Source organism: Haliotis rufescens, unplaced genomic scaffold (assembly GCF_023055435.1).
Source record: "Haliotis rufescens isolate VD_foot unplaced genomic scaffold, xgHalRufe1.0.p SCAF_20, whole genome shotgun sequence".
Lineage (NCBI taxonomy): Eukaryota > Metazoa > Mollusca > Gastropoda > Lepetellida > Haliotidae > Haliotis > Haliotis rufescens.
The window spans coordinates 13,187,251-13,473,606 of record NW_025963891.1 but is presented as its reverse complement, the minus strand read 5'-3'; the positions used below and the strand labels follow the sequence as shown (position 1 = coordinate 13,473,606).

The following is a 286,356-nucleotide window of genomic DNA, read 5'->3' as shown; positions in this document are numbered from 1 at the left end:
AACCCTTGGACGATTGCATGCGGGACAAACCGCCCGGCAAGTAGCCAATGTATTTCAAGTCCATATACAGGCTCCAGCAACGGTACCAGACAACCAACACAACAGATGACCGACAACGTTGTGGATAACCAAGGGCCACCACCCGACGTCAGGATCGTCAGATTGTGCGACAGCATCCTCAAGTTCGCTTTGTTATTGCTGCGGCAACTGCTCGACAGACCATGGGGACACACCAGCGACACATTAGTGCGGACACCGTGCGTCGACGATTGACGAGCAGACACCTCCACTGTCACAGGCCACACCGAGGACCCATTCTGACACCAAGTCATCGCCGGGACCGTCTTCAGTGTGCAACACAGCATTGGCGCCACCAGCAGTGGAGAAGAGTCCTCTTCTCAGACGAGAGACGTTACTGTATCTCAACAACAGATGGCAGAGAGAGTGTCTGGCGACGCCATGGGGAACGTTATTCGGATGTTTGTGTTGTTGAGAGAGACTCGTGGGGTGGTCCGAGCATCATGGTGTGGGGTGGAATTGGTCTTGCACAGAGAGTCGGCCCTGTGGTCTTCCAGAACATCGGTCCAGGGAGAGGTAATGGTGTCACAGCAGCTCTGTACATTGATCAAGTCTTGAGACCACACGCCATACATCATTTGGCACGTCGCCGCAACCACGAGTTTCAGAATGACAACGCCCGTGCCCACACTGCGAGAGCAACAAGAGACTTCCCCAAGCAGAATTGCATCAGAACCACGCAGTGGCCTGCCCTCAGTCCCGACCAAGGCCGACAACTGCAGCAGAACTGCGTCAGGCGTTCCTCAGAGTGTGGGCACAAGTGCCTATGGCCTTCATCAACCGCCTCATCCGTTCCATGTATCGACGTTGCACGGCAGTCATCAATGCACATGGCGGACACAGGAGATACTGACTTGTGATGCCATTTTCTCAGAGACTAGTGTTGTGTTTCACTTTAAGAACATTTGACACTTTAATTTCAACCTTGATGATCAGTTTTGCCAAGTTTATCTCTTTAATATGTCTCAAAGTATGTTTACAGTGTTTGGACAAATAAGGTTTGAATTCTCATATATGTATCCATGGTGACGTTTCTTTTGCAGTTCAGTATATGTGTACAGATGGTGTATGCACACACACATGTACTCTGTCTGATTACTTACTGAAATTGTGATAATGATATTTGCTTAGAGTGAGGTCGGTTTAAATAGATATTGGAACACAGATTGTATCGCTTTGAATGAGTATCGCAAATCAAGAGTACAGAAACTTGCAAGTTGTAGAAGAATGGGAAGTCTAACGGAATATTTTATTTATTATTTTGTTGTATTTTTTTCGGGGGGGGGGGGGGGGGTTCTGCTTTGGAGACGTCTTCTGTATCTGCTTTGCTTGTGTTTGTTAGAAGGATAGATTATCCGCAGTTTTGCTTTTCGTACCATTTGCACTTGCGCTTGGCAAATACGTTTATTTGATATGAACAGTCTCTTTTGCGTGAGTGACTATGGTTTTTACGCCGCTTTTAGCAATATTCCAGCAAGATCACGGCGAGGGACACCAGAAATGGGCTTCACACATTGTACACATGTCGGGATTCGAACCCGGGTCTTCGGCGAGACGAGCGAACGCTTTAACCACTAGGCTACCTGACCGCCCCCTTTTGAGTCAGAACACTTCAGTGACCTAAGATAGTAGATATCTAGGAAAAAACCTAAGACACAAATAAGCATGCTGATTGTCAGGAGTCGAGCTCGTGTTTTGGAACCCCGGGTCAAAGGGCAGAGTGTTTCTGTTACTATTCTCAAGCAGGAAGAGATGGCACCGAGCCATGGCGCAGTACTCTGCACGTCCATACTTGCATACATACTTCCTTGGCCACAACACTACATGGCCCCGTGGTCTAATGGTAGAGCGTCCGCCCGGAGAGCGGAAGGTCCGGCGTTCGATCCCCGGCCGCGTCATACCAAAAGACGTTAAAAGATGATACTTGTTGTTACCCTGTCTGGCGCTCGGCATTAAGGGGCTAAAACAAGGAGTGGTCGGCTCGGAGTCAGTATACTGTGTCTGAGTGGGGTATTCGTGTTATGGTATCTCAGTGAGCATCAGTCCTGACTAGCACAAGCAGCCACACAAACACACATACGTACATGCACGTCGCTATATAAGTGCAATAATCTTGGACGCGACGTTAAACCCCATTGCACCTCACCTCACCACATGTCCCTGTGAAGATCCGAGTGAGAACTGGTTTCCAGCAACCCATGTTTCTATTAAGAGGCGACTTACGGCATCTGGGTCTCAGACTGGCTGACTTGGTTGATACATATCATCACCTTAATTGCGAAATCGTTGCTCAAGATGTCAATCACTGGATTTGCAGGTCCAGATTCCAGGCCTTTAACAAACATCGATCATATTGCTGTAATATTGCTGAAAGCGGCGTTAAACAACAAACAAACAACATGAATTAACTGGTAATACTGCAAGGATTGAATGCACACAAACAGCACAACGTTATGTAGTTAATGAATCATATTTGTCAATAGCTTTGTATGGATAGTTACTATCTATTTCACTGGTAGACACGTTCATACCTTTATTCATTTCTATTGTTAGTACAACACGACCTAAAAAATACACGTTACTTAATACTGAACATGGAACAGTTTTTTTTCTGCTGTCTCAGTGACAATTGTATTTACGTAGATAGTGGTCACCTGTTTTGGCTTGGGGACTTGATAAATCCGTGTAAATATATATTGTCAATGAAAGAGAATAACCAATGTAGATTATCCGCCGAAACAGATTCCATTTGGCGTAAGGTCAAAATAGCTGTGAAACTTATATGAATGGACCATTAAGAATGTTAACAACTTTAATGCCTCGGCCCAATTCTTTTGTAGTTGACTCAGTATAGATAAATGCTATTGAGCTTATGATGATTCTCGGGGACTTGAAGTCCACGAGCAGAAACATCGACCCAGTTCAAGTAAATTATGAATTGTCAATGCAAGAGAATAACCATACCGGGCCGCATAGTAGGGTACTGAGGCTTTTTTTTGAACGTGCCCAGTCCCACGGTGGGCGCCTATGTAGCGGTCATAAACTTTCCGAGTCCCGTAATGGGATTGGCACCACGGACCTTCTGATCAGAGGTCGGACGCTTTGTCCACATGGCCAAAGGGGCCAGCAAGCTGACAAGGCAAGGATGTCATCGGTGGGATGACACCACGCCCTGCTACACCTTGACTTACCACTGACGTCAAACCACGTAAACGATTACGAATCAACTTTTATACGTCACAACTTCCGCTAGATTTATACTTAGAGGAAGAAGCTTATTATTTTCCATTTTTAAAGTAAAATACTTAACCTTGGCAATAGTAGGTCCTTACTCAGCAACTGCTCACGAAGAACACTAATGTTCCAGCCATTGCTTCACAATGTTGAGGGGCGTTGGGGTAGCCTGGTGGTCAAAGCGGTCGCTCGTCACGCCGAAGACCCGGGTTCGACTCCCCACATGGGAAACATGTACAATGTGTGAAGCCCATTTCTGGTGTCCCCCGCCGTGATATTGCTGGAATATTGCTAAAAGCGGCGTTAAACCATACTCACTCACTCACTCACTTCACCATCTTGAGAAATGACATGATTCTGTTTGAGAATTCTCCGTCTCATGGGCCACCAAAAGCTGGCGGGTATATCAAACCTCAACTTCTTACAATTGCATTGTTGAATCTTCCCGAGCCAAGGGAGTAAACTGACTGTAAAAGTCCAGTTTCCACCGAACTAGACATTCTTGTGGCTGACTGGGTTTCTGCAACTCATACTTCTATAATTCAATTTATTTTCAACAGAGTTAATCCGTTAATTAATACAGTTGTTGAGTAGCGATCCTCGTACACGTAAGATTGCTTTTATTTTTGCCTGTTCGGTAATTTAAGTAAAGGATGCAATAATTAACTCAATCAATCTTTCAAAACGAATGAAACTTTTCAGGCAGCTGGTAAAGTGAATCAGTGAATCACTTCATGGGTAAATAGACAATGACATATAATTAGTCGTATTTTCACTGAACAGCTTAAACCATTGTGTTTCATATTTAAAAAAAGCGACACAAGTTTTTCCATGATCATATGGAAGCTATGCTAAAAGTATTGAAGTCCCGGACAACTATAAGACACATAAAACTTTACAATGGCCATTAACTCCAAGAATACAGTTATACGGTGCCCTATCGTTGCCACTTTGCTCTCACAACTGTAGTATATGAGATATGGCTGGATATAAATTGTACTCCATATCACAAACCGCTCTGACGCCAGAACACTTGTCATGGGCTGATCTGGAACGCAGCCAGGTTCTTGTAACCTCTGCACCAACTGACTTTATGCATACATAACAGGGAACACGGGGTGTCCAGCGTTCTGAGGTGTCCCAATTCACTGTGTGGAGTTGCGCTCCTCACTTGTACCAGGATCTGCTGATAATGATCCCACTCCCAGATTTTCCCTAATTATGATCTTTGTGTGTTAGCACCGTACATACATCATGGGTAACGACGACCTGCGTGACATGTAATAACTGATACAGGTTGAATACAACTCTTCTTGACATGTTCGTAGCTATGTGGCTGAAATAATGTTTATGTGACGTTCACTCACTCTAAACATGGTCAGAAGAACATCGCTCTCGCTATGGCTTTAGTATACAACGGTCAATGATAACCAACGCATAACGTGAATCTGGATTTTATGTGTGCTTCGATAGCGTGGGCACATGAAAACAAATGCCAACTATTGTCTCCCTTTTTATCCAGTTTTAGTGAATATTGTCAGATGTATTGGCGGTGGTACACTGATGTCTGGTGTGTTTGACCTATGGAATCCCCATCACAGTTTACCTACAACCAATGGATAATTCCAAGAGTATACAGAATCTGCATATCTTCAGCAGGTATGACCAAGACAGAAACACAAACACAAATAACATTATTTTACAGTATTTATTCTCAACAATGTGAATCACAATGGATGATGCATAGTTACCATAACAACATATGGACAACAAATCTCTTAGGAAACTGTGCTTTCTCCATACACAGAAGCAACAGTGATTTCAATACTCTAGGTTAAAAGGAAATATTTTTTCATTCTGTCAGTCATGAGATAAATAGTAGTGTAAAATTAACATTCATAATCTGTAAAAATCCATCATTAACAGTTAAATGAGATTAATCCAAAGTTGAAATACTAACTAAAAGCCTTAATTTCCAACAAACTGCTGTCTGTCTTCATACAAAGCATTTCTGTTTCGGCAGACAATCAAGATTGATAATTCTGGTATCAACATTTAATATTTATGTTTACATGTACTTTAGATGTTGACAAACTTTATACCAAATAGTGCGCATTGACATAGGCCTGTATTTTTACATTAGGAACTCATGACACAAATTCTAACGATAATAATGTAAATCAATGGTTAACACCCCCTCACCAAAACTAAATAACTTAGTTCCAGTATCTCTCTGTTCTTTATCATGCTGTGATTAATGCTAGTCGTCACACAGGTAGTAGCTCCAGTCATCAAGCCTATTCAGGTATATGAAGCTATCATACTTAGTTTTCTTAATGCTTTGCACACAAACTGAACATGGATAAGCTATGAGATTTATGTAATCATATACAGTAGATGCATAGATCTGGCTCTTTACTGAGACAATGGCGGCAGACTAGGGAGGAATACCTTAGGTTACATACTGGTGGACTAGGAAGTTGTAGCTTCAATGGCAAGAAACACAATACAATGGAAATAAATAAACACTTCCCAGAAATATCACAGGATTTAACTTAATTGATTACCTGTATACATTGAGGCAAGTACATAGGGACGTTAAAATGCTGACTGATACCAACCTGATTCCACTGATTATTGCAGCCATCTGAGAATAATTGTTTATCATCATGATCAGGATTTACTAGATTCATAACATACAGAGTACATTTTTAAATATCCAGTCAACTGTCCTCCAACAGTAGCAATTTGCATTCACATTCCTCAGCAAGTAATAATTATAATAATAATTGCATTTATATTGTGCCAGATTCATTCACCAAGTGGATGCTGATAGCGCTACACTATTATTACCCTGGTCAATGGATCAGTGAGCACTCGATTTTCATTCTCAGCTCCCTGGGGAGTATACAACCCCAGGTGCCTGTGAGGCGCATGAAGGTTAACAGTCACATTACCATCGCATCCTACCGGGTACCCACTCACTGCTGGGTGAACAGAGGCACATTTCAAACAAAGTCACTTGCCTAATGCATTTTGATCATGAAGGAGGTGGGCAAGGTAAGCACATACAGGGTACTGTGTGCTTAACAGTGAGTCTCACATCTCAAGCATCACATGTATGTCTGATACATATTACTATGAAAACACCAAGTCTTATGTCTTCAGTGAGGCTTGCAAGCAGCTGATCATTTCCCTCTCCACACAATATGCACAGGATGGTACACTCAGAGTGATACATCAACAACCAAGTCCGGCTTGGTTTAATACAAATGGTTATGTACAATGATTCATGATTACTAACATGGAACCCTACTACATGTATGTACAGGCAAAGTCTAATTAAAGCCCTTTAGGACATGAGAGAAATAAAAACAAATAAAATATATCAATTTAAATATTCACGAGTAAAATTATTATAAGAAAACCAAACAAGTTCTTTTTTTCTAAAAAATTCAAATGAATGAACTAAAACCATAACATCAGACGAAGAATTAATTTTCTATTTTTAAATGATGATCAACATCCCAGTCAAGAAAACATAATTTTGAGAATTAATTATTAAAATCCCATAAATCCAAAGCGTTATGTAAGAAAACAAGTGGTTTTTTTTCTAAAAAATTCAAATGAATGAACTAAAACCATAACATCAGACGAAGAATTGATTTTCTATTTTTAAATGATGATCAACATCCCAGTCAAGAAAACATAATTTTGAGAATTAATTATTAAAATCCCATAAATCCAAAGCGTTATGTATGAAAAATGGAAAGTCTTGTGTAAAAAATAATGATTCTGAAAGTACTGAATTAAGACCTGACTACACATGCAAGCGAGGTGGATTTCGTTTGATATCACATGGTCTCGATACTGGCTGCTCCTCTCCATTACTGTATATACACATGTATACAAAACAATACATCTCAGTATCTACATTTACTATTAGTTACCAATAAGTACATGTGTTCAGTGAATTAATTTGTATCTGTGCAACTGAAATTTCACAATGCTCAAAGAGTTATACATATTCTTAACACAATAACAAATTTGATTTTTATAATATTTTTATCTATACTATATCTGCATATAAAATATATAGAACTTAGTGTGTCAAAAATATGTAACAACGTGGTCATATTATATACAAGAACATACATATTGCAGAAATCAACAAGATTAAGTTTTATTATTAAGACAAATATGAAAATATGTGGCAAGTCATTGTTAATGGAGACTCAACGTGATAACATTCCTTGGTTTTGATTTTGTTTGTTCTTATAAGACAATGCATAAACACAATGTCTGCATAAATACACTTCAGAACCACACAATATCTAACATTTTCCACTTTGAAAGTACAAAACATTATCAAGCTACAAACTTAACTGACAAGACAAAGGAATAGAAATGAACAAAACACTCACCAAACACACTGTGGTTCAGATAAAGGCTGATTACAAAGACTGAGTAATAGTTTCACTGAAAGCATGCATCATTCCTGAGTACATTTGCATGTCTTATATAACATTAAAGCGATGCTATGAACAAGCTATCACATTTCTTATATTCATACAAACCCTTTTTGTATAAAACATTGATGCATCATATTCTATTTTCACATGTTCATCGTCATATCCTATTCAACACCTGGATGCAGCACAACTGTCAGATTCAAATGTACTCATCCTGTCCATCCCCATGATGTAGCATATACATTTCTCCCACTCCAACTGTCCGGGTACCTTATCACACTGTCATCCTCTAAGTTCCTATTTCCCAGCCCAAGCAGCATATGCCATTGTTCATCATCTCACAACCTGGAGGGCAATCTGGATGCATGCTCTGTGATTGTCTGGAGGCAGCGTGGCATCTTCCTCTCCCTTGATACTTCAACATCTCTACCAGTGTTAATGTATCATGGGCATCTGGACCAGGTCAGGGCACATCACATGCTGAAGTGGTTGACTAGTTAATCAATGGTAACATGTCCCATCACAACTCCACATCATTGTTACATCTGTTACACTGTTATCACTTCAGTGTCTGCTTGATCCACATGGGCAAGGATTCCAGGCCTGCAAGGATTCCAGGCCTGGTGAAACCTATGGTTGGGTCTCCAGCGACAGATTCACATAGTGACAGTGGCCTGGCATCCACGTTACACCACATCCTGTACAGCACAAATATTCTGTCACAACAATGCACAGGATATGACAGTATGATGTCATTAACCAATTCTGTGTTCATATGGTCTTCAGTCTTCTCCACATACCACTGATTTTCATTCTGCTGAATGTTTCTCATACCACTTCTAAACCACTCAATGTCCATGGTTTATGTTGAGAAGTGACTGACTGCCACTTTCACACAATTGTGGCAGGTACTATGTCCCATAAAGTATTCCTGATACAAGTCTGAAATGATGCATGTGTTCTGACACAATAACATATACCAATTTCAGTGTTCTGAAGCTGGACAAGTTAGACCTGGGACACCACCAGTTGCATAAATACAGCATCAGTTGCATTAATGAAGCACAATACCAATGTCATTTCAAACTCTTGTCTCAACTTCATTCTTAAAGTTGAACACACTCATGTCCAGTTTCTTGAAAGCACTGTTGGAGCACAACAACAATCATCAACATCCATATGGTGACAACGTCAAGACTCACTTGAAATGTGTTGCAGTTAGAGGCATACTTTCATAATAACTTAAAAACATCACATAATTAATTAAAGTGTTCATCACATGGATATAAAAATACTGAGTTGGCTTTTATGGCAGTAACCATAGAAACCAAATCATCATTGATGGCTTGTGTTGAGCTAGTATGTACAGCTATAGTTAAGATAAAAACTGTCATCACATAGATTAACTGTTAAAGATTCAGCACCTCTGATATATGTTATCATAAATGATACATTAATATCTCTAGATTTCTGTTGTCTGCAAACCATCAACATTTCTCGTAGTAATGACATCGTTGTCTTTATGAGCATGTCCATTGGTAATCTTGAGTTTCCCATTTGTGTGTTGAAACTTCTTGGAAATGTCATGATTTTTAAGGTTTCTGGAAGTTTCGTGTTCATTGAGAGCTGCTTTAAGATAGAGGTCAGTAGAAGAAAGACTGTTAGTGAAATCTTTATCCTCAGGGAAGATATTCATAGAAACCTCCTGCTCATCAAAGGGTTGTCCAGGATCCACTGCATTTTCATCCAGGGAGTTTTGCCTGAAACATAATGATCATTAAATAAATGTGACACAACCCTTTCATTAATCATAAGAAATCTCTGCTGAAAGCAGCATTCATTGTGGGATTCCGGGCACTATCATAAGTATGTATTAATGGGGCACTATCAAATAGTGATGATACCAGGTGTATCACTATCACAAAGTGTCCCGTGAAAGATTCTGGGTTGGAATTGGTCATCAACAGTCCATCCTTGTCAAAAGAGACGATGGGATCGGGTGGTCAGGATCGCTGACTTGGTTGATACATGTCATCATATGCCAACAGCTTTGATGGATGCTCATGATGTCAAATCCTGGATTGTCTGGTCCAGGCTTGATTATTTACAGACTGCCATGATACAGCTGGAATATTGATGAGTGTGGCAATAAACAACAAACCAAACCATCAAATTGTGAAAATACCCGGTGTATCACATTCAAATAGTGGTGATACCAACTATTTCACTATCAAATAGTGATGATACCAACTATTTCACTATCAAATAGTGGTGATACCAACTATTTCACTATCAAATAGTGATGATATCAACTATTTCACTATCAAAGAGTGATGATACCATGTATATCACAATAAAATAATGATGATACAGGTGGTTTATAATGACTTGTCACAAGCATCAGTCCTATTCTTTCGTCATATAGGCTCCACAATACATTCACAAATATTACTGAAGGATGTCTTGGGACCAAGAAAAGATACCATGTTGTACAGTGGGAAATGGAAAGGAAATTGATAATTTAGGAATCTTTTAAATAAAACTAAACTGGATAAGCAAAGTACTGATATGAAATGCTGGCCATATTGCAGATAAATAGCAACAGAGTTCTGCACTAGTTGTACAGTGTATATGGAAGACCTGAAAAATTACAGAAAGGGACGATGTCTTAGAAAATGATATTACAGGGGTACATAACAACTTCTAAGGAAACTTAGGGGAGATTCAAAATGAGTACAGGAAATTTGTCATTGTACATTGTTGAATACTTTTAACTGTTCACCAAAATAAATCATTTCTACTTTTTCCACTGAGGAATATTTTGTCTGAACCAAAACCAGGTATTCTGTCTGAACCAAAACTAAATATTTTGAAGAAACCAAAACCAAATATTCTGTCTGAACCATAAACAAATACTCTGTAGGAACCAAAACCAATTATTCTGTCTGAACCAAAACCAAATACTCTGTCTGAATCAAAATCAAGTATTCTGTCTGAACCAAAACCAAATACTCTGTAGGAACCAAAACCAAATATTCCATCTGAACCAAAACCAAATACTCTGTAGGAACCAAAACCAAACATTCTGTCTGAACCAAACCCAAATACTCTGTAGGAACCAAAACCAAACATTCTGTCTGAACCAAAACCAAATACTCTGTAGTAACCAAAACCAAACATTCTGTCTGAACCAAAACCAAATACTCTATAGGAACCAAAACCAAACATTCTGTCTGAACCAAAACCAAATACTCTGTCTGAATCAAAACCAAATATTCCGTCTGAACCATAAGCAAATACTCAATAGGAACCAAAACCAAATACTCTGTAAGAACCAAAACCAAATATTCTGTCTGAACCATGAGCAAATACTCTATAGGAACCAAAACCAAACATTCTGTCTGAACCAAAACCAAATACTCTGTCTGAATCAAAACCAAGTATTCTGTCTGAACCAAAACCAAATACTCTATTGGAACCAAAACCCAATATTCCGTCTGAACCATAAGCAAATACTCAATAGGAACCAAAACCAAATACTCTGTAAGAACCAAAACCAAATATTCTGTCTGAACCATAAGCAAATACTCTATAGGAACCAAAACCAAATATTCTGTCTGAACCAAAACCAAATACTCTGTCTGAATCAAAACCAAGTATTCTGTCTGAACCAAAACCAAATACTCTATTGGAACCAAAACCAAATATTCCGTCTGAACCATAAGCAAATACTCAATAGGAACCAAAACCAAATACTCTGTAGGAACCAAAACCAAATATCCTGTCTGAACCAAAACCAAGTTCTCTGTAGGAACCAAAACCAAACATTCTGTCTGAACCATGAACAATATTCTGTCTGAAGCATAAACAAGTAGTCTGTCTGAACCAAAACCAGATACTCTATAGGAACCAAAACCAAACATTCTGTCTGAACCAAACCCAAATACTCTGTAGGAACCAAAACCAAATATTCCGTCTGAACCAAAACCAAATACTCTGTAAGAACCAAAACCAAATATTCTGTCTGAACCATAAGCAAATACTCTGTAGGAAACAAAACCAAATATTCTGTCTGAACCAAAACCAAATACTCTGTAGGAACCAAAACCAAATACTCTGCAGGAACCAAAACCAAATATCCTATCTGAACCAAAACCAAGTTCTCTGTAGGAACCAAAACCAAACATTCTGTCTGAACCATGAACAATATTCTGTCTGAAGCATAAACAAGTAGTCTGTCTGAACCAAAACCAGATACTCTTTAGGAACCAAAACCAAACATTCTGTCTGAACCAAACCCAAATACTCTGTAGGAACCAAAACCAAATATTCCGTCTGAACCAAAACCAAATACTCTGTAAGAACCAAAACCAAATATTCTGTCTGAACCATAAGCAAATACTCTGTAGGAAACAAAACCAAATATTCTGTCTGAACCAAAACCAAATACTCTGTAGGAACCAAAACCAAATATCCTGTCTGGACCATAACCAAATATTCTGTCTGAAGCATAAACAAGTAGTCTGTCTGAACCAAAACCAAATATTCTGTCTGAACCAAAACCAAATACTCTATAGGAACCAAAACCAAATATTCTGTCTGAACCAAAACCATATACTCTGTAAGAACCAAAACCAAATATTTTGTCTGAACCATAATCAAATATTCTGTAGGAACCAAAACCAAATATTCAGTCTGAACCATAAGCAAATACTCTATAGGAACCAAAATAAAACATTCTCTCTGAACCATAAACAAATATTCTGTAGAAACCAAAACCAAACATTTTGTCTGAACCAAAACCAAATACTCTTTAGGAACTTAGACCAAATATTCTGTCTGAATCAAAACCCAGTATTCTGTCTATACCAAAATCAAATACTCTGTAGGAACCAAAACCAAATATTCCGTCTGAACCAAAACCAAATATTCCGTCTGAACCAAAACCAAATACTCTTTAGGAACCAAAACCAAATATTCTGTCTGAACCAAAACCAAATACTCTGTAGGAACCAAAACCAAACATTCTGTCTGAACCAAAACCAAATATTCTTGAAGAACCAAAACCAAATATTCTGTCTGAACCATAAGCAAATACTCTATAGGAACCAAAACAAAATATTCTGTCTGAACCAAAACCAAATACTCTGTAGGAACCAAAACCAAATATTCCGTCTGAACCATAACCAAATACTCTGTAAGAACCAAAACCAAATATTCTGTCTGAACCATAAACAAGTATTCTGTCTGAACCATAAACAAGTATTCTGTCTGAACCAAAACCAAATATTCTGTCTGAAGCATAAACAAAGAAAGAATAAACTTCAATTTCTTTTATATTTCAAAACTTCAATAACAGTTAAAATATATTTCCTTTAACACACACCAGTAAATGGGATTACATAATCAAAAGAAACAAAAGAAAAGGATATGTGATAGAATGTTATCACAAAGAGTTATAATAATAATTATACTCAGAAAATAACTTTTCAGTTCCTGAAAAAATATTCATGCAACTGCAAACTCACTATCTACATCACAAACTGCACACATGGATCAATTCAAGCATATATGCATGCAGTTATGCACCGTTCTGGCACCTAGGATGAGCGTGTGCATCAAAAAGTGTTTGTGCAATGTTAGAGGAAGTGCATGAAACATACAGTAACTCTCAGGAAAAGAACAACACAAATGAAATCATAATGATATAAACATGTCTTATGAAATGATCTCTTTATAAAGAAAAAAAGAAAATGTTGTATTTTGAATTGCATCAAAGGGTCATCATAAACTAACTAACTTAAAATATTAAAACTCAGAGTAAACATCCATAAACCAAGTTATGAAAAAAACCTAAGAGGCAAAAAACAAATTTAATAAAATGACAGTACAAATGTCTTGGACAATGGCTATCCAGATAGGGAGTATCATTTGAGATGGTATGTAGATAAACATGATTTTAAATGTAATGTCATTTGATAATTTGGGATAAATACTGCCTCGTACATTGAAGCTGACCTGTTGAGCACACTTGGATATAAACAAATGGAACCATATATATGTATGTGATGTCCTAAAATTTGGAATTTATTCGACAAGTTTTGTCAGACTTCATTAAGCACATCCAAATGTTCCTTCACTAAAACTTAACATACAAAAGCAGGAAAGGAATGTCAAACGTCTTGGAGGAAGGTGCATTGAAGCTTGGAAGGAAGAAATGTACTGCAAACAGTCAAATAAAGAATAAATCTGACTGAACACTTTCAGCTGGCTCTTACCTTAAGCTGTTGCTGTATTTCTACACAATTTTGAAATGGAAACATAACGTGTTAATCACTATAGCAACTGAAGCATTTCATTTCTTCTTCTACAGCATCGAAGGGTAGGGTGAAATGGTGTTTCACAAGACCAATGCTAAGGAATATGTTGTTTGGAACATATGATCAAATCCTGTCAGGTAAGTTTTGTAATCATCGAAATAGGTAGGTTGTGGTGCTAAATAAAAGGTGTTAAAATGTTCATGCTAAAACAAGTAAATAATTGGGAAAATGTGCTCATTTATGATGCAGAAATAGTCATATCATTGGGAGGTATTAGATTAAGTATGGCGATGGCCGATGTGAATCAACAGTTATAAGTTGATAAGAATGTCATAAGAGCCAAGATGCGGAATACTTCTCAGATCTGTTCATTAGCTACTAAGCACAGTTCACAGAGATCAGTACCATAGATAAGGTATGTATATAGCAAATACATCTCCACAAGAAATGAAAACAATTTGAGCTTCTTCATCAAAGAAATATCAATTATGGGCTTAATGCAACAATCCTACTTCCTGTTACATACATGTGACTTAATAAGTGAGTGAGTGAGGTTTTACGCTCCTTTTAGCAATATTCCAGCAATATCATGGGAGGGGACACCAGAAATGGACTTCACACATTGAACCCATGTCGGCAATCGAACCCGGGTCTTCAGCAAGACAAGCGAACACTTTAACCACTAGGCTACCCGACTGCCCCTTGACTTAATAGGTAATACAGAAATGGTGATGAATTTTACCTCTTGAGACAGAGTATGAGCCTACAGTCACACATCAAAACTGCCGAATATTTAAACCTAGTTTCACTCCTCAAAACAATAACCTACCACGGAAGAACATGCAGGCTACTATCAAAAGGTGAACGTGTTTGGATGGAGTCAAACAAAACACCACATTAACTGAATATACAAATGTTACTAAAACCATGCAGCCACAAGTGCACCTATGATTCTATCTAACCTCAACAAACACAGCACATAAGTGACAGTTGATACGGAAAGACTTCCACCCATATCCCCTGTTATTATTATATGTTTCATACCGTGTGCTCAATCCTTTTATCTTTTAGAGAGAGAGAGAGAGAGAGAGAGAGATACGGGCGGAAGTCTTACTGTTGATGCAAAATTAGCTTGAAATCAAACTGCTTAATTCTTTCATTGGATTGTTTGAAAAATTAAACAAATATTCCCATGCCCATCTAATACATAAGCCTTAATCTGACCACTTCAACCTTAGGACAACAGAAACTGATCTTATAAATCATTATTCTTAAGGAACATGACTATGTTTATATAAATTAAACATGCTTTCTTTGAATCTTTCACTGACTATTTTTCTTCCCTGAAAATAGCATTATGAACAGTGCAACATTTACACACACTAGAATGTCGTGCCACATAAGACTACAGCTACCTGCCCACCCCTCCCCTGCTTCGAGATGGACTCACCCGTCATCATCCACCTGGTCCAGCAGGATCTTCTCCAGGTAGATGGGGTTGGCACTGAAATGTACAACATGGGCTATAAACATAATATCACATAGGCTGAAAAAACAATATTTGGTTCTTTGACAATGCCCTCATCAGTTAATTATTAATCAGCCCACTTGACAGGTCATTGACTACGAACCAATTGTTTCATTTTTTCAGCGCCACTTTTAGAATGATCAGCATACTCTCTGCTAAACCTATAGATAGCAATATGTGAAATGACTTCTACTTCTAGAGAGGGGGAGGGGGGAAATGCATGAGGCTTTTATTTGTGAATAATGTTGAACTTTCCAGGAGAGGGACCAGACGTGTGACACCCAACATCACTGTCAATAGCTAAATCTGACTTCACACGTTTTCATATATCCATTTGAAATAAGATCAATTCAAGTAAACACAAAGAGAAAAACTGAATTATCCAACAGTCCTTTAACGTGATAAAATGAAAAGATAACAATAATTATTGTCAATGGATAATAGAACATACACTATTACAACTTATTTAGATTCATTTCAATCTTCTTAAGTTAATACATGAAGTTGGTTATTTTCAAGTTGTTTGTTATTTTACAATACAACATGATAAAGTTTGTTTGTTGTTTGTTTATTTGTTGTTTAACGCCGCACTCAGCAATATTCCAGCTATATGACGGCGGTCTGTAAATAATCGAGTCTGAACGAGACAATCCAGTGATTTACATCATGAACATCGATCCACGCAATTGGGATCGATGACATGCATCAACCAAGTCAGCGAGCCTGACCACCAGATCCCGTTAGTCGCCTTTTACGACAAGCATAGTCGCCTTTTACGGCAAGCATGGCTTCCTGAAGACCTATTCTACCCCGGATCTTCACGGGTACATGATAAAGAGATGTAGTCTGTGGTGCATCACAATGAACAGTTCCAACTAAAAGGGGAGACAAGTAAGGGTAGAATCACATACACAACACAGTCCAAACTTTACTGACAGTATCCACTGGGGCAATCATGCACACCTGGGTCTGGTTCTAGGATTTGACTTCACGATGTATGTCATGTATATCATTAGCATACAACAGTTAATACACCCGTCCAAATGGTTATCAATATTTATTATTTATAAACACCAAAATTTCCGAGATAAAATCCGAATCACCAAGTAGGTAAACTCAGTTTATAAAACTCATAAAAAGTGTTAATTCTTATCCTAAAGTTAATCCAGGCTGGAATTTAAAAAGCAAGATTCATGCCAAATAAATATAACCAACAGAAGATGTGGAGGGAAGCAAACAAGGGAAATGAACTGAACTGGCTGGTATTGAGTGTTCCTGCTATGCAATGCATGCACAAAACAGAGGACAGCCTACTCAATGGTGTATTACAAGTTCATTCTGAAATAGTTTTAGAAAAATGACAAATATGTATGGTATAGAGCATGCATTTAAAATGTGCAGATTCACAGCTACCTATACACAAAGTAGGATTTGTGATTGACATGAGACACGTTTCAAAGGAATTGACAGTTGTCAAGAAGTCTCTATTTCTGATAGGTGTAGGTGGATTCAGCTACACTTTCAGCCATCATGTTTGTTGGTCAATAGTGAGAAGCCAATCCGATCATGCAACAACAAACACTTTATGATACAAAAGGAAAGGCAACATGAAGTTTTTGGATACCCACGTACGCTAAAATCTCGTCTGACCCTCATACATTCTTGGTCTGAGGTTATTGGGGAGGAAACAAAGCAATGCCAGGTATAATTCATGAAAATGGATACTATCAAACATCAGAAAATGAACAGGGATACAGCAACACGTCCTCCTCACAACTACTGGTATACTAAGAGAACCAAGAGATGAAATCTGGGGAAACTCATACTACACCCTCAGAAGATTTAATGCATGAATGCTAATAAAAAATATCAAAATAAATCATGAACTATTTCCTAAAATAGGAGCGAAACTGAAAATAATCATGCAAGTATCATCAACAGAACATGACAACTATCTCAAATGTTTACAATAATGTAACAACTTCTGATTGTGAATATTTAAACTCGGACTTGAAATGACAAAACAATTTTAATTTCTACATTATTTGAAATTTCATTTCTTGATATCTGTGCCTTTAGACGGCAATCATACTCACTTCTCGTAAGAGTGGATGTTGGTGCCTGGCATCTCCAGCTTGTACAGGTCCGAGTCCTGGGAACCTGGAAGAGACAAATACAGGTATCTACAACATGACCTTGACCTTGACCTAGACAAGCAGTGGCATAATCTTATCCTTTCTCGAGGAAGTCAAGAATATTTATCTATGTTAATTATTAATATGATCTTTCCAAATTTACTTAAATACAATTTCATAAATTACTGTGCAAATTATGCTATGATCTGTTGCTTTGTACACTACTGTAAACATACTTATTGTTGAAGAATGGACTTTATTTGTCCACTATAAATAATGACTGACTATTGGTTTTCTAACATGCATATATACACAAAGTGCATGTGCATAGCTATGCTTCTATAACCAATATGTATTTAAACTAAATTAACTAATGGACTAAAAACTAATTAAAAAACCTAACAAGCAGCAAATAATTAGGCAGCATATATAATGTGCATTAAAGTATTACGAACAAAAGTATGAAATGTTTCTAAAATGCACATTTATAGTCACATGAAACATTTGTGAGTCTATGAACAGAATAAATCTGCTAGTAACAAATTATAAACATATATTTTTTTTAATTATTTTAGCATACAAACATTTACTAACACACTGACAGACATTCACTAGCAACTGAACACAATTGAGTACATTTGAAAACCAGATGTCCACTAATGAAATGAATCATCAAATAACATTAAAGCCAATGCAGTCAAACGATGTGGAGGATATTTTTAAATATCTGCTAATACAAAGGTGCAAAGTTGGTGCATTGGTTGTTTATGTTAGCAAAAGAATGGGAAACATTAGTGAAGAGAATAAGAAAGGTTAAGACATGTTTGTAATACAGCACTTATACTTTTGCACTTCTGGACCCACTTGCACAAAGTGATCTTAGCCCTTAGACTATCATAAGACTATGTTAAAGTATGGGAGTTACGATCATCTTAGAGCTAAGATCGCATTGTGGTCTCAGGGAAATATCAAAGTGATGGTTCCCATGTATAAGCTACAGTGTTTCTACATAATGCCTGAAGGCAGAACTTATCACCTCTTTCATACAGAGACCAATGATAACCACATTTGTACCACATACCCAGACAAACATAGCATCATCATACACAAGTAGGTCTTGTACATTAAAAACATTTACTTTTACTTATCTTTACATTGAAAATACACTACATTACACAAGCAAAAGTTAGTATCATGACGTCTGAGAAGTTTACAAAACTGTGCATTGATGATGGGTGTATTTCGGTCTGTATAAATTTAAACAGGGTGGCAAATTTGTCATTCTTAAAGTAGGGTTCTGCCGAAATATTTACTTATTTCTCTATTAACAATTAGGCATACTCTGAAAGCATGAGTTGGTTTGTATAAATCGGTGTATGTAGGAGTTGACTATAAAGCCCTTAGTCAGTGTTACCCATTAAATGCATTGCATTGAGAAGAAATATCTTCTTAACCCAATCTCATTAAAATCAGATATTAGTTTTCGCTACCGCTAAACAAAGATCTGAGGACATCCCATTATGGGTCATGTCAGAACGACCTTTCGCGAATTTTGACTGACCAATGAAATGACTGACAAGAAATCGACATTAGCCAATCAGAAGGCAGCTTTCTCGAGCTTTACGACACTAGTTTCAAATTGGCGACTACGCTTCGAAACATATTTTGACGCATTCTCGATTAAAAAAATTCTGGAATGGCTTATAGATGGCCTAGATTGTAATGGATATATAAATTATATATATCGTTCGGAATACCCCGTGTAAAACATTTCGTGGTTGCATGATAAGAAAACACATTCCTACTGTCACTTTCATAATCTGGTAAGCGACGCTCTGATTGGTTGGATGAAAAGTCGTTCTGACGTGACCCGTAATAGGATGTCCTCAGATCTTTGTTTAGCGATAGCGAGAACTAAGATCTGATTTTAATGAGATTGCTTCTTAACCATGATAAAATGTTTTTGCAATATAAATTGTAAGAGCAACATATGCAATAACACTGAAATGCTGGCAATGCAATCTACAGCTGGTCTTATCCTGGGATGGGAAAGAAAGGTGTGATGGTAATAAGATGAAGCCAGTGTTGTGTGTTACTCATCTAGAATACAAAGTTAGTGTTTAAGCTGTTAGAGGTACTGCCACTCAGGAACTGTTGTCACTAAAGTAGTACCGATTGTGAGGCATGACCCCATGCCTAGCCTATGTCATGTGGGGCGTTAGACCCGTGATACCTGGAGTTTGAGAAATCCTTGGGAGAGACAAAAACAAAGTATCAACACCAACTAAGATATGACACATGAAGCATACATGTTGGAGATTACGGAAATAATGTATTGGTCAAGTATCAGTCAGCAAGTCTGTATCCTACACATACATGTATATAACTTTCTTGCCTGACTTTCTCTGAACATGCATCTTAAAGAAATGTGTTACTTCATATTTACTTTCTTGATTCTTTTATTTACAAAAACATTATGAAAGACAATTCATGACTTGGAGTTGAAATGTCTTAAAAGTGTTATAGAACTTATCATGTTTATATGTACTTTGCAAGAATTTTCTTTAGAAATGATTTTGAAAATGTTTAAAATTTGACAGTGATTCATAAACACATATTTGTGATTGAGATGCAATTATACAATAGACTCTGCTCTTAGCAGCGATTTCATATAATCATGAAAAGAGTTTTTTTGCCTATATTTCAAACATAATTTCCATAAATTTCCAAAAGATATACATTTCATGTGTGAAACTTGAAACATTCTGTTAGAAAATCAACCCTGAAATTCAAACCCACAGTTAACGAACATATTTAGTCCACACTGAAGAATTGGAACCAAATAATGAACAAACAAAACTATATGAGAGGAGAAACACCTTTATGGCGATATACAGCTGGGCTCAAAGCAGTGTCTGAAATAGCCATAACACCATCATTGGTGAAAAAATATTTTCTTATCAATCTTTCTTTGGAGACATTCTTTGAAGCAAAAGTAGTAGGAATTGTACAAAACAAACAAAAATAGCAAAATACACGTGTATTTGCATGTGATAAAACAGACTACCGGTAATCAAAAACAAACTTGTTTTCCTCAAACAGGTAAAATAGCTTTTCAAACTACTCTGTATGTCTGTACTTTTCAGGTTTATAATTCTACAGTACAATCATGAGTGAGTGAGTGAGTATGGTTTTACGCCGCTTTTAGCAATATTCCAGCAATATCACGGCGGGGGACACCAGAAATGGGCTTCAAACATTGTACCCATGTCGGGAATCGAACCCGGGTCTATGGCGTGACGAGCGAACGCTTTAACCACTAGGCTACCCGACCGCCCCCACAGTACAATCATGAGCACGTATCTAAAGATGGATGCTCTTGGTGAAATATCTCTATATATATGAACTTCAAACTCTTCAGGATATTTCTAAATGCTTGTACCAGTTGCTGAGCAATTCCAGTTCCTTTGTACAGACCTCAGTTAGAGTAAGTGAGAATGGTTTTACGCCGCTTTTAGCAATATTCCAGCAATATCACAGCGGGGGACAGCAGAAATGGGCTTCACACATTGTACCCATGTCGGGAATCGAACCCGGGTCTTCGGCGTGACGAGCGAACGCTTTAACCACTAGGCTACCCGACCGCCCCCCTCAGTTAGAGGACACAACACAAGCAGAGAGGGGACATCATGGCCTTTGTGTTCTTACAGTCCCCCAGGCTGCACACTGTTACAAGGCTAATCCCTATGTTACGGACACAGACAAACCGGCATCAGGGGCACAGATAGACATGGAGGTTTTCATTAATATTTGGTTAATCACATATATTAAATTACTTTTCTTACACGTGCATAAATAATTAAAAGCAGAATAAAGGATTTACAGTTTGTACAGAAGAAAAAAGAGACTCACATGCAAAAATAAACATACATGAATGTAGATAATGCCATCTAATACAATCATGCCAGGACAGGAGACATGAGAGGAGCATTCACACACATTACTACAGAACTGGATGTTGGTTCTCTTGAGAGAAATGGTTCCCAAAAGAAAGTGTTCATAGAGCGATCTCACACTAGAGTTTAGATTTCATTGCCACAAACTGATGTGAACTCTACAACAATTTTAAGTTCATGTTAGATTATAGGAGTGAGTGAGTTGGTGTTACGCCATTTTCCATTCTAGCCAAATCATGGCAGGCGACACCAGAAATGGGCTTCACACATTGTATCCATGCGGGGAAATGAACCCGGATGTGAACGTTTAACCACTAGGTTGCCCCAGGTTCTTAAGATTATAGGAGCTACATCAGTTGTGGTGGCAAAGGGCAGTATGCCTTGGTCCCCTCCCACAATGCTTTATTGGAACTCCAATTCAATACCATAACCTTAGAATTGTCATAGACTTGAGGCTACTCTTTGGCACGATCAATATGATTATGTAATGTATGCTTGTTTCTGTAGTGACATTGAGATTCATAACAAGTTCTAGGAACACTTTTCCCATAGGAAACAAATTTCTGTTGACACACACATGCTGCAACTAGCAAAATGGCAGCAATCTTCTGTGTTCTCAAGGGGATTTAAGTGCTAGGACTGTCATAATTCTTTCACATTAACATGGACTTAGAATAGTCCTAGCACTGGGACACCTTGTTGAACACTGCCCAGGGTCTATCATCACTAAGGGTTCAGTCAGGGTCAACAGGTCCTGCCACAATTAGTACATGTACAAGGTTCCTGAAGGTGCACACCATTGTGTCACCTATGAGAATACAATTTCGATTCTATGCCTATTATCTTCCATATTAGTTCCATATGATGTAATATGTTACTATTCATCTGGGTGCCATTGTACAAAACCACCTTAGTGCTACGACTGTCGTAAGTCTATGTTGAGGTATGGGAATTACAATCACCTTAGCGCTAAGATCACTTTGTACAACAGCATGATGGTATGTATTGAAAGCCTGAACAAAATGACAAAATTATAGCCTGTAAAATGTAATTATTACGAAAAAAGTCGCAAGATAAATAATGTTATCTTGATGACTGTCCAGTTTCTTATTATGGTATGTATTGAGGCCAGCCATGGTGTGGCATGTTGACCGTCTTCACAAGAGAGATTCAGAAGGAACCTTGGACTGCTCAGTGACTAGTGTCAACAGGCCAGTCACTGAGACCCCACAGACACAGGGAGAGTTAGGGGACATTCACAAAGACAAAATCTCAACCTACCAGCTCCATTATGAGTGACTGCAGAAAACATGGTACAGTGGTCACATATAGCATTTACATAAATACTATTACTGCTAACAACCTCGCTACAAAAACGTTTATTTCAGACCCAATTATTACAATAGACCTAATACCTTTCCTCAAATATCATTTGTACACAAATTGTTCAATCCCCATGATAGTAACATAAAACAAATTCACACTGTAACTCAGCAGTAATTATCTATTCTGACCCAAGCATCACCAACAATATCATTCACCTCCCACATGATCGTAGATATACATCTACATATATTGTCTGCTTGAAATACATACCATAAGCCATGGCTGTTGCAGCTTTCAACTTTCTTTGGTACCTGAAGAGTAAAAAGAACGTGTTAATAAATACATAAATTGCAAGTGAAGTCTTTAAAGGATAAGAATATGATAGTTCTTAAATTTCCTTCACTTATTTTCCTGATTTCATTAACAAAGTCAACTATTATAAAAGAAACACAATTTGCAGGTAGCATTATGTGCCTAAGATTTCTATTTGATCCAAGAAATTTTGATGCATATTGAACTGCTGGGTGGAAAGAGATAAAGCCATGGTAAATACTGACTTCCTCCGACTCATGTAGAATGTGACAATGACGACCACCAGCAACATGCCAAGGATAACGGACACCAGGATAAGGGCCATCTTCAGCTCTTTCTCTGAGGAGTTTTGTGGTGTTGTGGAACTTGTTGGCTGGTAAATCAAAGAATTATTTTCATAGTAAAACCTGTTTGCAATGATTTTTAAAAATTGAAACAAAATTTTATCCACTATTAGCAATTCTGGTGAATGCCACTGGAATTGGCTTATTAAACATAAAAATACCCTTTTTTCTCACATTAATTGATTACCCCTTTAAATATATGTAAACTTTTTGAAAACCCCAAAAAGTCAATTATACATTCAAATATTCATCTCTCGTTTCACTCTTTCATTGTTTTTTAGGGGGCTCATGTGGCCCAGTCATCAAAGGTTGCAGTGTAGAATTGTGTCCCTTGACAGTATGAGGATCCTCTGATCATGGATTAGAATCAGGATTCTCCCTGATGAAAATGCATGGCCTGTGAGCATCAACCGATGGGCCATCAGAGGACCTACATCGCTTTGGACCTTCCTCCCACATCAAGCTGATATACCATGACATGTTCACAACACTGCTCAAAGTGGCATAATTTACTCTACTCAACCCAAATGGTCATATTATTTTCTAATTGTCTTTTTCATGAATTCTATCTCCAAATTTACATTTTCATAATAGTAACCTTTGGAGAACAACTAAAAACAGTTCAAATGAAGAAAATGTGCTGTGTTTTCAAATATATTGGGGGGGAGGGTAATATTTATCGGGTATCTATCAACAAGAAAGCAGTCCTTGATAAGTCACTGACATCAAAGTGTCTGTTCTCAACACCAAGAAAGACAAGTAGGAATCAATTTAAACAATGAAACTAACAGCACCGTTTCATACTTAGTTATTGTTAACCCAAAAATGACAACTAGCAGCCAAAAAAATACTTTTCATGTCATAATGTGTTAGTATTAGCTATTTGCATGAAGACATTGTAGAACATGGTTCTCTTTGCAAAGTGACATTTATGATAACAAGCTGGCAATGGCCTACTCACCACTATTCTCTCAATATTGTAATCGTTCAGAATGCCTATCATATGCTCTGCATTGAAATCTATGGACCTGAAAAAGATAATGGTTGCATCTTATAAATAAATACACCTTGACCATGTTTCTACTACGGTTGGTTGGTTTGTTGTTTAACGCTGCACTCAGCAATAATCTAGCTATATGGCGGTGGTCTGTAAATAATCGTGTCTGAACCAGACAATCCAGTGATTGACAACATGAGCATCGATCCATGCAATTGGGATCAATGACATGCATCAACCAAGTCTGACCACCCAATCCCGTTAGTCGCCTCTTACGACAAGCATAGTCGCCTTTTACGGCAAGCATGGGTTGCTGAAGACCTATTCTACCCCGGATCTTCACGGGTCTGTTTCTACTACAGTCAACTTCAGCAATGGTATCATTGAGTAGAATGATTAATTAGCTCTCCTGGCCCAAATTCTAATTCCCTATATATATATATACAATGATAGTCAATATTACTGTTCGTCACAATTATCTCACAGTTGCAAATGATCACTGAAGTGGTAAGAAGATAGAACTAATGATCGTCCATGCATAAGCAACTACTTATTTCATCCAGAAAATCTCTTAACGACATCCACAGAAATGTAATAGTTTACTTTAGAAGATCCTCAGCAGGTATGACTTTATCAGTTTTGGGGTCTTCTCCATGTATCAACATGTCAGTCCTGAAGAATAGAAAACTTAATTAACAAAACAAAAACATTTGACAAAAACAGAATCGTGAATTCAACTGATTTACTTATGAATGATGTAATCACACCCTACAATCAAGCATCTCCGAAATAGACTAGCTGACATACAAGAGTTATCTCCCTTAATCACACTCCATATATTACACCATACTTGTAATTTGCATCTTATTTTCTTAATCTTTTAACTCTGGAATATTTTAGAACTCTCTCTATCACACAAAAAGACACTTGACTGAAATACACAACCCTGTGTCATGATGGCTAGCATTTACTTACTTTTCTATCTCTGGTTTTCCTTGATCATTTTCATGCGTGGAGATCTTGTCTACTACGATCCTGTAACCTGTGATATTCCGTAACCGCCTGGAAGAAATGTTGGAATTTATACTATTTGGTTTACTACTTGACATTCTATTGCAGCAAAACCTCCAGAAGAAGAATCCTTATCACACACTGTGGTCTAACATTTGCACTCTGTTGTCTCAGCTGACGTTACCAGGTAACTTTACATACCTTGGTTATCCCATTAATTTCAGGTTTGTGATGTTTTACTGTAGTTAAATATGTTTACTTTAATGTAGATCACTGCCACTCATTGTACACAGAACATATTCCCAAAAACTGTCATTACTAAATCTCACAAAACAATAACAAGCATTTCAGGTTTGATCATATTTTCATCATATTCCAAGTCCTGAAAAACAAGCTCACTCTGTAAAGAAATCCTTGACTGAGCTGACGTCTTCCAGCCTCCTCCTAAATACAACCTTCAGTCTTTGGTCATCATTGATGAGAGATATCTGCAACAGAGCATAAAGCAATGAAGACACAGTCAACTTTATGCTCACATATGTTTCAATATTCAGCAAAATCACAACTAAGACTTGATATTTCGCCTGCACAATTGTCAGAAAGTTAAAATTGGTACTTTCGAGTGACAAAGAAATGCTTTGTCAACTGGCCTTCTTTGAAAACCTGCAATGTTCAATAATTTTCTCCATTTAAAGGCTAAAAAAATAATTGTCTTGTTTCTCACCGCCTGCATCATCATAAAGTTTGCCTCACATTTTGCTTTTATTTCAACTTTTTTTGCAGTCAAATTCTGTATTCCAGTATTTTACTCATCGAGGAATACATTTATGTGGGGACGCCCTTTCCCAGGTTGATTGTACACAACTGTATATTTGGTTATACAGTTTGAACAACAACACCCCACTGTTCCTCTGTAATTACCTTGAGCTGAGCTGAATCATTGAGGCCTCCCTTATCATAAACTGCAAGATTGAGCAAGAAGGAACCAAACATGGTTGGCTTGAAGTATGTGTTTGTCTTCAGGGAACCATTTGGAAAGACAAGGAATGGTTTGTCTACTCCCATCTCAGCCAGCTCATTACGAAGCGCCTCAGGTTCAATGCCGATGTTGCCCGAAAGGTCGAATTTGTTCACTCCCCATGTACGAGAGTCTTTGTCAGTCACCTCAGTCTGATTGGAAAAAAAGTGTATTACAGCAATGTGTTACTAAGTAGACAACTGCATCATTTAATGACAAACTTCTAAATATATAAACACATAAGAAATCTTGACATGAACATGAGAACAAATTCTAATGGACTCACAGAGCGTATTCTTAATCCGGGGAATGAATTAGAGCTGAGGTTGGGGTGTATAAATACATAAAAGAGACTTTTATATAAGTTACTTTACAACAGGTTTTCTGTGAATGATATATCCCCTTCTTTCAAAACATTTAAAAAAATGGAAATTTACAATATGGCTTCCCAATGAAATGGAATTGGTACCAGTCCAACTCCACTCTCTCATCAGTCCTGTCTCTCATTTACGACTCACCTTCAACTCAAATATAATCTGTCCGAACTGAGTGCTCCTCGTAACACCAAGCACCAAGTCCTTCCTGTTAAACTGTGGCGGGTTGTCATTGATATCTTTGATGGTCACGTTCACCCACAGCAGTGTCAGGTCACTGCTGTCATAGCCCTGAGGCTGTTCACCAGGCGCTGGCCGCACAAATGTCTTGGGTTTGATGTCCTCGTAACAGAAGGGAGAAGCTTGGATGATGAGGTGGGTTGATTTTAACTGTTCTCTATCCAGTTTCTTCTTCAGGCACAGCTCACCTGTCTTGTTTAGGGTGAACGCTCCTGGGATTTCTTCAGCTGTAGAGAAGAAAGTGTTTGTGTTAGACGGCAGAGGTCTGGACAATTCCCATCTTCCCGAGGCAAAAGTGTCCACTAGCCTTTTCATCAAAGTCTTGTTTCCACCCTTGCCACATCAAGCCCTCTTTCCTAGGCTAAATAAGATTGGACTATCGCACATATCGATAGTCAACATCAACAACTGGTAAACCTTTGTATGAAAGTGATTTAATGCTGGAATATGTCTTTTTCATCTTTTAAACCCCCCCAACCATTGCCTATGTTTTTGTGTCAGGGATGAAATCGTGACTATTTTCGTTGTCTGATCGACTTGGTTGTCGCCTACGGTGGTCGCCATCTTTTGTAAAGTTTTCCGTGATAAGAACAGCGATCTGATTGAATATCACATTTTCATTTCAAGGGGCACAACTCATGATCTACGAGGATCGAGCCAAGAAAAGTGGCCTTGATGTGGCAGGGCAGAAACTAGGCTGTGATATCGGCACGTGGACATGCTTGCCTCAAGAAGAAGGACAATTCCTTAAGTGTTCCCTATACAACTATGAAGGCATCACATCATGACACATCAACCATGAACACAACACCCTATCACTATAAGGTCATCATCCTTCTAACACTTTGTATGTTAAGACTGCTATAAGAACCTGACTGCCCAGTAACAATTACCACTATTTTTTAGAAACACATATGTCTGTTATATCATACCAGGAGGCCATTATTATGTTCAAACCTTACCCTTCAAGAGTGCAAACAACCAGACAGGGTAAAAACATACACAGAGATATGATGATCTTATTCTTGTTATCATTAAAGACAGAATTTTAAATTTGCATTTTAGATCTGTTTGTGCTGCACTCAATGCACAATTGCAACCCAATGTCATGTTGGCACAATGTTAGCACGCCGATAATTACATTTTACTTGAATTACTACATGCAGTTATTTTCCATCATACATTTTGAAAATAAGAAAGTGGCGTAGAAAAGACTTGCAGCGGCCATGGTTAACCGATCTTTTTGTGGAAGTCAATCGTTAGAACTTCAGTAAGGGATAAGAGCCAAAGCTAAATCTCAATACCCCATTTCCTGGTATCTAGTCTGCGAGGGTAATGAGGGTGGCATGCTGAGGGATGGAGTTTGCTTCATATGCACACTGCTCATATCTGAGAAAACAGTCCAGCAAGCGCAGTATGCTTGTTTTAAGTGCATAAGATGTTCATAATATGAAATTCTTTTGTACTGGACAGTCAAATCAAGCACCCAACTGGCGCACACACGTGATAGTGTGTCATAACTTAAACTGATGTGCCAATGTTAGACGAAAGACCCTCAACAGCTGTCAGTAACAAACTGCTTTTTAATCTTATGTAACCGGGGGTGTTCATGAATAACAAATTACTGATACAAATACTGACCATAAATATAGTAACAGATTATGGTAAAGTTGAAGTTGATGTCGTTGTCCTTCGCAATGCTGATATTTCCAGCACAAGCGCTGTCACTCTCCTCCGCCACTGCAACAGGGTAGGGTGTGGGGTAAAGAGTTCGGTCAAACTTGGGCTTCTCGTCATTCACGTCCTTGACACGCACAGTGAGAGTGAGGTCCGTAGAGTAGTTCCTGGGAACACCCCGATCGGTGGCTCGGACCAGCAGCTGGGGGGGGAGGGGAGAATATATACACGTATCAACTGACATTGAGACAATTATTACTCAACAGAAAATGAAACTAGACACATCGTCATCCGACTCTTGTGTGATGCTAATCAAAATCTATGCATACAGGTATGTAGTCAGGGTTGGCAATTAATTTACCGTATTCGACGTAATTAACACCCAGGGCGCTCTCAAAATTGGAAATAGGGGGCTCTTATTAGAGTTGAAAGATAAATTTCATGGTTTATGCTGACAGCCTAAAATGTTTATATACGACAGATATATTTTTCCAGAATTTAATTGCCCATAATTAAGGGTGCATATAACACATGGGTGCGTATTATACGTGAATAAATAAGTCTTGTGTACATTGATCAATTGGAAGGGGTGCTAATTGGGATTGTTCACTAGCCAATATATTAGTGAATATCGCCCAGGGCACTTATTAGAGTGGGGCACTTATCATGTCGAATATGGTACTTGTAATATGGATGAGTTGGGTCATTCCTGTATGATATGGGAGAAGACCCCAACATGTCAACATGTATGTCAACCTTTTGACCATAATAAACAGTAACCCATGAACACAGTGTAAAAAACAACCTATGGCCTGAATGTGTCTAATGACAAGCTATGTCTGATACAATGCAGGACTTGAGAAACAAGATTTTTAGTTTGGAATAGGGTATTCATGTACCATGGGATTTGTTGCTCATCATAATGAACATATCAAAATCTGCATGCAAGTCCACTGCAGCATTTTCCATGCTTTGACTTAGCTTCAAATAATATCTACTGGATTTACTCTTATTACATGTATGCATGTACTAGTGATGGGTATCGGCCTGACTTATTGGAGTCATGATTCATGGACTGCATACCACAACGTATTGCATGCATTTTTTCATCTGTAATTTGTTATGACACTGAAAATAACTGGACTTATAACGTCGGACTGTTGATGTGATCACAGTGCATGTTTACTGAAACATTATGTACAGGAAGCTGGTCGTGAATATTTTGCTCTTTCCATCACAAGAATCAGTTGCTAATTTCTGAATTTCATAATTTCAAGTTGACTTTTAACTTATGTAAACTTTGCCAACTAGATGAAAAAATGCATGATTTTGAAAAACACAATATACTGGAATTTTGCAAACAAATTGTGATACATATTCAGAAGAATTTTGAATTGTGGTATGCCGATATACCGGTAATACCACACACCTCTAGTGTGTATTACACACCTCATAGCTTTCATGTGTTTCCCGGTCCAGCACCTCCCTGTTGGTGAGGTTGCCTGTGAGGCTGTCCACATGGAACTTCTGCCAGTCCAGGCGCGACTCAGTCTCCACCAGTGTATACACAACTTCCCCGTTACGGCCAAAGTCGTCATCCTGTGCTTGCAGCGTAATGATGTGTGTTCCAACTGGCTGATCCTGAGAGAAAATATACACGTTAGAGATTTGCTCCACTATGGAAACATACAGTATGGAACTGTATCGGTTAAGAAAGCTGATGTATAGAAATATTTTTTCCTTTAAATTAATATAATGATCTTATCTATTTCAGTCTGAAGTATATTTCATAGTAAATCTAAGAACATATACATGCTGAAGAATTTATTCAGAAGTATAAAATGTACTTAATTAAAATGAGTGAGTTCGGTTTTACGCCGCATTTAGCAATATTCCAGCTGTATCACGGCGGGGGACACCAGAAATGGGCTTAACTCATTGTTCCCATGTTGTTAGTTGAACCTGGGTCTTCGGCGTGACGAGCAAACATTTAACCACTAGGCTACCCTACTGCCCCTCATTAAAATGAGTATGCAAACTTGATCAAACTTCATTTACCTCTTTAATAACAACCACAGGATTGTCTGGATCAGGAACCACAAATCGGGGAGCATCATCATTGACATCCAGAACTTGGAGGAAGAGCGTTGTGGAGTTGGAGAGTTGCGGCGACCCCATATCCTTGGCCCTCACTGTGACATACCTCACTCCCACTGTGTTGTGAAGGTCAGCCTGGACGGAGATGATACCTGTCACGGCGTTGATGCCAAACAACGCCTGGTTCCTGTTGTTGGTAGCATTAGAATCACCTTCAAGACTGTACACAACAGTTCCATTGTCGCCAGCATCATTGTCGGTGGCAACAATCTGGTACACACTGCTACCTAGGGGAGACGACTCTGGGATACTTTGAGAACCAATGACAGCAAATTGTGGAGCATTATCATTGACGTCCTCGATTTGGATGAGTATTGATGTTCTATTTGATCTCTGGTCTTGAGGTTCCTTCTGGTTGTCCCTGGCAACCACAACCAGGGTATACTCATCTTGGGATTCTCTGTCAAGAGGTTTGTCTACAGTTATCTCACCCTGAAAGCAATACAACACAAGAACCTATCAAACCAATTCAAACAAACCTGACTTACAAATACTGATCCTTCTCAAAATAACAGCAACTATTCTATACAAGGAAACACATGACACTCATTTACTGTCAATAATATGTTTGATCTGCATATGCTGTTGAGTGCTTATAAATGAAGTTATTTAACTCTCAAGTTTTTCACTTACAAAATAATACTGGTCGCAAGCCCTTTGATGATTTAAAGGGAAACAATCAACAGGAAGGGCATACAGTGATATATGCAATCAGTATGGAACCAGGTGAGAGAAAGGTGATAACATCCAAATACTACACCCCTACTCGGCAAATACTGTGGTCCTACTTGGGCTACTTAGGTGCAGTTTAACTTGTTTTAGTTGTCAACTATGCTCAAGATGCAGTTTGTAGTTCCAGAAAGCGTTATCAAGTTATTTTAATACCACTTCGTGCACTATAAACTCACATTTCACAATATAAATCAATCTAGTAGTTGATGATTACCCTAGTTGCAAAGATGCAATGTCTATTTTACAGACTGGAAATGGGTAGCAGACAGTGAGGAATAGCCCCATGTACGTAATCTTACACATGTCGGATAACTCACATTGCTCTCATTAATGACAAATGTTCCGTCATTGTTGACCCCATCAAGCAAATAAAAGACTTTTCCGAAGTTTCCGATATCGCTGTCTATGGCACCAAGGGTGACCACTACGTGTCCAACATTTGCATCCTCCGAGACACGGGCAGTGCGGTTATGAGGCAGGAAGACCGGAGAGTTGTCATTCGTGTCCAACACTGTCACAAACACCACCGCTGATGAGCTCTGAGCAGGAACACCATTGTCTGTGGCGATGACAGTGAACTGCAGTGATGATCTTGCCTCTCTGTCCAGCTTTCGCTTCAGACGGATGATACCTTAACAGAACAATGTACACTGGTTTTATAACATGAATTATCTGAATAGCAACAATACAACTGTTGGTTGCATTCTCTGCACACAATCAGTGGACAAGAAACATACTTCTAGTTGTAATCTGTCTTAGTAATGAATTGTGTCTTGAGATTTGCTATGTATGTTTTTGTCTTTACAAACAGTCATAGAAATGCTCATGGGTCAATTGACCCATACCTGGGAAAATAGAGGACCTGGTTTCAGAAATCATACCTTCTTATCTTCCTAAATTCTGAGGTATTTACTTTGCATATAAAAGTTGTAATCAATGCAATAATGGTAAACTAGGCATTAAAGCCTCTTCCTCCGTATTGGTCCGGTTATTGGTGAAATACAAGTCACCTCCAGCCATAACATTAGTTATAACCACAGCAGCAGGAACAGGAACATGTCCAATCTAATTTGGGAATTTTTACTGACATTTGCTGTGGCCTTGGGGCCAAATATCAGCCTCTGAGCACGTCTGGATAAATCCCCGAGTTTTATTGAATTGAAGCACACTAGGTATCTATGTCCTTTGCACTCTGCAGCCATATAAACAGCCAATCTGAAAACCATAACCAACATGGGTAGCGGAGGTAGTATTGGCATCAGAGTGAGTGAGTGAGTATGGTTTTACGCCGTTTTTATTCCAGCAATATCACGGCGGGGGACACCAGAAATGGGCTTCACACAATGTACCCATGTCTGAAATCGAACCCGGGTCTTCGGCGTGACAAGCGAACGCTTTAACCACTAAGCTACCCGACCGCCCATATTGGCATCAGAATGGCCATAATGACGCCGTCGCATGGCAGGAGTACTGCAGTGACTTGTTAACCAGCAAGCACACATTTTTATGCAGATTGTGTGAGTGGCAGGTGCTACCGGTAAGGCAGACCATGCTTGCCCTTTTCATGACCGCCTGGTGTCATCGTTCATTTTCAGAATTCCATTCATAAAATTTTAACCACTACTTTGCCTCCTACACCCAATGGTAAGTTTGTTGTTTGACGCCGCACTCGGCAATATTCCAGCTATATGACGGTGGTCTGTAAATAATCGAGTCTGGACCAGACAATCCAGTGACTCATATCATGAGCATCGATCAACGCAATTGGGATACGATGACACTGCATCAACCAAGTGAGCAGGCCTGACCACCCGATCCTGTTAGTCGCCTCTTGCGACAAGCATAGTGGCCTTTTACGGCAAGCCACACCCAATGGAATGTTTAGTCAGATAGTCTAGACTGCTTATTCTCTGGTGTTGACATTCTATATTGTGAAAGGGGCGGTCGGGTAGCCTAGTGGTTAAAGCGTTCGCTCGTCACGCCAAAGACCTGGGTTCGATTCCCGACATGGGTACAATGTGTGAAGCCCATTTCTGATGTCCCCTGCTGTGATATTGCTGGAATATTGCTAAAAGCGGCGTAAAAACATACTCACTCACTCACTATATTGTGAATAATCAGACAGTCTTGAGTCTCACCTGTCCTAGGATCAATCTTGAAGGCCTCAAATCTGTCATTGATGGTGTATGTGACCTGCTGGTTCTTGTCTGGGTCGACCGTTTCCACCCGTAGAGCCTCGCTGTCAACATCCTGGCCCTCGGAGATGTTGGCGCTGTACATCGGGGTCGGGAGGAAGAGTGGGGCATTGTCATTGTAGTCCTCCAACGTCACTGTCAAGGTTGCTGGAAAACACCACAAATATTGCACTATATATATTTCTAGCAGACAACATACCAGACAGCACATAATGTATTGGATATAACTTCCCGACAGGAAACACTGTGCTTAACATCTGAAAGGTGTGTATCTTCTTTCCATCTGAGATATAATTTATGTGAAAACAAATCCTAAGATATAGCTTATGGCTCTTTACTTTATAATATGTCAGACATTTGAAATATGTATAGACATTCACCTAAGCAGGTAAACATGTATTCATCAGAACTGATTGTCACAATGACTTTGCTGTCAGAAAAGATACAGTAATTTATTAATTTTGAGGATTATGCAAAAATCAGCCATAAACAAATGAATTACAGTACAAACCCAGCTTGCTGTACTTTAGGATGTTCAAAATCTTATGGTTAGGCATGTATCAGTTCAGAACTAGTGGTTAAGACTGATCATCCATCCATCTGCATAACCAAACCTCACAAAGTATATTAAGCAATAAGAAGTACTAGTGAACATACAATTTCCTATTTATGGAAGTATTTCAACGGAAGGAGTTTGTTGACATGATTGCTGTATTCCCCAATCAGGAATGACACTGGGGTACTATGTACTACCTGTGGCAGTCTGATCCACTGGTTCCCATGCATTGATGTCTCGCACTAGGACCTTGATGACAACCCTCTCAGCGGTCTCTCTGTCCAGTTGGGAGGCCACATACACTGTGCCATTGTTGGGATACACATCAAAATACTCCTGAGGGGGGAAAAACAGAGAAAATATTTGAAAAACAGTTATTGACACTTAATGACTTCAAAATTATTGCTTTTATTATCATGGCAAAATTATACATTTTCAGTCTCCTTAACTCAATGGGCATAATTCCTAATTTGTAGCAGTGCATAGTAGCTGTTCCTTTATCAGCATTTTTCTGGGAAGTCGGACGTAAAATTATGATTGGTTTGGTGATGAAAAAAACACAGTGCTAAAAATCGTTATCCTTATAGGGTACTTTAGCTAAACCAGCACTGTTCCCAAACTCTAACAGTTGATGTAAAGTTTGAAAGCCAATCTCTAAAGTACTGGTACACAAGGTTAGATCCTCACAGTTTTGAAACTCATCACTGAATAGGTCCAGTCAAGGATCCTACAACAGTTTAGATTGTCTACAGCACAATTTTATCAAACTCGATTTACTGAAACGTTGTTAGTGAGTGAGTTGGGTTTTAAATGCTTTTAGCAACATTCATCAATAGCATCACCAGAAATGAGCTAGCTTCACACATTGTATCAACGCCCCTGGCCTTCAGTGTGAGAAAAAATGCTTTAACCACGATGCTAGCTATCACCACTGCCCCTAATGTTATTACTGAGTCCAGCTCATCATATTTACCGTTGGAAAACTCTGAAAGTCTAGATTCTAGGAGCATTCAACAGTTTAAGGAGTGTACACTACACTGAACTTACTGTTATGTTGCTAGCCACTACATCCACTTCATCATTGCGGTCGTTGTAGGCCTTTGTCAGTGACTTCAACACACTGTATTCAAGTTCACTGTTCAAATCAGCATCTGTAGCGTTATATGTCAGTACAGTTGTTCCTATACCCAGATTCTCCATCACTGTTTTTGATTGGCTCTCAGGTGTAAATACAGGTAATTTATCATTAACATCCGTCAGGTGAATGATGACAACACACCTGCCGGTCTGAGGTGGGGTGCCTTTGTCAATGGCTGACACATTCATTATGTAAACATTTTTGTCCTCTCGATCTAGCTTGGCACCTGTTTCTACAAATACACTACCAGTCTCGAAATCGATTCGAAATTTATCCATAGCACCACTTTCAATTCTATAGATGAATTCGTTGTTGGGACTCCCAATATCAAGATCAGTTGCAGTTACATTTAATAGGACTGAACCTGAAACACAAATATTAAATACTTAGTTCTAAAGGATCAACAGAATGAGGCTTAAAACACTTCAGGGATGCTTGGAATGTGAATTATACAATATCATGTGTAAGTTTGTCTAACACTGCTTGAGCTCTCTCAATCTTGTGCAGGTAGCTGCAGGCTCAGTAACACAGATGCATGGGTTCAGGTACTGAGGACGTCTTGTTTTCTTTATATTACTGTTCCATTTCTGCAGATCTATAGGAGCAACCCATGAGCACATCTATCATGAAGACAAACCTATAAACATTATCACTGGATTCAACCCTCTGATCAAAGGTCGCATCTCTGCACAGCAAACTGCAGCACCTTAGACTACTGTGCCACCCAAGCATCTTATCATGACAGATCCAGATCAGTGATCTGTGTCAATGCTTTCTTATGGTGACGCTTTATGCTGAATTGTCGGAATCAAAACTGTCATACATTACATCTAAAGTGTAGATTTAAACTGACCTTGAGTTGAATTCTCTGGCACACTAACAGTGTAGAGGTCCTCTTCAAAGATGGGAGCATTGTCATTCACATCCTGAACGAAAAACGAGCATCCTCAGATATAGGCAGATACATAACAGACACCAAGTTCACAATTTGAAACACACAGATGACGATGGAAAATAAATCTCAGCACCCTCCTATGCATCGGAGGACATGCCTTCTGTTGATGGGGGAATATGTAGCAGGGTGTGGAGTCATCCCACAGATGACATCCTTACCTCGTCTGCGTGCTGCAGGGTTAACCTCTGGTCCCGAGGACAAGGTGTCCGACCTCGGAACTATCAAGTCACAGACATTTTTTGGGCGCTACACATCCATGAAAAATGCCAGAGCCCTTCCTGCCAAGTAATACATTGACACATTGTATCTGGACGACCGTGTACTGTCCCGTAACAAGGCTCCAAACAATAATGTAATTAAAGTAAGACATGGATTTCTCACTGGGTACTGTGTCAAGTGTGGCTACAGCTTGTTATGACAGTGTTATGACAGCTTGTAACCATGTATATTGGCATCCTTGGTCCCTGCAGCCTTATCAAATAGTACCATAATACAGCCAAGGGCCTGCTCACCCATAAAGGGGAAAATACCCTGTAACAGCAGATGTGGTGATGCTTAAAGAACACAGAGCATTGCCTATTTACATTCAATGACAACTCATGTATCATTTGTAACCTGTTAGTTTACAGTTTATATCTCATTTGGATCATAGGCCATAAAGGCTCAGTTTGCGAGAAAAGTAAACATTATTATCCAATGAAACTTTAATACCCTATGCTATGTCATGATAATCTGAGACTACATTCTTAGTGTTGTCATTTTCACATTGCAAACGTAGACCTACGGTTACTCTAATTATATGATGTAATTTAGGCTTAGGTCAATACTCAAAATTATTTTGCTGACACAAATTTCATGATTAATAGTATTTGATATGAAATAAAAACTTGAAGCTACCTCCACTGTGATATCAACTTGAACTAGGCTTGTCTTCTGTGGCTCCCCAAGGTCATAGGCCATGACCTGCATGGTGACCTTGCCCTTCAATGTAGGGTCAAGTTTTTCATAGTCCAGAGGATCTTGCACCCAGATCCTGCCAGTGACTGGATCAATGCTGAAGTTACTCTCAAGTCCAGGGGTAACACTATCAATTCTGTACCGGACCTCACTGTTGTTGGTGAAGGCTTCATCGTCATCCAGAGCCTGATACAGAAGAAGTTCTATTTTGATTTCTCTGAACTGCACGAAATGGTAACTGCAATGTAATGATGCATATAGCCTAATATGCAAGGGCACTGGATCACTTTAGATTATAGTTTTTCTTCCAATCATATCAAACCTTTCCACAATGACTCTCACTTGACTGTTTCCATGACATTAGGAATTTTGAGATGTCAAATTTATACTCCATATAAAACTGCAACGAAAAACCTGACAATGGGCAAAGATAAATAATAACCAAACTCCATTCAAACCAAAGTTCTAATATTAAATTGATTCTACTGAAGCCATCTGTTGGATTCTCCGCTCACCTCCACCATCAACGGCCTGAGGAAGTCTACATCACGTTCTCTCACAGTGCCCTCATATGCTTGACGCCGGAACATTGGAGCATTGTCATTGACATCCTCAATGACAACCTTCACCTCCACTGGTGTTCTCAGGCCACCACCATCTTTGGCCTCTGCAGTCAGGTAATATTCATCTGTTGTCTCACGGTCAAGGTCACCAGATACATAGATGACTCCTGATTCAAGGCCAATACGAAATCTGAAAATGAAGTTGGATATATTCTTAGATTTTGTTGGAATTTGTTTTGTTACAGTTCATATTCTAATAGCATATTAGATAGCATGGAAAATGAACATTGATAGTTTTTTTAGAGTATCTTTATCAGTTGTTGACATGATCGATATAATTTTTTGTTGAGTGTGACGTACATAAAATGGAGAAAAATCAGGGCAGATCCTGGGGAGGATCCTGGCATGTCAGAAGGTCGTAACTCTACAGACCAGCCACATACCATTCAAAACACAATAAATAAATTGAACATTGAAGACTTTATAGGCATTAAGAAGTTGAACATAATCATGACAAGGAATATTTTGGACAACTTATTTATTTTATATACACAATGATTCAGGGCTACTTCCTTTCCAGGGGTCATGGTGGCCCAGTCGTCTAAGGCACCGCAATTCGCTGTGCGGAGTTGCGTCCCTTGGACACGCCAGAAATCTATGGTTGTGGGTTCGAATCCCAGTTTGCCCCAATTATGTTTCTAGGTTTGTCAGCACCATGCCCGCTAGTGTGCTAGTCTGCATCACTTCAGGCTTTCCTCCCACATTAAGCTGACACGCCGCGATATAACTGGAATACTGTTAAAAGCGGAGTTAAACCAAACTCACTCACTCACTCACTAACTCACCCACTTCCTTTCCACTGAAATGTGGTCAAATGTCACTTCACTTGATTAAGTGGCAACAAGTAGCCCTGAAACGTTGTGTATGTATACTAAAGTAGTTGCTATTCCTTGTCTTACTGACAGATATAAGTGTCTTACTTATTGTTTCCTCCTCGGATTGTGTATGTATACTAAAGTAGTTGCTATCCATGCTATTCCTTGTCTTACTGACAGATATAAGTGTCTTACTTATTGTTTCCTCCTCGGATTGTGTATGTATACTAAAGTAGTTGCTATCCATGCTATTCCTTGTCTTACTGACAGATATAAGTGTCTTACTTATTGTTTCCTCCTCGGATTGTGTATGTATACTAAAGTAGTTGCTATCCATGCTATTCCTTGTCTTACTGACAGATATAAGTGTCTTACTTATTGTTTCCTCCTCGGATTGTGTATGTATACTAAAGTAGTTGCTATCCATGCTATTCCTTGTCTTACTGACAGATATAAGTGTCTTACTTATTGTTTCCTCCTCGGATTGTGTATGTATACTAAAGTAGTTGCTATCCATGCTATTCCTTGTCTTACTGACAGATATAAGTGTCTTACTTATTGTTTCCTCCTCGGATTGTGTATGTATACTAAAGTAGTTGCTATCCATGCTATTCCTTGTCTTACTGACAGATATAAGTGTCTTACTTATTGTTTCCTCCACGGATTGTGTATGTATACTAAAGTAGTTGCTATCCATGCTATTCCTTGTCTTACTGACAGATATAAGTGTCTTACTTATTGTTTCCTCCTCGGATGGTGTATGTATACTAAAGTAGTTGCTATCCATGCTATTCCTTGTCTTACTGACAGATATAAGTGTCTTACTTATTGTTTCCTCCTCGGATGGTGTATGTATACTAAAGTAGTTGCTATCCATGCTATTCCTTGTCTTACTGACAGATATAAGTGTCTTACTTATTGTTTCCTCCTCGGATGGTGTATGTATACTAAAGTAGTTGCTATCCATGCTATTCCTTGTCTTACTGACAGATATAAGTGTCTTACTTATTGTTTCCTCCTCGGATTGTGTATGTATACTAAAGTAGTTGCTATCCATGCTATTCCTTGTCTTACTGACAGATATAAGTGTCTTACTTATTGTTTCCTCCTCGGATGGTGTATGTATACTAAAGTAGTTGCTATCCATGCTATTCCTTGTCTTACTGACAGATATAAGTGTCTTACTTATTGTTTCCTCCTCGGATTGTGTTTGTATACTAAAGTAGTTGCTATCCATGCTATTCCTTGTCTTACTGACAGATATAAGTGTCTTACTTATTGTTTCCTCCTCGGATTGTGTATCTCACAGTGCCAAAGATGCCAGAATCTTCATCGGTAGCCTGCAAATTACAAACAAACAACTTCATTTTCTTGGATACCAATCTTAAGCTATTGACATAAGATTTGCCAACATGGAGAAAAACTTTAAAGTATAATTTCACAATGTAGTACAAACATATTTTTCACATCCACATCAACATTGCACATGTACTTTCTTCTTGCATTCACATGACAAATACAAAATGCTGTTTTCTGTGAAAGGGTCAATTTTTTAGACCTTGATACAAACGTGCAAGTATCAAGAGAAATTATTTTGTCTTAAACCAAGTTACTACATGTTCAGTACATGTAACTGCAACAATAAGCATGTATTTATTAAAGTGATAAAGACCTTTTTCATCTTGAAACAAAATATATATATAATATATTTGCTTGTACATGTATTAGGAAAACCACCCTTATTAAATATTTATTAAGAGCAGCTGTTCGCTAAATCTGGAGTTTACAAGTACAGGTAAACAGCATACAAAATGAAATATCCTGCCAGATATGAATCTCATAAATACTGACCCATAAAAATTCACATCAACTATAAAGAACATCCATGCTTACATTGATAAGTGCAACACTAGTTTCAATGGGAGTATTCTCCTTGAGCGTCACAAGATAGGTGTCATTGGCAAACACAGGAGCATTGTCATTCATATCCTCAATGTTGACTGTAACAGTTGCAGTGCTTGATCGCCTTTCTTCTGTATCCATCTCCTTGGCAACCACCTAGGAAATATACACATATCACATATATAAGCCTGTGAAGAGTAACACTGATGACTTTGTTCTACACTGTAGCAAGCACCAGGTCTTCTGAAGTGGGACAGTATACACAATAATAACACCTTCAGCTGATACTGTCAAGAGTAGAGACAGTCCAAGTAATTGAGGTGAAATGGGGTTTAACGTCACGTCCAAGATTATTGCACTAATATAGCGACGTGCATGCACGTGTGTCTGTGGCTGCTTGTACTAGTCCGGACTGATGATGATTTATAGTGCTAGCCAACTGAGATACCATGCCGCAGTTTAACATGAATACCCCACTCAGACCAGTACTTTTTTAGCCCCTTAATGCTGAGCCCCAGGCAGGGTTACAACAAGTACCATCTTTTAACGTCTTTTGGCATGACATGGCCAGGGACCTTCCGCTCTACCACTAGACCACAGAGGCTGTCAACAGTCCAAGTAGAGAACTACCTAGGACATCATGGAGATGATATGGTGAGAGTGAATGTTTCACAATTGTTTCATGAGGCAGACTACAATGTTCCAGCAGCCTGTCAACAACTGTCTTGGTCAAGGAAATTTGTGGTTGATGGCATGAACAACAATGCATGCCACCACGATATGATGCCGCACTGAAACTCACCAGATCTACAACCGTTTGCTCTTACAACCTTTCTACTGGAATCATGGTGTAGCAATTGCACACCAAGATGATAAATAGTCTCAGGCTTTCGAGGAGACATAGACTATATTGTACAGTACATCAACGCCAGTGAATAACAAAATAATGATCATCTGACCAATCAGATTCATTGAGCGCAAAAGGCAAAATATTAATCCGGTTAAATATATCCTTAACATTTAAAAGAGATGTTTTTCAGACAAAAACATTAAAACTAAATAATGCAGTGAAAAGATTGAAGAATGAAAATTGAGTAAGAATATAAATAACTAGCATGAAGGTAGATAGATCTACTATATTTCTCATCTCATATTTCTAATGTATAACATGGTTCTTTTCCAATTTGGGGGCGGTCAGTTAGCCTAGTGGTTAATGCTCTCGCTCATCACGCCGAAGACCCGGGTTCGAGTCCCGACATGGGTACAATGTGTGAAGCCCATTTCTGGTGTCATGATATTGCTGGAATATTGCTAAAAGCAGCGTAAAACCATACTCACTCCCTCTTTTTCCAATTAGAGACACATAAACTAATAACAAATGTTCTAATTGTTCTAAAGATATGTTATGCACTGACATTGTCCTACATCTGTAGCTTATATATACATACAGTTCATTGAAATTAGTCATTGACATACCATCAGTTACGATCGAGAGATCAATAATCTCATTCAATGTCTACAGTCAAGTAACACTACAATCAATACCACATGTTGTGACATATAGATCTGCCATCTATTAGCACAACAGTTATATAGGGAGTTATGACAAACAATTACTCACATACCAAGCAAACATGACTCTCAGGTGTTATATGTAAGGCAGACGTCTAGTTTCCTCTTTATGTCAAAACAGCTTATAAATATTAAACACGAAGAATGTATTGCTTTTTCCCGCTTACTCATTATCAGCATTGATCTACTAACACATGTCCCTAGCCAGAAAGTAAAGTTTAATGTATGTATCAATTAAGGATTGACTGTGGATTTTTTTCGGATCATTGAGGTATGATTCGAAAAACCAATGAGCAAACTGTACGCACACAATGCCCTGTGCATGACGAAACACACTACGTGGATGCATACAGTTTGCACATTGGTTTTTCAATTCATACCTCAATGAATGCCCACAAAAGTCAGTAGCCAATCAACAGTGAACAGGATCAAAACAAAGTTCATCGGATCTGTCAATCAAGGCAAGAGGCGAGAACTGCAACAGTCTGACGGTAACAAACTGGAACAAATATGTTAGGGAGAAGGTGGCTGTCTCAAATGACATGGACAGTTACCGCCAGATGCAAAATTAAGTTCCATGAGAATGGGAAGGCACAGTTGGAAAAATGCGGTTGAGAAATGAAACCTGAAGACATGAACATGTGGAACCTAGGCGAGCGGAAAAATACAGGCAAGCAAGCCTGCATGTTGCTGTTTCATTCTTTCTTGGCCTTCCGTCTCAAAGGATAGTTTGAACAATGAATATGCATGAATTTCGCTAAATGCCCTTAATTCACTCAACTGTAATATTGGGATTTCCTGATGTTCCATAGAAATAAAAGTAGTCCACTTCGGTGGGTGTGGCTTAATTTTTTAGCTCAGCAAATCAGAATCCAGGAATTACAATGAACACAACAAAAATTTAATTATAAATAAAACAAGGACTCAACTGTTGGCTCAATGAGGTATCAATGTTCTCTTACAACATGGTATCTCAGTGGACTAGCATTAGTCTAGACTAACACAAGCAGACACATGTACGCACACACACAAGCACGCATTGCAATAATGTTGAACACGATGTTAAACACCATTTGACTTTACTTCACAAACCTTGTGTTACTTCAGCAAACGCATCAGCTCCAATCAAAAGTACTATTGATGTATATCTATTTGTAAACATCACTTATCTATCTCAGCATGTATGCTGAGCCATGAAGGTCACTTGTGCCCCTTTCAAAAACTAACCGGGGCGGCCGGGTAGCCTAGTGGTTAAAGCGTTCAATGTTACGCCAAACACCCGGTTTCGATTACCGACATGGGTACAATGTGTGAAGCCCACTTCTGGTGTCCCCCGCCGTGATGTTGCTGGAATATTGCTTAAAGTGGCGTAAAACAAAACTCACTCACTCACCCAAAAACTAACTATGGGGATAGTAATTGTGAGTTAAAGTATGGGAATTTGGGTATAACTGGGCCCTGCACCTACCTCAAACACCAGCTGGTGGTTCTTCTCATAGTCCAGTTCCTGGGAGTTGTTGACTCTGATGAGGACCGTGGACTCGGCATACACCTCAGAGGGCAGTGGCAAGAAGTCCTCGTAGGGCTGCCCATCCTTCTGTATGTGCAGTTCAAAGTGGCTGTTGGTTCCCTGGAACAAAATAAGAGGAACATTCTTCACAAATTTTAATTTTAGAACAATGATAAAAACAGGATCCCTTTGTCAACTATACAATACAAAACTTCTTTGTCAACTTCTTTATTATGATAATAAAGAAGTTGACATCCATAAATTCTCTTCCTTATGTGTATCACTTCTAAATGCCTTTCAAAGACTTGTATACAATACAAATACTACTTCATTACTAATTGACATGGTTGATGCACATATGTGTACGATGAAAGACAGGGGATATAAGAGCATGTAGTGAATGTTCTTTTGTTTGTTTGTTTAACGCCGCACTCAGCAATATTCCAGCTATGTGAAGGCGGTCTGTAAATAATCGAGTCTTGACCAGACAATCCAGTGATTGACAACACATGCATCAATCCATGCAATTGGGATACGATGACATGCATCAACCAGGTCAGTGAACCTGACCACTCAATCCCGATAGTCACCTCTTACAACAAGCATAGCTGCCTTTTATGGCAAGCATGGGTTGCTGAAGACCTATACAACCCCAGATCTTCACGGGTCAGTGAATGTTCAGTTAGACCTACAGATCTATGTCTATTACATGACATCCTGTCTACCAAAGACCTTAAAGGCAGCCATTGTTCACCCATTCTGATACTGCTTAATCCCAAGATAAGGTTTACATCACTGAGTAATGTCCAAGATTATTTCCAAGATATATCTAAAAGGAACCTCAGTCGTTAATCATGGTGTTATTCAAGCTTGTGGTCCACATTGTTATATGTATTAGCCAGTGATGCTATTTCCAATACTGGGTTCTACCAACACACCTGATCTGCATCCGAAACTCGCATGACTTCCTGCTGGAATGTGATGGGTACCCCATTCTGCATGTTTTCCAGGATACTGGCATTATAGGAGGGCTGGCTGAACACTGGGTCGTTGTCGTTGATGTCCCGCACGGTGATGGTGACAAGGGTAGTCTCTGTAGTCTGGTTGGTGTTCACTTGTCCGAGTGGAATCTGCTCTGCTGCCTGTAGTGGAATTGTTCAAGATGTATAGGACTGACTAGCACATGTTGCCGAAGAAAAAAATGATTCGAAATCACAACATGGAAATGCAATATTCTATCAATTTATAACAAAACAGTGACAACATAAGGCTAAATAACAAATGAGCAATGTTTATACTGCATTTACAAGAGTTTTAAACCATACTTCTTAAATATAAAAAGTACAAATAAGTTCTTCCAAAGCAATCCCTTCAGGACAAATCTGCAGTAGATATTTTGAAATACTATCTGAGGCATAAGAGGTAGGTGAGTATTCACCAATGATTTTTGCTGTACTATAAAGCCAGGATTTGCCTCAGCATCAATAGACAGATAAAATTCCAAGCAGTGATAATTAATGGTACTGTTCATGTTAATAGTTAACGAAATGGTTCTCTTAGAGTTCATATATCCAAAGTCATATACAATATTTAACTTTATTACTGACATTCCTAAATGTCATCCTTTCCATAATTAATATGGAAAGAGGTGCGGCACAGCTTGGTGATTGCTTACCTCTACATAGAAGGCATACACGCCCCCTCTGTTCCTCACATTCTGGGAGTCCCGATCCAAAGGGTGTTTTACAGTCACCCATCCAGAGTGGGGATCAAGGTCAAAGTTCTGATAGTCACCTGCAGCAAAGATAAAATTAATTAATTATGGTTTACAGGTTAGCCACGGACAACCACAGAGGTATGACCCTTCATCAGTTGAATGAATGATCACCTGATAAAGGTAAGTGAGTGAGTGAGTTTGATTTAATGCCGCTTTAATGTCGGGAATCGAACCTGGGTCTTCGGCGTGATGAGCAAACGCTTTAACCACTAGGCTACCCGACCTGATGAAGGGCAGGAAGTAGTCCCGAAATGATGTAAAGACAATAAAGGAGTTGTTATCAATAAAAGTATAATGTCTTCAGGAAGTTACAATTTCCCTTGGTGTCATTTTGTAGCAGAAATATAATTCTGTCATTCAGGGGTATAATACTGATTCAGGTAATGACATTCTCTGATAAGAGGGCTCCATTCCACAAAGTGATTGTAATGCTGAGACTGTCGTAAGTCAATGTTAAAGTGTGCGCTAAGATCACTTTGTGGAAGGTGTCCCTGGTCTTTAAGCTTGATATATTGGGGTTTTTGGGTTGTTGTTTTTGTTTAACGCACTCAGCAATATTCCAGCTATGTGATGAAGGTCAGTAAATAATCAAGTCTGGGCCAGCCAATCCTGTGATTGACATCATGGGCATCGATCCACTCAATTGGAGTATGATGACCAAGTCAGCGAGCCTGACCACCCGATCCCATTAGTAGCCTCTAACGACAAGCATAGTCGCCTTTTACGGCAAGGATGAGTTGCTGAAGACCTATTCTACCCCGCATCTTGACATATAGAATCAGAAAACTACTTTGACAAAATACAGAATTGTAGAGACTCAAATGTATATACAGAGCAAGTGAAAAGAGCTACTTACCACTAACAAAACTGTATGTGAGGTTGTTAGGAATTCCCCTGTCTCCATCTAAGCCAGACACTTGCTGCACTGCTGTTCCCTGGAGTCACGAACAGAGAAGAAATATGGAATGGAATATATAGTCTCAGTGGAAGTGAACAACACATGTTTGCATCATGTCGGGTTAAACATTCCAGTTTCAAGAAAAGACAGTAAAATCCCTATGTTGGGTGCCATGTCTGGGTATATCCCATACCCATCATCAGTGTTTCACTGTGATATCAGCACTACTGAAGGACACAGCTTCTAGCATAGCTACTATAGTGACTAGCTTCCAAAAATGAATACAGATCACAGCAGTAGAAACTCACAGTTTTAGACCACTCATCTCTTATAATGATAACATAGAGCAAAACCCCTTATGATGTCTTAACCATTGGGGAATATGGCAAGGCCAATATGACCAGTGCCAATTTCAAATGCTGGTTCATCAACATTATTTTCATAATTACAGTTTTCAAAAAAACAGTTCCATTGATCAAAATCAATAAAAAAACAAATTTTCCAGTTAATCAATCATCATAAGTGAGAGAAATATTTCTTTGAATGCAAGCATGTATTTCTAATATGCATTTAAGGCGTTGATGGTTTATATATATAATAATGACTGGTATTGTTCAGACCAACAAGGTGTCACGGTGCTAATATTTTGATGAAAAAAACATGCTGATTCCTTTCAGTAGTATCCGTTAAGAGGCACTTACCACTGTGACATTTTCATCCACCTCCGCGCTGTACGGCAGATTGATGAAGTACGGTGGAGTGTCTTGGACATCCAGAACAGTCACCACAAAATCTGCCGGCTCTCCTTCCAACCCATAGCCATCCTGCACAACACGTGATGTATTTCAATGTTCATGAAGGAATTGAACCTGTGAAGGTCCAGGTAGAATAGGTCTTCAGCAACCGATGCTTGCCCTAAAAGGCGACTATGCTTGTCGTAAGAGACAACTATTGGGATTGGGTGGTCAGGCTCGCTGATGTGTTAGATGCATGTTATGAATCCCAATTGAGTGGATCGATGCTCATGATATCAATCCCTGGATTGTCTGGTCCAGACTCGATTATTTACAGACCGCCGTCATATAGCTGGAATATTGCTGAGTGCGGCGTTAAACAACAAACCAACGAACCAACCATGTAGGAATTGTGTGGCATGTACGGGAGATAGGAGTCGCTCCCTAAGAACAATTTTATTCCTTTTAAATAATGAAGAAAAATTATGATCTCTAATTCTCTATTCAACTTACAACTGCCTTGATTTTGAACTGGTAGAAATTATGCTTCTCATAATCCAGTGGCCTGATGATTTTGATGACCCCAGAGTATTGGTCAATTTGGAAGGTGGTGCGGTAGTCCTCGTCTGCAGCCTGGGCGTCCGTCTACATTGAGAGAGGGATACAGTAACATCATTTATCATTAACAATGGTACGGATAAGAAGTAATGCACATCATATGGCACTTATTGAATAAAGTCTCTTGAAAATACAGTCTTTGAATTATTACTTTTAAAAGTAGTAGTGCATTTTTAATTCAATGCTTCCTCTCTTTCTATACACTGAGTCCTACCTCCATGGAATACTGTATGGTTCCTCCCCTGCCATTGTCGGGGTCAGTGGCGCTGACCCCAGTGAAAACTACTGACCCTGCAACCTCACTCTGGAACATATAGAGAGTCATGTACAAGGAGACATACTTCTACTGTTGAGGGCACCTGTCAGGCTGGGGGATTTATATGGATCGGGTGATCAGGCTCGGTGACTTGGGGCATTGCTCATGATATCTATAGTGTCAGCAATTGCTTGTCATGCCGATGTTCCAAGGTTCGATTCCCTACATGTGCACAATGCATGAAGCCCATTATTGGTGTCCTTGAATTTGTTGCTTCTATGGCTGGCTATCGATACAGATCATAGAGATCAATAACTGTTCATTAAATATCAATCAATTATGATTAATATTAGAGAAGTCCAAAAGAAATCAACACACTTCATGCCACTGGTGAGTAGTGACCCATTTGTGCATGAATTACTCTGTGGACACTTAAGTATTAACAATAACTGTTGCTTTCCGTTTTTGGCAATTGACATGATTGACAATAACAAGTGTTTTGGTAAATAAAAATTCTCAATAGTTTATGTAAGATATTATCGACGACATAAATTTCATATGGATAATCGTTACTATTTCTTACCATGTATGATAATTCCATTTATCGATCTTTTTAGCCAGCTTTAATTGCTTCCATTTTATGACTTTAAATACGATTTAGAAATTCAAATGAAGATGTTAAAAACTCTTATTTGTCTCACCTCGTTTATTGTGGCTTTGTATGGCATATCTTTAAACTGCGGCCTGACATCATTCACATCCCTGATAAATAATGATACTCGGGCCGGTACCTACAACAATATCAAATGATGAAATGGCTACAAATATAATAATGTGCATACTCATAATGGACCAAATCCACACCCTAGAGCAGGCTAAAAAAACTTCATTAACCTGGTCAATCGATCAGTGTGCACTTGATTTTCATTCTCAGCTCCCTGGGGAGTATACAACCCAAGCTGCGTGTGAGGCGCTAGATGGCTAACAGTCACATTACCATCTCATCCTACCCATTCAATGCTCGGTGAACTGAGGCATGTTTTAACAGTCACTTGCCCTGGGAGACACAACTTCATTTCCAAAAAGAACAAACTTATCACTTTTTTCACATGCACAAGAAGCATCCCATGTAAATCTTCTTCATCATCTGATCGGAATAATTGTCATTTATGATACAAAAATTGAAAGTTGAAATATGAAGAAATAATTTACCTCACTTGTAGAATCGTCTATTGAGAAAAAAAGTTTTCTTTCACTAGGTTCCTGAAAATATATGAAACATATTTACTTCATATACATGTACACAAAACACAAACCTACTTTACAAAAATACACCATCCTGAATCTCCATAGCAAGACTTTTGTAGACTCGGACTCTCTTGAAAAAATATATTTTGGGACTGGTGTCGGAAGTCCCTGAACCTTTATCAAAAGAAGTACTCTCCATTATACATTCTTGCCCCTAATAACTCACATAATCTCTGTCTAGTGCAGCTTTAAGGACAATGTCAACAATCCATGTGTCGGCATCAACTTTCCGTGGAGCACTCAGGGACACCAGCTTCTTGGTTTCATCTGTTGACGTTTTGAACGTCAGATCTTCTGGTCCATCAAAATCTACCGCTGTCAGGTTGCCAAGAACGGTATCTACAACACCATCATGATCCTCATAAATATCACTTAGTAACAATTACTTTACGTAAATACCAGGCTACCTAACAGAAAAGAAAATCATATTTAAATACCAATGCCTGGTATGCTCTACATCTAGCAGGACCTCGGGTGTCATGTCAATTCATATACAATACAAGTGGAATCCAAATGTACTTGTGACAAGATGTTACCCTGTATATGTGGCATAATAGACTAACATGTGTTATGATCTGAGATGGGGATAACTTGGGCTACTTGGCTTGGGAGCAATTATTAATCAGGTCATTCAAACACTATCTTAACAATCATTCTCTGTAAATATCAGTCTTATCCCCCTTTAACAATCATTCTCTGGAAACCTCAGCCCTGTCCCCCTTTAACAATCATTCTCTGGAACCATCAGCCTTGTCCCCCTTTAACAATCATTCTCTGGAACCATCAGCCTTGTCCCCATCTAACAATCATTTTCTGGAAACCTCAGCCCTGTCCCCCTTTAACAATCATTCTCTGGAAACCTCAGCCCTGTCCCCCTTTAACAATCATTCTCTGGAACCATCAGCCTTGTCCCCATTTAACAATCATTCTCTGGAACCATCAGCCCTGTCCCCCTTTAACAATCATTCTCTGGAAACCTCAGCCCCGTCTCCCTTTAACAATCATTCTCTGGAACCATCAGCCTTGTCCCCCTTTAACAATCATTCTCTGGAACCATCAGCCTTGTCCCCATTTAACAATCATTCTCTGGAAACCTCAGCCCTGTCCCCCTTTAACAATCATTCTCTGGAACCATCAGCCTTGTCCCCCTTTAACAATCATTCTCTGGAAACCTCAGCCCTGTCCCCCTTTAACAATCATTCTCTGGAAATCTCAGCCCTGTCCCCCTTTAACAATCATTCTCTGGAACCATCAGCCTTGTCCCCCTTTAACAATCATTCTCTGGAAACCTCAGACTTGTCCCCCTTTAACAATCATTCTCTGGAACCATCAGCCTTGTCCCCCTTTAACTGTCTTACCTATTGGTGTATCTTCGGGCCATATAATAACACCACCAAAGTTTCTCAGCTGAGGAGGGCTGTTCGAAACAACTGAAACAGAAACAATATGGGTTTTGTATTAACACAATCTTTTACAGACTCATGATGTCACCATTCACATCAGTCAGTCACGAACATCTTACATCAACAATAAATACACTAAATGAGGAACTTTGTGAAAGACGAACTCCTACATGTTTCCATGAAGAAGAAACTTTATGGAAAGTTTTAATAACACAAAGGGGAAATAATGTCACCTCATACAGAGGTTACTTTCGACCGCATCAATTCTTTTTTCATATGAAGAAAAAGTGACAAAATATCTAAGTCAAACTATGTCAATTTCACCCCATTCTTCACAGGCAATCTGTCACCCTACACAGCCACAGGCACATAACCAAAGTAGACATATCAATGCCTGACTACAATGTACATAAAACCGTCGTCAGCAATCAATTTCATAAGGTCTCATAAGGAGTGTGCTAAAAGTCTATAACAAAGGAGGCATGGAGCTGGAGACTGCTTATATTTATAGGTTATGAAATTGACAGACATAATGATATGTCCATCCATGACATATATTCTGTATTGTGTAGAAAAAGAATAAAATACACAAACCTTCCCATTACAACAGAATAGTTACAGCTCTGCTCAAATTTATGACAAACTGTTTACTAATTTCCTTGCTGACAAACATGAGGACTCACACACACTTGTAAAGTATTTGAATATAATTAATCAAGTTCTCCTTACACTGATGTTTCTGATTAATGCACACGGGCATTTTTTCTTGAATATCAACATTTTCTCAAGAATAGCGATACCATATTTGGTGTCTTGATTTGGTTGGGAATTTTGATAATTGAACAAAGTAAAAGAGTTTCATTAATAAGTTCATACTATTCATTAATTGTATATTAATAATCTTATCTTTAGGGTTTTATGATTGGGTAAAAGTATATTTTGAATACATGTCTCTAATGAAGAAATGACATATTTTGTTTTCAACAATGTGATAGGTGACTATGCTTGTCGTAAGAGGCAACTAAAATGATCGGGTGATCAGGCTTGCTGACTTTGTTGATGCATGTCATCGTATCCCAATTGCGTGGGTTGAGGTTCATGATGTCAATCACTGGATTGTCTGTTCCAGACCACTGTCATATAGCTTTATATTGCTCAGTGCGGCATTAAACAACAACCAAACAAACAAATATTAAATGTGAGTATGATGGAACATACAATTCCATCTACAACCTCCATGGCGCTTCATGTAACTATCACAAGGACAAACAAGGACTTAAAATTAACATTTGTTTGACTGACATGGAATGCATACTCTCATAAACCCTCAATCTGCAGTCATATTTCTCACACACTACCAGTGCTCATGCACTCCCATGAATTACCTCCACACAGTAGGTCCATCTGGCTATAGAGATCATACATATGTCATTATCATTGGGTTGGTTCAGCAAGAAGGTATCAAGCAAGGGAAACGTAAAAATGTCAAGCTAAATAACCTAGAAACATCACAATGATTGTATTCAAGAATTTAATCATCTATTACATCTTGTCATTTGTTAGGTGAGATTAGAATTGGTATTCAACAAGAAAGTACACATTATCTTTTTATATCATACTTTTACAATGTATTTTCCTAATGATGTTCATGATCTTCATGACCTTACTCCGTGTCAGGCAGATGGAAAGTAGTTTCGGAATTCGGAAATATTCCACTTGAATGAACATTCTCATTCACTCAAGCGAAATACTGACTTTATATATTCAGATAAAATACAGCATTTCGTCACTACAAAAACCTTGTATATCTCTATCTAAGGGGCCAAACATGACATGACACACATGCAGATATATGAAAAGTATTAAAATCTTTATGATCAGGCAAGTACACTGTTACATATCTATCAAAATAGAAAACTAATTAACATCAACACAATATCATAGCAAAATTATTTCATTGATACACAGCAAAGTTAAAATCATGGAAATCATATGATTTTTTTTAGTACATTTAATGAAACAAAAATACAAAAAGTAAGCAAGACATCCAGTTTGGTTCTCATCATCTACCTATGACAGGACTGGTAATCTATTCAGGAAATCTATGTTATGTATGACACGTATATGTGTAACCATGGCAACCTTACCTTCATTGACAGCTAGCATGGACAAGACATGATGGGGTGAGTTAGTGATGAATCGTGAGCAGACAGACACAAACACAATACGCCATGGTTAGTGGGAACATCACTGTGCTCAGAACTGAACCACACAAAAATACTTCAAAATCTCGAAAATAAATTTCATGAAAACCACAGTTAGTACACACAATTTATTTTTTAAATATTTGATAACTCAAATAGATGTTATTCAAGTTGAGATTGATTCTTGAAATATCAAAATATCAAACACTTTCCGTTTAGTTCAGGGAGTCCCATCAGTTGTGATGCCACACACACACAGACACACACAGGGAAAACAAGGTACCAAGACAAGATAGGAACATATTAGTAGTACCTATTACTCTGTTCTCCCGATCTAAGCAGTGAAACTTCACTGTCCCATCGGAATACATATCAGCACTATGGTGTAATACCATGAACAGTGAAGTGAAATGGTGTTTAACACTGCGTTCAAGATGTTGCCTTTACACAGCGACGAGCATGCATGCGTGTGTGTGTGTGTGTGTGTGTGTGTGTGTGTGTGTGTGTGTGTGTGTGTGTGTGTGTGTGTGTGTGTGTGTGTGTGTGTGTGTGTGTGTGTGTGCTTGTATTAGTCTTGTCTTATCTTGTTTTAGCCCTTTAATTTTAATGCCGAGCGCCAGGCAGAATAACAACAAGTACTATCTTTTAACATCTTTTGGTATGGCGCGGCCAGGGATCGAGTCCCAAGCCTTCCGCTATCCAGGCGGATGCTCTACCACTAGACTATGGAGGCGGTCAATACCATGATGGAACATACATGTAAACAAGTATGTCTGTGATTCGATAGACTGCCAGGCCTCCTCAAGTAAACAAGTGTTCACTGTATTTAAAACATTGATGGTATACATAAATTGTTCATTCTAAACATCAGACTCCAATGTCAAATTTGCCATTTTGTTTCACCATAAGAATGTTGCTTATTCTGCAATCATTTGTGAAGGTACAATTGCATAAATCATAACATACAAGTCTGTCATCCCTAGTATTTACTTGTTAACAGTTACTGTTTGTCATTCCTATTTGCTTCTATAAAGCTGGTACATATAATGCCAAATATGCCCTAGCAATTTGAAGATGTCTAACATGACAAATGCTCCCCATTTTATTTGTTGGTAAGAGTCTCTAGCAGGGAACCAGATTTGGGTTTGTTATCCTCTCAAACATCCTAAGCATAGCATTTCAGACAGGAATCTCTCCTGCACTGAGCCAGTTCATGCTGGCATTACAAAAGTGCTTAGTATTCCATGATCCAAAAGGGATTTGTAGCATACATCATTACATGGGCAGACGGCGTGGCAGCCATCTTTGAAATAGTGCTAGAAGGGATGTAAATGCTTCAAATGTTCCTAGTCACATGGCTCTCCCTGTGGATTTTAAAGTAAACTGTCAAATATCATAACAACATATGAATTGTCACACTCAGATACAAACAGTCTAAAAATTATACAATGTATTTTAAATGTTTAAAAACTATATTTAAAAGAAATGTCAGGCAATCTGAGACACCCTATCTATATCTATATCCTACCTTATACATATACAAGGATGAAATACTTTAGATACTTAGTTTTAATGGATTTCAGTTGGATTTTACACTCAAATCATGAGTCAGTCCTGTATCAGTGCACTGTAACTATCTTCTCTTTTCAATTTTTTATTGTGGAAAAAATTGATGCAAAGAGATTGTTTGTTTAAGTTAGCCCACTTAGTAGGGAAATAGCCCCGCATCTATAAAACCTGGGAATGTATCAAATTTTAACACAACAGGCGTGTTATCCCTCATATCAACCCTGGTGTTAGCAAGTAAGAGATTACCTAGAATCCTGCTTATAAAAAATCAACATGACGCAGATAATGTTTTTAAAGTTTTGACCACCAATGAAAAGTGTGGGTATCTTCCTCCTTTGACACTGATGGATATAATCCCTCGAAAGGTCCGTGTTCGTGTATAAGAGATAAAGGTATGCCCGATATTGTGTTCCTCATTCCTCTATTTGCTCAAACTGGCAGATGCTGCTGTATTTAAAACATAGCATGGATGCTAGTTGCATCAACTATGTTCATACATAATAGATACATTTTGAGTCCACAGAGTATGAGGCACAGTATACAACATTCATCTGAAGGACATGGGGGCAACTTATAGTTTCAAATCTCGTAATAAACGAGAAAATTTTTTACAGACATTGAGTCCATGAGAAAGAAAACCTGAGTCCATGTCCATTAACAAAATGATTTGGGGCTTAATTTTTATACAGGTAATGTTACTCAATAGTGCCACATATATATTATATTATATTATATTATATTATATTATATTATATTATATTATATTATATTATATATATATAGAGAGAGAGAGAGAGAGAGAGAGAGAGAGAGAGAGGTTATCACGCGAGTGTGTTTGGGGATGGTAAATATCCTGCATTAGGAATAAACATTGTATTTAGCGAGCCTTGGCGAGCTAAATACATAGTGTTTATTCCTAATACAGGATATTTACCATCCCCAAACACACAAGCGTGATAACCTCTTTATCATATAATGTCATTCTTTAATTCTGTGCTTAAAAATCGCTTTCCCTCTCTCACAAACATAAATGAAACATTGTGAGTTTTCCTGCAATGCGCACATTAATATCTATTACGTCAGAGGGTAAGTGATGTGTCAGTCGGACAGTGACTGTAGCCAATATAGTTCCAACTGAAATCTGTTTCTTATACAGTGGCGAAGCAACATAAACGCAAAACATCAATTGTTTTTAATTGCCTTTTGCGGCAATCCATCGGTCTGTTGGCTGGAGTAACTGCCCTTTGTCAAAGGGAAGCTACTCTAACCCTGTCTCTGAGACGTCACGGCCACGGTCAGACCTTGTTGACAGTCGGTCCGTCCTGTCATAACGTTACGAAGTGTAGTCAGATGTACACACAGCGACAAAACGCAACAAGGTAACAATTCACATACATTTCGGCCAAATCCAACTATTTTAATTTGTGGAGAAGGTTTCAAGCCGCAGAGGTCTACAAGCACAGATATGGCTAATGATCCCGCTTGGCTAGGCCTCGTGCCCTCACAAAATTGTTTCGAAATTTATATCTCCAAAGTTGCCAAAACTTATAAAATGCCTTATCTACGTCACAGTTAGACACTGATTTTCAGTATATAAGACTGTCCTTAATAATGATAGCAATTATCCCTGTAGTTTATCTAGATTGCTGATGGTTAATTCTGACTCGATCCCCGAATGACGAGGGCGACGCCATGTTTGTTTATAAACAGTGAAAGTAGTCCCTACTTCACCTTTGATATTTGCATCTCTATCCGCATATGACCCCAACGGATATCGTTTTTATCCGTTGGCTTTATCCTGCCGAGAAACCTACCCATTATATGATATATATATCTAATTAGGGGCACTAAGGCTCAGTACAAGATAAAATACATGAAAAATACCAAAATCATAAATGAAAGCTTTTCTTTGACAGTAAACTATGTTTATAACAAACACTCTTATAACTGACCGATATAACAAACTTATTTTTTAGTCCCAGTCATTTGTTGTATATATGCTGTATATATGCTTATAACGAACTATGTTTGTTACAAACTAAAATTAATGGTCCCTTTGAGTTCGTTATAACCGTAGTTTACTGTATTTGGTACATGTTTAACTTGCTGTTTGAGTAAGAATATAAATAAATAAATGCCTCACTACTGATCGGAAACAGAGAATAGCCAGTATTTGTATTCTTATTGATATCGGCAAGCCAACTCTGAAACCGGCCAGATTTATTGACCATCATACATGTCCTTCAGGTCAACTTGTGTCCTGTACACCTGATTGATTCCTAATTACAGTCTGAGTAAAGAGAAAACTGCATGACCAGTCTCCTGATCCCCGCCAGCTCCTGGCCACAAGAAGCACAAAGAAATTTGATATATTCTTTACATTATTAAGTAACTTGCCAACACCCTCCTAGGAACAACTCCGGCATGGTTCCCATGTGCAATATGTATGAGCAGCAAGATCTGCTATTGGTTTAGAAGCTGACGAGTATGTACTAAGCTCACCTGTCCCACAGAACTGGTAAACTGATACAAATAAATCGGAAGGCTTGTGTTTAGTAAGAAACATTTCTTAGCCATTAGGTATCATTACCCGGGTAAATGAGGCGTAGAATGGAATGGGTGTGATGGTTAAACCTGTCTTAATCTTAATTCATGACGAAGACAACAAAAGAATAGATTAATTGCAAAGGTTTTGAACTTTGTAGGTTTGTATGGCATAAGCATGTAGGTATATACTTCAAAAGTAATTCGGATAAATAACAATCTATATATTGAGTTGTGGTTCTATTTATGAACATACAGCAGTTCAGCCCTTGAAATGTTGATACAGTTAATTAGAGAGAGAAGACACTATGAGCTCCAGTCAGATGTGAAAGTGAGTGAGTGAGTGAGTATGATTTTACGCCGCTTTTAGCAATATTTCAGCAATATCACGGCAGGGGTCACCAGAAATGGGCTTCACACATTGTACCCATGTCGGGAATCGAACCCGGGTCTTCGGCGTGACGAGCGAACGCTTTAACCACTAGGCTACCCGACCGCCCCGCAACGTGTGAAAGAGGGTGACCTCAAAGTCATTTAGATGTAGGCTATTTAAAATTATTAAAGTATTTGGTGCATGAATTTATCATTGATTATACCTGTGTGCAGAAAACTAAAAGGAAATGATGCACTTCTCCCAGGTGAGTGTGAGTGAGTGAGTATGGTTTTACACCGCTTTTAGCAATATTCCAGCAATATCACGGCGGGGGACATCAGAAATGGGCTTCTCACATTGTACCCATGTCAGGAATCAAACCCGGGTCTTCGGCGTGACGAGCGAACGCTTTAAACACTAGGCTACCCGACCGATGAAGGGCAAGAAGTAGTCCCAAAATGATGTAAAGACAATAAAGGAGTTGTTATCAATAATAGTATAATGTCTTCAGGAAGTAACAATTTCATTTTGTACAACAATGTACCCATGTCGGGAATCGAACCCGGGGTCTTCGGCGTGACGAGCGAACGCTTTAACCACTAGGCTACCCGACCGCCCCTCTCCCAGATGAGCCACTATGCACAATCACTGATGGTTCTATAATGGAGCGTACAAACTATCATGCAGACATATCCTTAAAAGTATTTCCAGTACATTGATAGGTTGTAAATATAAGTGACAAAACGTTTCCATAATAAAAATAAATCTCTGCTAGAAGCAGAGTCTGTTGTACAATTCTGACTACATCATAAGCATGTGTTTATGAATTGGTGAAGATACCAGGTGTTCGTGAAAAAGTGAGCGAATCCTGCCAGTAGCTGTTTATAACAGTACTTGAATCAGATTCTAACTTTTGCAATAGTGTTTCTCCTTGTAAGAACATACCTCCATCAATTAGGATCTCTGATGAATGATCTAGTCTTGCCTAAAGGTGAATAAAATGGAATAGAGTTCCAGGAAGGAAAACTTTCCTTGTTATTTGCCACCTATAATGCTGCAATGCCTTAGCATCCTTTTTCAGTGACACAATAACCTAAAAACTAAAAACAATAGTCAAGCTGGGTCAATCATTAATCATTTGCTTTAAATTATGACCAGTTGTGATCTTAGAAACAATTATTTTATTCAGTGTTCAGAGAGTACGAGACAAAAGGTTAGTCACTGAGATGAGTTAGGCCTACACAAAACGAACAGCAAGCACACACAGCACACACAAGTTAGTACAAGCCAACAGTAGTTCGTGTAAACAAGAGATGTACGCACATGATGATGATATTTATATCCATGATGGGAGCCAAGTGCTACTCATAATGTCATAATAGCCAAAACGCCTTATATTTTTATATCTATGACAATCATATATCACATCATAACAATTTCTATGAAAAAATATATGATATATATCCACTGCATTATTAAAAATATAATCAGTCTCTTCAATACAAACCTGAAACTTATTATAATAATGCCCAACCCTGCATCTGTAGAGCGTGCTATAGGAAATATCCCCACTACAAACAGCTACATTATAACTGAACCATAACCTAGTAACACATAGTGACAAGCAAAGCACTCACCTGTTCCTATTATTGTAGAGATGACTATAACACAAATAACATAGAGTCTACTGGTGTTTCCCTGAGAGATGCAGTGTGCCATGGCTGAAGCTTAGGGTTAGGTATTGGTCAATCAGCTTCACCTGCTGGGAGAAAACACAAGACATTAGAAGGTACCAACATACATGGTCTCTGACAGTGACGGCCATCAAATTGTGTTAAACGTCAGACTATTTCAAAACACAAGAAATAAGCATGATTACCTTAACACAGAGTCAACAGAAGTGAACCTGTGAACTAATGCACATGTACCTTGGATACTCAGGTAAAGGTATGAGCAAGAAGTATTGCAGCATACAACCTGCTAATTTGCCAATTAGTACCTGTAATCTTCCACTGCATGTTTCTGTATCTACTGCCAGTAAACATGGTAAACCCAACTTCTGTAATAATGCCAGTTCATACTAAGTACAAACCTAATGATTTCGTGGAAACATGCCCAATCAATATGCCACTACAAACTAATTGCTGCCCTGTTAAAACACCACACATTTTCTTCTGTTGTTTGTGGACTCACTCGCCAAGGTAGCATAGACAATATGAGGAAAATATCACAAAGGAACAAGTTCAGTCTTCTGACACCTCATCCATATGAATAATTAACAAGCATCTGCATGTGTCATGATCAACCATTTCACAGACACCTGGTGTTATCACTGTATTGTTCCAAAACTGTCATTTCATTTTTGTTCATTTTATGTGAGTGAGTGAGTGAGTATGGTTTTACACTGCGTTTAGCAATATTCCAGCAATATCACGCCAGGGGACACCAAAAATAGCTTTCAAACATTGTACCCATGTCCGGAATTGAACCCGGGCGTGATGACGGAACGCTTTAACCACTAGGCTACATCTTATTCTTTCATACTAAAGTTAATCTGTCATGCCATGACAGATAACTATAGCAATGTGAAAGAATCAGGTGTTCTAAAAATTCTCTGAGCAGCATATGAACCATTATATCTCTGTCCTGTATAACATAGTTTAAACATGACACCATCACACAAACACAAATTCTGAAAAATACATGACTCATCATCCTTGCTATAGCATCTGTCTTGTCTGAATTCTGTCTCATGTACATGTAATGTGTTTGATGGGGATCTTGTAATGGCCTCCCCAAGATGTATGTATACAACAATAAGAAAGACATTTGTGAAACTGATTTATCTAACTGATATTTTAACATCATGTAGAGAAGTTACTAAAAAAGCTGCTGTCGTTCCATAGCATCGTGCTTGCCAGCAGCCCACATCTGTCGCAGACATTCCACACGATCATGTTTCATCTGACACAGCACAACATGGATTTATCTGTACATGTTCACAGGCATTTGGCTCAAAGTGAAAAAAGAATTGTCAATATAAAATTCCCAAATAGATATATATAATTTCCCAATTCATGTCAATATGGTTATAATTAGTATGATGCCTTGCTCGAGGTGACCAATAAAGGACCAATAAAGAAACAGAGGCTTTAACTTTACTTTTCCATTATTGCATTGAATGCAATATTAAAATGTGTCTGAAATTAAGTTTTTTCCCAATTTGCCTGGCAAGGGACTTAGTAATGAATATAAGATAAATCCCTGACAATCCCCAAATAGCGTAAATGTTTCATCAAGGACTTCTGTGTGACAGGACAATAAATACTCAGCACAAAATAATATTTCATATACTAATACCTGTTCCTTTACAGATCCAATAATAATAATTACATCTGGCTATACTATCATGAAATATGTGCCATATGGAGGCTTTTTCAAACACAATCCATGAAAATATTTTCATTTGAGATGAATGAACCTAGTAGATACACCACAACAAACTAAATATATTAGAAATTAAACTGAATATCTCAACTTATATTCAGTCTCTGTTAAAGATGCCAAGAACAAAAATGATGGCCATGCCAAATATGCACCTAAACAAGGAAGCACTGATATGGATACCAAATGTGTTGTGAGGGTAAGTGTTACATCAAGTCAACTCTAAACAAGCTTCAGCCAAACTGCAATTGTAATGGCAAGCATGTTAAGACCAGTTTCATCGATTATGCTGACTATGGAATAAGACTAGTCTACCGGGAAGACAGGAGACAGTAAATAATGAATTCTCTCATCTTGCCACACCCTGTCATGGTAAATGTATCAAAGGATGATTTGACAGAACATACTAAAGTTTCAACAAATCAATACAAGCTTGCAATCTTGGAAAGTTTGGTTGTTTGTATGGTTCGCTGTTGTTGAACACTGCACTCAGCTATATATAATGGCGGCCTGTAAATAATCAAGTCAGGACCAGACAATCCATTGATTGACATCATAAGCATCAATCTACACAATTGGGATACGATGACATGAATCAACCAAGTCACCAAGCCTGACCACCCTATCCCGTTCGCGCCTTTTAAAACAAGAGTCGTCGCCTTTCACGACAAACATGGGTTGCTGAAGACCTATTCTTCCATTTTTTTTTTTTCAAGGGTGCAATGCTGGTAAGCTAGGCATTGGTTTCGCTTGCCATAGCAAATTCAAACATATGTCAGTGAAAAAGTATCACAAAGTATCAAATTTAATTATTTAAAAATTATGTTCACATGTCAAGCGCATTTGGCCCATTATTATGTGTATCAAGAGTCATGAATATCTTTCATGAATATTTAGATGGCCAACTGCACTGCACCAGAATATATTCCATTACAAACAAAGACGTGCTGAAAGTTAACCTGACTTACATCTATCATTCTTATAAGAGCTGGAACTGTCTGAAGTTGTCGGTCAAAATGGCCGCCATAATGTCACTTTGAGCCTTCTGAATGGTCCTTCATGTGGTTGACTGACGGGTGGAGATATGACAATTGTCGTGTTAATAAGGTGTTGGTCTTAGTGTCGGAAATAAAAGCATCAAAGCCATTTCCATATTCACAAAAATTCCATTGTCCAACTTTTGATTAAACACCTGGTGTCATGACAATTGTTACATACATCCAAACATCAATGCTCAAAATATCACTACAGAAGTACGAAACAATTGCCATTGTGTCTTTGTCTCTTGTGTCTCTGTCCTGTGTAACAGTGTATAGGGCCCAACTCAACTAGGTGCTGCTCTGGGTGCAGAGTGCATGGTGCATTATTAATGGTCAAGCACACCTGTAACATCTGGCAGACACTAGAGGGAATCTACTGGATGTTGTGTCACAAACTCTACAGTTACAACTGCAATGAGGGTCAGAACAATGAAATAGAAGAGACAAAACCCTTTCCATGATCAAACGAAATCTCCACTTAAAATGTCAATTGTACAATTCCAACTATATCACAAGCATGTGTTTATGAATCACTATCAAATAATGATGATACAAGGTGTTTACGGAAAAAGGTGAGCATATCCTGCCCCACCGGTGGCACCAGTCACAAACACATGCAAAACACAGATACCTTGTGACAATCTTGCTCTGCTACATAACTGCAGATTATTGAGCTTGTTTGGTCCTTGTTTGTGACAATAGGAATAACCCAAAGACCTTAACAATTTAAATGAACATGAAGTGACAATTGACAGTCAAACTGTGACCCTTGTCTGAATGAAATGTGTGTTCATGTTTCAAGCTCATGTCAAAGCAATATTGCTGAAAGAGTGCTCTGGTTCAAGCACAAGTCAGTAATATTGCTGAAAATAGTACTCTGGTTCAAGCACAAGTCAAGATAATATTGCTGAAATAGTGCTCTGGTTCAAGGACATGTCAAGGTTATATTGCTGAAATAGTGCTCTGTTCAAGCTCATGTCAAGGTAATATTGCATAAATAGTGCTCTGGTTCAAGCACATGTCAAGGTTTTATTGCTGAAATAGTGCTCTGGTTCAAGTACATGTCAAGGTTATATTGCTGAAATAGTGCTCTGGTTCAAGCACATGTCAAGGTAATAGTGCTGAAATAGTGCTCTGTGTCAAGCACAAGTCAAGGCAATATTGCTAAAATAGTGCTCTGGGTCAAGCAAATGTCAAGGTTATATTGCTGAAATAGTGCTCTGGTTCAAGCACATGTCAAGGTAATATTGCATAAATAGTGCTCTGGTTCAAGCACATGTCAAGGCAATATTGCTGAAATAGTGCTCTGGGTCAAGCACAAGTCAAGGCAATGTTGCTGAAATAGTGCTCTGGGTCAAGCACAAGTCAAGGCGATATTGCTGAAATAGTGCTCTGGGTCAAGCACAAGTCAAGGCAATATTGCTGAAATAGTGCTCTGAGTCAAGCACAAGTCAAGGCGATATTGCTGAAATAGTGCTCTGGGTCAAGCACAAGTCAAGGTTATATTGCTGAAATAGTGCTCTGGGCCAAAATCAATGTCCCCTATTCTTGAGACATAATTAGTCACATTTGTGTTTGTATGTTTGATGACAAATCATGAATTTCTTATTCTCCCTCATACATTAATCTCAATGTGGCATGTACAGCAACTAATGAACTCAGGAATTGTACATCTGGATTGTTTCTGCTGACATCAGCTCTCCAGCTTACAATGACACACCTATGAATTATCAATAACACACACAGTAGTACACTCAGACAGGATTGTGTTAATCAGTGTCATGGTTACCACACGATGTGGTCAAACCAACTTATTAACAAGGTCATGCAATGGATTGGTGCCAATTACCAAGTTCAAGGTCAACCTGCTGTTACTTCATTAGCAATAAGATTCCTGGACTGAAACAACTTTAATTACTTACTCCTGGTCATGAGATTCCATGCTTAAGATGCGAGGCTTTGTGTGTTCCCAAACACATTTCCCTCATATGTTCTGTGTTTTGTTTGGTTTGTTTGTTTAATTTTCCAGTTATATGATGGCGGTCTGTAAATAATCCAATCTAGACCAGGCAATCCAGTGATTGATATCATTAGTATTGATCCACACCACACCAAGTCAGCGAGACTGACCGCTTGACCCTGTTCGTCGCCTGTTATGACAAGCATGGGTTGGTGAGGACCAATTCTAACCTGGAATCTTGTGAAATATCATTATAAGTAAATATGCCATACTAAACTTCAATGTGACATGGCACCAAACTTCATCAATGTCAAACATTTAATGAGATTACACACCATGATTTTTTTGCAGAAATTCTGCATTTTCTACCCCGAATCCTTGTGTCTACATTTTGCTCAAAAACATTGATGTAATAATGCTGTTAGTGCCTTGTAATTAAATCTGTAAATGAATTATTCTGTACAATATTTCTAAGTATAATATTCTATGCATTTGTTTTCATCATTACTCCATTTGACTCAAAAAACAATTTCTTGACCCATAGAGTAAAAAAGTATGAAAGACCCTACAACGAAATATCCTATGATTGTTGCAGTCTCTCATGAAATACAAAGATTGTAAATCTCCTCCAAACATATTTCATTACTTAGTCATGCATGGCCATAATCAAATGATCAATATGACCAAAGAGCTGTAGATGGTGTTCACTGTATGTAGTCTGTGGGAATAATTAGCCATCCATGACACAATCGCCGATCGATGTAGCTCAGCGGGCCACTCCTATATATTCTTAGCTTCAGTAATGAGAAGAGGTTCACACATTATGACTACACTGACCGCACATTAGGGCAGTATTTGTACAATTATCGGGACAAATTGACAGGATTTGCTTCATGTATTGTATAGTTACAACGGTGAATTTGATCACAGTATTAAACATCTTCGGGAGTCACCCAGATCAACAACTCATGGAGGCCACAGGCTCCAGTGTAACAATACAACCACCACTCTACTGGGTGTACGGCATACCCAGGTCCCAATGAAACTAAAGAAACCATTCAAGTCCGTTTTCTATGGTAAATTGTCTACACAATAGACACCCATATTGTTTGACACATACATTAACTTGTAACCTTATTTAATGACCTACCTATGCTGTACCATACTATCAGTAATGGGAATGATTGAAACTTCCTTAAATCACCTGAAATTATCATAAGTGCATTCTTATGAAAATTGGTGACAAACTAACAACAGTTTTTTCTTAACATCATTATTTGTCGCTGGATTGAAAGTACATTAGGTGAACAATTTCCAGAACGAACAGGGTAAACAATGTTGTACTGATGATTAAACTGATCCACCCATAGAGCTAGGTGTCATCATAATTTCTCTACATATTGACATTTCTTCTAAAGTCTGTCTATAAGGTGTGTTGGCAAACAAATATTAACAATTACAGTAAATTATGTTTATAATGAACACACTTATAATGAACTGACGAATATGACAAACATATTTTTTTGGTCCCGGACATTTTCTGTATATATGCTTATAATGAACTACGGTTATAACGAACGGAAATTAGTGGCCCTTTTAAGTTTGTTATAACCGTAGTTTACTGTAGTTAAATTGTTAACATAAGTGATATGAATCAGAATCATTTTGGAAATACGTACATACACTCCCTCTTCGATCCTCCTAAAGAAACTTACCAGCATCAAAAGGGGCTATACCAAGTGTCAGGAGGTACCTAGTCAGTGAGATGATGGTGGACGTTCAACTGCTATCGAACCAAACAAGCCCATAGCACAACAAGCACAGATGAGTCAATGGAGAACATCACGTACATGTATTCTCTAAAGTCAATGTCTGCTCATCAACAGCTGTGGACAATTGGCTCTTGCATTGTATGGATTGCAGTTTCTAACTTGAGCTCAAATGCATCCAACATACACAAGACACACCCACATCCACACCCACAGCCTTGATGTTGCAAACACATATCCAATACCTAATGTTGCTCATTAAATGTTCTACTATGAATGGTTACCATAAAATCAATGACATATGTTGTGAGGTAATGTTTGATTTGAACATATTTCATTCATAACTACACAAAGACCTAGAAATTAGAAATACAAGATGTTAAACTTCATGTTCACCACATCAATTTTCCTACAATGCCAGGCTGTATATTGGGTTTTATTTATATTTCACGTATTTAACACCAGATCTGGCACACAATAATAACGTCCATCCATCAGGTAAGTATTATTATTATCGTCAGCCTGTTGAGTACCTTCCCTTTAATCCTGCGAAGATCCACATTAAAATTGGTCTTCAAAAACGTGAATAGCAAGATTTGGTGGTCTGGGCATCGCATCCCAATTGCATAAATTGATGCTCATTATTTCAATCCCTGGATTGTCTGGTCCAGACTTGATGATTTTCAGACTGCCATCATATAGATGGAATATTGCTGAGTGTGGTGTTAAACAGCAAACCTTCCCTACATGCCTATACACTAACACAACATAATGTATGCATCGTTCCGACCACTGCATCAGTAGTCCTAGACTTATGGCACTTCACAGAAGTGATTCTAACAGGTACCAGAGGTAATTTGATCAAACTAGTACATAAATAATGCTCTTAGTATTACCTTACTATAAAACCACTGTCTTTCTGTAAGGCTATCATCTCATATTTATGCCAGACATAAGTATACACTATATAATAAACCAGTGCTACAGCGCTGTAGCTCACCTGCTTATCTCGTCAAACGTCTAAAAGATGTAAAGGGTCTTACTATTAAAGCTGCTGTCAGCATAGCAATTCAACTATTTTTGCATAGATATTGTGGGCAATTGACAAACCAAATTTACAATTAATGGACACAAATAGATTTTTCAACATGGCTGTCTAGGTGACAATAATGAAAATGAATTTTAAAATCTTGGACAGATTCAGGCGTAATTCTTGGTGGTAGCAAGTATGTGATGTTCCAGCTTCATTGGTCCAGTGTTTTCTGAGGGGAAGCTGTTACTGCCACCGCCACCGGCGATGACTACAGTGATGATGCTGATGTCAGACAAGCAGGACGTGACATCAATACAAGTGAACGAAACCCTTTCCATATTCATTACATATCTCTGCTAGAGGTAGAGGTGATTGTACAATTCCGAAATCAGCATGGGTTTACAAGTGAGTGAGTTTATGACTTAATGGGGGAGTTTATGAGTGGGTGAGTTTATGAGTAAATGAGTTTATGGATGAGTTTATGAGTGAGTGAGTTTATGAGTGTGTTCATGAGTGAGTGAGTTTATGGGTGAGTGAGTATGAGTAAAGAGTTTATGAGCAAGTTTATGGGTGAGTATATGAGTGAGTGAGTTTATGAGTGAATTTATGAGTGTATTCATAAGTGAGTTTATGAGTGTGTTCATGAGTGAGTTTATGAGTGTGTTTATGAGTGAGTTTATGAGTCAACGACTTCATGAGTGAGTGAGTGAGTCAACGACTTCATGAGTGAGTGAGTGAGTGAGTGAGTGAGTGAGTGAGTGAGTGAGTGAGTGAGTTGCTAGGTGAGGTGATTGAGGGACCTTACAACAGGCTTCATCTGTTGCACCTTTGCAGGTTTTGCCTCAATTCTTTGCCTCTGTTCTTTGCCTCTGTTTTTCGACTGGCACAAGGAGCTGGTTCATGTGGTTGTGTCTCATAAATTATTCATAGTCACAAAGCAACAGAGCTGATATGGAGAGGAGTTTCGTAAAAATGTAAGTGTTCATTTGTTGACAAAATACCTCATTTCTCAAATAATGACATATTTGCATTATTCAATAAATCAGTTGACAACACAAGAGGCTAAACAATGCCTCTCTACATACTGAATAGCCGTCAGTGTTTGTAAAGCCCCAATCAAATTAAGGTGAACAGCCTACCAGACTGATCTTTTGCAAATGTATTCACGAAATAATCTATTACTTGAATCAATATATCCTTGCAGACTCTCATAAATATGACAGGACCAGCAAGAAATAACAAATCAATTCTGATTCCATGAAAAAATCAATGACTAATGTCCAGGTGGTACAGCTAATACACATATTGATCTCGGCGATCAACTGTTGTACTCAAGACAGCGATCCAGGTCAGGCAATGCTTATCAATCTTTCAAATGACAATTATCTAAGTACCAATCGTATATCCCGAGACAAAAACGTTCACTCAACATGCAATGAAATTATTATTGCATGTTTTTCTATTCAACGACACATATCACATGAATATGATATGCCAGCCACAAAATGAGAAACATACAAAAATTGTCTACAACCAGTAGGGCTGTCAGGTGGGTCACAAAACCGTTACCAAAAAACAACACAAGACCATATCTGACCAAACACATATGATAAGCCTGACATTGTTCTTTACTTGAATAGGGGCAGCGGTTGAGGCTTTCACTCATCTCCAAACACACTATGGCTGGAACGAGCCCAAATTTACTACCCGGGAACCCCCATCCCTATTACCCGACCCGGGTACCCACTGTTGGTGTTAAGACATAGGTATAAAATGTCCGATTGGGAATAGTTTGATTGTACTCCTAGCAGAATGTTTTTAGATACTTGTATAAAACGATGTGGTCATGCAAACACTGATGTTGACTGAAGTGTTAGCTTTGTTCAAACATATTTAAGCCAGAAGGAATGTGTTCATAGTCATGAAGAAATGCGAACATTAGAGACTTAAAATTGTCATGTAACCATGTAGTTATAATTATAGTGAATTTTTGTCATAAAACAATATATCACATGACTAACCACGGGTCCGGGTAGTCCTGTGGGTACCCAGGTCCTACTCAGTACCCACCCGACCCAGGTACCCGAGCTACTCGTCCCAGCCCTAAAACACACAGTCTCGATTCCCCACATGGGTACAATGACTAAAGCTGCCATGATGTCTCCTTCCATGATATTGATGGAATATTGCTAAAAGTGGTAGAAAACCATACTCACTCACTCACTTCACATGAATAAAAACACCATTGTATGAAAAGAATGATTTGTTCAAAACGTGCAATGACAGCTGGACCTACACAGATAGACAAATTGTCTGTCATGGTATACGACTACGATAGCTCATCCCTCCAGCAAAGATAATCACGTAATAGCCCCCTACATACCCTCAGGTAATGCTACTCACGAGCCTGACAGAGTATGCAATCATTACCTGACATGGCTTCCATCAAAAACATATATCCAGTACAAAGGCTTTTGATAAACACACAAGCATATCTATTGTCACCTTACCATGAAGCCAAATCACATGTTGCAACATAGCGGCTCACTAAATTGCTATAATGATCCATATCATGCACTGGATCATGCTTCAGCAACGTAGCCTGTCTGAAGTGGTTCACCACTTGCCACAATCTGTCAGCAGCTTAAAACCAGGAGACATATCCAATATGCAAACCCATTTCTTTAAAACTGCTTAGTTTAGCACTCTGATGCTCAAACAATATCAAACCTCCTGAAAGGATTCAAATCTAGCAAATAGTTATATAAATATTAGCACTCTGGATAAAACTCAAGTTAATAGTTACATCAAAGTTAGCATTGTCAATGAAAGTCATAAAACAGTTAAGCAAATGATGGCATGGTTTTTGACAAAGAAAATTCACAATCATGACATTTGAAAGTGCCACTGAGCTCTGGAAATTTAGGCTTTTTCTTAACTTCATCATACAACATCGCTTCAGGTGAATCTAAACCACTGAGACCAGAATCATTTGACGAACTAAGATTAACCTACTCCTGACCACGTTTACTCAACCTGAAATCTTTTCTTCGAGTTCATACTGTCAAATGTGTTTACCGAATGTCTTTGTGGATGTTGTGTAGTAGGTTTGTCTTACCTGTTGAAACCACCAAGTAACAGTATGCCTGTACAATAAATATCCTAACGTTCCATCCACTGAGGCTACATCATGTTGCGTGTAATCCGCTATCTACCCTATCAAGCTCACCCCGATGAATGCAACACCTAACGCCTTCAATTTCACAGGATGAATCAACACCCACAAGATCCCCTTTACAAAGATGAAATCCTTTCACAGCTAACAAAACATATCTTTGAAATAAGCTTTATTCCGGGGTCACAGCATTTCATACAGCTTGAGTCAAGAGGCATAACAACGAGTAAAAACCTTCACACGTGGGAACAGCATGAAAACTTGAATACTGGCCCCCAAATACAGTGTAACGGAGCTGTACAGATTGTATGTGTGGTCTATGTACCCTGAGCCGGTCCTGGATGAGGGTAATCAATCCATTTCCCGTATTTCATTCATGGTCCCATGGCTGATCTGACACTGATACTATTAACCATTCACATTGTCATTACCCTAGTTCTGAAGCAGTAACTTTACCTATAAAGTTAAGGTCATTTTGTCTGATACATTATCACGATTATCAACAGCTGCATTTTCTTACTTTCTTCAATATTTTATTGGAATGAGAAATGTAATGGATATTAATATGGATAGAAGTATTTGCTGCAATGTGGGGGGCATTCAATATGAATATCAAGTACAAATTGTCAAATTGAAAAATGATTTTTTTGTTTTTTTGTTTTTTGTTTAGCGCCGCACTCAGCAATATTCCAGCTATATGAGGGCAGTCTGTTAATAGTTGAGTCTGAACCAGACAATCCATTGATTGATATCATGAGCATCGATACGATACGATGACATAGTACATCAACCAAGTCAGTGAGCCTGACCACCCTATCCCGTTTAGCCGCCTCTTAAGGCAAGCATGGGTTGCTGAAGACCAATTCTAACCTGGAATCTTCATGGGTCAATTAAAAACTGAACACAGATCCTGAGTGAATACAATAAACACTAGTCTCCCTACATGCAGTAAATCAAGAAACCTGCAACTTTATTGGGTTGTGTACTTTGAAACATTTTTGTATATAAACCTGAAAAAAAGACTCCTACAGTCAAGAAGTAATACTTTCCATATAATCAAATCAGACCCAACATCCTTCATTTGAGAATAAAAGCATTTCCATTATAATTATTCTCTATGAATGTTTCACATCCTGCTTAATTTGAGAATAAAATAAAAAGTATTTCCTACTTTATTTATTACTCAAAAACATTCCTTTCAAACATCCGCCTCACCTCTTTTTCCTTATCACGTATACACAAGTAAGTTAGAACTGTTTTGGAAGAATATAGAACCAAAATGTTCCACTAAAAGATAAGTGTTTTGCAGGTGGACAAACCCTAGGAACAAACTTGCACATTCCAAAAATGCTTGTCAAAAAACATTACTTCGTAAACATCAACAATCCTGGAAAAAAACATGATTAAAGAACACACTCTAATTTAGTGGCAAAGCAAGCTGCGTTAGACCCCAATGCAAATCTACCATGGTCGGCAACAGATGACGATCAACTTTACACATTAAGCTGTGCACATCTGAAAGTAGGTTACTCGTGTAAGTCACACCAAATTAGCAGGAAATACTTAAAGAAAGTCCATTGAAGCTATTTTCATTTAGTTCAGTAATTGTATAGTGTTTCACAGACAAGAGCAACTTAGCAAATTCTATTTTAAACAACAAGTTCATGTACCGGGTAGCTGTTTGGTCCCCATTAACCATGTTAACACTTTCTCTTACATACAAAATGCTTTTATGTTTGAAAGGAACATAAATACATGTACAAAAAAACATATACAGATACATATCCCAGAATATATGATATTTATAATGTCAGGAGATCTCTAGGTTCTCAAAGCACTTCCCTGTGTACGTGAGGCACTCAAGGTCAGCAAACATTTCCTCATTGCAGCATGGGAACTGACATTATTTCAACAAAACGTATGCTAAACCTGTCAACAAGAGACAGTGGAATTTCCGTTTTGTCAACCATTTCAGCAAAGAACATCTCTTGGAGTATCATGTTCTCATGGGCCTTTGTGAAAAAGAAGTGAAATAAATAAATCTCTGAAATGGGCGGAGCTGGGCAGAAAAGGATGTATTTCTTTATAAAGACATTTCTTCGCTTCATCATTTCACGTTATATTGTAAAGGAATATAGATTGTCTGCATTCTCAGGACAGTGAGTGAGTTAGTGAGTGAGTGAGTGAGTGAGTGAGTGAGTGAGTGAGTGAGTGAGTGAGTGAGTGAGTGAGCGAGTGAGTGAGTGAGCGAGCGAGCGAGAGAGAATGGTTTTACACTGTTTTTAGCAATACTCCAGCAATATCACCAGAAATGGGCTTCACACATTGTACCTATGTCAGGAATCGAACCTGGGAACGCTTTAACCACTCGGCTACCCGACCGCCCCTCAGGACATATAGACTCCTCACTCATACAACTGTAGTATCAACACACCAACCAATGCTCCTACTTCAATTAATGACTCCATATCCCTATCATTGTACGGGCGGTCGGGTAGCCTAGTGGTTAAAGCGTTTGCTCGTCACGCCGAAGACCCGGGTTCGATTCCCGACATGGGTACAATGTGTGAAGCCCATTTCTGGTGTCCCCCAGCCGTGATATTGCTGGAATATTGCTAAAAGCGGCGTAAAACCATACTCACTCACTCACTCACTATCATTGTACACTAATATGAATGATATGTCAAACAAAAGTCACAACGCCCTTTGGTTGTAATGTATCCATGGCAATGGCAGTTTTCTGCTTCAGTGGTTCTACACACCTGGCAGGAGATGTAATTAGGGACAGGTGACTCAGAGACAAATAGCGTAATACACGACGTGACAGTGCATCAATTATAACACAAACCCATCTACATTAATAATTAACTGAGAATTAATGACTTGTGACCTTCCAGCCAACAGCGTGACTGTCACTAACAGGAAGAAGACACATTGTCCTATTGTCAATAACAGGCATGAATCTTCTTTCTATCTACGTCAGCAGAGGGAATAGAACAGGATAATTTGTTGTGATGCTTAGAAACCAATATCATGATCATGCTGCGAAAACAAATAAAACTGAGCTTATTGTTGTCAGTCAAAAAGATGCATCACAAAAGCACCAGGTCTCAACAATTGGTTATTTATAAGTCAGGTGTCAGTTGTTGATGAAGAAGTGAAATATTATTTTATTCTTGAACATATTTAACGACCATAAACTGAGACATTGATTCTGATGATCAGATTTGAAATTACTGATATCCCATTTATAACCAGCATATCAAACCTGATGCTTTTCACACATTATTATTATTATCATGTATGATGTGAAAGTAAAAAAAACAACATTCCAAGTAAAAAAAGTAGAATGACTGCTTGATCTTAAAAAAATATTTGTACATACTTCTAATTCTTATGGACCTTCTTAATGCTCCTGAATATTTTGGAAATTACAAAGAAACTAGCCCAATCAAACTTACTTGTGTCAATTGTTACCAACAATATTAATTATAATATTCTGAAAAAATAATGCCATGAATTGTTTGATAGGTATTACTTGGGCATTTCTGGTGTCCCCTGCCATGATATTGCTGGAATATTGCTAAAAGTGGCGTAAAACCATACTCACTCACTCACTCACTCATTACTTAGAAGTTGACGGATGACAAAGTAGACACAATTTATGGATAACAACGTCTTTAATTACTGAGAAGGCCATGCCATGCTTGCAATCCCACAAATACATAAATGTGGTGTGAGAATTCAGTAAGCATGAGGACACAGTACAAAAACAAAGTATCTCAAACAGTTGAAATGACTCTGCATGCATGTCTCCTCTTGTTGCTCCTTCCAAGGTCTCAGTGGGTGACATGGTCAACTGTTGTACATGATATCCACTAACTCCTACGTACGTTCAAGTGATTCCTGTACACACCCCACAGAGGTACAGAACTTGATAACTGATCCTCGATCATGATCGTTCCTTGACAAGATCATGATTTCCTTATCTTGATCATTCCTGGATAAGATCACGACTTACTACCAGCTATCTGTCCCTTCCTAGGAAAATAAACTGGTATGATCCTAATGATTATTTGACAATGGCAGTCACCCCCTGCAGCATGACAAGGTATTTACAACCTTGTGAGCACTGTAATAGCTAATTATTCTATCTAATTGAGTTGCACATATTTAGCATTGTTGTGACAATACGTACATAGCAACGTGCATGGTTTGGTAACAAAAAGTTGAACACTCTTCAACCCATGAGATCAAATTTAGTAGGACACTAGAATGTACATCATATATCAAGATCTATTGTGATGTATATATTGTGGAAGGCTGTTTATCATCTTAAACAGAAATCTGAGATAACGGGGGGAAATATTTGTGAACTCAACACATGCAATTAACAGTCAGGGTGGCCTCTTATCTACACGGCAATTCAATTCCCATAACTCAGTAGAAATTCAATTTGGCCTGTTTTTGCACTTTTTCCCTTTTTGTTATCAAAAAAGTATTAACTTACACGAAGAAAGACACAAATAGTACACACTGATTAAGTGTGACATTAACTTGTTGGAATGAAACAATGAATCAGATTATTCAAAAGGAAATAAAGTCAAAATCAAGGACCAGTAATCAATGTTTTAAATAGGTTCTGAAATATTCTGCTTACAATAAAGTATAACTTCAAATAAAGGGATAAAAAACTCGGGTTTGTTTCTATAAATGAGACTTCTAAATCACAAATTTAAAGAATTGAAATAGCCTCCCATGAATGTAGAGTCAGACAAGCTTATAGTTTGACTTACATGACCATGATCGATTGATCTGAGCTTTAGCATAAGACAATGGAGAAAAATAGTTTTATTTAGTAGAGCAATGTAGAACAGATGTTCTGTTACACAGGTTCCTTTGGTATATGAACCAAATGTTCACCCTTTCACACATGTTCATCGTCATGATATAGAAGAAGCCAACTTCACTCACACTTAATAGTTGACTGGTTAGATAGGGATCACGTCATTTTCAATATTATGACATTTGGGCAAGTGAATTCTGAAGTGAAAGATGTAAGTTTACCTGACTTCCATCTATTTTAACGCCTGGAAATTTTGTTGCTACTAAAATACCCAGCTAAACCTGATAACACAATACTTTCCACACATCATCAGTCTTTAAACTCCTGTATTGTTGGGCAGGTATGTAAATGCCACTTGTGATGGGTGGCACATTGTAACATAGGTCATACTACACTCTCATGCTAGGTATAAATTATATATTAGCATACATGATGCAAATACTATACAGAAAGAATGTCAAACACTAGCATGCCCATCTTAGATTCTTCTTAACTCAATGAAAACATATCAAAACATGTCAACAAATATTTTAAGATATTAAAGCAGATTCATTCAGTTTCATAGTTTACTGTTTTATGCCTTTGTCATTCAAACATCCATATATTTTATTTTAATCGTCTCTCTTAACAAAGATGATATTGACAAGTCAAAACATATTTTACTACATTCTTCTTACCATTTGCAATTCAGGATATAAAAAGTTATTGTCAAAAAAGAACATGCATATTGTTCATATTATATAAAATATATCCTTAAAGGTTTTCTCATAAGACACTTCTCCAAAATCAGGCATCAAAGTAAACAGGCTAACAAGAGTTCCTCCCAGAATTATGGTCAATACTGACTCATAGTGGCAGCATAATATCCAATTCAACACTGTTATACCAAGCCTTCATCAAACATTATGTATTCCACATATTTCCCTAAGATTGGTGGCATAAATATCATTACTCAACAAAAACACTTTCGGTCTTTTATCGGAACATTCTAGTCTTTGTGAAGAAATCTGGGAATTTGGGGGTCGGACGGAAATATGTATTTTCAATGGGAATTGGATCCTGTGTGTGTTTAATTGCATGACTCACAAACACTGGAATTTCATAATGCCATTCTCAACAAAATTAAGTTTAAACGTCATCCCCTCTAAACATTGCCAAGTCAAATAGAATAGATGTTTTTGCAAACTCCACACAAATTTTGGAAGATTCATTAAAAAAAGGTTTCTGTGAACTCACAAATTATCAAGATAAGTCAGCTTTTTCCACATGTTACATTTTATTGTTTTCGGATCCCTGTGAGAAGGCACACACACGATGTCATGTACCAGCCTGGCAAATAGTGCTGGCCCTATCATTTTTCAGACAAAAAAGTCAAATATTGCTACAGGTAACAACTTGATGACAAAATGTGACAGAATTTCGAAAGGTGAACTTCACATTCTGCTAAATCTTCTGTATCAATAATTATTGTTAAACATTGTGTTTGTATCAGATGACATGACAGGGCACTGTGAAGTCAACATACCTGGAAATCTTGTCAACACTTGCAGCCGATGCGACAACTTGGACCAAACACTTCAACATGATAGATGTCAAAAGTCACTCATCACAAACAGACATTGATAACATTCTTGATTCAAAGGAACTGTGGCCTATTTAGTAGATAGATGAGGTAGATGTGGCGTACAAAGTCCTGTAATGAATTTCTATCAATATTGTAGATAGTCCTTCAAAAAGTTCGGTGCCAAAGGACTTGTAAATTTGTACGTCGATATCCTTTGAATGTCACCCTCTAATGCAACTCTTCATATTCTTCAAAGGTCTTCAATATATGTTTCTGGTTGTAGCATGGATCTGTGAAGGAAAGAAAACATGATTAGAGATTGGTATGAGGAGTGCCAATGTTCTGCTGTGAAATACGGATACAAAGTCAAACAACTCCAACAACATTTACTTGGTGTAAGATTATTCTTAATATGAGTGAGTGAGTAAGTATGGTTTTACGCCGCTTTTAGCAATATTCCAGCAACATCACGGCGGGGGACACCAGAAATGGGCTTCACACATTGTACCCATGTCGGGAATCGAACCCGGGTCTTCGGTGTGACGAGCGAACACTTTAACCACTAGGCTACCCGACCGCCCCTTCTTAATATGAACAGAATGAGGGCTGGACTGACTCACCCAAGTACAGATGCATCGCAACACTTTGTGCCATGATACAAATATCACATCATGAGGTCTTGTATCTAAACACAACTAAATATAATGGTGTAACACAAACTATGCCCTGCAATAAAACAGCATACAAGCCGCTGACACAGAACCATATTACCTTCAACACGTAACACCGTGACATATTTAAGCATCCCTTGGGTAAAAGGAAATTATTTATTTACATTAAAGTGTCATCAAAAGATTTTTTCTTATTCTAAATATACAAAAACACTCGGGCTTTCATTCTTCCCTAACACTTCCCCATCAATATTTCCTCACATATCAAGCATGTCCTCACAGCAGTGTGCCAGCACTTCCTCTCATCTCACACATTAAAATCTGTTTGAATGCGCTTTCTGTATCAATATCTTATGAAACACCCACTGGTCTTGTGCAAATGTTTTCTATCAACTCCACAAACAGTTTCTTCAACAGTTGAGTTTATTTTTATGTCAAGAATAGGCACTTAATCAGAAACTGAAAAACTTTCCAGATACGGAATTACAAAGAAGAAATATCCTGTTTTCTCCGACCCCTTCTCCATCCTCAATGCCTTAGTTGTTTAAGAGATCCAGGAAAAGCGGAGTCCTTATGTAGTGAGGTCATCTGCCTTCCTGATATAGATACAAATACTTGCCTTGGCTTATCATCATACATTTCTTAAGTCACATTGAAGTCACATTTGGCATTCATAACTGATAGAAGTTTGGAATAACACAAGTTGTTGTTACTGTATTAAAAAATTTCAAGTCATGTTATGCTCTGTTCATGTACTGTTCATTTTTTCCTCTATCAACTAATATCATGCAGTCTTTTTTTTTAAATAAGACATCGTTTTCAAACATTTTCAAACATCATTTATAATTCTTAGCAAGATAATCATAATCATACTGTCAAATGTTCCCTTTAAAAACTAGTGAAATTTCAACAAATATTATTTAATGATCACACTGATTTTTAAAACAAGATAAATTGTTTGGGATAGCCAAAAATCCCTCAAGACCATTAAAATGCAACTGCCAAGCCCAGAAGTAAGATTAGCTCTACTCACATAGGATGAAGCATCACAAGAATGATGACATGTATTCCCTTCATTTCTTCCATGAAGATCTACTTATTTGTTGAACAAATTTACAAAGAAATAGTAGATAAAATCCAGACCTGTCAACCCCTCATCATGACAATGTGGGAGATTTGACTTCAAAATGGGGGAGATTTGCCTCCAAAGGGGGAGATTTTTAAGATAGTGAAGATAAGATAATTTCCAACTTTTATTTTTAATAATGTTACAAAGAAAACCAAATATTTTGAAACAATAAATAATCAATAAGTTTCTTATACGAACATGTACAACTTGCTTAATTTCCGTTTGCATTTTCCTCCTCCAAAAATAAACCCAGCACAATCTACCCATATAACTTTCGTTCAAAGATCATCTCAGATAAACGCAAACAGATATTGAAATTTCACAATCAGTAGCTTGACCAGTTGACGACGTGTTCAATCCGACCAGTTGTCAGGCTTCGTTCCGATGCAGGTTTTCTGAGTATTTGGCGCGATGTTGGTTACAAAATTCGCCAAAGAAATATCAAATGCATTTATCCTGACGCAACATCATCGCCCTTAGTTTCAATAAGATATACTGGGTTTTTTCTGTCTGCGGTAGTCTGTTGACAGTCCCATTACTTCGCTTCTTAAATTTCCTAGAAATGTTCACGTTATTCCATTCCAAGAAATGTATGCCATATTTGGAAGTACTATTACGTTTTACTACAATTTATGAATGAAATGAGTCTCGTTGTCGTTGTTGACCTTTCTGACCTTGACGTGTATTAATCTCATTGGTTGACTAGTACTGTTGTATGCAAATTAGATTGCAGATCTGGGACGCAAGCAAACTATTAGCCAATCAAATCGTGTAAAATAATCACATGATACATTCTCGCAAAATTTGATAAAGTTCTGTTTTGATATTTTCTGTGCACACAAGTCACGATGTCAGTCAAAAGGAAATTTGTAAGTTTCACTTTAAACTTTGACTTTGAAATCCTGCTGTGAGGAAGCCTGATCGTGTAACTCATTGTTATTTCGACTACCGAATCAACCAATCACGCATAGTGTTGTTTCTGAAGACGGCGCTTGCAGGACATATTTTGTTTTCATTTCCAAGAGTTCAATGACGTAACTTTGAGGTATGTTGATGTTTTAACAAAGTTTCTGACAAATCTGATAACCAATAAAGTCATGTATAACTGGACCGGCCATATGTATCTACGTTCTTAAATTATGGAAGAATAAACACGCTAAGAACATGAAGACAACAGTTCATTTCATGAAGTGATGAATACTTGGCTGATTTTTCATTTCAAGTTCAACCCTTCAGGCACCTGTTAGTACTATCCGAGTTTTCTTAACAGTTTACATTGTTCAATCGTTCACCATATGAATTTAATTACCATTTGATTACTGGACAAAGGCCCATCTGGGTCCCCCTGCGGGTGGCTGTGATAAGGGTCGCTAATCCGGGAGCCTACCGGACAGATCAGGACGCAAACTTCCCGTTCATTGTTTTCACTCACGGGACAATGAGGCGATTTTTTTAAATAATGAAGAATTCTGTTTTGCGGGAGAAATAGTCCATCTTGCGGGAGACTGGGAGATTTCATCAAATTGCGGGAGTCTCCCGCAAAATGTGGGAGGGTTGACAGGTCTGAAAATCTCGCACAGTTGGAGGCCCATAACACAATTACCCAAACCAGAAACCTATCATTTACCAGTCGGACGCGACCCCCCACCAGGTGATGCAGAGAAAGTGAGACTCACCTACCCTCCCAGGAGCTTCAGATCAACAATACACGTCTCCTCTCTAACTAAGTCCTTTTGTGTATAGATACAGATAGACACTTCAAATTGTACCGCAGATTTTCAACACCTCCTATAGGTGAACCCTTCTCATATCTCTGATTCGATGCTAGGGTCTGCCCAGATACCCAACGGGTCTCAAGTATTCATGACTTTAGACCAGGGGATTGGCCGATACTGCTGTCATTCCAACGTTTTGTTCTCAAAAGCAACACTGAATGTAACGGTTGATAGTACTGTTATCAAAGTCTTATTGCTTGACATTTGTGATAGGGCAGGCAAGTCCAAATGCTGTCATCGGTATTTTGTTGGGAATATTCTATGTGACCAAGTACAGTTTGTCTGGCGATCCGTTAGCAAGCGTAACACAAAGAATCAATCAGGCATACTATCTAGTTTACCACCGCTGTTATGTTCGGTGTGAGTTGCATTGTAGTTTTTTCTCCCCTTAAAAGTTCGACCTAACTTGTCTTCCGCCATTGTAGAGATTAGATCCGGTCACTGAATCATTATCATTTCTTATATTGATACCTGACAGGGCTGTCCTTGTTAGTTCATGGAACTATACCCATTATTCACCTGATGAAGGAGTAAGCATATACCCTGAAACGTTGTGTGCCTCATAATAAAGAAGTTGACATCCATAACTTCTCTTCCTTCCACCCATTACTGTTAAAATGGTGGCACATTTCTAGCAGCTAACCTTTGAAATTGTGTCCATAATGTTCACATGGCATCTGTATTTCTAAACTTGTTAGGCTAAGTTGTACATAGAGGAAAAAATTGCACATAAATAATAAGTGGGAGAATAGTGAAGCACATAGTAGCAGCTTGAATGTAAACAAGCCTGAATAACCCTCACAAGTGTTCAGTCTAGTGTGCAACATTTCATGCTATTGGTGAAAATGACAAACAACCAAGCGACAGCGCTTGTAAAGATATAGTGGTCTGGTGATAATAGTTTGTTCTTATGACAAGAAACAAAGAGAAAATTTCTACACAAAAACATTGTTCAACATTTTGTCAAAAAAATTCAAATACCTGTAACATGTTTATTATCAGGTTATTATCACTTTTGATAAAGGTCCCAACTTTCTATGAGTGAATATTTTGTTTAAAGTTTTCCAATGAGTTTTGTTGATTAAGAACATATTAATATTATCAAACACATTAGTTTCACTTCCCATATGGCTTTCCTGGAACAATAAATCTTCAAAACTGGAGTGATTTTATCAAAGCTTTCCTTACATCTTATCCCGAGTCACACAAGCACAATGATAGCATTATAAATAAGGCTGTCAAGTCTACGTAGTGCAAGGGCAACAAGTCACTCTTGTCCTATAATACCAAGTTAACTTGATTCAGATCCTTGTGGCTGCCCCTTCAACAAACAGCAGCTTTTAGGATAATCCTTTATATTTTCATTTCCTGTCAGCTGAGTTATAAATGTCTTTATTTCCTTCCGAACAACAATCTGTCTTTTTACTGTGAACATATTTCATACATCTTTACTCATGTTAATGTTTGGAAATGCAAATTATCTGTGGAACCGATGAATACCAATGCAAGTTAGCGGTTACATTATTTTCATGTATTACATTATATGGTATATTTGACAAACACAACGACCTGTTTATATTTGATGTGAGCTGTGACTTGGAAATCCTTCCGACACCAGGAAGTGCTATCAAAATGTGAGATTTGAACCTAATGACCAATTAAACAAGTAATACTTTAAAGGGGTAATTTCAAACTGTCGTTGGGTTATTCAACATAATTCATCTCAACCAAGTAAATGTATTTAAAATTTACAATGATCAACAATTACCTTTAGGATATTTCTTGCTTTTAATATCAAAATCAAAAAGATGCATTCAATAATATATAAAAATAACATTATTGCAATAGTGCAGCTGAAGATTTTGATATGCCCCCTGCGAAAATGGTCAATATTTGTGGGCAGTGAGGACAACACTGGACTGTTTGTCCATCAGTCCAATGCCAACAAGGTGTCTCTGAAACTCCAGCCTCTACCAGCTCACAAAGACAAGGATTTGGGAAGGTAATCTCCCAACAACAGAGCTTCCCTACATACTATTTCCCAATACTGGAGAGATCCCAATATGTCTCCGACACAGGTCCAACCTGCTTTGTATGAACCAGATACTGTGATAGGAGCCAGTGTAGGCCCTACTCAATCATTTACATTAAAAAACTGCTATAAATGATAGGAAGATTACTGATGATGACACTTTCACCATCTTAACAGGAGACAATTTGTCTTCAATATATTCTGCAATCAACATGATCTGAAATAATCCCTCTGTATAGTTCTTTCACTTCAACTATTGTTTTTTTATGTATCTCAATCATGTATCAATAAATCCACCTATATAATTCAAACTTAGCAGGATGAATGTACAAATAGTGTTAGCACTAAGACTGATATTTGTGAAAAGTGATCATTCATAACTTTATAAATATTTAAGCCATACTTTTTAAATGTCTTGCCATATGGATTCGACCAGCCTGAACCAAAAAAGACACCAGAAAAACAATAACAATAGTTAAGTTTATTTTTATTTGCCCGTTAGTTCAATCTTTGAGGGATTAGAGAATAGAGAATACAACTACAACAAAATGATAATGTTCACCTTTTTAACCTAATAACTGCACTGGGTATAGTCTCCCACACTCCAAAACCCCTCATGAAGAGAACAAGGCCTGTGGCTGGAGAAATTACATCTGTGCTGCATCTTAAGAATTGTACACTTTAAACAAAGTTACCATTACCTTAGGCCAAATAAATCATAAAATCTTGAACTACACTAAATCAATTTATTTTTTTTAATTTTGACTTACCTAAGCATCTTGCTACAAATATATGGAAACCATAAAAAAAGTGTGGCCTCAATTATTCCTAAGGGCAACATAACCAGAATAATTGTGTCAATTTCCAGATTATTTTGGGTGGGACTGGTAACTCATTATGTCTAGTCCAGTCTAGTTCTATGAATGGTCATTATTCCCATGTGTGTAACTGAGGCATTGCCTCAATCCTCTTGGGGATAGTATTACATGCAAGATTGACCTACTTCAAACAATGTGAGTTAACAGAGAAACAATTGGTGTTCAAACAACTTGAATCAAGACTTGCCAGGACTGATGATCTGCATGAGCCTGGCACCTCTTTAACAGTAGGAAGTAGATTCATGTAATGGAAGGTAGCCAGATACTGCCGGATGGAAGTTGATTATTAACTTGGATTAGCTCAAGCGAAAAGTGTTGTATGGAGAAGTCAATTAAACGGTCCGAGACATAATGGTGCAGCTACCTCAAAGGAAGAAAGTCATTCTAATGAATACAGCGAGACCTGTTGCTTCAATCCAACACTCCTAAAGGTCACACTGTATTTCTACACTGCATGGCTTAAAGAGGCTTGTTTTGTTGATTCCAACTGTCATGCATGCAACATAGAAATTCACCCACTCACTCACTCACTCAACATCCGAACTGTTGCATGTTTTGTTAGAGATAACACTGGAACACCTTTTAACAAAGTTCATGGCACCGTCTCAAGTTTACCAAATGTGTTGTTACATGTAGTTTGAAGTAACAATTGCATGAGAGCTTTTGGTGAGCCTATTACATATTTTAATTCTTATTTTATATTTACTATACAGAAACTCATGAAGGTAACAATCACTTTACCATATAATGTCATTCTTTCAATAATTGACGTTTAAGACATACCGTATTCGACATAATAAGCGCCCAGGGAGCTCTCAAAATTAGAAATAGGGGGCTCTTATGAGAATATTATTTTGGGTAAAAACAACAGAGTTGAAAGATCGTAAATTTCATGGTTTATGCTGACAGCCTTAAATGTTTATATACGACAGATATATTTTTCCAGAATTTAATTTCCCATTACTATGGATGCATATACACACGTATTATACAAGAATAATAAGTCTTGTGTACATTGATCAATCAGAAAGGGTGCCAATCGGGATTGTTCACTATCCAATATATTAGCAAATATCGCCATGGGCGCCTATTACGTCGAATATGGTAATACAACTCAGTGATGTAACTTTAGAAACCGCGTATGAATAGTGATTGCAATTGAATAAACCATGCCAAATGTTTTGCAACCATGTTTTTATAAATAATCCACCCATATCAAAATATCCACTGAATATATGTTGGGAGGCTACTAAAAGGTTTTTCCTGCGAGGTGACGTTCTTTGCATATTTATTGGATTGTGATTCCAAGTTTATCAGATTGTTTTATTGCATTGATGACACTGTCCATTACATGATCAATCCATTTATCTGGGTATTGATTTATACCTTCAACATTTTTTTATTAAAACCCAAAGTGTGTTGTACCATGTTTCTGCTCACATCATGTTCCATTCCAACTCTGAGACCTGTCCATGTGACATATATTCCATGGAAATTAACCTTTCATTGTAATCTCTATACAACACCATAGAAGAAAACAAAAACAGAATGTCTTCAACTGATTTCTGGTCAAACTAAAAATACAAAAAGCAAATTGATTTGCAGAGTGATGGGCCTTATGCTGTCATCTGGTATGAGGAGAGTATATGCTTGTAGCTGCACATCACTCTGACAAACATTAGCTTCCATACATGAACAACCTGCTCATACATGTAGCAGGACCATCTCCACTCAGTTATCAAATGTGATGATGTTATCAACAGGTGACACGGTTACTGTGGTTTGTTTGTTTGTTTGTTGTTCAACGCCGCACTCAGCAATATTCCAGCTATATAACGGCAGTCTGTATGTAATCGAGTCTGGACCAGACAATCCAGTGATTGACATCATGAGCATCGATCAATACAATTGGGATACTATGACATGCATCAACCAAGTCAGCGAGCCTGACCACCTGATCCCGTTAGTCGACTCTTATGACAAGCATAGTCACCTTTTACTGTAAGCATAGGTTGCTGAAGACCTATTCTACCCCGGATCTTCACGGGTTTGTTACTGTGGTAGTTAATTTGACTTAAGTATGAAATACTTTCACACATGTGAATGAACACCTTATATAAACATATCCCTCATTCTTCCCAGCAGCTACTCAGTCGGCTCTGTTTGGATTATGTGTATGTACAGTCAGACTTACTCGGAATATTCGGTAACGTCATAATACGTAATAATATAAACTAACATTTATCCTGAGCATTAGTGTGTGAGTGAGTGAGTTGGGTTTAACGCCACTTTTAACAGTATTCCAGCTATATCACAGCGTGTCAGCTTCATGTGGGAGGAAAGCCCTAGTGATGCAGGTCTCAGATGTTTAACACCTTGGTGAAACCCAAGAGCACGGGTATGGTGCTGACAAACCTAGAAACATAATCGGGACGAACCGGTCCTGAACATTAAACACTTACAACAATATATATTTACACCAAAATTAATTGACCTGAATACAATTCAAATTTGCTAAAATGTTAATTATATGACCTATGAATATTCATAAAATGTAACAAGTGGTATATATTCCAAATGATTAGATGCAAAATGTCAGCTTGCTAATGAAACATAGATATCACCACTATGTCTCTATACTTATATCCCGAAGTGAAGGTACAACTAGTCACTGATGTGTTATATCATCTACTTGCACCTATCCTGTACCTGGGGGAACCGACCCTTCCCTCTGTATCTGCCTAGTAACAGTGGATATGTATTGCCTTTTACGGTTTCAATGCTAACTGCATGTTCCGTTGTTTACAGGCAGAAATGATTCACTGGTGCACCAGGATATAAAGCTTACCTTATTCAACAAAAAGAATTCTACACAATATTCTTCATTGTATTTTAATACATATTGTTTCAAACTTGACAAAACATTAATACTAATTATTATATTATTTTCCTCTGATATGCCCAAAGTAAAAAGTGAATGAATTGGGTTTCATGAATTGAATAGTGCTTCAGTAACATCTCCCTGTGTCAGACTAACCTTTAGACCGCTGAATTGTTTTCACACTTCTTTCCCCTACTTGCTGGATTAATTTTAGTTTTATTATATTAAAGTGCTGTAAAAGGGTGGGTGAATTCAAATGGTCGAGGCTTAATTAAACATGGGGCGAATGATTAAGGTGCACATTTATTCCTCACAGATAAAATACACATTATTAGATAAATATAAAGTGACTTTTTCAAATAGATGGAGGTTAAGACCAAACTGAACATAAAATTGGTAAATTTACTTGAACTTACCTGACTTACATGAATAAATGTGGAATGCGTTTCATATTTGGAACCTGTATAAATCGTTAAGTGTGTGCTGACTGATTTAAATATTCATATCTCCGAAAATCTTAAATTTAATTGAGCTTAAATGTGCATTTTTTTAGTCAGCAAACAACAGTGCAATGTTAAATGAAGAACCATTTCTGTAAAATATTTTTGGAATATGTTTGTCAAAATAAAATCATATTTTCGAGGACATCATGTCAATTGCTGAAATGAGAATATCAGGTTTATTCTAACATGGGATGTCATGAAAACTGCAGGATACAATAACCGACTCATAAATATTCACTGATGCTCATTTAATGTGTTTTGGTTAAATATTTTCAATATACAAACATACAAATCCCATGTCGTAATGCTACCCAGCTGAAATGCACTCCATGTCAGCAATGTCAGCAATGTTTCAGTAAGTGCAAAGGTTACCAGATGGGATTTCACAGACAAAGGTAGTCTGCTGATAATCTTTCCTGATGAAAAATTAACAGTAAATTTTGAAATATTTCATCTGACACAACAAAAATAAACACAAATCACTTAATAGTATCATTTATCACCACCATTTATCAGTCATAGCCATACTTTGAACTTGCTCATTTACTATTGTTTTCAATATACATGTAAAAATAAATATAGTTATATAGATCTATTGTTTTATTTTCATAGGTACAAACCCACCTACTATTTTTGGTACAAATTCTTTGGGGTACAAAATCACATACATCATGCAGTTGCCATTTACCTATTTCATCCGTTAGATGATAACGAATCTTAAGGACATCACATCTCTATTTGGTCAGTTGTTAAAGATTCCATTGTATCTTAACCAGGACTAATTTGCTTAGCGACTTCTCATATTGACTGCCTGACCTCTGGAACCTTGGCTATTGTCTGTTCAAATTTCGTGATGACCTGTTACCCCTGTCGGGTCATGTCAGTCAATGTTTGACTCAAAGCTGAAATCATTTGACCTGCATCAAACTCATTCTGTCCCTTGACACTCAACCAATGTCAGGTTGGTCAGCCAACTTGCCTGATTTCCAATATTTATTTTGATTAAATATGTTAAATCAGAAACAGTATTTGTGGTCTTCTCAACATTTTACTTGCATTTATCCAGTCTATCACACATTGCTTCTTGTATCAAGCGATCTCTTCATTACTTCACAACAAAGATGATGTAACTCATGCAAAGTGTTCATATCTGCTTCATACACCATGTATTCCAATGGCAACAATGTAAATATATATATGTATGCAGTCTTGTTTCAGTTACCTGCTGAAGGTTAATCAAACAGGTTGACAGAAGTGACAAAACGTTTCCAATATCCAATAGAAATCTCTGCATAAACACGATAAAGTAGAGCCAATTGTACAAATCCGACTATATTATGAGCATGTGTTGATGAATCACTATCAAATAGCAATGACACCAGGTGTTCGCGAAAAGGCGAGCGTATCCTGCCCCACCGGTGGCAACCATCACAAACACATGTAATGCAAAGCTAAGAAAATTGCCCACCTTCTCACGAATTTAGCCTCTATTCCAGTGTGTGATGTCATACCAGCAGTCAAAGTAACTTGAGTAAGTCTATGACAGATTACATTGTGCCAGATCAACTGTACCATTGGTAGCCTACACAAAATCACAACAACGACAGTCTGTTAATCTGTATAGGTCTATCCTCAGGAAAATGAGATTTTCACAACTTTAATTACCACCGGTCCATTGCCTATGATGCTAACATATTAATGTCACAGGCAGATATTCTTTTACTTTCATTATCCCCATCAACCTTTCTTCCACCGAAAAACCTTCTAAAACATCAAATACTTGAGTACATTGTGTAGATATAGTATAAAAGGAGGTAGTTTAGTGAACAAATCTCCACTCTCTCAATGTTGGCAAATACATCCTGAATAAAAAGTCAGCAAAACATGAAAAGAAGTCAGCTAAACACAGAGGAAGCACAACAAGCTGTCAACTTCATCTGACAACAAGTAGACATAAAGGTATAATACTTAAGTAAAACCTTAAAAGTTGGCACATTTGATACATTAAAGTACACCGCATGTTCATTAAGCTTCTGTTCAAATACCTTGGATCTCTAAATTCCAGAAAGCGGACCACTGTTTGTGTAGTCAGACTAGCATACCATCCTTCCTAGCAGGACCAACCCCAGCTCTCTCCTCAACCTCCTCTGGCAGCAAGTAGGTAAATACACATACAGATCATTGAAACAGCCCAAGGGAATTGAGGAAATTTGTCTGAATTTGAGGATTTCCTACCACCGAAAGATCCTGAACGCTGTCTTTACACTGTGGTTAAATTTGTACCAATTCCAAGTATCTGTTCCAGCTATTTCAAAGTTGCAGAAGTGACTGAGATTTTACACCACTGTAATAGGTACACTGGGGGCATGTGTGATGGAATCCTCCAGGATTTGACAACAAATGTGAGACTGTGCACTTAGAGTCCCTTCAAGCCATGTCTTGTCTCATTGACAGTTTCAATTAGAAGCTTTGTGAAAAGTTCATACAAGATCTAACTTCAACACAAAAGAGAAATATTTGGTCTCAAATAATGACAGCTCATATTGAAGTTTTATTCAGAAGGGCAGAAAAAAATCATGGCTTAGAAATGAGGTCAGTCGTCTGTCATCAACACTCCAAGTCACATGGAAGATTCATCTGGATACAGAATGAAATATGTAGATTTTCACAAAACAGCATCAGTTCTGAATAAACTGTTTTTGTTTTACCATGTATGTTATCACATTAGTAACGGAGTCAGAAGCTACATACCTCATTCAAGTCCTGCGCACATCCACAGCATATCAGATTATCCATAGTTCTATACTTGACCGTGTAGGATCATGAAGACCCACTGTTAATACATCAAGTAAACCCTTCAAATAATTGAGGTTACATTCTAACAATTATGGTTACAATGGAAAGACAATTACATGGAAATTTCCTTTAAACTCAAAGAAGACACGTTCTCTGTAAGAAAAAAATCTTACTTATCCGCACTTAAATTATGTGTTGTACTGTTCTGTGAACAGTTACTAGCCCAGCAAGTAAGCATTATGTCAAGTGCCTCAAAGCTACATCTCTATAATCAGATTAGGGCCGTGTAGAAGCAGATTATCCCATTGTGAAGTGATTACGTTCACAAGTTAGCACACCATACAATAAATATGCGACATTTCAAAGACAACATTTACTGAGAAACTTACGTAAAGCTACAATTGGTAAATATTATTTCAGCTTTACAGATTATCATTATCTTTAGTCTATGAACTTACTAATCTTTTCATAGGATTAAGACACATACAAAAGTGAATACAATAGAAAGGAAGAAAGTATAATGATAAAATGTTCAGTTGGAAATGTTAAATTATTTTTCTCGCCTTGTTTAATTTTTTTCATTTTTCATTAAAACTGTTTGTGATTTGTTTTTCAAGTGAGTGAGTGAGTGAGGTTTTACGCCGCTTTTAGCAATATTCCAACAATATCATGGTGAGAGACACCAGAAATGGGCTTCAAACATTTTACCCATGTGGGGAATCGAACCCGGGTCTTCGTCTTGACGAGCGAATGCTTTAACCACAAGGCTACCCGACCGCCCCTGTAAGGGTGTTAGGTCAATGATCTTTTAAGTTGTTTTTCATCTACTGTGGGTCATTATCCTTTCATATTTGCATCCAAGAAATATATTGAAAGTTTACAGTAAAATTGGATGTCCCCTCAAAAGCCCCCTTGCATCTTAGGCACTATCGACCCGTGAAGATTCCGGGGTAGAATAGGTCTTCAGCAACGCATGCTTGCCATAAAAGGTGACTATGCTTGTCGTAAAAGGCGACTAACAGGATCGGGTGGTCAGGCTCGCTGACTTATGCATGTCATCTATCCCAATTGCGTGGATCGATGAGCATGATATTAATCACTGGACTGTCTGGTCCAGACTCGACTATTTACAGACCGCCGTCATATAGCTGGAATATTGCTGAGTGCAGCGTTAAACAACAAATCAACCAACCAACCAACTTAGGCACTATCCCTACTTAACAACTACCAGCTGATTCTGGTCACTGGTGCAGGTATCCTAGGACACAGGATTTAAATCTATACATGCTACCATTTTCAATTCAAACAAAAGCGTGTTTTGCTGTATCATTGAGCACATAAAGTATTGAATAAGGTTTCCCTTTCAAGCTGAGGAGAAAACAAGCTGGCAAGTTGTTCTATGAAGCCATTATCAATATTTAATCCATGAAACCTGAATAATTCATGAATCGGTATCAGATATCAGATAATTTTCTGTCTCATGAAATAGATATTGAACAACCATACAAGATAAGGAAATGAAGGTAGAAGCTTAGTCGAGGTCTGAGTTTGGTGATTGCTTTCCTGACATGGTCATAAAACTGCACATCAGTGTGCTTGACATCATCTACATCAGTGTGCTTGACATCATCTACATCAGTGTGCTTGACATCATCTACATCAGTGTGCTTGACATCATCTACATAAGTGTGCTTGACATCATCTACATCAGTGTGCTTGACATCATCTACATCAGTGTGCTTGACATCATCTACATCAGTGTGCTTGACATCATCTACATCAGTGTGCTTGACATCATCTACATCAGTGTGCTTGACATCATCTACATCAGGGATGACTGAGTAGGGTAAAACAAGCGGTGGAAGTTTTTGCTCAACCTGCCGAAACCAATTCCTCACATGGTGCCACGATGTGGCTGGAACTTCATAAATGTGGTGTAATATAAAACATCAACGTGAGAATAACAAGTCTCAGTTATCTGACGAAACAGATTCTGTTGGGTATAAAAGGCAAAATTGCATTAAAAAGTCTATGAATGGATCAATGTAAATCAGTGATGACACCTTGTGTTTGTGGAAAGATTACGTGTGTCCTGCTCTACCGGTAGGGCAGAGTTATAAATTGGCACCAGTCCTTTAGTCCTTGCCGCACTGCCAAATTGTTAAGGTGAGGTGAGGTGAAATGGGGTTTAACATTGGATCCAAGATAATTGCACTTATATAGCGATGTGCATGTACGTGTATGTGTGTGTGGCTGCTTGTACTAGTCGGACTGATGCTGATTTATAGTGCTAGCTCACTGAGATACCATGCCGCAGTTTAACCTGAATACCCCACTCAGACACAGTATACTGACTCCAAGCCGACCAGTCCTGGTTTTTGCCCCTTAATGCCGAGCGCCAGACAGGGTAACAACAAGTAACATCTTTCAACGTCTTTTGGTATGACGTGGCCGGGGATCAAACCCCGGACCTCCCACTCTCCGGGCGGACGCTCTACCACTATACCACAGAGGCGGTCAAATTGTTAAGGTATCATGAGGACTAGTAGAAATTTGCCCTTTTTAAGGGGTTTGCTGTTTTTAATATTATAAGGACCAGTGGACTAAAACTATTAGTTTCTATCGCTGTAGGGTATACTCACCACACTCACATACTAATTATTGATGTCGGATCATCTGAAACATCTTAAATAATTACACCAATTTGTGTTCCAAGTGTATTGAAAAAAACATTAACAAAATAAAATTATTATTATCATTTCTTAATAGCATCAGAACTGACTAAATGACAATACATTAATAGTCATCTTCATTGCCTGCATCATGAACATAGCGTTCAGTTTTATCTTCTTCATCAGGACTCCTTGCAAAAGTTGTCACAATTGTCTTTATCATCTTCCATGTCTACAAAAATCCAATTAAAAAGACATCCCACTATTTCTTAGTCTCAAGTATTATGAGACACACTATGAAACTGGTTGAAGTTGACTGTCTGTTATGATCTCAGATTGACAGGGCCTCTGACACTGCAATAGATTCACACTATGAAACTGGTTGTAGTTGACTTAGTCTGTTATGATCTCAGATTGACAGGGCCTCTGACACTGCAATAGATTCACACTATGAAACTGGTTGTAGTTGACTTAGTCTGTTATGATCTCAGATTGACAGGGCCTCTGACACTGCAATAGATTCACACTATGAAACTGGTTGTACTTGACTTAGTCTGTTATGATCTCAGATTGACAGGGCCTCTGACACTGCAATAGATGCACACTATGAAACTGGTTGTAGTTGACTTAGTCTGTTATGATCTCAGATTGACAGGGCCTCTGACACTGCAATAGATTCACACTATGAAACTGGTTGTAGTTGACTTAGTCTGTTATGATCTCAGATTGACAGGGCCTCTGACACTGCAATAGATTCACACTATGAAACTGGTTGTAGTTGACTTAGTCTGTTATGATCTCAGATTGACAGGGCCTCTGACACTGCAATAGATTCACACTATGAAACTGGTTGTAGTTGACTTAGTCTGTTATGATCTCAGATTGACAGGGCCTCTGACACTGCAATAGATTCACACTATGAAACTGGTTGAAGTTGACTTAGTCTGTTATGATCTCAGATTGACAGGGCCTCTGACACTGCAATAGATTCACACTATGAAACTGGTTGTAGTTGACTTAGTCTGTTATGATCTCAGAATGACAGGGCCTCTGACACTGCAATAGATTCACACTATGAAAGTAACAGTAACTGAACATTAATATTCTGAAAGGGGCTGTAATCAACCTGAAACTACATGCCATATATCATGTATTAGCATGTATTAGATTTGACCATGATGACTGGTTACAATTCAACACATGCTATGGAATAACCCAGTAATAATGCCCCATTATTCGATGTGAAATACTTCAATAAAGGCATATTGAATAAACATCAATAATGCCCTTCAACATGATCAGTTCAACAATGCATGGCAAAATGCAACATTAACACAGACTGGTGAAATACGCATACAGTGGACCGGTGCAGCAGAATCAATAGAACAGAGTGACAGCAGCTGTTGGCCTCTGACATAGCTGAGTCAGCACTAATATACATCGAGCAGGACAACATAGCTCTGTACACCCTACATGATTTTAAATAATTTTCGAACAGTCTGATTCCAGGGCGAGAGAAAAATTACATCAGTCTTGTGTTGTTGGCAATTTTTGTAAAACAATGAGTAATCACAAAATAGGTGTGGTGTGAATTGTAGGCAGAAAAAAAGTGTAAAATTACTTTTATTTTACTATTTCTTATGTGAACAGGGTTGGCAAAACTGTGATCCAACACAAATATCAAAATAATGGACCTATTTGGGAAACTACAGATCAGAAATTTGCTTGAACAAGTACTATATGTAGGATGGTGTCTCATTTGGTCCGGACATGTTTAAAGAGACAGTAGTTGGTTAGCCTAAAGGTTTAAGCATCTGCTTGTCACTTCACAGACATGCGTTCTAATCCCCATTTGGAAAGAGTTCATTCTTGGTGATAATCATCCTCACTCATTCACTCACTGTAGACATCGTAGATTTGTTTGATTGTTTAACGCCACACTCAGCAACATTATAGCTATATGACAGCAGTCTGTAAATAATCAAGACAATCCAGTGATTGACATCATGAGCATCAATCTACGCAATTATGATACGATGACATGCATCAACCAAGTCAGCGAGCCTGACCACCCGATCCCGTTAGTTGCCTTTTACGACAAGCATAGTTGCCTTTTACAGCAAGCATGGGTTGCTGAAGACCTATTCTACCCCGGATCTTCTCGGGTATGGTAGAGACCCAGCTTTCATTTACAAGTATTTAGAATGTTTGACTCTTTCACAATCAATTAGATATTTAGAAACAAAAATATTGGCATACACAAGTATGAAATGTCAAAATGTCTTGAAACGTAATTTGAGAAAAAAAACACAAGATTCAAAATACATGTTCTTGTAAAATGATATTCTGGAGTTCATTATCCATGGATCATTTATCAAGATTTCAATCAACGTGCTACTTTCCTGCCACCATGCACACCCATAACAAGAAGGTTAGCACAGGTTAACTTCTACATAATTACACAGAGTGACCAAAGTTTCCACAACAGGTCAGTATTGCACATAACATCATGGTAGATTTATTCCCGGTCTGACCATCAAGCCTTTTAACTTCTACATAATTACACAGAGTGACCAAAGTTTCCACAACAGGTCAGTAATGCACATAACACCATGGTAGATTTATTCCCGGTCTGACCATCAAGCCTTTTAACTTCTACATAATTACACAAAGTGACCAAAGTTTCCACAACAGGTCAGTAATGCACATAACACCATGGTAGATTTATTCCCGGTCTGACCATTAATCCTTTTAACTTCTACATAATTACACAAAGTGACCAAAGTTTCCACAACAGGTCAGTATTGCACATAACACCATGGTAGATTTATTCCCGGTCTGACCATCAATCCTTTTAACTTCTACATAATTACACAGAGTGACCAAAGTTTCCACAACAGGTCAGTAATGCACATAACACCATGGTAGATTTATTCCCGGTCTGACCATTAATCCTTTTAACTTCTACATAATTACACAAAGTGACCAAAGTTTCCACAACAGGTCAGTATTGCACATAACACCATGGTAGATTTATTCCCGGTCTGACCATCAATCCTTTTAACTTCTACATAATTACACAGAGTGACCAAAGTTTCCACAACAGGTCAGTATTGCACATAACACCATGGTAGATTTATTCCCGGTCTGATCATCAAGCCTGACAAGCAGATGCTAAATGCTCATGCTCAAACTACAGACCATCACATCCTCATATGACCATGTAATGTGATGGGTCCAGAAAAGGCATCAGTCAACAGGAAGCATCATACAAATCTGTAATGGCTTTACAGATTACTGATTAGTGGCAGTTACCATGGTAACGCATCAACAAACTGCTACCCTGACAGTCCATTGTAACCATTACTGTGTAATTATCGCTTTTCTCAACATGTAATATTAAAACAAACCAACATTTATACAACACACCTGACCTTCACACTGTTGCCATGTTATGATAAACACTCCTCAAGCAATCAACACCTGGAGCTTCTTACATCAGCAGTTGTGTCATTCATCACCATCATCAACTGTAACAACACAAACTGTCTGTTCGTACTGCTTAAGGGGCTAGAGGCAGGTCTTAAATTCAACCTCTACAAAAACTTGGACCCATGAAAACTTTCAGCAGTCAGATGTTCTTGCAAATAACTTCTATTTTTGCAGTAATATTGGTAACATCAAGCTGTTTCAGCATGCTTTCTGCATCGCCGCACATTGTTGCGTATTGGATTGATCTGCCATAGATTCAAATAGATGTCTTTGATGGAAGTTTACATTTCTTCTGTGTGTTGGCCCTTCAGCTTCAAAAACATACTGTCACAGCTCACTGAGTCTGAAGGTATTATTCAAAGACAGCAAGAAAAAAACAACTAGTGTTTATGAAACACCATGCCAACTGAATATATTATTGAATAATTCTTAGGCAAGTAGCATTCACTCAATAGGAAAGGTTAAATAATTCAAAGTATTCATCTTTCTGAAGGAAGTGCTATGATAAGCAGGCCCACCGTCATGTGACAGTAAAGTGTTTCATGCCAAATGTATTTAATTACGTGCATCGAATAGATGCTGATGACTGGGCTCTTGTATGAGCTTATGTTACTACGACGCCACACATTGATTTTCAGGAAGAACATGTAAAGCTCATCAAAACTTTCAAAGAGCTCCATACAATTGGAAAAATATTTTCTATGATCTAACCATTTTTTTCCTGAAGTAGTCAAGAATGCAAATGTATAAGAAATTGAAGACAAGTATTTGATCATTTTTGTCTGTAAAATTCTATTAACAACTTATGTTTGTTCTCGCCATTTTCATACTGAAAAACAAACCTTGAGTCATTCATGCTATAACAAATTCTGAGAGAGACTATAAATTTATACCTTTGTCACAAGTGATCTCAGTTATAAACCGCCTACATGGCTAGCGCGTCCTTTCAGAGAGTGGAAGGTCAGTGGTTCAAACCCCGGCCATGCCACACCAAAAGACTTAATAAGATGGTACTTGATGTTACCCTGCCTGGTGCTTGGTATTAAGTGGATAAAACAAGCACTGGTTGGCTCGGAATCATTATACTGTGTCTGAGTGCAGTATAGGAGTTAAGCAAGCACTACAACACTGGCATCAGTCCAGACTAGTACAAGCAGCCAAACACACAGGTGCATGGGCTTCGCTATTTAAGTGCAATAATCTTGTATGTTAAACCCCATTTCACATAACCTCTGATTAAACATTATTTCAAACTGTTGTGGAATAATTGAAACTAACCAATCTTGGAAAAAATGTTTCCTGTCATACAGCACATCAATTCTTTTTGCTTACGTCAATTCTTTTTGCTTATTTAGATATAAAGCACACAATACATTCACTGAATAATAAACACACACGATGGAGTAGCTATCATTATTCAACAGATCACATCCAGAAATTTGGGTAAACATGCAACACAAACCAATTGGCAACTATTTACTTTTCTATTTGGCATGTCATTCTTCCAAATCAATCAATGAAAAGTAAATAAAGTCTTAATTAAAACCTCCTGAGCTATAAGCATTGATTACTTCCATCAGTTATTCATGAAAAATCAATAATATTGCATACAGGAATTCAAATCTTTTCTCTGACAACATAAATAAATCATTCAACATGTTCAACTGAACTGATAACCTGTTTTTCACAGAAGCCAACTATCATGGATGGATAAAGCCACTATTAAATAAGAATTCTTAATTGGGGCTGTTAATCATTTTCTGTATGACCTTCTCAATGATATCATTTTCAATTGATCTGTTATTGAATCAATATGTTTCACCTAGCAATGTTGCAGCAAAACATTACCTTATTTCAACACATCACACACATCAAAAAGAGCAAACGTGGCTGTTTAATAGCTGTTACAATTCAACCCTTAGCCAAGTCCACAAAAGAAGAGTCACGACATGTATCAGCTCTTCATTTCTAAGGAATATCCAAACACAGATGAGAGCCTTCTCTGCTGACGTCAGGCAACTAAGTGCGACATTATCTGCGCCAACTTTGTAAACATGCACTAGGTGGCAGCACAAGACAAATTCCTGTGTTCGGTCAACAAACCCTCTCAACTAGAAACAATGGCCCACACAGTAGCCCTTTGACCAGTGAGAGCAATGTTGACTCGAAGAAAGAAGTGGCGTTTGGTTAATAAAGCTGTAGTCATTACCTATCACCGATATTTCAGATTTTACTGCCACTCTTGTCATCGATCGCAAAAGATCAATAAGTTGTCTTGAGAAGGAAAGCCATTACTTTTGACCTTAAGTCTCCTTCCTTACATAAAAGGTGATGTTTTATTACAGTCAAATAGGGTCATAACACATAAAGTCACAACATATTGATTGTTTATCAGACGTAAAAAGTTAGAAGCTAGGGAACAAATTATTGTTTTTTGGGGTGGTATTTTTACAAAAATGTCTTCATGAAATTAAGTGTGAAACAATATTGCAAGGTTAGGATACGATATGTATCAAGATACATAGGTCACGATACGATACATATCGCGATATTCATATTTATGTCAAATCGCATGGCAACTTCTTGCTATAAACATTTCAGAGCAGGAAACACTAGCTGTAGACACATGATCGTAGCGGCTATTATAAGTAGTGAACTTGAAACGCCAATTTACAAAACATTCTTCGATTTCTGACTGACTAAAAGACTGAAGTCAATAAACGAGTAGTAAGTAATTTATTTTAGCAAGTGAATCGTCTTGTATCAATACAGAAAAACACATCGTGTATCGTATCATCGCATAAAAAACTTACAATGCATCAGTGCACTAACATATCGCTTCATCCCTACTGAAAATAAGAACTTAGAGTCAGAATTTCTATATTTGATGTGTGTGTCTTGTGCTTATTGTCCCAGATCCTGATTTAACAATGGCTAGATGAATTGATAGGGTTAAAATAGTTTGGCATTTATTTCCTTTTCTATTGGATAAGAAGGCCTTTACTATTGCCATGTCAGCCTTAATACATTTCACACCCAAAATAAACAATTCTTTTCAGATTTTGGAATCAGTATTAACAACAAACTAACAATAATGTTCTTAGGCCTTATTCCATACTATCACATGTGTTAATGATAGCAAAAAGTATTTAATACTGCTTGCTGTGGGCCATTTTTGCTGTTATCACATATGTAATAAAAAGGTAAAGACAACATAACGAAAAAAAAGCAATTTTATCTAAAATGTTTAGACATTTAGCATGAGGTTTAAGTTTGGCTCTGATGTACTTAAATGCTCTAGAGTAACCAACATCAAGATATAGGCTACAACCAGACACCATGAATAGGTTCAATTCCATCACTAATGTCTTAGTTCCATTCCATTCATCTCTATCACAGACATGTTAATGTACAGAAACCCAAGTACACTTTCTATGAGTATAGACATTCCTTTATCAAGGAAGCTAAAATAGCAATGCAAGTGTCTGAATGAAAGAGGGCAACGTTGAGGAAGTCCCTGATGAGGATCTTGAACGTTACAAAGATCCGGTTTTAACTTACTGTGATCATGCTAGCATCCTCATTTGCTCAATATTTTACATCTAACTGCACAGATGAATGTTCTACTATAACAAGATGAATCAGTTGACCACAACAAGAAGATTTTTTCACCAATGAAAACATAACACCTGACTCATAAGGCCACACCTTTCCTTTTTACTTGCTTTTCAGATCCGCCGACTGTAAATTTTGTTAAAATTGGGGGGGGGGGATTCAGAATTTGCTCTCTTTTTATACCCCACCAACAAGCTGACAGTATATAACACCCAAAAAATATTCTCCAAACAAGGACCCACTGAAGTAAAATATTAAAAATGGGACTCAAAATAAAGCTGTTGTTTTTCCTGAAATTGATAGGATGCACAGATGCACACCAGTATTTTGGCTGGATTCGTCAGGTTTGCACTGGTTAAAGCAACACCTGTGTTGAAGGCTCTCCTCTCACATCAAACATTTTTTTTTATACCAGCCATCCTGTAGTCGAGCAGAAAGCTAAAAAACATTAATTGCTTTTTTTCCCACCTACTGACTGGTATTTTTCCATAAAATATCGGTAAAGCAAACAACAACAAAAGTGTGGCCCTTATCACACTGATACAACAGTAACTTGCTGGTGTGATGTATACCTCTAACTTCCTTCAGTGTCAACCTCCTGGCTCTACCAGCATCATGCCCATGTCTAAAGTCTCTTACAAGGGACATTTCCTATTATTAGGTTGCTAGGGAGATTGTTGTTGTTGATAATCACCACTTTTTTTAACTTATTGCATCCACTGAAACTGTCGATAGTCTAATGCCATACTGATGTCAAGCTGATGTTTGAAATGTCATTAATACAGTGTCATTAAGCCATGGACCGTTGCAATGTATTAGAAGTTCAATAAGTCTCATGCTTAATCGTGTTAACCCACAGTTATGGTTTTACGCCACTTTTAACAATGTTTCAGCTATAGCACAGTAGGAGGCACCAAGAATAGACTTCATACATTGTGTTGAATCAACCCCCAAGTGCTAGGTGTGACAAGCAAATGCCTTAACTACTTCTACATTTGATTTTGTTATCTCTTCACATTCTACTCTGCAGCAACTCTTATGAGAACTCAGGTAATACATCTCTGTCGGGAACTTATCTCAAAGCGAGAACATGACAATAATACAGAAGATGCAGAACTCAGTACCTTGAGTCATTTCCAAGAAAGGGCATATAAATTAAAACTCACCTGTGCTTAGCTTCATTCCTTGGCTTCAAATTCAGGAGAGAATTGAGTTCAAATGCATTCATTTGGACCTGCTCCCGATTATTTGTCAGAACTGATAAAGCTCTATGAACCACAAAGAAATCATCTTCATCAAGTGACCATCAACTCTCTGTACCTCCAAGAAACATGAAAGGTTGTTGTTTCAAACCATTCACCAACTATGCAGCTACCTACTGGAACACGTTCCCAATTTCATTGAATACATTTTCAAATCTCATCTCAAAACCTACTTTTTGTCGTTAATCTCAGAAACAGACTTTCTACTGTTCAGCACTTTAAGCATGCAGTTCAGCACAGAGCATAACAAATTATAGATGTCATTATAATTATGGACTAGTCTGTCCACTGCACCATAACCAAGGACTGTGAATGTGAGTTTCTACTACAGGATGTGATGTTCAAGTAACTTGAAGGCACTATGACTATTCCTCTCATGCTCAAGAGCAGATTCGATCTCAAACTGTCACAAAGTACCTCCGTAATCTCTTCATTGACTATTTGAGTTGTATATGTACTTCATATTTCTGTACAGACCTATAGCTGAACACTCCACACTGACAATACTGTCAGAACTGTGTACTTGAGCACTTAACTTGTCACGAGGACAACCACACGAAGGGCAGAACCAGATCTTGTACAAACAACCAAGGCTATTTTGTTATAAAAGTATTTGGTTTGGTCATAAAACACACACTTATATTAAGGTCAGATTCAGTTAGGTCAACAAAGAATGGTGAAAACCGGACACAGTTACTTTAACTTGCCAACTGTCCATTTCAGGGTGCACTTATGATTTTTATCATGATGACAAAGTTGTCAGTTGTAACTTATGTTGGCTCAATCTTTCTGGTCAGCAAGTGCCATTGTCATCAGATCAGATATTTTATGTGGGGGCCTGGTAGTTCAAATATATATGATTATTCTAGATTCATTAAGCTTGGTATTTGAAATCTGCTTCTATTCTGATTTTGAAAACACATAACACTGACAGATAGAAAAACAACAATAAATTTGTTCTGTTGGAATATGATACTGTTAAAATACTGGAGATGTGTTTGTACACCAAGGAAAACATTCCACAGAATAAAGAAATAATAAATTACCTCTTCAAAAAGATTTCTCGGGTTCACACATGCATCAGTCATTTACTGATCAATTACAACAACACACATGCTATAGCTGTAGTTACACATGGTCAAGGAGAAATAGCTGGAAGGTAATGCTTCTGTGTGATATGGGCCTGCTGGCCAGTGAGTTGACCAATAAAAACCTTCCTCTCACACTCATCAGGATTACACCATGATATTGATATCTTGTCACACCTGTCAAGGTTGATATCCCTCCTACATCACTACAGACTCCATCAATCTTGTGAGCTTCCTAATTAACACGTTCACAGGTATTGGATGGTAATTAAGCTTGTAAGTGCTTCTCTAATCTGCAGGTGGTCTTGTCAAGTGTATAATTTTGGATACCTCATCTGACAGGATAAGATCAATTTGATTTTACATTCTGCGCAGATAAGTATAATCTACAATAAGGTTAGAGGCATATACATATAGAACGTTATGCAAGATTCAACGTAATGTTAATTCGATAGATCAGTATCCAAGCTAAACTGTAATGTATAAATATGTCTAAAGCATGATCAAGTCTTTAGTTCCCATAAGGGACATTAATTATGATACACAGTTTTTCTTGATGTGGTCACTTCTATATGGTAGCCTATGGCAGTCCTAGTTGACAGGTATTCACTAATGAACATTCCAATGTACAGGTAAGATACATAAGGCAAGAACAGGTGGACACTAACTACCAAATATATCAGGATATTCCTGTTTTTGGTTGATAAAACACTAATGAATCCAGTGGTTGTGTTAAGCATCCTTAACATAAATACAACCAACTTGGGATACTAAAACTATTTACCCTTTACAAACACTTCTCAATAATGGGCAATAGGACTTTAGTGTTTATTACAGTAAACTGAAAAAAAGGGAAAAAAGCACTTGTCAACCATCAAACATGGTCCTTTAAAATAAAACCTTTGTGAAAGTGCTAATCAACTTCAACACACCATTTCCTGAAAAGGCATGGCATTAAATTCTTTTGTTTAGAATGTAGCATTTTCAACTCCAAAATAGTTTCTTTCTTTCCTTGCACAACCCAAACCTAGCAAACCACAATACGATACAACCTAAGCATGGGCCTTACATTCAGGATGTCACCCAAACACCATCTTAACTTGTCTTAGCATGACTTAGATGTCCGATTACCAGACTGTAAATGGGAGGTAGCTAGGTAAGCAACCATCAACATCTGTGGACAGAGGTATGAACAGATTCCAGAAATAACATTCACAATAAGGGGATATTTGTGGTTTGCTCACCTCTGCCCACCAAAATGCACCTGGCATCATCAGGACCTTATAGTTCAGAAACATTTATGATGCTGTAACCTCTATTTGAACCAATGAACATACATAACAGACACATTTTTATCCACTGCCATGCTTCTGAAGTTGGAAATGTAACATTGTATTTTATGTGGGTATTATGATATCATTTCAGATTTATAGAAATATATTTTATTGTAAAAACAATATAAACGTTCATATACTGTATGGAAGTTTTCTATGACTCGGATATAGGGTCTCATAATTCCCATAGACATACTTATAAATTATAGTACAGTGCATTATAAGTTATTATGCACTGTGCCATAACCACTTCAGAAGTGTCAAAGAACATTTTACCAATTACAGCAATGAATCAGCAAAATCTCATAACCATATGCAATATAAAACAGAAAAGCTTAGAAGCTAAGTTCCTTTTAACTTCCATGTGACATAAAGGCTAGCTACAAGCCCTAAAAGCTTGGCTTATTGACCGCGCCAACACTGCACTAACCTCCCTAAGGATAATGTTTCACCTTTTGACAACAACCGTTAAATAATAGAAAGTAGTTCAATAAATGGCCAATTTCACAAGTGACTGGAAAACAAGATACTATCACTGAGGCCATGTAAGCCAGAGAAATTTAGCCTTTCTAAAAACACTATTAATACTCGACTGCATCACTTAAGGGGCTTTTCTTAAAGTCGAGTGTTTCAAGGCACAAATAACACGTCAATATAATCACCTTTCTATCACATTCTGTCATGAAGATTGTACCTACCCTATACATACTATGGAGGCCTAACCTATTTCTACATCTTGATAACATGACCCGAAAAACTTGGAAGCAATTTACTGACTACTAGCAGTTTGAATGTGGGAGATTGTGTTCTGAAATTGTTTCAAGTACAAGCATCATGCAGAGAATGACTAGCATTGCTTAACTCAGTCAGAGATGTTGGTATTGTTTATGAGCTATTTTGACATGTTCAAAGTGTACAAAATAAGTATTGTTAACAATATCATAAGCTCTCAGTCTAATTGTTTCATATCTATCCAAAATATGTTATTGACTTAAATATTAAACGCTAAAAATTATTTTTGACGTGAGACGTGGAGGAGCTTAATGGTATTTCAGTCACATTATGCTTCATGAATACGTTTTCAAAACTGTGCTAGACCCGTGAAGATCCGGGGTAAAGTAGGTCTTCAGCAACCCATGCTTACCCTAAAAGGCGACTATACTTGTCGTAAAAGGCAACTAAAGGGATCGGGTGGTCAGGGTCGCTGACTTGGTTGATGCATGTCATCGATCCCAATTGCGTGGATCAATGCTCATGATGTCAATCACTGGACTGTCTGGTCAAGACTCGATTATTTACAGACCGCCCTCATATAGCTGGAATATTGTTGAGTGTGGTGTTAAAGAAACGAACAAACAAACAAACAAACAAAACAGTGCTAAGGCCTTGATTACAATAGAATACAGTTTTTCCTTCATAGGGCGGTGGGGTAGCCTAGTGGCTACTGTATTTGCTCGTCACACTAAGGTTCTTGGGTAATATGTGTTAAGCCCATTCCTGGTGTCCCCTGCTATACATCTTTCCGAAGCAAGGGTGTTAACTGACATTATAAGTCCAGTTTCCGCCCTTGCTGAACTAGGCTTGCCGGGCTCTGGGCTCAATTGTAGCCCCACCAGTGGCTATTATGAGTTCAGTCCCTTCTATGTCCCTCATATTGACCAATCAGTACATTCAATCAACCAAAATGGCTACGTTTAGTGATGATGATCTGATCGATAATTAAGATCTATATTGTAATATAACGGGTCTTACTTTGCGAAGTGCATGAAATCGCATGACCAGCTTGATTAAAAACAAGAAAAGATTGACACTAAGTTGTTGATACACATGCTTTGACAATCGACTGAAATCTGCACGGCAGTATACGAACCGGGTATAATTTCATGACGCAATTTTAATAGGACTATGCATAGACTCATTAGTCCAGCCAAAATATAACTCCATAATTCCAGCTTACTTCAGCAAGGATGGAAACTGGACTTTTATAGTGAGTTAACTCCCTTGCCTCGGGAAGATGTCTGCTATATTGCTGAAATAAGTGACGCACAAATAATAATCACTCACATTCTTCATATTCTGACAGAAATATTCCCTTCACACAAAAGCATGGATAAGAAATCACAATTTCTCTAAAAAGATACTAAATCTTTTATCATAAGACGAAAAAATACTTTCACATGATAAAAAAATAATCATAATTATTGATTAAAAAAACAAACATGAACACAACCCACAGATTTGGAGCTTTCTAGTTTAAATACATATAAGAATGTCATAAATCTGACAGTTGTACATGCCAAGACATATTCATTACCCAAACAGAGACACAAACAAAAGTATATTACATGAGGTCAGTGTTCCTCAGCTGACCACAACACAGTGGGGACATCGCCCATCCAGGGCTCCATCCAAGAAATGCCCGTTTATGACTTGTCAAATGGTCTATAGACATTAACACTACATCAGAGGCTCTTCATGTGCTATAATGTCATGATGTTTGTGACAACAACAAAACTAGGTATGTTGACAGCAGTGGTAATTGCAGCTATCAAAAGAAAGTCTTAAAATATTCATGGATAGAGATGAGATAAATGCTCATAAACCTCATCTGGTCCAAAAATTGGGATGTTTGTCAAACTAATTCTAACAGTTTATCTGTTCTATTGTTTGATGTATACAGAGTTGAACTGTCAGTACATTTAATCAATACTTTTTATTCTTTGATGCATACAGTGTTGAACTGTCAGTACATTTAACCATTACTTTCTATTGTTTGATGAATACAGTATTGAACTGTTTGTACATTTAATCAATACTTTCTATTCTTTGATGTATACAGAGTTGAACTGTCAGTACATTTAATCAATACTTTCTATTGTTTGATGAATACAGTATTGAACTGTTAGTACATTTAATCAATACTTTCTATTCTTTGATGTATACAGAGTTGAACTGTCAGTACATTTAATCAATACTTTCTATTGTTTAATGAATACAGTATTGAACTGTTTTCTATTCTTTAATGTTAACATTAGTGAACTTTCAGAACATTTATTCATTGCTAACAGCTAACCATTGCAAAGCATGTAAAAACATATTCCTATTTAAATCTCAAATCACTTCAAAAATGACAAACATGAGACATTAATGCATAGGGAAGTAATATTAAAGTGTATTCAGGAAACAGTTTCCACATCAGTAAATATCCTTTTCGCATTTCTTGCTACGCTAAGTTTGAAAGGACCAACATTTATCAATATCAAATACCAGGCTCACACAAAGAGTATTAGCTCTTTCATGAACTGGTGGTTTTTTTTGTAAGTTTTCTCACAGTCCACACATTATCCCTGCTCTTCTCCCAGGCTCTTTAATAGTGTGACTTGCTACTTAGTCCTGCATGGCTGTTAATCTAATATGTGCCGCTTAAAGGGACACTCCAGTCGCCAAGTATATATGTCAATACCACACCATTCTGGTCAAAACTTAAGAATGTGTGTTAAATTGATTCTCTGTATGAAGCCATATGTGAATTTGATATACATCACAGCTTATTGAATGCCAGGGCTCAATCAATGTCTTGCTGTCCAGGGGGTGACGGAAATACTCATGGCCTATAGATATGTTTGAGTGAACACAGCTTAACCCACCAGCAGTAATCATGTTAATTATCAAGCTGTATTGGAGATCGGGCTGCATATTCATAGCTAAACATTCGACAGGGTCTAGGAAGAGAAATTACAAAGGCTGTCATATAGTTTTGATGCTTAATATCCTCCTTTATCATGTCTAAGATACGGACTCATTTTCACTTAAATTTTCATTATCATTTTCTATTAATCATGTTACTACTCAAACAAACAAACAAACAAACAAACCAAGCCACAAACTCTGATTCAATTACGTTAAATAACACCATGTTATAAACCGCCGCCCTTCCCACTTCCTTGTCACATTCACTGAACCCAATACTGCCACTGTTTGACAGATACAGTTTCTCAAGTTTTTCCCATATCATTTTACAATATATGTGCCATGACAAATAAGACTTTCCACACAGTATTGTTGCTAATTTATGTAAATGAAATTTCATTTGAAATCGTTTGCTATTTATATGTCTGTACAACATAGAGTATGACTCCTTTAAATCCACAAAAACACGCATTCAGTGGTTTTCCCAGGACATCTACAAGTGATCTCAGCAATCGCCAATGAACCTCTACACACAGCGTCGCCAGGTCTTTGTTGAAGCAATATTCTCACAGCTATCTTGTTAAATATTCAGTCAATACCCCGCCACCACCCTCTGTACAACTCATGGTCATTACTTTCACTCTTGAATAATTAAATAAATAGAGGAAAGAAATAAATCAGTTCCATACATACTAGTACACATACACTATCCCAGGACGAACACACGCCCGGAAGACATGTTACACACAATATCAGCAAGGAAAAAAAACATAAAACACCAAGAAACTAGGACAAGGAACAATCAGTTTATGACAGTGCTGAGTTTAATGCTGCTTTAAACAGTATTTCAGTTACGACGTCACAGCCTGTCAGTTCAAAATGGTGGGATGCCATGCCGGATGGGACACATATATTTCAAATAATTTCTACAAACCTTTTCTTCCTGTTTGTCCACGCCATTAGAACTGCATGTTCAAATGCAGATAGGTTTTGTAACGTCAATTCTCGCAGGAAATAAAATTAGGATTTTTTGCTCTCATATTCATTTACCAGTTTTGTCACAACTGCATGTCAACAACGTTTAATCCGTTCTTATGGAAAACAAACACAAGTTGTTTGCGTGTACGCCACTCGTTTAATGCCGATGTTGATCAGCTGACAATCAGCAAGCGAGCAACCAATGAAGGAAAGTCTATGATAATAGACACTGACATTATCTACTCCATCCAGGATGATTGTCAGAGGTTCATCTAGTGCCTTAAGGAAAATTATTCAGTTTCACATATTGACTACTGATAAGATATATATTGTTTGTTTGTTTGTTTGTTTGAGTAACGCCCCACTCAGCAATATTCCAGCTATATTACGGTGGTCTGTTAATAATCGAGTCTGGTCCAGACAATCAAGTGATTGATATCATGAGCATTGATCCACGCAACTGGGATACGATGACATGCATCAAGTCATTGAACCTGTCCACCTGATCCCATTAGTTGCCTATTATGATAAGCATATATATTGTATAGATATATATATAAAGGAAAGTAACTGAATATGGTGTTTGTAACAGTGATACAGGCTTCTAGATTATACATTTTCTAGGACATTGATTATCGTCCATGACTGTCCCTAAAGATTGTTTTCAAGTTTGGATTTGATACAGCAGAATGTCCTATCCAAAGTTGAAATAATCATGACATTGTCCTAAGGATAATTGTCTGCGGCAAAATCACTGGTGATATACCCTCTAAAACACTTCATTCAAGAGAAACATATCTTGTGGTTGAAATTTGATTCAGAGAATTATAACTTAAATAAGCCTAATCATTACAGAAAATGGGTCAAAAAGAAAAGGGTGGTCTTATTCTGCTTTGGGGAATAACCTACCCATGTCACAGCAGGGCACAGAGAATGGGTTCAAACATTGTACCAATGTTGGGAATGAAACCGTCACTTGTCTGACGAGACAGGGCTTTAACCACTGGGCCACCCCACATAACAAGGACTCACACCAGAAAACTGATGCACTAACAAAACAGGAGTGATAACTCAAGGAGATGAATGACAGATGGCACCAGTTTTCCATTGGGTTATTGGCACCAGGAACTCATGGACAAAGGACATTACTGTACACTGTAATCACATCTATAGAATGGCTACCCAGTGGGATAAACAAGTAATGTGATTGAAACACTGATAGCCCTCTTCACAACTTCAACTGTTTTTTCCTGAGGTGGTTGAGAAAGAATTTCTTGTTATTTTGGTCTGTAATAGTATGTGCACACTGCAGAAAATGCATTGAGTGCATGGGGTATCATGAAATACATACTCAGTGGTACCAGTAACAGAGAGCATGTTGTAATTTTTTTTTCTTGAAAATCTAAACAGGCAATCAAACATATCTTACATAAACATGGTAAATATGCTTAATTATTAACTTCTTTTAAAACAGGTACAATTATTGTATAATTGTTTCTGTTTTAATTAAACCTTGTGTTTGTGTGTTAATGATATCCAAAGTGATGACAAATAGTTGGAAACAACCTTGTCAGGTAACAAATCAGATACGTACCGACACAGTCCTTAACCACTTAATGGAAGTCAACTGCATGTATACTTCTTGAGAATGAGAGAAGGCTGACTGTTAGAGTCAGGTATTGTCTACGTTCTCCCTGATCACAGGTAGCGATGGCGCTTACCGTATCCTCCTGCCTGTGGTGCTGGGTTGGCACCATCAGGCCATTCACCGTCCCTACAACTGCACTTGTTCAGCCATTACCCACTAAACATGCTTCAGGAACATCTCATACCTATACCTCTCTCAGCAAGATGTTTCACACGAGGGCCAGATCTATATCCTGTCTATAGCCTTACTGAACTAGATTAAAACAAACAACAACGGGAAAGTGTTGTATGGACTATAAATATAAATTAACTAAAACATCTTTTTTATTCAGCTACTTTTTATTGCCTACTGTAGCAAAATGATATCAATGACAGTACATGTCTTTCAAGCATATTAACAAAAAAGATGGTGTGTCATATAGAAGATATTCTTATCACATACTTAATAGAAAGACTGAATGAGAAACAGGACTAGAATTTGTACTTGAAGAAGATTTTGTTGGTTTGTTGTTTAACGTGCACTCAGCAATATTTCAGCTATACGACGATAATCTGTCAATAATCGAGCTCGGACCAGACCATCCAGTGAGTGACATTATGAGCATCGATCTACGCAATTGAGATATGTTGACATGCATCACCAACATCAGCGAATTTGACCATTTGATCCTGTTGGTTGCCTTTTATGACAAGCATGGGTCGCGGAACACCAAATCTAACCTGAAATCTTCACTGGACATACTTTACTAAGAAAGTGTAATCTCAAATATAACAGTTTACATTTGACCAATTTCTGAAAGACATTCCCTATTTCCTATAGTACAAAAGCAATACTGTTTTTAAACTGGTCTAAGGTTCTTAAAACTTCCAAAACAAATATAGTGGGGAAAAAATCTGAAAAGAACCATTGTACTTTACGTTAACATTAAAATATGTGGATGTAATAATTAATTGCAAAATGGATTCAGATAATACTCTAAGAAAAAGGGGTAAATCCAAAATTCTTTCATATTTAACCTTTTACCATAATACTTAACGAGAAATAAAAGTATGTCCGACAGAAATAATACTTGAAGCAAAACACATTAACCCTTTCTTTTAAGCATCAATGACAATATACATTTCCATAACTTTCTTGTAACTTATTGATAATGTACATTAAAATCCTGGCTAAACTGCTACAAAAATTATCCCAAGAAATAATCTGGAACAGACACAACTATCTTCGGAATTTAGCGATCAAAAGAGTTCCATATCTATTTTTTTCTAAAAAATTAAATATAGTTTTGTGCTTAAGAAGGAGCTCATTAAAAAGCCATCAGGAAACACTATGTGACAAGAAAATGTTTGATTTACCTAAACTGAACACAAATCATATTCACATGTATACTAATATTCAATAACTGAATTATAAAACATGAGAGGAGTGAAAAGACATCAGATGGTAAAATAGGAAAAACCTGTCAAACAGATAACAAAAATACCAAAAAATATATAGCGGATGTAAATTTATTGGTAATTTTAATGAACCAAATAAACAAACTAACGATCCTTTCATGCACTGCCCTGTGCACAAAGGAACACTATTCTTTCAAGAGTGAATATTCATAGCATAATACATAAAAAAATATCTTAGCTCATAAAAAGGATGTTCTTAAATAATATTTTCCTAATATGCATAGACAGACTTCCTCCAGTCAAACATAAATCTGCCTTGATGTTAATATATCAGTGACTTTGCCTTTCAGGATTATTAATATCTCATTCATGCCGGAACTACTACTGTTCACTGTGTACTTTACACAGCTCCGAAGCTGAGAAAGAAAATATCTAAAATCTGAATGGCTATACACATATCCTCCCTCAGTCCTGAGCATACAGATCAACCAGTTTCAAGAGGCCAAGGTTTGTGGTGTTGAAAGTTTGAAATAAAAATCCAATATTTAACCAACAGAAAGAAAAACCTACTTCAAATTTCAAGAGAGATGATTTTCCGTGTGCTTAAGATAAACCATACACACTGTTTGTCATAGTCTTATAAAAAACGCAAGAATACCTGCAACATTTACTTTTTTGGTATGGAGACAGAATTATAAAATAATAATTAAACCATTTAGATTTGCTATTCTGGTTGTCTTTACTTCTTTGAGCAATGTCCGACGCAGGTTCGCTTCAAACTGTTTAGCATCGATTTTGGCATTGATCGTATCTTTGGGCGCGGCTAAACAGCTAAGGGAAAGGATGGAGCCTCTATTGAAATATGTGCTCTAATTACAACAATACTTCTAGATAATGCTAATATGAACTCCCCGTGTACAACTGCAGAGAACCAGACAATAGTTTAATCTTCTCTCATTTCTGCATTGGCCATCCTGTATGACAGGTGCCCCACATCTCGCCCACCTGCCGCACGTGCTTACCGTACACAAATTACCGACCCAGAACCGTTCGCATCGCTGTCAATTGAACTCGAACTCTCACGTAACTTTATGACACAATACATAGGTGAAATTACACTGAACATCTGCCATTGAATATCAAATAACAAATAAGCTTGCTTGACTGTTTATGACTGATGCGACATCATAGAATTTCTATGATTGTCACGATAATGACTGCTATTTCTTTAATACTGCTACTCGTCCTATCACCACTGGCATTTCATATATCATACATATATTTAAAATAATACTTATATAGACCTACCTCCAGTTTAATTCGTTGTGTTATACCATGGTACTGTATCCTTGCCTGTCGCTGAAACAGGCGCCTAAAGCGCCGTTTGTCACGGTGATGTTTAACCAGGTAACTCTACCGTTTATCCCTTCAATGTTTCCTCTTGTGATTCCTTGTAAATGGGAGTCTGAACACTTATCCTTCATAAAGTGTTTTGACGGGTCAGTGTATGTAAAAGTACACAAATGTCTTCGACCAACACACCCGCGTTTCTATACCTGATCGTGTTATACAGGTAAATTCACCTGGTTCCAAGACCCCATTCTGTGTCACTGCGACAGATGTTTTCGTCTGCACGAAGAGCACACCGGTCGATTGAATACTCCAGCCAATCAGAATCCACGACACATATTCATTTTCCCTGAAGTGTAATGTCAGTGATTTGGATTGGCTTGCAGTCGGTCTTTCACATGGGCGTTCACCTGAGGAACTTGATGTTTATGTGAATTAGTAGAATCTCAATCCAGCCACGCGTATTTCACATGAAATTACCTATTCGATAAACATATCATAGTCGAAATAGTTCGCTTAAAACAAAGCAATTCAGGGAACAGGGGGAAGGCAAGGTTGTGTTTTCTGTCCACTGTGATTCCGAGGCTAACGCTAATGTCTTTGTTTCACGAAACAAGGAGGCCACACGCTATATTTATGTTTATGATTCATATTAATAATGGTGATTGCAGGTCTATGCCTAGTTTCTTTGGAATATTAGTTTGAATAATTACCCATTAAGGAAGACGAGATTTTGAATTTCGTAGTGTGGAGGACTGTTTTTCGGTAAAAAAAACCCCCAACATTTATGCACTTTGTATCAATGCTATCCCTGTTATGAAACGATTTGAGATTTTGTTTTACTTTAAAACCGAGACTTAACTACTTACCTATCAGGTTGAAAATTAGTTGTGGAGTGTTATAACTTTGTAAAGGATATCCGTTTAATTTAAAACTCAGATCAACGGAGCTCCTAATATAAAAAAAATAGTCTGGGTCACGGATAGTACATCTGTCATAAATGATTTATCTCGATCTCAACATTATCATCTCACAGCACGTACGTTTCGATTAACGCAAACCTGTCATGACATGATTTATACGTTAACAATGACTCAGACTGAAAATGGCATGTAAGTATAAATTTTTGTATCTAAACACAAAAATAAGTGTGTGTGCGTGTGTGCGTGCGCGCGTGTGTGTAAAGGAGTTTTGACAAGCACAGATGTCTGGACTGTTTTTTTGTATATGTAATGCTTATACGCCTGAAGCAATCACAAATAATCACTCGGTTTCACGAATGTTATTATCAAAAGTACATATATAAAGACATATTTCTAATTGCAGATTTATTCCCACAAAGTTACATCTTATGTGTATGTGCAACCATGTTTGTATTACGCACGTGTTTTCTCAACAATCAATATCGGACACGTACATTTGAACAGCTTGCTGGCTCAGTTGATTTTTTTAATTGCTCGAGATTACATGTGGTATTGATTTGCCTACCAACCAGGCCCGATATTGTTCTCATAACAATATAGCAAAAACGGAACAGTGTATATATGTATGTTAAGATAGACCATCCCAGTTACAGTAGCCCATCTGTCGAGAATCCCGTGGTACGCCAGGGGCGACTGGCGCCCTTGATATGCCATTCTGACAGAGCGGTAATCACGTATAGTAATAGATGGCTGATATTGTTGTTAAGCTTGTGTCAGCAGCATATGTTGTGTAGCAAGGCGCAAATCACTCCATTGCGTCTTCCATGCGTCGAGGGGACACGAGTGGCCCAGGTGCCGGAAGCGACGCAATTTGTTGTGCAGAGTTGCGTCCCTTGCGTGACAGAATTGCATGACCGTGGGTTCGAATCCCAGATTCATCTTGATTGTCATTCTTGATTTGTCAGCACAAAGCCTATTCCTCGTGGGTTCACCAGTGTGTCAACGGTATATGACCAGCTCCACATTGTGTTTTCCAACCACATGAAGCTGTCACGCCATGATATAAATGAAATACTGTTGAAAGCGGCGTTAAACACAACTCACCCACTCCCTTGAATACCATATGTCTTAATATATATCATTTATGTTTATTTGTATAATTGTTCAAAATATCTCGAAGAATATTAAGGAGGAAGTATGTTTGTGTGGTGTAGGATGTGTGTTTGTTTGATGTAGGGGGTATGTGTGTATATGTGATGTAATGGTTATGTATGTTTATGTGATGTAGGGGGTATGTATGTTTCTTGATGTAGGAGTATGTATGTTTATCTGATGTAGGGATATGTATGTTTATGTGACGTAGGGGTATGAAAGTTTATCTGATGTAGGGGGTATGTATGTTTATGTGATGTAGGGGGTATGAAAGTTTATGTGATGTAGGGGATATGAAAGTTTATGTGATGTAGGGGGTATGTATGTTCATGGATGTAGGGGGAATGTATGTTTATGTGATGTAGGGGGTATGTGTGTTTATGTGATGTAGGGGGTATATATGTGTATGTGATGTAGGGGGTATGTATGTTTTGGTGATGTAGGGGCAATGAAAGTTTATCTGATGTAGGGGTTTGTGTGTTTATGTGATGTAGGGGGTATATATGTTTATGTGATGTAGGGGCATGACAGTTTATCTGATGTAGGGGTATGAAAGTTCATCTGATGTAGGGGTTATGTATGTTTATGTGATGTAGGGGTATGTATGTTTATGTGAGGTAGGGGTATAAAAGTTTATGTGATGTAGGGGGTATATATGTTTATGTGATGTAGGGGGTATGTATGTTTATGTGATGTAGGGGGTATGAAAGTTTATGTGATGTAGGGGTATGAAAGTTCGTCTGATGTAGGGGTATGTATGTTTATGTGATGTAAGGGTATGAAAGTTCATCTGATGTAGGGGTATGTATGTTTATGTGATGTAGGGGTATATATGTTTATGTGATGTAGGGGGTATATATGTTTATGTGATGTAGGGGCATGACAGTTTATCTGATGTAGGGGTATGAAAGTTCATCTGATGTAGGGGTTATGTATGTTTATGTGATGTAGGGGTATGTATGTTTATGTGAGGTAGGGGTATAAAAGTTTATGTGATGTAGGGGGTATATATGTTTATGTGATGTAGGGGGTATGTATGTTTATGTGATGTAGGGGGTATGAAAGTTTATGTGATGTAGGGGTATGAAAGTTCGTCTGATGTAGGGGTATGTATGTTTATGTGATGTAAGGGTATGAAAGTTCATCTGATGTAGGGGTATGTATGTTTATGTGATGTAGGGGTATATATGTTTATGTGATGTAGGGGGTATATATGTTTATGTGATGTAGGGGTATGTATGTTTATGTGATGTAGGGGTATGAAAGTTCATCTGATGTAGGGGGTATATATGTTTATGTGATGTAGGGGGTATGTATGTTTATGTGATGTAGGGGTATGAAAGTTCATCTGATGTAGGGGTATATATGTTTATGTGATGTAGGGGGTATGTATGTTTATGTGATGTAGGGGGTATGAAAGTTTATGTGATGTAGGGGTATGAAAGGTTATGTGATGTAGGGGTATGAAAGTTCATCTGATGTAGGGGTATGAACGTTCATCTGATGTAGGGGTATATATGTTTATGTGATGTAGGGGTATATATGTTTATGTGATGTAGGGGGTATGTATGTTTATGTGATGTAGGGGTATGTATGTTTATGTGATGTAGGGGGTATGAAAGTTTATGTGATGTAGGGGTTTGAAAGGTTATGTGATGTAGGGGTATGAAAGTTCATCTGATGTAGGGGTATGTATGTTTATGTGATGTAGGGGTATATATGTTTATGTGATGTAGGGGGTATATATGTTTATGTGATGTAGGGGGTATGTATGTTTATGTGATGTAGGGGGTATGAAAGTTCATCTGATGTAGGGGTGTGTATGTTTATGTGATGTAGGGGGTATGAAAACCAAACTTTGCATTCTATGAAAGTTTATCTGATGTAGGGGTATGAAAGATTATCTGATGTAGGAGGTATGTATGTTCATGTGATGTAGAGGTCTGATGTTTGTTTGATTTCACATGGAACGGCAAAGTCTGAGAGTGTTTAATACCGAGACAAAAGGATGGACTTGAATCCATGGGTGTCGGAAAGGGAAGCAAGGGGAAGTAACCTAGGTGTCACTTCGACTGACTAATGAATCATGCTACCCTGAGGACGTGGTTCGAGTCTCACTCCCGAGGTTCCTGATTTGTCTGAGTTGATATAAACAACCGTGATTCAGTACTTACTGGGCGTAGGTTTCGCTGTAATCGTGTGTGGGTGTTGTTTTTCTTTTCTTTTAACGAAACAGAATCGAAAATGAATAACGCAACGGCACTGACGTCTTAATTCCCTATCACAAAGTTGCTGTTTCTCTACATTAATAGTTGGTACTTAACGTAAGACACATACAGATACGCACAAGTGGAACTGTGTGAACTTCGCCGAATTTTCAAGTCAAGAGTTATTATTACCAATACCTTCGTCTCCAGCGAAACAACAGCGTTAATGGTCATTATTTCGCTACTAATGCATTGACGTGTAGCATGTCTTTCCCATGAAAGGACACATTACACAGAGTTAATCAAACGATTAATCTTGGTTGATACAGTGGCTGGGAAACAAAGCTGTGTCCATAATAATCATTGATAAAGTACCGGGTATTGCCTCCAACCTTGTGGTGTTTCTTAGATGGGTGTAAGTAGGTTAGTGGTGATGGGGTATTGACCAGGTAGAACATACTCCCGGGGAACGGAAGGAAATCCATTGGGCTGTTTTCTTTCTATCTTTTTAACGCGACATTAAACATCTCATCATTAATTCCTTTGATACGTCATACGGAACGAAAGTCCAGCGTTTCTTTTCATTCAAACAAACTGGTGGGCGGAGGCACCTGGACAACCAATTAACACCTGTACTGTCCACGGGCTAGGACGTCGCAGTTGATTAGTGTTGTACAAATGAAAGGCTGCTAATTGACCTACAATTACATCAAACCGGGTCGCCGATTGTGTGTATGGATGCTATTAGTGACAATAAATATTATTTTAAAGGTATTTTTATTCCTTGCTATTGAGGTTATATTTTGTTTATTGTTGTTTTCTTGGTGTGTTTTTTTGTGTTGTGAGGGGAAGGGGCTAGGGGTGGGATCCTTTCATTTATCATTTAGCTTCATATTTAATCAGGTGGACCCAGCATGATGAAGCTGATTGTGAACGTTGTCGTTTAGGTAAAGGCGAGATTGGTGACACTTGATGGAGGTAGTGATTTACATACAGTATTCATTACTTTGTATCAATGCATTCTATTATCGTTCTGCACTTGTGTTTGTATATTCCCTATTTTGACATGTACCATATGTTCCCGTGTATTTTCAGGGGAATTGACTTGCCTTTGCAAGTGTTTGTGATGGGTGCTCCCGGTGGCACAGGATACGCTCAGCTATTCGCGAACACCTGATATCATCACTATTTGATAGTGATTCATAAACACATTCTCATGATATACGTACAATTGACTCTACATTTAACAGATCATTCATCTGATACACAACCCAACAACTCAGACGATTATTGGTCTAGTGTGGTCTATGTATTGGTGTACCTGTCGACGGTTCCGACTCTCATTGTTTTCACTGCTAACAAGATATAATTTACAATGACAAGATAGTTACATTTCAGCCGAACTATTTGTTCAATACCTCACCAACCCATTGTTCTAGATCCAACACGAAGTAAGGAAATAAAACCCAAAATACGACGCCTATGTTGGTCCATGTCAGCCAAGACTGCTGCCAAGTTTCTGCTGCTTTCTCTTTCTATCCATAATGTATTGGACAACTATTCCCGACTTCGACTTCATCGATTTCCACATCGTGTCAAGTTTACCTACCTCTTGCCAAAACAAAACACGCATCAAAGTCAGGATTTGATTTGGTTTGATTTTTCGTATCATATGACAACTGTTTAGACGTTGCTATGGTAACCCACCGCCTATGGCACGAGCAAATGACGCTAAGAGCCCTCCATTTCCGGTAGACTTTCACTTGATAATCCCTTCTGTGTTGTAATGGCTGTACGCTTCTCCTATTTCACCTCTCAAACCTGACGTGTGATTCTCTACGCTTGGTGGGGGCCACTGTCATTGATGAAATGTATATTTGATTTAAAGGACAGGGTTGTTCGCAGGGTATGAAACTCCCCAAAATTTCAGCCAGACCACAGGACTGGCTAGCTGAAATACTTGCCAGCCCTGACCAAAACCTGCCTGCCCACTATAATCATATGTTTCTCAGGATAAGCTAACGGGGTTTCTTTTTGGTTACATTTTATCATTCATCTTTACATGTGAATTAATGCTTATCATTGGGAAATATTTAGAATATTTTCACATATGAAATATAACCCGACCGTCGGGCAGGGGGATTTGAAAATCTGTCAGCCCGAGTTGAAATCAACCCGTCTCGGACGGTCGGGCAGGCAGGTATTTCGAACACTGTCATTGTTCGGGTCAATTTATACATTGTGATGGCTTGTATCATCGACGAATATAGTCTCTACAGGTTCTACTACACCAAATCAGAACATCGTAGGAGCCTTCAGTGCAGATCGAGAGATATCTGCAGGCTGTGAATGGAGGATATTCTGTCTTTCAAATGTACATCCATCCATTTATTAAAACTGACCATGTTTTTCTATATTTAGTACTGTCTTTTTCAACATGATGACTTATGCTGAATATGACCACAGCTATTTTCAAGTAGGTGACATTTGTTGCGAAACTGGGGGTGGTGTGTTTAGCTTCCTGTACTCGGAAAAGGAGCTGGCTAAGCTAGTCATTTTTTATTTTTTTATTGCTGCTCTAAGGCCAAACTGTGCACACACGTACAGGTAATAGTTGTTGAATGCTTAGTTATTTAAAAAAAAAATATAACGTTACTATAGAAGTCTATGGGAAAACATTTGGTTGTGTGTAACCTGTAACGCGATGATTCAGGACAAGACATATTACAAAACCATTCCCCGATAGATATTAATCTGACATGTTTTTGGAAATAGGATATTGACACATAATGTGTTAATTATTAAATAAATATCATGTAACGATACTTGATAATTTTGTTAATTATTTTTATTCCAATTTCATAACAACCTTGCTTATTTGATATCTTGTGTTCAGGAACCTTGCTTTGGCGACCTTGGATTGAGCACTGGATCAGTTGGTGTTTTGCTATTCTCCAACTGTAAGGTTCCTGGAAAATATGGATGGCTTGAATATAGCAACCTCTAAAACAAAGAAGTAATATATCTCTATAAATCACGCGACCAGTGAAGATCCGGGTTAGAATAGGTCTTCAGCAACCCATGCTTGCCATGGCGGGGTTGGAGATATAACCACTGTTTAATCACGTTCATCATGGCTGGAGAATAGTGCCTGCCTTATTTCTTATGGTATGGAGTCACGAGCTAATTCTTTAGGGAGAAGAGAAACTCAATACAACACGAATGTAATGATAAAAAATACTTTCACAAACGAGTTTTTTATTAAAAAATGGCGTGGTGTGTAATCCTTATGTATTTTCCAAAGTATATCCCACTGTGAAGCTATACCACGCCCGCCAGTACATAAAATCAAACTCGTTAATCCGGACGATAGCATTCCCAGTGAAATAGTCCGAATTAACAAACATCCGGAAAAGTGAATGCTAGATACGGAGTAATGTTCTGTATACGAGTTGGCGATACCGGATGTAAACGTGTTACCAGGGTCCGAAATAACGAGTTTCACTTCATCGTCTGGGCCAGACAGACTAGTGATTGGCTCCAAGGGCTACCACCCACACCGTCGAGTGACGCTGACACAGTCAGCCAGGTCACACACTAAGGTCACCCGATCCCCATTTTAGGTTCTCGTACAGCATGGGGAGGCGGGATTAGCACAGGAGGACGGGCGTGATGTTGACATAAACAGTTGATGGTTCCAATAAGGCCAAACACAGTGGTTAATGCTACCAAATTAGGACCTTCAAACTTACTCTGCTACATTAATCATTTAACAACATGTCGACTGACAAATATATAAACAGAACAAATAAGGACTTAACCTGATTTGACCATTCAGGGAACCGACACGACTTTTCAGTATGTCGCTATGGCGCTGCATTGTAGACCAGGCGGTTTGTACTAAGTTAATCAGATTTGTCCGAGTCAATTTTGTGATTGTTGCCAAAACGAAACTAAACCGATTAACCTGTGCCAAACCTTTTATCATAATTGCTTTTGATTGAAATAGACACAATAAAACACTTCTTAATTCCCATTTAATTATCAAGTCAGTTCATATTTCAAGAGTTGCGACCAGGATGATCGATGCATTCAAATGTTGAATGCATACTCAATCCGACCATGACTATCTATAACAGTACATGTAGAAAAGAACAAAATATTTCCATGCTCACTCCTACCTTAAACAAACCTATCCATACTGAATACATCTGTAAATTCGCTAATAGGCTGTTACTATTTGTATTAGTATTACTGAGGGCGATAAAGTCGTCAGTCGAATGAAATCATCAAACACTGGTTGGACGCTTGATAGATGATGGTCATAAAACGAATTCCAGCGGTGTGTGTGGTGGTGGGGGGAGGGTCACTGCTGCGGCGTCAGTAACAACTCACATAAGCATGTACATTATACATTATCATTATCATGTATGTATCACGTATTCACCTGGAGACTTAGTTGCAATTGTTTGGATGGGGAGTTTTTTAAATTCAATGATTTATCGACCCTATCAATAGGAGGTTTTCGTTGACGGCCTCTCGGCAGTGTTGCATCACAGATGGTGGTCGATCGCAATGGCTTCTATCAGCTCAACATAATCAGGAAATGGCTTTTTTTAACCAGTAGAAATCTGTTTCTTATGCAAACCATGAAACGAAGTAACAAACGGAAATTGAGTTTGGGGTTAATAAGATTTGATATCATTCCATCAATTCAAATAACATTGCTATTGTACTCAATCGCCTTGGTATATCGCTGACAGATTGTGCATAAAGCCCCAGTGTTGAGTACAAAAAATGCCAGGCAAAAAAAGTATACGCGTACACTTACACTTAGTCGCTGAAAGTGTGACCCACATGTTCCTTGAGACGTTAGCTGTTGTGAGATACTTATTGATATGATGCATGTAATATCGTCTATGATACCGTGTCAAATCACCATCGAAAAACCATTTCTTGTCCGTTTCATTTTCCACCACCAAACATGGGTATATACTTTATTTATGTACAATTACTTATGTAATATGAAAACATTAATGCCATAAGGGTAGCTTACTCTTTTCGCGAATAGCAGGTTTCATCACTTGGTTTCAGTGACCCATTCATATCTTTTTTCACTGCTAGTTTGCCTTTTGGAATCTGTTTCGGCGGATAATCGAGACTGGTTATGGTCTTGCGTTGACGTTTTATACTTCTGATTACATATCGGAACCGTGACCCGTGAAGATCCGGGGTAGAATAGGTCTTCAACAACCCATGCTTGCCGTAAAAGGTTACTATGCTTGTGGTAAGAGGCGACTAACGGGATCGGGTGGTCAGGCTCGCTGACTTGGTTGATGCATGTCATCGATCCCAATTGCGTGGATCGATGTTCATGAAGTCAATCACTGGATTGTCTTGTCCAGACTCGGTTATTACAGACGGCCGTCATATAGCTGGAATATTGCTGAGTGCGGCGTTAAACTACAAACCAACCAACCAACTTTTTTCCCGTATTACTGACATGAAGAAGTTTAAACTGATCTATAACGTAGATTCTTCTCCGTATTCAATTCCGTCCTAACGTAACACGTGTCTCGAACGCATGTACTGTTCTATATATATAACAAGGGCCATGATCCAGCATCTCAGAATGTCCATGTAAGCCGTCTTATGTCAACATTTCCTCAGCTGGTTAGACCTGTGTATTCTCTGGTTGAAGCTAATGTATGCATCAACACTAGCAACTCATTCATCCATTTCTAACGCTCTGACCATACCTGTCGTACACAGGTAACACTGACATGTCCAATGTCTACCTGGAGCGTTCGTGGCCCCTGTTTACCTTAGTGTTGTCCTAACATCCCCTTGACGACCACATACACGTGATCCGTCCCGATATCAAACCAAATGTCACATCTCCAGGTAATAGTTTCGTTTCACAAAAGCATTCTTACTGTGTATGAGTATGATTATCAAAACAGGTAAATATTTTTTTCACGGCTATACGTTTGCAAAAAGTGCAATGCGTGCAAAGCTTTTGTTCAAATAAGTCGCACAGCTCTCATTGTTTGAAGACGAACATTCTCTCACCAAACACTTATTGGACTAATGTTATTTCATAGAAGTATTCAGTGTGTATATATCAGTGTATTTAAACACACCGTCCCGAGCCGTGATAACGATGCAGGTTACATATTACATTGTGTAACCTTACCGTCATATACCACTTGAACACGTGCTTAATGTTACCGTAATTCTCACGTATTATATTTACAAACATGTTCTTTATGTATTCTTCAAATACTAGTGATGCCAAAATTGCCACTTTGAATATCCAAAAATATAATTAGAATTTGGTGCCATAGCTCGTCGTCATAGATACTTCCATGATCATGAATGCATGCGTTTGTGACCATTCTTTTTTGTTGCTTTAGTGCAAAAATGGTTTGTGCTATAACATTGTGTTGAAAATGCCGCGGCGGTGTGTCAACAAAACCGACAAGGTTTATGCAGCCGTTGGTTTTTTAAAGTTTTAATGTGAATGCGCTATCTCTTGCTGCGCAAATCTCTGACCAACAATAGGGAAGAATTTGAGAGTAGGGTTCCACGTGCGTGGTGTTTCTAATTCCGCAGATTTAATGTTACATCTGAAATATAACGTCTGAGCGTTAAAACCAAATATAAACTGAGCACCAAATATAAGCATGCCATCGGCATTGAAGCTTCATTCCCGGAAACAGTTACCTCCCTTAATAACTACAAATGTTAAAGCGCGTCGTCATCTTACAAATTCAGACTTATTCGAGTTTTGGGTTGTTGGCTATTTTTGTTTTGTGTTATTCTAGCACGAGAGCATCATGTTTAGTTCCGTTCGTGCAGGTTCTACCACAAGACCTTTGAAAGTTTGACTCCAAGATCAGCTGGGAGAACTGTACACACAGTCGCCGGCTTGGCAATATTTGGTGTTAAACTACACTGTCAGGCCCTGGGTACAATGGAACCATTGTTTCAGCTAGGAGGATTTATGCACTGGGATCTTAGTGCACCGTATGTCTACTATTCTCCAGCTTGTTATTGTTTCTGGGCTTTTGATCTATTTTGTTTTGAAATTAAATTTAATTCTTGGCGAAAACATGATAAGTTGAATTGTAATCAGATTTGATATTTTAAATGTTGGGCCGTCTCAAGTGGCCATCCTACTTTTACACTAAGCATTGGGCCGTCTCAAGTGGCCATCCTACTTTCACACTGGTGAAGGTGGAACGAATGTAATAACAGTACTATATAGGTATTAAACACCCTTGATGGTGCAACTGGGCATTGTGGGATTTTTAATGTTTTTGATTTTTCTTAACTCAAACGTTACTGTCCTTTCATTTATTTATTTTTTTAAACACAAATTATTGATTTAATTTAATGATAGAAGTATATTTTTCTAAAATGCAAAGCCGTACCATAATATTTGTAATATTTATTACCAACTGTTTCATATATATTATGACTACACCGCCATATGGACAGGGTACACATTTATTTTATTTTATTTCTTTCAACGAAGGAAATAAATAATAATTCTCTTTCGCTGAAACTACGAGGAAGATCATAAATATTGCAACCTTCATTAACATTCGTTCAAACTCGAAATGACACACACGCTTTCTCTGGGACATTATTGATGTGATAAAGATTAGCATTATGATAAGGAACAATGTACATAATTCATAACCGAAATTCAGTTACATGTTATTGATGTGGAAATTGATTGTCCTCTCGTTTCCGTTGGAATGGTCGACACGAAAATATTCTTATTTATCTCGCTCACAGTCAATATTTTAAGAACGAATTTCTGTTCGACCTTGTATCGTTTAGAATACAAATCCTGGCTTACGATCTCGTCTTAATTATTTTCATAAACCAGTAGTATAACATTGTATCTAGTAATGTCAGCGTTTCAAAATTGTTTAAATTATACTTGTTTTGCCCTGCGTGCCTTTTTGATGTAAAATATAATTATCAAACAGAACAGTTTCTCTGATATAGTTGAAATATCTGAGTGAGCGAGTATTGTTTTGCGCCGCTTTTAGCAATATTCTAGCAATATCACGGCGGGGGACACCAGAAATGGGCTTCACACATTGTACCCATGTGGGGAATCGAACCCGGGTCTTCTGCGTGACGAGCGAACGCTTTAACCACTGGGCTACCCCACCGCCCCTGAAATATCTGAGAACGTGGAAGTGGTGTCGTTGGTAGAGGGTTTAACACACGTGGCTATGTCAATGGTGTAGGGTATTGATGACATGCACTGAGGTGACATGCTTGATGAAGAATAAACAAATCTTTAAGTTTTAACTCAAACTCAAAATTTGCCAAAGCGTAAAAACTCCCAGAAATTTCGACATTACCGTGTTTCCTTGGAGCATTAGGAAGTGGACACTATGTTGTAGACCCGGAAACAGACAATTACGTGTTGACAGAGGAGCACAACCAACAGATCAATGAAAGACGGGATGATCACCGGAAGATTAACGCTGGTCGGGGAAAGTTTGGTAACATATGCCCCCACCGACTCCCCCGGGCTGCTACAGAAGGGGGCTTAAAGGTGCCTTGGTGCAACCATCTTAAATAGGGGCTGCCGTTGAGAGGCTTTCACGAGGGACGGGAAGCGACGGGATGTTGCGAATGGCGTGTGGGATAGCGGACGCTGAACAGGATCGGGAAACTGGCGGTGATGCACAGTTCTTCCTTTTGCTTTTTTTAGGGACGTGGTGGGTGGGGAGATGTTGGAGCAGTGTGAGGGGGTTGATGGGGATAATAGTGTTCCTGCCACACAAGGCAGATAGTTCCTTTGGCCAACACTTGGTATCATCACTATTTGATAGTGATTTATAAAGACATGCTCGTGTTGCAGTCGGAATCGTTCAATCGACTCTGCTTTTCGCAGAGTTTTCTATTGGATATGGAAAGGGATTTGTCCCTTTATTTGCTTGAAGTTAATCACGAAGGAATCAAAACCTCCTGTGATTGTGTGGAGGGGTGGTGTAGAGTGGTGGCGTGAATGTGTGAAGGGGTGGCGTGATTGTGTGGAGTGGTGGCGTGAATGTGTGAAGGGGTGGCGTGATTGTGTGGAGTGGTGGTGTGATTGTGTGGAGTGGTGGAGTGATTGTGTGGAGTGGTGGGGTGATTGTGTGGACAGGTGGTGTGATTGTGTGGAGTGGTGGTGTGATTGTGTGGAGTGGTGGTGTGATTGTGTGAAGTGGTGGAGTGATTGTGTGAAGTGGTGGCGTGATTGTGTGGAGTGGTGGTGTGATTGTGTGGAGTGGTGGGGTGATTGTGTGGAGTGGTGGCGTGATTGTGTGGAGTGATTGTGTGCAGTGGTGGCGTTATTGTGTGAAGGGTTGGAGTGATTGTGTGAAGTGGTGGCGTGATTCTGTGGAGTGATGGAGTGATTGTGTGGAGTGGTGGGGTGATTGTGTGGAGTGGTGGAGTGATTGTGTGAAGGGGTGGAGTGATTGTGTGGAGTGGTGGAGTGATTGTGTTGAGTGGTGGTGTGAATGTGTGGAGTGGTGGATTGATTGTGTGAAGGGGTGGCGTTATTGTGTGAATGGGTGGAGTGATTGTGTGGAGTGGTGGTGTGAATGTGTGGAGTGGTGGATTGATTGTGTGAAGGGGTGGCGTTATTGTGTGAAGGGATGGAGTGATTGTGTGGGGTGGTGGTGTGAATGTGTGGAGTGGTGGATTGATTGTGTGAAGGGGTGGCGTTATTGTGTGAAGGGATGGAGTGATTGTGTGGAGTGGTGGGGTAATTGTGTGGAGTGGTGGTGTGATTGTGTGGAGTGGTGGAGTGATTGTGTGAAGGGGTGGCGTGATTGTGTGGAGTGGTGGCGTTATTGTGTGAAGGGGTGGCGTTATTGTGTGAAGGGGTGGAGTGATTGTGTGGAGCGGTGGGGTAATTGTGTGGAGTGGTGGTGTGATTGTGTGGAGTGATTGTGTGAAGGGGTGGCGTGATTGTGTGAAGGGGTGGCGTTATTGTGTGAAGGGGTGGAGTGATTGTGTGGAGTGGTGGAGTGATTGTGTGGAGTGATGGAGTGAATGTGTGGAGCGGTGGAGTGATTGTGTGAAGGGGTGGCGTTATTGTGTGAAGGGGTGGAGTGATTGTGTGGAGTGGTGGTGTGATTCTGTGGAGTGGTGGAGTGAATGTGTGGAGCGGTGGAGTGATTGTGTGAAGGGGTGGCGTTATTGTGTGAAGGGGTGGCGTTATTGTGTGAAGGGGTGGCGTTATTGTGTGAAGGGGTGGAGTGATTGTGTGGAGTGGTGGAGTGATTGTGTGGAGTGGTGGAGTGATTGTGTGGAGTGGTGGCGTGATTGTGTGGAGGGGTGGAGTGATTGTGTGGAGGGGTGGGGTAATTGTGTGGAGGGGTGGGGTGATTGTGTGGAGCGGTGGCGTTATTGTGTGGAGGGGTGGGGTAATTGTGTGGAGGGGTGGGGTAATTGTGTGGAGGGGTGGGGTAATTGTGTGGAGGGGTGGGGTAATTGTGTGGAGGGGTGGGGTGATATTGTGGAGGGGTGGGGTGATGCCGAGGAAAAGGGGTGTAAGGGAAGGAATCCCAGGGGGATTGATTGTCTCCTGTTTCTGTGTTCAGTGTCCAAGTAAACACGTCTGGACATCTAAAGGACATCTAAAGGACATGTCTGGACATTTTTGCGTTCGTCCTTCCATTCCATAGCAAGCCTGACTGTCTATTGGTATAAAATCGTCATTTATCGTTCGTCCTTCAGTCATTCCTGCCGGTCCCATTCCATAGCAAGCCTGACTGTCTATTGCTATAATCGTCATTTATCGTTCGTCTACATGTAAGTTTGACAAAGTGAATGGTCAGTCTCCCTGTATTTCAAGACCGCCCCCGTGGTCAAAGGGACGAGCGCCCGCCCAGAGAGCGGAAGGTCCGGGGATTGATCCCCGGCCGCGTAATACCAAAAGATGTTAAAAGATGGTACTTTTTGTTTCTTGCATTAAGGGGCTACAACAAGGACTGGTCGGCTCGGAGTCAGTATACTGCGCCTGAGTGGGGTATTGATGTTAAACAGCGGCATGGTATCTCAGTGAGCTAGCACTACAAATCGGTATCAGTCCGGACTAGTACAAGCAGCAACACACACACGCGTGCATGCACGTCACTATAAGTGCAATAATCTTGGACGCGACGTTGAACCCCATTTCACCCCACCTGTATTTCAAGCCGTGATGAAAACTCAAACACGTGTTATCGTTTATTTTTTGCTAGTTCTTTTGGTAAATAAATCGTTAACTCTTTTTTTCACAACATCAGAGAAAAACGTGTCTATATTCAAGTAGCCCGATGACGCTCCCGGATATAGGCTGATGACTCGTCACCTTATCTTTCCGTATCCCATTAAGAAACTAGCCGGTCCCTCTCAAACCTGTCCATGCATGGCCTACCTCACTTAATCGTGAACTTAAAAGGACTCTAAACATTAGCAGGAAGTCAACATGACTGGAGGCACTGGCAAGGTAGATACAATGTAAACAGGCCAGCAACAATGGCGGCACGTCGGACACGTGAAATTACATACACACACATGGAAGTCCTTTGCTTCTAGACACAAGCATATGGTGAGGTAAAGTAAACATGTGTCGTCAGCAGGCTTCCCTGTGATGAGAACATTATCCACATTTACAAAAGAGATTTACAATTAGAGCCTAGTGAATGAAGGGTGTAGGTGGTTCGCGATGACCTGGTCTGCCCAGACAAACGTCGGGTGTCGTCGCTGAAGATGTCGCTTAAAGCGTATGTAAAAAAAGGAGACATAACCAACGAGCACGATGCTGTGCTGACAAACCAAGAAATCGTAATCGGTGTGAATCGCAGTGGCATCTGCAAGATGTGTGTGGTACAATGTGGTACATTGTGGTGATACAGTGTGATGTGGTACAACACGAACCTCGCATACTTGATATACGGCAACTAACACTACGGTTTCGTGGCGAGAGTTAACTCCCTCTCTTCTTAACGTCACATCTACACCTATATAGGTTTGTTTTCACTGTTAATGAAGATGTATCGTAATGTTTTTCAGTGTTGTGGAATGTGTAACCACCCACGTTAGAGGTGAACGCTGCATAGTTGGGGGGAGGCAGAGGCAGACCTGCGTCCGTGTGTAGGTCGGGAGATACAATGTAAGGTGTAACAGCTCTTCCCAGTCGTGGCGGTGTAATGATGCGAGCGTGTTTCACACCCAACATTCAGAACGCTGAGAATACAGCTACAACCGTTGACAGCTTCCATTTACAGTGCAATAACGGTGAATCAGCGTCACGTGTAGTCCAACATACAGACTAACGTCATAATATGGTCATGTCAATATAGTCCAACATACAGACTAACGTCATATTGTGGGCGTGTCTGTATAGTCAAACATACAGACTAACGTCACAATGTGGGCGTGTCAGTATAGTCCAACATACAGACTAACGTCATAATGTGGGCGTGTCAATATAGTCCAACATACAGACTAACGTCATAATGTTGGCGTGTCAATATAGTCCAACATACAGACTAACGTCATAATGTGGGCGTGTCAATATGGTCCAACATACAGGCTAACGTCATAATGTGGGCGTGTCAATATGGTCCAACATACAGACTAACGTCATAATGTGGGCGTGTCATTATGAGTCAACATACAGACTAACGTCATAATGTGGGCGTGTCAATATGGTCCAACATACAGACTAACGTCATAATGTGGGCGTGTCAATATGGTCCAACATACAGACTAACGTCATAATATGGTCATGTCAATATAGTCCAACATACAGACTAACGTCATATTGTGGGCGTGTCTGTATAGTCAAACATACAGACTAACGTCACAATGTGGGCGTGTCAGTATAGTCCAACATACAGACTAACGTCATAATGTGGGCGTGTCAATATAGTCCAACATACAGACTAACGTCATAATGTTGGCGTGTCAATATAGTCCAACATACAGACTAACGTCATAATGTGGGCGTGTCAATATGGTCCAACATACAGGCTAACGTCATAATGTGGGCGTGTCAATATGGTCCAACATACAGACTAACGTCATAATGTGGGCGTGTCATTATGAGTCAACATACAGACTAACGTCATAATGTGGGCGTGTCAATATGGTCCAACATACAGACTAACGTCATAATGTGGGCGTGTCAATATGGTCCAACATACAGACTAACGTCATAATATGGTCATGTCAATATAGTCCAACATACAGACTAACGTCATATTGTGGGCGTGTCTGTATAGTCAAACATACAGACTAACGTCACAATGTGGGCGTGTCAGTATAGTCCAACATACAGACTAACGTCATAATGTGGGCGTGTCAATATAGTCCAACATACAGACTAACGTCATAATGTGGGTGTGTCAATATAGTCCAACATACAGACTAACGTCATAATGTGGGCGTGTCAATATGGTCCAACATACAGACTAACGTCATAATGTGGGCGTGTCAATATGGTCCAACATACAGACTAACGTAATAATGTGGGCGTGTCATTATGAGTCAACATACAGACTAACGTCATAATGTGGGCGTGTCAATATGGTCCAACATACAGACTAACGTCATAATGTGGGCGTGTCAATATGGTCCAACATACAGACTAACGTCATAATATGGGCGTGTCATTATGGTCCAACATACAGACTAACGTCATAATGTGGGCGTGTCAATATGGTCCAACATACAGATTAACGTCATAATGTGGGCGTGTCAATATGGTCCAACATACAGATTAACGTCATAATGTCGGCGTGTCAATATAGTTCAACATACAGACTAACGTCATAATGTGGGCGTGTCAATATGGTCCAACATACAGATTAACGTCATAATGTGGGCGTGTCAATATGGTCCAACATACAGATTAACGTCATAATGTGGGCGTGTCAATATAGTCCAACATACAGACTAACGTCATAATGTGGGCGTGTCAATATGGTCCAACATACAGTCTAACGTCATAATGTGGGCGTGTCAATATGGTCCAACATACAGATTAACGTCATAATGTGGGCGTGTCAATATAGTCCAACATACAGATTAACGTCATAATGTGGGCGTGTCAATATGGTCCAACATACAGACTAACGTCATAATGTGGGCGTGTCAATATAGTCCAACATACAGATTAACGTCATAATGTGGGCGTGCCGATATGGTCCAACATACAGACTAACGTCATAATGTGGGCGTGTCAATATAGTCCAACATACAGATTAACGTCATAATGTGGGCGTGCCGATATGGTACAAGATAACTGTGATCCAGAGGATCAACACGGCGCAAAGACACTGTGGAGCATACCTATCAAATGATGCAAGTACCTACACTGTCATAAAGCACACACGTGTAACCCAGAGGATAAAACAAATTGTTATTTGCATGTGGTACCTTCAGAATCAGGAATGAGAACATTTCCTTTTAAATATTTATGTAATATGAAAGAAGAAAACAAACATATTATGAAAACAAAAGGAATGGTATTTTTCACAATAATAACTTCCTTGAACATGGGTTATGAAGTTGACACAATCAAAGTGGTATACATGATATTGTTGACATTGATATATCTACGGTGGTAAAGTTATTAATATCATTTCATAATTAAGCTTTTCAAAGTAATAGATACATTGTTGTAATATTATTTTATAATGAAGTATATCTTCACATGGAGGCATGCGGATATTCTTAAAACTGAAATCCACAATGTTGTGAGTGCGTTGTGTTTTTTTTAACCATGATACTTCTCCAAGACAGTTAACTCCCAAATGCGAAAATGTTAACTCCTGTAGCCTGACACGTCAATTATTCACACTGTCCAAAGGTGCTAATATCTCGCTACACGGAAACTGGGTCAACGTTTCCCGCATAGCGACATGCTATAGTCCTGTTCCCGACCCCCGAAAATACCCGAATGTAATTTTCTCAAACCCATAACAAATAACGTACAGACAAACGTCATAATCTGAGCGTGTTAATATAGTATAACATACAGATTAATATCAATATAGTGCAATATACAGGCTAACGGCATTGCATGGGCGTGTCATCGAAATATCACACACGCTAACGTCATAAAATAATCGTGTCATCGTAGTAGAGTAGAGGCGACTAACGGGATCGGGTGGTCAAGCTCGCGGACATGGTTGATGCATATCATCGTATCTCAATTGCGTGGATAGATGCTCATGATGTCAATCACTGAATTGTCTGGTCCAGACTCGTTTATTGACAGACCGCCGTTATATAGCTGGAATATTTCTGAGTGCGGCGTTAAACAACAAACAAACAAAAACTGAACCAACTGTCACAGTAACACATAAATAAGCTAAATCACCCCCTCACTCACCCCAGGTGATATTCAAAATCAATATGCAATGGATAATTATCCACAAAGGTCTTTCATGAAATAGGTCAAAAGCAATTGTATATTTTGCTCAACTTTATTCGACGCAAAAGAACTCTACAACAACACCGTATCCAAACGCGACCATATCGCCAATAATTACTTTCACAACTAGCTGTGACATGTCTGATACGTGACATTAATATGCATGTGTATTATGAAAGTCCCAACAAGACTGCCACCGTGTTTAACAACAAACAGTGATTGCCTTACACCCTGTTATTGTCTCTTCGGTACTGAGACCTATACCCAAGACTGACCGACTTTGTTGATCTACCATTAACTGAAGGCCCCTCCTCCGCTTTGAGGGTTGTATGGTCTTGCCGTGTGTATACACTGGGTGCTAACGTAGCGTGGTCGCTATACTGGGGTAGGTCCACCCCCGGACTGGTCTTCCTGAGCTTTTAATTGAATGTTTCAGCTCGGCCCGCCCACTGTCTACAGCGTCTTCAATTGGAAATTATTTGGTTTTGTTAACGTTTTGTTTATCTGTATGTCCTAAAGAAGTGGGTTTGTGTTTGCTGGAAGTCGTCCGATACTTTGTCACACATTGCTGTGTGTAAGGCGAGAGGCGCATTACGTAGGGTTCAAGCACTTTACTTCAGACAATCCAAATTTATTTATGTCGTCATTATTTTGAATCAGTTTCACCTCCAGGGCAGCTGTGCAGGATATCTTAACAATTCCCATTCAATGTTAGGAAAATACAAATCTTTCATATCTTCTAAACTGCCACATGTATATATTTATTTGCAAATGACACGAACTTACATATTTCCATTGATGAAATTTGCATTAATTAATTAATTGGGGGTATCTCTACCTCTGGCGCAAGAGTGAGTGGGTAAATGTTAAATGCCCTAACCACCGGCTCTTCAGACAAGCATGGTACCCTGGGGACCTATTCTGCCCCGGGCTCCCCACAGGGAGACAATCTTGGGATCCTGGGAACCTATTCTGCCCCGGAATCACCACAGGGAGACAAGCATGGCACCCTGGGAACCTTTTCTGCCCCGGACTCCCCACAGGGAGACAATCTTGGGATCCTGGGAACCTATTCTGCCCCGGATTCCCCACAGGGAGACAATCTTGGGATCCTGGGAACCTTTTCTGCCCCGGAATCACCACAGGGAGACAAGCATGGCACCCTGGGAACCTTTTCTGCCCCGGACTCCCCACAGGGAGACAATCTTGGGATCCTGGGAACCTATTCTGCCCCGGATTCCCCACAGGGAGACAATCTTGGGATCCTGGGAACCTTTTCTGCCCCGGATTCCCCACAGGGAGACAATCTTGGGATCCTGGGAACCTATTCTGCCCCGGAATCACCACAGGGAGACAAATCGTGGGTTCCTTGGAACCTATTCTACCCCGGACTCCCCACAGGGAGACAATCTTGGGATCCTGGGAACCTATTCTGCCCCGGAATCCCCAGAGGGAGACAATCTTGGGATTCTGGGAACCTATTTTGCCCCGGAATCACCATTTGATCCGCCAAGAGAAGAAGCGACAACTCCAAGAGTCTACACTTATGACTCACCAGTAAGTGGTGACTCAAGGTGTTTGCGAAATAAGTGTATTCTGTCTTATTTAGTTCAGAATACCGAATACAACCTGTCAAGAATTCATTGAAGTGGGATGGTTAATATATCATTATCAACAATACATTATGTTAATATAAACCAAACCACGTCTCTTTCATTTTGTCGATAATACCTATCGTATCTATAATATATTAATAATGCCATTTACAATAACATCGGTATCATATCAATAATAATTTTAAGTGTACAATTATGACAGCCACAATGATAACACTTCTGCTGTACCACAGCTGCCATCTTCATACAGTAGGAAATAATACATACACGTGCTCTTGTAGTGTATCAATTGTCAATTATATGGTCATTGTGCGTGTATTGGATCCAATATGTTATTGATTAGAATATTGTAGAAATGTATGAAACTTTAATTTAATTTTAATTTTTTATTTAATATTATTTAGCATTCCCGCCTACGGCGATTTACGCTTGCTGTGGATTGTATGAATGAAGGGGTATTTGAAAAAAATGATGCTGACACTGTTGCAAGGTGTGCTTTTTTAATTATTTCAGCTCCTACTTTTAAGTAAAAGCATATCTGTTTTTTTCCATCTGTAGCTTAAAAAATATCTTGTCTCCAAACAAAGTAACACTCACCCACCCCCGCAACACCCCATACCCCACCACCCCAGAATATCATATGAAAGGTCCCTAAGCAACGAAGTGGTAAACTATTAAGAAAGATGCTATACTTAATGAAAGTAATACAAAAATGAAACAGTTCTGTTTAAAATATAATTTAAATTGCTTTTGTTCGAATAAATATCAGTAGATTCCTAAACAATTTCTCAAAGAATTACAACAACAATTCATCCTTGTTGTCAACAAGCAACAAGTTTTGTTTATTCCCTTGCACCGTCACATGTCACTGACAATAACTCTCCACGGAGCTTTTTTGTGGTGCCGGTTCTTCGCCATAATTGCTAACAAACCACTCAATACCGGACACAATAGACCTATATCATCCTATGGTGTACTTAATGGGCTGCAACATCTGACGGCGGGGAACACACGGTATATGTCAGCCATGTTCATGCTGAGACTCGAGAGACAATGGTTTAGTTGGAAACAGTCAATAACGGTTCCTTACCGACATGTTATCCCACGCACCGAGGTCCTCGGGTACTGTCATCCTCCCAGTCGCCGCATCTGGCCATCCGAATAGTCAATACATTATTGCTTTGATTTCGTCACGCTTTCAAACTTGTGTTTATAGCAACGCTTGGTAAACATTTTATATCGTTTAAAAATCAATACATTAAATGTGGGGTTTTTAATTGGTTCACACCAAATAATGATATTGTGCATATATTAGATAGTAGGTGTATATGTACCTGATATAACCATATAGTATCAGGGCACCATGTGAGTCATTTTTATTTTTTATAATAAGTTGTTATTTTCATATTGTCTGATTTTACCTTGTCTGTGTATAATGATTACGAATGGGTTTTATCGCAGAGGAGCAATGGAGAGGTGAAATGGGGTTTGACGTCGCGTCCAAGATATTCCACTTATATAGCGACGTGCATGCACGCGCGTGTGTGTGTGTGTGTGGGTGTGTGTGTGTGTGTGTGTGTGAACTAGTGCTAGCCCACTGAGATACCAATCGGGTGGTCAGGATCCCCGAAGCATGTCATCGATCCCAATTGCGTGGATCGATGTTCATGATGTCAATCACTGGATTGTCTGGTCCAGACTCGATTATGCACAGACCGTCGTTATACAGCTGGAATATTGCTGAGTGCGGCGTAAAACAACAAACAAACAAACCTCTGAGATACCACATGAATACCCCACGCATACTGACTCCGAGCCGACCAGTCCTTGTTTTAGCCCCTTAAAGCCGAGCGCCAGACAGGGTAACAACAAGTACCATCTTTCAACATTTTTTGGTATAACGCGCCGGGGATCGAACCCACGACCTTCCGTTCTCCGAGCGGACGCTCTACCACTAGACCACGGCCGCGGTCTTCAAACATTGTTATAACGTTACAGTATTCAGAAGGGTTACATACGTCACCGTGCCATGCCTTCAGATAGTGATCTGACCCTGTATGAGTAGTCGATTACGTACAACCTGAGAATAATCAGTCCTATTATCCTCCGAAACAGATTCCATTGGGCGTAAAAGGCAAAATAGAGGTGGACATTGTAAGACTGAATCACTGAAATACAGTGACACCAGGGTCCACTTGCACAAAGCGATCTTAGCGCTAAGACTATTGTAGTCCTATGTTAAAGTATGGGAGTTACGATCATCTTAGCGCTAAGATCGCTTTCTGCAAGTGGGTCCAGGTGTTCGAGAAGAAGGTAAGCATGTGCTGCCTTATCGGTAGCACCCGCTACTCACAAAATTTGCATAAAAATAATGACGTGTTTGCTTGTTGCCTACCGTTACACAGCAGTGCTCCTGCCATGCGACGATAGACTGTAAACAAACCAGACAATCAGTGATCGACCAGAACGTCCAGAGACACGATAGTGCATTTACTAATTTTGTTGAAATGAAAATATAAAGAATATGCTTGTTTTGATTAAACCTGGGATGTAGTACTTGTCAATTTGCTGTGCTTCGTAATATAAAGACTTAAGCGGAAAACGCTCAATTACATCAACTTTCTGAAACCCTCATAGTTCGTATCCAAACAGTAATATTGGCTAGTATGTCAAATCGAGCAATCGGGGGTAATTTTTGGCACGCCTATGTTAAGAAATGGGTGCTTTTATTTGCAATTTGTTTTATTGCCAAGTTTCGACGGCCGTTTCTATGTGAAATAATTCCTAGGTGTTTACACCTGTCGCCAACCTCTATTTCTTGCTAGCGAAAGTTGAATTTCCAAAGATATTTCTTCGTTCCCATTAGGATTCTTGGTTGAGATTAGGTCACTAGTAAGAGGCGACGCAATGGTTCGGATGACCAGGCTCTGTGCACCCGTGAAGATTCCGGGGTAGAATAGGTCTTCAGCAACCCATGCTTGCCGTAAAAGGTGACTATGCTTGTCGAAAAAGGCGACTAACGGGATCGGGTGGTCAGGCTCGCTGACTTGGTTGATGCATGTCATCGATCCCAGTTGCGTGGATCGATGCTCATGATATTAATCACTGGATTGCCTGGTCCAGACTCGATTATTTACAGACCGCGGTCATATAGCTGGAATATTGCTGAGTGCGGCGTTAAACAACAAACCAACCAACCAGGCTCTGTGACTGGCTGATTGTGTGTGATCGTACCCCGACGGCGTGAGACGTCGGTCACAATATCAATCACTTGATTAGGGTTTGATTATTTACAGATCATTTAGCTGTGGTTATGTTGAGTGCTGTACACAAGAACCACACTTCAAATTTTAAACTCACGAAAAGAGTTTCATGAAAGCAGAAATTGACGACCAAATTATGACTTGCTAAAGGCTTCTTTCTGTATGCGGCTTGTCCAGGCTGTCGACTGTAAGTGTAGCATATGTAGCGAGGTTCGCCAGCATATGGATAACAGGGTTAGTCGGGATAGTTGGGATTTTACACGAATACAACTTTTATTATGTATCCAAAATGTTTCAAATTGTGTTTAAAAAAGGTACATGGTTACCCTTTTCGCGAACACCCGGTGTCCTGACTGATTGTCGGTGATCCACTCCAACTTTCACCGCTATGTGCCTGTTACGACCAATGACATTTATTTATTCTGATAGTCGAGACTGGTTATTATACACTGGTTTTATGTGTCATCAAAGCAGAATTTGACGACCTAACTTTAATCTGCTGATAGTCTTCTTGTATGGCGCCTATGTCCAACCGTCCAGGCAGTCGACCGTGAATCCAGTGTATAAATATAGTTATATCTACAATGCTAAGTTTGTGAGTGGTGAAACACTGGAGATACCTGAGACAATGAGAGCACTTAACACGTCTTAACAGCCTGGTTATCATACAGAATGCGCTTCGCTTCACAGCGTCTTTGAGAGGGGCAACCATTTCACGTCCATGTCGCGACATGGTGTCGTGGACCATTAATTGAATCCGCTTAGGAACGTTTATTGTTTTGACGAAGAGTACTTGCTATTTTCTTGTTTCCTAATTCTAGGTCAAACGCTGTTGGTTGATAATAACAATGTTTCATAGGTTTTAAAGTACTTAATGTACTACGGCCCTGGTCACAGAGATAGCAGTGTTGGGAATACACTGGGTTCACCTATGTCGTGGAATCGAACTCAGGTAACCTTAGTAATAAACAAACTATGTCTTTATTTCGAATGTGTTTGTTTATTTATTTGTTTGTTTGTTTGTTTGTTTGTTTAAAACGAACGTGTTTGCAAGTTAGATTTGGCGCCACTGTGAACAATATTTCATTTATATCGCGGCTTGATCATGGCTTATCAACTTGATATTGGAGGAGATGTAGGTCTTAGACGTTTACCATTCTGATGAAACCCACGAACACGGGTATGGTGTCCAAAATCAAGAATTATAATGCGAGCGAGTATCAAAAGGGACGCAACTCGGTACAGAGAATCGCTGCGCGTTACGATTGGTCCACCTGTGCCCATTTTTGCTTCACGTCGCCACAATGAATATTGCACTTATAAAGCAAAGTTATCCGTGCGTGCGTGCGTGCGTGCGTGCGTGCGTGTGTGTGCGTGAGTCATGTGAGTGTGTGCAAATGTTGAACGTCTTTTGGTGTGACGCGGCCAGGATTCGAACCACAGACCTTCTGCTCACTGGGCAGACGCGCTATCCACTGGACCACTGAAGGGCGACTGTAGCCCTTTACCAGTATGTTGTGTGACGGACGGGTGAGACTGAAGCCCTTAACCAGCATGTTGTGTGATGGTGGGGTGAGACTGTAGCCCTTTACCAGCATGTTGTGTGATGGTGGGTGAGACTTTAGCCCTTTATCAGCATGTTGTGTGATGGTGGGGTGAGACTGTAGCCCTTTACCAGCATCTAGTGTGATGATGGGGTGAGAGTGTAGCCCTTTATCAGCATGTTGTGTGATGGTGGGGTGAGACTGTAGCCCTTTACCAGCATGTTGTGTGATGGTGGGGTGAGACTGTAGCCCTTTACCATCATGTTGTGTGATGGTGGGGTGGGAGGTAGCCCTTTACCAGCATGTTGTGTGATGATGGGGTGAGACTGTAGCCCTTTACCAGTATGCTGTGTGATGGTGGGGTGAGACTGTAGCCCTTTACTAGTATGTTAAGTGATGGACGGGTGAGACTGTAGCCCTTTACCAGCATGTTGTGTGATGATGGGGTGAGACTGTAGCCCTTTACCAGCATGTAGTGTGATGGACGGGTGAGACTGTAGCCCTTTACCAGCATGTTGTGTGATGATGGGGTGAGACTGTAGCCCTTTACCAGCATGTAGTGTGATGGACGGGTGAGACTGTAGCCCTTTACCAGCATGTTGTGTGATGATGGGGTGAGACTGTAGCCCTTTACCAGCATGTTGTGTGATGGACGGGTGTGACTGTAGCCCTTTACCAGCATGTTTTGTGATGGTGGGGTGAGACTGTAGCCCTTTACCAGCATGTTGTGTGATGGTGGGGTGAGACTGTAGCCCTTTACCAGCATGTTGTGTGATGGACGGGTGTGACTGTAGCCCTTTACCAGCATGTAATGTGATGAACGGGTGAGACTGTAGCCCTTTACCAGCATGTAGTGTGATGATGGGGTTAGACTGTAGCCTTTTATCAGCATGTTGTGTGATGGTGGGGTGAGACTGTAGCCCTTTACCAGCATGTAGTGTGATGATGGGGTGAGACTGTAGCCCTTTACCAGCATGTTGTGTGATGGACAGGTGAGGCTGTAGCCCTTTACCAGCATGTAGTATGATGGACGGGTGAGACTTTAGCCCTTTTACAGCATGTAGTGTGATGATGGGGTTAGACTGCAGCCCTTTACCAGCATGCAGTGTGATGGACGGGTGAGACTTCAGCCCTTTACCAGCATGTTGTGTGATGGACAGGTGAGACTTTAGCCCTTTACCAGCATGTAGTGTGATGATGGGGTTAGACTGCAGCCCTTTACCAGCACGTATCGTGATGGACGGGTGAGACTTTAGCCCTTTACCAGCATGTAGTGTGATGATGGGGTTAGACTGCAGCCCTTTACCAGCATGCAGTGTGATGGACGGGTGAGACTTCAGCCCTTTACCAGCATGTTGTGTGATGGACAGGCGAGACTTTAGCCCTTTACCAGCATGCAGTGTGATGATGGGGTTAGACTGTAGCCCTTTACCAGCATGTTGTGTGATGGACAGGTGAGGCTGTAGCCCTTTACCAGCATGTAGTGTGATGATGGGGTTAGACTGCAGCCCTTTACCAGCATGTTGTGTGATGGACGGGTTAGACTTTAGCCCTTTACCAGCATGTAGTGTAATGATGGGGTTAGACTGCAGCCCTTTACCAGCATGTAGTGTGATGATGGGGCGAGACTGTAGCCCTTTACCAGCATGTTGTGTGATGGTGGGGTGAGGCTGTAGCCCTTTACCAGCATGTAGTGTGATGATGGGGCGAGACTGTAGCCCTTTACCAGCATGTTGTGTGATGGTGGGGTGAGACTGTAGCCCTTTACCAGCATGTAGTGTGATGATGGGGTGAGACTTTAGCCCTTTAGCAGCATGTAGTGTGATGGTGGGGTGAGACTGTAGCCCTTTATCAGCATGTACTGTGATGGTGGGGTGAGACTGTAGCCCTTTAGCAGCATGTAGTGTGATGGTGGGGTGAGACTGTAGCCCTTTAGCAGCATGTAGTGTGATGGTGGGGTGAGACTGTAGCTCTTTACCAGCATGTAGTGTGATGGACGGGTGAGACTGTAGCCCTTTACCAGCATGTAGTGTGATTGTGGGGTGAGACTGTAGCCCTTTACCAGCATGTAGTGTGATGGTGGGGTAAGACTGTAGCCCTTTACCAGCATGTAGTGTGATGATGGGGTTAGACTGTAGCCCTTTACCAGCATGTTGTGTGATGGACAGGTGAGACTGTAGCCCTTTACCAGCATCTAGTGTGATGATGTGGTGAGACTGTAGCCCTTTACCAGCATATTGTGCGATGGACGGGTGAGACTGTAGCCCTTTACCAGCATCTAGTGTGATGATGTGGTTAGACTGTAGCCCTTTACCAGCATGTTGTGTGATGATGTGGTGAGACTGTAGCCCTTTACCAGCATGTAGTGTGATGGACAGGTGAGACTTTAGCCCTTTACCAGCATGTAGTGTGATGATGGGGCGAGACTGTAGCCCTTTACCAGCATGTTGTGTGATGATGGGGCGAGACTGTAGCCCTTTACCAGCATGTTGTGTGATGGTGGGGTGAGACTGTAGCCCTTTACCAGCATGTAGTGTGATGGTGGGGTGAGACTGTAGCCCTTTACCAGCATGTTGTGTGATGGACAGGTAAGACTTTAGCCCTTTACCAGCATGTAGTGTAATGATCGGGTTAGACTGTAGCCCTTTACCAGCATGTTGTGTGATGGTGGGGTGAGACTGTAGCCCTTTACCAGCATCTGGTGTGATGATGTGGTGAGACTGTAGCCCTTTACCAGCATGTAGTGTAATGATGGGGTTAGACTGTAGCCCTTTACCAGCATGTAGTGTAATGATGGGGTTAGACTGTAGCCCTTTACCAGCATGTAGTGTAATGATGGGGTTAGACTGTAGCCCTTTACCAGCATGTAGTGTAATGATGGGGTTAGTCTGTAGCCCTTTACCAGCATGTTGTGTGATGGACGGGCGAGACTGTAGCCCTTTACCAGCATGTAGTGTGATGTTGGGGTGAGACTGTAGCCCTTTACCAGCATGTAGTGCGATGGACGGGTGAGACTGTAGCCCTTTACCAGCATGTAGTGTGATGATGGGGTTAGACTGTAGCCCTTTACCAGCATCTAGTGTGATGGACGGGTGAGACTGTAGCCCTTTACCAGCATGTAGTGTGATGATGGGGTTAGACTGTAGCCCTTTACCAGCATGTAGTGTTATGATGGGGTTAGACTGTAGCCCTTTACCAGCATGTTGTGTGATGGATGGGTGAGACTGTAGCCCTTTACCAGCATCTAGTGTGATGGTCGGGTGAGACTGTAGCCCTTTACCAACATGTTGTGTGATGGACGGGTGAGACTGTAGCCCTTTACCAGCATGTTGTGTGATGGACGGGTGGGACTGTAGCCCTTTACCAGCATGTTGTGTGATGGTGGGGTGAGACTTTAGCCCGTTACCAACATGTTGTGTGATGGACGGATGAGACTGTAGCCCTTTTATCAGCATGTTGTGTGATGGTGGGGTGAGACTGTAGCCCTTTACCAGCATGTAGTGTGATGATGGGGTGAGACTTTAGCCCTTTACCAACACGTTGTGTGATGGTGATTTTAAGATATAAAATCTTAAAAGATAAGCAATATTCAAGAAAAGGATTACACCGAATTTAACACTTCATTTAAATGTCCAGAGAAACAACGTTTCGAGGTAATCAGTATGTGGAGAAACTATTATCCAGTTAACTACTTATCGTGACTGTGTAACGTTCCAGGACGATCGGGTTGTATACACAGTACTACTCTAATCTATTATATATTACTGCTGATCACTGGAACGTAGAGATTGTCATTTGTGTTGACGTTTCGAATGTAGGTGTCATGAGAAGGATGTGATAAACCAATAAATGAATAAAATATTTACACGCATTTTATCATGATGCCATTCTGCACATTCCATCGTAAGTGACTGTGAATATTCGCTATCATTATAAGAACATAGCAGTTGTGTTCCACGATACCTTGCATGTCAACCATACCGTGATATCAATGAGTCGGGCATCTCCGTATTAACAAAGAATGTGGAAATGTTGTGAGTCTCGTGAGATAGCCAAACGTGAGCGGCTACAGAAATACCTTTGTTACAAATGCCATACCTGTAAGTCCAGCGAATCAGATATTGACGTTAACATTATAGTTTTGTTTGCTTGTTTGTTGTTTAACGCCACACTCAGAAATATCCCAGCTATATTACCGCGGTCTGTAAATAATCGAGTCTGGACCGGACATGCATCAACCAAGTCATCGAGCCTGACCACCCGATCCCGTAAGTCGCCTTTTACGACAAGCAAAGCATAGTGCCTTTTACGGCACGCGTGGGTAGCTGAAGACCTATTCTACCCCGGATCTTCACGGGTCCTCTGATTATGTATGGAGACGAGATATTATTTCATCTACAGCTGAAAAACTATATATTTAGCTTAAATTAAAAAAGTATAAGAGCCTTTTGCAACAATGTATTTTTGTGGCAGACAATTTCTCTCATTTTTTCAACAATAAAATTATACTGAGATCTAATTGCATCAACAATAGATAAAATATTAAATAGATGTATACATCTTTAAACGATAAAGTAGATAACATCAGCATGTGAAAACGGAAATCTCTGCCGCGTAATGAGTTACGTCTTTGTGTTGATTTTTTGTAGACGTTTTTCCCTTACCATTTCCACGTTGATTGAGTTGAAGGAGATGCTGTCGTGATGGGGGCTACTCAAATCAGGTGTTTGTGCTCAGGTACTTCAGAGAATGATCAGGCCGTTTTAACGAGCGTGTGGTATCGCACAGTCACGTGTTGGTCGAGACTGGTACCGGCACTGTCATACATTCGTTACCGCCACGCAGCGATCACCAACTCGCTGTTGAAGGCACGGATGGCACACGCTAACATTTTCATGGCGCTTCAAAGACTTGCAGGATAAGCAAACTTGAGTAATTTTGTACTGTATAAAAATATCCACGGGTTAACGAAAAAAGATTGGTTGGTTGGTTGGTTGGTTGTTTAACGCCGCACTCAGCAATATTCCAGCTATATATGACCGCGGTCTGTAAATAATCGAGTCTGGACCAGATAATCTAGTGACTGATATCATGAGCATCGATCCACGCAAGTGGGATACGATGACATGCATCAACAGTGTTCGAAATACCTACCTGCCCGACCGTCCGAGACGGGTTGATTTCAACTCGGGCTGCCAGATTTTCAAATCCCCCTGCCCGACGGTCGGGTTATATTTCATATGTGACAATATTCTAAATATTTCCCGATGATAATCATTAATTCACATGTAAAGATGAATGATAAAATGTAACCAAAAAGAAACCCCGTTAGCTTATCCTGAGAAACATATGATTATAGTGGGCAGGCAGGTTTTGGTCAGGGCTGGCAAGTATTTCAGCTAGCCAGTCCTGTGGTCCCGCAGTCGGTTGAGTAAAGATTATATATTGTCCCATGCATTTGTTACACAAAGCATACACGTGTTGGTGCGCTCGGTGGTTCCGTCTCCCATGGCTCCATTTTAGCTCTATCTACCCAACCATGTCGTGGTGGGTGAGAAGAGATGGTGTGAAATAGGGTTTAACGTCACGTTCAAGACTATTGTGTTAATATAGTGACGTATGTGTGTGTGCTTGCTTGTGTGCGTGCGTGCGTGTGTGTGTGTACTAATCCGGTGTAATGTCGGGTTTTTAGTGCTAGCCCACTGAGATAACATGCCGCAGTTTAACATGAATACCCCACTCAGAAACAATATACTGACTCCAAGCCGAACAGTCCTTGTTTTAGACCCTTATTGACGAGCACCAGGCAGGAAAACAACAAGTACCATCTTTTAACGCCTTTTAGTATTATGCGTATGACGTATATGAACACTGCACCCGAGATAGAATGAGTGTGAGTGAGTTGGGTTTAACGCCGCTTTTAACAGTATTCCAGTTATATCACGGCGTGTCAGCTTAATGTGGGAGGAAAGCCCGAAGTGATGCAGGTCTCAGACGTTTACCACTTCGGTGAAACCCACGAGCACGGGTATGGTGCTGACAAACCTAGAAACATAATCGGGGCGAGCCGGGGCTCGAACCCACAATCATAGGTTTCTGGCGTGCCCAAGGGACCCGAGACAGGACTGGTATAGACAGAGGGGAATATACAACTGACACACTCATAGGATAATAGCATTTAATAGCCAAAGGCTCGGCAAATACCGATTAACTAAGACTCGGTTGATATTTCCCATATTAAAAAACACTCGTGATGAATCCTCTATTTATCATCCAAAACTGGCTCCCACAGGAGATATCGCTTGGATTAGAAGCTGTTTGCAGTACTTTTTACTCTGAAGACACTCCTAATTACTGTCTACAAATTGGAAAAGTTGAAAGAATGATGTTGGATGATAAATAAAATCTCACTCTCGTGTCTTTTGATATCAAATATATCAACACTCGATATTAACGATATTTGATATCAAAAGACACTCGGGTGAGATTCTCTATTTATCATCCAAAGCTGGCTCCCACAGGAGATATCGCTTTGATGAGATCAAGCGATATCTACATTCAATGAGATATCGCTGCAATGAAATTGCATCACAATTAATGCTTTGCAGACCATTGTGACGTAACTGGTTACCATGACGTCACAATCAAATGACCTCACTAATGGCTCTGCTACTGAAGCCGTTAGCAGTACTTTTTACACATAAGACACTGCTTATTACTGTATACAAACTGCAAAAGTTGGAAGAATGATGTTGGATGATAAATAAAATCTCACCCGCGCGTCGTTTGATATCAAATATGTCCACATTCGTTGATCAAAATGGAAAAAACTCCTCGACAAGCCTTGGCGTTTTCCACTTTTTTTTAACTCGTGTTGATATATTTGATATCAAAAGACACTCGCGTGGGATTCTCTATTTAGTCAACTGTATTTGTTCCACGTATCAAATGTTTCGCTTTCATTGCCATTTGCCAAACCACGGACAACACATATTTCTACAGCTGATCATATATCGGTATGGTCCTACGAAACTTTCAACCTGGCTAATATGTCAAGCATAAGATCTGGCTCATTCGTATCAAGCATAATATCTGGCTTGTTCGTAACAAGCATAATATCTTGCTCCTTCGTATCAAGCATAAGATCTGGCTTGTTCGTAACAAGCATAATATCTTGCTCCTTCGTATCAAGCATAAGATCTGGCTCATTCGTATCAAGCATAATGTCTGGCTCGTTCGTATCAAGCATAATATCTGGCTTGTTCGTAACAAGCATAATATCTTGCTCCTCCGTATCAAGCATAAGATCTGGCTCCTTCGTATCAAGCATAAGATCTGGCTCATTCGTATCAAGCATAAGATCTGGATCATTCGTATCAAGCATAAGATCTGGCTCATTCGTATCAAGCATAAGATCTCGTCACGAGCATAAGATGAAACCCCTGAATTATGTATAGTTTCTCTTGTATAGACCTGGTCCCTGCGTCCAGAAAAAGCTGAAACCCATAAACTATGTATAATTTCTCTTGTCCCTGCGTCAATTAAAAGCTGAAACCCATGAACTATATATATATATATATATATATATATATATATATATATATATAGTCTCCATGTGACTTCAAGAGGTACATGTTCAAAATGTACTATAGTAACATGATAAACATTATATTTTACACATCAAACTTTACACACAGAAGTTAAAAGTGTATGAATAATGATATGTTTATTAAATACTAAAACTGTTATATACATTGTAAAACTATACACAATTGCAGTATCACAGTATGCGGAGAGCAGTGTAATTGGCATACGCAAGATGGGGTCCGTTTTATAATAATTAATATTCCTCTGTTGATATATGTCATTATCTAACCTCACGCACTGAACACATTATATACTCGACACAATTGTCCCTGTTGCATGTTTAAACAAAATAATATCGAAATTGCTTCTGATCATATTAATCAGTCCGTGAGATGGTTAGGTAATAAAGTACGCATGGTGATCATCGTGTGTAAAACGCAAGATGGAGCGATCGACAGTATCTGCAAATCCCAGTCAGTCATCCAGGGACAGGCGTGACAACAGCACATGCACATACATACAACATGTCTTTGTGTTTCTCACCAGACAGTAACGAACCGTGAAGATCTGGGTTAGAACAGGTCTTCAGCAACCCATGCTTGTCGTAACAGGCGACTAACGGGCTCGGGTGGTCAGGCTCGCTTACTTGGTTGATTCGTGTCATCATATCCCAATTGCGCGGATTGATGCTCATGGTGTCAATCATGGATTGTCTGGTCCAGACTCAATTGTTTACAGACCGCTGTCATATAGCTGGAATATTGCTGAGTGCGGCGTTAAACAACAAACAAACAAACAAACCAGACAGTAACCGTCAGAATCCAACATCGAGCTCTGCCGCTCACTGTTATTTTCTGGAATATTCGCGAATTAACTTTGAAAGACTCAAATTATTTAATTAAGATCACAACGGTTCCACATTGGTCTAAAATAATAATAAATATGAATTTACGGAAAAATGTGTACAATCTTTAAAATGTACCATGTTCAAATTATCTTTCCACGCCAAAACATAAGTACTGTATATTTGATACCACATGAAAACATATAATGACTCATCAATACGAAAAAATAACATTTTAGTTTAAATACCCAGTCGTGTGGGAAAAAATCATTATTTTTTAGTGGGATTGTGACAGTGAAAGGTTATAGCAGGGTCAAAAGTTCAAAACTTAAAAAACAATATGTTACTTCACTTAGCCCTTACTGAATATGAAATATTACATTGATCCATAATGATACAGAATGGGCGATCGAGTAATGGGTCTTAATTCTGTGAGAAATTATAATCATCCTGGGAAACGTTTACAGACGCATATAGCGTGTGGTTGCAGAGATGATAGCAATGAAAACGGACGGTGGACGGAAGGCGAACAGACGAACACAGATGACTCAGATACGACTTTTTACAGAAAGGATTCAATAGTCGCTATCTGCACACAAGGTCGCCACCTGTCGCGTGCCAGAATATATAGTTTTATTAAACAGGTGAAATGCAACAGGTTTTCTTTATCTGCATAGACACGCAGATGAACATGTATTGCGACTAGGCCTGTCATCGTCAACAAATCTAGGACCCTATGCGATATTGTTATTAATTAATTTCCTGCCTAACAAGGTGAATATTTTGACGCGAAAATATCATAATAAACCGTATCATGGAAAACCTGATTAAAAAGGACATTTGTAATTAGAATATGTTATCTTATTGTTCATATGTACATATCAAATATATATTGCCAAATATATTTTATGCATACATTTTAAATTCAAACTTTGAAACACTTGTTTCAAATACAGTTACCTACTACACGTATATTTATATAAAAATAAAACAAGTGTTCTGTGGAATGCTATTAGTTTCAGACACCTTGACATTGTGTTGATCGTAACAATACCGATTTCAATGCTATATTTCATAACATCGCCCAGAAGGCACGGTTTCTCTGCCCACGTCTAAGTGGGGGCACGGGTGACCCCGTCGTCTAAGGCGCCGCAATTCGCTGTGCAGAGTTGCGTCCCTTGGGTACGCCAGAAACCTATATTTGTGGGTTGGAACCCCGGTTCGCCCCGATTATGTTTCTAGGTTTGTCAGCACCATACCCGTGTTCGTGGGTTTCACCTAAGTGGTAAACGTCTAAGACCTGCATGTCTTTGGGCTTTCCTCCCACATTAAGCTAACACGCCGTGATATAACTGGAATACTGTTAAAAGCGGCGTTAAACACAACTCACTCACTCACGTCTAAGTAATCGCGTGAATATTGTTCTGGCTGCCGCTGTACAAAGCGATCGAAGCGCTAAGGTGATCGTATCTCCCATACCTTAACATAGACTTACGACAGTCGTAGCGATAAGGTTGTTTTGTACAACGGCACCCTGTTGTCTCAGGAATAAGACCACTGCTTAATGACAGACGAAAAGATACATGGCAGCTGACCACAGCGAGGTTATTCCACCCCTCCGACATAGCTTTAAAGGTAGCAGTGCATTACATACTCTTATAAATAAGAGGAAGTGATTGTTTTCTTATGAACATACTGAAAAATAATATAATTACTAGTGGTGTAACGATACATCGAACTATCGATTGATTGCGATTCACTATCGATTGCAACTTGAAACAATCGATACTATTGGCGATAGTTTGTCTTACTATCGATAGTTTCGATAGTTAATTTGTTTGGTACATTTAGTTTCTTAAAAAACATAGAAACAACTCCTATGATCATCTAACCTCTGTCGTGCTTTCGTTTGGATTGCACTACTTTGCTTGATTTAGAATTACGTCCCTTAGCTACTCGTCGCTAGGCAACATTGACAAGATGGCGGACGCCACATGTCAGTTTTTGTCAACTTTGTTTCCTAATTGATATGTTGAATCGCATTTAGTCATTCAGTGAATGCCAATGTGACAATTAGTTTGACAGTTTGTAAAGTCAAATACTAGTCATTCAATCACATTCATTCACATTGGTGCTAAAACACTGCAGTAACCTGAGACTTTACAAGTTACATGAAGTGAACTTTTGTATTAAAATGCTTTTGAGAGGTCAATTTGAACTTGTTTTCTTCTCATTTCATGTTTCCTTTACAAATAGTATCAGAAAGTTATAATTATTTTGATGGTGTCAGTCAAAATGCTGAAATATATGCTGCTAAAGCCTGCTATAATTGCAAGTGAAAACTATCGCAATAGTATCGCAATAGTAGGGCCACTATCGCAATAGTATCGCAATAGTTGTTTTAACTATCGCAATAGTATCGCAATAGTAAAAAATGCCTCAATAGTCACCCCTAATAATTACAGTGTCTACATGTCATTTTACTGAGAATACCATTCATCAGGTGGCATATGTGTTTTGTGGACGGGATATTGATAATATAGAACAAATGCATAAAGGTGTACATAAATATGAAAAATAATAAGGTTATACATGCATTTTCAAAAAGCGGTAACAAAAAGGTTTTAAATTACTAGGTACAAACATGGCTATATTGCAAACTGTTAATCAGAATGATTGCTTTCTTATTATTTGTTTTACTTATTGCGAAAATGTTTTGGTAAAAAAATGATAACACTTATGTTATCGAATAAAATGCATCGTGACTAAGATGTTACATAACATTAAACATAGGTTCCCTGTCAAAACTAGCCAAGGAACTTCAAATGGACGGATATGCATGTCAGCTATAGAATATATTTTACAACACCCATAACATCATGGACATAAACATCAAACACCACTCCACACTGATCTAACATGTCATACATTCAGAGGGTTAAAATAACAACAAAGTAAAATGGAATTTGAAAACCAATCAATGCGTCCTTATCCGACGAATCGGTGTCTATGAGATCACTGTCACATAACGGACTCAGTGTGTCATCCACATCTGATCGTGCAGGCCACACATTGTTTGATGTATTTGATCACCCAGGAACGCAATCGTAAGTTAGTGAAAGATCCTAATCAATATTTTATTGTTCTTTTTCACTTTTTAGCAGTATTATATAATAACTACCCGTCCCGACATATCACAGGCTCACTTTGATTTTCTTACAGATATTAATGCATAATCAAAACATAACACAATTATATACCTAATAGCCTAACAACCCAGCCCAACTCGGCAGCTCCTTAGCCCCGCCCCTTTTCGGAATACTTCCTACTCCCTAACCCCGCCCATATTCGGTCTACACCCATATTCCCGAGGAAAGGGACTATAAAAGTCCAGTTTCCACCCTTGCCGAACTAAGCTGGAAATATAGAGTTATATTTTGGTTGGACTAACGAGTCTATGCAAAGTCCAATCGAAAATACCTAACGAAATCGAAATCCGGTTCGTAAACTGCCGTGCAGATTTCGGCCGATTGCAAGATTTGCAAAGCATGTGTACCGCCAACTCGGCGTCAACAGACATTTCCAAACCTTTTTATGTTTTTAATCAAAATGCTCACGTTATCTGATGCACTTCGCGAAGAAAGACCCGTTTTATTACAACATAGATTTTGATTATCAATCAGGAGGTCCTCACTGAACGCCGCCATTTTGTTTGAACCAAATGCAAGTGATACGAGAGATGGAATCATGATTGGTCAATAGGAGGGACATAACTCGTAAATACCACTGGTGGCGCTACGATCGAGAACAGAAATTCCAGTCAAGTAACTCCCTTGCCTCGGGAAGATGGCCTACTCCCTTACCCCGACCCTTTTGGCATACTAGCCTCCTTAAAGTCGGTATACTTTGTACTCTCTAACCCGCCCCTACTCGGCATACTCAATACTCTCTAACCCCGCCCTAGTCGGTATATTTTATACTCTCTAACCCCGCCCCTACTCGGCATACTCCATACTCTCTAACCCCGCCCCAGTCGGTATATTTTCTACTCTCTAACCCCGTCTCTACTCAGCAAACTCCCCATTCCCTAGTCTAGGACAGACCGAGATCTCGGGGTCGACCTCCACCATCTCGGTAGTGCTGGGGTTGTGGAGGCCGTGGTTGGTGAAGTCGTTGGTGGGGCGTTTCTTGATGTAGTACTTGGAGCCGGTTCTGTTGAGTCCTTCCTTCCGACTCCGGGCCCGCATCAGGTGGCAGATGATGATGGAGGTGAGGATATTGAGGAGGACCAGGAAACCCACGACGAAGACCACGATGTCTGACGTTGTGAGGATGTTCTCCTCCAGGGGTGCGGGGGTCGTCGACGCCTCCCCCACCTGCTCTATCGTCAACACTACGCTGGCCTTGCCGTAATAGTTCTCCACGGTGTTGATTTCACGGGCGATAACCTGAAACATTGACCTGCACTGTCAGAGACTGACCATTTAATATTCGGGGGTTATCCCAAAAAAACGTACCGTATTTGACGGGGGCTCTTTTTTAATATAATTTTGGTGAGAAAACAGAGTTGAAAGATCGTAAATTTCAGGCTGAAATGATACAAAAGAAAAGTGCGTATTATACACGACAGATATAGTTTCCAGAATTGAATTGTCCATAATTAAGAGTGCATATAACACACAAGTGCGTATTTTTCACGAATAAATAAGTCTTGTGTACATTGATCAATCGGAAGGGGTGCTCATTGGGATTGTTCAATAGCCAATATATTAGCAAATATCGCAGTGGGCGCTTATTAGAGCGGGGCGTTTATTACGTCGAATACGGTATGTATATGTCTCCGAAAATTCTTAATAAAAATATATACCTCTGACTGTTGGAACAAAATTGCCTGCCACAAACATTACATTGTTGCAAGGTGTTTTTCTTTATAAGAAATTCAGACTCATAGTTTTAAAAACAAACAAAATATATCTGGTTTTGTAGCTGCAGCTGAAACATATCTAATTCCAAATTCCAACCCACCACCAACCCTAGAATACCAAAGGGTCGGTCCTCAAGAACCTGTATACATAATCTAAAAAAATAGAGGATTATGAAATATAAATGGCAATACCACGTACTGGAACAAAGATACGTGTTGACGACAAACATCCTATGCAAGAACGTTTATGTCCATAAAAAGTGTATCCAAAAAACATAGTTTGCACGTGCCTCATGCAGTAGCGCCACGCACGTGCGTCGGGTGTCATTCCTGCTTTTGACACTTTCAAGGAAGGTCGATTAATCTCTGCGTGTAGGGTGTTATTCCTGATTTTGACACTTTCAAGGAAGGTCGATTAATCTCTGCGTGTAGGGTGTTATTCCTGATTTTGACACTTTCAAGGAAGGTCGATTAATCTCTCCGTGTAGGGTAGTGTGTTATTCCTGATTTTGACACTTTCAAGGAAGATCGATTTATCTGTGCGAACCATAATTTCTGTCAATTTTATCGTTCTGCTTATGATACATTTAAATTTACTTGATTTCATACATTGTTTGTGCATGAACCAGCGATGCGGCGTCTACAACACGCAGTGCGTCTACGGGCGTTTGGCTTGCTGGAGACTGGCAGAAGTAAGCGTGCAGTTGCCAATGCGTTGCCAAAATGTTGACGATCGACACCGGTCAGTGTGTTCAGAATCGATTGATCAGAAGCCAGACTCAAACGCCTAACCAAGTTGCTGCAAACTTTCATCAGACTGCTGAAGTACGAGTTACGGGTCAAACGGTTAGAAATCGTCTACATGCATCTCATCTCCATGCTCGACGGCCACGTGTTGTGCCGCCCCTAGCAAACCGCCATGTTGCCAACAGACGTCAATGGTGTACACAACGTCGAAACTGGGGTAATCGTCGCTGGTCACGTGTCATGGTGTCAGATGAGTCCCGGTTCTTTGCACTTCCTTGGTAGGCGTGGTCATGCCTGGCGACGTCGACATGAACGTCAAGCCAATGTCAACCTGAGATCTCATGACAGATTTGGCGGTGGATCGGTTATGGTGTAGGGTGGCTTCACTATGAACCCCACTCCATATTGTCCAAGAAAGGGTCACTGGACAGTACAATCGGGACAGCATACTGACACCCTCTGTTGTCCTGTTTGCAAGGCGTATGGGTTGACGTTTTGTCTTTCAGGACAACAACGCCTGTGCTCATCGTGCACGAATCCAACGTCAACTTTAAAATTTCCCATCCTGCCCCTATCGTCCTTCGACCGCCTCCGTGGTCTGATGGTAGAGCGTCCGCCCGGAGAGCGGAAGGTTCGGGGTTCGATCCCCAGCCGCGTCATACCAAAAGACGTTAAAAGATGGTACTTGTTGTTACCCTGTCTGGCGCTCGGCATTAAGGGGCTAAAACAAGGACTGGTCGGCTCGGAGTCAGTATACTGTGTCTGAGTGGGGTATTCATGTTAAACTGCGGCATGGTATCTCAGTGTGCTAGCACTATAAATCGGCATCAGTCCGGACTAGTACAAGCAGCCACACACGCACACATACACGTGCATGCATGTCGCTATACAAGTGCAATAATCTTGGACGCGACGTTAAAGCCCATTTCACCTCACCTCACCTATCGTCCTTCATGTTCGCCATACGTCACAACCGGTTGTAATGTGTTCCCAATTCGTTCCTTATTTCGTTACACGCTATTGGCTCTTGTAGTTTGCCATTTTCGATATTTCACGCTACGAATTAGCTGTGATACGTTATTTCTCAACAGTCTTTTTATCGTGAATTTGCAAATACATAAAACGTTTTCTATGAAATGTCTTTTTTCGCTCTTGTTAATTGTTATTATATTCATTATCTTTTTTATGTCGAAACCGGGAGTACCATGTAGTAAATGTGGGGGACAGTTGCCAAAAAATATATAAAAACGCCCAAGATGGTCCGTCTGACAAGTTGTCAACAAGTTTAAATGTTACAGTAATATGAGACGCAGGCCTAGTTTATACATGCAAAAACATCAACTTGATAATGATCTGGCCACTATCAGACTGATCACGGACCAGAAATCTATATACGTTTATGGATCGATAAGTAAGGATGAATTATTTCTTATCTCTATGAAATATGAACTAAATATACATTATACTGATTGCGAAATGGATGGCACAGTTAGCTGTGATCTGTGAAAAGGTGTCTGAATTACCCGTGAACAGTTATTGGGCAAATGCATTCCCTAGCCTGTATTATCATACAACCATTTCCAGAAACTCATTTATGTTACAATTTTGGACATTTAAGTTATTTCCCCAACCTTTCTAAACAATATATAAGTATACATGTGATGTGTTTATATGATGTTGTTTGTTTGTTTTTTAACACCGCACTCAGAGATATTACAGGTATATGACGGCGGTCTTTAAATAATCGAGTCTGAACAAGACAATCCAATGATTGACATCATGAGCATCAATACCGCAATTGTGATAGGATGAAATGCATTAACAAGTCAGGGAGCCTGACCACCCGATCCCGTTAATCGCCTCTGACGATAAGTATAGCCTCCTCTATAGCAAGCATGGGTTGCTGAAGACCTGTTCTACCCCGGATCTTCACGGGTCTGATGTTGTAGATAGGTGTGTTTATATATGTATATGTGTGTTTTATGTATACATGTGTATTCATATGTATGTATATATGTGTGTTGTTGTGAATACAATTGTTTAAATGAATACATTATTATCGTCATCAATATGATCACCAACTTACTTCAAACGTGACGTGCGTCTGTCCCAGAGCTCGGAGCGCCGAGGCGTCGACCACCCTGATGAGGACGTTAGCCTCGGAGAACACTTCTCTCGGACTGGGTTCAAAGATGGTCACGGGTTGTCCCCCTTGTTCTATACTCAGTACAAACGTTGCACTTTTCCCGGTCTGAAATTCAACAAAATAGCCGTCAGAGCTACGGCTGGAAAACAGAAGCTATCAACTATGCCAAATTCATATCACATGCCAGGGTATGTAGACAGCATCGCTGAGCGGGTCCACGTTATATAACTCCCTACTGTGTTTAGCACTGGTTGCAGTAGATACATGTATACAGTGTGTCGCACGCACTCAAGGCAAGTTCCTCAACTCAAGCACTTAAGTAACGAATAGTTCTTGTCTTGAAGTCATCAAGCAGCACAGAGTTAACAAGTGGGAATAATTATACCCCTTCTCAAGCATTAGAGTTATAACTTAACTGGTTATGTTGATCATTTGTGCTTTGAGATAATTTACCACTAAAGGAAGTTAAAGAACACTCGATTCTTTCGCATTGCTATAGTTAAACTGTCATGGCATGACATATTCACTATCATAATAAGAAAGAATCAGTACAAATCGAAACTGGTACTCTGACGTAATTGTGCTTCAATTCCCGAGCATTGTGGGTAATGTCTGTCATAGAACACGTGAATAGTCCATGAAATAGTGTTCATAAAAACCACGTGTTTGTGCTTACAATTACCATCCCGTATTATCAAAATAGGAGACGTGACTGTAAGATCATTATACATTTCACGCCATTCTTTCCCGTATCTCCTTGTACAGTACCTGGTCGTTGTCAAAGACTTGCATGTACCCATCGCCTTCAAAGTAGATGAGCGAGTTGTCGGGGATGTCGTTCCTGACGAAAGCCGTGTAGGGGGTGGATGTGTTGAAGGTCGGAGCGTTGTCGTTGACGTCTTCCACTGTGGCGTAGACGTTGACAGTCTTCGTGATGTTGCCGTACTGGGGCCACGTCTCGTTTAGTTCAGTGGCCTGACAAAATGGTGGACGTAAATACTGTACTACACAGAGTAAATCATGGCTTTTGTAATGGGAATGGCAGCTAGTTCCAGAGTTCCCAGTGGAGCTAGGTCTAACGTTGTACGTCGATTTAGCACATCGTTTACAAAGTAGCCTTTGCGCTACGAACATCTCCCCGAGGCAAAGGCATCAATTATATATAACTAACTATAAAAGTCCAGTTTCCACCCTTGCCGAACGAGGCTGGAATTTCCAGGATCGATCGTAGCGCCACCAGTGGCAATTAGGAGTTTTGTTCCTCTATGTCCCTTCTATTGACCAATCAGATTCCACCTCTCATGTCACTTGTATTTGCTTCAAATAAAATGGTGGCGCCCTGTCAAGACGATCTGAACGATAATCAAGATCTATATTGTAACAAAACTGGCCTAACCTCGCGAAGTGCATAAAATCACTTGAGCACCTTGATAAAAAAACATGAAGGTTTTGGCAAAATATCTCTCAACGCCCAGTTGGCGGTACACATGGTTTGCAAATCCTTCAATCGACGGAAATCTGCGCGTTGAAATCCATGTTGTTTACGACCCGGATGTCTAGTTCGTTACGCGATTTTGATTGGACTATGCTTGCCTCAGTAGTCGGGCCAAAATATAACTCTTGGATCCCAGCCAAGGGTCGAAACTGGACTTTAACTCTCAGTTAACTCCCTTGCGTCGAGAAGATGGCTACGGACGTCTTAATGTTTGTGTGCTGCAGTGAACGACCGAGAACCTTGGGTTCAGTACCTCTAAGAAAATGGTTTCAGCGTCAGCACATGTGATGAAAGACTCGTGGTGTAGACGTTCAACATAGGTACATGTACATAGATCGGGGCGGCGGGGACAGGGACGACTTCCAATGGCGGCCAAGCCGGAAGTGAATGATGACCCTACCTGCACCAGGAGATCAAACACGCCGTTGACATCGATGACGTTGGGTGCTTCTCTGTCCAGCGACTGCTTCGTTGTAATGACGCCACTCGTCTCGTCGATGGAGAAAAGTTCTGTATTGCCTGTGTAATTAGAATGGTGAAACATGTAACATTGCATAGAAACCCTACAGAACATGTTAGACGGTAACACTGACACCCTTTGACGCATGAGTATCCTTATTTACCCACTGTAATTACCTATTGCAATGACCTATGTTTACCTTTTATGATGGCGTATTCGACGGAGTTACTGACGCCCCTGTCGCCGTCTTCAGCCTGGACCTGTATCACGGATGTATTCTGATAACGAAGAAAAATATTTATCGATCAAATTAATTTGACGAAGGCTGACATTATCAGTGATAAAGTTCAGTTAGAATATATACGTATATTAACATACACAGATTCTGGAATGTTAAATGCCTGTATACCCTAGCGGGGTACGGCTACAGGGGTGTTCTCTACCACGTGTACAGCTACAGGGGGGTTCTCTACCACGTGTACAGCTACAGGGGGGTTCTCTGCCACGTGTACAGCTACAGTGGGGTTCTCTGCCACGTGTTCAGCTACAGGGGTGTTCTCTATCACGTATACAGCTACAGGGGTGTTCTTTACCACGTGTACAGCTACAGGGGGGTTCTCTGCCACGTGTACAGCTACAGGGGGTTCTCTGCCACGTGTACAGCTACAGGGGTGTTCTTTACCACGTGTACAGCTACAGGGGTGTTCTTTACCACGTGTACAGCTACAGGGGGTTCTCTGCCACGTGTACAGCTACAGTGGGGTTCTCTGCCACGTGTACAGTTACAGGGGGGTTCTCTGCCACGTGTACAGCTACAGGGGTGTTCTTTACCACGTGTACAGCTACAGGGGGGTTCTCTGCCACGTGTTCAGCTACAGGGGTGTTCTCTATCACGTATACAGCTACAGGGGTGTTCTTTACCACGTGTACAGCTACAGGGGGGTTCTCTGCCACGTGTACAGCTACAGGGGGTTCTCTGCCACGTGTACAGCTACAGGGGGGTTCTCTGCCACGTGTACAGCTACAGGGGGGTTCTTTGCCACGTGTACAGCTACAGTGGGGTTCTCTGCCACGTGTACAGCTACAGGGGGTTCTCTGTCACGTGTACAGCTACAGGGGGGTTCTCTGCCACGTGTACAGCTCCAGGGGGGTTCTCTGCCACGTGTACAGCTACAGTGGGGTTCTCTGCCACGTGTACAGCTACAGGGGTGTTCTCTGCCACGTGTACAACTACAGGGGTGTTCTCTACCACGTGTACAGCTACATACTGCGGGGTTGTTCTCAACCACGGCTGCCCTGTAGACATCAAACAGGAAGAAGGGGGGCGTGTCCTGCACATCCTGCACGAGGACCTCCAGCGTGGTCGTCTCGTTCAGCCCGTCCTGGTCCTACAGATACACGAGGGATGTCAGCGGGAACAGTAGCTACTTGTGTTGTTACGTATTGGAGAAAACACGCTCGCGAGGTTTTGGTAGACAGAGCATGCCCTGGGGAGAGGGAAAAACCAAGGGTCTGTCTACCAAAACCGAGGGAAAGTGTTTTTCCATACTTATAAACCGAAAAAACCCAACTTAAAACAACATTTATCAACATTTTTATGTTTCGAACATACTTTCCATGAACCTTAGGAAACGCGCGTAAAATATCTGTTGCTGGCGTACGGATCTTGAAAAGGACATTCTAAAAACCAGTGAGGCTTATCAACACCTCTGTAGCCTCGTGGTACACTCACTGGGCTACAGATATGAAGGTTGCGAGTTAGATCCTCGGGAATATAAAGAAAACATTTGTCATTTGATTTTACATTTCATTAAATGTTACAATCTGAACGGAAGTTCTATTAATAAAATCCCTGGGATATTATATAAAATCCCAGGGACATAATAACGTCCTGGTTTATGAGATTTAACCCGACTGGAAAGTAAAACCTCACAATAGGTTTTAATGCCTATAGAAAGAAGTCTCTTACTTAATAGCGATCCCAATGAATAGGTTTATAGTTTCACCTCGTTACCTACACTAACCCAATGACCCGGAACCTGTATTTCTAATATGATTTAATTATATACACCATGCATGACTACGAATAACGGGACACATGTATATCGTTTGGGGCAATAGGGGCGAGGTGGTGTGGGGTGAATTGAGGTGGGATGAAATGGAATTCGATGTCAAGATTATTTTACTTATATAGCGACATGCATGCACGTGTGTACGCGTGTGCGTGTGCTTGTGCATGTGCGTGAGTGCTAGCGGACGTGCGTGTGTGTGTGTGTGTGTGTGTGTGTGTGTTTGTTTGTACTAGTCCGAACTTTTCCCGATTTTTTAGTGCTAGCCCACTGAGGTACCTAGCCGCTTTTTAACCTGGATAGCCAACTCGGGCACATCATACTTAGCCGACCAATCCTTGTTTCATCCCCTCAATGTAGTGCACCAGGCAGGGTAACAAAAATTACCCTATTTTAATGGCAGGTGGTTGAGACGTGATAAGTATGTGGTCCAGGCATAATGCCATCGACTAATACCAACTCTTGACTTGTCTCGACTACGAATAACACAACACATGGTTTAAGACTATGTGTGTTTATAGTCCCTGGAAAATCGTTTTTGTTCAATGTGCTCTAATTTCACACGCCTCTCTTGAAATATTGAAGTATTAGCGAGTGTCCCACAACACCACGAGTATTTAGTGTATGTGGACAGAATATTACAGGTACAACCTACCGAGGCGACTATGGTGACGGTGTAGGCGTTCCTCTTCTCATAGTCCAGGCTCTGTAGCAGGAAGATGTCGGCAGTAAACTCGCCCGTCTGGTTGACGCCAAATAAGTCATCAGTTCCACCATCCGGGGCCTGAAAAGGTTGGAAAAACTGCGGAAACTCTTGGAAGAAGCAACTTAAATTTATTCGAGCATACCGACAGCAAACCCCCTTCCCTACACGTGTGTTTTATGTGAACTCTCATCCTCTATGATGCAGGGTATTTTATATCCATTCTATTAGGATAAATACCCTGGATACATCAGTTACCATAGCTGCGTTTGGGAAGTGACGTCATCACCTCTGTTATAGTCATACACGTGGTAAATTGGTGTCCAAGCGTTTCAAATCTTGTTAACGCTGCCGTGAACAATATTGAAGTAAAGGTGCACCAGATGGAAGAGCTCTCATTACTGAGCAGATGCCAGTTTTGCCAGTTTGGTACATCTGGTGAACAGGTATGGCACTGTTGTTTAACGCCGCAGTATTCCATCTGTAGGACAGCGGCCTGTAAATAATCGAGTGATTGGACCAGATTATCCAGTGCTTGATATCATGAGCATCGGTCCACGCAAGTCCGCGAGCCTGACCACCCGATCTCGTTAGTTGCCTCTTACGACAAGCATAGTTGCCTCTTACGACAAGCATAGTCGCCTGTCACGACAAGCATGGGATGCTCAGACCTATTCTAACCCAGATTTTCCCGGGTAGGTATGACACTGATAAACCAATGATCATTAAAGGCGCGAATCATGAATCTCAAACATCTGGCCCTCCCGGCCTGGATAAAGCACAGAACAGTGAAGGAAGCACTGTCCCAAACGGGCCCCTACTGTTTGAACCAACGTCCCAGGGTACATGTGAACAGAGGTGAAATCTCCATCAAACGGAAGTTGCAATATGCTGGTACCAGTGCGAATTCCACAATAGGGCCATTGTCGGGGTCGGGGGCGCTGACACCGGAGAATATCACCTCGCCAACATCCACGTTCTGGAAGAAGAGAGGTCAAAGAGAAACTAGAACGTATGAGGGCGCTACAGTACTGGGAGACATACCCAGCTGGTTTGTTTGTTTGTTTGTTGTTTAACGCCGCACTCAGCATTATTCAAGCTATATGACGACGGTCTGTAAATAATCGATTTTGGACTAGACAATCCAGTGATCGATATCATGAGCATCGATCCACGCATTTGGGATACGATGACATGCTTCAACCAAGTCAGCGAGCCTGACCACCCGATCCCATTAGTCGCCTCTTACGACAAGCTTTGTCCTTTTGTACGGCAAGCACGGGTTGTTGTAGACCTATTCCGACCCGGCTCTTCACGGGATGCTGGTTTGTCAGACTCGATGCAAGCATAAAAAATAGTTTTAACATGTACAGGGATTAACTGAGAGATTATCAAATGTATATTGCAACAGTTATATGTTAGTAAGCCTGTCAAATTCTACAAATATCAGTGTTGTAAAGAAAGCAGCATTTTACTTGAAATAATGATGTTCTTTACGGGGGAGGTGGGGAAGCCTAGTGGTCACACCGAAGACCCGGGTTCGATTCCCGACATGGGTACAATGTGTGAAGCCCATTTTCCGGTGTCCCCCCGCCGTGATATTGCTGGAATATTGCTAAAAGCGGTGTAAAAACATACTCACTCACTATTCTCTTTACGGCAAAATTTAAAAACACGTGACAATTTAATATCGGTGAGTGAGTGAGTTGGGTTTAACGTCGCTTTTAACAGTATTCCAGTTATATCACGGCGTGTCAGCTTAATGTGGGAGGAAAGCCCGAAGTGATGCAGGTCTCGGACGTTTACCACGTCGGTGAAACCCACGAGCACGGGCATGGTGCTGACAAACCTAGAAACATAATCGGGGCGAACCGTAATTGATATCAAAAGACACTCGGGTGAGATTATCTACATATATGAATGTGATCACAGTTACTTCCGCCTCTGTATAATTGCTGAATGTGGTAAAGCACTGACCTCCAGGGGCTGACATCTGTACGGCTTGTTGACGAAACTTGGCGGGTTGTCATTGACATCATTGATGCGCAACAGAGTAGATATGGTTACCTAAAAGAACATCAAAATAGTAAGTACAGTAAACTACGTTTATTACGAACTAGGAAGGACCACTAGTTTTAGTTCGTTATAACCGTAGTTCGTCATAAGCATATATACCCCATGGTAGTTTTTTTGTCCTGGCCATTTGCCGTTATAACCGTAGTTCGTTATAAGCCTATTATATACACCATAGTATTGTATATATGCTTATAAAGAACAACGGTTATAACGGCAAATGGCCAGGACAAAAAAACTACCATGGGGTATATATGCTTATGACGAACTACGGTTATAACGAACTAAAACTAGTGGTCCCTCCTAGTTCGTAATAACCGTAGTTTACTAGCAACGCATCCGTCAACTGCCATACCATTCTGGACGGTACGGTGAATAACTTTAAGAAAAGCGCTTTGTTTGGAAAATGTTAACATTTGCGACAATACCAATACATTTTTAGATGAAATAATACACAGTTAATATGATGAAAAGATTATCAAATATGTATATGTCCTGCCAATCTGTAGACATGTCGTATACACAATGTCAGGTTTACTAGAATGAGTACCTCATTGAAGCCTGGGCTGTATGCGTTGAAGAATATCCTTCGAGATTCTGGTTCCTGAAAACATAGACAGAAACATTGTACAACTACATGACCGATAGTTCTGTTGTATGTCCAACACAATGTCGTAGGATCAATGACAAGGGAAGTCGCTCTGTAATTTAAATGACATTCAATTCTGAAAATACACACATCATTCTGTTATGTTTCGATTTTTCACAACGTAATGTTATAGGCCTTTCTAAAACATGAAGACTTCCCTCAGAGTAAGGCGTTAGGCAGCGATTCCAGTTATGTATTTGATTAAAAAATATATATATCATTGAAGAAAATGACCAACAATCGTTTGTCAATTCCATATTATCTCTGGGTCAGTACATGTTGTGAACATTACTTGCGTCATATGAATAACTATGACACTGTCTGTGTGTAATAATAATGATAATAATAATAATAATAATAATAATAATAATAACACAGAGGTCCATCCATGGTACGACCCACAATATGTAGAGTGCGTCATGGAAAATGATAAATACAAAATTATTTGGAATAGGCCCGTATGCAGCCTCAGACGTATCCAGGCCAACAAACCTGATCTTTTGACACTTATGTGACTGACAAGATTCAGGAAAAACATGGCAAATCTGCAGACCTCGCTTTCGAAATGTCACGCTTGCATCCCAAGTACCAAGTTGTCCGACTCTCCATTGTTCTTGGTGCCTCAGGTTTGGTACATCCCAATCTGTTGACTGACATTGGGAGAGTGCCCGGGTTTGCTACCAGGAATACAGCCCTTCTGACAATCTGGGTAATGCAGAAGGCTGCAGTGTTTGGGAGTCTTCATATTCACCGAAAGGTCCTGGGTGGGTTTGACTAGACAGCGCTTCCTGGGAGAAGTCCCCTTCGCTGTCTGGGCTGCGTGTAGAAGGGGCAAGGGCCCTGAGCTGATGATGAGCCTAACCAGACTGACTGTGTCAGGATCACCCTCTTTGCTGCATTTTTTAATTTAATCTAATTTATATGGCGCTGTACTCCAAACATAATCATGCTCTAAGCGCTTAGACATGGTGTAATATGAGGGAACCAGTAACTGCTATGTGACGTTTGGGTACAAGAAACAAACTCGCTGGGACTGCCAAATATTGAAGCCAACTTTCCCTTTAACTACTTCTCCGTGTCTATAAAGAGGGTCACTGTATTGGCCGTGTTAAATGATAAGTTCAATCTATTAAAAGTGAGTGTTTTTCATCGCAGATCATCTCTGCTTATACTTTGTTCATTACAGAAAACTTTCATCACGAATACTCACAAAATCTCTGTCCAGTTGTGTGGCGAGGGTGGCGCTAGCGTGGTACGTGATGTTGTCACTTGTAACGGTTTCCGAGACGTTCACCAGCATCGCAGTGTCGTCGGTAGCAGTGAGTATGGTGATGTCGGCACCCTCGGCTGTCAGATTCAGCAGTAGCGTACCTGAAAGTGCACTTCTCGCGCTGTATTCAGAGTAACTGAGTGGAGTCTCGTCTCATCTCGTTTGTTTTGTTTGTTTTTTGTTTAACGCCGCACTCAGGATTATTTCAGTTATATGACAGCGGTCTGCAAATAATCGAGTCCAGTGATTGATGTCATGAACATCGATCCACGCAATTAGGACACGATGACATGCATCAACCAAGTCAGCGAGCCCGACCACCCGATCCCGTTAGTCGCCTTTTACGACAAGCATAGGTTGCTGAAGACCTATTCCACCCCGGATCTTCACGGGTAAACATTCCAAATAATATGGTAAACATTTCAAATAACATATACTGCAGGGTGTTGCATATGTTTTTAAAGGATAACGTTTGTTGTGGTGTAATCTAGGTAAGTTCACTTAACACTGCATTCTATATACAGTTGCTGGTAGCTCTAAATATAATATCAGAGTGTAAATCACGTACCAATTGATGTGTCTTCACTTAACAAAATTATTGGCTGTACAGTTCCCCACACTGGTATCGCTGCATGCCCTGGAATAAGAAATACCAAACATGTTGGATTAAAAAAACACGACAACGGTAGTTAGACAGCCTAACTATTGTTAACACCGACTACCTAAACATACATATGTCCATATATTAAATTAAATTGTGATTTCTGCTCATCCTCAGATTACTTGGAGTTTTGGGGTCAACTTCACCTTTCCTCGCGGTCACAGGTCACGTTACCCGTTTTACCCGATTACCTAGTATCATAACGGTACATATAGCAATCGGTGAGTAACGTCTTGAATATGTGGCTTCCATCTTGTAAGGACTTTACGAAAAAGAATCCACCTAAAGCTTCACCGTTTTCAAAAGTATTTTTAATGATCTTAGGTTTGAATTTAATTGATTAAAGAATATATACAGTAAAAACCTATTAATCCGTAAATTCAGAGCGAAATCGTCCGAATAACACATTTCCGGATCAACGAATACTGAATACTTAGGGATGTTCTTTTTACAGAGATAAATGTTCTCGACTGCAGTCGTCCTGGTTTCTGGGTCCCAGATTAATATGTTCGAACTGAAGGGGTTTTAACGTCGCGTCGAAGGTTATATAGCGATGTGCATGCACGTGTGTTTGTGTGTGTCTGCTTGTATTAGTCCAGACTGATGCCGATTTATAGTGCAAGCCCACTGATATACCATGCCACAGTTTAACATGAACACCCCCCTCAGACACAGTATACTGACTCCGAGTCGACCAGTCCTTGTTGTAGCCCCTTAAATGTCGAGCGCCAGACAGGGTAACAACAAGTACCATCTTTTAACGTCTTTTGGTATGACGCGGCCGGGGATCGAACCTCCCGCTCTCCGGGCGGACGCTCTACCAATATACCATGGAGGCTGTCGTATGTAGAAGAACGTCAGGCTTGCTTCTTAAAGCAATTTCGATTTTCCTTTGAGTGAGTTCGCCGCACACATCCATCCAAGTATAGAAAACTGGATACTGAACCACCCAGTCATCACAAAGTTGGGAAGATTACAGTACCTAGCAATCACAAACTACAGTGTAACAGGAGAAATACGAGTAGCAATAATGAGTTAATAGTACAGATAATAATAAAAGCGCTATTATTACTCCGGTCACTGGCTCAGGGTACACTCAAGAATCATTATCAGCTCCCTTGGGAGTATACAACCCAAGCTTACTGTACCTAAATATAAAGCCAGAATGATACGACAACACATTTTTCAAAATCTGCGAACATAAATCGTACTTTATTGCATGCTGCCGACGCAGCATTCCTCGATGTCAAATGTATCGCTCCGAATAGTAAGGTATATGACAATGATGACGAGGACAGTGACACTACTTCAGTACCCAAAAGGGGAATTCTTTGTATATGTAAAGTGCAAACAGACTGATCCCATAGGATTTGATATACACAACATAAGGGAAAGTCCTAAAGGGTAAAAGCAAGACAGCGTTTAACAAGCCGTTAAAAGAGTGAGTCAGTTGGGTTTAACGCCGCTTTAAACAACATCCAGCTATATCATGGGTGTCAGCTTAATGTGGGAGTGATGCAGGTCTCAGACGTTTACACTTTGATATACCCCACGGGCACGGAAAAGGTGCTTACAAACATAGAAACATCGGGGCGAAACGAACCACCATTCAAAAAACGATTGGTAGTTGGGATTAATAGATCTAATGTGATAGATGTGTTTGTTTTAAAACATATTTACTGTATATGTGGAATGTGGACGGAATGTCTCTTTAGTGAAATATTTGTTAACATTTTTGAAGAGCCTTCCGAAGGACGCCCGCTTCATTTATCCGACACTTCTGACTACAAATACATCATATAAAGATCTTAGACATAGTTGCCGAAGGCGTTTTCATCTAAATCCACAGGAAGAAACAGAAAGACAACCCTTGTTTATGGTTTTGTGAAACATGAGAATTTCTGGTTATTGTATTTTGCTTCATGCGTGCCCCAGTCCGTTTGCTGCAAGCACCTAGCGGGCCAATATGGTCATAAATCACCGATGTCTGCACACACATGATCCTTACCGGGTTGTAACCTACATCGTTGTTATCGACATCGAGCACGCAATATAGCGTTCGTGACCCCTCTTGGAATTCCGGGGTGATTGATACGCGGTCAAAAGTATAATCAGAAAGTGTCACATCGGCCTCATGCTGGCCCGGAAAAAAACAATACATCACGACTTGGAATACAAACGTACATCAACACTAGGAACACTAACATACATCACCACTAGGAACACCAACACACATCACCACCAGGAATACCAACATACATCACCACCAGGAATACCAACATACATCACCACTAGGAACACCAACATACACCACCACTAGGAACACTAACATACACCACCACTAGGAACACCAACATACATCACCACTAGGAACACCAACATACATTACCACCAGGAATACCAACATACACCACCACTAGGAACACTAACATACACCACCACCAGGAATACCAACATACATCACCACCAGGAATACCAACATACATCACCACTAGGAACACTAACATACACCACCACCAGGAACACTAACATACACCACCACTAGGAACACTTACATACACCACCACCAGGAACACCAACATACACCACCACTAGGAACACTAACATACACCACCACTAGGAACACTAACATACACCACTACTAGGAACACTAACATACACCACCACTAGGAACACTAACATACACCACTACTAGGAACACTAACATACACCACCACTAGGAACACTAACATACATCACCACCAGGAACACTAACATGCACCACCACCAGGAACACCAACATACATCACCACCAGGAACACTAACATACGCCACCACCAGGAACACTAACATACACCACCACTAGGAACACTAACATACACCACCACTAGGAACACTAACATACATCCCCACCAGGAACACTAACATACACCACAACTAGGAACACCAACACACATCACCACCACCAGGAACACTAACATACACCACCACTAGGAACACTAACACACATCACCACCACTAGGAACACTAACATACACCACAACTAGGAACACCAACACACATCACCACCACCAGGAACACTAACATACACCACCACTAGGAACACTAACATACACCACCACTAGGAACACTAACATACATCCCCACCAGGAACACTAACATACACCACAACTAGGAACACTAACATACACCACCACTAGGAACACTAACACACATCACCACTAGGAACACTTACATACACCACCACTAGGAACACCAACACACATCACCACCAGGAACACTAACAAACACCACAACTAGGAACACTAACATACACCACCACTAGGAACACTAACATACACCACCACCAGGAACACTAACATACATCCCCACCAGGAACACTAACATACACCACAACTAGGAACACCAACACACATCACCACCAGGAACACTAACATACACCACCACTAGGAACACTAACACACATCACCACCAGGAACACTAACACACATCACCACCAGGAACACCAACACACATCACAACTAGGAACACCAACATACACCACCACTGGGAACACTAACATACATCCCCACCAGGAACACCAACATACACCACAACGAGGAACACCAACACACATCACCACCAGGAACACTAACATACACCACCACCAGGAACACTAACATACATCACCACTAGGAACACTAACACACATCACCACCAGGAACACCAACACACATCACAACTAGGAACACCAACACACATCACCGCTAGGAAAACCAACATACACTACCACCAGGAACACACACATACATCAACACAAGCAACACCAACAATCACTTACAACATACTACACCGTCACACCGCCTACACCCTCACACCGCCTACACCCTCACACCATCTACACTCTCACACCACCTACACCCTCACACCATCTACACTCTCACACCGCCTACACCCTCACACCATCTACACTCTCACACCGCCTACACCCTCACACCATCTACACTCTCACACCACCTACACTCTCACACCACCTACACCCTCACGCCACCTACACCCTCACACCACCTACACCCTCACACCACCTACACCCTCACACCCACCTACACCCTCACACCATCTACACTCTCACACCGCCTACACTCTCACACCACCTACACCCTCACACCACCTACACTCTCACACCACCTACACCCTCACACCACCTACACCCTCACACCACCTACACCCTCACACCCACCTACACCCTCACACCACCTACACTCTCACACCACCTACACCCTCACGCCACCTACACCCTCACACCACCTACACCCTCACACCACCTACACCCTCACACCCACCTACACCCTCACACCATCTACACTCTCACACCGCCTACACTCTCACACCACCTACACCCTCACACCACCTACACTCTCACACCACCTACACCCTCACACCACCTACACCCTCACACCACCTACACCCTCACACCCACCTACACCCTCACACCATCTACACTCTCACACCGCCTACACTCTCACACCACCTACACCCTCACACCACCTACACTCTCACACCACCTACACCCTCACACCACCTACACCCTCACACCACCTACACCCTCACACCACCTACACCCTCACACCCACCTACACCCTCACACCATCTACACTCTCACACCGCCTACACTCTCACACCACCTACACCCTCACACCACCTACACTCTCACACCACCTACACCCTCACACCACCTACACCCTCACACCACCTACACCCTCACACCACCTACACCCTCACACCCACCTACACCCTCACACCACGTCTCCGATCATGTTTGTGTGTGTGTGTGTGTACCCAGGGAAACACATTTGCCTTAACTGTGGCTCAGTTTCACAATTTGTACCGATCGGATGCTCCAATATGCAGGCTAAAACAACATAGTAGGAAATATGTGATAATGTAGATAACGTGTTGACAGCATCCTGATCTGTTTCGGCAAAGCAACTCTGTTTTACAAAATATTATGTATTTTTAAACATTCACCAGACGTAAGTTTCAACCACACAAAAATGTGCACCCCTATCTCTGGGTTTGGCTCAGTGCATTACGGCTCCTGTGTGTACCTATATCTCAGAGTTATTGATTTTATCTGATAAATGTGGGTAAGTGTCTCGCGTCAATACCATTCCACCAATGAACCTGTAAAGTCCTTAAATCTGCCACCATATATCGCCTCGGCACGTCGCAAGTACATACTATGTGTGATCTATGTTGATCAGTCGCGGGGAATTGAAAATGCGTCTGGGATACACTTGAGTTTAAACTTGAATAATTTCAGTTTGGCTTTTAGAGAGGGCAATTCCATATTTTGCATTATAAAAACACAATGTCTATACTAGATTCACAGAACTTGTATAAATCATAGCATATGTTATAAAGTGTGTCTATTAATATTCCGATCATCATATAACAGGAAAGTTGTGCCAGGTTACTTGTCATGCAGTACATAGGGTATAAAGCGGCATATATTAACATATAGTTCAGAAATATAGACAACTAATCAAAATATATAAATCTACAAAATAATAAGTAAAATTCAAATGAAGTCCATAACAATACTTCATTTCAGAACGGAGACAGTCTAGACTTGCCAATATATTCTAGACTTGAGCTGGGTTCATTTTTTACCACCTCCCCTAGGGTCTGAGAGACGGGGTCCTCAGGGAGTGAAGACCCCAATGCAATTCCTGTATGCAGTAGGTTACATTCCAACCCTGGCTTGAATGTCTGACAGTACATTGACATTGATGTGGAAGTAAATATTACTATATTCATAATGATTGATGGTCATGATATATTATGTATGTACATATGAACTATCTCTTGAATCACTGGATATACGTGTTAATATGAAATATCTATTGAAACATTGGATATACGTGTACATATAAAATATCCCTTGAAGCATTGGATATACGTGTAAATATGAAATATCTCTTGAAGCACTGGATATACGTGTACATATAAAATATCCCTTGAAGCATTGGATATACGTGTATATATAAAATAAATCTTGACGCATTGGATATACGTGTAAATATGAATATATATCTTGACGCATTGTATAAATGTGTGAATATGAAATATCTATTGACGTATTAGATATACGTGTAAATATAAGTTGTCTTAACTAAGTGCCATTACACCGGCAGTGAACATTCTCGAACCTCCATTAGGAGTAACACACTGCTGCGAGGACGGACATTGACAGTGATCCGGGTGAGCTAACTACCTACTTTTGAAACACAGTACCTATAACGCTATAACCGACGGGCGGGCGTCAACATGCGCTGACGCCGTGTAGGTGGAAAGGAACGCACCGGACGGTTTATGAAACACTGAGAATGATAAATGAGACACATAAAATCATATTCCCCAAACAACATGCAGCGATTGTCTGATTGATTAATGTCTGACTATCTACATTCACAATGACAAGTAATATCTATGATATACAGTTTAGCGCTACGGTAGCTATATGTGTCGATATGGCTGACATATTGCCCATGCACTTTCAGCTCACCTACTTACCATATAAATATAATAACATGGTTTGGTTGTTTTTCAAGAAAACACAGGGTGATTAGAGCAATACACTACTCAACTGTTGACAGGAATAGCCTATCGCCCCATAATGCGCTCTCTCTCTCTATCTCGCTCTCTCTCTCTCTCTCCCTCCCTCTCTTTGTCTCTCTCCCCCTCTCTCCCTCTGTCTCTCTCCCTCCCTCTCTTTCTCTCTCTCCCCTCTCTCCCCTGTCTCTCTCCCTCCCTCTCTTTCTCTCTCCCCCTCTCTCCCTCTGTCTCTCTCCCTCCCTCTCTTTCTCTCTCTCCCCCTCTCTCCCCTGTCTCTCTCCCTCCCTCTCTTTCTCTCTCTCCCCCTCTCTCCCTCTGTCTCTCTCCCTCCCTCTCTTTCTCTCTCTCCCCCTCTCTCCCTCTGTCTCTCTCCCTCCCTCTCTTTCTCTCTCTCCCCCTCTCTCCCTCTGTCTCTCTCTCCCCCTCTGTCTCTCTCTCTCCCCCTTTCTCCCTCTGTCTCTCTCTCTCTCTCTCTCTCTCTCTCTCTCTCTCTCTCTCTCTCTCTCTCTCTCTCTCTCGGCGCGTGAAACATTTAGTCTCTCACTTCATGTGTTAAGTAAAGTTCCATTTACACATAACTTATATAATTCATACAGACAGAAGATTAAACGGTAAAGCTATTTAAATATCAATGTAAAGTCTGCCTTGTATGGTATGGTAGCAGTGATGATCGTGTTCAGCAGAAGAGTACACCCGAAGAATCCTGTGTGATGTATTGACACATCCACCCGTAGTCTTATAGGCAAATGACTATGCTGATTAACAAACCATCTCGCCATAACCCGCATACAAGTACCCCTCACTATGTATAGATGTGTACGAAACATGCGTCAGTTTGAGCAAAACGGTACTGAAAATAAAACTGTATATATTCCGTCACGTACTTACCGAGTGGTATAAAACAAAGGGCTGTGACAAGTAATCCGAGCTCTGAAGCCTCCATCGCAGAGCATACGATACGTATGTGTCGCCACGCACTGAACTAAATTTGACGATTCAGGAAATCTTTTTTCCCTTGGTCAGAGAAATCTGTATAATATCCCTTCGACTGTTTATCACATCTAGACACAGCTTGTCTGTAGTGAGATTTGATAGCAGGCAAGCTCGGGAAATATCCTGTTTTGATAAATGTTCAGCCAGACACTCCCATTCCTTGACAACTCGGAGAAATGTCATCCATTATACGTCCAGTATTTTCCTCAACGTGCCAATAGCCCATGAAAGGTAAACACACCACCTCTATTAATTAATCTGACCGGTTAGTATATCTTCTCGTGTATAAAATACGAATCAATTAAAAGTGCGAGGCACGAATGTATCCAGTCTATGTAGGTTCTTATCTCCTAGTGCGACCCTCTCCTTAAGTGAGTTGGGTAGTGTTCGACCAAGTTATGCTGTCCCAACATGACTTTTAGCCATTAAGACAGTGCGGGGTCATCTCAATACGGGCAGGCGTTGTCTGGAGTGCCTCCTCGCATCTTACTGGTGGCAAGCCAGGTCTCGCGATCAGCTTGGAGGTGGGCAATAAAACAATAAAACAGGAACCAAAATACATATTTGGGAGTTGTGGCTCCCACTATGAAAGCTTCCTATACTCGATCACTCTCTCACTCACTCAACCCCCTTTCTCTCCTTTCATTGTACTCTCTACCCCTCTCCCCTCACACCCACTCTTATAGCTCCTGTCATCGTACTCTCTATCCTTGTATCCCCTCTCCCCTCAAAACCCTACCCTATTTCTCTATCTATCTCCCGACACACCTGCCCCTATCTCACCTGTACTCCGCAATCTCTCTATCTATCTCCCATCACACCCACCCCTATCTCGCCTGTACGCCGTAATCTCTCTATCTATCTCCCACTTCACCCACCCCTATCTCGCCTGTACTCCGTAATCTCTCTATCTATCTCCCGTCACACCCACCCCTATCTCTCCTGTACTCCGCAATCTCTCTATCTATCTCCCGCCACACCCACCCCTATCTCTCCTGTCCGATCGCACTCTCTACCCCTCTCCCCTCACACCCACCCCTATCTCGCCTGTACTCCGTAATCTCTCTATCTATCTCCCATCACACCCACCCCTATCTCGCCTGTACTCCGTAATCTCTCTATCTATCTCCCACTTCACCCACCCCTATCTCTCCTGTACTCCGTAATCTCTCTATCTATCTCCCTTCACACCCGCCCCTATCTCGCCTGTACTCCGCAATCTCTCTATCTATCTCCCGCCACACCCACCCCTATCTCTCCTGTCCGATCGCACTCTCTACCCCTCTCCCCTCACACCCACCCCTATCTCTCCTTTACTCCGCACTCTCTACCCCCCACACCCACCCCTATCTCTCCTGTCCGATCGCACTCTCTACCCATCTCCCCTCACACCAACCCCTATCTCTCCTGTCCGATCGCACTCTCTTCCCCCACACCCACCCCTTTCTCTCCTTAACTCCGCACTCTCTACCCCTCTCCCCTCTCACCCACCCCTTTCTCTCCTTTACTCCGCACTCTCTACCCCTCTCCCCTCACACCCACCCCTTTCTCTCCTTTACTCCGCACTCTCTACCCCTCTCCCCTCACAACCACCCCTATCTCTCCTTTACTCCGCACTCTCTACCCCTCTCACCTCTCACCCACCCCTTTCTCTCCTTTACTCCGCACTCTCTACCCCTCTCCCCTCACACCCACCCCTATCTCTCCTTTACTCCGCACTCTCTACCCCTCTCCCCTCTCCCCCACCCCTTTCTCTCCTTTACTCCGCACTCTCTACCCCTCTCCCCTCACACCCACCCCTATCTCTCCTTTACTCCGCACTCTCTACCCCTCTCACCTCTCACCCACCCCTTTCTCTCCTTTACTCCGTACTCTCTACCCCTCTCCCCTCACACCCACCCCTATCTCTCCTTTACTCCGCACTCTCTACCCCTCTCCCCTCTCACCCATCCCTTTCTCTCCTTTACTCCGCACTCTCTACCCCTCTCCCCTCACACCCACCCCTTTCTCTCCTTTACTCCGCACTCTCTACCCCTCTCCCCTCTCACCCACCCCTATCTCTCCTGTCCGGTCGTACTCTCTACCCCCCACACCCACCCCTTTCTCTCCTGTCCGGTCGTACTCTCTACCCCCCACACCAACCCCTTTCTCTCCTTTACTCCGCACTCTCTACCCCTCTCCCCTCTCACCCACCCCTTTCTCTCCTTTACTCCGCACTCTCTACCCCTCTCCCCTCACACCCACCCCCATCTCTCCTTTACTCCGCACTCTCTACCCATCTCCCCTCTCACCCACCCCTTTCTCTCCTTTACTCCGCACTCTCTACCCCTCTCCCCTCACACCCACCCCTTTTTCTCCTTTACTCCGCACTCTCTACCCCTCTCCCCTCACACCCACCCCTATCTCTCCTGTCCGGTCGTACGCTCTACCCCCCACACCCACCCCTTTCTCTCCTTTACTCCGCACTCTCTACCCCTCTCCCCTCACACCCACCCCTATCTCTCCTGTCCGGTCGTACTCTCTACCCCCCCCCACACCCACCCCTTTCTCTCCTTTACTCCGCACTCTCTACCCCTCTCCCCTCAGACCCACCCCTATCTCTCCTTTACTCCGCACTCTCTCTCTCTCTACCCCTCTCCCTTAACACACATCCATACCCCTTGTTAACTTCTCACACGTCCCTATCTCGCCTTAAGGATTGACTGCAGGGTACGTACATAATATCCCCATATGTCCCAGCGTATAACCTTTCCGGTTTTTTTAACGGATGTTCGCAGAGTCATGAACACTGACCAAAAGCGGCAGTGTATGTTTCTCGTGTCACGCCCTCTGCAACAATAACGCCCGCCATGTTTACCCGCGGTTCGATCATAAATATCTGTGTATACTCTTGTCAGAAATAATGAGTCTCGTTTAATCTTTTCCTTGGTGGTTCAAAGGTGGCCTTTTCTTTCACCGTGCCGGAGAATTCCTATCAGAACTGTTTGTCGCGAAATGATTCGAAGATAAAACGACACTGTCAATTATAGGATATATATACTTTGATATTTGCGAGGGACAGTTAAAAATGAATTCACAAGGATTTAATAAGTTTAAATATTTAAAAAAAACGAAACTTGTTTGACCTTACTGGTCCGTATTTGCGAATTCTTTAGTTTACAGTCGTCCGTGCTGGGTCAACCTGCGAGTGAGTGAGTGAGTGAGTGAGTGAGTGAGTAAGGTTTAGGCTGTTGGCAGGACAGTCCAGGTACAGTGTACTCAGGCCTGGAGTATGCAAATCACCAGAGTCGAACCGGTTTTAGGTGCACTGACACATTTAATCAGTCATGGTCAAGGCTGGCAGTTGCGGGGAAGTGAGCCATCCAAGTACTACCCCCCTTCAATCAGGGACACAGGTGCCTCAGCTGCCCACGTCAGACCTCGCTGTGCAGAATTGCTTCCCTCAGGCGTGCCAGGATCCGATGACTGTGGCCTCGAAACCTAGACTATGAATATGGTCCTTGGTTAGCCAGCACCATATTCGGGTCCAGGTTTCGTACACACACACACGCCCGCGCGCGCGCACGCACACTCACACACACACACCAATTAGAAGATTAGAAACAGGTCTCCTATGCTGGACAAAGAAGACAACAAAATGGATCAGGTTGTCAGTCACAATGACATGGTTGATTGCGGCGTGGTTCGTTGCTAACGATATCGTTCACTGAGTTGTGTTTTCAAGACTCGCTCATTCACCGTCCGACGTCACAGGGTTGGGATATTGGCGTTAAACAAAAACTTAACACATAAAAGATTAGCAAAAGCTGCCATTGATAAGACAGAAAAGTACACGTCAATCACTCGGATACCAGCATTAACCCACAGTTAAGTTGTGTTATTGATTATTACGTAAATACCACCATTTCCGCCCCACCACTTATCACAGTCCATAGAAGTTGAACCTCAGAGGCTGTGCGAACAAGCTTATATACCATGGGCGAAATATTTAGAGCGTCCGCCCGGAGAGCGGAAAGTCCGGGGTTCGATCCCCGGTTGCGTCATGCCAAAAAAAAATGCTACTTGTTGTTACCCTGTCTGGCGCTCAGCATAAGGGGCTAAAACAAGGACTGGTCGGCCCGGAGTGAGTATACTGTGTCTGAGTGGGGTATTCATGTTAAACTGCGGCATGGTATCTCCAGCACCATAAAATCGGCATTAGTGCGGACTAGTACAAGCAGACACACACTCACACACATACACACACACGTGCATGCACGTCGCTATATAAGCGCAATCATCTTGGACGCGACGTTAAACCCCTTTTCACCTGGCCTTATTTTTAGATTAGTAACCTACTGGTATCACACATCTGACCTGGTGTATAGTGACCAGCGCTATTAGCCTGTGTAGGTTGTACTTTTTTTTTGTCACGGAATAGGACTTTGAAGTGTCGTGCGTTTTAGTATAACATCAGATGTCTTAGCTAAAACATTCCGTGCCTTTGTTTCATGTTATTAATGTGTGCGAAGGTCACATTTTCTTATGAACCGACATCTTAGAAAGGTATTACTATATCTGATAATCCATAGTTTGAATGTTCTTTAAAGGAATCATTTATTTTGGATGAACAGATTGTTCAGTAGCGTACGCCAAGTTTCTCGACGTTATCGTGGATCAGTGACGCAACGCTGTTTGGTTGGATATATATATATATATATATATATATATATATATATATATATATATATATATATTGGTTTAATAACCCATTCTTCTAAGTTACAATATAATCATAGGAATGTGTGTGCTGCAAGTTGTATACGTGTTTTAACAGTAAAATAAAATAGTAAATAAAGCGACAAAACCCTTTTAATATTCATAAGAAATAGGAATGTGTGTGCTGCAAGTTGTATACGTGTTTTAACAGTAAATAAAATAGTAAATAAAGCGACAAAACCCTTTCAATATTCATAAGAAATCTTTATTAATATTTTTTGCATATGACGTTTCATAAGATGTGTCACTGTGTTGTTGTTTTAATAGTCTCCTTTCACATCTGAGACAGAAATAATTCACAGAGCCCAAGATAGGGATTCGAGAGCTGCTACAACAGAACAGCCATTGGGGATGGGGTAGGAGCCTCCCCCAAGTATTTGAATCAAAGATTTACTGCCCCGGTGTGTGTGTCTGGACATTGCTGGGATACACTCTCCAAACTGCCCTAAGGGGAAGCAACTCATTCACTCATTCAACTGACGAGACTGTCCTCCCGACCCATGTTATCCACCCAATCCTCTTTCACTCCTATACATCTGGTACCGCCTCTTTGTACTGGTGGATCACAGGAACTCGATGATAGCGTGTATAGCATAATATATTCGTATAGAAAAAATTCACACCCCTCTATATACATATAGTCTATATTTATAGAGGGGTTTAAAAAAAAATTCTATACGAATACTAGTATATTATGCTATACACGCTATCATCGAGTTCCTGTGTGGTGGATGGAGGGTTTGTCCGGAGAGCGGACGGTTGGTGTTCTGATCCCCTGGCTGTGTGTACCAAACGTTATACTGTGTCTGTGTGGGGTATCCAGTTAAACTACAGCATGGTACATGTATCTCAGTTGGCTAGAACTACTTAGCCAGACCACCCCGACAAGTACAAGCAGCCACCTACACCCATTCATGAGTGAAATAACATTGAAATAACCACCCGTAACTACCTCCTACACGTCCGAGTTAAACAGCATACAGAGATCCAGAGGAGTTCTTAACATTTAAACATTTCAAGAGATATTAGATCGGTTCGATGCACAAACGAACATGCTGGTATATTGTCTGAACTGATGCTCATGAACGCATCACATGTGACGTCATAGATGAATGACTCGAGACCACTATTTGACATGTCAGGACGTACACATTGGAAACATCTCTTCTTAACTACCTGCTTCTACATGTTTCGTGTTTCTTTTGGCAGTAAATGTATAACAACCGTATGCCTAACTCATTTGGCAACATATTTTCATCAAATTTACTTGATTACTGAATGCAAATTGCCAAATACACAATAAACCCCTCCTTTTCATTAAGGCTGTACCAAAGACTTATATACAATAGGCTATTGCTGCAGGCTTCCCATCCTATATATCGATCCCAATTGCGTGGATCGAAGCTCATGATGTTAATCACTGGATTGTCTGGTCCAGACTCGATTATTTACAGACCACCGTCATATAGCTGGAATATTGCTGAGTGCGGAGTTAAACAACAAACCAACCAACCAACAACCATCCTACATATATATATAAGTCTTTGGCTGTACCAAGTGCAACCTGGTAACGACACCACCTGTAATGAAGACACAGTGGTTCGTTAATGTTACACGCTTTTGTTTCTACAGAAAACTCCTGACATTAGTGGTGGGTCAGTATCACAGGAGGGGGCAACATACTGTCTTCTTACTCACTGACTGCCTGTGTGAAGTCCTGGTCCTTGTTTGCTATTCCATACAAACACACTGTCCCAGTGTGTCATAAATCCTGGCCTCCGCTGACTCACTCCAGACCCTCTCACAGCATGACATTTATCAGCATTGTAAAGTCATAAATGAAAGGGGGCGGTCAGGTAGGCTAATGGTTAAAGCGTTCGCTCGTCATGCCAAAGACCCGGTTCAATTCCCAAAATGGGTACAATTAGACTTACACTTAGTCTATGAAATCTTATTTTACACAATACCCTTCTTGACTCTCAAAATTAAAAAAATAATTTTCCTTATGCTGATTTCGAGCTCGCAAGAGCTGGCTAGACTTGCTTAGTGTTATTTTCATTACATAAATATATTCCACAGTCAAGGTGCAGGACAAGGGTACAATGTGTGAAGCCCATTTGTGGTGTCCCCTGCTGTTATATTGCTTGAATATTTGAGTGAGTGAGTGAGTGAGTGAGTATGGTTTTACGCCGCTTTTAGCAATATTCCAGCAATATCATGGCAGGGGACACCAGAAATGGGCTTCACACAATGTACCCATGTCGGGAATCGAACCCGGGTCTTCGGCGTGACGAGCGAACGCTTTAACCACTAGGCTACCCGACCGCCCTAAATGATAAGAAAAGTCAGTACTTATGTTGTATTAATTTATTTGATTTTTTTTACAAAAATATCACATTCATATAAAAATCCTGTGCAAAATGTTTACAATACACATTCTCTAAACATGCCCATTATTCAGTTGGAAATGTGACAATTTGATTTTTCTACTGAATACGATGATACTTTCAACAAAACTGTTTCCATGTACTTTGCATGAAAGGCATTTTCCAACTTTGTTCAATAAATATTTTAACCAAAAAACGAAACAACTGTCAATAATGGAACCAGTTCCAGATATAGATGGCATCATTACATTCTATGTACAATATGTAAATATAGTATATACAAGTTACGTTGGTTAATGTACATATGTCTACACCGATATCAGATCATGCTCCAGCTTACCCAGTACACTTCTGTACATCCAGGCCTAAATGCAGCACTAATTACACAGAGTACTGGATAATTACACATATTTCCATGACACACAATATATCATCTGTCTCAGTGCACATACAGAACAAAACTTTTGTTTACTTTCATATAAAGGGACTATAGATACTTGCTGACAATGTCTAAAAATCATTTCAGGTAGGGAGAAAGGATTCAATTATGGCGTTACTCTAGAGCTGACGAGGTATTCAAGTTCCAACTGGGGCAAAACGAAGGTACCATATTCAACATAATAAGCACCCAGTTCACGGAGATATTTGCTAATATATTGGCTAGTGAACAATCCCAATTATCACCCCTTCCGATTGATCAATGTACACAATACTTATTTATTTGCGTATAATACGCACATGTGTGTTATATGCACCCTTAATTATGGGCAATTAAATTCTGGAAAAATATATCTGTCGTACATAAACATTTCAGGCTGTCAGCATAAACCACAAAATTTATCTTTCAACTCTGTTTTTTCACCAAAATAATATTCTAATAAGAGCCCCCTATTTCTAATTTTGAGAGCTCCCTGGGTGCTTATTACGTCGAATACGGTAAATGTCTAAAAGACAATGTTTTGCTTTTTCTGTTATATCACATATAAAAGCTATTATATCCTTGACACATGCTGGCAGTACTGTTTATGGCGTGCCAGACAAAGACTGTTTTGACAATTTTTGCATTACTCTGAAAGAATGTTCATGTTTTTTCTCGTGACAATGTGGCCACTGAATCTGAAAACTCGAAGCACCTGAGTCGCATGTGATAACTCCAGTAATCCCCAATACATGTGTCAGGTTATTTATATATATCACCCTGGTCTGTATGAGTGAGGCATGTACGTAAACACTAATCCAGAGTAGTTTTCTTCCTGAATCACTGAGCATCAGGCTGATATTTGTTTTTCGCAATGTTGGTCTGTCGCATTCCCTGAGACGGTATTACATCGGGTCCATTCCTGGAAACAAAAGACAATGTTGGGTCACTCATTCCAGGTTTCTCATTGGCTAGTTCTTTTGTACACTTAAGGATTGACTGTGTATTTTATTCGGTTCATTGAGGTATGAAAGGAAAAACCATGGGCAAACTGTTTTCATATTGGTTTTTTTTATTTATACCTCAATTAACCATAAAAAAGTACACAGACAATCCTTATAATTAACTTCAACATGTTTTATCTACAACAGATTAATTTTTAATTTTTGTTGTTGTTTAACACTGCACAAATCTTTTGGATCTGGACCAGACAATCCAGTGATTGATATCATGAGCATCTATCCACGCAATTGGGATACGATGACTTGCATCAACCAAGTCAGCGAGCCTGACAACCTGATCCCGTTAGTCCCTTTGCTTAAGACCTATTCTAATCCAGATCTTCACGGGTTCAACAGATTAATAAAAAACAACAATGCAAATCAGAGCAGACGAAGATAACAAGATTGATAAACATTCCTGGCATATGAATACATACTGACAGAGATTAAGTATGCCATCACTTACGTGTCTGTTGTGAATCCATGAAATCTTTATGACTGAAAGATACAAAATTATGAACGAATGTTTATACAACATCTCTGCTTGATACAACAAAGCATGGAGCAATGATTCGTCAACATTCATGATGCAATTTATTCACTTATTACGAATCTAAAAATTTAGTAACTGTATGACATTTAGTTAAAAGTCTATTAGAGTACCGTATTCAACGTAATAAGCGCCCCGCTTTAATAAGCGCCCACGGCGACATTTGCTAATATATTGGCCAGTGAACAATCCCAATTAGCACCCCTTCCGATTGATCAATGTACACAATACTTATTTATTCGCGTATAATACGCACATGTGTGTTATATGCACCCTTAATTATGGGCAATTATATTCTGGAAAAATATATCTGTCGTACATAAACACTTCAGGCTGTCAGCATAAACCACAAAATTTATCTTTCAACTCTGTTTTTTTCACTAAAATAATATTCTAATAAGAGCCCCCTATTTCTAATTTTGAGAGTGCCCTGGGCGCTTATTACATCGAATACGGTAATTAAACAGAGTATAGAGGGCATGTGTGTGGTCAGCGGCAGTCAGCGGGTCTTGCTCGACAAGCATTCAGTAAGGGTGGGGTAGCAGAGTGGTTCAAGAATTTACGTGTCACACCGAAGAAGAGGGTTTGCTTCTCCACATGAGAACAATGCATTAAATAGGGTTGGGACGAGTCCAAATGTACTACCCGGGTACCCACCCCACTATTACCCAACCCTACCCGGGTACCCGGTGTAAGTCTCAAGAGTTTGGTACAAAATGTCCGATTGGGAATAGTTTGACCGTAGCCCTGGCAAAATGTATTTAGATACATGTATAAAACAATCTGGTCATGCATACGCTGAAGTTGACTGAAGTTTTATCTTTATTCAAACCCATAGAGGTCAGAAGGAATGGGTGCAAAGTCAGAAAGAAATGCGAACATTAGTGACTGCCTTAAACAATATATCACGTGACTAACCACAGGTCTGGGTAGTTCTGTGGGTACCCGGGTCCTACTCAGTACCTATCCGCTCCGAGTACTCAAGGTATCTGTCCTAGTGCTAGCGTGAAGTCTATTTCTGGTGTCCCTCACCCATGCATTTAATATATACACGTTCACTGTACAGAAGGCAGAAGAGCTTATGGGGTTCGGGGTCACAGAGGTCCATTTACACCTACTTTTTATACAGAATGCAGATGGCGCCGATGAGGATGCAGCAGCAGATGAAGATGAAGATGGCCAAGGCGACTAGCGTCCACCACAATGGTGCCCAGCTGATCTTGTCCAGGGATGACCGCGCCTTATAGCAGGACTGTCAAAAACACAAAACCGATCAACATCCACAATTGAGGCCATACATCACAACTTATGGAATGACAACATCGCCTTTACAGTAAATAAAGAAGTTGGTATCCATAAATTGTGTCTACTTTGTCATCCCTCAACGTCTAAGTTATACCAATCAAACAATTCAAATTATGGAATGTGTACCCACGCAACATTTCCATGGCAGTATAGAATACTACTTGTTTGACAACACCTCATGTACCCATACATCAGTTTCAAGGCAGTATAGAATACTACTTGTTTGACAACACCTCATAGCAATCGATCCCAAATTGATCACTACCTATCCCATCATCCCTAGCATAGTTGAGTTATATATCCGAGGATGAATGGCGACATACATGTAATTACAAATATTCTTATTCTACTGCAGCACGGTGGGGTAGGTGTTCGCTCGTCCTGCCAAAGGCCCTGGTTCCCCATGTGGGTAAAGCCAAACTCTCTCTTACTCATTTATTCTACTGTTTCCATAAAAACAGCTACAAAGAGTTGAATCTTCCAAAATTGAGATTCTATTCCCACTAGATGGTCTGTAACAGCTTAATTTAGCCTTCGTCTTGATCATTATTAATCAATAATGTTTTGTTGTAGAATAATCTTTCCACAATACCAGGTTGAATCACACAAGCATGGACTCCTTTCACTAAGTTGAATCATGTCTTCACACACAGACTCACCCCCGGGCTTCGAGCACCATACTTCTGCAGGACTTTAACATAGCTGGCGCTGTCCAGGGTGGTGGACCCATCCCTCACACTCTGAACCTTGTCCTGGGATACCACCACAAAACACAAATCTGTCCTAGAAAACACAAAGAAATATTAATTTAATAAAAAGCATAACATCATCTTTCTATCATTACTTGAAGTTGTAAGCCTCTAGGATTCCTCCCTGAAAGTGGGACATGGGTAGCCCAATGGCTAATGGCACCGCTAGTTGCTGTTCAGAGTTGCCTCCCCTATCCATGGCAGGATCTGCTGATCATAGGTTCAAATCACGATCCTTTTATGGACCTTGGTTTGTAAACATCTATGACCTGGATCTTCTCCAATCTAAAGACACTGTCATCAAACTGAACCAGTGTATAACCCTACTTACTTACTCCTCCAAGACAGTTATTGTGCAAATCTTACTTGGTGGAGTCGTTATCTGTGACGCCTCTGTGGTAGGAAATCTGCTGAACCTTGAAATAGGAGTTACTACTCACACCATTCAGCTCTCTGAAAAACACAAACAAAATAATACAATACTCTCTCCAGACTGACGCTAAGTGTCTGAAAAGATATATAATTTTGATAGAAACAAAAAAGTCTATCGAAACAGAAAAGCAGCCCCAGTGAAAAAGAAGATTCAGAGCCTAATAATAATAATAATAATGATAATTGATTTGTAAAGCGCCTAATATCCATCGACATTTGCTCACTGGCGCTGTGACAAAGTTAAAATGTAATGTCTATGTACATATGCCAACAATCAGGAGATCTATTGAAAAGCTGAAGTGAAGAAGTGGGTTTTGAGGAGAGACTTAAACGTTTCCTTAGAAGCAGAGTTTCTCAGATTCAAAGGCAAAGAGTTCCATAACTGTGGACTGCAAAAGGAGAAGGCACGGTCAGACATAGCAGAAGTAGACAGAGGCTGATACAGTAGAGTTCCACCAGAGGATCGGAGAGCACGCTCTTGAGAGTACAGGGATATAAGATCTTTGAAATAGTCTGGATAGTCGCTATTGTTGAGGCAGTCGTGAGTGATGATACATATCTTATAGTTTATACGAAAGGAGACTGGAAGCCAATGTAGTGCTTTGAGGACAGGACTGATATGATTGGATCTTGGAACTTTAGAGATGCATCTAGCTGCAGCATCTGCTTTGGGGCTAGACATGCTAGGGTCATTGTATAAATTTCCTGATAAGGTGGAAAATCTAGACTTGCTTCATTTACGACTTTTACATTACAGTTAGGGCTAGGCGGAAGGAAAATAATATGGTTCAGGGACTGTGAGACAGACTACACTCTCTCCAATCCTTTATAGAAGCAAGTTGGATTCAAGATTTTCCGACAAAACTTTTTGCAGACTCCAAGTTATGGTGCTAGGGATTTATCCAGGAGTTCAAAGTAAGTGGCTTTGGCAAGCAAACTTGGACAAAATAGTTCAAAATTTGAGTATTTTAATGTTTTTATTTTCGTAAATTTTGAGGAATTGGTAAATTTTTAATTCAAATTGGGAATTTTCACTATCATATGTTGCAGACTTGGGGCCGAATTACGGCCTCTGAAAAGGTCTAAGTAAACTGGTGTAGCAGCTAATGATCACTGAAGTGAATGGAAACAAAATCTCGGTTACACAAACAGAACTCTTCACCATGTTTAGGCCTGGACTGAAAGGGGGCAACAGACTACACACTCTCCAGACCATGTCGAACTGACGGAAATACTTAAGTCTTCCTTGTGTTTTGTCTACAACTCAACAACAACTACATGAGCAGCCAGATACAGAATGATCTTAGACCATGAAGACTGCATGTCCTAGTCATTCTGAGAGGAGCAAACGTACGTGAGTAGACTGTCCATCTTGTTGCGGGCTTGGTTTGGTGTTTCATCGATTACAACCCGCATTGTCTGGGCTGGCTCGAAGACGTAGACCTGAAACAGTTTCACCAAATATGAGTGAGTGAGTGAGTAAGTGAGTTGGGTTTAACGCGGCTTTTAACATTATTCCAGTTATATCACGGCGTGTCAGCTTAATGTGGGAGGAAAGCCTGAAGTGATTCAGATCTCAGACGTTTACCACTTCGGTGAAACCCACGAGCACGGGTATGGTGCTGACAAACCTAGAAACATAATCGGGGCGAACCGGGATTCGAACCCATAATCATAGGTTTCTGGCATGCCCAAGGGACGCAACTCTGCACAGCTAATCGCGGTGCCTTAGACGACTGGGCCACCCGTGCCCCCTCACCAAATATGAAACAAAGCTTGACAGCTTAAGTTTGTGCCATTGTGTATATACATTTGTATATATATACATGGCCCTCCTTAAGTGGCAATACAAGGGACACAGCTAGTGAGGAGTAAAGCTCAATAACTTGTTTGTTTGTTTGTTTAACACTTCACTCAGCAATATTCCAGCTATATGACGGCGGTCTGTACATAATTGAGACTGGGCCAGACAATCCAGTGATAAACATCATATGCATCGATCCACGCATTTGGAATACGATAACATGCATAACCCAAGTCAGCGAGCCTGACCACCCGATCCCATTAGTCGCCTCTAACGACAAGCATAACCACCTTTTATGACAAACATGGGTTGCTGAAGACCTATTCTAACCCGGATCTTCACGGGTCAATAGCACATGCTAATAAACTTGACCAACATTATAATATTTGAGCAACTCTCCCTGTATTCTTTATGCAACATATTTTAAAATCATCAAAGTGTACCAAGAAAATTGATATAATTATCAAGAATTTCCCCTGAAATTCAATCTTTAGGATTCAATAATTCAGGGTCAACATGATGATTCCTAATGAAGGAATTGCCAGGGACCCAAAATTAGTAATCCGTATTCTAGTTAAACAGTGTCTAGTTAATATATTTTTTTCATTTTCTGAGAGGTACCATATTTTGTTATTTTACTGAATATTTGAGTCCGAGGGGCCCATACCATGAAGCTATTTAATTAGCTGTTTGATTACTGTAAATCCATGTTTGGGAGTTACGTCTCTTCTTGAACCAGTGTCTGATTGATGAGACTCACATATAGTTTCATGGTATCCTTCAACACAGGTTTGTCCACATCCTCCGCCTGTAGTGTGACCTCGAAGAAGCTGCCGGGGAGGCTGTATTCGCTGTAGGAGGGGTAGTTGGTGCTGACAGTGCCAGTGTCGGGGCTGACGATGAAGGAGCCAAGCAGGGGATAGCTGGGGTAGCCGGTTTCGCTGAACACAATCCCTGTTATGCTGTAGCGGACTCGATTGAACCGATCGCTGTCCGAGTCTATGGCCTCCACTCGAACCACTGTCCTCTCAGTGGGCACCGATGGCACAACTGGAACAAAGTCATATATATGGTCATACACATCTTTCATTCAAGTTCAACCAGAAATATAACCCCATATTTTAGATCAAAAAGTAGCTAATTATATACCAGTTCTAATTCAAGACTCACTTCTTACAAAATTTCCCAACCCACAAATGGCAAAACTAGTGTCAGTATTATCTCATGTATAAAATATTGAGCAGTTCTTCACATTTCTGTGCCATGAATGAGATAGTGAGTGAGTGAGTGAGTATGGTTTTACGCCACTTTTAGCAATATTCCAGCAATATCACGGCAGGGGACACCAGAAATGGGCTTCACGTATTGTACTCATGTCGGGAATCGAACCCGGGTCTTCGGCGCGACGAGCGAACGCTTTACCACCAGGCTACCCGACCGCCCCCATAAATGTGATAAGAAAAAACACAGACTGTTACCTTCATGTAACACCTTCTTCAGAAACTTGGGACTGTTATCATTGACATCGCTGAGTGTGACAATCACATATGCAACATGAGACGTATCCGTCATCTGATCAACAGGGTAGACGGATGCTTGCCGCTTCCTCCGCTGTGCCACCTTGGCTCTAACACACACAAGGTGGGTGGCATTGGCCTCCCTGTCAAGAGACTTGTCAGTATATATGACACCCTGGCTGTCAACGGTGAAGCTTCCAGTACTTTGTCTTTGACCTGCAAAAGAGTTCAGAGTTTAAGGGCAACAACAAATAAGTCATTTCTTTAGAATCTCACGTGTTCAGTATGAGTAGTCTGTAGTACAACACCCTAAGTCTCCCCTTTGAAGATCGATTTGCTTAAACCCCAGCCTGCTATATATGTCAGGTACAGTACTTGATAGCTGAGGGATATGAATGGGTGCATCTTCCCCAGGCAAGGGAGTTAACTGACTATAAAATTTCAGTTTCCACCCTTGCCGAACTAGGCCAGAATTTCCAGACTTGATCATAGCGCCACCAGTGGCTATTACGAGTTATATCCCTCCTATTGACCAATCAGATTACACCTCTGAAATCACTTGTATTTGTCAAACAAAATGGCGGCCAAGGTAATACAATATCATCGATAATCAAGATCTATATTGAAATAAAACGGCTCTTACACCGTGAAGTGCATCAACCCACCAGAGCACCCCAAAACATGAAAAGATTTGGAGTTGACGGTAAAGCGAGTAGTTGACTGAAATCCACGTTGTTTATGAACTGGATGTCAGTTTGTTACAAGATTTTGATTGGACTATGCATAGACTCGTTAGTCCAGCCAACATATGATTCCGGAGTTCCAGCCAAGTTCAGCAAGGGTGGAAACTGGACTTTTATAGTCAGTTAACTCCCTTGCCTCGGGAAGATGGAGGGCGGCCACAGACGAGACCTGGCTCACTGTGGTGTGTCAGTACAATGACCGGAGGTGTCAATTTTCTCAATTATGTCCATAATTCCTGAGACATGAACTGTCTTCAGGACTTGTGGGGATGTCTCATGGCCCTGGACGATGAATAGTTTGAGTGAGTGAGTGAGTATGGTTTTACGCCGCTTTTAGCAATATTCCAGCAATATCACGGCGGGGGATACCAGAAATGAGCTTCACACATTGTACCCATGTCGGGAATCGAACCCGGGTCTTCGGCGTGACGAGCGAACGCTTTAACCACTAGGCTACCCGACCGCCCCGAATAGTTAGACATCAGGGTGCTATATTATTTACTGTGTATATAAATTTTACTTACACAATGGAATATTTGTCTCTAATTCATACGTCACGCCATTGATGATCGCATCCAGATCACACGCTCTGACCTTGTACACGGAGGTCATTACTGGCGTGTCCTCAGATATCGTAACCCTAAGGGGTACCTCAAGCTGGAAGAGGAAATCAACATGTAAGTCACTGGAAATTCATGTTTATTTATGGCTGATATTCAGTTTATGTCCAAACTAAATGAAACATAAAGATTTTGTATCACCGTGTCAGTGACACCATCAAGCTTCACAAATTGTATCCATGTAGCGGGTCTGACCCGGGTGTTAAGTGAGACGAGTGGGTACTTCCACCGCTATGCTACTCCACCCCTTCTCAATGGAAGCAGAATGATGGTCAAACACGCAACAGTCTTGCAAAATAGTGTTTACTGTTGTGGTCAAGAAAAGCTTCAAATAGCCAAATCAAAGATTCCATGAATGATAAGTTACCAGCTGGGGTATTCTCAGACTAACATCTAGTCTCTCAAATGAACATTTTTACAGAAAAAAGACGGCAACAGTATATAAACTGTAAATTTCTCATTTAACTCGTCAATCGAAACTGTTTGTTTCGCAAAGCGCCATTTTTGTTATTTGACCAGGGTGTATTCTTTCACTTCCAACAGCGTTCTCCTAGCTTTCAAGAATAATTTTTGTTAACTTAATTTTGTATATAATCATATCAAAATGTATTATAAAGAATTTCCATGTCCCTAAATATTTTTTGATACTTTTGTTTATATTTTTTAAGATTTTGAAAACACGAATGTACTTTTCAAGTCGCAAATACAAGGGGTGGTAAACCGTCCCTGTGTGTTAGGTAGGGAGAATTTATGTTTCAAGGTTTTACATTTGTAATGAAATAATTGAATTTTCTGGTAGACAACTACACAAAAAGTATATAATAAATAAGATATGTATTACTCACCGAGAGGCCTGGGCATGCCCCGAATTCTGGCACATTGTCATTTTTATCTCGGACATAGATCGTCAGTGCCCGGAAACTCTGTAGCGTTGTGTTGGCCCTGTCTGTCGCAACCAGGATGAGCTGAAGGCAGGATGATGAGGGGGGTTATACACAATGTGCTCATTTGGAGCTAAGGCTTAAAAAATAGAAGAATGGGTTCTCAGGCAATGACTTTTGAAAATATAGTGTGGGCGGGCGGTGTTATTTTGTTTTTTTCATTTGTTGAAACTAGTATGTATTCAAATAAACAGTTATGTACCATCAACCTGGGAAAGGGCCTCCCTACTAGGGCTGGGACGAGTCCAAATTTACCCACTGTAGGTCCCAGGAGATGTCTCAAAATGTCGGATAGGGAACATTTTTAGCATAGCCCTGGCAAAACGTATTTAGATACATGTATTAAACATTCTCGTCATTCATACACTGAAGTTTAATTAAGTTATATCTTTATTCAACATTATGAAAAATGAGAAGGATACATAAACATGCATACAGACTCCTATTGCCGCCATGACCATAACACGAGAGGTGCAGTAAAGCAGTGCGCATGTGAAGGGAAGTAACTGTGTGCTATATTGGATCGCATTGTTTTTAAGGTTAGGATTTTTCTATTTATTTGAAAAGGGTGGACTTAATGATGTGGGCGGTGCCTGAAAACCAAGACTATTATTATTTTAGACAAAACTATTATTCTTTTAGGCAAAACTTTTCAATTTCCCAGTTTACGTATTACGTATTTCTTGCTAAATACCTTCGCTGACCCGGATCACTCATCCAGGGCCCCAAGATGGCTGTGTATTTATTGAATGAGTAAAGATTATGTTGTACCAGCATCTTGTTTTGTTTCATTCATGAACTTCAATTCATACCTTCAGACTTCAAAATTTAGAATTATGTAATATATAGTGATAAGTATCGCAATACGGCCTTGTGCATCGCAAAATATTGTGATAGACTTTAAACCTCCAATAACCATCTCTATTCCTCACCCACCTGTATGATAGCGGTTTCCTCCCTGTCGAACACCGCATTAGTTGTGAGTCTCCCTGTGGTGCTGTTAATCTTGAACTTTTCATACTGTGGACTCGCAGAATTCAGGCTGAAGATGACCTCCGGCCCAACGGAGCGTGCTACTGCTTGTGCGACCAGGACTAACTGCTCCTCTGATGTACCCTGAGACACATAGCAGTCACAGAACTATGTCACAAACACTCACACCTACAAAGTGAGACTCATTCTCACGGTCAGATTTTATAACTAACGCAAAACTACATACATGCTCCTTACATACAACATACAGACTACATACAGACTACATACATGCTCCTTACATACTACATACAGACTCCATATAGGCAACATACAGACAACATACAGACTGCAAACAGACTCTTTACATACTACATACAGGCAACATACAGACTACATACATGCTCCTTACATACAACATACAGACTACATACATGCTCCTTACATACAACATACAGACTCCATATAGGCAACATACAGACAACATAAAGACAACATAAAGACTACAAACAGACTCTTTACATACTACATACAGGCAACATACAGACTACATACAGATTCCATACACACAATGTACAGACAACATACAGACTACATGCAGACTACATACAGACTACATACAGGCAACATACAGACTACAAACAGAATCTTTACATACTACATACAGGCAACATACAGACTACAGACATACTACATAAAGACAACATACAGACTACATACAGACTACATACAGACTACATACATGCAACATACAGACTACAAAGTGACTCTTTACATACTACTTAAAGACAACATACAGACTCCGTATAGACAACATACAGACTACATACAGACCAAATACATACTACATACAGGCTACATACATACTACATACATACTACATACATACCACATAGACTACATACAGACTACATACATACTACATACAGACTACAGACATACTACATACATACTACATACAGACTACATACACATACATACTACATACAGACTACATACATACTGCATAAGACTACATACAGACGACATACAGATGACATACATACGACATACAGACTACAGACATACTACATACATACTACATACATACTACAGACATACTACATACATACTAAATACATACTACATACATACTACATACAGTTTACATACATACTACATACATACTACATACAGACTACATACATACTACATACATACTGCATAAGACTACATACAGACTACATACATACTACATACAGATGACATACAGATGACATACAGACTACATACAGACTACATACATACTTAATACAGACTACATACATACTACATACATACTACATACAGACTACATACAGACTACATACATACTACATACATACTACATACAGACTACATACATACTACATACATACTACATATTTACTACATACAGACTACATACAGACAACATACAGACTACATACAGACAACATACAGACTACATACAGACCAAATACATACTACATACAGGCTACATACAGACCAAATACATACTACATACAGGCTACTTACATACTACATACAGACTACATACAGTCGACATACAGATACGTACCTCATCTATATAGTATGGATCTCCCAGTCGTGGTATGCTCCACTGGGGACGGCCATCATCAAGCTGACCGCTGCGGATGTTGATGATCACCTGGGTCTCGTTGTACAGAGATGGGATGCCTCTGTCCTCCGCTCGGACCGTCACATTGAAGGGGCTGTACGGGGACTGGTCGCGCAGGGAACGCTGGGTCAAGATGTACCCAGTGTTGGTGATCCGGAACAGGTTTGAGGCTGGAAATGAAATACTCAACTAATGAGGTGAGGTGAGGTGAGGTTGGGTGAGGTGAGGTGGGATATAACATCACATTCAAGACTACTGCACTTCTGTAACAACATATATAGCCATGGTACTGTCTTAACTAACAAGCTTCCTCTATACATCTTGTAACGTGTGGATTAGCCAGGTTTCCCTGTACATCTTACAAAGTCTGGATTAACCAGGTTTCTCTGTACATCTTACAAAGTCTGGATTAACCAGGTTTCTCTGTACATCTTACAAAGTCTGGATTAACCAGGTTTCGCAGTACATCTTACAAAGACTAGATTGACAAGGTTTCTCTGTACATCTTACAAAGTCTGGATTAACAAGCTTCCTCTGTACATCTGTTAAAGTCTGGATTAACCAGGTTCCTCTGTCCACTTACAATCAGTCATAGAATAAACTATATCTCCATTGGTTCCAGCATCCCCATCTGTTGCTATGATACGTCCGACACTCTGCCCGATTTTGTAATTCTCCACAACATAGAAGGGGTAGATGGCGCTGAACTGGGGAACCTGGTCATTCACATCCAACACTGTGATGGTCAGCTGCAGAAATATGATGCTTGTTACATACAGCGTTGCAAACCATGTTGACACACATTCACTAAATACAGAAAAAATAACAAATAAGTTTGGCTATGACATGGCCTGATTTTATTTACATTCTGTTTGAATAGGTGGTGAAGTTTAAACATGACTTCTATTTTCACAATAACAAATAATCAGAAACTTAAGAAATAAATTTTACAGAAGTTAATCTTCAAAAATACAGAGTTGATTTATGTAGTTCAACTTCAATACAGGTCCTACCATGGCCTACCCAGCTGTTGATAACGTGTATGATAAAGCTACTAGCTGATAGGACTTATATACAGAGAATATAGCCATACAACCATGGCCTACCCAGCTGTTGATCACATGTATGATAAAGCTACTAGCTGATAGGACTTATATACAGAGAATATAGCCATACAACCATGGCCTACCCAGCTGTTGATCACATGTATGACAAAGCTACCAGCTGATAGGACTTATATACAGAGAATATAGCCATACAACCATGTTGATCACATGTATGATAAAGCTACTAGCTGATAGGACTTATATACAGAGAATATAGCCATACAACCATGGCCTACCCAGCTGTTGATCACATGTATGACAAAGCTACCAGCTGATAGGACTTATATACAGAGAATATAGCCATACAACCATGTTGATCACATGTATGATAAAGCTACTAGCTGATAGGACTTATATACAGAGAATATAGCCATACAACCATGTTGATCACATGTATGATAAAGCTACTAGCTGATAGTACTTACATACAGGGAATATAGCCATACGACCATGGCCTACCCAGCTGTTGATCATGTGTATGACAAAGCGATTATTAATGACAAACTTTGGATAATAGGAGTAAATATAATATTCATAATGTCAAATTGTTAGTAAATACCAGGGGATAAGACTCACCGTAACTGACGTCTGCTTCCTGACAGTTGACGACTGATTGGTAGGATTGTCAGATGCAGTTATCAGAAGGTTGTATGTACGAGTTGTCTCATAGTCCAGGTTTGCTGTCCGACTTACTAAGATCATACCCTAGATGGACAAAAAAATTATACTCAAATGCATTATTATAAAGCACACGTAACTAGAGGTGTTTGTGTGATCAAGGAATTAGTCCCAGGTATAAATATTCCAGAGGAACAAAACTTCATACATATAAATTGACCAAGGGAAGGAAATCCAGTCCTTATCCTAGGTATATTGTTCCCATGGAACCAATACTCCTGGCTTTTCGATTCTAGCTCCAGCCCGAAAACATTTCTTACTTCGGGACCTTGAAATTAAGGAAGACAACTTCCTAAGATCCAACAATTATCCACATTTTAGGATTGTACAAGTGAAAATGCATCCATAACTGGCCATGTTTCATTACCTCAAAGATAACCTTGACCTTTGATTACATGGCACCAACATTTCAAGTGGTTTTATAAAGATACATACAAATACATGTATACTGAACCACAAAAGACACGTCACTACATGAACAGACTTCAAGAAAGTTTCCAATTGAAATATCAATGCATTTTTTTGAGGTATCTCGTTTTTGACATTAGTTTGTATCCAAATCTGATGTTAACAGCCAGAAGTGCCATAAGTATGGATATATGGGTCGCCAAAATACAGCTTAACAAATGACCATGCTTGTGCTTTCTTGTGCCTTTTCTGATAAATGGCACCCCAATAGGTGGATCCAACATTCTTGTATCGATACTAGCGCCATGCCAAGACTTACAAAAAATAAGCGAAACTAGGCATGAGAATAACTGCATGAAGCATATAAAGTTTAATGCCTCTGAAAAATAATCAAAACCTGAACAGTGACCTTGACCTTTGACTTAACAGGCTGCAAAGTAATCTAGAATGGCTAGAATTCATTTAATTAATTTGTCAATCAGCCTGATAACAGTTGTCATATTTGATTTCTGTAATAACTTCTTAAAAAATATTTTGAATCCAAAACACACATGTAGAACTATGAGAGTCAGTCTATGAGAATGAGATAAAAACAATAGTTAAAGTTTAAGGTTGCAGATGCTCACAGTATCATAGATCTCGAAGTCTTGGGCCCCCTGCCCTGAGAGAGAGTACACGACACGTCCGAAGCTGCCACTGTCCTTGTCTGTTGCTTTCACATACCCGACACGGAACGGGTACCGAGACGACTCCGACACGGTGAAGTCATAGCTAGGCTGCAATACAGAGATGATAGAGAGGATAAGCAAGTGAACGAGCCAGCATCTCATTCTATCACTGACCACTGGTGGGTCTGTTTCCTGGGGTCTGTCTAGTGGGTCTATTTAGTGGGTCTGTTTCCTGGGGTCTGTCTAGTGGGTCTATTTAGTGGGTCTGTTTCCTGGGGTCTCCTTCCTGGGGTCTGTCTAGTGGGTCTATTTAGTGGGTCTGCTTCCTAGGGTCTGTTTCCTGGGGTCTGTCTAGTGGGTCTATTTAGTGGGTCTGCTTCCTAGGGTCTGTTTCCTGGGGTCTGTCTAGTGGGTCTATTTAGTGGGTCTGCTTCCTAGGGTCTGTTTCCTGGGGTCTGTCTAGTGGGTCTGATTCCTAGGGTCTGTTTCCTGGGGTCTGTCTAGTGGGTCTATTTCCTAGGGTCTGTTTCCTGGGGTATGTTTCCTAGGGTCTGTTGCCTAGGGTCTGTTGCCTAGGGTCTGTTGCCTAAGGTTTGTTTAGTGCATCTGTTTCCTAGGGTCTGTTTAGTGCATCTGTTTCCTCAGGTCTGTTTAGTGGGTCTGTTTCCTAGTCTCTTTGCTGGGGTCAGTTTACTATGGTATGTATACTTGGTTTGTTTACTGGGAGTGAAGGATTTGTGGTTAAAAGTCTGAGCAAGCACAGGTTGGGTACTGTTGGTGAAACACACACACAACCTACCCCAGTGGGATCAATGTGAGAGATAGGTGTGGTCGGGCAGCCTAGTGGTTAAAGCGTTCATTCGTCATGCCGAAAACCCGGGTTTGATTCCCGACATGTGTACACTGTGTGAAGCCCATTTCTGGTGTCCCCCGCTGTGATATTGCTGGAATATTGCTAAGAGTGGCGTAAAATCAAACTCACTCACTCACACTCACACTCACTCAATGTGGGAGTTCAGTACAACCAAGGGACATAACCCTGCACATTGTATGCCACTGGTCAATGGGCTTGACCCACTGTTTGCTTGAAGAAGAGTGAGTGAATGAGATTTATACTGCTTTGTCAAAGCATGAATGTACTTTTAGCCTATTGTATTTGGGGTGGTCGGGTAGCCAAGTGGTTAAAGAGTTTGTTCATCACTCCAAAGACCCGGGTTCGATTCCCGACATGGGTACAATGTGTGAAGCCCATTTCTGGTGTCCCCCACCGTGATATTGCTGGAATATTGCTAAAAGCAGCGTAAAACCATACTCACTCACTCACTCACTCACCCACTGTACACAGTCTCGTACACTTACCAGTCTGAACTGTGGACTGTGGTCGTTGTCATCTCGGACTTCCACAGTGACACTAGTGCGAGCTGTCCGGCTGTCGTTAGATATAGCTTGGATATCAATATTCAGCCGTCTATCTCCATCATCATAGTCCAGAACTCTTGTCAGGGAAACCTGGCCTGCAACATTGAACATTCAAGCATGTATTTCTCACAAACTCAATCATTCATTTCTAAATAATAAATCTTACTAAAATAAAAATCTCACTGTCATAAATACATAATTTACACTTTATTGTAAAAATAAATATATTGATGAACATGATGAAGAAGATGGCCTCACATTTACATCCACTAGGATGGCCAGTACAGCCCCTGTTACCACCAATCATTAGGGCAGGCTATCAATGTTGATCATAAAGATCGATAATTGCTAACTAAATATGTGCTCCCAGGGCCAGCACTCTATCGACAACACCACAGAGATGGTAGGGTATGCTGGGAAGGAATCATGTGACATAGTTACTGACCACTGAAGCGATCTACTTTTAAATAGCCGTTGGGATCGCTGTTATCCACTTCCACGTAATTGTGGAGGAGACAGTTTCCACAGGCAGGGTCCCGTGCAGCAACGGTGGTGATGACGTAGTTGACCTGCTTGCCCTCCGTCACGGAGAAGTAGTACCTGGCCGGGGTGAAGTAGATGGTGGAGATGTTGGTGCCCAGGATTGTCACCAGAACAGAAGCTGCAAGAAAACAAAACACTCAGACAATATTCAATCATCAAGGGAACAAGAATGTAGAGCATTTCTGATCTTTGAAAGGCATTTAGAAGTAATACACATACCGTATTTGACCTAATAAGCTCCCAGGGCGCTCTCAAATTTAGAATTAGGGGGCTCTTATTAGAATATAATTTTGGTGAGAAAAAAAAACAGAGATGAAAGATCGTAAATTTCGTGGCTTATGCTGTCAGCCTGAAATGATACAAAAGAAAAGTCTGTGCATATTATACATGACTGATATGTTTTCCAGAATTTAATTGTCCATAATTAAGGGTGTATATAACACACGAGTGCGTATTATACACAAATAAATTAGTCTTGTGTACATTAACCAATCGGAAGGGACGCTAATTGGGATTGTTCACTAGCCAATATATTAGCAAATATCGCCTAACGCTTATTAGGGCGGGGGGCATATTATGTTGAATACGGTAAGCATGATGAGGAACAGGATTATGGATATATACTCCGAAACATTGTGTTCCTCATAATAAAGAAGATGACATCCACAATTCTGTTCCTTAGATCACTTCTGAGTTTTAAAAGATGGTTGCCAGCAGCCATATTTGTTAACCAATCAAGAAGCTCTGAACAAATTATCAACTATGTTCTGGGTATTTAACCAGTATCTTCAGCCTTCTCTGGCTTTTGACTTGGTTTTTTTCTGAGTTTGTTTCCTTAAAGTTAAATTCTATTCTGGTAAGAAACACCTTATCCAGTTTCAGCTTAATTGATTTAGAAGTCAAAATGGCAAAATATTTACAAACATGTCATTACAAATGCTCACCTAGGCTCTTTGGGCCAAGGGAGCTAACAAAGAGACAAGTTATCTGCCCTTACTTGTGGCTGTTTGGGCCAAGTGAGCTAACAAAGAGACAAGTTATCTGCCCTTACTTGTGGCTGTTTGGGCCAAGTGAGCTAACAAAGAGACAAGTTATCTGCCCTTACTTGTGGCTGTTTGGGCCAAGTGAGCTAACAAAGAGACAAGTTATCTGCCCTTACTTGTGGCTGTTTGGGCCAAGTGAGCTAACAAAGAGACAAGTTATCTGCCCTTACTTGTGGCTGTTTGGGCCAAGGGAGCTAACAAAGAGACAAGTTATCTGCCCTTACTTGTGGCTGTTTGTTGTAATGTCCCCTCAGCATTGAGATCTCTGACAAGGACACTGAAGGAGACCTCAGCAGCAAGATCTCTCCGCAGTGTGGTGTTGGTGGTGATTCGTCCTGAGATCGGATCTACTACAAATGCATTCTGAAAGTAGAGATCAACAACATCAATGTTCATCTTAAATCACACTCTTCCCTGAAGGAAAATTGCCGAAGGTAAATCCCCGGAGGGTAAATGATAAAGGTAAATCCCTAAAGGTAAAATCCCTGAAGGTAAATTGCCGAAGGTATATCCCCGGATGTGAATCCTAGAAGGTAAATCCCCAGAGGTGATTCTCCTGAGGTAAATCCTCGAAGATAAATCCCTTGAGGTGATAATAACATACTCCTTTTTGATTAAACCACACTTTAAACATTTGCTGTAATCAAAACTCAAGAAAATTCTCAACATTTATAAAGATGTAAAGGGTTGGATGGCTGATTAGTCAATTCACCAAATCCTTGCATGTAAATAATTGAACCTTGAACAGTCTCAAGTGAAAGTGCTGCTTGGTCTTGCGCAGTAGTGATCGTTCTCCCTCAAAACATTTGTGGCCATGAAACACGTACCCGGAAATTAAAGGAGACCTGTGAGAGGATCATTTTTCCACCGCTGTTGCGGGCCTGAATGGTGCTGGTGGGGATGGAGAAGCGCAGCTCGCTTGTGCTGTCTTCATCTGTAGCAGTTGTGTCCAACACGCTGCTGCCGATTGGAGATGCTGAAACACAGGACAAATACATTGATAGTTGCTTCAACACAGGACAGATACATTAATAGTTGCTTCAACACAGGACAGATACATTAATAGTTGCTTCAACACAGGACAGATACATTAATAGTTGCTTCAACACAGGACAAATACATTAATAGTTGCTTCAACACAGGACAGATACATTAATAGTTGCTTCAACAAAGGACAAATACATTAATAGCTGCTTCAACACAGGACAAATACATTAATAGTTGCTGCAACCAGGGACAAAGTACATCAATAGTTGCTTCAACACCACGACAAATACATTAATAGTTGCTTCAACACAGGACAAATACATTAATAGTTGCTGCAACCAGGGACAAAGTACATCAATAGTTGCTGTCACCAGGGACAAAGTACATCAATAGTTGCTGTAACACAATACAAATACATCAATAGTTGCTGCAACCAGGGACAAAGTACATCAATAGTTGCTGCAACCAGGGACAAAGTACATCAATAGTTGCTGCAACACAGGACAAATACATTAATAGTTGCTGCAACCAGGGACAAAGTACATCAATAGTTGCTGTCACCAGGGACAAAGTACATCAATATTTGCTGTAACACAATACAAATACATCAATAGTAGCTGTAACCAGGGACAAATGCTTTAAGTAAAGGATAAAACACGCCTTCTAGGTTTTGCTGAAAATGTTTTGTTGGAAAACAAATCAAGAAATTCCACATATCCCACACTGATATTATTCTCGTCATGAAATAATGAAATACAGTAAACTACAGTTATAACGAACTCAAAGGGACTACTAATTTTAGTTTGTTATAACCGTAGTTCATTATAAGCATATATACAGCATGAATACAGCAAATAGTCGGGACTAAAAAGTTAGTTAATTATATCCGTCAGTTCGTTATAAGCGTGTTCGTTGTAACCGTAGTTTACTGTACTTCAATTTGGAGTACTTTTTATGTTCTTTTTTGTTGTAATATAAGGATAACGCTATTTTTCAGGGCATTATCATTTGCAGAAGCCCGAGGTTTTCCATTAACTGCCCGACGAAGGAGGGCAGTTGAAAAGACCGAGGGCTTCTGCATATGATAATGCCCTGAAAAATAGCGTTATCGTTATTATAGCTAAAATGGATGGAATTTGTTATCAAATAAAAAGAAACAACAACATCGGTTTTTAAAAATTTTGCAATCAACACGAATGTCACTGACCCCATTTTACAAACATGGAAACGTCACAGAACAAACCAGATGACGTCACTATAATACGTGACGTCACTTTCTCTACCTTATGACGTCACCTCACAACGGGCTTGATAATGGCCCGTAGTCAAGCATTATGAGGGCATTATCAAGTTACAGTGGCCCGCTCATTTCTGATAACGTGCGGGCGTTTTAATGATAATTCTATCCATTTTAGCTATAATGTATAATAAAGTTCCTCTTATGACCATCATAGCCTACTGCCAACCAGTCCGGCGCCCTCATGGACTCCACCTGGACCTCACACACCGCTGTCTCAAGGTAAGGGAAGTAACCATGAGGGTCATGTTAAGACCTCTAGTGACCAATTACTCCGAAATCAAACTAAATCTGCCCATCAATGTTGTAGCACTGACACGACATGTGCACACATACATGGCTCCTTAAAATACCATTGATTACCTTCTGAGATGCTGGTGACGTAGATCTGTTGCTGGAACTTGGGAGCCTTGTTGTTGGCATCTTGTACGTTGACAGTGACAATGGTGGTACCCGTCTTCGGAGGACTACCGGAGTCAATAGCAAACACCTGAACACAGAGCATCCACTCACAGAAACTGGTGCAGAACTCAACATCACAGCAGTGAACTCAAGGTCCCAATCTCATTAAAATCAGATCTAAGTTCTCACTGCCGCTAAACAAAGATCTGAGGACATTCCATTACGGGTCACGTCAGAACGACCTTTCACGAACTTTGACTGACCACTGAAATTACTAAGAAGAAGTCGACATCAGCCAATCAGAAAGCAGCTTGAAAAATATGTTGACACAGTTCTCGATTAAAAGTTTGAAAAATGAACAAACGAACATTCCGGAATGTCTAATATATAGTTGTGATTGTATACCAGTGCTTCCCGAGTACTGTGCAACGCCTCCTCCGTTCAAATGGAAGCGAGAGAAGGATGATAATTTTGACAGAAACACTCATACAAGTCGTAACTGTCATTCTGAATACACCATGTTAACGTTTTCGAGGTTGCATGATCAGAATGCATTCCGACTGTCACTTCCATGATCTGGTAAGCGACAGTTTGATTGGACGGATGAAAGGTTGTTCTGACATGACCCGTAATGTGATGTCCTCAGATCTTTGTTTAGCGATAGCGAGAACTAAGATCTGATTTTAATGAGACTGAATGAGTCCATGCAGTTAAAACTTAATAAACACCCTTGGTACAGCTGTTAGTAAGACTGGACATCAAAGAGTAATGAGAGTGTTTGTTAGTTTGTTTGATTGTATGTTTGTTTGTTTGTTTAACGCCTCTTTAGCAATATTCCAGCCATATGACAGCAGTCTGCAAATAATCAAGTCTGGACCAGACAAGCCAGTGATTGACATCATAGCCATTGCTCCATGCAATTGAGATATGATGACATGCATCAACAAAGTGAGAGTCTGACCACCCGACCCTGTTAGCTGCCTCTTATGACAAGCATGAGTTGCTGAAGATCAGCTTGAACTCAGATCTTCAATAGACATGTGAGTGAGTGAATAAGGTTCCGAGATGCACGTCACAATATATTCAAAACATGGCAAGGTAGGAGAGAATGGACTTCACACATTACAACCCTGGTAATGAACTGACCCTTTGATAAAAAGGGTTTATCCAGAGCGACATGTGTGGCTGAGGTACAAAACAAGTCTTTCAACAACAATGTGAGTGAGTGAGTGAGTTTGATTTTACGCAGCTTTTAGCAATATTCCAGCAATATCACGGCGGGGGACACCAGAAATGGGCTTCACACATTGTACCCATGTTGGGAATCGAACAAGGGTCTTCGGTGTGACGAGTGAACGCTTTAACAACTAGGCTACCCGACCGCCCTTCAACAACAATGGGAAATACAGTAGCCACATTGTTCTATCAATAGTACAGTTACCATGGCTACTGTAATGTTGGCTTGCAGTTCCTAAATAATGTGCTAAATCAGAGATCAAGAGGATTTCTAGATCACCAATTTTAGAGAAGAATGCCCTCAGTACAATCTAACTTTTGTAGTTGTTTCAAAATGTTCTTATCATTCATCTGTGTCTGACAAGTGAAAACCAAAGACTGCCAGTACTGTATCAATAATCCTTGTTTTTTTAGTTAAACCAAGCAGTTTCACTTGAATTGTTTGATAGGCATTACTTAGAAGTTGATGGATGACGAAGTAGAGACAATTTACTATTTTCACTGTTATCAAACAAACTGAGTGAGTGAGTGAGTTGGGTTTAACGCCTGTTTTAACAGTATTCCAGTTATATCACGGCGTGTCAGCTTAATGTGGAAGGAAAGACCGAAGTGATACAGGTCTCAGACGTTTACCACTTTAGTGAAACCCACGGGTAGGTTTCTGGCATGCCCAAGGGACGCAACTCTTATTCTACGATAAGATTACTCACAGTCATCCTGTAGACAGGGAACACGTTGTAGTCAAACTTGGCCTTGCTGCTGACCGTGATCAAACCACTGCTGTTGCTGATGTCAAAATGTTCCCGTCCTCCTGACTGAATCGTGTATCGGAACTCTCCATTCTTTCGGCTGTCGGCATCAGTTGCAATCACAGACACAACAGACGTACCTGTTTGATGAAACATGTTTTTGATAAAATAACATAAATTCACACAGGAGGCCATAATATTATAGTTTCTCAATCAATCACATCATATTAAAGTCCCAATGTGTCAACAGGAGAGAGATTGTCTGGTCCAGACTCTATTATAAATACAGACCGCGGTCATAATACTGGAATATTGCTGAGTGTGGCATTAAACAATAAACAAAACAAAAAACAAACAAACACAGACGAAGATAATTTCTATGTGTGATACCCTGTTTCCTTCCTTGAAGACAAACAAGAAGCTTCATGTCAATCACATCCATCTAACACCAACATTGCCTTGAACATGTTTAATTTTTAAAATAGAATAATCACATTTTTTAAAATTTGAATGAAAATGTAATTATTAATAAATAGTGGCCTAACAGTTCACAATCAATTTAAAAAACACATTTTGATGTCTCTATGTCATTAGAAAGTCATTGTAATGTATCAAACAGTATAGGCAAAGGAAGGAAAAGCTTGACTATACCAGTAATGTCTCCTTACATCAAGGGGCGGTCGGGTAGTCTAGTGGTTAAAGCGTACCCTTGTCACACCGAAGACCCGGGTTCGAATGGGTACAATGTGTGAAGCCCATTTCTGGTGTCCCCCGCCGTGATATTGCTGGAATATTGCTAAAAGCGGCGTAAAACCATACTCACTCACTCACACTATGTGGAGGTGAGTGACATGAAGTTTAAACAGACCCGTGAAGATCCGGATTCTTCAACAACCCATGCTTGCCATGAGAGGCGACTGTACTTGTCGTAAGAGGCGACTAACGGATCAGGTGGTCTGGAGCTGATTGACCACCACCCAATTCTTACCTGTAGGGGCCATTTCTGTGATGTTGGCAAAATATGATCCGCTCCTGAAGGTGGGTGAGTTGTTATTCTCATCCTGGAAGATGACAAGTACAATTATTGTAATTACTTAATAATGATTATAATTAAACACAGATAAATATTTAAATACCTCCCAAAATAATTAAATGAGTTTAGGTTTAAGAAAATAAAAGAATTTCTCAGGCAATGACTTTTGAAAACATAGTGCGGGCAGGTTGGTGGTGTTTACTAGTATGTAACCAAATAAATGATTGTCTACCATAAACCTGGGAAAGGGCCTCCCTACATAAACAAACTCCTATTGCCGCCATGACCATAACACGAGATGTGCAGTAAAGCAGTGCTCATGTAAAGGGAAGTAACTGTGTGGTTTATTGGATCTCGTTAATTTTAAGTAATAGGATTTTTTCATTTTTTTTCAAAATGGAATAAAAACAAAACGGGCGGCAGACTTTATGAAGATGTGGGCAGTGCCTGAGAACCAAGACTATTATTTTTTTAACCTTACAAATATAAACAGAAAGACTGACATTAATGTATGTGACCCACACATACTTGCAGTGCTACAGACTGAACTAATCCTGCAGGCATAGCAAGTAAATACAAACACATGCTGACTAGTATCGAAACTTAAATGTCATTTCTCGTCACGATATGGCTGAAATATTGTCGATGTGACGTAAAGCTTTAACTCACTCACTAAATGGCATTTCTGTGAAAATGCATACTTGTCTTGAAAATGAAATGTTTGTGATTAAACCATTTCTTATAGGAGTGGAAAGTTCTAAATACCAAAAGGCATCATTCATACCAATGATTGTTCATATCAAGATTCATGCACCTGTTCTGAATCTGTATCAAATCAATTATTTCGACTTCTCAATGAGAACAGAAGGGAGACAGATGTTACCTGTACATCCACCCTGACGGTCATGTTGACATAAGGGAGACAGACGTTACCTGTACATCCACCCTGACGGTCATGTTGACATAAGGAGACAGACGTTACCTGTACATCCACCCTGACGGTCATGTTGACATAAGGGAGACAGACGTTACCTGTACATCCACCCTGACGGTCATGTTGACATAAGGGAGACAGACGTTACCTGTACATCCACCCTGACGGTCATGTTGACATACTGTGGGGGGCTGCCATTGTCCGAAGCCTGGATCACCACTTCAAAGCTGCAGAAAACGAAGCCACACCTCAACATCCACACTCAGGTAACTTTTATTTTGCAAATGTCAACCTGCAATGTCCTCTTCACCTCCATGTCCTGGATGGGACTCAACCCAAACAAGTACGAGATTCTGTACTTTACTAAGAAAGCTTTATCCCAAATATAACATTTGTTACATAATATTACCTTGCAATTTCACTTCAACCACAAGTAGAAATAAAATATTAAAAAATAATCAGGTCATTTCTGACACTGGAACACCGATGTATACTTACATACATAAACAAACTGCTTTTTTAAAAATCTTTCATGATTGCTACCATAGTATATCAATGAAGATTTCTTGGAAACCTTTAAGAAGAACTGAGATAGATATTTCTTGGCCAACAAGTTGCATATCAACACAGTCATCACATATGTGAAAAGGGGGCACAGGTGGCCCAGTCGTCTAAAGCGCTGCAATTCGCTGTGCACAGTTGCGTCCCTTGGGCACACCAGAAACCTATGATTGTGGGTTCGAATCCCAGTTCGCCCCGATTATGTTTCTAGGTTTGTCAGCACCATACCCGTGCTCGTGGGTTTTACTGAAATGGTAAACGTCTGAGACCTGCATCACTTCAGGCTTTCCTCCCACATTAAGCTGACACGCCATGATATAACTGGAATACTGTTAAAAGCCTGGTAAACCCAACTCACTCACACGCCATATGTGAAGACATTCAACCCAGATCAAGTCCAGATCAAGTCCAGATCAAGTCCAGATCAAGTCCAGATCAAGTGCACTCACCGTCCATTGCTGGGAGTTTCATCATAGTCGATATAGCTGACAAGTGTGAGCTCGCCTGAACCCTGGTTCACGCGGAATGCGTTGTTACGGGTGTTTCCTGCTACGATCCTGTATGTGATGTTACCAAAAGGGTTTTCATTGTCACGAGCCTGGAAACAAAGAAACACTTATAACATGTAGAACTTCTCGTGGCCTCTTCGACCCGTGAAGACTGGGGGTAGAATAGGTCTTCAGCAACCCATGCTTGCCGTAAAAGGCAACTAACAGGATCAGGTGGTCAGGCTCGCTGACTTGGTTGATGCATGTCATCATATCCCAATTGCGTGGATCGATGCTCATGATATCAATCACTGAATAGTCTGGACCAGAATTCATTATTTGCAGACCACCGTCATATAGCTGGAATATTGCTGAGTGCGGTGTTAAACAACAAACAAATGAACAAACGACAATGCCTCTTCAACACTTTCAGTCTGACTTCTTGAAAACATTATCATGTGAAGAAGTACAGTAACTACGGTTACAAAGGGACCACTAATTTGTTATAACCATAGTTCATTATAAGCATATATACAGCATATATGCAGCAAATGTCTGAAGCCAAAAACCAGTTTGTTGTATCCGTTAGTTTGTTATAAGCATGTTCGTTATAAATGTAGTTTACTGTATTTTGTTTACATTTTGTATCTTAGCATAAAAAGAAATATGTTAATTCCTACTTGTTCTACAAGAATGCTGCCTCGATTTCTTTCCATGCAGAAGAACTGGTTGGCAGGTACAAACTAGGGCTGGGATAAGTCCAAATTTACTACCATGGGACCCACCCCCCTATTACCCGACCCTACCCTGGGACCGACCCCCCTATTACCCGATCCTACCCAGGTATCAAACCCCTATTACCCGACCCTACCCGGGTACCCACTGTAGCTCTCAGAAAGAAATACGAACATTTGTCACTTACAGTGTCACCATAGAGTTCAAGATAATTTTTGCCATTAAACAATATATCACATGACTAACCACGGGTCCGAGTAGTCCTGTGGGTACCCGGGTACTCAGCACCCACCCGGCCCGAGTACCCGAGTTACCCGTCCCAGCCCTAGTACAAACAATATTTATTTACTTTTCAAACATGAACGTTTTGATGAATATTCTTGACTACTAAATTCCAATGTCACATAAAATTTCGGGTTCTGAAATCGTGGGTCAGTCAGACTTTTGAAACCAAACCTAACAGCACATTTACCTGCACCACTACAGCTGGTCGGAGTTCGAGGGATGTTTCCTGTGCATATGTCTGATAAAGAGCTCTCTCTGGGACTGGACGCTCATCGTTAATGTTTGTGATTCTGATCGTGAGGGTTCTTGAGGTCTCGCGGGGAGGGCTGCCTTCATCCTGGGCATTGACTAGAATCTGATACACCTTCTGCGTCTCATAGTCCAGTGGCTTGCTCAGCTTCAGGTACCCCGAGTATCCATCGATTGTAAATCTGTAATAGGAGGTAACAACAAAGTAATGACTTTGAGTTATTCAGGGGAGCTGTAATAAACTGGTGAGTCTCTCAGTGATGCTAGAAGTTCAAGTATCATAGGAAGCTATCATTAATACTTTACAGCGGGTGGCCCTGTCATCTAAGGCGCGGCTTTTCGCTGTGCAGAGTTGCGTCCCTTGGGCATGCCAGAAATGACACAATAATAATTTGAGCATGCCCCTAAGTGGCGTGGAAATACGCGCAATATAAATAGCCTATTATTATGATAAATTAAGTCACTCTTACTGGTCATTTCCAGTTCCTCGTAGGCTGTACGTGACATTTCCATTCTGGCCTTCATCTTTGTCAACAGCCTGAAAGATACAAATTAATTTTCAGTTCTGATTGATAAAACTCTTGATACCTGCTCATCCATGACAGCTGTGTGTCAACATGAACATGAGGCTTAAAAAAATAAAAGAACTTGTTCTCAGGGAATGACTTTTGAAAATATAGTGCGGGCAGGCAGTGTGTTTTTTTTCCTTTTTGCTTGTCCAAAATAGTATGTTACTAAATAAATCATAAACAAACATACAAACCCCTCTTGCCGCCATGACCATAACACAAGATGCACAGTAAAGCATCAGCATGTAAAGGGAACTAAATTTGTGTTGTATTGGTTCTCATTGTTTTGAAGTATTGTTGATTTTTAAAATGGAAATAAAAATGAAACATGCGGCACACTTTATGATGAAGTGGCCGGAGCCTGAGAAGCAAGACTATTATTTTTTTAGACAAATTTAAATTGCTTTGTAAAACATAACTGCTGACATGAAGTAAGTTTTTTGTACAAGGTGAGCTGAGGTGAAATTGGGTTTTAACGTCGCGTCCCAAGATAATTGCACTTATATAGCAACGTGCATGCACATGTGTGTGTGGCTGCTTGTACGAGTCCGGACTGATGCCGATTTATAGTGCTAGCACATTGAGATACCATGCCGCAGTTTAACATGAATATCCCACTCAGACACAGTATACTGACTCCGAGCCGACCAGTCCTTGTTTTAGCCCTTTAATGTCGAGCGCCAGACAGGGTAACAACAAGTACCATCTTTTAACGTCTTTTGGTATGACACACTGGACCGAACCCCGGACCTTCCTCTCTCCGGGCGGACGCTCTACCACTAGACCACAGAGGCGTTTTTTGTACAAGGGAACTATCCTGCCCGAGATTCCTGTACATTACCTCTATGGTGGCGATGGAGGTCTCCACTGGTGCATTCTCAGGTAGTGTGAATTCATACTGCGGTGCAGTAAACTGAGGGGAGTTATCATTCAGGTCCTGCAGGAATATGTTGACCGTTGCTGTGCTGGTTCTCGGATTGACATTCGACTCGCGAGCTTCAAGCTGTTTGAAACAGAACAAATTCAACAGGATAGGACATATTCCTGTGATATCATGCAATTTAAAAAGCTAAGACATCATACATAACGAATGGTAAGACTTGATACCTACAGGGGATGTACACAGGGTGTGCTGTGACACTAGCACAGCCAGGGTTACCTACAGGGGATGGACACAGGGTGTGATGTGACACTAGCACAGCCAGGACTACCTACAGGGGATGGACACAGGGTGTGATGTGACACTAGCACAGCCAGGACTACCTACAGGAGATGTACACAGGGTGTGATGTGACACTAGCACAGCCAGGGTTACCTACAGGGGATGGACACAGGGTGTGATGTGACACTAGCACAGCCAGGACTACCTACAGGGGATGGACACAGGGTGTGATGTGACACTAGCACAGCCAGGACTACCTACAGGGGATGGACACAGGGTGTGATGTGACACTAGCACAGCCAGGACTACCTACAGGGGATGTACACAGGGTGTGATGTAACACTAGCACAGCCAGGACTACCTACAGGAGATGTACACAGGGTGTGATGTGACACTAGCACAGCCAGGGTTACCTACAGGGGATGGACACAGGGTGTGATGTGACACTAGCACAGCCAGGACTACCTACAGGAGATGGACACAGGGTGTGATGTGACACTAGCACAGCCAGGACTACCTACAGGAGATGTACACAGGGTGTGATGTGACACTAGCACAGCCAGGACTACCTACAGGGGATGGACACAGGGTGTGATGTGACACTAGCACAGCCAGGACTACCTACAGGGGATGGACACAGGGTGTGATGTGACACAAGCACAGCCAGGGTTACCTACAGGGGATGGACACAGGGTGTGATGTGACACTAGCACAGCCAGGACTACCTACAGGGGATGGACACAGGGTGTGATGTGGCACTAGCACAGCCAGGACTACCTACAGGGGATGGACACAGGGTGTGATGTGACACTAGCACAGCCAGGACTACCTACAGGGGATGGACACAGGGTGTGATGTGACACTAGCACAGCCAGGGTTACCTACAGGAGATGTACACAGGGTGTGATGTGACACTAGCACAGCCAGGGTTACCTACAGGAGATGTACACAGGGTGTGATGTGACACTAGCACAGCCAGGACTACCTACAGGGGATGGACACAGGGTGTGATGTGGCACTAGCACAGCCAGGACTACCTACAGGGGATGGACACAGGGTGTGATGTAACACTAGCACAGCCAGGACTACCTACAGGGGATGGACACAGGGTGTGATGTGACACTAGCACAGCCAGGGTTACCTACAGGAGATGTACACAGGGTGTGATGTGACACTAGCACAGCCAGGGTTACCTACAGGAGATGTACACAGGGTGTGATGTGACACTAGCACAGCCAGGGTTACCTACAGGGGATGTACACAGGGTGTGATGTGACACTAGCACAGCCAGGACTACCTACAGGGGATGTACACAGGGTGTGATGTGACACTAGCACAGCCAGGGTTACCTACAGGAGATGTACACAGGGTGTGATGTGGCACTAGCACAGCCAGGACTACCTACAGGGGATGGACACAGGGTGTGATGTGACACTAGCACAGCCAGGACTACCTACAGGAGATGTACACAGGGTGTGATGTGACACTAGCACAGCCAGGGTTACCTACAGGGGATGGACACAGGGTGTGATGTGACACTAGCACAGCCAGGACTACCTACAGGGGATGTACACAGGGTGTGATGTGACACTAGCACAGCCAGGACTACCTACAGGGGATGTACACAGGATGTGATGTGACACTAGCACAGCCAGGGTTACCTACAGGGGATGTACACAGGGTGTGATGTGGCACTAGCACAGCCAGGGTTACCTACAGGGGATGGACACAGGGTGTGATGTGACACTAGCACAGCCAGGACTACCTACAGGAGATGGACACAGGGTGTGATGTGACACTAGCACAGCCAGGGTTACCTACAGAGGATGTACACAGGGTGTGATGTGACACTAGCACAGCCAGGACTACCTACAGGGGATGGACACAGGGTGTGATGTGACACTAGCACAGCCAGGACTACCTACAGGGGATGTACACAGGGTGTGATGTGACACTAGCACAGCCAGGACTACCTACAGGAGATGTACACAGGGTGTGATGTGACACTAGCACAGCCAGGGTTACCTACAGGGGATGTACACAGGGTGTGATGTGACACTAGCACAGCCAGGACTACCTACAGGAGATGTACACAGGGTGTGATGTGACACTAGCACAGCCAGGGTTACCTACAGGGGATGTACACAGGGTGTGATGTGACACTAGCACAGCCAGGACTACCTACAGGGGATGGACACAGGGTGTGATGTGACACTAGCACAGCCAGGACTACCTACAGGGGATGTACACAGGGTGTGATGTGACACTAGCACAGCCAGGACTACCTACAGGAGATGTACACAGGGTGTGATGTGACACTAGCACAGCCAGGGTTACCTACAGGGGATGTACACAGGGTGTGATGTGACACTAGCACAGCCAGGACTACCTACAGGGGATGGACACAGGGTGTGATGTGACACTAGCACAGCCAGGACTACCTACAGGGGATGTACACAGGGTGTGATGTGGCACTAGCACAGCCAGGACTACCTACAGGGGATGTACACAGGGTGTGATGTGACACTAGCACAGCCAGGACTACCTACAGGGGATGTACACAGGGTGTGATGTGACACTAGCACAGCCAGGACTACCTACAGGGGATGTACACATCATACATCAACTCACTGTCATTATTACAAAGCTAAAAACTAAAACCTTTAGTTAAATCATGAATGGCAGTTCAGTGTGGAATGTCCAACATGACAATGATTGTAGACATTTACCGCCTTTGTGAAACATATTCGTGGTACGGTTCAAGGTTCATTTCATGGAAAGACTCTGACTTTTTTAATCCAATATCAGCAAATCCTAAAAGGGACACAAATCAAAGCAAATTGCAGCAACTCGGATAACCCATGGTCCCTGAATAGAGATTATTAAGAACATTCAATCTTTAGAGAAGCAGCAGAATTTCTGCCAATGGCACTCACCACCACTCTCTGGGTTCTCAGGCTTGGTTTGTCATAATCTAGCAGGGTGGCGTTGATGACAAGCAAGTTGACAGCCACATTTCCCGACACTTCATCTTCTGGGAAGATCTTAAATGTGTTCTGTGACTGATCAACTATTACCACTGTGTACATGGCATTGCTGGGCTGAAAGGAATAAAACACACCGATAATAAGTTATTCAGGTCGGTTACTCGGGTTGGGTGGGTACTGAGTAGGACCCGGGTACCCACATGACTACCCGGACCTGTGGTTTGTCATGTGATATATTGTTTAATGGCAAAAATGATCTAGAACTCTTTGGTGACACTATAAGTGACACATGTTCGCATTTCTTTCTGACTATGCACCCATTCCTTCTGACTTAATATGTTTGAATAAACATAAAACTATCTAAAATACATTTGCTCGGACTATGATAGGACTATGATCAAATGTTTCCCAATTATACATTTTGTCTACAGCGGGTACCCGGGTAGGGTTGAGTAATAGGAGGGTGTGTACCCAGGTAGTATATTTGGACTCGTCCCAGCCCTAATATCCATAATATTACAAGCTGATTGCCCCTATGAGGATTAGAAATGATCTTCGGCAACACATGCATGTCATAAACGGAAACAAATAGGAATGGGTGGCCAGACTTGCATGCATGTCACCGTATCCCAATTGCTTAAGAATTGGTGCTCATGATGTCAATCACTGGATTGTCTAGTCCAGACTCGATTATTTACAGACCACCATCATACAGTCGGAATATTGCTGAGTGCAGCATTATACAACAAACAAACAAGCTGATTGTCTTTCTTTCTAAGACAGTATTTCAATGTTTGTTTGTTTGTTGTTTAATGCCACACTTAACAATATTCCACCTATATGACACGGTCAGTAAATAATCGAGTCTGGACCAGATACTCCCATGGCTGACATCATGAGCAGCAAGTCAGCAAGCTTGACCATCAGACCCTGTTAGTTGCCTCTTACGCCAAGCATGGGTTGCTGAAGACCAATTCCATACCCGGATCTTCACGTGTCAAGTATTCGAATGTTGACATTAACTCACATCATCCCTGTCTATGACCTGTATGTTGAGGTCTGGGATCTGGAAGTTGCTCTGGGCGTTGCTGTCTATCTCCGCTAGAGAGACGTTGTACGTGGTTTGAGAGAAGGAGGGGATGTTGTCATTCTCATCCAAGATGTCCACTTGAACAAACGAGTCCCGCCTAGCATTTGTTTCTGTGCCATTGTCCAGTTCCACAGCCTGAAGGAAACACACAAATATAAGTGCAGACTGGAGTGAGTGAGTTGTGTTTAACACCGCTTTTAACAGTATTCCAGTTATATCATGGTGTGTCAGCTTTATGTGGGAGGAAAGCCAGAAGTGATGCAGGTCTCAGACGTTTACCATTTGGGTGAAACCCATGAGCACGGGTATGGTGCTGACAAACCTAGAAACATAACCGTGGCGAACCGGGATTCGAACCCACAATTATAGGTTTCTGGCGTGCCCAAGGGATGCAGCTCTTCATAGCGAATTGCAGCGCCTTAGACCACTGGGCCCCCGTGCCCCCAGTGCTGACTGGAAGGATAATGATTCTTGAGAGAATGTGCCAACTACCACAATACTAAGTTGTAGAGATCATAAAAGTTTGTCAAATTATTACTGAATATACAACAAGCCATGAGGAAATATAAGATAGCTACGTGATAAATCACAAAGAACAATGAAGAACAAAGAGGGGTGTATTTCACGATAAAACATTCTTCTATCATGACATCATTTCTGGAGATTCGAATATGCGCTCACAACTTAATGACGTCATATATTGGACGACATTTATTTTGAGAGGGAAGTGTCTGTTGAGTTGTTCCCCATAGATGTAGCTGGGCTATGCAGATAATGGCAGTTTGCATGGAAAGGTGGGAGACATATGACAGTCGGTATTAAGAAAAAAGGTACGATGATTGACGTGAGGTTTGTGAGAATATGCGGGAAATACTAAACTTAACCAACCTTTCGTTAAATAGACTTGTCAGACATTTCTCAGGTCAGATTTTATCCAGAGAGTCATCATTATAAAAATTTGAGTAAATATTTTTAAAGCTTGTACATTTAATCACTATGCTCAAAGAGGCTGTACATAATGTTGATATCTCACGTAAGAAACAAATGACCCTTGGTCGTATGTTTATGCGCCCCTCATGGTTTATTCTCCCTGCAGTGTTTTATTATTATGATAAACAACTCCCATTTGTCGTTTATTCCTTAATTACAGATTACTTGTCCCAAGTGAATGAATGGTGTTAATCCCAAGCCGAGGGACTTCATTCTTTCACGAAGGACGGATAATTTGTAACTTTTGAGTAACTTCACTGAAGGCTGCCTATTGTACAGACGATGTAATGGAATCAGTTTGTGACGAAAAGAATGACATCATATCATATTTGTCTCAACAATGAAACATGGTGATGTCATATGGCTTCAACTGACCAATCAGCATTGAAAATCGCTAAAATACATATGTGCAAACATTGGATAGTTATTATATGCTCATTCTACCCTTGTGGGTGATATTAACAAATTATCACTTACATCAAGTGGTAGGTTGCATTTTGTTCTCTTGTGATTGACTTATAAATGGACAAGAATAAATTCAAAACAAATATATGATTTTTATGGCAACTGTTTTTGTATTTAACTTGATCTCACTGGGTGGCAAATGGTTTTAAGGTAATCGAAATGGTCGCTCCCTGGATACAAAATATATTGCCGTTTAAAAGCAAACTTAAAAGGATATTATTCAGGGCAGAAATAGGAACAGTGGTAATCACTCAAGAGATGAAAATATTAACAGACAAAGATCACCATGATTGGCACACCTAACCAAAAGGGAGCCTTGGTTTCAACATTTATACAGCACTGTCTGTGTTTTAATGATTGTGTAGATACAGAAGGGAGATTAATGAGATGAAGGTGTGAATAAAAACTTCCTTATTTTGTAGTTTACAGTGAACTCGAAGAAATGGGAGTACTACCAACACCTTAACTGCTTGCGTTACCTGCTCACCTCAACTTCAAACCTGTACGAGCCAAGAAGGGTTTCTCGATCAATGGGTGCGTTGACGATGACAGAAGCTCTGTAGATGCTTGTATCAACAGTATCAGGCTCTGATGGCCCAAGACGGAACAAGCCACGAGTATCTACAACACACAACTCTCAATACAACCTGGTTCAGGTAATTTACAATCATGTGTTAACACTGCACTCAGGAATATTACAGCTATATGTTAGACAAAGAACATCTTGACTTACCATTCTTCATCTTAATCTTGACTGGTCTAGGATTACCCTGATCTCCGTCACGAGCACCAATTTTCAGCTGCACAGATGTGTTCTGTAGATACACCAAAAAAGGCCCATTGTATTCAGTTGTCAAACCTTACAAAACTTAGTGGGTGTGTCAGTGGGTGTGTCAGTGGGTGTGTCAGTGGGTGGACGGAGGGTGCGTCAGTGGGAGTGTCTGTGGGTGTGTCAGTGTGTGAACAGCTGGTGTGTCAGTGGGAGTGTCAGTGGGAGCGTCAGTGTGTGCACAGTGGGTGTGTCAGTGGGAGCGTCAGTGGGAGTGTCAGTGGGTGTGTCAGTGTGTGCACAGAGGGTGCATCAGTGGGTGTGTCAGTGGGAGTGTCAGTGGGTGCGTCAGTGGGTGCACAGTGGGTGTGTCAATGGGTGTGTCTGTGGGAGTGTCAGTCGGTGCGTCAGTGGGTGTGTCAGTGGGTGCACAGTGGATGTGTCAATGGGTGTGTCTGTGGGAGGGTCAGTGTGTGCACAGTGGGTGTGTCAGTGGGCGTGTCAGTGGGTGTGTCAGTGGGTGCGTCAGTGGGTGCGTCAGTGGGTGTGTCAGTGGGTGTGTCAGTGGGTGCACAGAGGGTGTGTCAGTGGGTGCGTCAGTGGGTGTGTCAGTGGGTGCACAGAGGGTGCGTCAGTGGGAGTGTCTGTGGGTGTGTCAGTGTGTGAACAGCTGGCGTGTCAGTGGGGGTGTCAGTGGGAGTGTCAGTGGGTGTGTCAGTGTGTGCACAGAGGGTGCATCAGTGGGTGTGTCAGTGGGAGTGTCAGTGGGTGCGTCAGTGGGTGCACAGTGGGTGTGTCAATGGGTGTGTCTGTGGGAGTGTCAGTGGGTGCGTCAGTGGGTGTGTCAGTGGGTGTGTCAGTGGGTGCATCAGTGGGTGCGCCAGTGGGTGCGTCAGTGGGTGCACAGTGGGTGTGTCAATGGGTGTGTCTGTGGGAGTGTCAGTGGGTGCACAGTGGGTGTGTCAATGGGTGTGTCTGTGGGAGCGTCAGTGGGTGCGTCAGTGGGAGTGTCAGTGGGTGCGTCAGTGGGTGCATCAGTGTGTGTTTCAGTGGGTGCGTCAGTGTGTGTGTCAGTGGGTGTGTCAGTGGGTGTGTCAGGGGATGCGTCAGTGTGTGCACAGTGGGTGTATCAGTGGGAGTGTCAGTGGGTGCATAAGTGTGTGCACAGTGGGTGTGTCAATGTGTGCGTCAGTGTGTGCCCAGTGGGTGCGTCAGTGGGTGCCTCAGTGTGTGCACAGAGAGTGCGTCAGTGTGTGTGTCAGTGGGTGTGTCAGGGGATGCGTCAGTGTGTGCACAGTGGGTGTGTCAGTGGGTGTGTCATGCTGTTTTTCTACAGACCGGAACCCCAAGACGTCTTCTCGCATTTTACCAATGTGGAGAATCAAACCCAGGTTTTCAGCATGGCAAGCACTCACTTCAACCACATGAGCTCACAAACAGGCCCAAAACATGTGAAAGGACCAGTGAAGACTAAAATTATTCTTCCTTTTTTTCTTTCGCCATGACTATGATAAAATTGTGTACAATATTTGATATATGCAATGATGTTCACAATTCATATACCTAGTGTATATCAACTAACCTGTGGCACATTTTCCTTGACATAGATCGTGAGAGGAACATTGACAAATTCGGGTAGAGTGTCCTGGGTGTCGGCCACGTTGATCAGCACATTCACAGATGTGGTCAAAGCAGGAGTTCCTAAATCCTGGAAGAGAAGAAAGATTACTGTGTATTTTGAAATGAAGAGAGAGAGAGAGAGAGAGAGAGAGAGAGAGAGAGAGAGAGAGAGAGAGAGAGAGAGAGTGTGAGTGTGTGTGTGTCTGTCTGTGTGTGCATGAGTGTGTCTGTATGTGTGTGTGTGAACACTATGTGTGTGTGTGCGCATGTGTGAGTGTGTGTCTGTCTGTCTGTGAGTGTATGAGTGTGTCTGTATGTATGTGTGTCTGTGTCTGTATGTATGTGTGTGTTTGTGTCTATGAGTGTGTCTGTATGTGTGTGTGTGTGTCTGTATGTGTAATATGTGAACACTTTTAGCCAGATGAACATGAGGGAGCTGATCGGTTTGCACCAGAATGATGTATAAGCTCATGGCACACAGACACAAGACAACAGATTCCACACTTCCTACTTACCACTGCCTTCAGAGTCATGGTGTAACTTCGTCGTGACTCAAAGTCAAGTTGACGTTGTAGAACTATGAACGACCTATATCTCCCTGCCCCAGTCTGGGTTGTTTGGACAGTAAATGCATCACACGCTGTCCGCGACTAGAAAAAGATTTTCAACCATAATCAGATAATAAACCACACAATTTACATCACTTGTGTCAAATAAACAATGAGATATCAGTACTTTAAAATGAGTTCAGACTCTCATCTGTAAATGCTCATTCCTTAACTCCTAAAAATAGCAACTTGATCAGTCACTACTAGGGATGTACTGATCCATGGAATAAATGATGCAATGGAAGTCTACAGCCATACCGGTATACGTTGATGACAAAATATCAATAGTTAACATCAAATTAACGCTACACCACAGAATATATAGTTGTACCTATGTTGCAATAGTATCATTAGAGTGTTGTCTCTAGCTCTCTCTACCCCCATGCCATTCCCCTGCCCTCCTCCTCTCTAGCTCCCTCAACCCCCATGCCATTCCCCAGCCCTCCTCCTCTCTGCTCCTCTCTAGCTCCCTCAACCCCAACGCCATTCCCCTGCCCTCCTCTCTAGCTCCCTCAACCCCCACGCCATTCCCCAGCCCTCCTCCTCTCTGCTCCTCTCTAGCTCCCTCAACCCCAACGCCATTCCCCTGCCCTCCTCCTCTCTAGCTCCCTCAACCCCCATGCCATTCCCCAGCCCTCCTCCTCTCTAGCTCCCTCAACCCCCACGCCATTCCCCTGACCTCCTCCTCTCTGCTCCTCTCTAGCTCCCTCAACCCCCACGCCATTCCCCTGCCCTCCTCCTCTCTGCTCCTCTCTAGCTCCCTCAACCCCCATGCCATTGCCTTGCCCCCCTCCTCTCTGCTCCTCTCTAGCTCCCTCAACCCACGACTGCCAAACACGTCATTCCCCTGCCCTCGTCACAGGTGACTCACCTCAAGATCAGTTCCAGAACATGCGACTCTGACACGGGCATTGTCTGCACTATCTTCATCACGTACTGATACGCCGCTGAATATCGTGGTTCCCACTCCAGCATTCTGGAGACAATAAGCAAATTATAAAAGAATGGCTTCTATCTCACACCACAACCATCAGACAATTAACAATGACCTCACATTTACTTCTTTTCACATTTTATCTGGGTAGTGATCAGATTTAATTTTCAAAGAGTGCATAATCTTGAAGTTCACTAACATACTATCAGTACGGACGGTGCTTCTCCTAGCCTGTTATAGGCAGCAATGGTAATACTTCTTAATTGAAATAAAGGATAACCCAAATGATATTGGCATTAGTTCAATCTATGTATCAAAATGTTCTTTTTCACAGATGTCTGCTAACAATCTGTTTTAATCTTGTGTAGCTGTATTTACTGGTGCGGTCTGCTCCAGTTACAACCGCATAGACTTCCCACCAAGCATATAACAGGATTAAGACTCTGGGCCTAGATTTTCAAAACGATCTTAGCCCTAAAATTATCGTAAAGTTATCGTAAGGAAATCGTAGGGTATCGTAGCCTATTTTCGAAACTATCGTAGCCCTAAGATATCTTAAGTTTGTCGTAAATCTAAGATAGCCCTATACCTGTTGTAAGTTTATTTTATCCTCATCCAAGATGGCGGCATACTTTGCTCTGGACATTTTTCATGATGAAGATGACAATAATTTGATGACAAGACCGAGGATATTCCGAGACAGAACTCGTCCCCTCGATGCGCTTAACGACTTCGAGCTATTCTCCCGCTACAGATAGGTGTCGTAGCTCTGAGCGATCTGCGACAGGTTTACGATTGTTTCGAAAATCTATCTTATCTTAGTCTTAAGATATCTTATCTTTGAACGTAAGTAGTTAAGATTTATCTTAACTAAGATTGTTTACAAAATCTAGGCCCAGGATGATAATGGTAAAGATACTTTGGCATCTCATGTAAGAAATATTTTATTTAGATATATTTTGGATTTATATGGCTGTCTCAGGACATTGGTTGCACCTCATCATTTATGGTAATTTTCAAACAGATTTTAAGACTGCTTCTTTCAAGATTATCATGACACCCTCTACGCTTCATCTGAATTTAATTATTGTTCTCAGTTTAAATCTTGACTTAAATGTAGAAACCTATTTAACTTGTAATCTTCTCTCTTATCAATGAAAAATATTAATCATGTTTCGGTGTAATAACTTCAGACTTGCTGTTGAATGCAGCCGCCATACAAATCCCCCACATAACGAACACCCCTGCCATGCCAGGGGCTCTGATTACTTGAGGATGAATTACATGTGTTGTTGATAAGTGACAGCTATTCCAAACTGAGAAGAGAATGTTCTGCTAACCATCTCATAAATCCACCAACAACTTAAACCTTTGTAAGGCTTATGTCAACCGACAATATCCATACTATTAAAAGTTTTATTAAATTCCTTTGTCAAGTACTAAAGATAAGAAGCAAATCACCTTTTCCTGTAACATGAATCATACTTTCCTCCAGCCATTTATTCAGCATGTACATTTAATTATTTTATCCATCTAGCTTGTATTATGGGCCTAGGGCCTAAAGTACTGAATAAAGTCTGTCTATCTGTATTTACCTCCTCATAATCCCCTCTCTTATCATTTGAATGATTCTCTGTGAGATTGTGGTACTTACCTCATTCACACCCGTGCTATATGGGCCATTGAGAAACTCAGGGGATTCATCGTTAACATCTGTTAACGTAATGTCAACCTCTACTGATGCCTGCAAATATGGAAAAGATATTAAACGTTTTACAGGGATCAAACCCAACACTACATCCTTCATTACACGGCATTAGGAATACCCTACATGTAAAAGCATAGCGTGTCCTGTTTCACAAAACGTTCACAGTGCAAAGACTTTCAAAAGGGAATGACCAAAATGCGAGGAGAGAAATTATCAGACACACAACGGTCATTATCTACAAGTGTCCTCAAAAAGAATGAGTGTGGGGTCCAAAATAAACTGTTCTTTGTTTGTTGTTTAATGCCACACTCAGAAATATTCCAGCTCTACTATGGCGGTCTGTAAATATTCAAGTCTGGACCAGACAATCCAGTGATTGACATCATGAGCATTGATCCATGCAACTGGGATACAATGACGCGCATCAGCCCAAGTCAGCGAGCCTGACCAGCTGATCCTCTTAGTCCCTTCTTACAACAAGCATAGTCACCTTTCACGGAAAGCTTTGGGTTGTTGAAGACCTTTTCTAACCTGGATATTCCCGGGTAAAACAACCAGGATATTCACAGGTAAAATAACCTGGATATTCACAGGTAAAATAACCTGTATATTCATGGATAAAATAACCTGGATATTCACAGGTAAAATAACCTGTATATTCATGGATAAAATAACCTGGATATTCACAGGTAAAACAACCTGATATTCACAGGTAAAATAACCTGTATATTCATGGATAAAATAACCTGTATATTCATGGATAAAACAACCTGGATATTCACAGGTAAAATAACCTGTATATTCATGGATAAAATAACCTGTATATTCATGGATAAAATAACCTGGATATTCACGGGTAAAATAACCTGGATATTCATGCATAAAATAACCTGTATACTCACGGATAGAATAACCTGGATATTCATGGATAAAATAACCTGGTTATTCATGGATAAAATAACCTGGATATTCACGGGTAAAATAACCTGGATATTCATGGATAAAATAACCTGTATACTCATTGATAAAATAACCTGGATATTCACGGGTAAAATAACCTGGATATTCATGCATAAAATAACCTGTATACTCACGGATAAAATAACCTGGATATTCACGGGTAAAATAACCTGTATATTCATGGATAAAATAACCTGGATATTCATGCATAAAATAACCTGGATATTCATGCATAAAATAACCTGTATACTCACGGATAAAATAACCTGGATATTCACAGGTAAAATAACCTGTATATTCATGGATAAAATAACCTGTATATTCATGGATAAAATAACCTGGATATTCACGGGTAAAATAACCTGGATATTCATGCATAAAATAACCTGTATACTCACGGATAAAATAACCTGGATATTCATGGATAAAATAACCTGGATATTCATGGATAAAATAACCTGGATATTCACGGGTAAAATAACCTGGATATTCATGGATAAAATAACCTGTATACTCATGGATAAAATAACCTGGATATTCATGGATAAAATAACCTGGATATTCATGGATAAAATAACCTGGATATTCATGGATAAAATAACCTGGATATTCACGGGTAAAATAACCTGGATATTCATGGATAAAATAACCTGGATATTCATGGATAAAATAACCTGGATATTCATGGATAAAATAACCTGTACACTCATGGATAAAATAACCTGGATATTCATGGATAAAATAACCTGGATATTCATGGATAAAATAACCTGGATATTCATGGATAAAATAACCTGGATATTCATGGATAAAATAACCTGGATATTCATGGATAAAATAACCTGGATATTCACAGGTAAAATAACCTGGATATTCATGAATAAAATAACCTGGATATTCACAGGTAAAATAACCTGGATATTCATGGATAAAATAACCTGGATATTCATGGGTAAAATACCTGGATATTCACAGGTAAATTAACCTCGATATTCACAGGTAAAATAACCTGGATCTTTACAGGTAAAACAAACTGTTTACAGGTGGGGTCACATCATGCATATGTGCATAAATAAAAAAAACTACATCCCACAAGGTCCAGTATTCTGACCGATTACATGACTTACTGTTAGGCCTCTATTGTCCCAGCATGTAAACACTGGTTTGAGCAGACGAGCATTGTCTCCTGTTGTATTCTGAAATTCTTTCAAATAGTTCTGGAAGGAAAATACAATAGTTCTTAATAAAACTACAAAATCTTTTCACAAACAAAAGATACCTAGTGCATGGATGTTGAATGCATGGTAGACTTGACCAGTGACATCTTCCCAAGGCAAGGGAGTTAACTGACTGTAAAAGTCCAGTTTCCACCCTTGCCGAACTCGCCTGGTATTATGGAGTTACATTTTGGCTGAACTAACGAATCTATGCATTGTCCAATCAAAATCGCGCAATGAAATCGAAAACCGGTTCTTAAACTGTCATGCAGATTTTGGTCAATTGCAGGATTTGCAAAGCATGTGCACCGCCAACTCAATGTCAACAGATATTTTCCAAATCTTTTCATGTTTTTAATCAAGGTGCTCATGTAATTTGATGCAATTTGCAATGTAAGACCTGTTTTATCACAATATAGATCTTGATTATCGACTTGACTGACTGTCGCGGAGCTCTCTATACTATCGCTGCCACCAGTCAAAACTCCCCACTTTGATTGGTGGCCACAACCATGCTTGGAGTTGAACTCGCAACCGAATGACTGTTATGTTTAAAAACAAGTGATGACTGTTGTGACGCCGAATACACTTACCCCTGCTAAATAAATTCCTTATTTGTCAATTTCAATTTCATTAAAACTATCATGTAATTGATATAGTAAGAATGTAAGGGAGAAGTTGGTTGATTTTCCGTTAGTCTGCAATCTCGACCCAATCTGATTATACAGACAACAAAATAAATTCATCTGGAAAACATGGACCGCCGTCAACCTTTTCAAAATGAACTATGATGGCATTCCCAAAGAAATAAACAAAAGTATGAACGTTACTACATTTGGGAGAGGCCAAATTTCAAGATTCTTGTAATGGCCGCGCCCACACCGGTGGCAGCGATGTTACTGATAGTGTAACGAAGGTGTCACGCGCTGGGAAGGAGCTTGTACCAGAATCCAGTGGTTATGGCTCACGTTATAGATTTGGGTGCTGGCAGCGATGTTACTGATAGTGTAACGAAGGTGTCACGCGCTGGGAAGGAGCTTGTACCAGAATCCAGTGGTTATGGCTCACGTTATAGATTTGGGTGCTGGCAGCGATGTTACTGATAGTGTAACGAAGGTGTCACGCGCTGGGAAGGAGCTTGTACCAGAATCCAGTGGTTATGGCTCACGTTATAGATTTGGGTGCTGGCAGCGATGTTACTGATAGTGTAACGAAGGTGTCACGCGCTGGGAAGGAGCTTGTACCAGAATCCAGTGGTTATGGCTCACGTTATAGATTTGGGTGCTGGCAGCGATGTTACTGATAGTGTAACGAAGGTGTCACGCGCTGGGAAGGAGCTTGTACCAGAATCCAGTGGTTATGGCTCACGTTATAGATTTGGGTGCTGGCAGCGATGTTACTGACAGTGTAACGAAGGTGTCACGCGCTGGGAAGGAGCTTGTACCAGAATCCAGTGGTTATGGCTCACGTTATAGATTTGGGTGCTGGCAGCGATGTTACTGATAGTGTAAAGAAGGTGTCACGCGCTGGGAAGGAGCTTGTACAGTGGTTATGGCTCACGTTATAGATTTGGGTGCTAGTGTGCTATCCCCATACCCTGAGTCACACTATGATTTCTCCATCACTCCTTGTACGCTGTGACATGACGGAAATACTGTTAGCGACATTAATCCACCAGAAACTCCTTCACTGGCCCCGCAATAAATGGGTCAACGTGTCCTACCTCTCTGTCTAATTGTCGGTTAACGGTGACCTCGCCGGTACTCTCATCCACCTCCAGGGTCTGACTCTGTACCCCGTAGCCAGCAATAAAGTCTGTGGGGTCAGGATCCTGGCAGGACAGCACTCCCACACTTGTACCTAAAACAAAATATAGTGTTAATCAAAACTACTTTAATACTGGGGTATTCATGTTTAACCTAACTATTCCTGCTGAATATTTTACCTAGGTCTTAACGAGAAAAATGACATAAACTATTCACCTGACAACTAGCCATTGCCTCATGTAAGTTAACTTGGGATGACAGATGTAATTCCCTACATCTGTGTCATCCCACAATTCTTGTCCGTGAAGACACACTTCCATACTGACTTTAAAAGTCCTTTTTCCACATTTGCCGAACAATGCTGGAATTTCGGGGCTCGATCGTAGGGCCACCAGTGGCTATTATGAGTTATGTCCCTTCTATGTCCCTCCATTTAACCAATCAGATTCCCCCTCTCATATTACTTGCATTTGCAAAATATAATGGCGTTGCCCAGTGAAGACGATCTGGTCAATGATCAAGATCTATATTGTAATAAAACGGGTCTTTTGATTGGACTATGCATAGACTCGTTAGTCCAGCCAAAATATAACTCCATAATTCCAGCCTACTTTGGCAAGGGTGGATACTGGACTTTTATAGTGAGTTACCACACTTGCCTCCGGATGATGTTAGCTATAACCCATCAACATCAAGTCAAGAAACTAATAGAAATTTACATGTACCTTACATTTCTGTGTTCATTTCTCATCCAATACAGAAATACATGGTATATAGGAAGTGCACATAGTTTTGACGAATGAAATCCACATTTTATACAAAACATTTTTTATTTTTTATTTGTTGTTTAACTCAGCACTCAGCAATATTCCAGCTATATGATGGCGGTCTGTAAATAATAAACCAGACAATCCAGTGATTGACATCATGACCATCGATCCACGTGTAGCAGGGCGTGGAGTCATCCCACAGATGACATCCTTACCTTGTCAGCTTGCTGACGGGGTTAACCTCTTTGGTCATGTGGACAAGGCGTCCGACCTCTGATCAGAAGGTTCGTGGTTCGAATCCCATCACGGGACTCGGAAATTTTATGGCCGCTACATTGGCGCCCAACGTGGGGCTGAGCACGTTCATATTAAATTTGAGCAAAATAAGCCTCAGTACCCTACTATGCGGCCCGGGACGTGCCTTCTGTTGACGGGGGAGTATGTAGCAGGGCGTGGAGTCATCCCACAGATGACATCCTTACCTTGTCAGCTTGCTGACGGGGTTAACCTCTTTGGTCATGTGGACAAGGCGTCCGACCTCTGATCAGAAGGTTCGTGGTTCGAATCCCATCACGGGACTCGGAAATTTTATGGCCGCTACACACGCAATTGGGATACAATGACATGAATCAACCAAGTCAGTGAGCCTGACCGCCCGATCCTGTTAGTCGCCTCTTACAACAAGCATGGGATGTTGAAGACCTATTCTAACCCGGATCTTAACCTGTTAACGGGTCTATAAAATATTATTGGCTAGGGCTGTAACGATACACTTTGATGTGATACAATGCATAACTTAATATCAAAATACAGTGAACAATACATGAAAACTAGCATCTAGCCATCTAGTTGTTTGAGGTCTCTTGTAAATTCAAGCAGTAAATACTATGAACATTCAAACTATTCATACACCTTGAATATATTGTTTGTATCGTTATATAACATAACGATTCAATATTCGTATCATCACACAGACCAGCACTTTAGGTGAGTCGTAGTCCTGCACCATGACCGTGGAATATATTTATTTTATGAAAAAAACATAATCTAGAAATGCATACAAAAGCAAGTCTAGCCAGCTCAAGCTAGCTCTATTCCACAAATCAGCATAGTGAGTTTTTATTTTATTTTTAGAGTCAAGAAGGATATTGTGTAATATAAGATTTCAGAGACTAAATGTTAGTCTAGGTGAGTCATTACACCCCTTAACAAAATACACATGTCAACAGATATTAAAATAGCTTACCTATCTGTGTATTTTCCAGGATACCCTGTCTAGTGAGACGGTCCAGGAGGTTACCGTCTATACCTGAGCCACCTTGCAGTGTGAGGAAGAAGGGAGCATCGTTGGCTGCAACACAAATGCAGTTATGCAAACAGATTCACAATACATACAAGCACACACACACATAAATATATATGCAGCAAGTGAAATAAAATTCTCTTTTGGTTATCATAACATAACAGCGGGGAGTATATGCAGCAAGTGAAATAAAATTCTCTTTTGTTTATCATAAAATAACAGCGGGGAATATATGCAGCAAGTGAAATAAAATTCTCTTTTGTTTATCATAAAATAACAGCGGGGAATATATGCGGCAAGTGAAATAAAATTCTCTTTTGTTTATCATAAAATAACAGCGGGGAATATATGCGGCAAGTGAAATAAAATTCTCTTTTGTTTATCATAACATAACAGCGGGGAATATATGCGGCAAGTGAAATAAAATTCTCTTTTGTTTATCATAAAATAACAGCGGGGAGTATATGCAGCAAGTGAAATCAAATTCTCTTTTGTTTATCATAAAATAACAGCGGGGAATATATGCAGCAAGTGAAATAAAATTCTCTTTTGTTTATCATAAAATAACAGCGGGGAGTATATGCAGCAAGTGAAATCAAATTCTCTTTTGTTTATCATAAAATAACAGCGGGGAATATATGCAGCAAGTGAAATAAAATTCTCTTTTGTTTATCATAAAATAACAGCGGGGAGTATATGCAGCAAGTGAAATCAAATTCTCTTTTGTTTATCATAAAATAACAGCGGGGAGTATATGCAGCAAGTGAAATCAAATTCTCTTTTGTTTATCATAAAATAACAGCGGGGAATATATGCAGCAAGTGAAATAAAATTCTCTTTTGTTTATCATAAAATAACAGCGGGGAGTGTATTACCTTGACTTACAAAAGTGGGGTCCAGAGGACCTCCAATAATCAATCATAAATTATTTTAAGGGTCCTTGCAGGCAACATGAGGGTCCTGTTAAGTAATGAAATGATGTCGTGTACTATATGTTTAGATAATTACTTTAGAGCCTGGAATGAATCAATGATCATGTGGACAGTGGTCATGATTGATGGATGACATGATTGACACGCATACTGCTCTTGATGCACTATAGGTGCAATGAATATTATTGTGAGTCCCTTGGGACGAAGTATATTCCTTTTCTGCGTCCAATCTCAACATTTTCGCGTTAAGCCCTGCACAGGGGATAGTCACCACACACAAAACAGGGCCCTGTCCACAATGCGACTGTTGTGCTCAGACAATCGTAACTCCCATACATAGACTTAGAAGTGTCATAGCGCTACAATCACTTTGTGGAACAGGCCCCAGGTTATGTTACTGTGATAAAATAAATAATTCCTGGGGTATTTTCATGGGATTTGAACTATGGGCATAAGATGTGGGACGACTCCATGCCTCGTCCCAGGGACTAGTGACGACAACACTGTAACAAGGTGTCAGATGTGGGACGACTTCATGCCTCATCCCAAAGACAAGTGACAACAACGCTGTAACAAGGTGTCAGAAGTGGGACGACTTCATGCCTTGTCCGAAGAACTAGTGACGACAACAAGGCTGTAACATGGGACGACTCCATGCCTCGTCTCAAGGACTACTGGTGGTAGCATCATGCTTTTGCACAAAATTTCGTTACTCATGGGTGAAATCTGATTGGACTGCTATGTTCACAATGTCATGTCATTTGAATGAGATTCATCCACAGGATAAACGAGGTTTGGTCACACTGATACTGCACTTCACTTGTTACCATGGTTACAAGAACATTACAAATAGATAACCTTCCCAGAATGTTTGGGTGTTAGCATTAACCTGCTTGTACACTACATGGATCAGGAATAGGAATTTAATGGCCATGAAAAGAAGAATTGACCTGCCACAAATGCATAATATGTCTCCTGATTGACATTGACACGTTTCACTATGCATTATCATTGAAAACATTAATTGAAAGGAATTATTAGACCTTCTCAGAGCCCGATTTTCGGCCCATAAATGTCAGCAAAAATCTCTAAATGGAAAATAAAACGTCCCAATTCATGTTAGCATTGTAAACTGATAGGCTTAATAAGATAAAAGAATTGGTTCTCAGGCAATGACTTTTGAAAATATAGTGCGGGCGGACAGTGTTTTTTTGTTGTTGCTTGTTCAAAACTAATATGTAACCAAATAAACAGTTGTGTACCATCAACCTGGGAAAGGGCCTCCCTACATAAACAAACTCCTATTGCCGCCATGACCATAACACGAGATGCGCAGTAAAGCAGTGCTAATGTAAAGGGAAGTAACTGCGTGCTATTTTGGATCACATTGTTAGTTGTAATTTTAAATTTTTGAAAAAGGAAATAAAAATGAAACGTGCAGCTGACTTTTTGATGATGCAGGCTGTGCCTGAGAACCAAGACTTTTATTTCATTTTAGCCTCACGGATGGCTTTGTAAGGTGTTTTGTATGTTGAAGAGGCTTTAACCATGTCAATGCTTAGTTTTACATGATTATATTGAATGCAATGTTAAAATATCTCTGAATTTAAGAAAGTAAAAACTTTTTTAAAAATCCAATTTTTTTACGAAATAATTACTTTTCCAAATTTGCCAGCCACAGGCACTTAGTGTGACATTGTAGATAAATCCGGACCTTGGTTGAAATATGTTCATGAAGTTTTTTGGGATGACTTTCAGCATATAAATGTTGGATCATGTTTATAGCTGCGTCATGTTTCCGACACTTACCTTGTTGATAACTGGAGGCAATCAAGCCTAAAAACAAAAACACAAACAGTGAATTTATTAGCTACTGTATTCCTGTCACATAGATATAGTCAGACAGATTTAGTCAGCAATTACACTCCACTATCATTGCAACAAGACCGTCTCCGTGGTCTAGTGGTACAACGTCCGCCCGATGAGCGAAAGGTCTGGCGTTCGATCCCTGGCCACCTCATACCAAAAGACGTTAAAGAGAGTACTTGTTGTTACCCTGTCTTGCGCTCGGCATTAAGGGTCTAAAACAAGGACTGGTCGGCTTGGAGTCAGTATACTGTGACTGAGTGGGGTATTCATGCTAAACTGTGGCATGGTATCTCAGTTAGATAGCACTATAAATCGGCATTAATATTAGTCCAGGCTATATATACAAGCAGCCACACACACATGCATGTACGTCAATATATATAAGTGCAATAATCTTGGATGCAACGTTAAAATCCATTTCACCTCACCTCATTGCAACAATTTTTGAGAGATCATACACATGATACAGTCATAGCATAAAAATGTTTGAGGATGACAACAAGTATTCTGTTCCCTTACCTGCAAATAACGCTGACAACAGCAGCCACGCCGACCCCGTCATGTCGAGGGCCAACAGTTAAAGTCTGGAAGGAGGAGAGTGAAAAAACGATTTAGCAATGTGGATCAAATACAACTAAAAATTATCACATCAATGCATTTTATTAAGTTTGTCATCAGGAAGTGTAGGATTAAAGGTTTGGGTTTACTAATAAAAAAACATCTCCTTTGGGTTTCAACAGTATTTCATGTAAAAAGATCATAGCAACCCAAAATTAATTTCAGAACCCAAATTACCATTCAGTGCCCATGACAAAAGTGGACTAACAAGCAATTTCATTTCAAAACACATCAGCTGTAACCAGGGTGTTTTCATAACACCATAATATGCACCTTGTCAGTTTACTAATTACCATCATTGTACTTATTGTATTGACTGTTAGAGAACTTAACTCCATGACACTTGTACAGTAGGCATACACCATGTACATAGCTATATATTCTGTCAACATTTTAAGCACAATGACACCAATAACATATATATTACATACTTATTATATTCATTCCCTTGACAAGCCTTTTATTGTTAAATACACACTATTTAGAAAAGAATAATGGGAAATCTGAATGAGGTCTTGTCAGGGTGTATACAATCTATAGGTACATTCATCATTCTGTTGAAAATATCACGACAAATAAATGTACTTCAATATAATATTTCCTAAATTACCATGTATTGCAACTCATAAAAGAGAAAATAAGCAGTCAAAAGTTGACAAAAATCATATTATGATGGCATTCTTACAATTATGGTAAACATGAGAATAGATCACATAACTGAAAACACTCAGGCAACCATTATTCCCATTTTCATCAATCAAGCATCGATAGACAGATGACATGGGTTATAGTCATATGATCTATCGTGGTACATATAACATAACTATTATAAACATTAAACAAACTGTGCAGAAATGTATCAATACCTAAACCATAAGGTCCTACTCAATATTTATAATCACATCTGAAATACTAACAAGATCGATTGAAAATCTTTAAGTCCTTTTTACATGTTATACTATACTAACGTCCACAAAGTCATGTATCCCTACCTTTTCCCTCGAAAGTTGTTATTTCACGAAATAAGTCTTATCCATAGACAGTATTACGATATGATTCCACCGCTCCCTTGCACACCCTCAGCTACTCCTACTTTCAGGTAAGCATTCATGCCAGTCTACAAGCGACCGGTTTGGTGAGTACAAAAATAGCCACAGTATGTTGACAATCAATTCCTGGCTCCTCCCACTCAGTACGCATTACAGGTGCGAGAAATATAAATTGCGGAGCGGAAAAGGATGTGAAAAATACTAATGTATAAAAGATTGAGTGGTTTTATGTTGTCGTAAAAGGTTTACAATGAATGTAAACGGTAAAATTATTAAAAGTCCTTCAGCTGTGTGTAGTGTGGGGTTTCGTACAAAATTCCGTACGTACCCAAAATACCAGTAATCAAATAAACAACCTACACAACAAACAACGGGAATCAGCGTCCACGGAGTAATACATTCACATCAAGATTATGCTTGTCGTAAGAGGCGACTAAAGGGATCGGGTGGTCAGGCTCGCTGACTTGGTTGATGCATGTCATTGTATCCGAATTGCGTGGAACGATGCTCATGATGTCAATCCCTGGATTGTCTGGCCCAGACTCGATTATTTACAGACCGTAATAAAACATGTTTCTGCGGACCAGGGCAATTTGTCATGATACATGGGTGATTTGTTAAACTCAGCTAAACATTAGTAGGTGTAAATAGTGTGTGGGATGATGACAATTAAGGTAAAGAACTGTTGTGGTTACAACTTGAATAAGCAACGGTTTGAATCTGCTTAAAATGACATCTTAATTCATACATAGACCATATAATAGATATATCTATTATGTGGTCTCTGATTCATACTTTGTCTGTAAGTAATTTGGGGGGGCTTTTTGTGATAAGTGCAGTAAAACTGATTCCTATATTACTCCAGTATACAGATGTCAAACTTGTATGTTCGTCAGGGTGTATTTTTGTTTATTTATTTAAATTAACTAGGGAGATAGTTTGATGGATATGCGACCTTTCAGTGTCGACACTAACAACGTCATCAAGCCAATCACGGTGTTAGCATCTACATCGACATGTCGCATTCATTGTAATAAAGAACGTTGTGTTCCTCAATGTAGAAGTTGACATCCATAAATTCTCTTCCTTATGTGTATCAATAAATGTCTTTCAAAGACTTAAAGAAGTTGTATATCCAAAGAACCATATCCCTTGTACATCATTCCAATTTCTAAATGCCACTTAAAGAACTTATTTTTAAATGATCAACAAAAAAATTGGGTTGATTTTATTTTATAAATTGTATTGTCCGATAAGGGGATACTGTGTTGTTGTATTAAAGCTCTTTAAAACAATGCTGCTAAATATTTTGATAATATACTTTCTTGAATGTAATTACGACAATGGTGACAGTTTCTATAATATGTCTAGGGGGGCACGGGTGGCCCAGTCGTCTAAGGCACCGCGATTCGCTGTGCAGAGTTGCGTCCCTTGGGCACGCCAATAACCTATGATTGTGGGTTCGAATCCCGGTTCGCCCCGATTATGTTTCTAGGTTTGTCAGCACCATACCCGTTCACTTAAGTGGTAAACATCTGAGACCTGCATCACTTCGGGCTTTCCTCCCACTTTAAGCTGACACGCCGCGATATAACTGTAATACTGTTAAAGCGGCGTTAAAACCCGACTCACTCACTCTTGACGTCTACTCTTTAGTTTGTCCGATTTCAATGAAAAAAAACAGAGTGAAAGTATCTCTTTTTTGGTTAGCAGTACAAGTACTTTGTGGTGTAATTAACAACATCAGACAAAAGAAGTACAAACCGGATTACGTGCCACGGTTCATTGATAATGACAGGAGCATTGTCTTGTTACAATGTCACTGGTCTCTATTGCTTGGAGCGCGGCAACAAGGCGTCTAATTAACACCTTCGTTATTAGAGAGCAAGGTGCATTGTCTGTTGCCTGAAGCTAAGTTCATTCTAACTGTATGTAGTAGTAGTAGTAGTGGTAGTAGTAGTAGTAGTAGTAGTAGTAGGTAGAAACTGACAGATTCAGACACAGTGGAAATAGCGAGGTACACCCATTCCCAGTATCACACAACAAGCCCCCCCCCCCCCCCCCCCATCCATATACCCCATAAATGCATCCAAACAAGAATGATTTAAACAAACCACGTTTACAAACATTTTAGATAGTAAACTATGATTTTAAATTAAATATTGAAATACATTTGTTTTAATGTGAAAATGTTTAGTTAAGAATACCCTCAGAGACTCTTTATATCAAAAGAAATTTGGAACTTTGCATTCACATTACGCAATTTTACGTAAAATCATATTCCGTTTCAGGTTCCATGAATCCCGTTATTCCACTCACAGAGTAAAAATGGCGGCGAATGCAAATCGACAGCCGGCCCAGAGTGAGTGGCAGAACCGGTTCTGCCGTCCTGTGTCTATGAATAGCAACCACAATAGTGATACATGCTGCACAACCTGGCTGATAGGTTTTCGCGATCTTACCAGGGCGTGTGGATATAAGCAAGTGGGAACCGTGAGTACAGATCGTTTACCAGAATTTGAACAAATCTATTAGTTTTTACAATTATGTTATTGACTGGTTGATTGTTTTAAACGTTCTTTATAATTTAAGGTATCTATTAGGGTCCAAAGACATTAGATCTAGCAACGTAAACCGTAATGATTGAATTGCCTGATAATCAATTTGCTTGAGTATTCTGACAGTTCCAGTTATTTAACAGAATCTAGGAGTAAAACGGGTTTTTTTCGATATAAAAACTCTAACTTTATGTTTGGCATTGTTTGTGTATGATAAGCCTAATGCTCCAACGGGAGGCAAATTTTATAATAGTTAAAGTGTAAGTCTTTGATGGTTGGCTCAAAATTAAAACATTCTCAAATTGTACACTTTGATTAGCCAATATTAATACGTCGATTATACATAGCATCATAGAAATAATGGATTTTTAGGATAGCTAGCAATATTTCTACCTGTCATCATGGTAATAAGCCTAATTGGTAGATGTCCTCATATCTACAGTAATATTATAACATGGTCATTGGATTTTGTCATAATTGTTGTTTTAGGGGTGTCATTGATTAGACATTTTAGTGTCATATATCGACTCAAAAGTATCATGATAATTGATATATATACATTGACTAATAATAGGATTAAATATATTTTACTAGTATATGTATAATATTACCTATGTAGACTTGCAATTTTATATTAGGCTGATGCATTAGATGTTCTGCCTTCTCTTTGTCGATCTTAACCGTGGTAATCTTAAGAAATGTAAATGTTTCTGTGGCAATGAATTTTTAATTTTGTATTGATATTCATAACTTTACTAGATCTATAACGATACCAATATATACAATGACATACCTATGATGTTGTTACATGGTCAGCTGTACTAGAGAGTGCTCCTAACATGTCCATGTATGACTGGGTAACTCAGGTAGCAAGACTAAATACAGCCATCAAGACTAATCCAATCCCAAGTACTGGAGTGTGAGTGTGAGTGAGTTTGATTTTACGCCGCTTTTAGCAATATTCCAGCAATATCACGGCCGGGGACACCAGAAATGGGCTTCACACATTGTACCCATGTCGGGAATCGAACCCGGGTCTTCGGTGTGACGCGCGAACGCTTTAACCACTAGGCTGCCCGACCGACCGCCCCCCCCCCCAAGTACTGGAGATCTAAATAGTAATTTAATCAAACCAACATGTACAACTCAAACTCATATAGGACATGACACAATAACTTGATCACATCAAAATACTATGGTATATGTTTTCATTGATATTGTTTCTATTTTACTATGATAATAAGCTTATTTCACAAAATTGCTTGATTCTTTTGGTTTAATCTGCATGTTCAAAGAGTTGTCAACAGAACCCATGTCAAATAATGGATTTTACTTTTTGTTTTGACATGTGAATATATGTTCTATGTTTTTCTTTTTTGAAATCATGCATGTGTCTTATGTAACTATAGGTTATACATATGTTTATGTTTTATCCCCTTCTTTCAGAAGAACGCTAGTCCCACAGCTAGCTTCCCAGGTGTGGAGTTGCAAGATGGGTGTTAGAAGCATTGCCTGCCTCTTGCTGATAGCAATAGGTAAGTGTTTAAGTAAGAGCCCCATCACTGTCAGCATGGCCTATTCATGGTAAGACACAAGGATATAAATAAATGTTCCTTTTGAGATCATTTATAGTTTCCCATGTGGCTGTGGTAAGTGGATCCTTTGAACTAACTTGTCACCCTATTATAAGGTGAGGTGAATAGGGGTTTAACATCGTGTCCAAGATTATTGCACTTATATAGCGACATGCATGCACGTACGTGTGTGTGTGTGTGTGTGTGTGTGTGTGTGTGTGTGTGTGTGTGTGTGTCTGTCTGTCTGTCTGTCTGTCTGTCTGTCTGTCTGTCTGTCTGTCTGTCTGTCTGTCTGTCTGTCTGTCTGTCTGTCTGTCTGTCTGTCTGTCTGCTTGTACTTGTCTGGACTGATGCTGATTTATAGTGCTCACTCACTGAGATACCATGCTGCAGTTTAACATGAATGCCCCACTCAGACACAGTATACTGACTCCTAGCTGACCAGTCCTTGTTTTAGCCACTTAATGCCGAATGCCAGACAGGGTAACAACAAGTACCATCTTTTAACGTCTTTTGGTATGATGCAGTCGGGGATCGAACCCCAGACCTTCCGCTCTCCGGGCGGATGCTGTACCACTAGACCAGGGAGTCGGTACCTAATTATAAGAAGATATGTCCCACATGCAATGAACTAAACTGAAATGCTTCACATTTAATAAAACATTGTGTGAATATCTAAGTATTAGTTAGTGGGCCTGACATAATATTTTTGCAATGCCTTGTGAACATACCAGAAAGTTAACATTTCACCCTGTTATTTAGTTTGTTCAAGCATGTTTATTGAACACAGGTGTAAATAGTATTCTGTTCCAGTGTTCCATTATCTTCATATTCACTGAAGGGGCGGTTGGGTAGCCTCGTGGTTAAAGCCTTCGTTCGTCACGCCAAAGACCCAGGTTCGATTCCCGACATGGGTACAATGTGTGAAGCCCATTTCTGGTGTCCCCCGCCGTGATATTGCTGGAATATTGCTAAAAGCGGCGTAAAACCATACTCACTCACTCATATTCACTTACTAGTTATCATCAGTATGTTGCACCAAGAAATATCATGATAATACTTTCAAACTCATTCCAAGTGCAGAGATACAATGCTTCAAATTACTCATCAGAACAGAGGACAGTATTTCATTTTGTGTAAAATATTATTAATTTTTTTGCAGTGGTTGTCAACGCTCAAGATGCTCCATATTTCACAAAAAATATGAATTTAGCAAGAATTGATGAAACAACACCTGTTGGTAAGTTTCCCACTCATGAAAATGTCACTACCATTTCAAACATTGTTTTGTTGCTGCCACCAACCACACTGGGAATATGGGGGGACATTCGGCCAAAATATACAACGTTGAAATTGAGGACAAAAACACGCAATAATAGTCAAATGTTGCGGACAAAGGTCGAATGATACAAATAAAAGTCATTGTTAACAAACAAATAATGAATTCAAAATACCAAACGATACCTATACACAACTTGCAAACAAAAGACATCATATCTAAAGAAAGAACAATGTGTACTGAAGAACATCAATGCACAAATAGGACACTAAAATGCTAATGGACAGGGGTCCGGAAACCGTCATATGCAAAAATACACTATTTGAAGGGGGCGTGGCCTAAATGCAAATGTCAGATTGGAATTTTAAATTTTCCCTGCTAATGGATAATGTTGACAATAAAGATTGATTGCCCCGATTATGTTTTTGATTGTTAGTTTGTTGTTTAATGTCGCACTCAACAATATTCCAGCTATATGTCAACGGTCTGTAAATAATCCATCCTGGACCAGACAATCCAGTCATTGACATCATAAGCATCCGTCTACGCACATTGGGATACAAGGACATGCATCAACCAAGTCAGCGAGCCTGACCACCCAATCCTGTTAGTTGCCTATTATGACAAGCATAGTCTCCTCTTGCAGCAAGCATGGGTTGCTGAAGACCAATTCTATCCCTGGATCTTCACGGGTCTCTACTTTAGTTAAGTTGATGTTACTTCAACAATAATCGGGGCGGTCGGGTAGCCTAGTGGTTAAAGCGTTCGCTCGTCACGCCGAAGACCTGGGTTCGATTCCCGACATGGGTACAATGTGTGAAGCCCATTTCTGGTGTCCTCCGCCATGATATTGCTGGAATATTGCTAAAAGCGGCGTAAAACTATACTCAGTTACTCACTCAACAATAAACTTATCTACTTCAGGTTCAATTGTATACACCCTGGAAGCTGTGGACCCGAATGGTGGGCCTGTCACGTATGGTATACAAGCTGACAAGTTTGAAGTGGATGCAACCACTGGAAAAGTGAAACTTATTCTACCACTTAACTATGAGAGTGAGGTATGTATAAGGATGCTCGGGATTTAAACATTGCCAAGTGCATTATTAGTGTTTTAAGTTAATGGGTTCCTGAAGTCAACAGGTTTTGCTCCTTTTAGTATTTGCATCTAGGAAACCCTAAATCTTCAACTTTTAAGTAAGGGCAATGACAAGGACTCCTTGGCCCCGCTCCTCAAAGCGATCTTAGCGCTAGGATGATCATAAGCCTATGTTTAAGAATGAGACTTACGATCACCTTAGCACTAAGATCGCTTTGGGGAACAGGGCCCTGGACTTTATGCTTCATTTCAAATACCGAAATATTTTCATTGTTATGCAATGGAGATTGAAATGGGTTATTGCAAGTAGAAATATTGCCATCTGGAAATACTATGTCAGTATATTTCTGCTATGAGTTCACTGTTATATCATGTTAAATGATAAGCATGTTATTTTCTCTACTTTATCAGTGTTCCCGCTGGCTTTTGAAACTGCTAGTCTTGGTGGACAGGCAACTCTATACATTACCAGTTCTCCCCTATACTTTTCAGTCCCAACTTTCTTGAAATAAAAAAAACGTATGAAAATTACCTGGTTTTTATTCTTTCAACATCATGTTCAATGGAATGATGTCATCTCTGAAGTAACTTAGTCAGATCTGCACCTTATTGACCCAAAGTTCAGTCACATTTTTCTCTTTTTGTTTGGAATATTTCGAGACTACGTCACTACAAATATGTATTTAACCTTGAAGCAAAGCGAAATGTTATTTACTTGCACTAAAAATAGACGAGGGGAATTATATGAATATTGCCAATGTTTTGCTCAACAACAAAGATTTATAAGCTACTTGGCAGTTACATGAATCACCGGTCCAAGCCTAATTTTACCGGTAAAATGCTGGTAATTACTGGTAATCGGGAACACTGGTTTATACTCTGATATTGTTTAATGTCAAATTCACCTGATATACAGCCTTTCCTTTGGACAGTTTCCATTGTGTGGTCACATGACCATTAAACCGACATTCGTAAATATATGGCCAGTACACAGTAGGGTGCTTTTCTTTCACTACTACCGGACAGTTTCAACTTTCCTGGAGATAAAGATGCATCAAGTTTACATTGCTGTTAGTTTGTGACCATTGTCGTTTTCACATGTCTTCATAACTGATCCACCCTAATAGCCATGTACATTTGCATATTTCTTTTTCAGCTGAAAGTTCTGAGAGTCATGGTGTTTTGTTTTGACCAGGAAGGACTTAGTGTAAGTTCCCCCAGCTGGTGGTGTGTCATTTTCAGTAAACAGAATCCTTATAAAATGGTAGAGTATGGATATTCACTTCTACTTGTGGTGGACAGGTATACTTGATCTGAGACAGTAAGTTTCTGGTCTGGACACGGTTCACATGGATGAATACTGAAGGACATGTCATTTTCAAAACTGATTAATGTTTTCTGAACTGAAAGAAAACTATTATTGCATTAAAAAAATTATCCTGGGGTGAAAATATGAATATAACAGCGGTAGAAACTAATAGATTTTGTCCACTAGTCCTTATAATGATAACATATAGCAAAACCCTTAAAAAGGGCAAATTTCTACTAGTCCTTATGATACCTTAGTTAACCATTGGGCAGTTTGGCTAGGACTACTAGTGCCAATTTCTAACGCTGTATAATGTTTACTCAGCATCTTCAAAACTGAATAATATGTGTGCTGAACTGAAAGAAAATTATTATTGCATTAAAAAATTATCCTGGGGTAAAAATATGAATATAATGTTAACTCAGCATCTCTCATTGTGCTAGACACGATATGGCTAAAATACTGCCGATGTGACGTTAAATATTAACTCACTCACTCACTCATTGTGCTAATTTCAATTAGGCCAGTTTCACCTCCATGTTATCATCACAGTTTGCAAGGAATGTACAAGTCTGTATAATTAATGGATGGAGATTTTTATTGTTTAAAGGATTGTGAGGCTTTAGTTTCTACTTTTAACATGCCACATGCTGCTCATCAGTTAACTTGTCAACCATTGGGATGTTCTGTTTGGCCCACCTGACTCAATGTCAAGTGAGTATATGTCATGGCCTGTTTGTCCATCCGTTGTCCATTGTATGTGCACAGCCTACAGGTCACAAATCAGGCGAGGTTAAGCAACATCGGTTGCGAAGAGTCCTTGGATGGGTGACTGCGTTTCGACAGCTGGCTCCTGAGAGTTTCTAGGGCTTCGGTCCTGCCCCACACTGAAGCACATATAACAAATGTTGCGTCTCCTTGGGCAAGTGACTTTGTTCGAAATGTACCTGTGTTCACCCAGCAGTGAATGGGTATCCGGTAGGAAGAGATGGCAATGTGGTTGTAAACCTTCTAGTGCCTAACAGGAAGCTTGGGTTGTATACTCCCCAGGGAGCTGAGAATGATTCTTAAAAGTGCACAATGATCCAGTGACCGGGGTAATAATAGAGCTTTGAGCATGTCCCTAAGTTGTATGGAAATAAGTGCAATATAAATAGCCTATTATTATTATTATTATTAAACATCTTCCCCTCCGAAACACTTGACCAATGAAGCTGAAACTGAAACATGCTTGTTCCCACCAATGATGACCACCAATTTGTTCATCATTTCCGATTTTCAATAAGGTTGTCATTACTCAGCCGTTTTTGTTAAAAAATGGAATTAAATTTGGTGCACATGTCGTTAATAGTGGGGCTCAAGGCATATGTTTCGTTTTTCACAATATGTTTTATACATGACCTTTATTTGATCTTTGCAATTTGACCATGCTCCCAAACTATCTCCAGTGCAGTCCCTTGCAAGGCTAACATCATTTCTCCAGAAACAACTTGACTGATGAAGCTGTTAGCTTCACATATCTGTGCCAGTGATAACACCTCAGATTAATATATGATTTTCAATATGGCCTCATCAGCAACCATATTGAAAATTGTTGGCCATTGTCTTACCACAATTTGTCCAAAATGTAACAAATTTCAGTATTTGTTTGATTAATTGTGGGACTCAACACCTATGTTGTGCTTTTTAAAATAGTTTATATTTTGACCTTGTCAAAATACATATTTGGCATTGTAACATTCTCAGAAAAATTACCAGACTGAATTAGCTGAACTCTAGCTCATATGTTTCTCCTTATGATGACATTATCTTTTGTTCAAATCATCAGATTTGAGTGTTTTTAGTCTTTGTGCAGAACCTATTTGAAGAGCAATGCTGACATCTCTTTTGTTGACTACATAACCAGGTGCTACTATTTTTATAATTCCAGACCAGTACCCAGTCCACTGTCAATGTCGTCGATGCCAATGACAACCCAGCTTTGTTTTTAAATCAGATATACTCCATTCGTATGCCTGAGGTAAGTGTAAAACAATATTGTTGCAGGGCTAGAAATTAGTGGTAACGGATAGCATAAATCCTACTAAAAATCTACCTGTCTACCTGTGGAATATGTGGCAGTGACTTTCTGTTATTGTCCCTTCACCATGCTTGTGTTGACTGAAGTGGTGAAATTGATTTACTGTCTTATTGGACCTAAAATTAGTTCTTTTAGATCTTATGGTTACCCTCCTTACTCTCCATGCCATTGGTTCTTATCATAGCCCTTACCCTTACCCTTACCCTTACCCTTACAGTTATCAGGGTTTGATATCAACATTAAGTATTCTAGTCCAAGACTTGTAAAATTCAGGAAGGATTGGCAAAATTTCCTTGTTATACCAATTATACCATTAGGTAGATGGCATCTGTGTAGCAGATAATGTTTGCGGACTAGTGCAAATAAAAGTTACTTTCTAGCGTCTCATGCCTTACCCCCTTACCCTCCTTACCCCCTTACCCTCCTTACCCTCACCCTCCTTACCCCCTTACCCTTTACCCCTTACCCTCCTTATCCCATTACCCTCCTTACCCTAACCCTCCTTACCCTAACCCTCCTTACCCCCTTACCCTCCTTACCCTAACCCTCCTTACCCCCTTACATTCCTTACCCTCCTTACCCTAACCCTCCTTACCCCCTTACACTCCTTACACCCTTACCCTCCTTAACCCCTTACACTCCTTACCCTAACCCTCCTTACCCCCTTACCCTCCTTACTCTTACACTCCTTACCCCCTTACCCTCCTAACCCTAACCCTCCTTACCTCTTTACATTCCTTACCCTCCTTACCCTAACCCTCCTTACCTCCTTACACTCCTTACACCCTTACCCTCCTAACCCTAACCCTCCTTAACCCCTTACACTCCTTACCCTAACCCTCCTTACCCTCCTTACCCCCTCACCCTCCTTACAACCCTTACCCCCTCACCCTAACCCTTACCCTCCTAACCCCTTACCCTTCTTACCTTTACTTACCCTTTCTTGCCCTTTTCATCCTTACCCCTATTCTCAAATAGAAAGAAATAACATGATAATTCACACATTCTTTAAACTGGAAGCAAATTATTGGCACTTTTAAAAACTAAAGAAATTTCTGGTGTTGGTAGATATAGAATACATGATGGTATTTGTGTACAAACTGAACTATACATGATACTGTGACTCAGAATATACAACATATATACTATTCAAAGAAGTCGAGGATCCCAGTGCGTTGTAAGATTTCATCACACTACATTTGAGGGGGGGGTTCAGATATGAGTTTAGTGATTTCGTTGATAATGTTATATACTTGTGTTATTTAGGTATCTTTTTGTTTCTTTACAGACAGCTAGCCCTGGTTACATCCTTCAAAGTAACTTGACTGTTTCTGATATTGACTTTGTGAACCAGGCAATTGAAGTGACGTGTAACGCCAGTGCAGTCACTGGTGAGAACTCTTTGGTGAGTGACAGAGTTATCTCCCATTAGTTACTGGAAAATTTCTATGTAATAAAATGTAATAATTTCACAAAGTAATTTAACACTTACAGACCTTCAACTTCACAAACAATTAAGATAGACACATGTATGTGTAGCAGGGCGTGGAGTCATCCCACAGATGACATCCTTACCTTGTCAGTTTGCTGGCGGGGTTAACCTCTTTGGTCATGTGGACAAGGCGTCCGACCTCGGATCAGAAGGTCCGTGGTTCGAATCCCATCACGGGACTCGGAAATTTAATGGCCGCTACATTGGCGCCCAACGTGGGGCTGAGCACGTTCATATTAAATTTGAGCAAAATAAGCCTCAGTACCCTACTATGCGGCCCGGGACGTGCCTTCTGTTGACGGGGGAGTATGTAGCAGGGCGTGGAGTCATCCCACAGATGACATCCTTACCTTGTCAGCTTGCTGACGGGGTTAACCTCTTTGGTCATGTGGACAAGGCGTCCGACCTCGGATCAGAAGGTCCGTGGTTCGAATCCCATCACGGGACTCGGAAATTTTATGGCCGCTACATATGGATCAGATAAATATTGCCAATGTCTTTTTAGAAAAGATATGTATGATGATCCGATTGTTTTCAGTATCAAGAAGCATGTAACACGTTCCGACTTATCCAAAAAAGTTCCAACAATAAACAATGGATAGGAGACCTTCAACTGATAACTCCAGTGGATTATGAGACAAGATCTACCTATCAGCTGCCATTACAGACCTTTGTAAGTTTTCATAACATTCAGATCAAACTTGATGTCATTGTTATTTAGTGTGTTAGATTGTTTCAAGAATGATATTACGTCAAATATTTCATTGAGCTGCTTGATGTTTGACTCACATTCAATTCCATATTCCCTGTAGGAATGTCAGGGCAGACTAAGGGATGAGTATAATCACGTAGATGGATCTGGCTGATTGTTGATTTCCAGATGGGGCCATTGCTATAAACCACTGATTTCCTTGGCCCTGATGTGACTATATACCCATTTACAGGGCAAAATATAGCTTAAATATTGCTGAGTGCAGTATTATACCAACAAAATTTACTTCCTTGGCCCTGACATCACCAGATCCTGCTACGATGCATTTATCTTGTAAAAAACATTTTAGAAAAATTCAAACAAATTCAAAATAGATAGGAAACACTTGTTCGATTGAGTAAGGAGGTTACCTTGTGCTATGTTAAGTGACTTCCAATGACTCTGAAAAAGCATGCTCTTTTGCTTGGAAGCGGGGTATAAGGGATTTATTCTGCCTCTCAGAAATCCATGTGTGTTGCTCGTGGTGGGGTATAAGAGATTTATTGCCCCGCTGAAAAATTTATTCAAGGTGGGTCACACAGTATGTCATCAAGATCACGTGGGCCAATCAGATCTCGTCATTCTGACATAGAGGTGTGATAATACTATGTACTGGTCAAAATGACAGCAGGAATCTTGCTGAGTGCGTCATTTATACAACCATTCACTCACAGTCACTCACTTGTCCCCAGCTGTAATGTTGTACAATGCCACATATTATTCGCTGATAAACTCTCTCTATTCTCAGGATGGCAAGAATCGTTTTCTCCAGAGTTTTGAGATAACATTGGAGGATATCAACGACAGTCCTCCGGTCTTTACCTACGTAACTCCAGCCACCGTCAACGAGAGTTTACCTATCGTAAGTAACCATCTTAATAGTTGTTATTTGATGTGATTTGAATTTTTGTTTACCAAAATCATTTTGGTAGTATGAGTAAGATATTGAATTGTCATACAGAACATTTTGAAGCCACGGAAAACATTTCAATTTTCTGTTCATGTTACCTTGGTTACAGATTATTGTTTCATCTTGTTATCTTTGTTATCAATTGCAGTAGATTAGTAGATTTGGATTTCTCTTCTAATCTTTTCTTTGAGGTATTAACTGCTGAGTTGTCTTCCAGAATTCGAACATCTCCTACGTGACAGCAGTGGATGGTGATCTGAATGATCCTCACCCAATCCGATATGAGCTTAACTGCAGTAAGTCAAACAGTCATTGCATGTTTACCACTTGTAATGTAATGTAATTAAATGTAACTTTAAATCTAATGGAATGTTGATGGAGTATGTGCATCCCAACACTCTCAGACACAATACAAGGATCATTGCGACAGACAGACTTTTTACTACTTTGCTGGATTCCCATTTGGTGACTTGACTGGAGGCTGAGGGAGACATCACTCACGGTGTTAACAATTTTGCATAAAAGTATATTTAATAGTATTAAACTTTTTCATATTTTAGCGCATATTGATAAACATTCTGTAAGAAGACCTGATTTCTAAACATACTAAATGTTAGTGTACTAGTTGTTGAGCAAATGTTAAATATGTGCACATTTACGTAGTTTCCTCAACTTCTAACATGCAGAGAATCCATTGATGAGGTCATCAAGTGCTATGTCATGAGTCAAGGTCACATTGCAGAGGCGGTAGAGAACACTGAGACAATACATTCAGTCTCTTTTGCTATAAGCACTGTCCTAAAATGATAATCAGTCACTATTTGTTTGATATATAAAACTGTAAGGAAGAGAATATATGGATGTCATCTTCTTTATTATGAGGAACAAAACGTTTCGGAGTATATACTTACTCCTTCATCAGGTGAAGTCATATACTCCAAAACGTTGTGTTCCTCAATCAAGAAGTTGACATTCATATATTCTCTTCCTTATGTGTATCACTTCTAAATGCCTTTCAAAGACCTATAAAACTGTACTTTTGACAATATGACTTTTAGTCTATGATTCTTAGCTGTATTGCTTCATTTTGACAATAACTTAAAATATGTTGTTTTCAGACCCCCAAACAATTAACGAATGTGACAGTTTGAGTTGTTCAGTGAACACAATGTAAAAAATAAGCAGAGATCCTTAAAAGGTTCTGGGATCCTGACCAAGGTGGCGTTGCCTCCACAGGGAAGTTTGTAATTAGATTTGCCTTCCTTGCAGCAACTGGAGTTGGGATCAATCTTTTTGCCATTGACAAGGTCACAGGCGTAATCATCAACACTCGTCTTCTGGACCGAGAGAGTGTTGAGCTAAGCCAGGGTTACATCGATCTGTGTGTTAAGGTGAGCACAATGTTTTGAGAAAATCATATTTGCAATGTTAATACACCCAAGTTTCAGAAAGTAAAATGCAAGTTTTGAACAAGATGGTGATTGTTTTCACCAATTGCCTGCCAAGGGGGCTCAGTTGGAAATCCTAGACAAGTCCCTGGTGTTACAAATGTATTTGACAAATCAAGCATAACGTAAGACAAATTCAGAATGTGTTCAGGTAGAAAGGGAATGTTCTTATTTTTTCCCCCATCAGTTTGTCGTTTAATTGTAAAGTTAATATGGTATTTGGTCAGATAAGTAAGAGTTGAAATGTTGATTCATTTTTGGTTGATAACGTGATTGAGTTACATGACATGTGCTTGGCTTGAAACATTTGTTTGCTCTTAGGGGTCCCGGTTTGACACAGTGACCCCCATCAAGATCCGGGTAGAACTGGTATTCAGGAGCCAAAGTTTGTCGTAAGAGGCGACTGTGTTTGTCGTAAGAGGCGACTATGTTTGTCGTAAGAGGCGACTATGCTTGTCGTAAGAGGCGACTATGCTTTTCGTAAGAGGCGACTATGCTTGTCATAAGAGGCGACTATGCTTGTCGTAAGGGGCACTATACTTGTAAGAGGCGACTTTGCTTGCCGTAAAAGGCGACTATGCTTGTCGTAAGAGGCACTATGCTTTTCATAAGAGGCGACTATACTTGTCGTAAGAGGCGACTGTGCTTGCCGTAGAAGGCGACTATGCTTGTCGTAAGAGGCAACTAACAGGATCGGGTGGTTGGGCTCGCTTACTTGGTGGATGCATGTTATATATCCAAATTGCACAGATCGATGCTCATAATATCAATCACTTGATTGTCTGGTTCAGATTTGATTGTTTACAGACTGCCTTCATAGATGGAATATTGCTGAGTGCGGCGTTAAATAACATACATAAACCAATCCTATCCCTACAACTCATGTAAGACTATGAATTCTTTGTGAAATGGATGTCAGACATGGTTGTTTGGGACTGTTCAAAGTATTGCATTTCTTTTTTACTTTTATTGCAAGAGGCAGTGGGTGAAGCGTTTGCCTGTCACGCAAAGACCCAGGTACAATTCCCCACATGGGTACAATATGTGAAGCCCATTTCTGCTGTCCCCTGCTATATTGCTAAAAGCGGCACTCACTCACTCACGAACGAACGAACGATTCCCACCTCCACTCACTTACACCATGTTCTCCTGTTGTCAGGCCAGGGAAATCATCAGCGTGACACCAGAGATTTTAGGGAACGACACCTCAACAACAGCAACAGCAACTATCCGAATCAACGTCCGAGATCAAAATGATAATGCACCAACATTCCATCAATCCGACTTCACTGTCAACATCTACGAGGACATTCCTAATGAATCTGCTCTGCCAGGACTCATCATGACCGTCACCGACTTGGACAGTGTGAGTACATTGTGCATGTAGTACCAACAATCTTTGGAATGTCAGTTACTGTTATCAATGTGAAAAGCACCAATACTACGCATGTACTTCAACATATTCATCATGATGATACACATGTTATTGCAACAACCCAAACTTGTAAAAGAGGCGACTATCGGGATCAGGTGGTCAGGCTTGCTGATACATATCATTGTATCCCAATTGCGTAGAACGATGCTCATGATGTCAATCACTGGATTGTCTGGTCCAGATTTGATTATTTACAGACCGCTGTCATATAGCTGGAATATTGCTGAGTGAGGCGTTAAACAACAAACAAACAAACAAACAAATCCTAGTCATCTGATAGGCTTTAGGGGCATGATGATCCCTGTGTACCTACTTGTCAGGAGATCCAATTAGGTTGAGGATCGAGCCGTTACAATGACTTGGCTCGTTGTGTGTAATAACAAACCAACAGCATGATTCATGATTTGTGTGAGATGACTGTTCAGACATGTAAGTCGTTTTAAAATAAATGTTTAGTTTGTGATGATAAATGAAACTTAGTCTGTAAACTCACGCTGTGGATATTCTGGTTCAGAATGTGTCCCCAGTACTGGATGCTAAACTTCCCGTATTCGACGTTATAAGCGCCCCACTCTAATAAGCGCCCACGGCGATATTTGCTAATATATTGGCAAGTGAACAATCCCAATTAGCACCCCTTCCGATTGATCAATGTACACAAGACTTATTTATTCGTGTATAATACTCACTCGTGTGTTATATGCACCCTTAATTATGGGCAATTAAATTCTGGAAAAATATATCTGTCGTATATATAAACAGTCAGGCCGTCAGCATAAACCACGAAATTTATATTTCAACTCTGTTTTTTCCACCAAAATAATATTCTAATAAGAGCCCCCAATTTCTAACTTTGAGAGCTCCCTGGATGCTTATTACGTCGAATACGGTAAGTCTGTGACTTGGCTAATCAGAGCTAATGCCTTCATCCTTTTGTCCATCTTTCGTTATTTCACAGGCCACCATTTTATAGCCGGAATACTGCAGCACCAAACAACATTCACTCACTTTAGCTTCTTGTCTGTTGTTAACAGGGCACAGCTAACTCCTATAATTTCGTCTTGTTGGACAACACCGACGTATTTGCTGTGTTTCCTGATAGTGGACAAGGGCAGACAACTGCCAGTATTAAAGTCATCGACACATCGAAGATCGACTATGAGAATGGACCCAAGTCCTACATACTGAGGGTGAGATTATAACCATTATGAATTATGGAACGAAATTGTGAACTCGATTGTGATGATAACACACACGACCTTGTCATTTGTGTAATAATTGATCAAATGAGTCCACCTTCATTGGTCAGCCTTAATTTTACCATACATATTGTAAGTAAGTTTTGTACATTGTTATCCCCTGCCAAACAAAGTTGGCAGGGGATATAGAAACGGGCTCCGTCCGTACGTCACGTTTCGTTTCCAGAGCATAACTCACAAACTGTTCAATATTTTTTCATGAAACTTTGCAGGTCTGTCCAGTACATGCTAAACTGGTGCCTTTTGCTATTTTGAAAATTTAGAAATTTTTATTTTTTACTTTTCCATGGCAACAAGATGGACTTAGGTTCTGTGAGGGTAGGGTTTGTTTCCAGAGCAAAACTCATAAACCGTTCAATATTTTTTCATGAAACTTTGCAGGTCTGTTAAGTACATGCTAAACTGGTACCTTTTGCTATTTAGAAATTTTAGAAATTTTTATTTTTTACGTTTCCATGGCAACAAGATGGACTTAGGTTCCAAACTCTTCTTTTTTTTACAATTTCCATGACAAGTTCCACCTCGGTTAAAAAAGGTTAGGGTTTGTTTAGATTTAATTATGTCATAAATTCTGCAACAGGGGCGGGGGATATAGCCACGTTAGTGGCAAACTCTTGTTGTTTTTCTGACTATTTCAAATAATGCAAGGTAATGTTATAGCAATCGGATTAAGATTCATTGATCATTGGCAATTCACTATGCAGAGTTGTGTCCCTTATCCAGGATAAGCACGATAGATTCGCTCCACGCCCTGCTACACTGCCATGACTTGATGTGCTGTTCACAGTGACATTACAGTTGCTGAGGTTCAGTCAATTTGGCAGAGTGGCAAATTGGATTAAAGCAGTTCAAGTACTAGTATCAGTTTCTCTTCACAAGAGACACAAATAACTTCTTGACCTAAACAGGGGCGGTCGGGGCCTAGTTTTTAAAGCGTTTGCTTGTCACACCGTAGACCCAGGTTCGATTCCCAACATGGGTACAATGTGTGAAGCCCATTTCTGGTGTCCTCCACCGTGATATTGCTGGAATATTGCTAAAAGCGGCGTAAAACCATACTCACTCACTATTGACCTATACTGAATGCAGGCACCAACTGTGGAGCGTGGTGCCACAATGATATACTTGACCCTAACTCTATGACTTTTACCAGGTTGAAGCTCGAGAAGTCCTACTGAACCAGCCGAGCCGACTGACAGGGTCGGCAACAGTAACAGTCAATGTGCTGGATGTGAATGACAACATCCCATTATTTACGCAAGCAGGATTTTCTCAACAAATACCAGAAACAGCGAACATTGGGTCCAGCGTTGTGGATATATCGGTAAGCAGTCACTTTTATCCACAAGTTCTTTCTATGTGTTCAGCAAAAGTACCATTATTTAGAGTATTGTTAACAATTTACTGAAGTAATGAACGCATATCAGAGGCTCCGTCTGATCTGGTTAAATAATCTGCTCCAGGTTTCGGATCCTGATTCCAATGACTTTGGTGTTGCTGGTGTCGTTTATGCTCTGGTGGGGAATGGAGCAGAAAAGTAAGTCAACCCAAGATGATTTTATTGATTCTATGTATCGCCATTATAGTCGACAGTAAAAGAGGACTTGGCAAATATTCAAGTGATCTTCAAGAAACAATGTAGCTTAATTTTGACAAGCATGTTTCTCACAATGATGACACTTTTTCTCAAATTAATATATGCTGAGTCTTGTAATCAGGGAACTAGCAAGATTCTATTTTTTGTCATTTTTGTATCAAGGCCTTAGAAATTCCACGAGTTATTCCACTAGTCCTCAGAGATTGTATCTAGTCCTGCTTGAACTAGACAAAAATGTTTATGTTGTTGATTCTGTGAACTGAAAATAATAAAATTGCGGCCAAAAGGTTAACTTTAAGAAAGAGTTCATGTCATGATTGGACCAGTTCTTGCAGTTACTACAGTTTTCAAAATTTCTTCATAATTGATGCTTGGATTATTTCTACGTGACTTGTTTTCGACATGTGTGCTATGATTACGGAAGTACATGTAACATATATGATGTCACTTTGGGCTTGTAACTTGGGTAGAAATATGCCTCTGTTCACCCATCAGTGAATGGGTACCCGGTAGGATGAGATGAGCATGTGCACACTGATCCACTGACGGGGATGATAATAATGCAGCGCTTTGGGCACACATTGCGTATGGACTATTATTATTGTCTAGGTATGTTATTTTGACACAACATTTAATAGATTCAAGCTTCAGAACAGTAGTTGAAGGAGAAAACTAAGCATGAATATTCCTAAATGATTAGGGGCAGTCGGGTAGCCTAGTGGTTAAAGCCTTCGCTCATCACGCCGAAGATCCGGGTTCGAATCCCGACATGGGTACAATGTGTGAAGCCCAATTCTGGTGTCCCCCGCCGTGATATTGCTGGAATATTGCTAAATGTGGCGTAAAACCATACTCACTCACTCACTCCTAAATGATTGAATCGAAGTTCTCATTGTCTCGTTCCAACAAATGACAATTAATGGAGTAGTTGAGAATAAACATTTTTTTTTAAACTTTCAGATTCCGGATCAACAACCGTACAGGAAGTGTTACTATAGCACCATGTTCCCCGAGGCCAGGGGTGGATACATGTATAGACTATGAAACGACTAGGACGTATGAGCTGACAGTCACTGCCACAGATTATTTAGGTCGAGGTTTATCCAGAACTGCAAGGCTGACGATTGACATTCTGGACATTAACGACAACCCCCCTGCCTTCGTGGAGTCGGAGTATGCCAGAAGCATATTTGAAGGGCAAACAATTACCAACGATCCTCTCCTTGCCAGGGTATGTCGTTCAGGAATCAGTATTTGGAGGACAATTATTGCTATTTATTAGATACTACACAAGACTGGCAGCCAGCCAGCATAGTACCTCTGCCACAGGCCAGCGCCATGTGACGATTTGTCACATCTTTCACAGTCCATTCAAGATGTTGCATATGCTTTTCATCCGTTTCATGTTTGACAAGTCTACACATTTTCATCAACAAATGTCAAAGAATGGTTACGGTTCATTAAGAAAGTATCCTAATACGTAGAAAAGCTTGTTTGTTTACAAACAAGAGAAAAGTCCGGTCATGTGATATGCAAATTAGCCTGTGGCAGTGGTGTTATGCTGAGTCACCACTGGGCTGGAGTCTGATTACACAAAAGAAGTTAAGGACCAATCGATTCTTTCGTATTACTTTAGCTAATCATGCCATGACAGATGAACAATAGTAATATGTAAGAATCAGGTGGTCCTAAACTTCATTTAGTATATAATGGATGATGTTATTGAGCGGCAAACCATTCTTATCAACTCTGTATCATGATCCGATAAATATGCAAATGAGGCAACCTAGCAGGAACTACTTTCAAGCTCTATATATCAATGCAATGTCTGCTTGCTCAATAAACTACTAATATTGATTAAAGCTCCTAATAAGTCTTGATAGGGGTTTCTAACTGTTTGACTGATTCTGTTCACAAACAAAGCTGCAAATCATTTGGCACTATATGATAATTGGGTCTCCAACTCTGTATTCATACATGGTTTCTGAAATTATATTATATATCCTGTCATAAAGTTACAAGGTCCAGACTCAGATGTACACACGGCGGCAAAATTTAACAACATAAAACAATTCGAATATAAAAAAAATTCTGCCCAAACCAGCTGTTTTAAGTTTGGGGAAAAGACCCCAAGCCGCTAAAGTCTACAAGCACAGATTTGGAAACTGATTCCTCACTTAAATTGTTTTGCAATTTATGTCTCCAAAATTGCCCAAACTTGTAACATGCCTCACCTACATCCTAGTGATTTTCCGTATCTTAGACTATTGTTTTGATAATGATAACAGTTATCCCAGTACAGTCAAGTCTCGTTAATCCGACACTCGTTAATCCGACACTCGGCTTTATCCGACACAAATGATGGGAACCGATTGATTCAGTGCTATTTAGTCCCGTTAATCCGACATTCTCGCACTCCGACTCCGACACACCTAATTTGCAACGAATTGCCAAAATCACTCATTAATCAGTCTCGTTAATCCGACACAGTGATCAGCGTACTCCGTGGTCATATGACCGCGAGTACACAACCCCGTGTTTTGACACGCACTGGCTGCAGAGATTAACTTAACAATTAACAGGAAAAGCTATTCAAACCTGTATGTACAAAGCTATACAAATGTAGTTTACAAATTGAAGCCAGATAAATGTGCATGAAGCCAGTTTAAAATACAAACAGGTATATAAAACATAGTCGACTCACCATGGTCGACTGGTATGTAAACAAGAAAGCATGGATGACTTCATTAATATTCAAAGCCTGGCTACTGATCTTGGATCGGCAAATGCGATTGGAGCAACGCCACGTGGTATTGCTGTTGGACAACGCCCCATCCCATGCTACTGTCGACATAACTAATGTGAAATGTCACTTTTTGCCACCAAACACCACATCGCACATTCAGCCACTAGATGCCGGGATCATAAAGAATTTCAAGCTTTATTATAAGAAACAGCAAATGAAATTACACCTCGACAATGTTGATGCTGAAGAACCACAAGCCCTAGACGTCAAGCGAGCAGGGGACTTTGAGAAATGTGCCTTCAAAATGTTAGAAACAGAAAACACTGACAGACTATTTTAAGTAGATGTAGCAAGTTGTTAAGACAGTAGCACTTGCATTTACACGAGGAAACGTGTGTCGTTGATCATGTGATAAATTCAGTGAGTAATGTCTCTATTGTTATGTATAAATGGGAAAATTATTATTATTTTTGCACAGTCATTAATTATAAATTAAGGAATGAATGAATAAACAACATAATATTAATATTTCGTTTTTAATGATTTTATTACAAGGTACACACGGTTATTATCTATCGTGAAGACGTCCGATTTTCGATCACAAATCACTTAATTTCCTAATCCGACATACTCGTTAATCCGACACAATCATGTGCAACCAACGATGTCGGATTAACGAGACTTGACTGTAGTTACTATGGTTACTTCAGACTCCTGATGGTTAATTCTGATTCGAAGGCCGATTGACAAGGACCCAATGTTTGTGTGTAAACACTGAAAGTAGTACCTACCTGACCTTTCATATTTGCATGTTAATCCATGTAGGATGCTGTGTGTCTTTATGCTGCCGAGAAACCTACCCATTATATGATAATTGAGATATATCTGCATTTCATTTTTTCAAAAGAAAAATGCAAGAAAGAGTTGTGTATGTTAAAAGCCGTTGTGCTGAATGTATTGTTTCCAGGCTACAGATCGGGACACTGTAGGAGGCCCAATCCGGTACAGTATTTCTCAGGGCAGTCCAGGGTCCAGCCTGTGGCAGATCAACGATGAAACAGCCAATATCACAGCCAGAAGGCCCATCAAGTATGAAGACACGCCCAATGACCAGGGCTTGTAAGTTTGTATTGTATTATTTTTGGATATTGTACAGTAGTATTGAGGATGTACAGTGTGTGTGATGAGTGAGGGAGGAGGGTGTACCACTGCTTTGATCTGTATCTTAGATCTGTGTGTCTGCATAAAGTGGCATGTCATAGACACCTCCACGTTGGTTGGCCGCAGCTAGGGGAGGCAACTGCACGGTAACTTCCTCTCTACAAATGAGTGAGTGAGTGTTGGTTATTTGCAGCAGTCCGAAACACACAAGTCAGAAACAGGCAAACAAGTGGTTGATGGCATGAGCATCTATCCACTCCATTTGAGTACAGTGACATGAGATCAGAAAGGTTTGTTTGTTTGTTGTTTAATGCCTAACTCAGCAATATTCAAGCTATATGATGGCAGTGTGTAATTAATTGAGTCTGGACCAGACAGTCCACTGATTGATATCATGAGCATCAATCCATGAAATTGGAATATGATGACATGCATCAACCAAGTCAGCAGGCCTGACCACCCGATCCCGTTAGTTGCCCTTTACGACTAGCATAGTCGCCTTTTACGGCAAGCATGGCTGCTGGAGACCTATACTACCCCGGATCTTCACGGGTTAGATCAGAAAGGTCACTCAGTGAAACCTGTTGATCCCAACTTTGGTCAGCTCTCACGACAAGCATAAAGTTCTTAGTGGTTCTGTCTCCCACAGAAAGCCCACAGAGACTAAGCATAAGATATGTAGATAATCACTGGAAACTGCCTTTTTTCAGAGGCACATGAGTGACCAGAGATGTTTTTGTTGAGTGTCATACAAACATTATTCATATATATGAATATTTAATACTGTTGATTATTTTTAATGATCTTGATTATATATGTTTTTATCTAACTTGATAAAATATGATTTAAAAAGTTATGAAGGTTATTGTGTTAGTTGATCTCACAATCCAACATGTGTCTTTATGTTCCAGCTTTGACCTGACTGTTATAGCATCTGACCAAAAGTTCAACGTCACAGTGGATGTGAAGATATTTGTCATTGTAAGAACATATCTGTTGAATTAAATAATGTAATGTCATATGTAATATGAGTAACAGTGTCATGGCACCCTTGTTTAATTGTAATGTACGGAAAACGTACACGATACAGACGTTTCTTCTGAAGGAGACCATTCACATGGTCCTTGCTCTTGGCAAGTGTGTAATACTCTCCCATGTAGGGATTAAGGCTGGGACGATACACTAACTGTGTGATCCAATACGTATCCCAATACTTCAGAGCTCCAGATAAGCTGCGTATCTGCGTGAAATACGCATCAGACATGCAGAAATACGCAGTAAAATAAAATCCAAGCGTATCAAATACGCAACGAACATTACAGATACGCTACAAAAATAAAACTTGTGCATATCATCAAAATATTGTGAAGTAACCCTGCATATTCGACTAGCAAATCAGCAACTTATTTTTAAATTATAACCGGGCATTCTGTCAACCTTGCCAAACTCCACCATGACAGTTACATCATGATCATTTGCCATCACACTTTTTTGTGGAAGTATCGTGGTATATTTGAGTCCTATAAAGCTCTCGAACCCACACGACACCAGTTTGCAGGGACTTGATGAATAGTGTTTTTAAATATTTAACTTAAATACCCACATGTGTAAAAACTAGTGGGTAACAGAAATTTGTATACCCAGATAGAATTACTGATACCCAATGATTTTAAAATGCATGGGTAAAATACTCACAACACCAAAAGCTTATCTGGAGCTCTGATAGTCAAGATGGCCAAATACCTGGCACACGATTTACAGTTGGCAGTGTCAAGTATGGTGCTATGGATGATAATGTTTACATTTTCACCGCTAATATTCACAATGAATTTTTCTTTGGTGTCACAGTTATAAGCAAACGTTTAAGGTAACGATCCATATTGTTTACTAAGTGTGTGACTATGATCGATATGTCGGGACCCACCGATGCATCGGTGTATCATCCCTGTATTAGTTGTGATGTTGAGAACTGCTCCTATCATCTGATGATGGATGTTGATGTTGTAGGACACTAACGACAACTCTCCAGTCTTCATGCCAGACAGATATGTTGAAACCATCGACGAATCCACAACATCAAGTAGGTGGTGGTTATATTCTGATACAGTTACAGAATAAAATATGTGCCATTTGCAGAAAAATGTCCCCATCTAGAAGTCTCTTGATTTGGCTTAAAAAAAATTAAAAATTGGTTCTCAGGCAATGGTTTTTGAAAATATAGTGCGGGGGGGCGGTGTCTTTTTGTTGTTGTTGAGTTGTTCAAACTAATATGTAACCAATAAACAGTTGTGTAATCAATAAGTAATTGTGTAAAATCAACCTGGGAAAGGGCCTCCCTATATAAATGTATTCCTTTATGAGTAAAATACTGGAATTCAGTATTTTAGCCTTTGCAATAAAACTCTCAGCAGGTCAGTAACGTGTGGTCAGTAGACAGTCCAGAGTTCCTCACCCCTTAATGAGCTTGACACAAGGGAGATAACTATAAGTAAACAAACCTGGACCCCATTGCACAAAGCGGTGTTAGGGCTACGACTATCGTGAACCTATGTTAAAGTATGGGAGTTACGATCACCTTAGTGCTAAGATCACTTTGTATAATGTGGCCCTGCCGCCTTGCCATTATATAAGAAGAACTAAGTTTACATCACAAGCATATTGTATTCTCCTGAAAAATCTACAACTGGTCATAGTTGACTTGCTCTCTAATAGGCTGTGACATGAGCCTGCTGTCAGCAGGACAGCTATGTGGTGGAAGAGTTAAGGCAGGGTGTATTCGATTACTTAATTTTCACATACTTTTTGAGATTTTCATAGGAGTAGGTATGGAAATATTGATTATCTGGCTCAATAAGTTTGGTGAGATATATAAACTATTCACAAGCAGTAGATGATCCATGTTTTAGAGTTTCTGCGATTTTCATAGGAGTAGGTTTGGAAATATGGATCATCTGGCTCAGTTAAGTTTGGTGAGATATATAAACTATTCACAAGCAGGAGATGATCCATGTTTTCGAGTTTCTAGATTGTTCTTTTATTACCTATGGCCTCTTGTAAGTGGATGCTGTAAAACTTATAATGTTTATCACAATAAGACTTATCTTTGTGATCTATCCATATCATCAAATGGAACAAGAGGTGAGGTCATTTTCCATTATAAGCAACAATGTACTGATGTCATGATGATGAGCGACAGTGGATATTATTAGTTATGGTGTCTTTAATTGTCGTATACAGTGTCATATTAGGTTAGCAGAAAAATATTGGGCGAGGCGTCAGCTTCAACAAATGTATTATGCTGAAAAGTTTACACTATCTGGTATCCATATTGCACTTGTCATGTAAAAAAGAAAACTTGACACTTACAACCCTTGATGTTAAGGGAGATTACTCTTCAAACCTTAGTGGCCAAACCTTGTTGATAATTTTAAGCATGTTAAGTATAATCTCTTTCAATAAAGTCACGAATGTGATCTTAAAAAAATATTGTCTTTGCACATCAAAATTAATGATATTAAAACACAAAACAGTGTCGAATAAGAAATTTCTGTACCAGAATTTTCAAGTAAAAAATATGTGAGGTGGGTGTTGGAAAATCCAAAATGGCTGTTACTGACAGTATATGGTCTCATATTAGGTCAGTAACAAACATCTTAGTTTTTTACTGACAGTATACGGGCTCATGTGGGGTCGGTAGTTCTGCTCTCTTAATGGTCAATCTCATTTTGAGGCATAAAAATGCTTAATAACAGGCAGGAATTAGAGCTATTCAGCATGAAGCATCAATAATTTTCTTCCGTGAAGCTGCCCTTTACAACATCACTATTGATGAGGAGCAGCCAATCGGTGCATTTATCATGACTCTCATTGCCCGTGATGCTGATGATGAGATTGACCAGTATGAGATATTTGATGATAGAGGGAACTACTTCTCTGTAGCTGCTAGTGTAAGCAAGGATTATATCCTACCTAAATATTATCCTAGGGGAAGTTTTACTCTAGAGTATAAGAGTGAGTGAGTGAGTAGGGTTTAACGCCGCTTTTAACAGTATTCCAGTCATATCACGGCGTGTCAGCTTAATGTGGGAGGAAAGCCTGAAGTGATGCAGGTCTCAGACGTTTACCACTTCGGTAAAACCCACGAGCACGGGTATGGTGCTGACAAACCTAGAAACATAATCGGGGCGAACTGGGATTCGAACCCACAATCACAGGTTTCTGGCGTGTCTAAGGGACGCAACTCTGCACAGCGAATCGCGGCACCTTAGACGACCGGGCCATCCGTGCCCCCTCTAGAGTATAAGAAAGGATTAAACACAGCGGTATGGGTTCAAATTTACCAGGGAGAATCATCCTAACTAGAGAATTTCATCCGCGGGATAAAAAATAGGGTAGGATAATATTTCCTCTTACACCAGTACAGGTGAAACTGTACTTCTGTACAATACCCTAGTATTAATACCTACAGGTAATATTGTTGCATGTATGGGTGCACATACTTCCCTCTTCCCATGTTTGTGGTGAGCGTCAGCTGATGGGATGTTTACCCGTGTGTTTCAGACTACCCTGTGCTGACTGTAACTGCCACAGACCTGGACTCGGCCACAACTGACAATGGCAGGATTGAGTACGGCATTGAGAATGGAGCTCAGGGCAAGTTTGTCATTGATGGGCAGAGTGGTGCTATCTCTACAGCCTCCGATGCAACCTTTGACTACGATGTACAGAGACAGTATGTTATGCAGGTAAGCTATAACAATCAGTGACCCGTGAAGATCCGGGGTAGAATAGGTTTTCAGCAACCCATGCTTGCCGTAACAGGCAACTAACGGGATCGGGTGGTCAGGCTCACTGACTTGGTTGATGCATGTCATCCTATCCCAATTGGGATGCTCGTGATGTCAATCACTGAATTGTCTAGTCCAAATTATTTACAGACTGTCGTCATATAGCTGGAATAATGCTGAGTGCAGCATAAAACAACAAAGAAAGAGAAAAGAGTATAACTATAACAATCAGTGGAGGAACCAACATTGACAGCTTGATGCAATTCCCTCCTCACTTTTCTCAATATGGGAATGGTCCTGATCATTGATTTGTCACCACCAAACCTGTGCTTTGGGTTTTTGTAAAATTGGCAACTCTACAATCTTCCTCACTCAGGGCATTAGAAGCTGACATGCCATGAGAAGTGAAATACTGTTTAAAGCAGCATTATTTATCAAACCGGCTCAACATAGGTACAATGTGTGAAGTCCATTTCTTGTGTTCCCTGATGTGATATTGCTGGAATATTGCTGGAATATTGCTAACAGTGGAGTAAAACCAAACTCACTCACTCCAAAACTGACCTGCACTGGAGATATCGCTTTGTCTGATCTGCAGCTATGTTTCATGTGTTCTTCCTTCTATTAATATCCTGTGATTGTTATTGGCTGATATGACAATGTCTGTACAAAGGGACCCGAGAAGATTCGGGGTAGAATAGGTCTTCAGCAACCCATACTTGCCGTAAAAGGCGACTATACTTGTCGTAAGAGACGACTGACGGGATCAGGTGGTCAGGCTCGCTGACTTGGTTGATGCATGTTATTGATCCCAATTGCGTGGATCGATGCTCATGATGTCAATCACTGGATTGTCTGGTCCAGACTTGATTATTCTCAGACCGCCATCATATAGCTGGAATATTGCTGAGTGCGGCGTTAAACAACAAACAAACCTTTCTGATCTCATGTCACTGTACTCAAATGTAACAAACTGTACAAAGGTACTGGCCCGAGATGGAGGCAACCCCCAGAAGACAGGAACAGCCAGCGTCACTGTCAACATCCGCGACGCCAACAACAAGGACCCCTACTTCCTGCCCACCACACGCAGGGCCGATGTCTATGAAAGTAAGAGATAGTGTCCCATAGACAGCCTCTCAAACCAAACATAACTATTCTATACAAAGTTACATTATTTGAAATAATTGCAGCAAAGGTCTTCCAAACAAACTGTACACTGTTTGTAATGGTCTGTTTAAAACCATGAGGACATTGTTTGATTGATTAATTAACAATATTGACAGTATAACACTATGTAAGAGTGAGTGAGTGAGTGAGTTGGGTTTAACGCCGCTTTTAACAGTATTCCAGTCATATCACGGCGTGTCAGCTTAATGTGGGAGGAAAGCCTGAAGTGACTGCATTTACCATCAAACGTTTACCACTTCGGTGAAACCCACGAGCACGGGTATGGTGCTGACAAACCTAGAAACATTATCGGGGCGAACCGGGATTCGAACCCACAATCATAGGTTTCTGGCTTGCCTAAGGGACGCAACTCTGCACAGCGAATCACGGCGCCTTAGAGGACTGGGCCACCTGTGCCCCCACACTATGTAAGAAAATATAACAATGGTTGACAATGCCCTGGACAGCATAGGATGTTGTCTAAACGTCAATCACTAGTTTGTCTGGTCAGGACTTGATTATTTACAGGTTGCTGTCATATAGCTGGAATACGGCCAACTGTAATGTTAAACAACAAACAAACAAACAAACATTCTCTGAGCACTTCCTGCAGCACAAGACATTCTTTACATGGTTTCTGTAATGAAATATTATTTACAATATTTTTTAAATGTCTATTCATGCATCTATGATCTACAATTTATTCTTATTAGAAAGATTTATTTTAATATTATTGGACGAGTTCCAGAAAGGGAACTTTGTGTTGAATATTTATGTGCCCGAAGATTCATGTGTGTGTGAATGTGCCAGATGCTGTCATTGGAACGTCGGTGATCAATCTACAAGCCATTGATCCTGACGCTAACGCAGCCCTCAACTATTACTTTGTGGAACCAATCAGTGCCATAACTCCAGATGGCATCGAGGTCCAAAGTGCCTCCTACAACTTCAAGGTAAGATAACTCTATGCTGGTGGGTTTATCAATGCTGTGTTATCATGCACAACTTACGTGCAATTTTCTAAAGGTTTGGGTATTGCAAACCATTTTATCCTGGCACGTATCTCCAAAGAGCCAGTTGATCCTGAATCCTGCAGTCAGTTTAGCCTGAATCCCACAGTCAGTTTATGCCGAATTCCATTGTCAGTTTGTCCTGAATCCCACAATGTCAATTTATACTGAATCCCACACAGTCAGTTTTTGCTCAATCCGACACTGTCAATTTATCCTGAATCCAACAGTCAGTTTTTGCTCAATCCAACACTGTCAGTTTGTCCTGGATCCCACACTGTCAGTTTTTGCTCAATCCAACACTGTCAGTTTGTCCTGGATCCCACACTGTTAGTTTTTGCTCAATCGGACACTGTCAGTTTAGTCAATTTATCCTGAATCCCACACTGTTAGTTTTTGCTCAATCCAACACTGTCAGTTTGTCCTAGATCCTACACTGTTAGCTTTTGCTCAATCCGACACTGTCAGTTTAGTCAATTCATCCTGAATCCCACACTGTTAGTTTTTGCTCAATCAAACACTGTCAGTTTGTCCTGGATCCCACACTGTTAGTTTTTGCTCAATCGGACTCTGTCAGTTTAGTCAATTTATCCTGAATCCCACACTGTTAGTTTTTGCTCAATCCAAAACTGTCAGTTTGTCCTAGATCCTACACTGTTAGCTTTTGCTCAATCCGACACTGTCAGTTTAGTCAATTTATCCTGAATCCCACACTGTTAGTTTTTGCTCAATCGGACACTGTCAGTTTAGTCAATGTATCCTGAATCCCACACTGTTAGTTTTTGCTCAATCCAACACTGTCAGTTTGTCCTAGATCCTACACTGTTAGCTTTTGCTCAATCCGACACTGTCAGTTTAGTCAATTCATCCTGAATCCCACACTGTTAGCTTTTGCTCAATCGGACACTGTCAGTTTAGTCAATTTATCCTGAATCCCACACTATCAGTTTTTGCTCAATCCAACACTGTCAATTTATCCTGAATCCCACACTATCAGTTTTTGCTCAATCCAACACTGTCAATTTATCCTGAATCCCACAGTTTATGCTGAATACCTCCATGTCAGTTTATCCAGTTTTTAAACCTGTTCGTAAATTCTATACAGGATCTATTTGAAGTCGTGGAAGAAAATGGCAGAGTCCGAACCAGAAGCAACCTGGACCGAGACCGAACATCAGTGATCACCTACACTGTCAATGTAGTTGATACCTCAGCTAACCCCAGACAGACAGGCACAGGTATATACTGGACGTCATGGCAACAGCTCGTGAAACAAAATGCCAATTCTTCAAATTATGTGATTAATCTCGTTATGCTGGTTGCGGGGATGAATCATTGGGAAATTATACATACATGTATTTACAAATTTAAACGGTAGTTGCATCATGCATGGCTCACAGGTAACAAATCAGGTGAGGTTCAACAACACTGGAAGCAGAGAGTACTTCAATGGATTTGAGAGTTTTGTTGGTGTCAGCCTTTCAAACACTGGAACACATGAAACATGCTGGCAGTGTCAGGCTGACTGACAAGACGAGATGAATGAATGACATCTAAACCAGGGCCCCGTTGCACAAAGCGATCAAAGCGCTAAGATGATCGTAACTCCCATACTTTAACATAGACTTACGACAGACTTAGCGCTAAGATCGCTTTGTGGAACGGGGCCCTGAAGTGTCTGAGTGGCAGATTGGATTGTTTATCCATCAGGGAGTTGTGTGTATGCTTTGATGCATTGACAGGAATAATTGTGTTGTGTCATGAGCATACTCTAGGGCATGGATGTGGAGCTACGTAATTAAGCATGTATTAGGCAAAAAAATAGTAGTCTTGGTTCTCAGCCACAGCCTGCATCATCATAAAGTTGGCCGCACGTTTCATTTTTATTTCCATTATATAAATTTGAAATAAAAAAATACTAATATTCCAGTCAAATACTGTATTTCGGTATTTTACTCATCAAGGAATACATTTATGTAGGAAGCCCTTTCACAGGTTGATTGTACACAACTTTTTATTTGGTTACATGCTAGTTTGAACAACGAAAAAAAAAAAAAAAAGACCACCACTCAACCGCACTGTATTTTCAAAAGCCATTGCCTGAGAACCAATTCTTTTATTTTTTTAGCCTTTTTGGTATCTTTTATAAGTATTTATTTTGATCTTTTCTGATATGCAGGGACCCTCATCATCAACATCTTGGAGTACAACGACCAGAGTCCTTACTTCCAGCTGCCCTTCTATAACATCACTATTGATGAGGAGCAGCCAATCGGTGCATTTATCATGACCCTCATTGCTCGTGATGATGATGATGAGATTGACCAGTACGAGATCTTTGATGACAGAGGGAACTACTTCTCTATAGCTGCTAGTACAGGTGAGGCTGTTGAGTTACTTTGGAGTTGTGGAAACAAAGCTTCACCATTTGTAAAAATCACGAGCACCATCATTCCATAGATCAGCAACGTTTTTAAACAATATTGTAAACAAAATCAGCAACGTTATTAATGTGAATGTCATCAACACTTATATCATCAAAAAGGTTGTTAATATGAATGTCATCAACACTACTATCATCAGCAACGTTGTTAATGTGAATGTCATCAACACTTATATCATCAGAAACGTTGTTAATGTGAATGTCATCAACACTACTATCATCAGCAACGTTATTAATGTGAATGTCATCAACACTATTATCACCAGAAATGTTAATGTGAATGTCATCAACACTACTATCATCAGCAACGTTGTTAATATGAATGTTATTAACACTACTATCATCAGAAACGTTGTTAATGTGAATGTCATCAACACTTATATCATCAGAAACGTTAATGTGAATGTCATCAACACTTATATAATCAGAAACGTTGTTAATATGAATGTCATCAACACTTATATCATCAGCAAAGTTTGTTTATGTGAATGTCATCAACACTACTATCATCAGCAACATCCTGAGTTTTAGGGTCCAAGTAAACTCAACGTAGCAACTTTGCAATTTTTACTACTTCAGGGCATACTTGTTTACTAATGCTTGTCCAAAATTTAATTAGAAAAACAGAAATAGAGTAAACAGATGATAAAAATTGACAGGCGAAATCATCCCCCAAGCGAAAAAAAATATTCACCACCGGGGAGATTCCACTCACTGGGGTTAAAACGGGTTCCTGGTGTTTGACACTGTGCAGTTTCAACAACCAGTCTACCTGCTTCGGCCTCAGATTTTTTATTTTAGGCTCATTACAGCCTTTTTCTGTCTGCTCGCTCATCCATTCGATTACTGTCAACTCTCATCAACTTATGCTTGATTCGTAACAACATCGGAGATGCCTTCAGCAGTCTACTCAGTTGGCAGGGGATACATCCCTGACAGTCATTCCTTGTGTGGAATAAGACCAAGGGAGCTGGTGGTGTATTGAGGTGATGCTAGTCATGAAAACCTAGTTTCAGATTGGTAATCTTTCTTTTAGTTATTGCCAATGTAAAGATCATTGGTTGTTTCTCACATTCAGCTATGTTATTAATATTTTATATTTTGGTAGGATGAACAGAAATAAGAGCAGCAGTTTATGTATATTGGCTAAGAATCACAATATGGATAAGTCTACATAACCAATGAAAACATTTGTCATGCACCACTGTGCCGATAGTTTTAGGCCACAACCCCGAATAGTTTTGTTTTGGAAGCCGTTTACGGTACATGTGACTTGCCCTTGAACGCCATCATCAGATTTTGACATTGGTGTGACTATTTTGTAGACTGTAGTATGCTTTGTTTGTAGGTGTCCTGACTGTGAAGAACAACATTGATTATGAGAAGGTTCAGCAGACTGAATTCAGGGCGAGAGCTACAGACAACGGTATACCTCGTCTGTCCAACACTACCGTGGTCCATGTCAACATCCGAAACATCAACGACAACAGCCCCATCTTCACACAGGTCCGTAGACAGTTGTCTTAATGTTTGGAAACAAACAAATGGCCATAAAATTTATATTAAAAAATACTGTTCATCTTATTAAATAAATAAAATAATCTCTTGCAGCAGAGAAAACTAAATGGTATAAATTGTAAAAATAATGCATATGAATTTCTGCTTTAAGACAATTTCCAGTTAAAATAATTTTATCTAATTAAAATGTTTCATGTTCAGCTGCTTAGGCATTATTTTTATTATTTTCTTAATCTTGATGTCTTTGTAATAAGATTGATCAAACAGTTGATTAAGGAAGAGAATTTATGGATGTCAAAATGGTTGCCCATTGTCGAGCACTAATTACTGTTAAGTGTTGGCTTTGTTGCAGGGTGACTACACCAAACACATTAAGGAGCATTCACCCCTTGGCACCTCTGTCCTCACAGTCACAGCTATTGATCGTGACCTCGAGGACTATGGCGTGGTCCGATACAGAATAGACTCCAATGAGACTCGCTTGATCATCAACGAGGAATCAGTGAGTTTTCTGTTGCTCATGAACAGTAGGAATACACTGAAAAGTGTGTACATAGGGTAGCCTGGTGCGATCACAGGTTCTCCAAATGAATACAGTTGGTAAAACCCCTTTATGGGATAATGCATGGAGTTGTGTAATGTTGTGGTATTGCAAGGGGTTGTATAATGTTGTGTTATTGCATGGGGTTGTATAATGTTGTGATATTGCATGGGATTGTATAATGTTGTGTTATTGCATGGGGTTGTATTATGTTGTGATATTGCATGGGGTTGTATAATGTTGTGTTATTGCAAGGGGTTGTATAATGTTGTGTTATTGCATGGGGTTGTATTATGTTGTGATATTGCATGGGGTTGTATAATGTTGTGTTATTGCATGGGGTTGTATAATGATGTGATATTGCAAGGGGTTGTATAATGTTGTGTTATTGCATGGGGTTGTATTATGGTGTGATATTGCATGGGGTTGTATAATGTTGTGATATTGCAAGGGGTTGTATAATGTTGTGATATTGCAAGGGGTTGTATAATGTTGTGATATTGCAAAGGGTTGTATAATGTTGTGATATTGCATGGGGTTGTATAATGTTGTGTTATTGCAAGTGGTTGTTTAGAAGCTTTGTGAACATGGAAAAGAGACACTGTTGACTCACCTGTTCTTGCCACAGTATTGTGATATTAACAAATCTATCATGATCATGTACAGGGACTGATCCAGATATCAGCAGATCTAGACCGTGAGAAGCAGTCAACTATTGCCATACAAGTGACAGCATACGACAGTCCAAAGGACTCGACAGTTCGGCGATTCTACACTGTGCCGGTACGTACCTGGTTCAGGGGCTGTGAGTGGAGGAGTGGTTACTGTGACTTAGATAAGAACTGGGTGCATTATGCCTGACTAATGGCTACATCAGTGCTTTTGAGTGTAACTTTATGATATTCGATTCCTACGTCGATAAAGACACATGCCGACACCTCAGGGATCATAACATTACTAAAGACACATTTTCCCATGCTGACACCTCAGGGATCATGACATCACTAAAGACACATTTTCCCATGCCAACACCTCAGGGATCATGACATTGCTACAGACACATTTTCCCATGCTGACACCTCAGGGATCATGACATTGCTACAGACACATTTTCCCATGCTGACACCTCAGGGATCATGACATCACTAACGACACATTTTCCCATGCTGACACCTCAGGGATCATGACATTGCTAACGACACATTTTCCCATGCCTACACCTCAGGGATCATGACATTGCTAACGACACATTTTCCCATGCCTACACCTCAGGGATCATGATATCGCTAAAGACACATTTTCCCACGCCGACACCTCAGGGAACATGACATTGCTAAAGACACATTTTCCCATGCCAACACCGCAGAGATCATGACATCGCTAATGACACATATTCCCACACCGACACCTCAGAAATGCCTACATCACTACCTACATATTCCCATTATGGATTATGACATAACTACAGACACATTTTCCCATGCCAACACCTCTTGATATCGCTAAAGACATCAGGTGGCCTCATCCTTATTTCATATAAGGGTACTTCTCTCACTTGCTGTTAGTCTGCAGAAGTTAAGGTGAGGAGAAGATGGGTTTAATGTCATGTTGTCTCACGGCAGATGTGAGAAGAAATCGGGTTTAACATCTCATCCTCTCACAGAAGTTGTAGTGAGGAGAAATTGGGTTTAACATCGTGTTCGGGGGCACGGGCGGCCCAGTCGTCTAAGGCGCTGTTGCGTCCCTTGGGCACGCCAGAAACCTATGATTGTGGGTCCGAATCCCAGTTCGCCCCAACTGTTTCTAGGATTGTCAGCACCATACCTGGTGTGGGTTTCACCAAAGTGTTAAATGTCTGAGACCTGCATCACTTCGGGCTTTCCTCCGACATAAGGCTGACATGCCGTGATAAAACTGGAATACTGTTAAAAGCGGCGTAAAACCCAACTCACTCACTGAGGAGAAATGGGGTTTAACATCACGTTCTCTCACGGAAGGAGTGTTTGTTGCAGGTGTACGTGTATCTGGATGACATCAACGACAACTCGCCCGTGTTTGGGCCCACCGAGTATAAGCAATCCATCATTGAGACGATCGACTTAGGGGCACAGGTCCTACAGGTGTTTGCCACGGATCTGGATGTCGGAACTAATGCCGCCATTGCCTTCTCCATTGTTCCAGGCATGGGAGATTCAATGGGTAAAATATTCTCAATATTAAAACGTCTTTTTATGTTTAATATTTTATTATTATTTTTTAACAAACTTTTCAAGGCATCTGTGTTGACATTCATTCATGATTCATCAATGTCTGGTTGAACTATGCATATGCTGTATTCCATAAAGTGAAGAAAGCAGGAACACAGCTATATCTTCTTCTGTAGGACTTCTAGGGCCCACTTGCACAAGGCCATCTTAGCGCTATGTTAAGCCTATGTTACAGTATGGGAGTTACGATCATCTTAGCGCTAAGATCGCCTTGTGCAAGTGGGCCCTGGACACTGAAAGTATGTGGCTGATATAGATATGGATAGAAGCTTGATTTAGCTAACTTGATTTAGTATCTTTCTAATTACAAAAATGGAGGAAATAAATTGATCCTACGTCTTACAAATGCCAGTGGGAGTCCAAAACAGGGTTGTAACTGAATATTCAACATGACAAATGAAAGCTGAGACCACAAGCCTGAACCAACACTCCATTAGCTTATAAAGCAAGGTTCATGTTACTGATACAGGGTACTTTGACGTGGGAACAACATCGGGTCGAATCACTGTCAACCAGAGTCTGCGAGACAAGGCAGGAACCTATGTGTTCTACGTGATGGGGAAGGACCTGAACGGGGAGGCGGCAGGCCTGAATGACACCGCCAAGGTGACCATCATTGTCCTGGAGGCCACCAACTCCCCTCCTGTATGGGTCATACCACCCAGACAAAACTATTCCATCGAGGTCCTCGAGGTACGTCTAGTTTCCAATTGATAACATGTCAGTCCTAACCACATTGTGTGGTGTATTTACATTCGAGTGTACTGGAAGTGACCTCTGAACTTGACTACGCAGCTGATCACTATTGCCAGTTATTTTTTTTTCACATGGAACAAAATTAATTAAATAAGTTACAAACATAAGTTCAGATATACAATGAAAACTTCTTATAACCAGTGTAATTACATGATTAATTTGCGTACCTCAGTATGGATTTGTTGACATGGAATTAACGGTGTTACATGATCACGGTAGTGTCTTTAGGTGGGGGAAAAAAACATCAAAACTCATTATGGCGTGTATAATGCGCACCCCCTTCTACACAGCTGTGTGGGTTTTTAAAAAAAGTTTGCACTATATTTAAGAAAATACGGTATATCCCACATGAAAAATGTTGTAATGAAATAATATTATATATATGATTATAATGTATAATCTGCAGAGTCAGTACTTGGGCATGCTGGTCTATGACGTGGAAGCAGTGGACAGCGACAACAGCAACAGCGGCATTGTTGACTACGGTTTCTACTACCTTGGCAACTACACCATCAAGACCCCTGAGTTCAGCATTAACCCAGTGACTGGGGTGATCAAGGCTGAGATTGTGTACGACAGGGAGGCTGTGCCGCGATATGTGGTTCGTAGCTTGTAATGTTATCTACTGATCTGTTGATGGAGTAAATTACAACATTGTTAATGGGATATGCTAATTGTGTAGCATAGTATTCAAGATGTTTTTAAAATAATGATAAAGATAGATTTCATAATCATCAAATTATTTATGTCTACAATCATATACTACTCAAAAGAAGTTAAAGAACACCCAATTCTTTCATATTACTATTGTTAATCTGTCATTCCATGAAAGAATTGGGTGCTCTTTAACTTCTTTTGAGCAGTATACATTCAATATATCATTTGATGTGTTTTATGTATGTGAATCATTTAGATAAAACACTCAAAAGTTGATAATTTTACTCTCATGTTCAATGATTTATGTGATTAAGAAATAAACGATGAGTGGAGTTCTTTATCATACAATGAAACACTGAAGGGTGAATAAACCATGAGGGGCGCAGTCCGGAGTAGTTTATTCTCCCTGCAGTGTTTTGTTGTACAATAAACATCGACCAACAGTTGTTTATTTCTTATGTGAGATATCAACATTATGTACAGCTTCTTTGGGGATGTTGATAAAATGTGCAAGCTTTAAAAATAGTTGCCTTAATCTTAATGATGATGACTCCTTGGATAGAATCCCACCTCGGTAATGTCGGACAAGTCCATTTAATGAGCAGATGGATTAAGTTTGGTATTTCCTGCATATTCTCACAATCCTCACGGCAATAATCTGTACCTTTTCTCCTAATACCAATAGACATGTCTTTCCCACTACGGATGCGATCATTTGGCCATTTTATTTCTGCATACACCAGCTACATCTTGGGGGAACAACTCACCAGACACTTCCCTCTCAAAAATAATGTCGTCCAGTATATGACGTCATCAAGGTGCATGCACATTTTTTAATCACCAGAAATGATGTCATGATAGAAGGGGCGATCGGGTAGCCTAGTGGTTAAAGCGTTCGCTCATCACGCTGAAGACCCGGGTTCGATTCCCGACATGGGTACAATGTGTGAAGCCTATTTCTGGTGTCCCCTGCAATGATATTGCTGGAATATTGCTAAAGGCGGCGTAAAACCATACTCACTCACTCACTCACTCACTCACTCACTCACTCATGATAGAAGAATGTTTTATCGTGAAATAAACCACACTTTGTTCTTTGCTACCTTATTTTTCTGTTCAAACAACAGTTGTATTATGTTTCAATGGCATCATATTTCAGTTGTTGCTGTCGGCCAAAGATCGTGGAGATCCGGCTCTGGAGGCCACCCGCTTCCTGACTGTAATAATCATGGATGTCAATGACAATGTGCCCAAGTTCCCTATGAGCGTGAGTATTTTCCAACCTTAGAGATACAGGGGTCTTTTTCAAACTAGTCCAGAGGACAAAACCTCAGAGTCTGTAGCCAGTCCCACTTGAACAAGACAAAATGTTGTCTATGTTTAAAATTTCTGTCAGTTTTATTCAGTTCCGATTTGTAGCAACATTGAAGCATTATTATCCCAATTGCGTGGGTCGATGCTCATGATATCAATCACTGGATTGTCTGGTCCAGACTTGATTATTTACAGACCGCTGTCATATAGCTGAAATATTGCTGAGTGCGGCGTTAAACAACATACAAACAGAATTATAGCCCTCAAGTGCTACTGGACTTTTTCTTGTCCTCAGCGCAGTTTAGTAGTCTTTGGTCATTTCTTTTACACAGTAAAGATTAATATGTGGGATTCAAATGTTATTGACACTCTTGTCATCAGGATAACAGTATATAAGATGAAATAAACCATACTTGGTTTGGAGAAAGAGTATAACCATGATAAAAGATGAACTGTCATATGACAAGCTCATGTGAACATCAAACTCTAGTTTCAGAAACATTAAAGCTGCATGTTAATTAATATTATGTGAGGAGAACTCGTAATGTATATAATATATGATATAATAATTGTAATATATGTATATGTGTAATACATGATATAATAATTGTTATATACTTATATGTGTAATACACGTAAAATAAATGTAATATACGTATATGTATATATATGTAATACATGTATAAAGCTTGTAATGTATACATTCCTTGTATTTCAGGATGGGAAGACAATCCCCTATGTATTCACTGTCCCAGAGAACACAGGACAAGGGGCCACAGTTGGCACTGTCAACGCCACAGATATAGACACCATTGACACAGTGTATTACGCTATTCTTGGTAAGAACATAACATGAAATATCTAATGCCAGTCAGGAAATGTATTTTCCAGTATTACGAACAATCCTACCTGAATTTTTCAATTTTCTCTCACTTGGCAGATCGTGCCATTTGGACATGAATGCTATTTCACATGACAGTCATTTAAATACTTGCTGCATCCTTGTTAAAAGTGATAATTGGCTTGCTACATAAACACAAACATTGGACACACACTAGTCAATGTTCAAGTGTTTGCCAACAGCTATTGACAGAAAAATGCCAGTATATAGAGGACATTTTGGAGTTAAAGACTAATACTCAGTGCCAATATCGGGAACAGACAGATGCTGCAGTACTGAGAGTTTAAATAATGTTTTAACACTTTAAATGCTTGTTTATGGAGAATCCCAGAGAACTGAGGTGCTGGTTTTTAGAGAATCCCAGAGTAGTGAGGTGCTGGTTTATAGAGAATCCCAGAGTAGCGAGATGCTGGTTTATAAAGAATCCCAGAGTAGCGAGGTGCTGGTTTATAGAGAGTACCAGAGTAGTGAGGTCCTGGTTTATAGAGAGTACCAGAGTAGTGAGGTGCTGGTTTATAGAGAGTACCAGAGTCGACTGTGTCCATGCCCACAGCTGCATGGCTTACCAGTACACATGCACTTAAAACAGTGAACTGCATTAGAATGGTTTGCAGAGGAGATCTAGCTCTATCATGTCCAGCATCTCAAAGATGGATATTCCATCACATATCTGATACGTACAGACTTGAGAAGGGCTTGAGAAGTCAACAGTTACATATTGTACAATGTTACTGTATTAAGAAAACTGGTCAACTATATTTTTTTATGCCCATAAACTTAAAATAGTCATTGCATGAAGATTTCTCTGTGAGCTAGGCACTGAGTACATGTGAAGGAGATATGTGATAGATATTGGCAATAAGGTTATTGTGTGGCTTCAGCTGGCGATACGGACACATTCGGTATTGACAGCAATGGAACGATCTACCTGAAGAAAGATGTTGATCGTGAACAAGTCTCCTCCTACACTCTGGACATCATTGCCAGCAACAACATCAGCGACTACAGCGTGGTCACACGTCGAAAACGATCAACAAATCCCAGCATTGTTACAGTGCGTGTTGATATCCTTGATGTGGAGGATGAGGCGCCTGTGTTCACTTCATTCAATGGACCTAACGGTGCCAAGGAATATTATGGATGTGAGTATTTGGGTTGGGTATTGTATTTCAACATATATATGATAGTACAATGTCATGAATCCAGGAAGTATTATTAAGTGTTGTTTGTTTGTTGTTCAACACCGCACTCAGCAATATTCCAGCTATACGATGGCGGTCTGTAAATAATCGAGTCTGGACCAGACAATCAAGTGATTGACATCATGAGCATCAATCCACGCAATTGGCATACAATGACATGCATCAACCAAGTCAGTGAGCCTGACCACCCGATCCCTTAGTTGCCTCTTACGACCAGCATAGTCGCCCCGGATCTTCACGGGTCTAGTTTTATAAAGAAACATCATTATTCTGTCATCATTGCATCCTACTTCCCAAGAGGGCAAAGCTTTCGTGAAATAAGTGAGTGAATAAATGTTGCTTTAAGCCGCATCAGTATCATGAAATGAAGGCTGGAAATTATTTTGAAACAGTTTAAGTTGAAATGTGTGAAAGCAGGATCGTGCTCTACAACTGCAGCGCATCGCCAGTCCAGGTGAAAAGGTTGTAATTAGCTCCATGTATGAAACTGAAGCAGTTCCACTGTGATGATGTGTTCATTAACTGTGAGTCTGGTGTGCAGCATACAGGGTGTTTTGAATCAAACTAGGAGCCAATGGAGCAGAGCCTACTCACCCTTTAGGTCTCAGGCCTCAAAGTTGCAAATAATTTGGTTGCCATGGCGATTGAAATGTCCACTTTGCGACCAATTTTATTTAAGCAGTTGCCACTTGTCTAATTGGAAAAATCTTATATTACTAACTAGTGCAAAAAATACAATACATTAACACTGATTAATAAATACTGATCGAGTAAACTAAACTTCAATTTAAAAAATTTAAAAATCAACATGGTAAATATTAATCGATAATCTTGTGAAGTATTTACAACAACGTATATAACAATAAAGCTTTTTACACCAAACGTAAGAATCGGTTTTCCTGCAGTTTGGCAGATTAGATATGCTTAAACTGTATTGTATATTACTGACTATAATGTTGAACTTTGGCTCTTTATTATTTTTTCACCAGGCTTCTTGAATTTCTCTTTGGCTTCCTTATCCTAAAAACAATTGTTTGGAGACAATGGCTCTTTAGGACGAAATTAAACTTTGAGGCCTGGGTCTCTATAAGGTGTGGAGGTCTTTGGATTTATTGTCTGCAAAGGCATCTTTGTTTGAAATTTGCCCGCAGTCATGATATTGCTGAAAGAGGTGTAGTATGTGACTCACTCCTTCAATCTATTCCAGGTATAAGCTCCACGGCGCCGTTTGGTAAGAGTGTGGTAGAGGTTGCGGCCACCGACGCTGACTCTGCTGGTCGGCAAGGTATCTCCTTCTCCCTCACCTCGGGTAACACGGGGGACATCTTTGCCATCGACCAAGTAACAGGCCTCATAAGCAACCAAAATCTCTTGGGCAGCATCAGCACCAAGGACTTCTACCTCACCGCCACAGCAACTGACAAGGGCAACCTGACCAGGAACGCCCCTGTCAAGGTGGGAAATTAGATGCTGGGCCTCCCCTACAGTGAAACCCCGATTCTGTCCATCCAGAAAACCCTGCCTTCAAAATGCAGGGACTTATCCAGGAGTTTAAACAACGTGCCCCTGGCATGCAATTTGGGAAACAATAGTTGGGATTTTTAAGTTCTTCTTGTTTTTAATTCAGAGGTAGGCCCATTGACATTGTATTCGGGGTTCCAATCAATGCGATAATATATAACTAAGCATTATACCTACTTCCTATTTGTTCGTCCTGTTGTCAGTAAAGTACAGGTTATGTCTACGAACCCCTAATATTAGTTATTAGTTATAGACGTAAATTATGAGACGTTTAATTCCATTTTGGGAATTTTTAATGACATTTGTTGCAGACTTGGGGCCAATATTGGACTCTGAGCAGGTGATAAGCCCTGAGATGTATCTACATTTATGTACATACCCATGATCCATTAGTCTTGACCCGTGAAGATCCGGGGAACAATAGGTTTTTCAGCAACCAGGCTTTCCGTAAAACCGACTATGCCTGTCGTAGGACACAACTAACATATGTATGTCATCGTATCTCAATTGCATTGATCGATGCTCATAATATCAATCACTGGATTTTCTGGTCCAGACTTATTTACAGACGGCTGTCATATGGCTGGAATAGTGCGGTGTTAAACAACAAACAAACCATTAGTCTGTAAATTTAACAGCTTAATAAACAACACTGTATATGGTAATGCTCGATTCATAAGACAAATAATGATAAAGACCATTTAAGGCAGACATTCCCCATCAAACATATTTGTAATACCATATTCCATGTAATAAGCGCCCCACTCTAATAAGCGCCCACGACGATATTTGCTAATATATTGGCTAGTGAACAATCCCAATTAGCACCCCTTCCGATTGATCAATGTACACAAGACTAATTTATTCGTGTATAATACGCACTCACGTGTTATATGCACCCTTAATTATGGGCAATTAAATACTGGAAAAATATATGTCGTATATAAACATTTCAGGCTGTCAGCATAAACCACAAAATTTACAATCTTTCACTCTGTTTTTTTTTCCCCAAAATAATATTCTAATAAGAGCCCCGTTCGATCCCCTAATGCGTCATACCAAAGACGTTAAAAGATGGTACTTGTTGTTACCCTGTCCGGCGCTCGGCATTAAGGGGCTAAAACAAGGACTGGTCGGCTCGGAGTCAGTATACTGTGTCTGAGTGGGGTATTCATGTTAAACTGTGGCATGGTATCTCAGTGAGCTAGCACTATAAATCGGCATCAGTCCTGACTAGTACAAGCAGCCACACAAACACACACACGTACATGCACGTTGCTATATAAGTGCAATTATCTTGGACGCGACGTTAAACCCCATTTCACCTCACCTCACCTTATTATGTCGAATGCGGTACCTGTTTACATTCAGGTAAGCAGTGCCTTTGCTTATTGCTCTTTCAGAAGGGTATATGGGTGTAAATGTATGTGGAGTATAGTGATGGCTTCCACTTTCTCAGATGTTGTTGCATATATATTTTCAGATCTTTGTTGTATCACGTGAGGATGAGGCAAAGATTGTGATCAATCAGAAGTCATCTGAAGTGCGCCTGTTCATTCAGCAGCTGAGAAGGTACAGTTACACTTCTGACACCTGAATGTGTCATGTTGTCCCCACCGGTTACTACTACTGCTTGTGCTGTGAAGTGTCACCTTGTCACATGTTGATATGGTGTTATATCCCACTTGGATTGTAAAAAGGGTTGCTATGTTACTGTGGATTGTAAATATGGCCGCTGTGTTACTGTGGATTGTAAATAGGGTTGCTGTGTAACTGTGGATTGTAAATAGGGTTGCTGTGTAACTGTGGATTGTAAATAGGGTTGCTGTGTAACTGTGGATTGTAAATAGGGTTGCTGTGTAACTGTGGATTGTAAATAGGGTTGCTGTGTAACTGTGGATTGTAAATAGGGTTGCTGTGTAACTGTGGATTGTATATAAGGTTGCTATATTCTGTGTATTGTAAATAAGGTTGCTATAATACTATGGACTGTAAATAAGGTTTCTGTGGATTTTAAAACTGCCAGGATTAACAAATCAACGGTATGGAATAATGTTCTTCGTATATATGAGGTTCAGTTGGGTAGCCTAGTGGTTAAAGCATTCGCTCGTCACACCGAAGACCCGGGTTCGATTCCCGACAAGGGTACTATGTGTGAAGACCATTTCTGGTGTCCCCCGCCGTGATATTGCTGGAATATTGCTAAAAGCGGTGTAATATCAAACTCACTCACTCACTAGTATATATGAAGGCTTCCTGAAATGAAAAAGCAGGGATTCCTGATTAACAAGGTCTTGAGGAACTTGGTTTCACTGTGTCTTGCAATTGTCTTTCTATGATTATTTACTGGATGTGTGATTTGTGTGCAGGTTGATACAACAAGACAAGGGCATCCAGTACGTGTGTGTTACAGAGATCAGTGATCACGTGACAGCTGCAGGACGTATTGACAGCACAAAGTATGTAAAAACAGCCTTGATACTTATCTCTCACAATAGCAAACATGGCACCTGGCAATGCTCATGTAAACGATCCATATGCCATCAACAAAAGCAGTGTTCGGAAATGCAATGGAAACTCATTGAGTAAACTTGGGTCAATTAAACATAACAATGACTCTAGAAATACAATTCACATTTCATTTTTATCCCATTCCATGACATCCTTTTATAACATAACACATATGTTATAAATGAATGTCGCATTGAAATGCGACCTCTAAATACAAGTTTATAACATGGAAAAAGTGTTCAAAACTGTTAAACAGTAAAATACCACTAACTGTTCAGAACAATAAAGGTCTTGTTCCTTTCCATTTTCATCCCCATCTTCCCTGATTTCTCAACACACTAAGGGCAGACAACTCTAGGCACATTTCTGCGGCACCACAACATGTACCTCTACGTATAAATTAAGAATAATCTGATAATGAAGAACACGAGACCTTGGTATGCTATGGTTGCATGATGTTATATAACACAAATCATCAATGGCTGATGCAATTAATGACAAAGGATGTTTCCTTCAGGACTGATGTGTTTGTAACAGCGGTGTATGGAGGAGAGAACACCTACAAAGTCTACAACACTCAGGGACTACTGACCATCATCAAAGAAGCCCGGAGTTCCAACATCAGTAGCAGCTATGACGGCCTGTACATAACAGGGACCGGTGTAAGTACCAGAAGACATCAATGTACGTAACTGTGACCGGTTTAAGTACTAGAAGACATCAATGTACGTAACTGTGACCGGTTTAAGTACTAGAAGACATCACTGTACATAAAGGAGACCGGTGTCAGTTGTAGACGTGTTTTTCCTCAATAGCCATTCAAATTGCTGGAAAGGCATAGATAGAATCCATCAACCTAATATCCCTCCTAATCTTGCCTGCAGAGAAGGACAGAGGAGGAGGATTTGACAGAGTACACCCCAGTTCTGGCAGTGCTGATCATCGTCATCCTGCTCGTCATCATGGCCATCATCCTGCTGTGCCTGGCGTGCTACTGCATCTCGGACTCGTAAGTCCATCCTTCCCTGCTGTCGCTACATTAATCAACCTGTGCCATTAGTTCCATAAGGGAAATCCTATTCATCTTCATGGTTCTGTTGACAAAGATTCCAAGCTAAATTGCTTCATATGCAGATATCTTCTATTAATGTGTGGATTGGTTGAGAAATTCAGACTTTAAGAAACTATTTTATTGAAAATATGCATGTATTTGCCCGTGTTAGGCTAAATAAAATAAGTCTTGGTTCTCAGGCACCCCCCGCATCATCATTAAGTCTCCCGCATGTTTCATTTTTATTTCCATTTTAAAAAAATAATTTAAAAAATCAGTAAATATTCCAAGTCCAATGGAAGTCAAATACTGTATTCCAGTATTTTACTCATGAAGAAATACATTTATGTAGGGAGGCCCTTTCCCAGGTTTATTGGGACTGTTTATTTGGTTTAATACTAGTTTGAACAACAACAAAAGAACCAAAAGAAACCACCGCCCACCCACACTCTATTTTCAAAAGCCATTGCCTGAGAACCAATTCTTTTATTTTTTTAAGCCTTAGTTTTAACTTTTATTTCAAGAGTTGTTTGAGGAAACGGACCTCAAACAAACCTTGAACACAGTTTCCTTGTATTGCATCCTGCCTTTAGTAGTTTAGCAAAACAATCCATGACATGATACCCAGCAGAAAACTACAGAACAGAGGTGCCATGTTTCATCTTCTCTTTCCTTTTTAATTTTAGGAAGAACAAAAAACTGCGAAAGACAGAAGCTCGTAAGTCATACATTTCCCTGTTTCTGTCACCCTCAGAAGATGGCAATCAGTGATTAATGAATATCACCACTTAGACACAGAGATAAATATCACATTATTACAATCCTTTTCATGTTTCAAATTCCTGAGGTGTCTTTCATGCCGTGCTATCCAAACAACAGTTCAATTCTAAAGAAACCACAGAAAATATTGCTATCCTACTGCAAAGTACCAGCAAATTGCAACATTGGCTGTTGTTTGACATCTCATTTTTAGATGATGTAGTTCAACGTCAGTTACACTTTAACTTTATGTATATTACTTTCATTCCAGGACGTTTCACAGTGGTGACACAGGAGGTGAGTTACGCAGACTGATATGGTTGATGTTTCATAAACCAGTTTCTAAATGGTTGCTATTACATAAGCCAGTTTCTAAATGGGTGATGTAACATAAGCCAGTTTCTAAATGGGTGATGTAACATAAGCCAGTTTCTAAATGGGTGATGTAACATAAGCCAGTTTCTAAATGGGTGATGTAACATAAGCCAGTTTCTAAATGGGTGATGTAACATAAGCCAGTTTCTAAATGGGTGATGTAACATAAGCCAGTTTCTAAATGGGTGATGTAACATAAGCCAGTTTCTAAATGGTTGCTATAACATCATCCAGTTAGTTTCTAATTGGTTGATATTACTTAAGCCAGTTTCTAAATGGTTGATATTACATAAGCCAGTTTCTAAATGGTTGCTATTACATAAACTAGATAGTTTCTAATTGGTTGATATTACTTAAGCCAGTTTCTAAATGGTTGCTATTACATAAGCCAGTTAGTTTCTGTATGGTTGATTTTACATAAGCCAGTTAGTTTATAAATGGTTGACAGTCATTGGTCAATAGGTTGACAGTCATTGGTCAATAGGTTGTTAAGTAAGGACTAAACTGTAAACTTAAATAAGTGTTAAGTATTCCTCCTGCTGACATACAATATTTGAATGACACTCTTGTAAGCATCAAAACTTTAAGTGCAGTGACACTCCCTAATGCAGGAATGACATAACATCATTTTATTGGTTTCGAGGGATACTGTGATACCTGTATTCTGTGGGATGTTGATAATCCATGGATTTGCAGTTGCTGATGATTAATTCATCTTTGAAAACCACCCATTTCTATGTTTGTCACAGCCGGTGAAGATTGTGAGTCCAGTGTATGACAACCGAGCCTTCTATAGAGAAGAAGAACCCGTCCGGGCACCCATGCCTGTACCTAACCCCAGCGATGATTATGCAGTGGTGCAGAAAAAACGACCTCCAAGTGATGAAGTCCCAATAGTAGCTGCCCCGGTAGTGATGTCTCAATCTTACACTGCACCAGCACAACCCAGCTACGAAGGCCCAGTGCCCGTCATAGAGACCACAGTGGTCGAGGACGAACCACCTGTCCAGCAGTCCTACGAACCTGAGCCTGTTATTGTAACTGAGTACTATCCCGACCCTGAACCTCAAGTCATATATGTCCCTGCTCCAGAGCCTCAAATCATCATCCAGGAACCAGACCCGGAACCCCAAACTGTCTACATTCCTGACCAGGAACCCCAAGCTGTCTACATTCCTGACCTGGAACCCCAAGCTGTCTACATCCCTGACCCTGAGCCTCAGGACACATACATACCCGACCCCGAGCCATACGAAACTGTGTACATTCCTAGCCCAGAGCCTCCAACATCCTACCAGCCCATCCCTGAAGTATATCCCGAGGAAGGCAGTGAGGAAATAGTGGTTCAATTTTCCGATGACATACCACCAACTACCCCCCGCTATAGCCCTCCCCCCAGCCCCCCCTCCAGCCCCTCCTCCAGTCTGAAGCACAGCTCTCCGCCTTCCCTGCAGCAGCAGGATGAGGACAACATGGCCACTGCCATGATGTAAACGTTAGTCCTCGGAGCGGGTCAGTTATCTCCCAACAGGATGTTACCCTGCCATTGTACAGAACCTCACCAGTGCGTCATACCACATGCTTAGCAGGTATTACTAGTAGCATGGTAAAGTTCGCCATTGTTTATAGCCTATGTACATAATGTATTATATGGATGGTCACCAAGTCTCCAAACAATAAAATGCACACAGTCATCAAAGATTATGACATAGGAACTGTGAAGAAGGCCAATTTGTTAAAAATATCGGTACCACAAGGGATACATGGGACAACAAAGGAACATGTAAAAGTTTGTTTCATGTTGTTGGTTATACTGGTTGACTTTATTAAATTATTTTCCATAATTTGCTTTGTAATTGGTTTTGTTTTAAATTTTCTCTTCTGACATCGACCCAATTATCTGTATGTTATACCAATGTGTATTTAATTTACATAGAGAGTAACATTCCCAGCTGTACAAATACTGTATTTAATCTGTGATATATGGTGAAATATTAATGTTGAAATTATGGCCAATTGAGTCTTCGTTTATGGCATTTATTTTCAGTCATTTTTTTACATAATCAAATTCAAGTCTCCTATTCATCTGACTTCAATACAAATCAAAACATATTTTCTTTTTATGATTTATTTTATTTCGTTCAAGGAAGTGGTGTAACAACATCTTATTATGCTACAATTGTCTAAAGATTTCAAACTTGCATTGCAGTATGGTTAAATACACAAACAAGTTCAGTATCTTGACATGTGCTATTTTGCTTCCCATGTTATTTAGCTGGGCTGCACCTACAGGGATGCCCTGTGGATTTGATTAAAGAGTTTTCAAAGTTGTACTGAAAACAGAAAATCTATCAAATGTTTTATAAGGTTTTTATATATACATGTATGAAAGATATTTTTATAGAATAAAACACTAAATGTACATTTTTGTCCCTTATTCTTTCATCAATGGACATGAATGGATAAGCAGTGGCAGGTAAAGACACAAGATACTTTGTGAATAGAGACGACAAATTACAAACACATACATCTTGAGAGCACAATCGCCAACTTGTAACTTCTAAATGCAGGTTAATACCTTTGCCCCTTGTTGTAAGCAGGACACCTATTGTGTTGTAATGTTTTAATGGGGTCCCCAGCATCTTTCCGAGGCAACCGTGTCCACTAGCCTGTGGAAACAAGACTTTGATAAAAAGACTAGTGGACACTCTTGCCTCAGGAAGATGAGGCCCCAGTGGAGACCCCAGTTATACTAGCTCAAGCACTGCCCTCCCCAGCATTGCCCTCCCCACCCACCCTCCCCAGCACTGCCCTCACCATTGTTTGTTGTTCAAGGGTGCACTCCAGCTATACCATGTATACGATGGCAGCCTGTAAATAATCAAGTCTGGATCAGACAATCCAGTGATTGATATTGAAAGCAATGGTGGTACGATGACACACAATAACATAAGTCACTGAGACTGAAAATGCACCTTCTTTGTTGGAATTCAACAAGACAATCCATATATCATTTGCTATAAGGTATAAATGCTGTTAACTGCATTTAGGCAACAAAACAAGGACTGGTTGGTTTCGAGTGGGTATACTGTGTCTGATTGGGGTATCCATGTTAAACTGCAGAATGGTATCTCAGTGTGCACAAACACACACACACGCAGTTTGATATATGCAATAATCCTGAACATCATTTCACCTCAGCACCATAAAATACTTCATGCCGATGGGGCCAAATAAAACTCTGACAATTCTTACAAATACAAAGCCTGTATTACATCATAACCATCAATCCTGTATTTTGGCTGTCATCACCCTATGAACTCTTCATATATTCAACAGAAGTCTTCTTCACTGTCAACTATCCATAAGAAGTTGTGCAAGTAATAGTATCTTGCTATCTGCACCTCATATGCCTCATGTGTGCTATTGTCATCAAAGAAATCTTTTTGTCACATCAATTTTATCTTCAGTATAATGTTGATTAGTGTTACTAGTAATAGTATCGGAACATGAAGATCCGGGGTAGAATAGGTCTTCAGCAACCCATTCTTGCCCCCAAAAGCGACTAACGGGATCGGCTGGTTAGGCTCGCTGACTTGGTTGATGCATGTCATCGTATCCCAATTGCGTAGATCGATGCTCATGATGTCAATCACTGGATTGTCTGGTCCAGACTCGATATTTACAGACCGCCGTCATAAAGCTGAAATATTGCTGAGTGCTGCGTTAAACAACAAACAAAAGTAATAGTAACGTGCGATCCAGCTGAAGAAGATTATTTTTTAGTTTAATGTAGAAACATGTAGTCCTGTAAGAAGTGTGGTCATTTCGATATTGACGTTGATCCATGCATGTCTTGCTGGAATAGTAGACCTAGAAGAAGCTCTGAGAAATCCAGATGTCCTCAGTGTTCTTCTCTTTCACTGGAGGTGTTCATCAAGGTGGCAGACTCATGGAGTGGAGTGAGTGGGGTCCAGCTATATCACGGCGGGGGACACCAGAAATGGGCTTCACACATTGTACCCATGTCGGGAATCAAACCCAGGTCTTCGGCGTGACGAGCGAACACTTTAACCACTGGGCTACCCGACCGCCCGGCAGATTCATGGAAGAAAGCAAAGAGGAGAGAGGCTGCTAAGAAGACATTGTCCTCGCTTTCAGCTGTCTCATAAGATTTTGTTCCCAGCTGCCAGAGAAGAATCCAACACCTTACTCGGAGCCTCAGACTCCAGCACAGGCAGACGCTACACCTATGCTCTCTATGAACGTCTCCCTGGTGCTGTCCATGATGGACAAACACTTCACAGCTGTATCTGCAGAGATGGCTTCGATCAAGAGTAAGGAGCCGTCAACCCTGCAAAAGGCCCAGATTATTTCCCTGGTCAAGTGGCCACAAGGACGACAGGAAGATTTGGTGTCAGTTGACAGAGAGCAGGGATACTATATTGAAGCATTCGTTTCCTCTGGCTTGGATAGGGACTTGATGGTGGTGGCCAAGGTAGGTCAGCAGTCGTCAGTCCCATTGAAGAAAGTCATCAAGTCATCGAAGTAGTCGGGTTTCAGAACGGTAGATTTGGGAATTAAGAAGCATCCTGTTAATGCGACAGTCACAAGCTCGACTACAGATTGTAGAATATGCAGATTGCCATGGACCTTCCATCTCAGAGCATACACGTTACACACTACACCAGCCGAGGTACGGATCTAGCATTAAGAACTTGAGAAGTGAGGACAAGCTACCACTTTCACAAACTGCCGTTTACCAGGCCCTCCAAGTATTGATGAAGACTTATTTAAGCTACACAAGTCTTCAAATACTAAAGTATCTTAGCCGATATCTTATCTGTCCAGACGTCAGTAGTTGGATTCCATCAACAGACATGCGATGGATATCGGGGCTTACATTAAATAGGTTGTAGCAGGAGGACGTCACATCACACCACCTCTATAATGAATCTTATGAAGGAGTCTCAGGAGATTTACCAGTCTCCATCCGAAACGGACGAAGTCGGTCTTCCTGATAGCATCATCATGATGCAAGAAGAACTCTCCCAGATGTGGATGTTCACTTGGTTGCAGAGGCAGCATCTCCTTTCCCAAGTACGCACGTAGGCTTTTTCTGAGTAGACTGGGAAAGTTTTATGATGACTCAACCCATCAACGACACACTTAACAAGGTGCGCCATGTCACCGCAGATAGATTCCATTATTCTACCATATTAATCTGGCAGCCAGCACTCATAGTTTGGCATACCAGTCAAAGAAGCCGAGGGATTCTCCCAAGGATCCTTCCTTTCATGACTCCTTCAAGACGAGCCTCACAACTGAAAAAACAGGACTTCACGCTCATGCACCCTCACGGTAGCACGGGAGAGCAGTCGCCAGTTTGAGCAGAAGGCGGCCACAGAGAAGGCAAACCTAGAGAAGGAATTGCCTGGTAAACCCATTGTTTAGAAGTTATCCCGTCCTCAACAAACTTATCGTTTCGTTTAGGGGATGTCAAGATGCCACGTACATTCCTTAAATCGAACCTATCAATTGACTTGTCTTATTGTCAGGAAGAGTCGTACAAACCTCTGGCGCATGCTGCTTTGATGCAAAAAGACCAGGAAGACAGACCAGCCAGAATCTCCAGGCTCTCGACTTCTCAAGTCTCACGCACTCAGAAGATTGGAGTGCCATAACCATCTGAAACCTACCAGAGGTTGTTGCCATGAACCAATCCACGTCTCTGGGAAGGTTGGGACACAGACATACAGACATTACAGGGTCCCAGTACTCAGCAAAGGCATAGAACCACCAGATCTTCATCTCTCTTCTGTCTGTGTGCTCCGGCAAAACCTGACAGCGACACAGCCACAGGAGGCACGGGAAACATCTTTTATTCTGGTGTAAGACATCCTCAGATTAAGACATTACTTTAGCCACGGTAGCCGGTGGGCTCAAACTACGATCTGAGACAGTTATCAGCACGCCGAACTGTCATTTATAGCTCCCGAAATCAGAGATCTGTCTGAAAGCCTGGTGTCCTGGAATTCAGTGGAACACGTGGCTTACAGCTACTAATTGAGATTCCGAAACACGTTCACAGGGTTTTACTGACGAGACATACAATCAGACAGACATGGGCTTCATAGTCTCAGACAAGTGGTGGCAACACAATCGATTGTGACACAGCAGTTTTCCCGTCCTTGTGGTGAAGGTGGTGGCTGGGCGGGAGTAACCATGGAAGGTAGGGTAACCTTTTGAAAACCATACTGTCTACAAGATGTAGGACAGGTCATAGGTAGACGGCTAGTTTCACACTCGGAGATCAGCAGAAGGACTTATGTCGAAGCCACCAGAAATGACGTCATCAGAACCGGAAGTGATGTCATGGACGTGTAGCTCAGGAAGCACCAAACAGATAAGGTTCGAGGGTAACGTCACGAGTGGGGTTTGGGACGCCAATATAACGTAGTTCTATGAACTTCAAGGTGTACACTATTTTCTCATGTCGTTGACAGTATTCCGAAGACCGTTTTTTTATATTGTTATGACAGCCAAAATATAGAATTTCTGGCTACGGGGAAATAGAGGTAATATACTTTGAATCATTTACAATGATAATTATTTGATATTTCTGGATTCTCAAAATAGAATTTCACCTTAACCCAGCTATTTATATTGCGTCAAGCTATATTAATGTGTAGAATTAATGACGTGCCGACGACGACGAGAGAGCATTTCAGCCTGAATATATCCCAGAACATTAATTGGAGAGAGAGAGAGACAGAGAGAGACAGAGAGAGGGGGAGGCTATGTTCAGCCAACGTCACATTGGCTTTACGATTAGAGAGAGAGAGACAGACAGACACACACACACACACACACACACACACAGATGGGGGAAGGGATGGGGGGAATAGGTTTTACGAATAAAACCTTAAAAATCATGTTCAGTCTGCTAATTCGAATTAGCTACACCTTGCCTACTAGGTATTCTAGATATCAGTTATGGCGCGGGATAACGAATAATGTGAAAATACCAACACTTGCTCCCATGAACTATGAACATCAACATAAACTAACGTGTCCATCTCTACATTGGAAGAAACAGAGCACATGGTGTACTATTTTCCTACAAACACACATACCGCATTAACCGTGTGTGTGTGTGTGTGTGTGTGTGTGTGTGTGTGTGTGTGTTAAGACATTACATAGAGATTGGGCGGTAATGAACAAACTTAGTTAAAACGTCGATGAAACTACTTTTTTCGATAAAAGTTACTAAAAAAAATACACAATAGAAAATATGGACTATCATGTAAACTTTCGGTCTTAATGGGCACACTTGAAGATTGATCCAGAAGTTTGTCAAGGTCGAGTATTGGAGCAGAGGGCTTACTACGGCGAATACGGTAATGCATGTGTGTGCACGTGTGTGCACGTGTGTGTGTTAACGGTTTGCGCGCACATAGTGAAACATCTCACGTTAAACCAACATCATTCGAAATAAACTCGAAAGCACAAGTAACTTTGATCATGTAAATGTAGCGATATCAGATATATTAATAATAATACATGTCATTGACAAGATTCAGGAAAAACATGGCACATATGCGGACCTCCTTTCGAAATGTCACGCTTGCATCCCAAGTTCCACGTTGTCCGACTCCCAAAAGTTCTCGGTGCCTTAGGTTTGGTACCTCCCAATCTGTTGACTGGCTTTGGGAGAGTACCTGGGTTTACTACCAGGAATACAGCCCCTATGACAATCTGGGTAATGCAGAAGGCTGCAGTGTTGGGGAGTCTTCACATTCTCCGAAAGGTTCTGGGTGGGTTTGGCCTTAGGTTTGGTACCTCCCAATCTGTTGACTGGCATTTGGAGAGTACCTGGGTTTACTACCAGGAATACAGCCACTGTGACAATCTGGGTAATGCAGAAGGCTGCAGTGTTGGGGAGTCTTCACATTCTCCGAAAAGTTCTGGGTGGGTTTGACTTGACAGCGCTTCCTTGGAGAACACCCATTCGTTGTCTGGGCTGCGTGTAGAGGGGGCAAGGGCCCTGAGCTGATGATGAGCCTAACCAACCTGACTGTGCCAGGATCACCCAAACCTTTTTTGCTGCATTTTTAATTTTAATCTGATAATAATGGCAACATGGACGATATGGCATAACAGATTATTAATTAGTCCCCTGCGTACGCAATAAACCAAGACAACACCATGGTCGTTTGATGGCGTACTTTGATCAAAAGTCACATCTTGCGTAGCCACAAATGTCCCCATTACGTGTATGAATGACATAACCATTGGCGGGCCGAATTTGATCATGATAAAATTATAATTAAAAATCTGAGACAGTCTCATGGTTTCAACTTGCACCCAATACAGCAGTACATGCGGCCGAAGTAGGTTGACTTTAGCTTCTGAAACTCCCCATATACATACTAACATGATCAGTTTCTGGTGCCTCTGTGTATAGTACAATCGTATATCTACTTACCGAAATGAAATCCGTTAATCCGGACCGCACCTACTCCATCTTTGCCAGTATTATTCCAGGAAACACTACCGAAATCTCCCCATCCATTCCATGTAGTCAGTAATCCGTCCCGTTTACTGGGGAAACAAACTTCCAAACTAAATCAGAATCTTCCTACATCCGTAACCGTAATCCACCAGGCACCACCTGTATAAAGTTGTATGAAAACCCAAACACAACGATTCACTCTACTGTTGGGCAATAACGTGTCACAAACAGCCGCGTTTAATATTTTAAGAAAGGTTCGCATACAAACCACCAACTTTCTTTGCGCGAGTTACCAGTGAGCCGATCTGGTCTTAAGTGAATTCCTATTATTCTCTGAACGGCTTTGCGTTAAACTTATAGTCCTCAATCCTTTTCACATTTCTTTGTGCACGGCGTTTCTATACGTCTTTTACAGTAGCACTATTCCTGTGTTGTCCAGGTCTCATTTGATGCCTGAACATATACTTACTTTCGCATTTGTCAGCCGGGTTACTTTTCATGGTGTTGGTTGAGTGCTGGTATCTGCGGTAGCCAATGCAGAAAGCTCATGCTATATTCCTTTCTGTTCGCATTTTACGAACATGAATACGTGATTGAGGTAGCACCATAAATAGCAAAAAAACATGTCTAAGTGCTGACTGTGATACGAACACTAAAGGCATGTTGTGTTTAATGAAACATCTACAGTGAACCCCCGTTAATCTAGACAGGACACTTCCCACTGAATTCAACGTCCTGATTAACGAATCACAAGCATGGAGTAACGAATGTTTGGTTTATGTTGGATATATACTGAAGTTTTATAATGGTGGCACACGATTCTGTAGATGGCCTTTCTTAGAGAACCAAGAGTAAGAACAGCTTTATTTGCTGATACACTATTTAAGGGGTCAGGATGGTATAAGGGGCGGGGTCAGGATGGTGTTAGGGGCGGGGTCAAGATGGTATAAGGGGCGGGGTCAAGATGGTGTAAGGGGCAGGGTCAAGATGGTGTAAGGGGCAGGGTCAAGATGGTTTAAGGGGCGGGGTCAAGATGGTATAAGGGGCGGACCATTTGATTTGAGTGGAAAAAAACAACAGCTCATCACTGTGTGTTAATAAAGAACGCGGCCTCCATCTGAAAA

General features: G+C 40.2%; 4 protein-coding genes across 17 annotated transcripts; 1 reads left to right on the top strand and 3 right to left on the bottom strand.

The window, feature by feature from the left end:
• Positions 1-5,006: 5,006 nt before the first annotated feature.
• LOC124131883 (cadherin-23-like) lies at positions 5,007-112,130 on the bottom strand. Of its 14 annotated transcripts, XR_006860739.2 has the most exons (40): positions 111,799-112,130; positions 76,611-76,939; positions 59,456-59,580; positions 51,084-51,155; positions 49,892-50,064; positions 49,630-49,680; positions 49,119-49,208; positions 48,376-48,465; positions 48,057-48,188; positions 47,511-47,633; positions 46,768-46,846; positions 45,810-45,928; positions 45,073-45,276; positions 44,093-44,254; positions 41,044-41,208; positions 40,426-40,490; positions 38,228-38,465; positions 37,653-37,898; positions 36,654-36,726; positions 35,710-36,164; positions 34,860-34,998; positions 34,050-34,253; positions 32,229-32,542; positions 31,081-31,611; positions 30,472-30,663; positions 28,987-29,224; positions 27,250-27,572; positions 26,635-26,883; positions 26,113-26,201; positions 25,678-25,764; positions 25,306-25,374; positions 24,667-24,733; positions 23,607-23,734; positions 23,320-23,360; positions 23,005-23,022; positions 17,729-17,792; positions 17,265-17,299; positions 15,555-15,608; positions 14,063-14,082; positions 9,479-9,544 (listed from the first exon to the last, which is right to left on the bottom strand). XR_006860739.2 is itself a non-coding variant. In XM_046495455.2 (39 exons), exons 3-38 carry the CDS (start codon positions 59,535-59,537, stop codon positions 14,064-14,066), a joined length of 5,445 nt encoding a protein of 1,814 aa, XP_046351411.2. In that variant the 5' UTR covers positions 59,538-59,580; positions 76,611-76,939; positions 111,799-112,130; the 3' UTR covers positions 9,411-9,544; position 14,063. The 14 variants fall into 14 exon arrangements, 9 of the variants coding, with proteins under 9 accessions (XP_046351353.2, XP_046351379.2, XP_046351360.2 ...); XM_046495455.2 differs by lacking the exon at positions 17,265-17,299 and having other exon boundaries at positions 9,411-9,544; XR_006860738.2 differs by lacking the exon at positions 14,063-14,082 and having other exon boundaries at positions 9,457-9,544.
• Positions 112,131-150,162: 38,032 nt separating this feature from the next.
• LOC124132016 (protocadherin Fat 3-like) lies at positions 150,163-171,570 on the bottom strand. The gene is made up of 13 exons (XM_046495592.2): positions 171,089-171,570; positions 163,532-163,600; positions 162,904-163,064; positions 161,595-161,648; positions 160,949-161,038; positions 159,870-159,950; positions 158,924-159,052; positions 157,468-157,587; positions 156,399-156,477; positions 156,140-156,258; positions 155,013-155,219; positions 154,185-154,349; positions 150,163-150,875 (listed from the first exon to the last, which is right to left on the bottom strand). The coding sequence occupies exons 1-13, from the start codon at positions 171,141-171,143 to the stop codon at positions 150,492-150,494; spliced, it is 1,713 nt and encodes a 570-aa protein (XP_046351548.2). The 5' UTR covers positions 171,144-171,570; the 3' UTR covers positions 150,163-150,491.
• A 7,731-nt stretch (positions 171,571-179,301) lies between these two features.
• On the bottom strand, positions 179,302-229,325 carry LOC124131952 (cadherin-23-like). Its single transcript, XM_048400859.1, has 41 exons — positions 229,180-229,325; positions 228,089-228,153; positions 227,510-227,536; positions 224,712-224,816; positions 222,653-222,789; positions 220,840-220,929; positions 218,699-218,788; positions 216,982-217,086; positions 216,018-216,152; positions 215,465-215,590; positions 213,847-213,928; positions 213,601-213,734; positions 211,596-211,793; positions 210,518-210,682; positions 207,261-207,422; positions 206,321-206,388; positions 205,789-206,032; positions 204,543-204,691; positions 203,681-203,759; positions 202,554-202,626; positions 201,527-201,705; positions 199,542-199,668; positions 197,722-197,870; positions 197,119-197,257; positions 195,754-195,969; positions 195,249-195,403; positions 193,848-193,997; positions 192,712-192,840; positions 191,613-191,778; positions 190,970-191,199; positions 189,355-189,534; positions 188,323-188,442; positions 187,382-187,514; positions 186,076-186,330; positions 185,358-185,647; positions 184,148-184,236; positions 182,728-182,814; positions 182,272-182,395; positions 181,426-181,559; positions 180,224-180,255; positions 179,302-179,678 (listed from the first exon to the last, which is right to left on the bottom strand). Exons 2-41 carry the CDS (start codon positions 228,129-228,131, stop codon positions 179,662-179,664), a joined length of 5,313 nt encoding a protein of 1,770 aa, XP_048256816.1. The 5' UTR covers positions 228,132-228,153; positions 229,180-229,325; the 3' UTR covers positions 179,302-179,661.
• A 2,257-nt stretch (positions 229,326-231,582) lies between these two features.
• On the top strand, positions 231,583-279,139 carry LOC124133400 (cadherin-87A-like). The gene is made up of 41 exons (XM_048400858.1): positions 231,583-231,729; positions 233,241-233,329; positions 234,531-234,608; positions 235,572-235,708; positions 236,903-236,953; positions 238,986-239,075; positions 240,424-240,540; positions 241,166-241,300; positions 242,127-242,240; positions 242,506-242,584; positions 243,558-243,679; positions 244,896-245,102; positions 246,206-246,361; positions 247,584-247,754; positions 247,894-247,967; positions 248,988-249,258; positions 251,741-251,892; positions 252,846-252,915; positions 253,942-254,014; positions 256,495-256,679; positions 257,705-257,831; positions 258,702-258,844; positions 260,007-260,139; positions 261,081-261,281; positions 262,693-262,850; positions 263,215-263,364; positions 264,070-264,186; positions 265,416-265,602; positions 266,140-266,363; positions 266,833-267,027; positions 268,243-268,350; positions 269,116-269,236; positions 270,180-270,440; positions 271,708-271,955; positions 273,505-273,593; positions 274,391-274,480; positions 275,050-275,194; positions 275,417-275,541; positions 276,270-276,301; positions 276,614-276,639; positions 277,467-279,139. Exons 2-41 carry the CDS (start codon positions 233,287-233,289, stop codon positions 278,208-278,210), a joined length of 5,949 nt encoding a protein of 1,982 aa, XP_048256815.1. The 5' UTR covers positions 231,583-231,729; positions 233,241-233,286; the 3' UTR covers positions 278,211-279,139.
• Positions 279,140-286,356: the final 7,217 nt, after the last annotated feature.

Excerpts from the sequence above, each read along its gene's own strand:
- LOC124131952 (XM_048400859.1), bottom strand. The coding sequence starts at position 228,131 with ATGACGGGGTCGGCGTGGCTGCTGTTGTCAGCGTTATTTGCAG. Across the intron at positions 191,779-192,711 it reads GGAAGCAGACGTCAGTTACG|CTGACCATCACAGTGTTGGA; the intron begins GTGAGTCTTATC and ends ATATTTCTGCAG. Across the intron at positions 184,237-185,357 it reads AGGATACCATGAAACTATAT|GTCTACGTCTTCGAGCCAGC; the intron begins GTGAGTCTCATC and ends AAACTGTTTCAG.
- LOC124131883 (XM_046495397.2), bottom strand. The coding sequence starts at position 59,537 with ATGGCACACTGCATCTCTCAGGGAAACACCAGTAGACTCTATGTTATT. Across the intron at positions 40,491-41,043 it reads CTAGTGTTGCACTTATCAAT|GCTACCGATGAAGATTCTGG; the intron begins GTAAGCATGGAT and ends TGTAATTTGCAG. Across the intron at positions 25,375-25,677 it reads GGAAAACCAGAGATAGAAAA|GACTGACATGTTGATACATG; the intron begins GTAAGTAAATGC and ends TCTATTCTTCAG.
- LOC124132016 (XM_046495592.2), bottom strand. The coding sequence starts at position 171,143 with ATGGAGGCTTCAGAGCTCGGATTACTTGTCACAGCCCTTTGTTTTATA. Across the intron at positions 161,649-162,903 it reads CACAACTGGACAGAGATTTT|GAACCAGAATCTCGAAGGAT; the intron begins GTGAGTATTCGT and ends CTATGTTTTCAG. Across the intron at positions 161,039-161,594 it reads ACAGCCCAGGCTTCAATGAG|GTAACCATATCTACTCTGTT; the intron begins GTACTCATTCTA and ends ATGTTCTTTTAG.
- LOC124133400 (XM_048400858.1), top strand. The coding sequence starts at position 233,287 with ATGGGTGTTAGAAGCATTGCCTGCCTCTTGCTGATAGCAATAG. Across the intron at positions 254,015-256,494 it reads CGACGAATCCACAACATCAA|ACTACCCTGTGCTGACTGTA; the intron begins GTAGGTGGTGGT and ends CGTGTGTTTCAG. Across the intron at positions 275,542-276,269 it reads TGCTACTGCATCTCGGACTC|GAAGAACAAAAAACTGCGAA; the intron begins GTAAGTCCATCC and ends TTTTAATTTTAG.